Source organism: Leopardus geoffroyi, chromosome C1, assembly GCF_018350155.1.
Source record: "Leopardus geoffroyi isolate Oge1 chromosome C1, O.geoffroyi_Oge1_pat1.0, whole genome shotgun sequence".
Lineage (NCBI taxonomy): Eukaryota > Metazoa > Chordata > Mammalia > Carnivora > Felidae > Leopardus > Leopardus geoffroyi.
Genome location: NC_059328.1, coordinates 191966721 through 192255078, shown reverse-complemented (window position 1 = coordinate 192255078; position 288358 = coordinate 191966721). Strand labels below are relative to the sequence as shown.

Sequence of the window (288358 nt, the reverse complement as noted above, 5' to 3'; positions counted from 1 at the left end):
GTGTTGGCTCTGGAATCGTATTAAGTTCTTTTCTGGGCATAGTGGTATGAAGGCAAAATTCACTAGCGGGAGAATTTTGGAAAATTCCCAAACAGGTAGATTTACACCAGACCCCGGAACAAACACATTAACCAAAGAGGAAATCAAAACAAATCAAAAAGTACCCAGAAACAAACAAACAAACACAAAAACAACGAAGATTGTAAGATAAAGCAAAAGGAGTTCTCAGCATAATGTTTTATTAAAAATGGCATTAAGAATGAACAGGGGCGCCTGCATAGCTCAGTTGGTAAAGCCTCCAACGGTTGATATCAGCTCAGGTCATGACCCACAGTTCCTGGGTCCGAGCCCCACATCCACTTCTGCACTGACAGAGCTGAGCCTGCTTGGGATTCTCTCTCTCTGCCTCTCTCTCTCTGCCCCTGATCTCCATCTCTCTCAAAATAAATAAACTTAAAAAAAACAAAAAGAATGAAGAGAGATCACAAATAACACTCTAACATGAACAACAGGGAAAAACAGAAAAAACAACCCCCAACACCAAATATTAGCAGCAGGTACAAAAATACTATCTCAGCAGAAATCAGTGAAATAGACAATGAAAGGACAAAAGAAAAGATCAACGAAATAAGAGTTCCCTTCCTAACAAAATGAACAAAATTGACAAGTTTTAGTTAAACTAACCAAGACAAAGGAGGGAGGACCCCAATTAATAAAATCTAAACGAAAGAGGAGACATTTCGACGCCCACCATGGAAAGCCAAAGCACCAGAAGAGACTACTATGACAATTACCTGCCAGCGAAGGAAAGAGCCTGGCAGAAGCAGTTAAAGCCTAAGTGTGTGCCTCTCCTTTACGTCGCTTTGCCCGCTGCTTCTCCAGAAATCCCCCCTACTGGCTGCACCCGCAGTGCTCTCTGCCCTCTGCCCTCTGCCTGCTGACCCCAAGCTGCTTCCTTCCCGGCCCCGCCGGCCCTGCTGCGGCTCCTGTTTGGGGGAGAAGGAGCAAATACGAGCTTCTTCCTTCAGGGCCATCATTTCCCTGTCGGTATCCCACTGTTTCCGCTCAGAACAGTCCGCAGGCCACGTATGGAGGCCCACGGGCTGGCGGCATTGAAGATCACCCCGCAGAGTCCAGGATGCACAGCCTGGGACTGGCCCTGCTCACCAACGCGACCCCAGGGCGGCGGCCACAGCCTGGAGGGAAACGCTGCTGGTGGTGCACTTGCACTTGATGGCTGCCGCGCGGTGTCGCCTTTGATCGGGGTGGCTAAGATCCTCCAGACTAAACTGGGGGGAGCTCCAAGAGGGGAGTCCTCCCAAGCTGCCCCCAGAAGTGCTGTGAGGAGCGCAAACCCACACAGCCCCGCACAGGACCCAGACGAGGCCCAAATACGCCGTGTGCCGCCTAGGAGCGCCTCTGGGGCTGAGGAGCAGGGTCGTGGTGCCATCAGGCTGCATGGTGTCGCCTACCATGAGCCACCGCAGAGGCAGAATACTCCGTGACCCTTGCTAGGATCGTGAGATGGACATCGCTCTGATCATAGCAACAGATACAGGGACCCTCTGCCTGGGACCTCACTTCGGGGAGAGACCGCCCTTCCCTCCAAACACAGAGCAGAGCCCTGGCAGTGATGGAAAAGTGCTAAGAGGAAACCAAGGGGATTCTGGTTAAAGCAACAGAACAGGATTCTTGCTAAACACAGGACACGGTGATCAGATGTGGAAAGCAGGGCTTCAGCTCAAAGCTGAACTAGCAGGGTTCTTGTTAAAAGTGGATTTTACAAGGACTTGCACAAATGACACTAGGAAAAAATTCCAGAAACTGTCTAAGGTATGGCAAACAAAAAACTGTCACAGAGGAGGCAGAGGTACAGTGCGCAGTATAGAGCACTGAGGTGCTAAGGGTTGCTCCCCAGGGAGGACACCACCTAAAGTGGGGTGCATGGTCCCCCCTACTGCTGCGTACAATGCAGAGACTGGTACCATGTGTAGAGAGGTGGTTCAGTGTGACACACACAGATCCACCTTACGGAAAACAAATGTTCACCCACACTCATTCAGATGGTGAGATAGGCTTTATTAAGGACTTCAGCGATAGGTATAGGGACCTCTGCCATCAGGGTTCATGATGGGGGAGAAACTGGCTCAGCTCCAAATACACCCTCAGCAATCCTTACTACGGAACTTGGACTATTTAATGAGTTTTCTTTAGCCGCTGCGCTTGTGACAATCTCTTACACAGCAATAAAACAAATTACAGTAATCAATGTGACGTCTATTATTATCTTTATTACACAAGCAATACACAAATATTATCCTTATAAAGTTTAAAATTTTGACCTATGAGACTATATCAGGGTTTAAAACTTTTGCACTTCAATGCAAGAATCAACCAAATAAAAGACAAATGACAGAAAAGGAGGGAGGGTACCTGGCTGCCTCAGTCAGTGGAGGATGCAACTCTGGATCTTGTGGTCAAGAGTCCAAGCGCCACGTTGGGTGTAGAGAGTACTTTTTTAAAAATGTTGGAATGGTCAGAAAGGAGAACATAATTGGGAAACATATCTGATAAGAAGATTCCTGTTCAGCACATTTCAGGGACTTCTACAACTCAAAAAGGTCAAAACAAATAGCCCCATTAAAATATGGGCAGTAGATTCAATGGACATTTCTCAAAAGATGCTTTAAATTGCCAACAATTTATGAAAAAAACGTATGAAAAACGCATATGAAAAAACGCTCAACATCGCTCATCAGAGAAATGCATATCAAAACCACAATAAGAGGCTCCTGGGTGCCTCAGTCTGTTGAGCACCTGATTTTGGCTCAGGTCATGATCTTGAGGTTCCTGAGTTCAGACTCCACATCAGGTTCATTGAGATCAGTGCTGAGCCTACTTTGGATCCTCTGTCCCCCTCTCCGTATGCCCCTCCCCTGCCCATGCGCTCACTCGCTCACTCTCTCTGGCTCTCTCTCACTCTCCCTCTTTCAGAAATAAATAAACGTTAAAAAAAAAAAAAAAAAAAGACAACCAGGGGCACCTAGGTGGCTTAGTCAGTTAATCATCCGACTTCAGCTCAGGTCATGATCTCACTGTTTGTGAGTTCAAGCCCTGCATCAGGCTCTGAGCCTGGAGCCTACTTCAGATTCTGTGTCTCCGTCTCTATCCTCCCCTCCCCTGCTCACGCTGTCTCTCTCAAAAATAAACATTTAAGGGGCGCCTGGGTGGCGCAGTCGGTTAAGCGTCCGACTTCAGCCAGGTCACGATCTCGCGGTCCGTGAGTTCGAGCCCCGCGTCAGGCTCTGGGCTGATGGCTCAGAGCCTGGAGCCTGTTTCCGATTCTGTGTCTCCCTCTCTCTCTGCCCCTCCCCCGTTCATGCTCTGTCTCTCTCTGTCCCAAAAATAAATAAACGTTGAAAAAAAATTTTTTAAAAATAAATAAACATTTAAATTTTTTTTAAAGATAAGCACAATGACATATCTTCTCACATGTATCAGCATGACCACTATCAAAAGAACAAAAAAATGACAGTTGTCGCGGTGGGGAGGGAACTGAGAGGTAGGAACGTTAGAGCGCTGTTAACATAAATGATAATTATGTACCCCTGGTAGAAAACAGTATAGAGACTACTCAAAATTATGAAAAGAGGGAGTATCACGTGATCCAGGAATCCCACTTGTGGTATTATCCAGAACTACTAAAAGTAGAGTCTGAAAGATATGTGGTCCCCCCTGTTCATCGCAACATTGTTCACAATTGCCAAAGGATGAATCTATCCCAAATGTCAATTGCTAGATGAGTGGAAAGAGAAAATGGGGTGTAAGCATACACTGGAATACTAGGGCAGCCTTCGCTGGGGGGGGGGGTGCCTTTTCCCGTGCTACAGGGTGAGCGCACATAGAGGACATTATGCTCAGCACAGTACCCCAGGCAAAGAAAGACAAACACCGCATGTCCCACGTGGATACAGTAGAGGGCTATTGGTAAGATCGCCAGTACAAAGAATGGAGAATGGTGTCCCCGCACAGTGGTACCACAGTATGGCTTCCCACAGAGTGCCACTGTTACGGGGCAGTCCACCTAGTGACACTTGTTAGGGATGGTAATGCGACCTTCACTCAGAAGCACTGCAGTAGGTACAGGGACCTCTGCAACCGGGCTTTGCAGCGGGGTGGACAGGACTCAACTCCGAATATAGCAACACCACGTGTGCAATTGTCGCCAAGGGGCAGGATTGAGGACAGTGGATCAGTAAAAAAAATTTAAGAGAAGACATCGAGGATAAGAGGGTTCTGGATAAACCAGCTCTGAGGATTCTTGTGAAAGACGGGTTGAGGTGATCAGACATGAGTGGAAGATGGTAAGGATAAAGACCCGAATGAATATCCATCCATGTGATCAGAAGTGAATGGTGAAGATTCTGGGGAAACAGACTTAGCAAGGTGAGAGTTAATACTCCATTTGAATAGGAAGTGCACAGAGAGTCTATGAGAAAGTTCACGTGCCTGACCCAGATGGTGAAACAAAGAATCCTCATCATCAAACAGCTCCTGGAAAGGCGTGGAAATGCCAAAGGCAGTTGCAGTATGGAACCAAGGTACAATGCCGCCTAAGGAACCACCAAGGGGCGCAGGTACCCTGCGACTTCCTGACTCACGGAGTCAGCATAGTTGCTGAGGTGTAAGGTGCCCCATGGTGCCAGGATGCGGTGCATCACAATAGACCTGTTAAAGGAAAAGGTATTCAATGACCCTTGTTAAGATGGGAATCCAAACTTTATTCAGGACTTATCATTAGTTATATGGACCCCTCCAACTGGGAACTTACAGCGCAGGACAGACAAACAAATACAACATAAGAAGGTGGACATTTGGAGACAAGGAGCCCGTGGGACACCGCATGGAAATTACTACGAGGAACATCAGAGGAAAGGGGGGTTCTGGCTAATCCCATCTAACAGGAGGCTTGCTGAAGACAGAGGGGGTGACCAAATATCACCTGGGAGATGGGGAAGAGTGACGATCCTGATCGCAAACCCAGGGTGCTCAGATGCGGATATTTCAGTGAAAATATCTTAGCAGGATTTGCTCCTATTCGGATTTTACCAAGAAGTGCACAGCTGACCCAGGAGAAGCTTGAGGAACGTGAAGGTAGTTCGGAAAGAATCTTTGTTACCAAAGCCTACCCTGGTCCCGGGCCGCTCGACGCTAGGGAGAACCATCCCGCATATGGTACCACCTCCCGAACCGCGGGGTGGCGCTGAGTAGGACGCAGTGCAGTGCTGAGGGACGGAGCCAGGTAAGGCGCTGCACGTGACGCGGGGCAGGGGCAGAGGTACAGAGCAGCAGTGCGTTCCAGAGCCACCTGTTCTGCACAGAACTCAGTGATGAAAAAAATACGTAATGACACGTGTTAAGATGGTCAGAAAAGCCTTATTCCGTTCCTTCGCAATACACAGGGCGACCTCTGCCATTGTGACTTGCAACTGGGGAGGAGACGGGCTCATCTCCAAATCGACCCCGGGCACTTCTGACTACAGAACTTGTACAAATAAATGGGTTGCGTTTAAGCCACTGTGTGTGTGTGCCAGTTTGTAACTATTAGAAAACTATTACAGTAGGGTCGCCTGGATGGCTTAGTCCACTAAGTGTTCAACTCGATCTCAGCTCAGGTCATGATCTCAGGGTCCTGAGTTCAAGTTCACCATTGGGCTCCTTGCTGGGTGAGAAGCCTACTTAATAAAAGAAAAAGTGGGGCACGTGGGTAGCTCTGTGGGTTAAGCCTTGGTCGTCAGCTCCAATTCTGATCTCCCAGTTCCTGAGTTGGAGCCCCGTTTCAAGCTCACTGCTGTCAGCGCAGAGCCCACATTGGATCCTCTGTTCCCCCTTCTCTGCCCCTCCCCTGGTGTTCTCTTTCTCTTTCAAAAATAATTTTTTTTTTTTTTTAAAAAAAGAGGAGCACCTGGGTGGCTTGGTTGGTTAAGGTTTTGACTCGATTTGGCTCATGTTATGGTCTCACAGTTCGTCAGTAGAGCCTGCGCTGGCAGGGTGAAGCCTATTTGGGAATATCTCCTCCCTCTCCCTCTACCCTTCCCTGGCATGCGCTCGCTCTCGCTCTCGCTCTCTCAAAATAAATAAATTAACTTAAAAATTTTTTAAACAATAAAAAAGTAAAGAAAAAAAGAAAAACTATTATAGCAATCAATGTGAAATCAATTAGCCTATTTACTACACAAGCAATACACAAATATGCCCTTATAATTTTAGGCAAAAGTGACTACAACAAATTTTAAAACTTCTGCAAGTCAAGGGAAGCAATCAATAGATAAAGGCAACTGACAGAATGGGAGATAATAATTGCAAGTCATATGGCTCATGAAAGGTTTCCTGTTCAGCACATTTGAGGAACTTCTACTACTCAAAAAGAAGAAAACAAATAACCTGACTAAAATATAGGCAGATATTTGGATAAACATTTCCCCAAAAAGGTTATAAATATGGTTAACAAGTGTGTGAAAATTTGGCCAACACCATTAATCATCAGAGAAATGCACATCAAAACACCGCAAGACAAGCCTCACATCTATGAGGACGGCCATTATCAAAGGAATAGAAAATGACAATTGTGCTGGGGAAATGGGCAGGTTGGAACACATGAGCCCCTGGCGTGAATGTAAATAGTGCTCCAAGATAGAAAACAGTATGGAGGTTATGCAAAAACATAAAAGGGATAATATAATATGATCCAGGAATCCCACTTGCGGTATTCATCTAAAACTAATCAAAGTACGATCTTAAAGAGATATTTGAACCTCCATTTTCATCACAGGATTATTCACTGCTGCCAAGTGATAGAACTAATCCACGTGTCCATCCCTAGATGAATGGACACAAAAAATGGAATGTATACATATAAGGAATACCGTGCAGCCTAAGAAACAAAAATTCTGACACATACAACCACATGAATGGACGTCAAGGACATCATGCTAAGAGAAATAAGCCAGTGCCAAAAAAGGAAATATGGGGGCGCCTGGGTGGCTCAGTCGGTTGGGCGGCCGACTTCGGCTCAGGTCATGATCTCCGAGCCCCGCGTCGGGCTCTGTGCTGACAGCTCAGAGCCTAGAGCCTGTTTCGGATTCTGTGTGTGTGTGTGTGTGTGTGTCTCTCTCTGACCCTCCCCTGTTCATGCTCTGTCTTTCTCTGTGTCAAAAATAAATAAACGTTAAAAAATTAAAAAAAAAAAAAAGAAAATATGATCTGTACTGTATAATGCCACTAATTTAAGTATCTAACATAGACAGAAGTTTTGGAAACAATGGTAGAATGGCAGTTACCAAAGGCTAGGGAAGGAGAGAAGACATATCACTGTATTGATTATGGGGTTTCAAAAATGCAGGATACAACACTGAGGTAACTTTTCAACACGAAATAATTTTATTTAACACGAAATGTACTTAAAAATGTTCAGATGAGGCCACCTGGGTGGCTCAGTCAGCACAGGTCATGATCTTGCAGTTTGTGAGTTCAACCCCACATCGGACTCTGTGCTGACATCTCAGAGCCTGGTGCCTGCCTCAGATTCTGTCTATCACTCTCTCTCTCTCTGCCCCTCCCTGCTCGAGTTCTGCCTCTAAAAAAATAAAGCATTAAAAAAAATGGTTAAGATGATAGTTAACAAAAATTAAGTATTTTTTCACAAAAAAAAAAAATCCTCAAAAAAGGCATAAATGTCAAGGGGGGAAAGGAAATCATAGGGTCTGTCTCTTGGGCTCTCAGCTATGGCTCACAGTCTAGAGGAAACAGCAATTTCCATGTAGCACAATATCGCAAACATTTAAGACTCACTGAGAGATCCTCCCCCAAAGATGTCAGAATAGAGTGTCTCTTACCGTCCCACACTGGGTGCCTCCTCGGTGCGGTGCATGATGGGCTAGATGTCAATCTGGAATCGTATTGCGTTCTTCTTGGGGCACAGTCGTATGAAGACAGAAAATATTACCAGGAGAAAAAACAGAAAACTTGACAAACCTCTGGAAATCGTACCTCAACTCCAGAACAACCAACAGGTGCGGCAAGTAAACCAAAGGGAAGACAAATTATCTTGACACAATCAGAAATGAAAATACCTCATAACAAAGTTTATGAGATGCAGTAAAAGCAGTTCCCAGAAGACATTTGTTAAATTTTTAAGTCTATTTATTTATTTTGAGAGTCACAGAGAGAGCACAAGTGGGGGAGGAGCAGCGACAGAGGGAGAGACAGAAGCCTAAGCAGGCTCTGTGCTGCCAGCACAGAGCCCAACGTGGGGCTGGAACCCATGAACTGGGAACCCATGACCTGAGCCAAAACCAAGAGTCACACCTGAAACGACTGACCCACCAGGCGCCCCGATATTTGTACTGAAAAGTACTAAATAAACAACAAAGAAAGATCGCAACTAACAACCTACATGTAACCTCAGGAACAAATAACGTGACATTCTAGTGAAATTAGCAGTAGGAAGGAATGTGGGTGGAGCAGATATCTAGAAACTATAGATGAAGAACAATGGGAAGAACAACGACCTAAGAGTTCCCTTCCTACGAAAATGAACAAAATTGACAAGTTTTAGTTAAACTAACCAAGACAAAGGAGGGAGGACCCCAATTAATAAAATCTAAACGAAAGAGGAGACGTTTCGACGCCCACCATGGAAAGCCAAAGCACCAGAAGAGACGACTATGACAATTACCTGCCAGCGAAGGAAAGAGCCTGGCAGAAGCAGTTAAAGCCTAAGTGTGTGCCTCTCCTTTACGTCGCTTTGCCCGCTGCTTCTCCAGAAATCCCCCGTACTGGCTGCACCCGCAGTGCCCTCTGCCCTCTGCCCTCTGCTTGCTGACCCCAAGCTGCTACCCTCCCGGCCCCGCCGGCCCTGCCGCGGCTCCTGTTTGGGGGAGAAGGAGCAAATACGAGCTTCTTCCTTCAGGGCCATCATTTCCCTGTCGGTATCCCACTGTTTCCGCTCAGAACAGTCCGCAGGCCACGTATGGAGGCCCACGGGCTGGCGGCATTGAGGATCACCCCGCAGAGTCCAGGATGCACAGCCTGGGACTGGACCTGCTCACCAACCCCATAGCGGCGGCCAGGGCCTGGAGGGAAACGCTGCTGGTGGCGCACTTGCACTTGATGGCTGCCGCGCGGTGTCGCCTTTGATCGGGGTGGCTAAGATCCTCCAGACTGAACTAGGGGGAGCTCCAAAAGGGGAGTCCTCCCAAGCTGCCCCCAAGAGTGCTGTGAGGAGGGCAAACCCACACAGCCCCGCACAGGACCCAGACGAGGCCCAAATACGCCGTGTGCCGCCTAGGAGAGCCTCTGGGGCTGAGGAGCAGGGTCGTGGTGCCATCAGGCTGCACGGTGTGACCTACCAGGAGCCACCGCGGAGGCAGAATACTCCGTGACTCTTGCTAGGATCGTGAGATGGACATTGCTGGGATCATAGCAATAGATACAGGGACCCTCCGCCTGGGACCTCACTTGGTGGTGGGGGGAGACCGCCCTTCCCTCCAAAACAGTGCAACAAGGGGGAAATATGCCTACAGAGCAGAGCCCTGGCAATGATGGAAAAGTGCTTAAGAGGAAAACAAGGGGATTCTGGTTAGAACAGGTCAGAACAGGATTCTTGCTAAACACAGGACAGCTGCTACCCAGCATATTTCAGGAACTTTTACAACTCAGCAAGATCACGACGACATTCGGATCCATTAAAATATGGGCACTCGCTCTCTCTCTGCCTCTCCCCGGCTCGCTCTCTGTCTCTCTCTCTCTCTCTCTCTCTCAAAAATAAATAAACGTTAAAAAAATTAAAAGAAAAAAACGCCTGGGTGGCTCAATCGGTTAGGCGTCCGACTTCAGCTCAGGTCATGATCTCACAGTTCCTAGGTTCGAGCCCCGCATCGGGGCTGTCAGCACAGAGCCTGGACCGGATTTGGATCCTGTGGCTCCCTATTTCTCTGCCTCTCCCCAGATCACACTCTGTCTCTCTCTCTCTCTCTCAAAAATAATTAAACATTTTTAAAAATTTTAAAAAAATAAAATATGGGCAGTAGATTCAACAGATATTTTCCCAAGAAGGTATACAAATTACCAACAAGCATATGAAAAGATGCCCAGCATCGCTACTCTTAAGGGAAATGCATATCAAAACCAAAAACGATCTGTTAACTCACATGTCAGCATGACCACTAACAAAGGTACAAAAAAATGACAACGGGGGGGGGGGTGCAGAAATGAGAGCTAGGAACACAAGAGCACTATTGGTATGAGTGTTAATTATGTACCCATGACAGAAAATAGCAGAGAGTTTGCTCAAAATTATAAAAGGAGGGAAGATCACATGACCCAAGAATCCCACCTGTGGTATTAGCCACAACTACTAAAACTAGTAGTTAATAATGTCTGAAACATTATTAGACCCCTGTGTTCATCATAACATTGTCCACAATCGCCTAGAGATGGATCTATCCCAAATGTCAGTCGCTAGATGAATGGAGTGAGAAAATGGGGTGTAAGCATACACTGGAATACTAGGGCAGCCTTGGGGGGGGTGCCTTTTCCCGTGCCACAGTGTGAGCGCACAGAGAGGACATTTTGCTCAGCACAGTACCCCAGGCACAAGAAAGACAAATACTGCATGTCCCGCGGGGATACAGTATAGCGGTATTGGTAGAATCGCCAGTGGTGCCCCGGTAGGGTGATGCCGCGGTGTGGTTTCCCACAGAGTGCCACGGTTACAGGGCAAGTACGCTAATGACACTTCTCAGGGATTGTAATGTGGTCTTCAGGTACAGGGACTTCTGCAATTGGGCTTTACACGGGGGTGGGGGGTGGACAGGACTCAACTCTGAGTATGGCAACACCACGTGTGCAATTGTAGCCAAGGAGCAGGGTGGAGGACAGTGCATTCATCAAAAATTCCTAAGAGCTAATATCAAGGATAAAGAAGGTTCTGCATAAAGCAGCTCTGAGGATTCTTGCTGAAGACATGTCCGGGTGATCAGACCTGAATGGGAGATGGTAAGAATGATGAACCCGATGAGATATCCATGCAAGTGATCAGAAGAGGAGGGTGCAGGTCCTGGGGAAACAGATCTATCAAGGTGGGAGTTACAACTCCATTTGACAAGGAAGTGCACAGAAAGTCTAAGAGAAAGGTCATGTGCCTGACCTGGGTGGTGAAACAAAGAATCCACGTCACCACGCAGTGCCTGGAAAGGCCTGGAAGTGCCCAGGTACACCTGCAGTCCGGCACCAGGGACGGTACTAAGGTACGGTACCGAGGTACGATGCCGCCTACGGAACCACCGAGGGGCGCGGCTGCCACACGGCATCGCATCGGAAGCTGCTCGCTCACGGACTCAGCACAGTTGCTGAGGTGTGTTGTCGCCTAAGGCAGCGGGATGTAGTGCATCACAATAGCCCCGTTAAGGGAAAGGAGTATTTAAAGACCCTCGCTAGGACAGGAATGCAAACTAATCAGGATTTAGCATTAGTTATAAGGACCCCTCCAACTGGGAACTTACAGTGCAGGACAGATTGGGACCAACAACAAATACAGCATGAGCAGATGGACATTTGGAGACAAGGAGCCCGTGGGACACCGCATGGAAATTACTACGAGGAACATCAGAAGAAAGGGGGGTTCTGGCTAATCCCATCTAACAGGAGGCTTGCTGAAGACAGAAGGGGGTGACCAAATATCACCTGGGAGATGGGGAAGCGTGACGATCCTGATCGCAAACCCAGGGTGCTCAGATGCGGATATTTCAGTGAAAATATCTTAGCAGGATTTGCTCCTACTCGGATTTTACCAAGAAGTGCACAGCTGACCCAGGAGAAGCTTGAGGAACGTGAAGGTAGTTCGGAAAGAATCTTTGTTACCAAAGCCTACCCTGGTCCCGGGCCGCTCGACGCTAGGGAGAACCATCCCGCATATGGTACCACCTCCCGAACCGCGGGGTGAGGCTGAGTAGGACGCAGTGCAGTGCTGAGGGACGGAGCCAGGTAAGGCGCTGCACGTGACGCGGGGCAGGGGCAGAGGTACAGAGCAGCAGTGCGTTCCAGAGCCACCTGTTCTGCACAGAACTCAGTGATGAAAAAAATACGTAATGACACGTGTTAAGATGGTCAGAAAAGCCTTATTCCGTTCCTTCGCAATACACAGGGCGACCTCTGCCATTGTGACTTGCAACTGGGGAGGAGATGGGCTCATCTGCAAATCGACCCCGGGCACTTCTGACTACAGAACTTGTACAAATAAATGGGTTGCGTTTAAGCCACTGTGTGTGTGTGCCAGTTCGTAACTACTAGAAAACTATTACAGTAGGGTCGCCTGGGTGGCTTAGTCCGCTAAGTGTTCAACTCTTGACATCAGCTTAGGTCATGATCTCGGGGTCCTGAGTTCAAGTTCACCATTGGGTTCTGTGCTGGGCATGAAGCCTACTTAAAAAAAAAGAAATGAGAGGCATCTGGGTGGCTCGATGGGTTGAGTCTCCAACTTTGGCTCACCTCATGATCTTCTGATTCGTAAGTTCGAGCCCCACATCATGCTCTGTGCTGTCAGTGCAGCACCCACATCAGATCCTCTGTTCCCCTCTCTCTGCTCCTTTCTTGTGTGTGTTCTCTGTCTCTGTCTCTGTCTCTATGTCTGCCTCTCTGTCAAAAATTAACATTTTTAAAAAGCGGGGGGCAACGTGGAGGCTCAATTGGTCAAGCGTGTGATTTTGTCTCAGATCATGATCTCATGATCATGAGTTCATGAGTTCATGAGTTCAAGCCTTGCATTGGGCCCTGCACTGACAATGAAGAAGCTGCTTGGGATTCTCTCTCCCTCTCTCTCTATCTCAGCCCCTACTTGTATGCATGTGTGCTTTTTCTCTCTCTCTCAAAAATACATAAATAAATAACTTAAAAAAAAAAAGAAACAAAACCCTTGACCAGTACAACTGCATGAATGAACCTCAAGGACATCATGCTAAGAGATATAAGCCAGGGTCAAAAAAGAAAATGTGGTCTGTATTGTATGATGCCACTCTTTTGAAGAATGTAAAGCAGACAAAAGTCCTGGATATGACAGTGAATGGCAGTTCCCAGAGGCTGGGAAGGAGAGTGGGGATATCATTGTATTGAATATAGGGTTTCAGATGTGTAAGGTAAAAAATATTCACGCAAGTTTTCAACACAAAATGAACATCCTTAACACTAAATGTACACTTAAAATTGTTAACGTGATAGCAAAAATTAAGTATTTTTTCTCAAAAAAAAAAAAACCTTAAGAAAAAGTATAAACGACACAGTTGGGGAGAAGTATTTCATAGGGTGTTTATCTTGGGCTCTCAGCTATGGCTCATAGTCTGGGGGAACCAGCAATTTCCAACTAGCACAATATCCTAAGATTGAAGACTGACTGAGAGATCCTCCCCCAAAGATGCCAGAATAGAGTGTCTCTTACCTTCCCACACTGAGTGCCTCCTCGGTGCGTGATAGGCTAGATGTCAATCTGGAGTCATATCGCGTTCTTCTTGGGGTACAGTCGTATGAAGACAGAAAATATTACCAGGAGAAAAACAGAAAACTTGACAAACCTCTAGAAATCGTACCTCAACTCCAGAACAACCAACGGGTGTCGCAAGTAAACCAAATGGAAGACTAATTATCTTGACACAATCAGAAATGAAACTACATCATAATAAAGTTCATGAGATGCAGCAAAGCAGTTCTCAAGAGTCGTTTGTACCTAAAAGTACTATATTAACAACACAGAAATAACTCAACTAACAACCTACCTGTAACCTCAGGGACGAATAGCGCAAACAGCCTACTAAAATCAGCAGTAGGAAGGAAACATTGTGGATGGAACAGATCTAGGAGAACAATAGGAAGAGCAAGGAAATAAGCAAGGAAATAAGCAAGGAAATAAGTTCCCTTTTTTAAAATGTTTATTTATTTTTGACACGGTGCAAGCGGAGAAAGGGACAGAGGGAAGGAGACACAAAATCTAAAGCGGGCTCTGCACTGACAGGCTGAAAGCACCGAGGCCTATGTGGGGCTCGAACTCATGAACCTCAAGACCTGAGCCAATGTTGGACACTCAACTAACGGAGTCACCCAGGTGCCCCAAGGGTTCCCTATTTAAAAAGATAAACAAAATTGACGAGTTTTAGTTAAACTAACCAAGACAAAGGAGGGAGGACCCCAATTAATAAAATCTAAACGAAAGAGGAGACGTTTCGACGCCCACCATGGAACACCAAAGCACCAGAAGAGACTACTATGACAATTACCTGCCAGCGAAGGAAAGAGCCTGGCAGAAGCAGTTAAAGCCTAAGTGTGTGCCTCTCCTTTACGTCGCTTTGCCCGCTGCTTCTCCAGAAATCCCCCCTACTGGCTGCACCCGCAGTGCCCTCTGCCCTCTGCCCTCGCCTGCTGACCCCAGGCTGCTTCCCTCCCGGCCCCGCCGGCCCTGCCGCGGCTCCTGTTTGGGGGAGAAGGAGCAAATACGAGCTTCTTCCTTCAGGGCCATCATTTCCCTGTCGGTATCCCACTGTTTCCGCTCAGAACAGTCCGCAGGCCACATATGCAGGCCCACGGGCTGCCGGCATCAAGGATCTCCCCACACAGCCCAGGACACGCAGCCTGGGACTGGTCCTGCTCACCAACGCGACCCCAGGGCGGCGGCCACGGCCTGGAGGGAAACGCTGCTGGTGGCGCACTTGCACTTGATGGCTGCCGCGCGGTGTCGTCTTTGAGCGGGGTGGCCACGATCCCCCAGACTAAACTGGGGGGAGCTCCAAAAGGGGAGTCCTCGCAAGCTGCCCCCAGGAGGGCTGTGAAGAGCCTGGCCTTGCACAGCCCCGCTGGGGACCCATCAGGGCCCAAACATGCCATGTGTCGTGGCACACAGTGCCCAGGTAGTGATGGAAAATCACTAAGAGGTGTTTACTAAGAAGAAACTAAGGGCTAAAGAAACAAAGCAGGTTTCTTGCCAAACACAGGACATGGTGATCAGATTTGGAAAGCAGGGGTTCGGCTCAAAGCTTTCCTAGCAGGGTTCATGTTAAAAGTTAATTTTACTAGGACCTGCACAAATGAGCCTAGGAGAAAGTTCCAGAAACTGTCTAATATACAGCAAATGAGAAAACGTTGTCACAGAGGAGGCCAAGGTATGGCGCGCAGTACAAAGCATTGAGGTGCTAGGCATTGCTCCCCAAGGAGGACACCACCTAAAGTGGGGTGCATGGTCCCCCCTACTGCTGCATACAATGCAAAGGTTGGTACCACGTGTAGAGAGGTGGTTCAGTGTGACACACACAGATCCACCTTATGGAAAACAAATGTTCACCCACACTCATTCAGATGGTGAGACAGGCTTTATTAAGGACCTCAACGATAGGTATAGGGACCTCTGCCATCAGGGTTCATGATGGGGGAGAGACTGGCTCAGCTCCAAATACAGCCTCAGCAATCCTTACTACCGAACTTGGACTATTTAATGAGTTTAGTTTGGCCACTGTGCTTGTGACAATTTTTTACACAGCAATAAAAAAATTACAATAATTAATGCAAAATCTATTATTATCTTTATTACACAAGCAATACACAAATATTATCCTTATGAAGTTTGAAAAATTTGACCTATGTTACTGTATCAATCTTTAATACTTTTGCACTTCAATGCAAGAATCACCCACATAAAAGGCAAATGACAAAAAGCAGAGGGGGTATCTGGCTGCCTCAGTCAGTGAAGATGCGAATCTTGATCTTGTGGTCAAGTGTTCAAGCCCATGTTGGATGCAGAGATTACTTTTAAAATGTTGGAGTGGTCAGAAAGGAGAGGATAATTACAAATTATACATCTGGTAGGAAGATTGCTCTCCAGCATATTTCAGGGACTTCTACAACTCAAAGGTCAAAACAAATAGCCCCATTAAAATATGGGCATTTGGATTCAATAGACATTTCTCCGAGGATAGTTTACCAATTGCCAGAAGCATATGAGAAAATGCCCAACATCCCTAATCAGAGAAATGCATATCAAAACCACAATGAGGGCATCCTGGGTGGCTCAGTCTGTTGAGCAGCCAATTTTGGCTCAGGTCATGATCTCATGTTTCATGAGTTCAGGCCCCATGTCAGTCTCCTTGAGATCAACATGGAGCCTGCTTTGGATCCTCTGTCCCCCTCTCTGTCTGCCCCTACCCTACTCATGTGCTCTCTCTCTCAGAAATTAATAAACATTAAAAACAAAAAGGACAGCCACAATGATATATTATCTCATGTATCAGCATGGCCACTATCAAAAGAACAAAAAATGACAATTGTTGGGGTGGGAGGGAATTGAGAGCTAGGAACCTTAGAGAGCTGCTGGTGTGAATGATAATTATGCACCCCTCATAGAAAACAATATAGACACTACTCAAAATTATGAAAAGAGGGAGCATCACATGATCTAGGAATCCCACTTGTGGTATTATCCAGAACTACTAAGAGTAATGTGGACCCCCATGTTTATTGCAACATTGTCCACAATCGCCTAGAGATGGATCTATCCCAAATGTCAGTCGCTAGATGGATGGAGGGAGAAAATGGGGTGTATGCATACACTGGAATACTAGGCAGCCTTGCTGGGGGTGGGGAAGCCTTTTCCCATGCTACAGGGTGAGCGCACATAGAGAACATTTTGCTCAGCACAATACCCAAGGCACAAGACAGACAAATACCACATGTCCCACGTAGATATAGTATAGCGGTATTGGTAGAATCGCCAGTACAAAGAATGGAGAACGGTGCCCCGGTAGGGTGATGCCGCGGTGTGGTTTCCCACAGAGTGCCACTGTTACAGGGCAAGTACACTAATGACACTTCTTAGGGATCGTAATATGGTCTTCAGGTACAGGGACTTCTGCAATTGGTCTTTACACGGGGGTGGGGAGTGGACAGGACTCAACTCTGAGTATGGCAACACCACGTGTGCAATGGTAGCCAAGGAGCAGGATGGAGGACAGTGCATTGATCAAAAATTCCTAAGAGTAGAGGTCAAGAATACAGAAGGTTCTGGATAAACCAGCTCTGAGGATTCTTGCTAAAGCCAGGGCAAGGTGATCAGACCTGAATGGAAGATGGTAAGGATGGTGACCCCAATGGATATCCATCCATGTGATCAGAAGTGGACAGTGGAGATTCTGGGGAAACAGACTTAGCATGCTGAGAGATGTACTCTATTTGACACGGAAGTGCACAGAGAGTCCAAGAGAAAGTTCATGTGCCTGACCTAGGTGGCAAAACAAGGAATCCTCCTTACCTATCAGCGCCTAGAAAGGCCTGGAAATGCCGAATGCAGTTGCAGTACGGTACCGAGGCACAGTACCAAGATACAACGCCGTCTAAGGATCCACCAAGGGGCGCAGGTGCCGTGCGGTATTGTCTGCTGCTCACGGAGTCAGTACAGTTGCCGAGACGGGAGGTCACCCATGGTGCTGGGATTCAGCGCATCTCAAGAGTCCTGCTTAAGGCAAAGGTATTCAATGACCCTTGTTAAGATGGGAATGCAAACTTTATTCAGGACTTACCATTCGTTATAAGGACCCTTCCAACTAGGGCTTCACAGACAGACTGGGGCCAACTTCAAATACAACTTGAGCAGGTAGGTATTTGGAGACAAGGAGTCTGTGGGACAGCGCATGGAAATTACTATGAGCAACATCAGGGTAAAAGGGGGTTGGTTCTGGCTACACCCACCTACAGGAGTCTTGCTGAAGACAAAAGGGGGTGACCAAATATCACCTGGGACATGGGGAAGCGTGACGATCCTGATCGCAAAGCCAGGGTGCTTCCATATGGACGTTTCAGTGAAAATAACTTAACAGGATTTGCTCATACTCGGATTTTACAAAGAAGTGCACAGATGGCCCTAGCGGAAGTTTTAGGAACCTGAATATAGTACAGTGAGGCAAAAAACCTTTGTTACTGAATAGTATCTGGGGACAGGGCTGTGGGACGGGAGGGAGAACCATCCCGCATATGGTACCACCTACGGAACCAGGGTTTGTGCTGGGTAGGACGCAGCGCAGTGCTGAGGGACGGAGCCAGGAAGGTGCCGCACATGATGTGGGTCAGGGGCCAAGGGTCAGAGCAGCAGTGGGGTACAGTGTGTAATGTCAGGCACAGAACACAAAGAAAAAAAAAAGTATGACAGTTGTAAAGATGGTAGTTATTCAGGCATTATTCAGGTAAAGAAGGCATTATTCAGGACCTTAGACATAGATATAGGGACTCCTGCCCCTGTGATTCATGACTAGGGGAGAGACCTTCTCCAACTCCATGTACACCCTCCAGCAGCTGTGACTACAAGAATTGTGACTATGAACGAGTTCCTTTAACCACTCAGATTGTGGCAACTTGATACATAGCAACAGAAAACTAATACAGTAACCAGTGTGAAATCAATTCTTACATTTATTGCAGAAAAATACAGAAATACATGGCTCTCATAAAAATTTGAAAAATTGACCTATGGCTCTACATCAGACTTTAAAATGTCTACACCTCAATGCAGAAATCCGCAGAGTAAAAGGTAACTCACAGAAAGAGACAAAATAATTGCAAATCATACACTGATTAGGGAACTTCTTTCTTTTTAAAAAATTTTTGCGAAGTTTATTTATTTTTGAGAGAGAGAGAGAGAGAGAGCGAGCGCAAGCAGGGGGAGGGGCATTTAGAGAGGAAGACACAGAATCCAAAGCAGGCTCCAGGCTCTGAACTGTCAGCACAGAGCCTGACATGGTGCCAGAACTCAGGAAAAGGGAGCCGAAGTTGGACACTTAACCGACTGAGTCACCCAGGTGCCCCTGATTAGGGAATGTCTATCCAGCAGTTTTCCGGAACTTCTACAACTCAACAAGAATAAAACAAATATCACAATTAAATTATGGGCCCAGGATTCAATAGATAGTCCTCAAGAAAAAGGTATAAGCAGAACTAAGAAGTATATGAAAAAAATATTCCACATCACTACTCATCAGCGAAATGCATATCACAACCGCAATGATACATCTTGCGTGTATCAGATGGCCATTACAAAAGGAACAACAAATGACAATTGTTGTGTGGAGGTGGGGAGAGGAGATGAAGAAGTTGGAACATAAGAGGCCTTGATGTGAAAGTAAATCGTTCACCTAAATACTTTATCCATGTAAATAGAAAACAGTAGGGAATTACTCAAAAATATACAAAGAGAGAACACCACATGATCCAGGAATACCATCTGTGGTATTCATACAAAACTACTCAAAGCAGAATCTCAAAGAGATGTTTGCATGCCCTGTCTTTTCACAGCATTATTCACTGATGCCAAGTGGTAGAACCAATCCACATGCCCATCGCTAGTGAATAGACAGAAGAAGTGGGGTGTATACGTACAATTGAATATTATGCAGCTTTAAGAAAATAATAAATCCTGCACATGCGACTACATGAACGGACCTCAAGGATATCATGCTAAGAGAAATAAACCGACATAAAAAAAAAAAAAAAAAAAAAAAAAAAAAAGGACTGGGGGCACCTGGGTGGCTCAGTCGGTTAAGCATCCAACTTCTGCTCAGATCATGATCTCACAGGTCGTGGGTTCAAGACCCGAGTGGGGCTCTCGGCTGTCAGCGAAGAGCCCGCTTTAGATCCTAGGTCCTCCTCTCTCTGCCCCTCCCTTACTTGTGGGCTCTCTATCTCTCTCTCAAAACTAAATACACATTAAAAAAAAAAAAAAGTACTGTATGACCCCACCCATTTGAGGAATCTAAAGTATTTAAAAATCATAGTAACAAAAGTAGAATGGCAGTTATCAACATCAAAGGGAAGCAGAGAGGCGATATCAGCATATCAGTTATAGAGCTTCAAAACTCCAAGATAAAAAAGATTTAAGGAGGGGTGCCTGGGTGGTTCAGCTGGTGAAGCTTCCGACTTTGGTTCTGGTCACGATCTCATGGTCGGTGAGTTCCAGCCCCCTGTCAGGCTCTGTGCTGACAGTTCAGAGCCTGGAGCCTGCTATGGATTCTGTGTCTCCCACTGCTCCTCCCCTGCTCGTGCTCTGTCTCTCAAAAATAAATAAAAAATAAAAAATTAAAATAAATAAATAAATAAATAAATAAATAAATAAATGGGAAAGAGGGGATTTAAGGAAATGTTCAAAACAAAATGAACATAATAGCCTATGATAACCATTAGAGAAATATATTTTTACATACAAAAAATCCTCAGTGGCTCAAATGATCCAGGTCAGGGGGAAAGGTAACTTAAAGGGTCTGTATCTTGACCCCTGAACCATGGCTCACGGTGTGGGAGAAGCAACAATTATGCAAATAGGTCACTATCCTATGATTCATGAGACCAGATATGACAGAGTTGGGGACCACCGCTCTAGGCTGCCCAGGGTCCGTGCGGTTCAAGGTCTCCAATTATAACTTGTACCCCTTGCTTACCCCATTTTCTTCCTTTTTAAACTAGTATCTACCCTAACGTGGAGCATGAACTCAGGGTCCCCATATCACGAGTCGTGTGCTCTACCCGTGGAGCCATCCATGCATCTCCTTGCTTACCCCATTTCTGCCTGAGGAAATTTCCAATAAGACTCTCACCCGCAGTGTCTTCCCATCTTCCCTCCCCCCTGACAATGGCACCTGCTGATCACGCAGAATGCCGCCCCAGGGGCCCTTCTCCTCACCCCTGTCAAATGATTCTAAGAATCCTTGAGTGTCAAAAAAATTTTTTTTTCCTTTATAACAAATCATTTTTGTGTCTCAGTGTGTTCGTATCTGCAAAAACGAGTCCAGGATATATTATTAGAATGATCAGTGCAGCCAGCGGGGTTGATTCACCAGAAGACAACACACCTTTGGGCTGCTTGGGCTCATCAATGGGACCCATCACCCACAGCCGCCACCTAAGGGGCACTGCAGCTTGTTGGCATGCTTGTTGCTTGATGGCTACTTCATTCTGTTGTTTTCGTCCCATACTGCCAATTTTCCTAGTCTAAACTCCGTACTCCCTGAGGTGTCATAGTGAGTGCGGCTTTCAGAGCCACACCCCAAGGCTCTCCGAGAACCACTCCATGCAGAGTGCCCCAGGGGTGCCTGGTAGGTTATGTGTCAAGGTTGGAATCCTATCAAGTTCTTTTCTGGCCACAGGGCTGTAAACACAGAAACTGCAGGCAGGAGAAAAAGTGGAAAACTCACAAACCTATGGATATTGAACAACAACGCGAGACAATCAACTGGTCACAGAAGTCAATCAAAGGGAGAACAAAAATAAGGAAAACGATACATAACAATGTTTAAGAGATGAGGTAAAATCAGTTTTCAGAGGACATGTGTACTAAAAACACTACGTTAAGAATAGAGAAAGATCTCATTAACAATATAATGTTAACATCGGGGAAGAATGGCAAGAATGCCTACTAAATCAAAATATTTAAAATAATTTTTTTACATTTATTTATTTTTGAGGACAGAGTGAGACACTGCATCAGCAGGGGAGGGACAGAGAGAGAAGGAGACACAGAATCCAAAGCAGGCTCCAGGCTCTGAGCTGTCAGCGCAGAGCACAAGCGAGGTTGAGCCATGAACCCGCGAGATCATGACCTGAGCTGAAGTCAGACGCTCAACCTTCTGAGCCACCCAGGCGCCCCATCAAAATATTTTTTAAAAATTAGCAGTAGGAGGGACGCCTGGGTGGGTCATTCTGTTGGGTGCCCAACTTGACTCAGATCTTGATCCCGCGGTTGTGGGATCCAGCCCCATGTTGGGTTCCATGCCAAGTGAGGAGGCTGCCTGGGATTCTCTCCCCCCTCTGCCCACTCCCCTCCACGTGCTCTCTCTCTAAAATAAAAATATTTTAATTTTTTTTAAAACGTAGAAGTAAAAAGGAAATAATACGGATGCAGCAGAAATCAAGGACATTAGAGAGAAGGACATTAGAAAGATCAACGAAATAAGAGTCCCTTTTTTTTAATAAACAAAATTGACGAGTTTTAGTTCAAATACCAGGAAGGAAGAGGGAGGACACCAATTAATAAAATCAAAAATGAAAGAGGAGACAATAAAACTCCAATGATACACGTATCCTCGCGGCCTACCGGCGCTGCCGCGGCTCCCGTTTGGGGGACTAGGAGCAAATACGAGCTTCTTCCTTCAGGGCCATCATTTCCCTGTCTATATCTCACTGTTTCTGCTCAGAACAGTCCGCAGGCCACGTATGGAGGCCCACGGGCTGGCGGCATCGAGGATCACCCCACGCAGCCCAGGATGCACAGCCTGGGACTGGCCCCGCTCACCAACGCGACCCCACGGAGGCGGCCACGGCCGGAAGGGAAATGCTGCTGGTGGCGCACTTGCACTTGATGGCTGCTGCGCAGTGTTGTCTAAGGTCAGGATGGCCACGATCCCCCAGACTAAACTGGGAGGGAGCTCCAAAAGGGGAGTCCTCCCAAGCTGCCCCCAGGAGTGCCGCGAAGAGGGCCAGCCCCGCACAGCCCCTCATGGGACCCAGACGAGGCCCAAACACGTCGTGTGTGGTGGCGCCAGGTGCCGCCTAAGAGCGCCTCTGGGGCTCAGGAGCAGAGTCTTGGTGCCATCAGGCTGTACAGTGTCGCCAACCAGGAGCCACCACAGAGACAGAATATTCCGTGACGTTAGGATGGTGACACGGACATCGCTCGGATCATAGCAATAGATACAGGGACCCTCCACCTGGGACCTCACTTGGGGGTGGGGGGAGGAGACCGCCCTTCCCTGCAAACGTAGCGCGACAAGGGGGAAATATGGCTACAGAGCAGAGCCCGGGCAGTGATGGAAAAGTGCTAAGAGGAAACCAAGGGGATTCTGGATAAAGGAACCGAACAGCATTCTAGCTACAAACAGGACAGGGTGATCAAATGTGGAAGGTGGGCACTCTGGTCAAAGCTGAACATAGCAGCGTTCTTGCAAAAAGTGGATTTTACAAGGACATGCAGAAATGAGCCTAGAAAAAAAGTTCCAGAAACTTGTCCAAGGTAGGGCAAACGAAAAAAACGTCACAGAAGAGGCCGAGGTAGGCGCTAAGTGTCGCTGCCCAGGAAGGACACTACCTAAGAGGGGCGCATGGTCCCCCTCATTGCTGCATACAAGGCAGGGGTTGGTACCACGTGCAGAGCGGTGGTAGAAGGTCACACACGGATCCACTTTACGGAAAACAAATGTTCACCCACACTCAGGTGGTGAGACAGGCTTTACTAAGGACCTCAGCGATAGGTATAGGGACCTCTGCCATCGGCATTTATGATCGGGGGAGAGACTGGCTCCGCTCCAAATACAGCCTCAGCAATCCTTTCTACAGAACTTGGACTAATTAATGAGTTTTCCTTAGCCTCTGCACTTGTGACAGTTTCTTACAGAGCAATCAAAAAACTACAGTAATCAATGTGAATTCTGTTATTATGTTTATTACACAAGCAATACACAAATCATGGCCTATACATTTAAAAAATGACCTAGAAGTCGATATTAATCATTAAAACAGTTGCTCTTCAATGCAGGAATCAACAGAGTGAAAGGCAACTGACAGAAAAGAAGAGGGGATGCCTGGCTGGCTCAGTTGGCGGAGGATTGAACTCTTGGTCTAGGGGTTGTGAGTTCAAGCCCCACTTTCAGCATAGACATTATTTTTTTAAATGTTGGGGGCTGACAGGGTGGGTCAGTCGGTTATGCATCCGACTCTTGACATGGACTCAGGTGATGATCTCAGTTTAGAGATCAAGCCCAGAACCCTGCTCTACACTGAAGGCACGGAGCCTGCTTGGGAGTCTTTTCTCCCTCCTTCTATGCCGCTCCCCAGCTTGTGCACACTGCTCGCTCTCTCTCTCTCTCTCTCTCTCTCTCTCTCAAAAATAAGTATATATTTTTTTTTTAATTTTTTTTTCAACATTTATTTATTTTTGGGACAGAGAGAGACAGAACATGAACGGGGGAGGGGCAGAGAGAGAGGGAGACACAGAATCGGAAACAGGCTCCAGGCTCTGAGCCATCAGCCCAGAGCCCGACGCGGGGCTCGAACTCACGGACCGCGAGATCGTGACCTGGCTGAAGTCGGATGCTTAACCGACTGCGCCACCCAGGCGCCCCAAAAATAAGTATATTTTTCAAATAAAATTAAAATAAATGTTGGAATGCTCAGAAAAGGAGAACATAATTGTAAATCATGAATCTGATAAACTGCTACCCAGCATATTTCAGGAACTTTTACAACTCAGCAAGATCACGACGACATTCGGATCCATTAAAATATGGGCACTCTCTCTCTCTCTGCCTCTCCCCGGCTCTCTCTCTCTCTCTCTCTCTCTCTCTCTCAAAAATAAACGTTAAAAAAATTAAAAGAAAAAAACGCCTGGGTGGCTCAAACGGTTAGGCGTCCGACTTCAGCTCAGGTCATGATCTCACGGTTCCTGGGTTCGAGCACCGCATCTGGGCTGTCAGCACAGAGCCTGGATCAGATTTAGATCCTGTGGCTCCCTATTTCTCTGCCTCTCCCCAGATCACACTCTGTCTCTCTCTCTCTCTCTCAAAAATAATTAAACATTTTTAAAAAATTTTAAAAAATAAAATATGGGCAGTAGATTCAACAGATATTTTCCCAAGAAGGTATACAAATTACCAACAAGCATATGAAAAGATGCCCAGCATCATCGTTACTTTTAAGGGAAATGCATATCAAAACCAAAAATGATCTGTTAACTCACACGTCAGCATGACCACTAACAAAGGTACAAAAAAATGACAATTGAGGGGGGGGGTGCAGAAATGAGAGCTAGGAACACAAGAGCACTATTGGTATGAGTGTTAATTATGTACCCATGACAGAAAATAGCAGAGAGTTTGCTCAAAATTATAAAAGGAGGGAAGATCACATGACCCAAGAATCCCACCTGTGGTATTAGCCACAACTACTAAAACTAGTGTCTGAGGGGCGCCTGGGTGGCGCAGTCGGTTAAGCGTCCGACTTCAGCCAGGTCACGATCTCATGGTCCGTGAGTTCGAGCCCCGCGTCGGGCTCTGGGCTGATGGCTCAGAGCCTGGAGCCTGTTTCCGATTCTGTGTCTCCCTCTCTCTCTGCCCCTCCCCCGTTCATGCTCTGTCTCTCTCTGTCCCAAAAATAAAAATAAAAACGTTGAAAAAAAAAATTAAAAAAAAAAAAAAAAACTAGTGTCTGAAACATTATTAGACCCCTGTGTTCATCATAACATTGTTCACAACCGCCTAGAGATGGATCTATCCCAAATGTCAGTCACTAGATGAATGGAGTGAGAAAATGGGGTGTAAGCATACACTGGAATACTAGGGCAGCCTTGGGGGGGGGTGCCTTTTCCCGTGCCACAGTGTGAGCGCACAGAGAGGACATTTTGCTCAGCACAGTACCCCAGGCACAAGAAAGACAAATACTGCATGTCCCGCGGGGATACAGTATAGCGGTATTGGTAGAATCGCCAGTGGTGCCCCGGTAGGGTGATGCCGCGGTGTGGTTTCCCACAGAGTGCCACGGTTACAGGGCAAGTACGCTAATGACACTTCTCAGGGATTGTAATGTGGTCTTCAGGTACAGGGACTTCTGCAATTGGGCTTTACACGGGGGTGGGGGGTGGACAGGACTCAACTCTGAGTATGGCAACACCACGTGTGCAATTGTAGCCAAGGAGCAGGATGGAGGACAGTGCATTCATCAAAAATTCCTAAGAGCTAATATCAAGGATAAAGAGGGTTCTGCATAAAGCAGCTCTGAGGATTCTTGCTGAAGACATGTCCGGGTGATCAGACCTGAATGGGAGATGGTAAGAATGATGAACCCGATGAGATATCCATGCAAGTGATCAGAAGAGGAGGGTGCAGGTCCTGGGGAAACAGATCTATCAAGGTGGGAGTTACAACTCCATTTGACAAGGAAGTGCACAGAAAGTCTAAGAGAAAGGTCATGTGCCTGACCTGGGTGGTGAAACAAAGAATCCACATCACCACGCAGTGCCTGGAAAGGCCTGGAAGTGCCCAGGTACACCTGCAGTCCGGCACCAGGGACGGTACTAAGGTACGGTACCGAGGTACGATGCCGCCTACAGAACCACCGAGGGGCGCGGCTGCCACACGGCATCGGAAGCTGCTCGCTCACGGACTCAGCACAGTTGCTGAGGTGTGTTGTCGCCTAAGGCAGCGGGATGTAGTGCATCACAATAGCCCCGTTAAGGGAAAGGAGTATTTAAAGACCCTCGCTAGGACAGGAATGCAAACTAATCAGGACTTAGCATTAGTTATAAGGACCCCTCCAACTGGGAACTTACAGTGCAGGACAGACTGGGACCAACAACAAATACAGCATGAGCAGGTGGACATTTGGAGACAAGGAGCCCGTGGGACACCGCATGGAAATTACTATGAGGAACATCAGAAGAAAGGGGGGTTCTGGCTAATCCCATCTAACAGGAGGCTTGCTGAAGACAGAAGGGGGTGACCAAATATCACCTGGGAGATGGGGAAGCGTGACGATCCTGATCGCAAACCCAGGGTGCTCAGATGCGGATATTTCAGTGAAAATATCTTAGCAGGATTTGCTCCTACTCAGATTTTACCAAGAAGTGCACAGCTGACCCAGGAGAAGCTTGAGGAACGTGAAGGTAGTTCGGACAGAATCTTTGTTACCAAAGCCTACCCTGGTCCCGGGCCGCTCGACGCTAGGGAGAACCATCCTGCATATGGTACCACCTCCCGAACCGCGGGGTGGTGCTGAGTAGGACGCAGTGCAGTGCTGAGGGACGGAGCCAGGTAAGGCGCTGCACGTGACGCGGGGCAGGGGCAGAGGTACAGAGCAGCAGTGCGTTCCAGAGCCACCTGTTCTGCACAGAACTCAGTGATGAAAAAAATACGTAATGACACGTGTTAAGATGGTCAGAAAAGCCTTATTCCGTTCCTTCGCAATACACAGGGCGACCTCTGCCATTGTGACTTGCAACTGGGGAGGAGATGGGCTCATCTCCAAATCGACCCCAGGCACTTCTGACTACAGAACTTGTACAAATAAATGGGTTGCGTTTAAGCCACTGTGTGTATGTGCCAGTTCGTAACTACTAGAAAACTATTACAGTAGGGTCGCCTGGATGGCTTAGTCCGCTAAGTGTTCAACTCTTGACATCAGCTTAGGTCATGATCTCGGGGTCCTGAGTTCAAGTTCACCATTGGGTTCTGTGCTGGGCATGAAGCCTACTTAAAAAAAAAAAAGAAATGAGAGGCACCTGGGTGACTCGATGGGTTGAGTCTCCAACTTTGGCTCACCTCACGATTTTCTGATTCGTGAGTTCGAGCCCCACATCAGGCTCTGTGCTGTCAGTGCAGCACCCACATCAGATCCTCTGTTCCCCTCTCTCTGCTCCTTTCTTGTGTGTGTTCTCTGTCTCTGTCTCTGTCTCTATGTCTGTCTCTCTCTCAAAAATAAACATTTTTAAAAAGCGGGGGGCAACTTGGAGGCTCAATTGGTCAAGCGTGTGATTTTGTCTCAGATCATGATCTCATGATCATGAGTTCATGAGTTCATGAGTTCAAGCCTTGCATTGGGCCCTGCACTGACAATGAAAAACCTGCTTGGGATTCTCTCTCCCGCTCTCTCTATCTCAGCCCCTACCCCACTTGTATGCATGTGTGCTTTTTCTCTCTCTCAAAAATATTTAAATGAATAAATAAATAACTTAAAAAAAAAACAAAAACCCTTGACCAGTACAACTGCATGAATGAACCTCAAGGACATCATGCTAAGAGATATAAGCCAGGGTCAAAAAAGAAAATGTGGTCTGTATTGTATGATGCCATTCGTTTGAAGTATCTAAAGTAGACAAAACTCCTGGAAATGATGGTAATTTGCAGTGACCAAAGGCTTCGAAGAAGAGAGGAGATATTATTGTATTGAATATAGGGTTTCAGATGTGCAAGGTAAAAAATATTTACGGAAATTTTCAACACAAAATGCACATACTTAATACTATACGTACATTTCAAAATGGTTAAGATGATAGTTAACAAAAATTGAGTATTTTTCGCAAAAAATCCTTAAGGAAAAGTAAAATTGACCCAGGTGGGGTGAAGTGTTTCATAGAGTCTGTCTCGGGCTCTCAGCTATGGCTCACTGTCTAGGGGAAGCAGCAATTTCCAAGTAGCACAATATCCTAAGATTGAAGACTGACTGAGAGATCCTCATGGTCATACAGGGAGCCACACCCCAAGACGCCACAATAGAGTGTCTCCTACCTCCCCACACTGAGCGCCTGCACGGGTGCGCGATGGGCTAGATGTCAATCTGGAATCATATTGCGTTCTTTTCAGGCCACAGTGGTATGAAGAGAGAAATTATTACCAGGAGAAAAACAGAAAAGTTGACAAACCTCTAGAAATTGTACCTCAACTCCAGAACAACCAACGGGTGTAGCAAGTAAACCAAAGGGAAGACAAATTATCTTGACACAATCAGAAATGAAAATACATCATAACAAAGTTCATGAGATGCAGCAAAGCAGTTCTCAGAAGTCGTTTGTACCTAAAAGTACTATATTAACAACACAGAAATATCTCAACTAACAACCTACCTGTAACCTCAGGGACGAATAGTGCAAAAAAATCAGCAGTAGGAAGGAAACAATGTGGATGGAGCAGAAATCAAGGAACTATAGATAGAAGAACAATAGGAAGATCAACGAAATAAGAGTTCCCTTTTTTTTTCAAAAATTTTAAATGTTTATTTATTTTGAGAGAGAGAGTGTGTGACGGGGAGGGGGCAGAAGGGTGACACAGAATCTGAAGGGGGCTCCAGGCTCTGAGTTGCCAGCACAGAGCCCAACATGGGGCTCAAACACCCAGACCGCGAGATCATGACCTGAGCAGAAGTCAGATGCTTATCCAACTGAGCCACCCAGGTGCCCCCCCTTTTTTTAATGTTTATTTATTTTTGACAGTGCAAGTGAGGCAGAGAGAGGAAGGCAGAAAATCTGAAGCAGGTCCTGAGCTGACAGGCTGACAGGTGCGAGCCTGATGTGGGGATCGAACTCATTAAGGGCAAGCCCATGACCTGATCCAAAGTTGGATGTTCAAGTGACTGAGTCACCCAGGTGCCCCAAGGGTTCCCTATTTAAAAAGATAAACAGGGGCACCTGGGTGGCGCAGTCAGTTGAGCGTCCGACTTCAGCCAGGTCACGATCTCGCGGTCCGTGGGTTCGAGCCCCACGTCGGGCTCTGGGCTGATGGCTCAGAGCCTGGAGCCTGTTTCCGATTCTGTGTCTCCCTCTCTCTCTGCCCCTCCCCCATTCATGCTCTGTCTCTCTCTGTCCCCCAAAAAATGAATAAACGTTGAAAAAAAAAAGATAAACAAAATTGATAAGTTTTAGTTAAACTAACCAAGACAAAGGAGGGAGGACCCCAATTAATAAAATCTAAATGAAAGAGGAGACGTTTCGACACCTACCATGGAAGCGCAAAACACCAGAAGAGACGACTACGACAATTACCTGCCAGCGAAGGAAAGAGCCTGGCAGAAGCAGTTAAAGCCTAAGTGTGTGCCTCTCCTTTACGTCGCTTTGCCCACTGCTTCTCCAGAAATCCCCCCTACTGGCTGCACCCGCAGTGCCCTCTGCCCTCTGCCCTCGCCTGCTGACCCCAGGCTGCTTCCCTCCCGGCCCCACCGGCCCTGCCGCGGCTCCCGTTTGGGGGAGAAGGAGCAAATACGAGCTTCTTCCTTCAGGGCCATCAGTGTCCTGTCGGTTTCCCACTGTTTCCGCTCAGAACAGTCCGCAGGCCACATATGCAGGCCCACGGACTGCCAGCATCGAGGATCACCCCCGCAGCCCAGGACACACAGCCTGGGACTGGCCCTGCTCACCAACGCGACCCCATGGCGGCAGCCACGGCCGGAAGGGAAACGCTGCTGGTGGCGCACTTGCACTTGATGGCTGCCGCGCGGTGTCGTCTTTGATCGGGGTGGCTACGATCCTCCAGACTAAACTGGGGGAGCTCCAAGAGGGGAGTCCTCCCAAGCTGCCCCCAAGAGTGCTGTGAGGAGGGCAAACCCGCACAGCCCCCCACGGGACCCAGATGAGGCCCAAACACGCCGTGTGCTATGGCGCCAGGTGCCGCCTAGGAGCGCCTCTGGGGCTGAGGAGCAGGGTCGTGGTGCCATCAGGCTGCACGGTGTCGCCTACCTCGAGCCACCGCAGAGGCAGAATACTCCGTGACCCTTGCAAGGATCGTGAGATGGACATTGCTGGGATCATAGCAATAGATACAGGGACCCTCCGCCTGGGACCTCACTTCAGGGAGAGACCGCCCTTCCCTCCAAACACAGTGCAGCAAGGGGGAAATATGCCTACAGAGCAGAGCCCTGGCAGTGATGGAAAAGTGCTTAAGAGGAAAACAAGGGGATTCTGGTTAAAGCGACCAATAGTTGCTAGCTAGCCACCGTTCTTGCTAGAAACAGGACAGGGTGATCTGATGTAGAAATAGGGGTTTCAGCTCAAAGCTAACCTAGTATGGTTCTTGCTAAAACTATCTTTTACAAGGACATGCACAGGTGTATTTCGGAAAAGTCCAGGAGCTTAAGATATGACAAACCAAAAAAACTTTGTCATGGAGGAGGGCAAGGCTTGGTGCATGGTAGAGTTTGTGAAGGTGTTAAGGGTAGCTGCATAGGTAGAACACCACTCACAGTGCAGCACAGGGTCCCCCCTCCTGCTGAGTACAACGCAGATGTTGGTAACACATGCAAAGTGGCGGAACAGTGTCACATACAGTGCCACTTAACAAAAAACATGTACGGGTATTTGCTGACATTATAAATTTTTTTTTTTTCTTTAAGGACTCTGTATACCCCATCTGGGCTTGAACTTGGGACCAGGAGACCCAGTAGCTCCACCTACAGAGCCAGCCAGCCACCCTGCTGACACGTGTTAAGATAATAAGTAAGGTGGGGGTGCCAGGGTGGCTCAGTCGGTTAAGGGTGCAACATCAGCTCTGGTCACGTCTTGGGGTTCATAAGTTTGAGCCCCACATCAGGCTCTCTGCTGTCACCACGAAGCCTGCTTCAGATCCTCTGTTCCCATCTCTCTCTCTACCCTTCTCCAATACGTGCACTCTCTCTCTTTCTCTCTCTCAGTAAGAAATATTCAATAAAATTTTTTTAAAGATAATAAGTTGTTATTCAGGACTTCAGCAATAGGTATAGCGACCTCTTCATTTGGGATTTGAGATTAGGAGAGAGTCTGGCTCAGCTCCAAATACAGACTGCACAAGTGCTGAATACAGAACTTGAACAAATGGGTTTCATTTAAGCCACTGGGTTTGCGGCAATTTGTCACACAGCTATATAAAACTATTACAGTAATCTATGTGAAATCAAGTATATTTACTGCATAAGAAATACACAAATGTATTGTTCTTATACATTTTTGAAAAACCTTATTTATGAGCCTACATCAAATTCTAAAATATGTGCATATCAAAGGCAATCAACAGAGCAAAAAGCAACTTACTAGAATGGGAGATAATAATCGCAAATCATATAGCTGATAAGGGCTTTTTCTCTACCCGGCATATGTCAGGAGCTTTTACGAGTAAAAAAACCAAACAAATAATGTGACTAAATCTTAACATTTGCAACGATGTGGATGGAGCTAGAGAGCATTATGCTAAGCGAAATAAGTGAGTCAGAGAAAGACAAATACCATGAATTCACTTACACGTAATATTTAAGAAACAAAACAAAGGGGCAAAAGGAGAAAAAAGAGAGAGGGAGGCAAACCAAGAAACAGACTCTTAACCAGAGGGAACAAACTGAGGGTGACCAGAGGGGAGGTGGGTGAGGGGATGAGTTAAATAGGTGATGAGGATTAAGGAGGACACTTGTTGTGATGAGCATTGGGTGACATATGGAGGTGTTGAATCACTATATTGTACACCTGAAACTAATACTACACTGTATGTTAACTAACTGGGATTTAAATTAAAAAAAATTTTTAAACAAATAATGTCATTAAAATATGGGCAGAAGATTGGATAAACATTTCTCCAAAGAGGGTATAGATATGGCCAACAATTATATGAAAAGACGGTCAACTTGGGGAGCTTGGCTGGCTCAGTCGGCAGAGCTGTGACTCTTGATCTCAGGGTCATGATTTAAGCCCCAGGTTGGTCAAGGAGCCTTCTTAAAAGAAAGAAATAATGTTTTTTTAATTAAAAAAAAAAAGATGGTCAGCGTCACTAATCATCAGGGAAATGTATATCAAAAGCACAATGAGGGGCAGCTGGATGGCTCAGTTAAGCATCCAACCATACCAAGAGGTACACCAACCCAAATGTCCATCGCTAAATGAATGGGCAGAGAAAATGGGGTGTGTACATATAATGGAATATTATGTAGCCTTAAGGAAAAAAAATCTTGTCACACGTGACTGCATGAATGGACATCAAGAAGACTATACTAAGAGAAATAAGCCAGTCACAAAAATGACAAATGTATTCTCTCACTGCTATGAAGCATGTAAAGTAGTGAAAATCATAGAAACAAAAGTAGAAGGGACTTTGCCAAGGAAGGGGGAAGTAGTGTTTGTTGGTTATAAAGTTTCAGAACTACAGGATGAATAATTTTACGGAGCTGCTGAATAACAATGAGAATATACTTAACACTCATTCACCAAATGCTTAAAAATGTTTAAGATGGTATATTTAGTGTTACATACATATTTTTACACAATGAAGTTTTTTGTTTTTTTTTTTTTTTTTTTAAGAAAAGCATGGGGCAGCTGGGCGGCTCAGTCAGTTAAGCGTCAGACTTTGGCTCCATGGGTTCTTAAGTTCGGGACCAGCAATTGGGCTCTGTGCTGACAGCCTGGAGCCCACTTTGGAACTTCTGTCTCCCTCTCTTTGCTTCTTCCCCCACCCCTCAAAAATAAACACTGGGGCACCTGGGTGGTCATGATCTCATAGTTTGCGAGTTCTAGCCCCTTCCCCTTCCGGGCTCCTCTCTCTCTCTCTCTCTCTTTGCCCCTCGTGGGATTCTTTCTCCTTCTCTTTCTCTGCCCCTTGCTCACTTGCACACTCTCTCTCTCTCAAAAATAAAGAAAAACAAAGAAACAAACATTAAAAAAATTAAAAATAAATAAAAAAGCATAAAGGACAAGGAATGCTGGGATTCACTAATTCTGCAGCCTCTGCATCGTGGGCTCAGTGCGATGGAGAAGGAAGTAGCCACCATGGCAGGAGTCCTAAGGTTCAGGTTTTACTAAAAGACCCTCAGACTCTGTGGGACCAGATTTTACACAGCAGGGGAACCATGCTCAGACTACAGTACTCCAAAACTTTTCAAACTCTCCAATCGTAAGTTCATATTTCCTGCCTACCCTCCTTCACTCATTCCCTCCCAAAAAAAAACCTCCGTCAAGGTTCCCACCAACAATTAGTTCCCTTCTCTCTGTCTGCCTGCTGATCTTATGGACTACTTCCCTAGTCGCTCTGCATGGTCCGCAATGCTTCCGGTCCGGTCCATGATTATAATAAAAATATTCTTCCTTCATGACCATCATTTTCATGTCTGTGTCTCTTGCTGTTTCTGCTCCAAACAAGTCCAGGGTACATTATTAGAACAATTGGTACAGTCAGCAGGTGGTTTCCCCAGAAGGAGATGATAAGCCCTTGGACTGCTTGGACTTACCAACTGGACCCAACAGCTGCGGCCACGGCCTAAGGGGCACCACTGGCTGTTGGCACGCCTGCTGCTTGATGGCTATTCTGCATTTGTTGTTTTCGTTGGGTATTGCCAAAAAATTACAAGCAGGAGAAAAATTGGAAAATTCGCCAACACGTGGAAAATAAACCACGACTCCGGAACAACCAATGGGGCAAAGAGGAAATCAAAAGGGAAATCACAAAGTATCTTGAGACAAATGAAAATCGAAATGCAACATAACAAAGCTTAGGAGATACAGCAAAAGCCGTTCTAAGAGGGGCATTTCCAACACTAAATGCCTATGTTAGGAAAAAAGTAGATCTCAAATAAGCACCCTAACTTTAGCCCAGGGAACAACAGAGAGAGGAACACACTAAGCCCAAAGTTAGCAGAGGAAGGAAACAATACAGGTTTTAACAGTAGATACTAGAGACTAGAAAGTAGAGAATAGAAAGACAACAGAAAAGGAAATCAACAAAATTAGAGTTGATGTTTTGAAAAGAGAATTGGGAAAACTTTAGCTAAATTGACGAAGAAAAAAAGAGACAGGACTCAAAATCAGAAATGAAAAAGGAGACAGTGTAAGTGCAATGAGAGAAATACAGAGGATTATGAGACTATTAAAACAATTATATGCCAACAGATCGGATACCTGAGAGAAATGGATAAATTGTAAGTTTCTACCCTTGGCTTACCTCTTTCGCTCATTCTGTCCCAAGATAAACTTCGGGACCGGCTCCCAGCTACAGATCTCCTTTCTCTCTCTCTCTCTCTCTCTCTCTGCCTGCAGGACGTTTCTTTGGTCGCCCTACATGAACGGCCACTGCCTCCTGTTTCTAGGGGACCATGATTATAATAGAAAACTTCTTCCTTCAATCACGATCATTTTGGTGTCGTGTGTCTTACTATTTCTCCTCAAAACAAGTCCAGGGCACGTTTTTAGAACAACTGACCGAGCGAGCGGGGTACTTTACACTAGATGGACATGATACATCCACCCTGGGCTGCGTGGGCTCACCAGCTGGACCCTCGAGCAAGGGCCACCGCCCAAAGGGTCCCGCTCTGATCTTTGGCACCTTTGCTCCTTGATGGCTAGTGCGCTGTGTTGATTTTTGCTGAGAATTGTCATGATTTCCCAGCCTGAAGCTGGGCAGCTACTACGCAGCCCACAGCCTGGGGTGCCCCGCCCGGTCCTGCGCAGGGATCTGCGTGAGATGTCCGGGACGTTGTGACACGCGGCGCAGAGGCTACAGTGTCTAGAGTCTGAGCCTCAACCTTTTCTCCACATTCTGTGCTCACGGGCGCACTCGAAATACCACTTTCCCCCTTGCCTCCGAGTTGTTCCGAGTCAAATATCAGGCTCTACCCAGAGGTAGGAGAGTGCGCTCCCCCCCATTCATGCCTTCCAGCGGCCGGGACCTTTGCTGTGCGCGTGCGCAGGCCTCCTCTTCCGGGGCTCGAGCCTACTAAGGTCAGGATTTGCGCTCCAGCCCGGCGATATATGGGGTTTATTAACGGAGAAATAGAGATACTCTCAAACACAAATGGAGAGAATTTGTTGCTAGTAGACCTGCCTGGAAAAATTGGTAGAAGTTTTCTTTAGTGGGGCGCCTGTCTCAGTGCCTAGACAGCGGCACTCTTGATCTCAGCTCGGGAGTTCCAGCATCACCTTGGGTGTAGAGATTATTCAAAAATAAAATCATTTTTTAAAAAAAGTTTTCTTTAGGGAGAGAAAGAAGAACCGATGGAAGGTCAAGATTAGCGTTAAAAGAGGAAGAACATCAAAGTAGTGAAGGTAAAATAAAAACTTTTTATTTTTGTTTTTTTGTAACTTTTTCTTATTTTTAATTGAGGTTACAGATAACAATTTGTCCCAAATATTAATCAACAATGTATTCAGGTATGTATGCTTATATGTACACACACACATATATGTTTATTTATGCATATATAAGTGAAATGAATGACAGCAATGATCCAAGGGACAAGATGGAATTAAGACTATTTTGTTAAACTATTTCTGAAGTTGGAGTTTTTGGAAAGTGGTCTTAGATTTGTTGTAAATGTATAGTACAAAGTCTAGGGCTATCGTTAAAAACTTAAAAAAAAAATCCCAAATGAATGAAAAAAAAATCATACTGGATACTGAAATTTACTTGAGTTTGCAAGGAAAGCAATAGAGTGTCTGTCCTTGGATGTATCTATGGGACTAGAAATGTATGTCTGTACATAATAGATCTTAAATACTTATTGAATGAATAAATAAAAGCCCAGCCTGAGGTATTTAGATAATCACTTGCATGAATGAAGAGTTCATGTGATTGCTTGACATTCTTACTCTAAAATGTTTGATAATTTTAATTCCCCTCCATCCTCTTCCCACCTTGGTCAACCCGTTTCTATTGTGCATTCAGAAGTTCCTCTGCTTTCTTGCTTATATCTGAATAATTGTATGTAATACAGCATCCCAGAACCAAAACGTGGTGCTATGAAAGGACTAATCCAGTCAATAAACTTTTCACCAGAAAAAGCTATAATTCATTAATTAATCAAAATTAAAAAAAAAAAAACATTAGGGGCACCTAGGTGGCTCAGTTAGTTAAGCATCTGTCTTGGGCTCAGGTCATGATCTCATGCTATCAGCATAGAGCCTACTCTGGGTCCTCTGTCCCCTCTCTCTGGCCCCCCTCAACTCCCTGCACACATGTTCTCTCTCCTCTCTCTCTCTCTCAAAAATAAATAAACATCGGGGCGCCTGGGTGGCGCAGTCGGTTAAGCGTCCGACTTCAGCCAGGTCACGATCTCGCCGTCCGTGAGTTCGAGCCCCGCGTCGGGCTCTGGGCTGATGGCTCAGAGCCTGGAGCCTGTTTCCGATTCTGTGTCTCCCTCTCTCTCTGCCCCTCCCCCGTTCATGCTCTGTCTCTCTCTGTTCCAAAAATAAATAAACGTTGAAAAAAAAAATTAAAAAAATAAATAAATAAACATTTAAAAACATTAAAAACAAAGTATAGCTGATATGTTAAGTACGGAAGCAGAGAAAGCAAAAACATAAAATGCTCAATTAAAACCACAAAAGGTAAGCAGGTCTTTCTGCCCATGGGTCCTATCCCTTTCTTTAATAAAATGACCTTTTTGCACCAAAACAAACAAACAAACAAACAAAAAACACAAAAGCAGAAAGAGTGGAAGACAAAAATATGAACAAATAACAAGAATAACAAATAGAAACCAGTAAACCGTAGATATTAATTCACTTCATCAATCATTGATTTGAATATCATTGGTATAAATATACCAATTAAAAGACAGAAATTGTCAGAGGGGCACCTGGCTGGCTTAGTCGGTAAGCGTGCAACTCTTGATCTCAGGATCATGAAATCGCATGGGTTTGTAGCCCCACATTGGGCCTAGAGATCATTTAAGAAATAAGTAAAGATTTTGTTTTTAAAGTGAATGAATGGAGAAAAATATACCAGCTAACACCACTCCCCCACCCTGAAAAAAAGAAAAACAAGGACAGCTATATTTATTTCAGACAGGGTAGACTTCAAAGCAAGAAAATGTATTAGGGATAAAGAAGAACATTAGGGATTAATTCTTCAAGAAGACATAACAAGCATGGACCTAACAAGAGAACATCAAACTAGCCAAGGCAAAAACTAACAGGATTGCAAAGAAAAAAATCAATGAATCCACTATCGTAGTTGGAGACTTCAACACCCTCCCATCAGAAATGGATAGATCCAGCAGGCAGAACATCAGTAGGGACATAGTTGAACTCAACAACATCATCAATCGACTGAATATAATCAACATCTGTAGACTACTGTATCCATCAACAGCAATGTGCACATTGTCCTCAAGCTCACATGAAACACTGACCAAGATAGACCACATTCTGGGCTATACAACATACCTTAAACACTTAAAAAAAATAGAAACCAGGCCCTTTGCAACTACGTGGCTGGAACTGGGGGGGGGGGGGGGGGGGGTATTATGCTAAGCGAAATAAGTCAGAGAAAGACAAAAATCATATGACTTTGCTCATATGAGGACTTTAAGAGACAAAACAGATGAACAGAAGGGAAGGGAAACAAAAATAATAGAAAAACAGGGATGGGGACAAAACAGAAGACACTCATAAATATGGAGAACAAACTGAGGGTTGCTGGAGGGGTTGTGGGAGGGAGGATAGGCTAACTGGGTAAGGGGCATTAAGGAATCTATTCCTGAAACCATTGTTGCCCTATACCCTTACTTGTATGTAAATTTAAAAAATAAAATAAAATAAAATAAAAAAGAAATTATGTATTGTCTGCTCTCAGACCACAATGGGATTAAAATGAAAATCAATTACAAAGATACCTGGAAAATTACAATGTGTAGGGAGATTAAAAAATACACTTTTAGCCTCTCTGCACTACCCAGAGTAGGTTTCCATCATAACATAAAGGGAAGCGTTCACGATGTGTGGAGCCCCTGATACCCCGCAGATGGAAGAGACGGAAGTCCCTCAAATTCCTTGCAGCACAGACCCACTTAAGTGACACCAACCATGACTCCCAAATGGAACAGTACATCTGTAAAAGGAAAAGTGACAGCACCTTCGTCATAAGTCTGAGGAGAACCTGAGAGAAGCTTCTGCCGGCAGCTTGTGCCATTGAAAACCCGGCTGATGTCAGAGTCATCTCATCCAAGAATACTGGCCAGTGAGCTCTGCCCCAGTTGCTGCTGCCCTGGAGACACCCCTTTGCTGGTGCTTCACTCCTGGAACCTTCACTAACCAGATCCAGACAGCCTTCTAGGAGCCATGACTTCTGGAGGTTACTGATTCCAGAACTGACCACCAGCCTTTTGACCGAGGTGTCAAATGTCCACCTGCCTACCACCGCTCTGTGTAACACAGACTGTCCTCTAAGCTAAGTAGTGTTGTCACCCCCTGCAAACAAGAGCCCTCGCTCCATGGGTCTGATGTAGGGGATGCTGACCCAGGAAATTCTATGCATGAGTGGCACCACCTCCCATGAGCACCCACGGGAGGTCATACCTGATCTCTACTTCCACAGAGATCCTAAGGAGATTGGAAAGGAAGAGCAAGCCACTGCTGAAAAGGCTGTGGCCAAGGAGAAACGTCAGGGTGAATAGACTGCTCCAGGTCCCGAATTTACTGGTACCCTACTTAAGGTCATGGATGGATGTGAGGTGCCCTCTGTACTTATTCAGCAGTTCCCTGAATTCAGGAAGGCGGGAGCATACAGCCCACCGCTGAGGACTGGTCTGGCTCCCACCGCCCAGGCTCCTGGATGTGTAGGAACAGCCATTGAGTGTGCTTAGCCTGTCCTTCCACAGACGGTTAAACTGAAAATGGAAATAAGGTTGACAGAATATCAACAGTTTCTGAAAGTAAAAGCAAAAACAAAAACCCACACTTTTAAATAACACATGGGCCAAAGAAGAAGTCTCAGGGGGAATTTAAAAATATTTTGGACTAAATGAAAATGAAAACACAACATACCAAAGTTTGTGGGATGCAGTGAGAGCAGATGCATAGATTAGAAAAAGAGAAAGATCTAAAATCAGTGACCTAAGTTTCCACTTTAGGAAACTAGAAAAAGAAGAGCAACTCAAATCCAACGTAAGCAGAAGAAAAGAAATCATAAGAATTAGAACAGAAATCAATGAACATGGAATCGGGAAATCAGTAGAGTTGGAGTCAAATCCAGTCGCAAATGACCTTGAAACTGCCTCAGTTAAAGTTGTGCCTCAGTTAAAGATGATTTGAGCCAAACTCAGGGCTAGTGGTTTTTACCAATTTTGAAGGCTGGGTGCTTAACCTGTACAGCAGAACCCGCCGTTTGAGCCTCATCAGTGCATTTGTGCTCTGATTCATACATGCCTATTCACATCTAGAAAACCATGGGACACTTCTTGCCAGAAAATATATGCAGAAGGCAATGAAGAGACTGCTGGGAGAACATTGAGCCTAACAAGGAAGGGAGCAGAGATGACGGGGTTTGTCGAATTACCCGGACTTAGTCCTTCACTGAGGAAGGAGCCTGAGGAAGCTGACAGTACTAGGAGATAGAGCTTTTATATGTGCTAGAAGATTCGGGCACAGGAGTAACCCTGCTTTCCTACCATACCCCTAATAACAGACATAAGGAGACAGCATTCTGTCCACCTGCCACCTCACACGAGACCATACTCTGATCCTTGAAGAGTGCCTCTTTGTGGGTGACATGAAGGTTCACGTGCCGGTGCAGAACATCAGTAGTGCCTGGAGGAGAGCCTGTGCCTGGGGGATGGGTTCAGAGGAGAAAGTAGTTGCTGGAGGAAGGTCAGCAGTTCCGCCAAGGTGGTGGTTTTCAGAGTAGGAGAGGGAGAATATGTTTGAATTCATCGGTGTGGTTGTCAAACCAATGTTGACACCCTTGGCCACTCCATGAAGCAGAGCCGGGCTTCTGCTCCATTGGGAATGGAAGCCAGTAAAGCCCACAGGACCTACCTACATTACCTCACTTAGTACTCACAACAACCCCACCTCCACTTGTTAGATGCATAAAAAGAAATGAGGCTCAAAGAGGATCAAGAACTTGCCAGATTCACATCAAAATTAAAAAACTAAATGACTAAGTAACATCAGCAACATGGAAGAGTAAGAAGTCCTGGACCCTCCTCCCCTCCAAAACACACTGATTCGTCGTCAATAGTTCCCTTTGTGAGAAATCAGAAACTAGTTGAAAGTCTCCTATTGCTTGAGAGAATAAAGCCACACTCATCAAGCTGTTTAAGAGATTCAGGACATCCTCGTGCCAGAGACCCTGTCCCCTGTGCAGCACCATACATATATATAATCAGAAAGAAACTCCCAGCTCTCAAGTTTTCCAACGGTGTTCCCCAAAGACTAGCTTCTATCTGCCAATCTTGAAGCTCTGACCAGTCCAGCACAGTCTGGCATCCCAGGGGAGAATAGAGGTGGCTGCTTGGACTGGAAAACATCATAACTCCTATCTCAGTCCAATCAGCCTGCTATAACAGAATGCCATAGATTGGGTAGCTTATAAATGACAGGAATTTATTTCTCACAGTTGTGGCAGCTGGGAAGTCCAGATCAAGGTGCTGGCCAATTAGATGTCTGATGAGAGCTGATTTCCTGCTTCTTGGATGGTTATCTTTTCTCTGTGTTCTTTCATGTCAGAAGTGGGGCAGGGGGAGCTCTCTGGGGCGACTTTTTTTTTTTTTTAATGTTTATTTATTTTGAGAGAGCGTGCGTAAGCAGGGGAGGGTAGAGAGAGGGAGAACTCTGTCAGCACAGAGTCCTAGGGCAACTTTTAATACGGGCACTAACCACATTAATGATGGTTCAGCCCTCATGATCTAATCACCTCCAAAAGGTCCTACCTCCAAATACAATCTGATTGGAGATTAGCATATGAATTTCGGGAGGGCACAAGCATTCAGTCTCTGGACCCCAAAGATCTACATCCTTACCAAATGTCAGCTCAAAGTCTAAGCCCAAAGTTTCCTCTAAATACCATATAAATCAGCCTGAGGTGGGGCTCCTGGGTGGCTCAGGTGGTTAAGCTTTCTGACTCTTGATTCTGGCTCAGGTCATGATTTCACAGGTTCATGAGTTCAAGCCCCGCATGGGGCTCAACATGGAGCCTGCCTGGGATTTTTTCTCTCTCTTCCTCTCTCTCTGCTCCTCCCCCCACCAAATACAAAAATAAAACAAACTTTAAAAAACATTCAGCCTGAGGCAAATTCCTCTCCAAATGTGATCCTGTGAAATCAAACATGTTGAGTGTTTCCAAAATACAATGGTGAGACAGACATAAGGTAGACATTCCCATTCCAAAAGGAAAGAAGGAAGGAGTGACAGTTTCTAAGGAAGTTCAAAATCCAACAGGGCAAACAACATTAAAACTCAAGGTTCATGAATAATCTTTGGCTGCGTGTTCTGCCCTCCAGGCCAACTGGGAAGGTGGTCCCACCTTCTGGATCCACTGAAGTTATAGGCCTGCCTTACTGGGCAGGGGTTGGGTTCCCATGGCTCCAGACAGCCTTGCCCCAAAGCAGAAAGTTTATAGTGATAAGTGCTTATATTTATTTAAAAAGAAAGAAAAAGGAAGGAAGAAAGGAAAAGAAAGAAAGAAAGAAAGAAAGAAAGAAAGAAAGAAAGAAAGAAATCTCAAATAAAGCAATTTAACGTTACACCTTGAAGATTAGGAAAAGAACAGCAAACTAAGCCCAAAATTACCTAAAGGAAGGAAATAATAGAGATTAGACCAGAAGTGAATAAAATAGAGATTAGAAATACAATAAAAAAAGAGAATAAAACTAAGAGTTGGGGTTTTAAAAAGATAAACAAAATTGACAAACCTTTAACTATACTAACCAAGAAAAAGAGAGGACTCAAAGTTATAAATGAAAGAGGAGACATTGCAGCTGACACCACAGAAATACAAAGGATCATAAGAGGTGACTATGTACAATTGTGTGCCAACAAATTGGATAATCTAGAAGAAATGGATAAAAATACAATCCACTAAGACTGAATCATGATGAAATCAAAATCCTGAACAACTAGTAACAATTAAGGTGATTGAAACAATAATCCACACCCTTCTAACCAAGAAAAACTCAAACCAAATGGCTTAACTGGTGAATTCTACCAAACATCTAAAGAAGAATTGACACCAATCCTTCTTAAACTCCTCCAAAAATTTGAAGAAGAGGAAACACTCCCAAACTCATTTAATGAAGCCAGCATGACCATGAAACCAAAGTCAATTGTCACTACAAGAAAAGAAAAGTGTAGGACAATATCCCTGATGAGTATAGATGCAAACATTCTCAACGAAATTCTACCAAACCCAATTTAACTGCACACTAAAGGTATCATACACTATGATCAAGAGGGATTTATCTCTGGAATGAAAGGATGTTTCAACATAGGCAAATCAGTCAACATGAGGCACCACTTTAATAGAATGAAAGATAAAAAATCATATTATCTTCTCAACAGAGCAGAAGAAAACATTTCACAAAAATTCAACACCTTTTCATGATAAAAAGCTCTTAAAAATTGGGTATAGAATGATTATATCTCAACATAATAAAGTCCCTGTATGACAAACCCATAGCCAACATCATACTCAACAGTGAAAGATTTTCCTCAAAAATCAGGAACAAGACAAAGGTGTCCACACTCACCACAGCTATTGAACATAGTCCTAGAAGTCCTAGGCAAAGTAATGAGGCAAAGATAGATAGATAGATAGATAGATAGATAGATAGACAGAATCCAAAGCAGAAAGAAGTAAAATTGTCTGTTTGCAGATGACATGATCTTATATCTAGAAAAGCCTAAAGACTCCACCAAAAAAACTGTCAGAACTAATTGACAAATTTAGTAAAGTTGCATGATACAAAATCAATGTACAAAAATTTGTTGCAAAAATTTTGCATTTCTATATGCTAATAATGAAATATCTGAAGGAAAAATAAAGAAATAATCCCATTTACAATAGAATCAAAAAGAATAACATATTTATGAATAAATTTAACCAAGGAGGTGAAAGATCTGTATAATGAAAACAGTAAGATATTGATAACAGAAATTGAGAAAAAAATGGAAATAAATGGAATAAACATCCAGTGTTCATGGATAGGAGGAAATAATATTATTAAAGTGTCGATACGACTCCAAATCATCTATAGATTCAATGAAATCTCTATCAAAATTCCAATGTTGTTTTTCACAGAGTAAACAATCCTAAAATTCATATGGAACAAGAAAAGAGCCTGAATAGCCAAAGCAATATTTAGAATGAAGAACAAAGCTAGGCGCATCACACTTTCTGATTTCACACTGTACTACAAGGCTATGATAATCAAAACTATATGGTACCAGCATAAAAACATATACATAGACCAATGGAATAAATTCCAGAGCACTGGAATAAATCCAGGCACATATGACCAACTAATATTTGACAGTGGATCCAAGAACTGAATGGGAAAATATAATCTTTTCAATAAATGGTGTTGGGAAAACTGGATATTCATATGCAAAAGAATGAAATTGCACCCCTATCTTACAACATTCACAAAACTTAACTCCAAATGGATTAAAGACTTAAATGTAATACTTGAAGCCATAACACTTCCAGAAGAGAACACAGGAAAAAAGTTCTTTGATATTCATCTTGAATATGACACCAAAACCTTTTGGATGTGACACCAAAAACACAAGCAACAAAAGCAAAAATAAACAAATGGGACTAGCATCAAACTAAAAAGCTTCTGCAGAGCAAAAGAAACAATCAACAGAATGAAAGGCAACCTAAGAAATGGGAGAAAATACTTGCAAACCATCGGTCTGATAAAAGGTTAACATCCAAACTAGAAAAGGAACTCCCACAGCTCAATAGCAAAAGAAACAAATAACCTGATTTTAAAATGGGCAGGGGTGCCTGAGTGGCTCAGTAGGTTAAGCGTCTGACTTCAGTTCAGGTCATGATCTCACAGTTTGTGAGTTTGAGCCCCACGTCAGGCTCTGTGCTGAAGGTGGGGAACCTGCTTGGGATTCTGTCTCCCCTCTCTCCCCTTCCCCACTCGCTCTCTCTCTCTTAAAATAAATAAACTTATTAATTAATTAATTAAAAACAAAGTATTTGAATAGACATTTCTCCAAAGAAAACATACAAATGGCTGACAAGTATATGAAAAGATGTTCAAAATCACTAATCATCACAAATCAAAGCCACAATGAAATAACACCTCACATCTGTCATGATGGCTATTATTAACATAATAAAAATTAACAAGTGTTGGCAAGGATTTGAAGAAAGTAGAACCCTCGCATGCTGTCAAATGGTGTAGTCATTGTGAAAAACAGTATGGGTGTCCTTCCAAAAATTAAAAATAGAACTACCATGAGATCCAGTAATCTCACTTCTAGGTACATATCCAAGAGTTGAAATCAAGATCTTTTTTTTTAATAAAAAAATTTTTAGTGTTTATTTTTGAGAGAGAGAGGGAGAGACACAGCATAAGCAGGGGAGGGGCAGAGAGAGAGGGAGACACAGAATCCAAAGCAGGCTCCAGGCTCTGAGCTGTCAGCACAGAGCCCATTGCAGGGCTAGAACCCACAAACTGCGAGATCATGCCCTGAGCTGAAGTCAGATGCTTAACCAACTGAGCCACCCAGGCGCCCTGGAATTGAGATCTTAAAGAGACATGTGCACTCCCATGTTCATTGCAGCTTTATTGACAATAGTAAGACATAGAAACAACTTAAATGTTCATTGACAAATGAATAGATAAAGAAATGTGGTGTGCACATACAAAGAAATACGTTTTCAGCATTAAAAAAAGAAGGAGGGGCACCTGGGTGGCTCAGTCGGTTAAGTGCTCAACTCTGGACATCAGTTCAGGTCATGATCTTAGAGGTTCATGGGATCGAGCCCCACACTGACAGTGTAGAGCCTGCTTGGGATTCTCTCTCTCCCTCTCTTTCTGCCCCTCCCTCACTTGCACACTCTCTGTACCTCTCAAAATAATTAATTTAAAAAAAAGAAGGAAATCTCATGATATGTAACAACATGGATTAACCTGGAGAACATTATGCCAAGTGAAATAATTCACATATAGGAAGACAAATACTATATGATTCCACTTACGTTAGGTATCTAAAATCATCAAACTTATAGAAGCAGAAGACAGTATGGTGATTGCCAGGGGCTGAGGACAGGCAGGAATGAGAGTTGCTGTTGAATAGAGAAAATTTCGGTTATGCAAGATGAGTAAGTGTTATAGTGCCTATAGTTAACAATACTGTATTGTGCACTTAGAAATGGGGTAAATGTCATGTTAAATGTTTTGATCATACACACACACACACACACACACACACACAAAGGCAGCCAAGGAAACTTAGAGGTAATGGGTATGTTTGTTACCTTTACCATGGTGCATACATGTGTTCATATGTCCAAACTCATGAAATTATATATGTTAAATATGTACAGTTTTTTGTAAGTCAGTTACACCTCAATAGAGCTATCTTTAAGCAAATTCAATATACTACTGAGAAAAAGAATATTATACTTTCTGTGTGATTTGTTTCCCATCGAATTAATGAAAGTTTAACAGGAATAATATTATGGACTGGGAAGAGTGATAGAAAGCAAGTTTCTCATGTAATGCTGGTGTCAGTCTAAATTGGAAAAGCCTTCTTGAAGGGGAATTTGATGGTGTATATGAAACCTTAGGCTGAATATACATTTTGATCAAGAAATTCCACTTCTGAGACATAGGTACAAACATTTACACACATATTCATGAGAAATATATGCTGGTGTGGTTTCTTAAATGTTTTTTATTTATTTTTGAGGGAAAGAGCATGAGCGGGGGAGGTGTGGGGAGAGGGGGTGACAGAGGACCCAAAGCAGGCTCCACACTGACAGCAGCAAGCCTGATGCGGGGCTTGAACTCATGAACCTTGAGATCATGACCTGAGCTGATGTCGAATGCTCAATCGACTGAGCTACCCAGGCGCCCCTATGCTGGTGTTTTTTTCTAAAACATTGCAATTAAAGGGGCACCTGGGTGGCTTAGTTGGTTAAGCATCTGGCTTTGGCTCAGGTCATGATCTTGCAGTTTGTGGTTCAAGCCCCTTGTCAGACTCTGTGCTGACAACTCAGAGCCTGGAGCCTGCTTCAGATTCTGTCTCCCTGTCTCTCTACCCCTCCCCTGCTCACACTTTGTCTCTCTCTCTCAAAAATAAATAAACATTAAAAAAATATTAAGGGTACCCGAGTGGCTCAGTTGGCCAAGCGTCCGATTCTTGGTTTCAGCTCAGGTCATGATCTCACAGTTTCGTGAGTTCGAGTCCCACATTGGGCTCTGCGCTTACAGTGTAGAGTCTGCTTGGGATCCTCTCTCTCACCCTCTGTCTCTGCCCCTCCCCTGCTCACACTGTCTCTGTCTTTCTCAAAATAAATAAATAAAAACTTAAAAAAAAAAATTAAATAAATTAAAACATTGCAATTAAAAAAAATTGTAAAATCTCTAAATATTTCAGCAAGAAAATTGACCTCCCCCCCCCCACCACTGAAACTATGATATATTCATACCATAGGACACTATTCGGCCATTAAAAAGAGTAAGGTTAGCTCAGGGGTCAGCAAACTATGACCCACAGGCCAAATTTGGTCTGTGACCTGTTTTATGTGGCCTCCAAACTAAGAAGGTTTTTCATATTTTGTAATGATTGTAAAAAACAACAACAAAAAAGAAGTGACAGAGACTACATGTGGCCCACAAAGCCTGAAATTATTACTATCTGGCCCTTCACAGAAAGTTTCCCAACTCGTAGATCTTTATGTTCTGACATGAAAAGATTTCCAAGCAAAGTTCTGAACTGCTGTTAACCATAGTTATGTGTGTTTTGCTTGTTTGGTTTGGTGTTTTGGGTGTTGGGGTGTTTGTTTGTTTTTAGGGATCTCGACACCCAATGTGGGGCTTGAACTCGTGACCCTGAGATCAAGAGCGCATGCTTTACTGACTAAGCCAGCCAGGTGCCCCATTTATGTTTTTTTTGTTTGTTTGCTTTTCATCTCAGATATGTGTGTTGTACCCATAGAGAGAGATACGTGTACAGTCAAAATGTAACACAGAGGCAAGGTAAATTGGTGTCAGTAATTTCCTGACAGGAAATAAGGCAGGAACTGAGGTGAACATTCACTTTTTACTCCATAAGTTTGTTTTGTTCTCATCTTCTGCAAAGTGAATATATTCATGTGTATTACTTTTATAATTTAAAATAATAAAAAGATAACAATAAAAATGCCCTGGGAGCGCCTGGGTGGCTGTCGGGTTAAAGGCCGACTTCGGCTCAGGTCACGATCTCACGGTCTCTGCGTTTCAGCTCCGCATCGGGCTCTGTGCTGATGGCTCATGCTCTGTCTCTCCATAACAAACATTAGAAACTTTTAAAAAATAAACATAAAAATACCTTGACCAAACATTCCGGAGTGCATGTGGCAGATTAGCGCTAAGCATGCATTCTAATCTCTCTCTAGTGTGCCCCCCCATATGAGATGATGAAAAGATTAAAGAAAAAAAAAATCCTACATTTTCCAAACCCCCTTGAGCTAAAAAGCCCTGGCTATGATTTAGGCTCCTCAAATCAGATTATGAGGTAAGAGCCCTGCTTTTGTTGTTTCTATGCTCCTGTTTCATAAGTGGTCGCAGAGGTATGCGGTTTATCTGCAAAGGTATGTGGTTTCTCTCCGGGCACTGCCTTCAGATGGCAGGGTCTACTGTCATAGGTGTGCTGTGGTTCTGAAGCCCGTAGCTGTGGAGGCCGACCTCCAATTCACGACGCCTTCATGACGAAATAACGATGGCATGACCTCCCGGCCAGCAATCCTCTTTGCAGCTTCCCGATTGAGTAGATGGCCTCCTGCCCACAGGATATGCAGCAGCTTCCGGGGTGTCCTAGTTCTGTGGTTTGGCTTTGAGATTCCTTTCTAGACGCTCAGTATGCAATCTGTTTCTTCAGCCCTCCAAATTGTGATGACTCTTCTACCGAAACCAGCTCGAGTAGATTCTGATCTCTCTGACGAACCCCAACCTTTATGGCAACCCATCTACATCCTGTGACAGAGGGCTCTGACAGTAAAAGCAGTAATCCCGGGGGCGCCTGCGTGGCTCGGTCGGTTAAGCGGTTAAGTGTCTGACTCTCGATTTGGGCTCAGGTCATGCTCTCTCGGTTTGTGAGGTCAGGCTCTGTGCTGACAGTGCAGAGCCTGCTTGGGATTCTCTGTCTCCCTCTCTCTCTCTCTCTCTGCCCCTCCCCTGCTCTCTCGCTCTCTCTCAAAATAAATAAACATTAAAAAAAAAATTTCTAAGAAAGAATTCCAGGGAGGCCACACATATCCATACTAATCATCACAGCAACATTTGAGATAGGATTTCCATTTTAGAGATGAGAAAATAGGCAAAAAGGGATGAAGTTACCAGGAGAAGGTCATATAATTATTAAATAGCAATATAAATAGGAATTTGAGTCTATTACCATTGAGTACAAAACCCACGCTTTCCATATATACAATAGCACGTTAAGTCTGCTTGGCTGTCACGATCCTCATTGAGGTGGTGGTGACGCCTGTTGCTGTTACCATTATTGTTCTAAGTACAGTCCACACGAGATTAGAAACAGGACAGAGGTTGCATGTAGGTAGCTTTATATGATGCCTTGGTTTCTGTATTCTTAAAGTATACCAATAGTTTTTGATCTTTTGGGGGTCAGATTCCCCAATAAGAATCTGATGAAACTACAAATCCTTTCTCTTTTTTTTTTTCGTTTTATTTATTTTTTGAAAGTAATCTCTATGCCCCACGTGGGGCCTCGATGTTGTGGGGCCTTAAAGTTACTCTCTCTGAATTTGATTCCTTTAAAGAATTAAGTTACACTATCACCTGGCTGAGTTTTTCTTAACAGATTCACCTTTTCAAATCATTCCCAATGCTAGGCTTTCTTCAGGATGCCAAGGAGCCCTCACCTCTGTGGCATTTTCGCCTTAAGTTTCTACCCAAGTTCAACCATGATGGCTCCCCCAGTCTCCCATCATATCTGCCATCATGCTTCGCTTTATGGGGAAATATCCCTTTGTGTCTGCTTCACCAGGGAATGGATTAGTGTGTATCCACTCAGCCAAATTAAGCAATTTAGAGTACATGGGGAATAATCACAGCTGTCTTAGCATAATGCATAATTTTCTGGGCCACACCAGTCAAGACGGACAGTGTCTAAAAGGAGGGCTTCAATTCCATTCTCGCCCGTGCTGTGGGAATTCCAGGCCTCCCTCAAATTCCTCCCAAAGGTGCTGCTCATCTCTGGTGGGTGCCTTCAATGTATTCTTGAAGCAACCCTCCATTTGCCTCACTCCACATTTACATCGGGCACCAGGGCCTCCGAAGCTACCTCGATGTCGCCAAGATCTGATGTCCTTCCTGCTCTCACCCCGTGAGTCACTGCGTCCACTGCCTTCCCCAGCAGCATCCAGTGAGGAAAATACCCTTTTGGGTGGAAGTAAAAATAGTGAAAAGCAAGCTCACAGCAGTGACTTCTACCTTTCAAGGGGCTGTGTCCATGCACAGTTCATATCAAGAGACAAAGAATTGTCTCCTCTGCCTCTTTCTACATGCAGACGCCGGTGGGGGAGAGCGGAAAGGAAGACTGAAATTTCAAAAACACAGCATCTCTAGGTCGCTATGCGGCATGTTACAAAGAAGGTGGTGCATTGCTTTGGTGGAGGTATGAATTCGACATCAGCTACAAGAAGAAAGGCCTGAAGAATGAAGGGAGGTTAGAGAATTTAAATTGGTGGTGAGGCAGGTAATACAGAGAGTGGGTGTCTTGGTTTACATTTTCCCAAAAAGCAGCCCCCCCCAGGAGGGGCGTAGGTGCAGGCAGTTTGTTTGGGAGGGGTTGCTAGGAAGCAGAAGAGAAGGCGGGAGTGAAGGGAGCTCGGAGCCGGAGAGAGCAGCCAGTGAAAGATATGCTAATGAGAGGATTACCGGTGTGGGCAAGTTTGTCTGGGTCCCGCTGGGACCCCTGGGGAGCTGTGTGGAACTGCCCCAGAATTGTCCCAAGGCAGGGTTAGAAAGCTGGGGTGGGGGGAGTGTTATGTACCTGTCTATGTCCCTCATCAGTTGGAGGTTGGCACCAACGCATTCAGCCCCTGGGCCTGGGCCTGAGAAAGCCTTTTAGGCAATGAAGTATTTAGGCCCTTGAGGTGGAACCCAGGGCCCTCTTGGTAACTGGCCACCAAAGTGGAGGGTGAGTAGGGAGTGCAATGGGGGCAGGATCAGAGGTGGCCGTGGGAAGAGCCTGTGGGACATCAAAAGAGCAGGGTGCGCTCAGATGAGGCTTCGGAGTACTCTCTCCTGCCCCTTTGCACGTCTGAGGTTACAAGTGGATCAGCTCTGTCCATTTCCACTCGATGTTAAGTGCAGCTCCTCCTCCCAGGACTCAGGAGCGCAGCCCAGAGAGCAGTCACAGAGGACAATCTGAGTGACAGACACCCACCATGCTGCCCTCAGAAAGCCCCTGGCCCCCAGCACTTGCTCTCTCACTGTCTTTGAGCCAAATCAGTGAATTTCTTTTCCACGAGGCTCCTGATGCCCAAAGCCCAGCCCCCGGCACCTGCCAGCCTCCCAGATCATGCCACAGCAAGTCTGAATCCTGGATGAACCCAGCTGAGGCTGTTGAGGGATCCCTGCTACCTTGGCAAACCTGCCCGTAGGGTAAATGGGCTCAGCCTCCCAGCAGCTGGCTGAGGCTACCTCACTGGAATAAACTGCCATCTCAGCAGTTCCATTCGCCCTCAAAGACAGACCCTGCAGTGAGCCAGAAAGAGCTGTTTTTCTATCCACTGGAAAATATTTCTAAGACAAAGCCTGGTCCTCTGAAGCATTAGCTAGGATTTGGTGCCACGGGCGACTTAATCACATTCCTGCACAGTGGGCTCCACGGAGGGAGAGCTGGCAGAGTTGCTAAGTTACCACTGCAGTGCCTGCGTGACGTCAGCACGATCAGGGCAGGTCACAAATTCCAGATCCTGCCTCCAGATGGGGAAGGAGTCCCTAATATTCCATCGCGCTCGCTTCTCAGAATTTCCAGGCGTGGACTGAGTCAGATTTTCTAACCTTTCCTTTCCTCAATCATGTTCTTTGAACGCTTACCAAGGCCTCTTGTTGAGACTTCCTAATTCTGCAGTGCCTCATCCTGCGGCTGCAACCATTCTTGTGAAAAGATATGCAAAAATCTTCTTTGGAAACAGAACAGTCGTGCAGCTGTTCCTGGAGTCAACAGACAAACGCCAATGATTACCTGCCACTGTTCCTGCCACAGGAGACACAGAAAACTATGGGACACAGGGAGAATGCACGGTGGGTGACACGAACTCCTCCCTCAGCCACATAGGAGACATGTTGTCACCAATGTCTCGCTGAGAAAAGCTGCTATCAGAATTCATTAAGCATCTTTTAGATTTTGTTATACTAAAAAGTATCCCATGGGCCACCCGGCTGGCTTGGTCCTTAGAGCATGCATCTCTTGATCTCAGGGCTGTGAGTTCAAGCCCCACCTTGGACGTGGAATTTACTTAAAAAAGAAAAGAAAAGAAAAGTATTCCTAAGTCAGATGGGCTGAGTTCTGCTACAATAACAAACCTTAAAATGTCAGTGGCTTAAAACAGGAAAGATTCATTCCTACCTCACTACCCATCCATCCTGCCTTGGCTGGAAGATTTGCTCCAAGTTTACTTCCTTTGGGACCCGGGGGGCAAGACAATACACCCTCTGGAACACTGTCTCTCTGGCAGAGGAAAAGAGAGAGTATGGTGTTATGGACCAAATTATGAAAGAAAGAAATAAAAAAGAGAACTCCCTTTCCTCCCTATAGATTTGCTTCACGTTAAAAAAAGAAAAAGGCAGCAAACCAACCTATCTGAAACCTCACTAGTTACTAGTGCTATTACAATGGCTTTTATTTTTTTCTATTAGTGTCTTTCCAGCTCTTCAAAAATAAATTTCACCGTCTCGGATCTCGGCGCTCGAAACCCTCCCTCACTAATTAAACTCCAAATCATCTGGTCTGCATCTTCTTAAATTTTCCAGTGACTTCCTTGTTGCTTAAACCAAAGAATACCTTTCCCATTGTGACCTACTGATCATCTCTGAAGCATTTCAGTCTGACATCCCTACTTCTCTTTAAATCTTTTAGTTTAGTATTAGGACACTGGAGTATTTTAATTACCCAGGCATCATAAGATTGGAACTGTAAGTACGTCAGCATGCATTGATAACTAACACAACAGTTTTTCCATGATCATCACCTTACTCACTACTAACATAAGATTTTTGACCCACCCACTTTCCCATTGTCATACCTGGTAAAATTAACAAGGGTTCCTTTACTTATCTAATACCCAGTGCATATGAAAATTAATCTGATTGTCAAAAAAGCAGTCAGGATTCAAATAAGGTCAACACATTTTATTTGGTTATGATGTCCCTTAATTCTCTTTTATTTTATAATATTTTTTCTTACCCCTTTCTTCCTCACACTTATAGATTTGTTGGCAAATCATTTATCCTTTAGAATGTAACGTACTTTGAATGTGGCTGATTGCTTTCTCATAATGTCACTTAAAAATTTTTTTTAATGTTTACTTATTTTTAAGAGAGAGAGAGAGAGAGAGAGTGCGTGAGTAGGGGAGGGGCAGAGAGACAGGGAATCATAGAATCTGAAGCAGGCTCCTGGCTCTGAGCTGTCAGCACAGAGCCGAACGTGGACTCGAACTCCAATTCACAAACCATGAGATCACGATCCGAGCCAAAGTCAGATGCTTAACCAGCTGAGCCACCCAGCCACCCCTCCCATAATGTCATTTAACTTTTTATCCATCCTCTGCATTTTCTAGAAAGCAATAGTTACATCCGGAGACTTGATTAGATTTGGTTCAATATATTTTATTCTTTTTAATTTTTTTTTTCAACGTTTATTTATTTTTCGGACAGAGAGAGACAGAGCATGAACGGGGGAGGGGCAGAGAGAGAGGGAGACACAGAATCGGAAACAGGCTCCAGGCTCTGAGCCATCAGCCCAGAGCCTGACGCGGGGCTCGAACTCCCGGACCGCGAGATCGTGACCTGGCTGAAGTCGGACGCTTAACCGACTGCGCCACCCAGGCGCCCCTGGTTCAATATATTTTAGGCAGGATTATTCCACAGTGATGCTGGGCCATTATCTGTACTAACATTAATTGTAGACTGCAGTTTAAAACTTCTTTGCAAGCTCTTAAATTATATTCCATAAGGATGTGCAGGCAAAAGATTATATTTTAAAGTCTCTTAAAGTGCTTTTTTTTTTCTGTGTGTGTATATGCTACCAGCTTGACATACAGTTAGGTTCATTAATTTCAGTTTGTTTTCGATTTTTTTTTTTTTTAGGTAAGCTCTAAGCCCAGTGTTGGTCTTCAACTCATGACCCCGAGATCAAGAGTTGTGTGTTCTGCACACTGAGCCAAACAGGTACCCCAGTTCATTTTTTATTTTAAAGGATTGTTCTTGAAGGACACCAGAATATGTCACCCCAAAATATGCCACATGGACATATTGGATAATTTGTACTAAAGGCATTTGAGAAAGAGCCGGTCCAAGAAAAACAGTCTGACCCTCCTATGTCCTCCTGAAAGCAGGAGATACATTTCTCATGTGAAAAGATGCCCTCCCTGTGCCAGGAGGAGAGAAGACATTCTTACTGCAGACAGGGGATTTGGGGCCAAGAGATGGGTACACACAAACCTTGTTCACCTAACTCTCATCTTCCTAATTAATACTTCACCATTTCCCACCCTTAGCTGAAACCCAGTTTTTCACACATTTCTGCTTATGTTGTCTAAAAGGTATAAAAATGTCCTGCTCTGGTCACGTCGAGGCTTCATTCCCTTGTGGAGGTTCCACTGTAAGTGTAAAGACTTAATAAAATTTTATACTTTTCTCTTGTTAATCTTTCAGGGTTATGTCAGTTTAACTCTTGGACCCAGCCAGAGACCCAAAGAGGATATTTGGGTCTTTAATATTCTTTTCATTTGATTCAATGTTTTTAAATTATTTAAAACAATATGGTTTTTAACAAAGATTCTTTAATCAAACTTTAGTCAGTGGCTCCTGGGTGGTTCATTTGGTTAAGCAGTTAAGCAAGCCTCTGACTTTGGCTCAGGTCACGATCTCACGGTTCCTGAGTTCGAGCCCTGCGTCGGACTCTGTGCTGATAGTGCAGAGCCTGGAGCCTGCTTCACACTCTGTGGCTCTCTCTCTCTCTTCTCCTCCCCTACGTGCGCTCGCTCGCTCGCTCTCTCTTAAAAATAAACAAATAAACATTAAAAAATTTTTAAATAAAAAAAAATTTTAGTCAGGCTCCTGAAACTTCTCCTCAGCCCATGTGTGCACTTCCTTATAAAATCTGGTATCAGCAAGAACCTTGCTAATTCAGCTTAACGAGAATCCACTCTCCTCCGTGGGTAGGATCCAAACCACTGTTTGTCTAATATATCATGCAATTTGTCCTTTCTAGGGTGAGTCATGCTGGGTAAACCATACACAAGGACTTGAGAGGTAGACTTAGGAGCAACCAAGCAGCCATATTGCTGTTTCCAAAGTCCATCTAAGTGGATTAAACATCCAGCTTTTTCCTATCCAGTTCTTTCTGAGACTGAAATTGTTACTCAGGCCTTGCAGATCTCTTTTATGACTTCCCTAGAGGTCGTCCTGAAGAAGTTCTCTCCCTTGAGGAGGATGAATAAGCCTGCCAAGGTCTAGAGCCTTGAAATGGGACCTAGGGGCATAGTCTCAAGGCTTGGAAATCGCTTGGTTTCTTGAATGTTGGAGACGAGTCTGCTAATTTCACACATGTATTAGCTATTTATCATGGTGGGGAATTCTCCTAAGGTGACTTAGCAGGAGTTTTGCTAAAACTGACTTCTACAAGGAAGAATCATTATTGAGGAAAAGGTTCATGGGGAGCCCTAGTAAAGTTTAGTCAGGCAAAGAATCTTGGTCAATATATACACACATACATACATACATACATGCATACCCTGTCTTCCTCAAAAGATAGCATGCTATAATGGAGTTCTGGACCCACCTTTTAGTACTAAAATCTATCTTGCTGAACACTTTCTGTGAGGACAGAGAGATCCTCTTTCTTCCTTTTTCACCTGCGGAAGACTCCATTGTGCAGAAGCACCGTTATCCCATTGGCTTTGGTGTGTCTCCTATAGAGCAGAGCATTGAGTTAGCTTGTACGATGGCACCAAATGGTTTATAATTTTGGAGTGTGGTTACCAGTTCTACACCACATACGTATGACATTTCTGTGAACGGCTGCCATAGAAAACGTTTCCTTCCACTTAAATTACGTCATAGTTGGAATAAGCAAGACGGAATGCTGGGAAAGCAGTAACCTTATCCGTTGCATGGTTTGCACACCATCCTGAACGCTGTTGCTGTGCAAGAAGGTGTCTTAGCACACGGCCAGGAATTTTCAGAGAAACCTGTCTCCAAAGTCCAGTGAGACTCCACTGAAGATGAGGCAAATACGCATTGTCTGGGAGTTGTCTCTGACGTCTTATTACTTTTTTACAGCTTAACTAAAAACAAGTTGATGCTAACGCAGACTGGGCCGATGCAAAAATGCTCCTCAGCCCGTGAACGGTGACCTCACTCGGGGCTCTTGGCAGTGACATCCCCCTGAGGGTTTCAAAGTGACCGTTAGTCACGTGACCGCCACAGGTTCAGAGGAAGGGCCTTGTGTGTGTTTCCACCATTCAAAATCTTCACACAGAGCCACCGAGTTTGTTCCCATTCTGTGTTGGGATACTGCCATTGTAACCCCAGCACGAGTAGAGAAGCAGGAAACGAGGAGCCAGGCCATCAGGACCTGGCAAAGCTCCACTTTCCTTTCTTCTTTTTTTTTAATTTTTAATGTTTTTTATTTATTTTTTGAGAGAGGGAGTAAGCAGGGGAGGGGTAGAGAGAGAAGGGGCAGAGGATCTGAAGCGGGCTCTGTGCTGACAGGCTGACATCAGTGAGCCGGACACGGGGCTCGAACCCACGAACCATAAGATCACGGCCTGAGCTGAAGTCAACTGCTTAACTGACTGAGCCACCCAGGCGCCCCCCCTCCCCCCCCCCCCCCGCCCACACCACAGCTGCACTTTTCTGAATCTACATCCTACCTGACATAATCATTCGGAACGTGAGATGGGATACAATTACATGATTTCTCTCATATCCCAGAAGCAACCACAGGAGGTTACAAGCTGTTACCTGCCACTCTCTATACGTACAGGCCACTCTTGTGCTTCCAGCCTTCTGAAGAAAGCCACCGACTTTCCTTTATGCCTTGCCTTCTTAATCACGTCTGAGCTAGAATCCTCCTGAATAATGAATTTATCAGACAATGAGTTTAGGGAAATAATGATAATACAGAATGTCGACTAATGAGCTATAAAAATGATTGTCCTTGGTTTCTACTCCAAGGACAAAGCAAGATTTTCTTCTAGTTTGTTTTCTGTCGTGATAGCCCTCTAGTGTTAGCCCCTATAAGCCAAATAATCACCACATGCCAGGGACTGTATTAGACAAGTCAATTTATGTGTTTTTTCCTTTTTATGTTTTTATTTTATTATTATTATTTGTGTGTGTGTGTGTGTGTGTGTGAGAGAGAGAGAGAGAGAGAGAGAGAGAGAGAATGCACATGAGCAGGGCAGAGAGAGGGAGGGAGAGAGAGAATCTTAAGCAGACTCCATGCTCAGCAAGGAGCCCAACACGGGGCTCGATCCCACAACCCTGGGATGCCACAAACCATGAGCTTCGAACCCACGAACCGTGAGATCATGACCTGAGCCGAAATCAAGAGTTTGACTCTGGGGGTGCCTGGGTGGCTCAGCTGGTTAAGCGTCTGACTCTTGGTGTCAGCTCCATCATGATCTCACGGTTTCACGGGTTCTAGCCCCACATCGGGCCCTGTGCATCGGGCTCTGTGCTGACGATGCAGAGCCTACTTGGGTTTCTCTCTCTCCCCCTCTCTCTCTCTCTGCCCCTCCCCCACTCGCGCTGTCTCTGTCTCTCTCAAAAATAAATAAATGTTAAAAAAAAAAAAAGAGTTTGACACTCGACCAACAGAGCCACCCAGGCACCCCTTTCTTTTTCATTCCATTCTAACAAAAACACGGTGAGGTAGATTCTCAGGTTTTTTGTTTGTTTCACAAACAAACTTATTCAGGTTACTTCACAAAATGAGACTGTGTTATAATGATCCTTTGAATGATGAAGGTGTCATCATTTTTCAAGGATTCTAATACGGTGTGGGAAAAGTGAGCTACATTTGGGATAACATATAACAACAAACTCAAAGTAATAGTGACCTAAACTCATTCAAGGCTTATATCTCTCAAGAAACAGTAAGTTTGGGGAGGTAAAATGTTGCTGACTTCCCTTGAGTGTCTCAAGAAGTTCAAGGCTTAGGGGTGCGTGGGTGGCTCAGTCAGTTAAGCATCCGACTTTGGCTCAGGTCATGATCTCACAGTTTGTGGGTTCGAGGCCCACACCGGGCTCTGTGCGGACAGCTCAGAGCCTGGAGCCTGCTTCGGATTCTGTGTCTCCCTCTCTCTCTGACCCTGCCCCCCTCATGCTCTGTCTCTCTCTCAAAAATAAATAAACATTAAAAAAAAAAAAAAGCTCAAGGCTGAGACCTCCAGGATTCTAGACTTTTTGTAACTTCTTCCCTGCACTTCTTGTTCCATTATAGTTCCAAAAAGCGGCTGAAGCTTCATTCATCTTGTTGACCTTCCAAGGCATACCTCTGAAGCACAGCCAGCTTTCCTTGAAGCCCCAGCCAATGTTTTCCACATAAATCTTAGTGGCCTTTCTCAGCTTCAGGGCAAGCTGGGAAATGTAGTGTTTTATCTGGATACACTGCTGTCCTAAATGAAATTGTGGCTCTGGTGATGAGAAAGAAGGAAGGAATGGATTTTGAGGAGGCAATTGTGGTCACTGCTGCTAAGTGAATAGGTGCTAATAGCACCTCATCAACAGATAATTTAACTGGAAAGTACCTAGGGCAAGGCATAATAGATGACGAGTAACAAAGAACATAAGCATGTATTGAGACCTTCCTGTTTATGTGCTTTACAGATACTGTCTGGTTGGAACCTGACGACAACACTGTGATACAGGTGATATCATTATCATTCGCCAGATAAGAAAACCAGGGTTTGGGGAATTTCTGAAACTTGCTGAAAGCCATTCAGCCAATTTGTGGGAGAGCAGTCAGAACTAGAATCCAGGTTCTCCTAAAGCCCAGATTTTGCAGTCAATATGTGCTGGTTTCCCCTCTTGCCCTGCATCAAATGACTAATCACAAAATCTAGAGTCTAGAGAGCAAAGACCCCTCCTGGAAAATGTGTGGTCAACACCTTTCTCAGGACTCTTGATCTGAAAGTGCAGTGTTACTTAATCAATCCGACTCTGCTTTTTCTCCCAGCGAATGGTTTTTCAATACCATGTCCATATTCTGTTTTGGCCACGAGTGCCCCGGTCTTAGCATTAATCACCTTTATGTGTACTGGCACCATAATGGTTTGGGGGAAGTTTTCCCAGGTAAGTTCCCAAGTGTGACATTTACTGCAATACTTTGGTAGCTGAAATCACAGGAAAGAAAATAAAATATTAAGTATGCTCTTTAAAGTGCCATAAATTTGTATTCATTGGCGAGAGCTCCTGAACTCTAACTGAAGCTATAAACTTGCAACTCTGTTGCTAACTGACTCTGGAGGATGCAAGAGAAGCTTTCATTTTCCCACCTAATATGCTTATAATTCAACAAAATTTCTTCTCACTTTGCTTCCTGGACCTCATAAAATTTAAATGGAAATATTAAATGGTTTAATAACTGGGCAACACCAAATAGCATGCTTGGCGTGACTTAGCATTTTAAAAATATGGAGTCTCATTATATTAAATGTGTCTCATTATTGTAATTATGCTGCTACAAATGTAGTGGATAACACATCACATCATTATTTAATTTTATGGAAAAGCTTTCTGAGTTATTTGTTGACAGAAAAAGTACCAGATTCTGATTCTATTTGCTTAAATTACAGCCCGTGCTAGGGTTTTGTGGGGTTTTTTTTTATTTCCTGTGCTAGGATTTTATATTTCATTTCAGTAGTTCATAAAATACGCTTATCTCTGGGATCCAGCTTGATAGTGCTTTATTTTAGCATAGGATCCCAGGAATTGCTTTGAAGATAGGACACTCATTTTCTAGGATGGCAATAAAATTGCCACTTTTTAACTCTCATTTTCTAGGATGGCAGTAAAATTGCCACTTTTTAAAATGCCTTAAAGAACATCTGTAGAGTATGATATTATGCAGTCATTAAAAATATGTTTTTGAGTAATATATAATGACATGGAAAAATGCTCATAGTGTAAGTAAAATGGTCAGGTCACATAATTGCAAGTACAAACTAATCTCGCACAATATTTTTAAAACATAGAAATTTGGGGGACACCTGGGTGGCTCAGTCGGTTAAGCTTCTCACTTTGGCTCAGGTCACGGTGTCATAGTTCATGAGTTCGAGCCCCACGTTGGGCTTTCTGCTGTCAGCACAGAGTCCTCCTCAGATCCTCTATCCTCCTCTGTCTCTGCCCCTCCCTGGCTCATTTTCTCTCTTTCTCAAAAATAAACAAACATTAAAAATAAATAAATAAATAAATAAATAAATAAATAAATAAAATATAGAAATTAAAAAAAAAATTACAAATAGAGGCACCTGGCTGTTTCAGTTGGTGGAGCATGCAACTCTCAATCTCTGGGTTGTGGGATCGTGCCTTCGAGCTCCATGCTGGGGGAAGAGATTATGTACAAAAATTAATTAATTAACTAATTAATTAAAGTATACAACTATGCCAAAATGTCATGGGTTTACTCTCTAAATGTTGGAGATTGGAGTGATTTTAATCATCCTGTTATGTTCTTTTCTATTTTCTGAAAATTCTGTGATAATCATTCTGATTCTTTAATTGAGAAATGTTAATTATTCTGGCAGTTACTTTGAATGGGTGGGTGGTGTGGAAGGTATTGTGGTGTGGCATCGACCACAAAGCAACGAAGTCTAAACAAAGCAGCTGATATCTCATTCCATGGACAGTTTCAGTCCAAGGATACCCAGCATCTTCAAAGACCGTAGTAAAATTAATGGCCTGGACCCCTTTCTAGCCTCTCCGGTAACTCCACCTGGACCTCTGCCTCTCCTGGCAAATCAGGTTGTCCTGGGCAGGACCTTCGTGTTCTGTTCTTTCTATCCACATTGCTGCTATGAAGTTGGCCCCTTGCTCCCCGCACTGTCTTTCTTCATGCTGGCTAGTTAGCTTGAGGTCTTCTCTGCCTGACCTGTCCACTGAAACATATTTTTTAAAAATAATCTCTATGCCCTATGTGGGGCTCAAACCCATGACCTCAAGGTCAAGAGTCACATGTTCCACTGACTAAGCTAGACAGGAATCCCTTTTTGAATGTCTTTTCAAAATTCAGTGTGAGACCAGGAGTTCTACTGTAATAGGCATATAGTTGCACTTTGGAAGATTTAAAAGTTCTTTTCCCCTGCTGGGTATTTATCCAAAGAAAATGAGAACATGAATTTGAAAAGATATAGGCACCCCTATGCCTATTGCAACATTATTTACAATAGTCAAGATATGAGAACAACCTAAGTTTCCATCGATAGATAGATGAAGAAGATGTGGAATACACACACACACACACACACACACACACACACACACACACTCTTGAATATTACTCAGCCATAAAAAAGAATGAGATCTTGCCATTTGCGACAACATGGATGGGCCTAGAGGATATTACGCGAAGTGAAATGAATCAGAGAAAGACAAACACCATTTGATTTCACGTACATGTGGAATCTAAAGAACAAAACAAATGAAGAAACTGAAATAGAAAGGCAGAAACAGACCTACCAATGGGGAGAACAAACTGGTGGTTGCCAAAGGGGAGGGAGGTGAGAAGATGGGCAAAATGGGATGAAGGGCTGTGGGAGGCACGGGCTTCCAGTTATGAAATGAATAAGTCACAGGGATGAAAGGAATACATCATGCAGAATACAGTCAATGGTATTTAATAGCATAATATGGCAGCACGTGGCAGCTAGACTTGGGGTGAGCACAGCATAATGCGTAGACTTGTTGAATCACTGTGTCCTTTGCCTGAAATTAATGTAACAGTATGTGTCAACTACACCGAAAGTAAAAAAACAAAAAAACGAAGCAAACAGTGAAAAACGTTCTGGAGATCTAGTTCCTGACAGTGTGAATACTGAACTACTGAATTGTATATCTAAAAATGGTTAAGATGGCAAATTTTATGTTATATGTTTTTTAACCACAATTTTATAAAAGAAAAACAACTTTTTAATTTTTTTTAAAAACAAATGCTCCAACAACCACAGAAAAAACCGAGTGCTCCTGAGCGCATCTTGCTGAGTCTATGAGGTTATTGAAACATATGCCACCCCCAAATATGCCACTTTGGTGTAAGGATTATTTTGAGTTGAAAGCAATTAAGAAAACAGCAGACGTCGAAGGGATTCTCTGTTCTCCCTCCTTCTGCTTAAAGACAGGACATAAATTCGCCTTTGTAAAGGTAACAAATTTCCCCTTTATAAAAGAGTCTCGAAAAATAAAATAAAATAAAATAAAAAATAAATAAAATAAAATAAAATAAAATAAAAGAGTCTCGGGGCGCCTGGGTGGCTCAGTCAGTTAAGCGTCTGACTTTGGCTCAGGTCACGATCTCACAGTTTGTGAGTTCAAGCCCCGCGTCAGGCTCTGTGCTGACAGCTGAGTGTGGAGCCTGCTTCAGATGCTGTGTCTCCCTTTCTCTCTGCCCCTCCCCTCCCCCCTTCATGCTCTGTCTCTCTCTCTCTCTCTCTCAAAAATAAACTTAAAAAAAAAAAAAAGTGTCTCCCTTCATGTACCAGGAAGAGCACTAATCCCATTCACAAGGGCTCTGCCTCATGACCCAATCACCTCTCGTAGGCCCCCCCTCTCCTATCACTTTCAGGGTGGAGAGTTAGGACTTAACATATGAATCTTGCCGTGGGGGGTGGACACAAACATTCAGACTATAGCACTTACTAAAACAACCCTTATCTACCATACATTTTTAGTCAGCTTCCCCAAATTTATCACCCCTAGAAGTCCGCCTCCCCCTCTTCCTTTGTCTATCACTTCTCCACAATGAAACACCCTTTGTTAAAATGTATGTAAGTTCCCAGGCCTAACTGCTTCTTTTTATGTCTTACTAACAATTTGACTGCATATCCATTGGTTGCTGTCTGATATAATAATATTTCATGCAAATAACTACCCAGTGACAAGGCTCGGGACATGCTACCCCAAAATATGGCACCTTGACATATTGAATATATTAAGCATGAAGGAATTTGCGAAAGAGCGTGTGCAGCAGGAAGAACCTTCTGACCTTCTCCTGAAGCAGGTCCTGAAACCCTTGTGGGAGAGGCGCCCTCCCTATACTTGAGGAAAGTGTATCCATCTTGACATCCATGACACCAGGAGGAATTTGAACAAAGGGGCCTTGCTGTTCCCCCAGTTTATACACTTTGCTCATACCCTTCTTTGTCCTACCACATTTTTTCGTGACTTTTCATTCTTCATCAAACCTGGCATAAAACACTCTTCAGGTCTTTATATCCTTATGAAGGTCCCATGACCTTAAAACTTATATTAAATAAATGTGTATGCTTTTCTCTTGTTAATCTGTCTTTTCTCACAGGAACCCCACTTAAATGGATAGGAGAAAAAGATACTTCTCTACATCAGCAATTAGTAATTGAATTTTAGTGAAACTGATACAATTTAGGTACAATTTAGGCAACTACTAAATCACATAATTGCTGTAATGCTTTTACTTCTTGAATCAGTCTTTAATTTTATTATTATTATTTTTTAAAGATTTTACTTTTAAGTAACCTGTACGCCCAATGTGGGGCTTGAACTCACAACCCTGAGATCAAGAGTCACATGCTCGGGGCGCCTGGGTGGCGCAGTCGGTTAAGCGTCCGACTTCAGCCAGGTCACGATCTCGCGGTCTGGGAGTTCGAGCCCCGCGTCGGGCTCTGGGCTGATGGCTCGGAGCCTGGAGCCTGTTTCCGATTCTGTGTCTCCCTCTCTCTCTGCACCTCCCCCATTCATGCTCTGTCTCTCTCTGTCCCAAAAATAAATAATAAAAAACGTTGAAAAAAGAAATTAAAAAAAAAAAAAAAAAGAGTCACATGCTCTACAGACTGAGGCAGCCGGGTGCCTCATTTTTCATTTTTTTGATTAATTAATTAATTGAGTAATTTTTAAAAATGTTTTTATTTATTTTTGAGACAGAGAGGGACAGAGCATGAGCAGGGGAGGGGCAGAGAGAGAGGGAGACACAGAATCCAAAGCAGGCTCCAGGCTCTGAGCGGTCAGCACAGAGCCTGACGCAGGGCTCGAACTCACAAACTGCGAGATCATGACCTGAGCTGAAGTCAGACACTCAACCGAATGAGCCACCCAGGTGCCCCAAGTAAGTAATTTTTATAGAGAGAGAATTAGGGGGAGAGGGGCAGAGTGAGAATCCTAAGCAGGCTTCTCACTCAGTGCAGAGCCCCACCTTGGGCTCGATCCCACGACCCACTCTGAGATCACAACTTGAGCTGAAATCAAGAGTTGGATGCTCAACTGACTGAGCCACCCAGGCGCGCCATCCCAGTCTTTCATTTTAAAACAACTTTTAAAAACGATTTTCAATTTTATGGGGCGCCTGGGTGGTTCAGTTGGTTAAGTGTCTGACTTCGGCCCAGGTCATGATCTCATGCCTTCTGAGTTCAAGCCCCCGTCGGGCTCTGTCCTGACAGCTCAGAGCCTGGAGCCTGCTTTGGATTCTGTGTCTCCCTCTCTCTCTGCCCCTCCCCCATTCATGTGCACTCTCGCTCCCTCTCAAAAAATAAACATTAATATATATGTGTGTGTGTGTGTAATGATTTTCTATTTTAACAGTTTTATCCAGGGGCGCCTGGGTGGTGCAGTCGGTTAGGCGTCCGACTTCAGCCAGGTCACGATCTTGCGGTCCGTGGGTTCGAGCCCCGCATCGGGCTCTGGGCTGATGGCTCAGAGCCTGGAGCCTGTTTCCGATTCTGTGTCCCCCTCTCTCTCTGCCCCTCCCCCGTTCATGCTCTGTCTCTCTCTGTCCCAAAAATGAATAAACGTTGAAAAAAAAATTAAAAAAAAAAAAGTTTTATCCAAATTCAGTTAAAAAAGAAAAAGTTTTGAACTAAAAATTTACATTTGCCGAATAAAATATACCACACCTTGCAGCTCTCCCTTTCTTTCACTGTTTCCCATTTTAAATATAACTAAAAGCTCCAAGTGGTGGCATGGAATGTAGAAATGGAAACGACTTAAATTCTGTTTCTTGATTTTTACCATGTGCTTTCGCTGTGTGTTTCAAATCTATAGTTTAAATGTAAGCGTACGTAGTATCACAGTGAGGAAACAGGAACTGTACCGATTTGGAACCATTACCAATTTAATCTCAAAAGAAAGCAGAACTGAGGCCACGCATGGCACTGGGGATGTCTCTATAATTGGGAGCTTTTCTAGTTTACTTCCATGTAAACTACATCGTCTATTAAAAAATAAGTAATGGGAGACAAAACATAAATACAGAGGGTTAAATACAGAGGGTTGCTGGCAGGGTGTTGGGTGGGGGGATGGGCTGAAGGGGCTAAGGGCATTAAGGAGGACACTTGTTGGGATGAGCACTGGGTATTATATGTAAGTGATGAATCACTAAATTCTATTCCTGAAAAAAAAAAGTTTATTAATTTAAAAATTAAAAAATAACAAAAATTAAAATAAGAACAAGTAATAAACTTTCATGTAAAACACCTTGTAGGGGTGCCTGGGTGGCTCAGTCGGTTGGGCGTCCGACTTCGGCTCAGGTCATGATCTCGCAGTCCCTGAGTTCGAGCCCCTCGTCGGGCTCTGTGCTGACCGCTCAGAGCCTGGAGCCTGTTTCGGTTTCTGTGTCTCCCTCTCTCTCTGACCCTCCCCCGTTCATGCTCTGTCTCTCTCTGTCTCAAAAATAAATAAGCGTTAAAAAAATTTTTTTAAACACCTTGTAAAATAAACTGTGTGTGTGTATATATATATGTACATAATATATTGGATATACTATATATATATGTAAAATTAAACTCATAGTTCTCAAAGCAATTCTTTAAACCTTAAACCAACAAAAGGATTTTTGAGAGGAGTGTTTCATCACTGACCTTGTTCAGCATTGCTGGCACGCGGTGATCACACAAAAAGCAGAAGGGCTTTAATCGGTTTCATTATTGTTTTTAAATTCCCTACGGACAGTGCCCTCCCTATTGCCTGCACCTGGGCAGTCCGTGCCCCATGTCCCTCCTTTGGCATATCGCTGATCCTAGTTAAGCAGGTTAAAGTTGGTTGTGTTAATTTAATCATATTTTATAATGCGTTCAGGTTTTACTAGGGAAATGCAGAGGATTCATTTTTATTTACAAAAACAAACAAACCTAAAATTCCTCATGTGGTTAAAAATGATTGCCTGATGACCTCTCTGTGTACTCCATTTCCCTAAATTGAAGAAATTCAACAGGAAAAGAATTAGAAAGGAGCACGGGTTGAAAGGGCAAATTCCTGGAGGGTCAGATGGATATTGTCCAGGAGTCGGGAGGGCAGGAGAAAGGGACGTAGCCGGAAAGCAGTGCCTTGCTGACGGTACCGGGAACCACCGCTACCCGGCCTCCTCCGACGGTGTCCTTTTGGGACGCAGACCCATTGTTATCCGGCTCTGTCCAGTTTTTCAAGAGGAGATGATCATCAGGACGGCGATGTGACATCTCCTGATTTTTAAATGATGGAAATTAATTCAAACGCTGGAAAACACTGTGCAGCAGGAACAAAACGTGTGTGCAGCTGCAGCAGGCCCCCGGGCTACCAATTTCCTAATGAAAAATGCAAATAGTGATTGAACCAGTTACAGAAGTCGAGAAAATATGCTTTATTCTGTGATCTTTTCCTTCCCCAAAATGTGACATTTTAGAAAAATACAGATGTACTGACATCATACCCATAATCAGCAGTTTAACGAGAAAAGTAGCATAATTAGAGTAGATGGTTGGGAGGGGCCTGAATTCCCAGAGCAGTCCTTTCTCTTGAATCAGGACCAAGCATGGTGTCACCCAGATGCCTGTTGACTAAGTGACATACAGCAGATTGATTTAACCACTGGCAAACCACATTTCTTTTTCCAGGGCAGTAAGTGAACAAGGTTATTTACTTCCCTTGGTTACAAAAAGAGGAAATACTTCTTCCAAGAATTAGAGTGGCTGCGACCAGTTCTCCCAGAGAAATTATTAACCCAGAGCCCTGAAGCCTTTGCCCACATGCCTCACTGCAGAGGCCTCACTGCAGCAGCTCGACGCGGGGACCTTCTGAGAGGGGGTCGCTCCACTCTGCAAAAGCTTCAGGCCCTTAGCATCTGAGATGTCTTGGTGAAGAGAACCAGTCTAAATCCTTCTATGTAGATCTCATTTGATTTGTCATTTGGCATATTAAAAGAGAAGGTTTATTCAAATAAGAGATAACAATACAAGCCTGTTCCCCACATTTCCGCAGGTAATTAGAGCTTTGTGTATTTTAATTAAAAAGATGTATAGCTAAATCCTCCAACAGACTTCCTGAGCATCCTCCAGGCTCAGTTCCTGCAGGGGCCATACGGAATTAAAAGCAAGAATTTGGAGAAGGGCTTTGTCCTTAATGGCCTTTCAGAATTCTCCGCTTTAAGTGGCATAAAAGCTGCCGGGTATGGTCAGGTTAGCCTGGCTCATCAATGTGACCTCTCAGAGCCACTGAGTCTGCTCCTGTGAGTCCATTTCAGAGTCTAGGAAAAGCTTTGCATGGTTCCAGCCTCACTGCTCAACCAATAAAGGCCCCCAAATTTAATCTCTGACCCTGAAGAAACAGGCCGAAGGAGGGCATGTAAACAAAGAGACAGTCGTCTCTCTCTATGACCAGAGGAGAAAAAATGAAAAGAAGTGAAGTTTTCCCATTTTTCACAAACCATCTTTTTTTTTTTTAAAGTTTATTTATCTTGAGAGAGAGAGAGAGAGAGAGAGCGCGCGCGCGCGCGCGCGAGCAGGGAGGAGGGGCAGAGAGAAAGGGAGAGAGGCAGAATCCCAAGCAGGATACAAATCCGGGGCTCGAATTCATGAACCTGAACCAAAACCAAGAGCTTAACCAACTGAGCCACCCAGGTGCCCCACAAATCAGCTTCTTTAATAAGAAAATGTCTGCTTGTATATTATCTCTTTTCCAATGTTCTAGGCTGAATTCTTTTTCTTTTTTTCTTTTAAATAAACAGTGACAGGGGCGCCTGGGTGGCGCCGTGGGGTAAGCGTCCGACTTCAGCCAGGTCACGATCTCGCGGTCCGTGAGTTCGAGCCTCGCGTCGGGCTCTGGGCTGATGGCTCAGAGCCTGGAGCCTGTTTCCGATTCTGTGTCTCCCTCTCTCTCTGCCCCTCCGCCGTTCATGCTCTGTCTCTCTCTGTCTCAAAAATAAATAAACGTTGGGAAAAAAAAAATTAAAAAAAAAATAAAAATAAACAGTGACAACAAAAAGTTTAGAAATTATCATTAACAAAATCAATGTGGCCTCACTGTATTTTCCCAAATATCTACTTCTGAAATTTCTATCATCAGAGTACTCAGGTGTTTGGGGCAAGTAACCTATTTTAACATCAAACAAGAAAGGAAAAGAATAACGATCTTGATCTTATCAAAAGAAGGGAGACCAAGTGGCTGACCCTAACGTTTTTTCTGGTGGGGTTGGGGTGTGGAGAGGGGATGGCCATATTAAAATTGCCTGACCCATTCTAACTATTAGAGCTTCACTAAATTAATACAAAGCTTTTCTTTTAAAATGTCATCTTTTCCAAAGAACAATTCTCTAACAGTGAAATTTCAAGCATCAGTGAAGAAAAGTTCTTTAAGAGAGGCATACCGTTCACCAAAAAATATGATAGAGGCACTTCATATCTTTTCTTCTGGGCCAAGGTGGCCCTACAGACCTGCTTACACACACATGCCCCTCTCAAAGGACCCCTTGAAATCCTACCCCCAACAGGCTTCAGAGAATTTGCAATGATTTAGAATGTGGTGACACTGTCCTGAAATCCTTTTTTTTTTTTTTTTTTTTTTTAACGTTTATTTATTTTTGAGACAGAGAGAGACAGAGCATGAACAGGGGAGGGTCAGAGAGAGGGAGACACAGAATCTGAAACAGGCTCCAGGCTCTGAGCTGTCATCACAGAGCCCGACACGGGGCTCGAACTCATGGACCGCGAAATCATGACCTGAGCTGAAGTCGGCCGCTTAACCGACTGAGCCACCCAGGCACCCCTTTTTTAAAAAAATTTTTTTAACGTTTATTTATTTTTGAGACAGAGAGAGAGCATGAACAGGGGAGGGTCTGAAATGCTTTTTTGTGGCAGAAGTTATTCTTGCCCCTTCCCCCCACTCACTCAATTCCAGAAACATCTCTTCTCATAGACAGATAGGCTAATGGTTAAGTCTCTTTAATTAAAAAATTTTTTTCTTTAATGTTCATTTATTTCTGAGAGAGAAAGAGAGAGAGCATGCTTGGGAGGGGTAGAGAGAGAGACAGAGAACCCAAAGCAGGTTTGGTGCTGTCTGCACAAAGCTTGCTGTGGGGCTCGAACTTATGAACCAGGAGATCATAAGCTGAGCTAAGGTCAGAGGCTCAACCAACTGAGCCATCCAGGTGCCCCCAATTGGTTAAGTCTCTTAAAAGCATGGTGTTTGGAGACTGAATGCTCAGGACAACTATGCAACATCCAGTAGAGGCTCTGTTAAGCCATCTCCATTGAAGTGACTCACCAGCTCAGCCAATACACCTAGTAGCCTGGCTGATGTCCACTGCATCTATTGCATGCGTGGGGTGGCAAGTAAGTTATCTCTAGTACACGTGAGCCCTTCAGCTTCAACTGCTTTTGAATAATGGATCAACTATAAGGCATCATGTTACGATGTCCAAGGGGAGCTCTCTCAAATGCACGGCAAACTATCGGGTTCATTAGCCGAGAGATTTTATTTACTGCTCCTGATTGTTTGGTAGCAATTTCAAAGCTAAGTAAGCATATGTTTCACTTCTGTCGTTTCAAAGCTAAGCAAGCATATGTTTCACTTCTGTCGTTTTCAGAGGTAACTAAAACATTGAAACAAAAATGGTTACACTGGGGCACTTGGCTTGGCTGGCTCAGTCAGTGGAGCATGTGACGCTTGACCTCAGTTGTGAGTTCGAGCCCCATGTTGGGCGTAGAGATTGCTTACAAATAAAATCTTGGGGGAAGAAATGCTTACGCTTTCCTGGATTTCAGTGCTTAAACTGTGCTTGGTACCTAGTAAGCGTTTGCTAACTGTCCTTTCTCTTATCTTCTCTATCGTTTGCTACTCCATGCTCCCTGCTCTATTGCCAAAAAATACAGTCAAAACTCTGTAAAATAACTAACTCTTCCCCAAATTCTCAAAATGTCTTTTGTGGATGAAATTGTACTTTGGTATGATTACAGAAGTTTACATATAACTATTTTTTAATGTTTTATTTTTATTTTTGAGACACATAGAGAGAGAAAATAAGAACGGGGGTGGGGCAGAGAGAGAAGGGGACAGAGGATAGGAAGCAGGCTCTGCTCTGACAGCAGAGAGCCTGAGGCGGGGCTTGAACCCATGAACTGCAAGATCATGACCTAGGCTGAAATTGGACGCTCAATTGACTGAGCCACGCAGGTGCCCCATACCTACAACTACTAACAAATGCTAATGTTGCTGATACAAAAGAGTAGGAACTGGTGACTAGATACGAATCTCCAGCAGAGAGCTCTACGACTACCTCCTCCAAAGACCATATTTATGCTCAGATAATACCGAAAAGAAATATGCAAAGATTATTAACAGTGGTTATTTTCTGTGGAATCAAGGGATCGGGCAAATGTTGGAGAGGGTATATCCTTATGGGGTTGAGGGATATATATATTTTGAAAAAGCATGTGCACACATCCCCTAGGGTTATTCTGATATGTTCCCTCCTCCCCCCGCCCCCCACCCCCCCCAAGCATTGCTGCTTTAGATTTTCTAGACTTGGTCATGAAAGGGAGGAAAAATAATTTTCCCTCTACCTTTCACTGTTCTTGGCTAAGGCTCCCCCCTGTTTAAAAAAAAAAAAAAAAAAGATTAACAGGAGGAGAAAAAAAACCCCACTATTTTAATTACATATATACGGGAGCCCCACTAGAATATGAGACTCGAAAGACCAGAAGACAGGATTACATACCATCCAGAGGTAAGGAAAGGGATTGGGGTCTGGTGCTAAAAGCCGGGGAAGGAAATTCACGGGAAGGTGAGAAGAGGAAATGTTTGGTAAACAAAGGTTGCCTTGCCAAGCAGACAGTCTCTCAGGTGAAAAAGTCATCTCTGGTAATAGCTCGCTTCCTGATACAGCCCCCCTTTCTAATGTAAATTTCCTTTATAAATATAGATTTCCCTTACAAAAGGGTAACTTCCATTCTGTTTTCAGAGCTTCTTCTGTGTCTGCAGTTATAATCTTTATGCCAAAGAGGCATGTTTTGAGATGGCATATTCTGCTATCCTTCAGTCAAATACAAAATTGCCTTCGTCTTTGGCAGCTCACCTAAGGCTGTTCAATTAGCTGGCCTAACAATGTTTTGTGACCTAATGTTCAATTTCCAATATCACATGATCGAGCTGCTGTTAGAGCTTACAAAAAACACGTTAGCTCTGCAGAGGGAAGCTAACCACCTCAAGGCTTGCCTCCATGTTTCTTATCCTGTGAATTTCTGAATTCTGAGCCTTACCTCAGATACACAGATGTGCTCACATCTGCGGGACCACAGAAGGAGATGAGGGATAAAAAAACCAATCCGTCAATTTCCTCAGCTCCTAAGAGCTTTCTCTGGCAACCCATCTAGATAAAGAAATAAAAACTAAAACACCTAATTAATGTGTGATTACAATTCTCCACTGTCAGAAACACACTGGAACCTTGTAAGTAAAATCTCTCCTAATGAGCCCTACAGTTCGCTGTGCAATTGAAGAGCTCTCCTTTGACATTCTAAGGTTCTTTTCATTCCACCGTCAGAATGAAATTTAACTTGACTTCTCATAAGCAAAAGCCCATCAAACAAAGGAAGGATGGGTGCCCCCCCATCACTTTTCAGCCTGCGGCACTGCAGCCAATAGCAATGGTTTCCATTCAAAAAACAAACCTCAGTTATACACACATACACGCTGAGCAAAAGAATTAATCTGTGCTGTTTGTTCATCGTTTACTTTTCTCCTGGAATACATGATGCATTTTTGTGGAGGGTGGTGGAGGAAGGGAAGAACCACATTCAAATGAAACCCAACATCACTCTCCTCCAGTGTCATTTCAAAAGCCAGATAAAAGCCAAATGAGGAGGCTGGGAAAGAGTGTACAACGTAGCCGTTCTGAAAACCACCCTCCATTTCATTCTGGAGCGGGGAGGTCACACCCAGGCATCAAAATAGCTTCTCTCCTCAAAGTAAATTAGCTGGTAAGTGCTTTCTTGTTTGTTTTCCTCAGACTGACACATTTGCAGCCGACCTGATGAGGATTTTCTGCAGATGATTTATTTACAAAACAGTATTTTGACTAAGTACCAGCTGGCAGACCAGAAAAAGGACTCCTGATAGTTTAGGAAAAGTTCTATGTGAAGATTCATAGTTTTGGTCCTGTCACAGTTTTTAGGGAAGGTCATAACCAGGTTTGCTACTGCTGCTGATTAAAACCTCAAACCCTGAAAGAGAGAACATGAGGGTGTCGCTCGGGTGAGGGGGTGGGAGGGCACAAAGAACTTTGAGTAATTTCCTCGGCTTTTACCTAGAAAATTACAGCTCATAAATGTGGATTTTAAGTAGTTGTGACTCAGAAATAATCAAACATCATTTGTGGAAAGGCCACTTAGAGAAAACTAGTAGGAGAAAATGGTGCTCTGAGATGAAAATTGATTTCGCCCTCCTTAAATGACAAGGTAGGGGGGAAAGTTCTAAACTGAGCTGTAAATGTGGTTGGTTGGGTTTTTGTTGTTGTTGGTTTTGTTTTTTTTTTTTTCCTCCCTTTTAAAGACGAATAGCTTGTGGTTCTTCAGAACAAACATTTCTTTGTTGTTGCTGTATTTTTGAAATCTCATAATCAATTGCCTGTTAGGATAATTGGTACCTGGGCTCTCCTAATGAAGGACAAATGACTAAATGCAGGGAAATTGCTGGGAGAAAAGGTTTATCTAACGTGATTGTTCTTTTGGGAGGTGGGAGCCAGCTGCTTTTGGTCTAATAGTTTATCCTTTCCTCCCAGTAAAAGCTAATGAAAACCAAATGAAAATTTGATAACTTTCACCAGCAATTATTCTTTCAAATTGGCCCTTTTTCGCTTAAAACAAACTCATCCGCCCAAGCTTCCACAAACTTGTTGCTTAATGAATCCACCAGTGTTTTTTTTGTTTGTTGTGTGGGGGAAAGAAATAAAAGACCAATGGACCTTTCTGTGGGTCTTCAATTACTTAGTTCAAGTAATTCCTCTGACTGAATTAAATTCTCCTCACGTTTTCACATCTTCCTGACGCTAGATGCTTTTTCAGTTTTCTCATGGTCTTTATGATTTTACCTGGGACTTCAGTCATTTAGTTTATAACAGAATGTCACATATCTTGTTACTTTACCACCAATTGTCATCTGAGGTAGATATTTAACTGAATATTCCCTTTACAAAGGCCACAGCACTTGGAGACAACCTATGGGTGTAATTTTGAAAGGAGGAAAGCTGTATGCTCAAAGTTCTTTTTTCCAAATCATTTATAATTTTTAAAAAAATCAGAAGCAGTCAAATATCCAATGGTAGGAGGCTAGTTAAGGATTTCTTATATAGCATCTCAGTGAAATATCTTGCAGGCATTAGGAAATCATAATTTGGAGGATTATGTAGCATCATGAACGGGTGCTTATAATATTAACAGTATTAATAATATTAATTATGTAAAAAGTAAATGCAGTTGAAAAAAACTGAAGAAAGTATTCAAAATAGTAGTGGTAATGAGCCTGTAATGAGCTTATGATGTGCTGATGGTAAACTGATGGTATGTTAGGGAGGGAAAACTTTACTCTCTTAGGTTCAGTTCTGAAGGCCGGCAAATTAAACTGACTAGAGTGGGGCACCTGGGTGGCTCAGTCAATTAAGCGTCTGACTTCAGCTTGGGTCATGATCTCTTGGTTTGTGAGCTGAAGCCCTGCGTCGGGCTCTGTGCTGACAGCTCAGAGCCTAGAGCCTGCTTCAGATGCTGTGTCTCCCTCTCTCTCTGACCCTCCCCCGTTTATGCTCTGTCTCTCTCTCAAAAATAAATACACATTAAAAATTTTTTTTAAAAAAAGAGATGGTTAGAATTTGGGTTTATATGCCACCTTAATTAGGAAGTTGAGGGAAGGAAATCATAAGTTATGATTTACTAATTTATATACCATCCCTTAATAAAGGAATGGGAAAACAAATGATTTTTTAGAAAGATAACTGACTGGGCCCTTGTCTGTTTAGGGGTGGTGTGCAGACGTCACCTCTAATAAGGAGTCAGTCTTCCCAGGTTGCTCTCCAGGAGGTGCTTTATGACAATTGAGTTATTTGGGGACCTCAGGTGCCTTCTGCTCAAAATAATTTTTAGGGGTGGCTGGGTGGCTCAGTCAGTTAGGTGTCCGACTCTTGATTTCACCTCAGGTCTTGATCTCAGGGTCATGAGTTCAAGCCCTGCATTGGGCTCTGTGCTGGGCATGGAAGCCTACTCAAAATAATAATAATAATAATAATAATAATAATAATAATAATAATTTTTATGCCACACTGGTGGATGCTGGGCCTCTTCATGTGATATAGCTCTACTTTTTTTCCTGAACTTTCTCTAATAGTCTATTACTTTAATGATTTAAAAACTCTATCATATTGAAAATTCCTATTTTTTCTTCGGTCTTCAGCTTTCATAAAAACCACAAAAAAAGTTAAGTATTTGATCTCATGGGGGCTCTTCAGTTCTAATTCACCTGGTTTCTTTGATAACATTGACTAGTAAAGGTTTCTGCCTTATAAAACTTCTAATGAAAGTAGTGAAGTCTGAGTACAGTAACAGCTGATAGCATAAGAAGTTGATAGAAAAGACATAGCTGGTTAAATGAAGATTACTAACATCATTCTCTCTTTGTTTTTTTTAATTATGTTTATTAATTTGTTTGTTTGTTTATTTATTTATTTTGCGAGAGTGTATGTGTGTGCATGCGTGCACAGAGGCAGAGGGAGAGAGAGAATTCCAAGCAGGGATTCCCGCACTGTCAGCGCAGAGCCCGACGCAGGGCTCGATCTCGTGCCTGGGAGATCATGATCTGAGCCAAAACCAAGAGGGACGCTCAACCATCTGAGCTACCCAGGCACACCTAACAGCATTCTCTTGAATTGCACAGTTTCCAAATATGCTTCAAATGCGTGAGGGCACATCTTTACACTTGACATTTTGATTTTGCCTGTCACCCCAGAGCTCTAACACCAACGAAGCTTTTAGCTTGTTTCATGGCTTGAAGCAAACCTTTGGGACCTTAGTTCCCTTTTCTCTAAAATAAAACTGATGGGCCAGGTTTCTTCCAGCACCACAATCCACCTCCCCCTGCCTCCTTTTTAAATGTCTGGCTGAGTCACTGCTCAGTGAGATCTATATAATGGATGCTCATTACATACAGTGCCACATACAGTGGACACCCAATAAATACTGATTGAGGCAACTCTTTCACTCAGACGGTTTTTTCATATTCTTCAATCATCATAGTATGTTCTGATTATTCCGTTGATACTCAAATAAGATGAAAAATGTTCTTTTTTTTTATAAAATTTTTTTTAACATTTATTCATTCTTGAGAGACAGAGCATGAGCAGGGGTCGGGCAGCGAGACAGAGAGAGAGGGAGGCACAGAATCCAAAGCAGGCTCCAGACTCTGAGCTGTCAGCACAGAGCCCGACTTGGGGCTCAAACCACAAACCGTGAGATCATGACCTGAGCCGAAGTCGGAGGCTCAACCGACTGAGCCACCCAGGCGCCCTGAGAAATGCTCTTCATTGTTAAAGAAAATCGTGTCAGTTGGAGCCAAGTATACATGATTCAGGCACAAGTGTTTTGTAAGACATTGTGCCGTGGTACCGTCAGCCCAATTAATATATTGGTCAGATGATTAATTAGCAGGTGGAAGGGTAAAGGTTAAATAGGGCCTGGTTTTGCCTGTGGAAGAGTTTCTCTCTGTGAGGGGAACTGACCCGGGGGAAAGCCAGCCATCTGATGTGGACCTCATTGGCCACTCTTGTTCATTATTAAAACATCAATCAACGAACCCCTGTGAACTTTGGTGTCTGAAATATGGCACGCAGCAGCTCTCTGCAGGACATGTGCAAATAAACACATCATTTGTGATAAAGGAATTCAAAAATCAAATAAATAAAGTGTGTTAGGACTTTTGAACGGTTTAAATATTCTTTTGTTTTGTCTTACTCTGTTTCACCTCCATGTGAAAGATGGAAGTTGGGGGGCACCTGGCTGGTTCAGCTGGTAGGGCATGATCTCGGGGCCGTGAGTTCGAGCCTCACGTTGAGCGTAGAGATTGCTTAAGAAAAATAAAACCAGCACCAGGGGGTGCCTGGGTGGCTCAGTCAGTTAAGCATCCATCTTCGACTCAGGTCATGATCTCTCGGTTTGTGGGTTCAAGCTTGAGTTGGGGGCTCTATGCTGACAGCTCAGAGCCTGGAGTCTGCTTTGGATTCTGTGTCTCCTTCTCTCTCTGCCCCTCCCCTGCTCATACTCTGTCTCTGTCTCTGTCTCTGTCTCTATCTCTGTCTCTCAAAAATAAACATTAAAAAAAATGAATAAAAATAAAAATCTTTAAAAAAAGATGGAAGTTGGAAATTATTATTTGCCATTTTGCCAGGGATTGTTTGTTTATCATTAGCTAAAAGAAGGTGCCTGTTCATAATCCTATTCAATCAAACAGTTATTGATGGAATCCTTGGCTAGGTTGGTAGAAGACATAAGAATTTTAAAGGAAGAGTCTTGCCCTTGGTAAGCTTAAAGCTATGCTGCCTGGGAACAGAATGAAGTTATTAAACCAAAAAGGCTTGTTTGTCTGTTTATCTGTTTTTAATTTATTTTTTTAGTAATCTCTATGCTCAGTGGGGCTCGAACCCACAACCCTGATATCAAGAGTCACGTGCTCTACTGACTGAGCTAGACCGGAGCCCCTAACCTAAAAACATTTAGAAGTATGGAGTGATGGGGCGCCTGGGTAGCTCAGTTGGTTAAGCATCTGGCTCTTGATTTTGGCTCAGGTCACGATCTCACAGTTTGTAGGATCGAACCCCGCCATCGGCCTCTGCACTGATGGGGCGGAACCTGCTTGGGATTTTCACTCTACCTCTCTGCCCCTCTCTCTGTCATGTGCATGCTCATTCTCTCTCCCTTTCTCTCTCTCAAAATAACTAAACATTAAAAAAAAAAAAAGAAGTATGGGGTGCCTACCGAAGGTGGAGTTTAGAAAAGGCAGAGAGGGATGTGAACAGGCATATTCAGGTTAACAGTTCATGGAGGAGGTGAGAGTCAGTGTCCCATGACACAGTCAAAGTGAGATGACAAGATTTGGACTTGACTGAGTAACTGATGGGATGTGCCCACCAGAAGTCCTCCTGAGCCCTAGGAGCTGGTGGAAGCACTTGCTAGGAGGGAGGAGCAGAGACTTCTGACCCATGAGACAAGGGATGTGAGAGCAGCATGCAGGTGAAAAGCAGAGAGCTGTTTCCACTAAAGCATCAGGGCACAAGAAGCCCTGTTTATGGTCTCTGCTAACAAAAACAACAAAAAAATATCAATGAAAGAGAATTCTCCATTCCACGACCCTCACTTCATCCCGAAGCCCTACCCAGCTTTGACGCGACAAGCATTCCCATGCTCGGGCAGTGCACTGGTAAGAGAGTTGTGGCGCCCAGGGGGTGCGAACTTGTACTCAAACACGTGCAATAACCTCCTGGAGGCCCCGGGAGTACTTTTGGGTGAACCCTTCTCAAGTGTGATATATTTTTCGGGCAAGCACAGTGGAACTACATCAGAAAAATGGAGACACCCCAATGAATCCCGAATTAACACCCTAAATACGACCCCATTTGTGTCCACTGTCAACAACAGGGATTTTCAGGTTACAATAGGAATATATTTATATAACACTTGATGTGTTTCACTGCTGTTTTCGGTAATACTGCTGACTGCTCTCCTTAGGAATCCACATCTAACTCAATCCGGCAGTGAAGGCTCTCACTGAAGTCCTGAAAACCTGTATTGCCAGTGTGGCTGATCTGCATAAAGCATTTCAGAATTTAACCAATCCATTAATACAGCTGGGCTCAAAGTCAGGCTGACCCAACGAGGACCAGGAAATTCCCAAGTAGACTTTGTTTTGAGTGTTCTTTTTAAACTGAAGACGAAAGGAGAGTAGGGAAAGGGTTCAGGCTCACCAGTGGGTTAGGCCGACTTTTTAGGACACCAAAAACAAGAGGCCTTGTTGGTGTTACCGTCAAAAAGGCAATCTCATGAATACAAAGTTCCAGCTAAGGTGAAGCCAAGAAGGTAATTCATTTCATAAAGTCTAACGCATAAAGAATTCAATAAGGAGGGTCATAGTGTTCCCTCAGGAGTCATGCAGAAACGAAGCAGATTTCACTGGTGCTTAAAATGGCTTCCAGGGTTTCTCTCTGAAGTTCTAATTTTGTGTTTTCTTTTTATGCCCCCCCCCCCGCCAAATGTTATTAAAGGATTGTCTATGGGGGCACCTGGGTGGGTCAGTTGGCTGAGCGTCCGATTTCAGCGCAGGCCATGATCTTGCAGTTCACGACTTTGAGCCCCGCATCAGGCTCTGTGCTGCCAGCCCAGAGCCTGGAGCCTGCTTCAAATTCTGTGTCTCCTCCTCTCTCTGCCCCTCCCCTGCTCGTGCTGTCTGTCTGTCTCTCTCTCAAAAATTAAAATAATAATAATAATAATAATAATAATAATAAATGAGTCAGTTGGGTTTAGTTCTGCCATTTCGAATATTTGACATAATTGCATATAACAGACCTCACTATTCAACAGAACATGATCATTATAAACACATGTAATATAATCATTCCAGAAGTGTTTGAGGAACACTAGGGGGTGCATCAGGTCTTGGGATGAAGGCAGAGTTGCTATGAAAAAGGGAGGACTTTGTGGAGAAGGACTTTGAAAGGAGATCTGCAACCTGGTAGCTTGGAAAAGAGAATTCAAGCCGAGTCTAAAAAAATATGTGTGGTGTTGAATTTTCATTAGGACCACACTGTCCCTAATTTCATGAAAAATAATTTGTATGTACAGTTGGATCCCCAGACCTGGAACATACTGCTTATGAATATGACATCCTTAATTTTTCATAGAACTTTCTCATTGGTGGTTTATAATGATGCACTTCTGTTTGCATAGAAAAAAAAATATGGTAATGGAGTATTCTGCCTGATTATATAATTAAGAGTTGACATAGATTTTTCAATTAGGTTATACCCTTTAAAAGTGCTGTTATTTGACTTGACCATTTTTGACCTAACAAAATGGCAGTTTCTTATGCTTCAACAGAAAATATGGATTACTAGTTTAATAAAAAAAATAGTAGGATACTTACGTGTATAATTACTTGTTTTATTTCGTCTAAATATTTGTTAGATTTGTGTATTTTATTTATATACACGATATAGTTAACTATGTTTAACACTGAAACCTTAGTACACATACTGTAGTTTTGATGACTGAGAAAGCACTTTCTCCTCCAACACTAAACTTTTATTGAGCACCTATTAGGTTTTCCGCAGGCTGCTCTGTACTTGAGACATACGCGTGAGTAAAACAAGAGGTTCCTGGGTGGCTCAGTTAAGCGTTCAACTCTTGGTTTCAGCTCAGGTCATGATCTCACGGTTTGTGAGTTTGAGCTCCCACATCAGGCTCTCTGCTGTCAGCCCAGAGCCCACTTCAGATCCTCTGTCTCCCCCTCTCTCTACCTATCTAGAGCACTCTGTCTCTCTCAAAAACAAGCAAACAAACAAACAAACAAGAAAGGATGATTAAAACATAATCTTTGCTTATAAGGCTCTCACAGTTTAGTAAGGGAGAAAACACTTCTACAGATACTTACTACGGTGCACAAGGTTTAAGAAGGAAGTGCCTGAAATCAGACAGACCCAGAACTCTTGTCTGAGTTTCAACACTATTGCTAAGTGCCCAAGCTCTCTTTGCCTCATAGAAATAATAATAGTATCTCACAGGGTTGTTGAGAGAATTAAATGTGAAAATGCACGTAAAATGGCTTAACATCGTATTGTACTTCACAAATACGCAGGAAATGTTAGGTATTACCACAATGTGTTAAATGCTATTATATAAATAGGTGTGCCTGGTATTTGCTTCCTTTTGCATGTGGTTAGGTGAACTGGTTTTATTTCTTTTTTATTTATCTGGTTTTTTTTTTTAAAGATTTTATCTTTTTTTTTTTTTTTTTTTTAACATTTATTTATTTTTGGGACAGAGAGAGACAGAGCATGAATGGGGGAGGGGCAGAGAGAGAGGGAGACACAGAATCGGAAACAGGCTCCAGGCTCTGAGCCATCAGCCCAGAGCCCGACGCGGGGCTCGAACTCACGGACCGCGAGATCGTGACCTGGCCGAAGTCGGACGCCCAACCGACTGCGCCACCCAGGCGCCCCTAAAGATTTTATCTTTAAGTAATCCCTATACCCCATATGAGGCTCGAAGTCACAACCCTGAGACCAAGAGTTCCACTGATGGGACCAGCCAGGCGCCACTGGGTGAACTGGTTTTAATTATGAGTTACTCATGAAATAGTGAACTAGTTTGCTTTTGTAAGATTTTAGAGGAAAATTTCATCACCTTTTCCTGGAAGTAAGACCCATTGTCAACCAAAAGTCCGTGTCTAATTAAGTGGCTGAACAGATTTAACACATCCTTCAGGAGGGAAGCTAGCTTTCCTAAGCACTCAACAGTCTTTTAACACCTCTAATAAAAAAGAGGAACTGAACACAGGAACTAACGAATTTGATGATAATCAAGAATTTAAATTCTCACCTCAAACTCACCTTTGCCCTCTCAGATAAAAATTATCGTAAGTTATTGTCAAGATGCCATGGGCATAAATGTCTTCTATCAAAAGCCACTAACGTAGGCTTTCAGCCAAGCAATAAATATTTTTGAACTCTACTATTTGCCAGGCACTGAGCTAGGCTCTAGGGGTATAAAGGCAAGCAAAAACTACAGCCTGTCGGAGGAGAGACATTTATTATGTATTCAAATTTATAACTAACAATTATAAGTAAAGCATATAGAGCAGTGACCTTGATTGAGACCGAGGGACAGGCTGGTGGTGGTCAGAGAAGAGTTCATTTAGAATGAACTGTAATGAACTAACATCTGAAAATACCGCTTACCCTTCAGTAGAGCCGGTGATTTTCTCCCCAGTCAAAAACCACCAGCAAGTTCAGGAAATAAAAGCTTAGTCAAATCAATTGTTTAGCTACATAATGAAAAATACTAAGTTGATATAAATTATTTACTCTTGGGGCGCCTGGGTGGCTCAGTCAGTTAAGCATCTGACTCTTGATTTGGGCTCCGATCATGATCTCACGGTTTGTGAGTTTGAGCCCTGCATTGGGCTCCACTCAGATGGTGCAGAGCCTGCTTGGGATTCTCTTTCTCTCTCTCTTTCTCTCTCTCTCTCTCCCACCCCCTTCTCTGCCTTTCTCTCAAGCGCTCTCTCTCTCTCTCTCTCTCAAAATAAACTAAAAAAGCAAATAATAAATTATTTACTCTTACCCGATCAGATAGCTAATGTTAAACATGACTTTTTTGTTTGACTGCCTTTCTGCCCCACCTGGGCTTTTATTTCATTAGCCCTATTGAAATAGCCCTTCACCTCTGGGGTGATTTTCTCATTATCAACATGCTCACATACAAAATGTTACTTCAGTATAGTCCTTCACATGCACTAACCAAGAAGATGGGGGAAATTTTAGAAGATAGTAAAATGACCGAGTTCTTCTTGCCTTATCTGGGAGAGGGGCTTTGCTCTGGAATAATATTTCATGTATAAACATGGCGTTTCTCCATAGTTTGCCTTTCTTTTGTTTTTTTTTTTTTTCTTTGTTTTGTTTTGTTGAGAGAATGAATAGGGCAAGTATTCTGAACTTCAGTTCACACTTAAAATTGCTTATATCAGAGGAAGGATTATAATATATCAAACACTATAAAAAAGATTTATTCGGAAAGGTATTGCGTTTCCCAGAACACAAGGAGGGGAAAATGACTGTAGAGAGTGTCTGTCCATTTTAAACTTTTATTAAAATATTTATGAGAATCTTCACGTGCTGGGGCACCCGGCTGACTCAGTCAGAAGAGCATGCAACTCTTGATCTTGGGGTCATGAGTTCGAGCCCCATGTTAGTATAAAGATTACTGAAAATAAATAAATAAAATTTAAAAAAAGAATATTCACATTCATTTATTTCAGCCTCAAATAAACAAAAGCTTGATTTTTCAAACCTACATCTATTTTTTTTTTTTGCCATGTGAAATGGAATCTGCTCAAGTCCACTGAGTGTTCTTCAGTAATTTCCTAAAGAATGACCATTGCCTCCATTTTAGATTTTTTCTTAAGCAATCGGTAAATAACTTATTCATCAAACTTGAGAGAATGCCCCAAAAGAATTTCTTTTGAAAAGCTGGTCTTCTTCTTGCTGAGCCAGACAATTCCTGTGTTTTCTAGCCAGTTGGATGACAGCAGATCAGTGAGATCACAGCAAGAAGTCCCAGCTATGTTAGACCCGTCTTCAGCACAAGAAATGAACTCATCTACACGAATCATTTGGTGCAAAATAAATAAATTCCTTCAGTAGAACATGATCACAGGATCAGAATGTCCTACTTTGGAAAGGAAGGAATGAGCACAATGCAACTTTACAGTAACAGCAGGAAACCATTATTTTGTTGCTCACAGTGGTATGTTTCAGCCGATGTTTTCTTAGAATGAAGCATAAATCCAAAATGTTAGCTAAACCAAGCCTGAATAATATCAAATGAGCGCTCTGATTACAGCCGGTGATCATTACATTAGCTGGAAGCCTAAGAATTTGCAGCCTCTCAACAAAGTCATGCTAGTTATGTGAACTATTTCATAATACACCCTAATTCAAAGATGAATAAAGTAAGATAATAATAATGATATATCACAATTCTTGGCTATAAACCAGGCACTGTGCTAGACACATACATATCCTGTGTATTTTTTTTTTTTTTAAGTAAACTCTATACCCAATGTGGGGCTTGAACTTATGATCTGGAGATCAAAAGCCACATGCTCTCTACCCACTGAGCTAGCCAGGCACCCCTATCATTCTTCTTTTTTTTCTTTTTTTTAATGTTTGTTTATTTATTTTGAGACAGAGCATAAGCAGGGGAAGGGCAGAGAGAGAGGAAGAGAGAGAATCCCAAGCAGGCTCTGCACTTTCAGCTCGGAGCCTGACACGGGGCTTGACCCTATGACCCTGGGATTGTGACCTGAGCCAAAATCAAGAGTCAGACGCTCAACCCACTGAGCCACCCTGGGGCCCCTCTTTTTTTTTTTTTTTTTAAGTGAACATAACCTCAAGATTATATCATCTTCATAATAAAACAAATATGACATTTAGAGCTAGATCACTTTTTTTTTTCTTTTTTCAACGTTTTTATTTATTTTTGGGACAGAGAGAGACAGAGCATGAACGGGGGAGGGGCAGAGAGAGAGGGAGACACAGAATCGGAAACAGGCTCCAGGCTCTGAGCCATCAGCCCAGAGCCCGACGCGGGGCTCGAACTCACGGACCGCGAGATCGTGACCTGGCTGAAGTCGGACGCTTAACCGACTGCGCCACCCAGGCGCCCCAAGAGCTAGATCACTTTCAATGCTTGCTTCTCTTAATAGCCAGCATTCTCTTCGATCTACAGTTGAGATCAACACATTCAAGCCTCAGCACTTCTTTGTAATTTTAACCTTTTTCTGAAAAATCAGTCTGCCCACCTTAGCCTCTGCTTCCTGTCATAATGCTGCTTTCCCTGGGCATACAGAGAATCCTTGCCCTTCTTGTAATGTGTCACTTTGTGGGGCTGGTGCTTGCCACACTTCTTGTAGAAAGTCCGGTGGGTTTTTAGGAATGTTCACCGTGTTTGTGAGAGCTACATCTGTACAGAAAGTATCTTGTTAATATTGTTTAAACAACCCAGCAATGGTCTCTTGATGGGGTTTCTCCCCAGATCACAGATGAAGAAACTGAAGTTGGCTGTGATAATTAAAAAAAAAAAAAAAGATGTGGTATGTGTGACCACTGTCTTTGATTTGCCATTATCGGGGAGGAAAAAAATATCTTTTCCTCCTCCCCTTCTAAATTCTCAACTGGGGTCCCTGCGACAAAAGACAGAATATCGAGAGAAAAACATACAGATTGCTTAATACAAGTTTGGCATGACTCGGGAGCCTTCATAAGGAAATGAAGACCTGAGGAAACCGTTATACTGGAGTGTTTTTATCCTGACCAAAAATGAGAACTTCTGAAAATGTGTTAAGACGAAGGGTTGTGAGCGGAGAGAGTAAAGTGGGGGAAACATGGCAAGGTTTGTTGCTCAGATCCTTCTCAGAGTCCCTACTTCCTTGGAGGTAAGGATGCCCTTTCCTCAGGGTCTATGGAGGGCATCTGTCACATGAGACTCCTATGACCTGCTTCAAGGGAGACAAGGGAGGTCAGAGAGTCCTTTCTGCTGCTGCTGTTTCTCAAACTCCTTCAGCTTAAGCTATTTAATATACCAAGGTGCCATATGTTGGGTAGGATGTCCTAAACCTTACCAGTTTCTACTTTGGATTGGGAACAAATGTGAAGTAGTACTTACAAATAAGACAATAGGAAATAGACATACACTAGAAATAGAGGGAAAATGGGATTTAGAGGTCTGGAGACCTAGGGAAAACAATTATAATAGTGACAAATGACTATTATCAGACACCGAGCTCCACGTGATTGCCTCATTTCATCCCCACAGCTACCCAATCAAGTAGATATTATTATGATCCCTCTTTTACAGATGGAGAAATCGGGGCTTGGAACTTTCGACTAACTTCGCAAGGCCACACAGGTAGGTAATAGGTGGAACTGAAATTTGAAACCAGGGTCTGTCTGACTCCAGGGCCCTAGTCCTTAACGACCATAAAATACTGCCCAGAAATGCTTATGATGGTTTGTGGATTTCACCAAAGCACAAGATGAAGAGGGCCTGGTGGGAAAGAGGGAAGTTTAACAACTGAAGAGATGAGGGTGACAGAGAAAGAAGACAGACTGGAAAGGAAACATAGAACCAGAATTCATCTCTACATAAACACCCTTGATATATTTAGATGTCCCGAGGGAGAGTGGGGGGCAAGGGCAGTGACAGACGAGGCATAACTGGAGCGTCTTTGGGGGCTGCTATGACTTCTCTTCATCCCACGATTGTGAGCCAGGTAAGTGTCCTCGGGCCAACGAAGGCCTGCCGTGTTCTCAAACTGCAGCGTTGATCCGGCAAATCGCCACATCTCACCAGTTTATTTGGAGTTTGGGGATGGCGAGAGCATGAGCTTGGCTCTCTTTCTCTGTTTGAGTAGCTGCAGCAGCGATTAAAGTGGCCTCAGTCTGTGGAAAAAAAAGTGAGAGAGAGAGAGAGAGAGAGAGATAAAAGGAAGGCTGCACATACTTGAATACTCTGTTAATGTTCTGGCTGTGCAAAGCGATTCTATTAATCTTGCTTTCAGTCTCTCGATTCCAACAGTAATATTAGGGACTTGGCTTCTAATACACAGTCTTTAAAGAGGACAGATAGGGGTGCAGGGAAGAGAGTCTGGGATCCCGAAAGAAAGAATTTGCCTCCGCAGTGCCACACTTGGGGTGCTATCAGAATTCTCTCCTCTGAAGCCCTTCCCCACTTGCCCGGAATTCACTGAGCCCCCCACCCCTCTGAGGAAGTGCTTCCCCACCTTGATGTTTAGTCCCATCATTATCCTAGGACTGGAAGGTAAATGTAGGTCTTGGAAATTGAGTGGACCGGAAAGAAACTTCATACACACTTCTTAAAAACCTTACCATGCCTCCATCCTCCTCCTTCTTCGTTGTCCTCCCAAGGTCGGAGCAACACTTTTGGACTAAAGATCTATGAAAAGAGAATTTTTTTTTTTAATTTTTTTTTTCAACGTTTATTTATTTTTGGGACAGAAAGAGACAGAGTATGAACGGGGGAGGGGCAGAGAGAGAGGGAGACACAGAATCGGAAACAGGCTCCAGGCTCTGAGCCATCAGCCCAGAGCCTGACGCGGGGCTCGAACTCACGGACCGCGAGATCGTGACCTGGCTGAAGTCGGACACTTAACCGACTGCGCCACCCAGGCGCCCCGAAAAGAGAATTTTTTAAACAGGTAAATCGTGACTCACATAAAATTAACGTGTCACAAGGTTTTTTTCTTTTTTTTTTTTAACTCATTAATGAATGATGGACTCGGTGAGATGTTACCATGGGTTGAAACGAGAATTCAAAGTATCACGCATATATAGGCCATCAGGAATGTTGACATGAATTTAGAAACAGTCGCAAAACTGGCAAAACTGGTCAGTAATTCACAGGACAATAATCAACTGCATTCCAGTAGACACAATTCATTCATATTTCTACGGACAAGGGTCATTTGTGTTAAGCTGTTGACAATGGTGTGCAATTGTCAAACACTCAGACAGCGACAGGCAGAGAGAAGCTGAGAAGACACACCAGATAGGAAAGACACTGAGAATCTTTCTTCCCCTTTCAATGTCTCTCACAATTGCTCCTGACACGCCCTAAATCCTGAAGAAATTAGGACATTTCTTCATATGTAATTCAACATAAAAAATAAATAAATACTAAACTAAAACTCATAAATTTTGTAATAAAATTAAAAGTTTTTTTTTTTCCAGAATTTTCTTACTGCAAAATTGTACATTAATCCACGGAAGTGAAGCCTTTGCTTTGCTGGTACACTAACTTAGTCTGCTTTTGGAGTTATAACTCCTCCTCCAGTAACTTAGCTTTTGGACACACCGGTGACTTCTTTAGTAAAGTCCTCTTTCAGGCCAGTGGGCTGAGCATTTTCTTTTCTTTTGAGAGACAGTGTGTGAGGGAAAGAGAGTTGGCACAGGGGGAGAGAGAGAGAATCTCAAGCCAGTTCCATGCTCAGCACAGAGCCCAATGCCGGGCTCGATCTCACGACCCTAGGATCATCACCTGAGCCGAAATCAAGTCGGACGTTCAACCAACTGAGCCACACAGGTGTCACTAGGTTGAGTATTTTCTTTTTTTTTTTTAAAGTTTTTATTTATTTTTGAGACAGAGACAGAGCATGAGCAGGGGAGGGGCAGAGAGAGGGGGAGATACAGAATCTGAAGCAAGCTCCAGGCTCCGAGCTGTCAGCACAGAGGCTCAAACTCACAGAGTGTGAGATCACGACCTGAGCTGAAGTCAGACGCTCAACCGACTGAGCCACCCAGGCGCCCCGGGTTGAGTATTTTCTAATGAAATAGATCAAAGAAGAAAATGGAAGAAACATTATGTGGTACTAAATGGGTAAGGTATCTGAAATAAAACCCAGCCATAAATCATATTTTTCCGGACACCTACGTATCACAAATCATGTCTCACGGTATAGTTCTGTATTAAGACCACTGTACTGATTTTAATTCTCACTCCAATGTGTCATGAGGTTGAGGAGTGTGTGTATTTTTTTTAAGCAGTATGATAAGATGTCACCCTGGAAACACTTTAGATATCTGCTGGGTCTGTTAGTTAAAAGGATACGTTTTTATTATTCAATATAAAATAATAATTTTAAATTTAATTACAAAATTGAAACAAATAATTTTATATTTAATTATAAATTTAAACAAATTATTGTTATTAATTATTTTAATGTTTATTTACTTTTTTTTTAATGTTTATTTGGGGAGACAGAGAGACAGAGTGGGGGAGGGGCAGAGAGAGAGAGAGACACAGAATCTGAAGCAGGTCTCCAGGCTCTGAGCTGGTCAGCACAGAGCCCGACATGGGGATCGAACCCATGAGGTATGGGATCATGACCTGGGCCAAAGTCGGACGCTTGACCGACTGAGCCACCCAGGCGCCCCAATGTTTATTTACTTTTAACAGAGAGAGACAGAGAGAGCATGAGCGGAAAGGGGCAGAGAGAGAGAGGGAGACGCGGAATCCGAAGCAGGGTCCAGGCTCTGAGCTGTCAGCACAGAGCCCAACGTGGAGCTCGAACTCATGAACCATGAGATCATGACCTGAGCTGAAGTTGGACACTTAACCGACTGAGCCACCCAGGCGCCCCAGCAAATTATTTTAAATAAAAGTTGCCTAAGGAGCAATCAGCTTTCTAGATTTAAAAATGAGGTGGGAGGGTACTGGGCAGGGTGCTAAAGACGAAAAATTAAAAAGGCTCTTGGTTATACTCTGGTCAGTTTGCCTCAACTCTGAGCTGGGAGTAGAAATGTTAAGTACAGTACAGTCAAGTAAAATGTAAAGGGTGCCCTCAAACAACAGCAGCTTGTGTCTCAGGGTGACACTTGCCAGTTGGGACTGAGCCCCCGTTAGCCACCAGCACCATCAGCAAGCCCCAGTGGTTTGCTGGGTGGTCTTGATCATGGGAAGGCTGTTGTTTTGTGGTTAACACTTCCACCCAGCTCCACGTGGGCAAACATCCAAATAAGACGAAACTGATTGCCAGGCTACTGCACTCTATTTCCACATCTGTTTAGGCTCCTCTCGGGTCTTGCTCCAGTCCTGATTTCTGCATTCTGACTCCTGGCTGAGCCGTCTCCCGCAGCTTTATTTATTTCTGGCCTTACTGAGTGAGTGTCGATGCTTTGCTTAAGAACTAAGCTATCTTCTCCGACGCGTGGCTTCCTGTAGCTGGCTGACTTCGTTCCTCCACGCGTGGTGGAGCATCAGTTCTCCGGGATTCAAGTCGGCTCTGTCCTGTGTGGTGAGTCCTTCCCTCCGAGGCCCCCAGGAGCAGCTGCACCTCGTTCCTCAAGGTCACTGTATACACTTAATCTGCCAACGGGCTTGCTTCCTGAAGGATCTGCTGCTCCCTCCCGGAGCCCAGCAGCACTACCTCAAGCTTCCCTGGGTCAGCTTTATCCAGATAAACTACTGGGTTGCTGAAACAATTCCAGAATTCTGATTCTCCCAACCTGTAATAAGAAAGAGAAAGTAAGCCAAACAAGTAAAGCCAAATTTCATGTTGACCATAATGACAGGAGTTCATGGTTAGTAGATATAATTATCTAACTATACCAAAATCATCTTTATTTAAGCTCTTCCTCACTCGTTCTTTCCACAGATATTTATTGGGCCTATTCCATGTTCTGGGAATTGTTCTTGCAACTAAGGATATAGCGGAGAATTTAAAAAGACAGTTTTGGGGTGCCTGGGTGGCTCAGTCAGTTGAGTGTCTGACCCTTGGCTTCAGCTCAGGTCCTGATCTGATGGTTTTGTGGGCTTGAGCCCTGCATCAGGTTCTGAGCTGACCGTTTGGGGCCTGCTTGGGATTCTCTCTCTCTCTCCCTCTCTCTCTCTGACCTTCCCCCACTTGTGCTCTCTCTGTCTCTCTCAAAATACATAAACTGAAAAAAGAAAAAAAAGAGTTTTGGGACTCAGAGCTTACACTGTATATCTAATGGGATTTCCTTGAGTGAGGAGGTAAATAATGATTTAAAGAGTGCTACTTTAGGGGTGCTTGGGTGACTCAGTCGGTTGAGTGCCTGCTTCGACTCAGGTCATGATCTCAAGGCTCGTGAGTTCGAGCCCTGAGTCAGGCTCTGTGCTGACAGCTCAGAGCCGGGAGCCTGTTTCAGCTTCTGTGTGTGTGTCTCTCTCTGCCCCTCCCCTGCTCACACTCTGTCTCTCTCTGTCTCTCAAAAATAAATAAACACTGACAAAAAATTTTTAAAGAGCGCTACTTTAGACAAGGGCGTCTAATTGGCATGCTGATATGTATTCTCTCATTTAATCATAGATAAATTAACTATTCAATTTGTGGCTCCTATCTGAAATCAGTACATAATGCTCCAAGAAGTATAGTCTTGCAAGCCTTAAATACTTGAGCCATAACAAATATCCTAGCCTGTGTATTTTTCCAATTTTTTATGATGACAAATTTCAAACATTCAGAGAAGTTGAAGGAATATCGTGCAGAGAACAATTACATACTTATAATCTAGATCAATGACTAACATTTTGCTGTATCTGGTTGACCTATAATTATTTATGTATCTTAAATGTATTATTTGAAGATAGTTTCAAGCTTGCAAAAAACTTGCAAGAAGAAGGCAAAGAATTCTTTCAAATCCCTTTTACCTATTGTTAAAATTTTGTTCCATTTGTTTTTATATTCTGTGTATGCGTCCACGTAGTTTTCCTGAGAGGAAGTTGCACAACTCATGCCCCCTTCTCCTCATATATATATATATATATATATATATATATATATATATTAATTAATGTTTATTTGTTTTTGAGAGAGAGAGAGAGAGAGAGAGGGAGAGGGAATCAGAGGATCTGAAGCGGGCTGTCCTATGTGGGGCTAGAACTCACGAACTGCGAGATCATGACCTGAGCCGAAGTCGGACAGTTAACTGAGCCTCTACCTATATATTTTAGTGTCTATTTCCTAAGAACAAGGACATTCTTCCACATAACCATTGCATACTTAATAATTAGAGGAAATTTAAGTTGATGCAATACTGTCAGCCAACCTCTAATCCATGTTCCAGTTCTGTCAATTGATCCAATAATATTCTTTTGGGCCTTTTATTTTTCTCTCGTATAGGATGCAGTCAGCATCAGATGTTACATTTACTTGCCATGTCTCTTTAGTCTTTTAATCTGGAACATTTCCATAGCTTTTCTTTGTCTTTGATGACATTGACATTTTTGAAGAAAACAGAACATAAAAAAAAAAAAAGTTCCTTATTTGGAGGTTGTCTGATGTCTATCATGTGTCATAGTTTGGGTTCTTCTAAAAGAAGACTCAGGGACAGCTTAATGATCGGATATGAGACTGTGCCCTTAGGATCCATTCCTGTGTGTAGAAGGTGGGGAGACAACTGGGCATGGGGAGAAATTGAGCTGCAAAGGTAGGACCGTCTCCATAGGTGGACCTGGGAAGCTAAAATGGACCCGTAAGAATTATCCCCCACTGGGGCATGATGGCCAGGCCTTCCTACTTCCATTTCAGCCATCACTGGAGGTGAGCCACTCTAGAAGGGCATGGCCCTGGGAAGGGAACTCTGTGTAGTAACAGCAGTCCCTGAAGGGCTGCTAATTGGACGCTGTTTCTTTTTTTTTTTTTTTAATTTTTTTTTTTTTTTTTTTTTGGACGTTGTTTCTTGATGGCTCCCCAGGAGCTAGGGCAACATTTTACCTGGAAAGGGGATCTAGACTGTGCCGTAAGTATACCTCAATTGAAAAAAAAAAAAAAAAAAAAAAAAAGATAGGAACACCTGCGTCTGACTCTTGGTTTCGGCTCAGGTCATGATCTCACCATTGGTGGGTCTGAGCCCCACGTGAGGTCCCGCACCGACAGTTGGAGCCTGCTTGGGATCCTTCTTGGGATTCTCTCTCTCTCTGCCCCTCCACTGCTTGTGCTCTCTCTCTCTCTCTCTCTCTCTCAAAATAAATAAATAAACAAACAAACACAAAAAGATAAACATAAAAAAAAATGTTTCATCAAAGGTCACAGATTACTTTGTTTTGATCTTTTTTCCCCATTTTCTTTAAAGTTTATTTATTTATTTTGAGAGAGTAGGGGGGGCGCAGAGAGAGGGTGAGAGACAGAATCCCAAGCAGGCCCTGCACTGTCAGTGTAGAGCCCAACTCGAGGCTCAAACTCGCAAACCATGAGATCATGACATGAACCCAAATCAAGAGTCAGACACTTAACTGACTGAGCCAGCCAGACGCCCCTCTTTTCTCTTTTAACATGGAACTATCTTTCTATTTGTTTTTCCTTGACAAAGACTAAACAGACCAGGCCTGATGTCTTGAAGAACGTTCCTATTTTTCAGTGTTTTTCAAATTTGAGTCTTGTGACTTAATGTCACAAAAACTGAGGAAAATAACACAGTTTGCTTTTAATTCGATGATTTTAAGTATTAATACAGATAAAGTAACTTTTTAAGATATGCACTACCTTTGCTAGAAAGCCATTGAAGGCCTGCTTTTATATTCATTATTAATAAAGGAGAGTCTTAGAGAAGTAAAGAGATAAAATGATTTGTTACACCAAATTTATTACACATATTTAAAATTGAGTTAACACAGTATTTGTGTGTGTGAGTATACATAGCCAGATACTATTTAACCTTCACATTTTCTTCTCTAACAAAGAATGAAAGAAAAAGCTGCTTTGTTGTTTTTTTTTTTTTTTTGTAATTTGCAAGTGAAAACAGGAAATGAAAGAATCATATTATCTTGTCCCATCGTATTATGTTGTACCATAATCACATTATATTATATTGTTACTAAAGCTTCTTTAGTCCCTTAAATGTAGCACTCATTATAAGCAGCTCTAATCCTCTTAAAATATTATGACTCATTCGTTATAACAAATTAAGGAAGACATGAGACACAAGGATCTTTTCAGATTATTTCCAGACAAGCTTCTTTAACTAATATCCCTCAATTGAGCTAGTTATAAGTTTTCTGATGGAAAAGAATTACCTCTGCTAGGTATTAGTCAAATACTTTCAAAATTTGTCAATGGCCACCACCATGACAAAGGGACGGGGGTATCTTCCTTTCTCCTCCCTACTTTCTTCCATCCCTCCTTTGTCCTTTTTCCCCTGTCTTTAATGGAAAGAATTCACTGCTAAAACTATATGGTAGTGCTCATTTTCCACTCAAACTAAGATATATCCCATAAACATTAAAGGAATTGGGAAATCTTCAGTATAGGAGCCACAAGTGCGTATGAGATAAATATAAAGCTACAGACTTGCTACTGTTACGTGTAGGATAAAATAAAATACAGATTTGGTCAACTTTGCCTATTTTGAGCCTATATATTTTGATTCAGCATCATTCCTTGAATATTCATTGTGTTTAAGTCCCTGAACTGGACCCTCTGATGAGTCACACATTTGATTGATTGACTGGTTGATTGATTCACTTATTTATTCATTCATTCACTTTTATAGTCTCTACAACTAAAGCAAGTTTAGGAAGGAGAAGAAGGTGGTGGAAAAATATGTGTGTTTCCATAGGAGCTTAACTAGTAAGTGGGCTACATTATTATTCTTAGATTCCATAAGCCTAATTTTTAAAAGAACACCATGTGGGGCGCCTGGGTGGCGCAGTCGGTTGAGCGTCCGACTTCAGCCAGGTCACGATCTCACGGTCCATGAGTTCGAGCCCCGCGTCGGGCTCTGGGCTGATGGCTCAGAGCCTGGAGCCTGTTTCCGATTCTGTGTCTCCCTCTCTCTCTGCCCCTCCCCCATTCATGCTCTGTCTCTCTCTGTCCCAAAAATAAATAAACGTTGAAAAAATAAATAAATAAAAATTAAAAGAACACCATGCTATTTGAGGCACGTGGTTCCCATATGCACAAAATATGCCTATTCCAACTCCTTATTCAGGTGACATGAGCAAAAATAGCAGAGTAAGGACCTCTGAAAGTTCTCTCCTCCACAAAGCAACAAGAAACTGGCAAAATGGTCACATGCAACTTTTACATAACTCTGATATTTACCCAAAAGCTTGCAACAATCTGGGATGTTCATTAAAAACAAACAAGGGGTTGCCATTTGTAACTATGTGGATGGAACTGGAGGGTATTATGCTAAGTGAAATTAGGCAGAGAAAGACAAAAATCATATGACTTCACTCATATGAGGACTTTAAGAGACAAAACAGATGAACATAAGGGAAGGAAAACAAAAATAATATAAAAACAGGGAGGGGGACAAAAGAGACTCATAAATATGGAGAACAAACTGAGGGTTACTGGAGGTGTTGTGGGAGGGGGGATGGGCTAAATGGGTAAGGGGCATTAAGGAATCTACTCCTGAAATAATTATTGCACTATATGCTAACTAATTTGGATGCAAATTAAAAAAATAATAAAAACAACAAAAAAACCCCAAAAAACAAACAAGGGGTGGGGTGCCTGGGTGGCTCAGTTGGTTAGGCAACCCATTTTGGTCAGGTCATGATCTCACGGTTCGTGGGTTTGAGCCCTGCGTCAGGCTCTGTGCTGACAGCTCAGAGCCTGGAGCCTGCTTCGGATTCTGTGTCTCCCTCTCTCTGCCCCTCCCCAGCTTGCGCTCTGTCTCTTTCTCTTTTTCTCTCAAAAATGAATAAACATTAAAAAAATTGAAATAAACAAACAAACAAGGCCACCTAGGTGGCTCAGTGGGTTAAGCGTCTTGACTTTGGCTCAGGTCACGATCTCACAGTTCCGTGAGTTCGAGCCCCGCATAGGGGGCTCTGTGCTGACAGTTTGGAGCCTGGAGCCGGCTTCGGATTCTGTGTCTCCCTCTCTCTCTGCCCCTCCCCAACTCGCGCTCTGTCTCTCTCTGTCTCTCAAAAATGAATAAAAAAAATTTTTTTTTAAATAAAGATACATAAAAACAAACAAAAACAACAAAATTCAAACCAACTCAATCACAGTAAAAGAAGTGAGCTGTGTGGCATTTTTAACTTGCCCTGGTCTCATCCTGCTTTGCAATATTCTGGAAAACCAGCAGCCTGCATTCGTTCTCCATGAAGACTAGCAAGCAGCCAGGCAGCAACTGAAAGGAACAGAAAGCAGTTGTGGAAATCCTTCAAAGCTTCATCCCCAGAGAACTGTTCTATGACCTGTCTGGTGGCTTCTTGGAAAAACTCACTTGCAAGACTATCTATATTTGACCTAAGTCAGCTCACCTACTGTGAAAAGCTTTTTCCCCAGAAGCATTTGTCAAAAATAATAACAGGCAGTTACTTAGCTTTTCAGCTGCCTGAGGTGATGGACACCAGTGGAGGGAAAGCATTAGACTAACCAAAAGCTTTAAAAGAAAGACTGAGGAATGAGACATACAGAGAGGCCTTGAAAAGCTCTGATGTGTACCTGAGAATCCAGAAGGCCACATGCAAGTATAGGCTGTGCTCATCCCGGGGTTCTGTACATGGCCAAGAAAGCCAGGAAAAGGCCCTAAGCTTTCACCTCTGGATGACCTTGAAGGTTCTGCAAGCAGAAAATAGAGGCTAAAGCGGAGCTGAAAAGTGTGCCCCCAACATGCAGACAGAGCCCCTCACCAAAACCTGGGAGACTTATTGGTTCCAGGCATTTAAGGAAATTTCCAGGTCCTACATTATATATTCTGAGCTTTGCATGGTGGTGACAACAAAGGAAAGGTTGCATAAGCCCTGGGACAGTCTACAGCTTTGATGTCTCTCTGGATTCCTGATCCCTCCATTTCAGTTCAGGCCACTAAGAATTTTCCTTTCTTTCTTGCCAGTTCAGCCATACATTTAAAAAGATGATTTTTGGGGACACCTGGGTGGCGCAGTCGGTTAAGCGTCCAACTCTTGATTTCAGCTCAGGTCATGATCTCGCGGTTCTGGAGTTCGAGCCCCACATCGGGCTCTGCACTGATGGTGCAGAGTCTGCTTGGGATTCTCTCTCTGTCTTTCTGTCTCTGTCTCTCTATCTGCTCCTCCCTCTCTTGCATGTGCACGCTGTGCCTCAAAATAAATAAATAAGCTTTAAATAAATAAAACTTTGTCAGCACAGAGCCTGATGCTGGGCTCGAACCCACAAACTCACGAACCCACAAACCGTGAGATCATGACCTGAGCTGAAGTTGGATGCTTAACTGACCAAGCCACTAGGTGCCCCTGTTTAATCTAGTGTTTTTAGAGGTTTTGTAGTGAAAAGTGCTTTAAAAATATCCGGAGTAGCTAGAGTACCATACTGCCAGCAACATAATAACTCCACCAAGCTTTTGAGCTACTAATAGCCTTCTTAAGAAGGTTCTACCTACAGGGTCACTTCACAACTGAACGAATGTATTAAGGCACAAAAAGTTATGTAGACCGCAGTGACTACATTGTTGGAGAGTTCCATGGTCTTTTTCTGCCATTCAGCTTCAGAGCCAGGCTTGAACCAGCTCCTTTTCTCTCCTTATCTTTGAGGGGTCCCACCAACTCAGACACCGCCATAGCTGACTCTGCCCACTTCTCTTGTTGCGCATCTCTCCAACTGCCATACCCTTTGCTCCACAAACATTTAGTTTTATCTTCAATCTTTTACTGTTAATCACTAGAAGAGAATAGTAAATAACAGAAACACGGTCAATATGAGAAATTTACAAGCATTTCATAATTTTACGAAAGGTCTTAGAATCATGGTCCTGATTTCCTTCTAGAATGAGTTTTTGTCTTTCTGATTTTATTCTTTTAGAGAGTTGTTCTATATTTAGGTGAAGGCCCCAGGGATCCTGTTTTCAAAAATGACCCTTCTTCCTCAATTGAAGACACACAGGTCTGTGGATGCTATCAAGGCAGAACAATATGTATCCTCTCCTCTCCAGAAGACATTTGGTACCTCTGAGAATCACCAGATTGAATTATCCCCAAATCAGTCATCTTTTGTCCTGATCAGGAATATTATGGCCATTATTTATAATCCTATTATTAGATGATCAACATACCCACATATAACCTAGACTTTGATAGTGGTCCTACTTTTAACCACCTGGTTAACGCAAGGCTTCATTCCCTTCTGCAACATTGATTTCATTAAATGTTAGGGCTTTTTCCTCTTTGCCTTTTATTTTTTAGCCTTTTTCCCTCTTTTCCATCTTATTGTCTCTCTGTGCTACATTTTAGGTACCTGCTTCAGATATATCTTCTTTTTTTTTTCTTTTTAAGTTTATTTATTTATTTTGAGGGAGAGACAGCACAAGTATGGGAGGGGCAGAGACAGAGGGAGAGAGAGTCCCAAGCAGGCTCTGCACTGGCAGAGAGAGGGGCTCGAACCCGTGAAACCATGAGGTCATGACCTGAGCCAAAATCAAGAGTCAGATGCTTAACTGATTGAGCCACCCAGGCGCCCCCAGATATATCTTCAGGTTTACAGTCTCCCTTTGGCTGGGTCTACACTATTATTTTATGCATCCAATAACATAAATTTCAATATTAACTGTAATTTCTAGAAGTCCTGCATGGTTCTTTATAAAACTTTCTTGGCCCAAAGTAAATATTCTGCCTAAAACCCTAGTAATATTAGTGCTTCTGTCGTTAGTATTTAGGTATTTATTTCGACCCAGCCTCCTCAGCATTCAGATATTTATAAGTGCTCCACTTTACGTTTTTTTCATGTATAAAACGAAAGGAGTAGATTTAAATTGTCTCTGACATCTCATTTCACTTTAATAGACTACAATTCTGTGATCTTTAGCCATACTAACTTCACTGTCTTTCTTTCTTTTTCTTTTTAATGTTCATTCATTTATTTTGAGAGAGAGGGAGTGGGAGAGGGGCAGAGAGAGAGAGAGAGAGTCCCAAGCAGGCTCCACACTGTCAGCACAGTCCCTGACTCAGGGCTCAGTCTCGCAAACTGTGACATCATGACCTAAGCTGAAATCAAGAGTCCTATGCTTCACTGACTGAGCCCCCCGGGCACCCCTACTTCACCTTCTTCCAAAGAGATTAAAGAATAGAAATTGGTTTGTAAAGAGAGCACTCCCACTTCCCCAACTAAAAATGGCAAGTTGCAACAGATGAAAAGAAATAGACATGGCAGCCACATCTTTGGGAGTCAAAATGAGAAATAAGAAAAGTGTTTCCCTTCACAGTACATTACACGTGAAAGAAATTTTATACTGTCCTCTCCTTTTATCCTTCATGCCACCCCACCCCTCCAAGAACACTTAGTGAAGGCAGCACGGCATATATTCATTGATTGGGAAATTACCGCTAAGCCACAGAATCAGAACTGTACATTCTGACCAATGGCCAGGAGAGCCATCGAACTGTATCCGGTACAACGTCAGAGTAACCCAAACAGAGAGTTTCAGGGTTGGCGGTACTTTAGACATCATCAAGCCCAGTCACACTGAGTTCCTGGTGTCCTCCTACGAAACCCTCAATTTGTGGTTGCCTCATTAAACATCTCCAGGTATGAGAAATGTGCCATCATCTGACCCAGTTCTGTACTAGTATGAAAGCTCCATGGGTTCTGTTCACCACCAGTCACTACTCTTTCTTCAGGGCCCAGAACACATAGCAGATGCTCAATAAATATTTTAAAAAATGTTTTCTGATAAAGGGCGCCTGGGTGGCTCAGTCGGTTTAATTAAGCGTCTGACTCTTGACTTCGGCTCAGGTCAGGATCTCACAGTTGGCGAGATCGAGCCCTGCGTTGGGCTCTGCGCTGACAGCACGGAGCCTGTTTGGGCCCTCTCTCCCTCTCTCTCTGCCTCTCTCTCTTTCACTCAAAATAAATCAAAATAAACATTAAAAAATAATTTTTTTGAGAAATGTTTTTTAAATGAATAAATGCCAATTTTTAACCACTATAGTCTTCAGAAAGTTTGCCTTCTGTTGAGCTCAAATATCTTTTTCTCTCACGTCCTTAGTTTTGCTCTCCAGCCAGATAAATTTCCCTCATCTGCATACCAGACCTTGACCCGCTTGAAAAAGTGATCCTACCCAGGGGCGCTTGGCTGGCTCAGTCAGAAGAGCATGCCACTCTTGATCTTGAGGTCGTGAGTTCGAGCCCCATGTTGGGTGCAGAGATTACTAAAAAAATAAATTAAAAAAAGGTTATCCTGTTCTTTCTTTTCCAGAATAAATAGCTTCCACCAATTCATTCAGTGTTCCTCAACATGATACAGTTTTAAGCTTTCCCTCCACCCTGTTCTCTCTTTTCTGGACATGCTCCAGTTTACCATCGTTCCTCTTAAACTGTAATTCTCAGAAAAGAATACAACAACCCCGGGTGCAACCTGACCAGTTCAAGCAGAGTTGGACAAACACTCCCTCAATTCTATTAAAAGAGCTCCAGGGCAAATTCACAGGGTTTTTTGTTTGCTTGTTTGTTTGTTTTTCTTCTTTCTTTTTTCTTTCTTTTTTTTTAAGCAGTCACATCCCTTTCTTGATTCACATTGAGCTCACGGTCAAGGAGAAATCTTGTGTTGGTGCAGAAATTTAGCACGTCTAGATGTTGGAACCCGTTGCCCCAGGACACTAGTCTCCGTGCCTTTGGCGAGTGCCACACACTGTGGAAATGTGAGTGGAGGTGGTTGAGTGGGACCTTGCCCAGGTGGGCTACATCGACTCCCTTCTCTTGGGTGATAAGAAGGCACCCGGGTGGCTCAGGTGGTTAAGTGCCCGACCATTGACTTCGGCTCAGGCCATGATCTCACGGTTTATGAGTTTAAGTAAGCCCTGAATTGGGCTGTCAGCGCAGAGCCTGCTTGGGATTCTGTCTCCCTGTCTCTGCCTCTCCCCTACTTGCTCTCTCTCTCTCAAATTAAATAAAAATAAACTTTAAAAAAAGTATATTTTTTAAAAAAGCCCTGCAAAAGCCATTAGTCCATCTTCTGTATCTCTTTGATGTAGGCTTACCAGATCCATCTTAGGAAAAAACTTCAGGGCCCATAACTGCTACCTAAGCACATTACCAGCTAGGAAAACCTGTCAGAGAAGATGATTTGCTTTGTACAGTAACTGACATAAAGTTCAACGTGGGTGTTGCTTAACAAGTGAATTCTGAAGTGAGAGAAGAGAGATAATTTCTAACGAACATTCTGGACACTGCCTTACGGTCTTATTTTCCAGGTGTGTATGGTGGAATTTGATTTTTGAGAAGTAATAGAAAGGCCATTCTGGATATCTCTTTTCAGAACCTTCAAAATTTTATTATCTTAATGGAGACAAAACTAAAGTGTCTTCAACTCAAGCTATCTATGATTACTGTTAATATGATTCTGCATGGTGGTTTTGAAGATGAATGTAGCAGTCAGAGAAAGACAAATACCGTATGATTTCACTCATATGTGGAATTTAAGAAACACAACAGATGAACATAGGGGAAGGGAAGAAAAAATAAGATGAAAACAGAGGGGAAGGCAGACCATAAGAGACTCAGATACAGAGAACAAACTGAGGGTTGCTGGAGGGGTGTTGGGAAGGGGGAGGGGGTAAATGGGGGATGGGTAGGGGGAGGAGCTAAATGGGTGATGGGCATTAAGGAGGGCACCTGTTAAGATGAGCACTGAGTAGGGGCGCCTGGGTGGCGCAGTCGGTTAAGCGTCCGACTTCAGCCAGGTCACGATCTCGCGGTCCGGGAGTTCGAGCCCCGCGTCGGGCTCTGGGCTGATGGCTCGGAGCCTGGAGCCTGTTTCCGATTCTGTGTCTCCCTCTCTCTCTGCCCCTCCCCCGTTCATGCTCTGTCTCTCTCTGTCCCAAAAATAAATAAACGTTGAAAAAAAAAAATTAAAAAAAAAAAAAAAAAAAAAGATGAGCACTGAGTGTTATATGTAAGTGATGAATCACTAAATTCTACTCCTGAAACCATAATTACACTATATGTTAACTAGGATTAAATTAGGAAAAAAAAGGTGAATTTAAAATTGGCGTGTCTTTTCTGCTTTTAATAATGTTTGATAGTTGGACTTTAAGCTTAAAATGGTTTGTCTGACTTTGTCTTGTTAGAGAAAATCTGTGATGAACAGAAAAGATACAGGAACCTGTTCTAAAAGTAGAATTTAAAAATTTTTTTATTATTATTATATCAAGTGTTTTGTTACTGAGTTCCTTCCAAGTTCCTTGCCAGGAGATTAACTGCTTGTGTTATATTTCAATGAAGATATATTATGTTACTTGGATAGGTGCTGATTTGAGTACCTGTGAAACCCTTGGCTTTTGAGTTATCCAAAGTACTGAGCAGTAGGAACAGTGGATATATACATACGTCCATTCTTTCTTATGAGCCACCATGCTTAATGACCTTCACAAGACCCCATTTCTTTTCCTCAAGTACTACACCTCTGTTTCTGGGTCAGCATGAGTCCTATCAAATATGAAAGAAAGATACTAAATAAATGCAAATTCTTTTACTGTATAGTTACTGGGTCCGGGACCAATTTACAAAATAATGTAGTTAAGAGGCCTCAGAAGTGGTTCTTTCCTCTCTCTTTTCTACCGCTCTAGAGTGTTAAGTAAACGGAAAAGATGCCAACTATAAAATGAGCCAAGAACAAGGGAAAGCTCTTAAAATACAGTCATAAGTTTTACCACTGAACTGCAATCTATTGCTTCCTTCCTTCCTCCCTTATTCCTTCCTTCTACCCTCTCTTCCTTTTCTCCTTCCTTCCTTCTCTCCCTCCTTCCTCCTTCCTTCCTTCTTTCCTTCCTTCCTTTTGTCCTTCCTTCTTTTCTTTTTCTCTTTCTTTCTTAGTCAAGGAAAGAAAAGGAGAAAATATAAATGCTTTCTCTCCTTACCTTCTAGCTATGCAAACTTAGGCAGGAAGAACTAGTTAGGAAGTGGAGATTCTATTTCTCCTGCAGCTCTCCAGCTGTTTTGGGTACGTTTGCATGTTTATAATTTTTTTCTCACAGATGTTACATTTTATAAAATCTGACTCATTAGGGTGGTACTAGTATCTTTAGATGGAAAGAAATCCCTGAGGGCTGGATGATTACACAAGTCTGCTTCACTAAAGACCTGAAATATTTGAATAGAATATTTCCCAGAAAAAAAAAAAAAAGAAGCAATAAGAATTTGCCATAATTAAATAAATCAAAGAGCAATGATTTCAAATTCTTTTTCTTTTTTTTATGGGAAGAATGAAGGACGGATAATATTCTTGTTTGGGGAGGCTTGATTTTTATTTGCAGAATGTTTTTAATTTGTGTGGACTTTTCGTTTTGGAACTTGGTCTATAATTTTGTTTCAGTGTGCAACAAAAAACCCCCACATTTATTAGAAGACACTTTTCAAATGCCCACTCTGTGCAAAGCACCAGATTTGGTGCTACTTGAGTAGAAAAAGATCTAGAATACACTCTCCTGCCATCTTTTAGCTTCTCATAAAAGTCTACAATTAAATGTCACTGGGGCGCCTGGGTGGCTCAGTCAGTTGAGCGTCTGACTCTTGGTTTCAGCTCAGGTCATGATCCCGCCATTTATGGGTTTGAGCCCCACATCAGGCTCCGCGCTGCCAGTGCAGAGCCTGCTTGGGATTCTCTCTTCCTCTCTCTCTCTCTCTGCGCCCCTTGAGCACTCTCTCTCTCTCTTTTTCTCACAAATGATTAAATAAGCTTAAAAAAATTTTTTTAAATAAAATTAGATGAGATGCCTGGGATCCCAAATGGGAAGGGGACTCATCCAAAGTCCTGCATCTGGCGACACACAGAACTAAGACTTGGTGTCTCCTTAGTTCCAGTGCTCTTTCAACACACCAGGCTACTTAGTACCTGCGGACTTCAGTGGCAGGGCCAGCACCAGGGTGAGTCAACTGACGTAAAATTGTACAAAGTACCAAAAACTGCATTAATCAAAATGAATGCAAAAAAAAATCTGCTGAACAAAATACCAAAATTTTAAGTGAAGTCAGGATCTGGCCCTACACTTGTCTGACCCCGCCTCACTTGCCTCACCCTAATCTTGGCCCTGTGCTGTGCAATCTGAACTTTTGGGTGGACCAAGGGGGACAAACGATAAGGAAACATTCCCATAAGTGGGATAATTGTAAAGTATTATTGTAATTGTAAGTTGCAAAGGAGTCCCTGAATTTATAGAGTGAGATATCCAGATGTTCAGAGATAGATCACAAACTATCCACAGTAGTGTATTGAGGTAAATGGCTCTCATTTGTTTTAATAAGAAACAGACTGTAGGGCGCCTGGGTGGCTCAGTCGGTTGAGTGTCAGATTTCGGCTCGGGTCATGAGCTCACAGCTCGTGAGTTTGAGCCCCGTGTTGGGCTCTGTGCTAACAGCTCAGAGCCTGGAGCCTGCTTTGGATTCTGTGTCTCCGTCTCTCTCTGCCCCTCCCCTGCTTGTGCTCTCTCTGTCTCAATAAATAAACATTTGAAAAACTAAAAAAAAGGGGCGCCTGGGTGGCTCAGTCGGTTGAGTGTCTGACTTCGGCTCAGGTCATGATCTCGTGGTTTACGGGTTCGAGCCCCGCGTCGGGCTCTGTGCTGACAGCTCAGAGCCTGGAGCCTGCTTCAGATTCTATGTCTCCCTCTCTCTCCGCCCCTCTCCCCTCACACTCTGTCTCTCTCTCTTTCAAAAATAAATAAACGTCAAAAAAAATTTTTTTTTTAAATAAAGAAAGAATGGTGTTAAAGACCCCTTCTTTGTGCGTGCATCAGTGCCTTCTGGAACATCCCCAACCAGCAGCCTGGCTGTGCCGAGCCCCCTTAGTGCCCACCCAATGCGACGTATCTGTTTGCTCCATTTGCTGTTTGGTAGATTTTTTAACATTCTCTGTTTTGAACAGCTATAAATTCTTGCTTCTACGAAGCCAAATTTTCTTGGCTGTTATGCCAACATTTTTTTGTCCTAGCTCCAACATGAGAAACACAGTAATGTCTTACTTTTTCCTCATCTTAAAGTATGTGAAGACAGCTATCAGACTCCTTCAGTTTTCCCTTCTCACTGGTTTCCTTCAGCCATTCCAGCAAAGATGTAACTTTTCAAGTGCCCTCGGTCTCCTAGGTCCTTCCTTTTACACTGCTTTCTCCCTCCGGTGGTCTTTTCAAAATCTGTTTTGCCGACCTCAACAAACTACTCCTGATACAGATTGACCATGACAAAGTGGAGAGCTGAGGTTGCCAGCTTTGCAGTTATTAGCATGAAATAATTTTAAATGTTCATGACGAATGGCTCCAAACCATCAAAATAATGATTCTGGCACCCAACTGTTTGGTAATGACCGACTGGAAAGACTTTCAACTTAGGCTTTATTTTATCTTCCACGACTACACTTTATCCCACACTCCCTCCTACGTCCTCCCAGTTTGGGGGGGTGGGGGGAGGCAAAGCTATTGTCAGGCATTATATAAATATATATTGTAAGGCATAATCTTCCATGAATGGGAGGAAGTTCTAGCACCGTTGCCCTTCCCACCACCCCGCACATTTTTGCCGTTGTGTTGAAAAAAACATTACTGTTGCAACCAAAACCAGTTTCTCTTCCACCTCCGCGACCAAGTTCACTTACTACCTCTCTGAATGATAAACAGTATTGTTTTGTGAAATGGCTGCAACTTGGGTCTATTCTACAAGTCCCTTGACTTTTGTTCCTTCTCCTGCAGAATAGCCTTCTCTCTCTTTCACAAAGGAAATATCTTAATATAAATTAAAATAAGAATCCAATGGCTGCCCATTCAGTCTCCACCCTAAACCCCTGTATTGCCCCTATTCTGTAAATGTCATTGACAATATGTGATCGAGAAGCAAAACGTCTTTAGTGCCAAGTAATGATGAAATAGAAGAGCAAACAGGTATGGTAGCTGCAGACTTCCACTGTGTGGCCCAAACTTTTCTGAATTTAAGCCATGGGTGGTATCTATTTATGAAAAGTTATGTACTCTGTGAGGTGCTCTAAAATCCATTCTTCAGGAGACATAACACTGCCAGGAGACACTAAAAAAGGATTAAAGCTTTGGTGTTGATTGTTTATATGAATGAAAATATCCCCAAACTGGGAAAACTCGGATCTCCAGTAGTGGTCTAGTCATATGCTCTACAAAAATAAGGTTACACAAGTCCTGTGCCATCAAGGTTTTTTTTTTTTTTTTAAATTTTTTTTTTTTTAACGTTTATTTATTTTTGAGACAGAGAGAGACAGAGCATGAATGGGGGGAGGGTCAGAGAGAGGGAGACACAGAATCTGAAACAGGCTCCAGGCTCTGAGCTGTCAGCACAGAGCCTGACGTGGGGCTCGAACTCACGGACCGCGCGAGATCATGACCTGAGCCAAAGTCGGTCGCTTAACCGACTGAGCCACCCAGGCGCCCCAAGGTTTTCAAATTCAGTACCCATATTCCTACTGCTAAAAAATTACTTGAAAAATCCCTTTTCAAAGAAATACTGATTTGAGGAATTCTCTTTGCTGTGACTAAGGCTTTGAAACATTACATTATTGATGATGGTGATTCTCCCAGACTCTGAATAAAATTTGGAAAAAAGTGAGATAAAGACCTAGACTATGTTGGGGTACCTGGCTGGCTCAGTTGGTAGGGCATGTACGTCTTGATCACAACTCTTGATCTCAGGGTCATGAGTTTAGCCCCATGTTGGGCATAGAGCTCACATTAAAAAAAGAAAGAAAGAAAAATGTAAAAGACCTAGACTATATCTTTATTCAGAGATAAATAAGTAGCTTTATGAACGAGAGAAGTAAGAAGACTATAATGCTCTATGGTATTCTATTTTTTCACCACTCTTGGCCAGATTTGGGGATAATAATGGCAGCCCCCAACTCAAACACCTTCAGAAAAGAGGAATCTAACAATGTGTGAACTCCATACAGATTCAATATTTTGAAAAATAAGAAGCCCACAAAACAAAATGAGTGTCTATTTATTTATATTTTTTAAAGGTTTTATTTATTTAAGTAATCTCTGCACTCAACATGGGGCTCCAACTCAGGACCCCGAGATCAAGAGTCGAATGCTCTTCTTTTTTTAAATGTTTGTTTATTTTTGAGGGAGATAGAGTGTGCAAGCAGGGGAGGGGCAGAGAGAAAGGGGGACAGAGGGTCCGAAGCAGGCTCTGCGCTGACAGTAGAGAGCCCGATGTGGGGCTCAAACCCACGAACCTCGAGGTCATGACCTGAGCCAAAGTCGGACACTCAACCGACTGAGCCACCCAGGTGCCCCAGGAGTCGAATGCCCTTCTCACAGGAGCCAGCCAGTTTCCCGCTCTGGTTAGTCCTGAACTGGTGATAATCCATAGCTACAATTACTGAACACGCTTAATGTGCCAGGTACTGAGCCAAACCACCTTTTGAGGATTTCCTTTTGTGATTATCACAGCAACCCTATGAGTTAGTGCTATTACTATGCCCATTTGTCAAATGAGGAAACTGAGGTTTTGAGGGAATCGCTGATTTGTCTAAGATACCACAGTTAGGAAGAGATGGGACTGGGATCTGACAACAGGCATTCTGATTCCAGAGCCCATAGACCACTTTATTGCTGGATATTTATTTCTTTATTAACTTCTTTGCGAGAGAGACAGAGCACAAGAGTAAGTGGGGGCGGGGCAGAGAGAGAGAATCTCAAGCAGGCACTATGCACCGCGCCCAACGTGGGACTCAGTCCCGTGACTCTGGGATCCTGACCTGGGTCGAAATCAAGAGTCGGATGCTCAACCGACTGAGCCGCCCAGGTGCCCCTATTGCTGGATATTTAAATTATATCTGTGTGTTAATTAGCTGAAAGTCTTGCAAAGAAATTAAGCCTAAAAGTTTCTCCCTGACCCAAGGTTAACTATTCTCTGTTTTCTCCCAGCAGTCCACAGGGCCATACGGATTGCACAAATCTGGATATTAACTTCTGGGTGGAGCATTAAAACAACTGAAACGTAAGTAGGCATTGACTTTTCAAATATGTGCTTCGTCTTCTTCAACTGTCCAAGTGAAGCGTGGGGGTTACACTTCTAGTCAGCCGGCAAGTGCCTTTTATGAAAAGACCTTGATCCCAACAGAACGAAATAGGTATCATTTCATTTCCACTCAATTCACTTGTGTTTTTTTTCCCCATAAAGGAAGAACTCTCTCCCAACCCCACTGCCTTTAAAAGTGAATAAAACATCTGTATGCCTAAAATTAGTTGGCTCTTCTATCTGAGGTTGACCTTAATGCCAGCTGAATAAAAAAGTTATTGTGAAGGTTAAACGCAGTTTAGCTAGGCTTCCTGAAAGCTTCTATTAATTTCCGAAGTGAACGTCTCTCAAACGATGTCTCCCTCATCTTTATTCTCACTCTCATGCCTAAGGCCCTTCCCTCTTTGTCTTCAATCGTGGCAACATTCTCCCAAACTGCTGCCGGATGATCCTTACAAAAACAAAGCTTTGGCGATGTCACTCCCAGCTACACACATTTTTATTCTTTCCCAACTGGCCACGGAATGAAATCCAAATACTTAAGCACGACATTCAAAGGCCTTCGTTACCAGAACACTCCCCTTCTTTGAGCCAAACCAAAATACTCCCAGCCTCCTAGTATGCCAAGGACTATCGTTATTTATCTTCGTGTCTGACATTAAGTAGTAGTAAACGACATAGGAACGACAGATAGGCAAGATGCTTCTCTTTTAAGGTGTGTGTCATGCCAGGGCTTCGGATGGGAGAAGCTCTGTGGCAATCACTATTCTAGCACCTCCCAAACAGCAGGAGCCATCAGTCTCACGCCCAGCCTTTAATTTCCATTTAAACTTCCCTGGCTTCCCTTAAACAATCAACAGGTGCCTTTAAAAAACTTTGCCATACTTCAACATCTTCCAAGCAGAGACTGTTCAACCAAAGGGTAGCAAAATACTCTACTGGTGTCAGACATCTTGGGTATAATCTGGGGTGTGGTATAGAGTTTACATTTGATAGCTAGTGGAAAATACTGAGCAATGCTCCCAAATAACTCCCCCAGCTCCCCTCCCTCCCCCGCCCGCCGACACACACATACACATATGCTTTTCAAAAAAAATCTCTCTTCCCTAAGAAGACAGCCCTTGAAAAATAAAGTTTTGCTGGGTCACCGATCTGTGGTTTTCACCAGTTTCTGTCATGTCCATTGATCTGTTCCACTCATTTCTGTCATTCATTCAGAAGCAAAATACATGTTCCCTCAAGGTTTTCAAAGGAGACACATTCAGCTCTTCAATTCTTTTAAAAAAAAAATTTTTTTTTTTTAACATTTATTTATTTTTGAGACAGAGAGAGACAGAGCATGAACAGGGGAGGGGCAGAGAGAGAGGGAGACACAGAATCTGAAACAGGCTCCAGACTCTGAGCTGTCAGCACAGAGCCCGACGCGGGGCTCGAACTCATGGACCGTGAGATCATGACCAGAGCCGAAGTCTGACGCTTAACCGACCGAGCCACCCAGGCGCCCCTCTTCAATTCTTTTTTACCAGGTTTTTAGGGAACCCTACACGGGCAATCCACATAGACAAAGATCAACAACACCATATCCTTCTCTCTGTTCAAAGGAGTTTAGAGACTAAATTCTCTTAAGATTCTGTTAGGTGTACATTTTTGCAATGGTCCATAAAAATCCATCTAACTCATCATTGTGGAACTAAATTAAACCCCCTTGCATTCACCAAATGTTCTGCCAGAAGGAATCCTTGTGTTTTGTCAAGGTAGATACACAAAATGTTTCCCTCTATCGCCAAGCCACAGTTAAAAGTTTAAAAGTTTAAAGCCACATTTAAAAGTTTAATGATACACATTTCTACCAGATGTCCTTCCCCCAAATCATCTGGGTTTTACAGACTATTTATCACCACACTTTTCTGCCAGGATTCTTGCAGTGAAATCTCTTTTTCCAGAAAAGAGTTCAGACTTTACTATCTATTAAATCTGAATTGATCAGAGACCAATTTATTTAATTAAAAATACAGTTCTCTGCTCCAGGACCAGACATTGGCCACTTGAGTATCTGGGTAAATGTAACCCAGGAATGTGATAACTTGGGTCCTCTCAGAATCTGAATCCCTGCAGTAAACATCACTCTTCATACTGTTTGGAAGCCAAACCACAAACCTCAGGGGTAGTCCTCCGACCTTTGCTCCACACCGAGCATTTATCACCCATTTCTAACAGACTTGATGGATCTGCATATATGCACACCCACCGCGTAGCCTGGCACCTAGTTAAGTGGCTACTCAAAAGCTTTTATGGTCACGTATATCTGTTAGTCTTTATCTCAGGCACAGTTATTTATTTGCCTTTCAGCAGCACATATGGTTTAAGACAAATACAGTAGCTATTTCCTCTTTTCAGGCAAGTCTGAACGTCTCATCTTGACATTCTTATTGTGCTGTTCCAAGCATTTCCAAATTGAGAAAGCTATATGAGGTCTCAGTGGAAAGTCACTGCCAGCCAAGACTGTTTGCCTCTGCCTGTGTAATAAATGACAGGGTTTCCTTTAAGCCCGGGTTCAAAGACTTAATTCGCTTGCTATTCATCTCCATTTCTGGTTACTGCCCAGCAAGGCTCATTTCTATTGCCCAGATGTTTCTCCAGTTTCACCACTGAGTCTGATTGCCAGCCTTCCATCACTTCTCAAAAAACATGTGTGTTATGTGTGTGTGTGTGTGTGCATGTACCCACATAATTAGATTGAGGACACATTTTTTCATGCTTTCTTTTTGTCTCTCTTTTTGCTCTTTGTTTTTTTTAAAAAACTTTTTTTTTTAACATTTATTTATTGTTGAGAGACAGAGAGAGACAGAGCATGAGAAGGGGTGGGGCAGAGAGATAGGGGGACACAGAATCCGAAGCAGGCTCCAGGCTCTGAGCTGTCAGCACAGAGCCCCACGTGGGGCTCAAACTCCTAAACCGTGAGACCGTGAGATCACGACCCCAGCCGAAGTCAGGTGGCTGACTGAGCCACCCAGGTGCCCCGAGATTGCAGGTGTAATTTTGAGATTGCATTATCCATACTTTATTTGTACTCTGTCTCGTATGTGTACAGTTTTATTTTACAATCATTTTATTTCTTTCTAGATACAGGGCACAGTGTTAAGCAAAGATTACAAATTCAAGTGCTAACAGTATTCTTGAAAGTATCATAAATGAGTGATTTGGAAATGGTGGTGACTATGGCAAATCAGAAAGTACATTTCTCATCTAAAGAGGAATGGAGGGGCGCCTGGGTGGCTCAGTCGGTTAAGCGTCCGACCTCGGCTCAGGTCGTGATCTCGCGGTTCGCGAGTTCGAGCCCTGCTGCGGGCTCTGTGCTGACAGCTCAGAGCCTCGAGCCTGCTTCGGATTCTGTGTCTCCCTCTCTCTCTGCCCCTCCCCTGCTCATGGTCTGTCTCTCTCTGTCTCTCAATAATAAATAAATGTTAAAAAAAAAATTAAGAGGAATGGAAATGCTGCTTTGGGTAAGAGAGACTCCCCCCTTACAAAGGCAGCTTCTTCCTCTCTCTGCTGTCCCTAAGGGAAGATTCCCCGCTTTCTCTCTGCCAGTACATTTCCAGGAGCCATGACCATTGCTAAGAGTAGCTCCTTCCTTGAGCGTTTCTTACAGCCTCCCTTCACGGGAGGTGGGCACTGCTAGGTCTCCAGCCCAGTGCTTCAAGGCAAGGTCTAGAGGAGCTAAGTTAGTTAGGATACAGGCCCCGCTGCTTTACCAGGAGCCCAAAACAATAGCGGGGCAAATATTTTCTCACTTAGTCACGTAGAGAAAGGAAGCCCGAAGAGGTAGGGCCTCTCTGCTCCTTGAGGTCATCTGACTGCCCAAGCTTCTTCTAGCTTATGAAAAAAACATGTTTCCCTCATCCACATGGTACAAGATAGCTCCTCATTGGATCCATGTCCCAGCCAATGAGAAGAGGGAACAAAGGTTGGTAGAGGGCCTTAGACTCTGGGACAGAGGGCCCCTTAAAAGCTGGGGGTCCTTTTTGACGCTCCTCTTTCACACCTGAACCACCAAGGAACCTATGGATTCTGGCTTCCAAACAGAGATAGAATTCAGCCCCGGGACACCTGGGTGGCTCAGTCGGTTAAGATTCTGACTCTTGGTTTTGGCTCAGGTCATGATCCCGTGGTCGTGAGTTTCAGTCCTGCCGTGGGCTCTGGGCTGACAGTGTGGAGACTGGGATTCTGTCTCTCCTTCTCTCTCTGCCCCTCCCCCACCCCTCTCTTTGGATCTCAAAAGAAATAAACTTAAAAAAAAAAAAGAAAAAAGGAATCCAGTCCTTTCTCATCACTTCTGCTACCACCCTTATCCAAGCCACTCTCATCTCTGACCAGGCGTCTCGCAATAATCTTCTAACTGGTCTTGCTACTTCCATATTCGCTTGGCCGCACTGCCACCACCACACGCAAGAGTCTATTCCCAGCAGAGCAGAAGGAGGGATTGTTTGATAATAGAAACAGATTACATTTCACCTCTGCTCAAAATCCTTCAATGGCGTCCCATTTCCCTTAGAGTGTAAGGCAGAGTCCCTCAGCGGCCTTCAACCGTCTGCACAATCTGACCTCCCACGCATCCTTCTTGCTTCCTTTCTTCTCCTCTTCCCCTTGCTCACATCGCTCACCCTATTCTAGCTCTACTGGCATCTTTACTGTTTCTGGAATATGTCAGAGGCACTTCTGCCGTAGGCTTTTGCACTGGCTGTTCCCTCTGCCCGGAACACTCTTGCCTACAAGATCCACATAACAAACTCCCTTACCCCGTGCCCCCTGTCTTTTGTGGTTGCCATCTTCTCAAAGAGTCCTTCTCTGTCCACTCCACTGAAAGTTAAAAGCACCTTACCTTTTCCCTTTATTCTGTTCTTTTCCCCCCAGTTTTTTCTACAGCCCTTACCACCTTTTAACACATCATGTCATTTGCTTTTTTATTGTCTATCCCCTTCTGCTAGAATCTAAAAACTAAGAGGGAAGAAATAATTGTCTCATGTAGTGAAGAAGCACAATTAACTAGAATAGTGCCTGAGAAATGGAGGCGCTTACTAAATACGTACTGAAATGATCTTGTGGTTCATGAGTTCGAGTCCCACATGGGGCTCTGTGCTGACAGCTCAGAGCCTGGAGCCTGCTTCAGACTGTGTCTCCCTCTTTCTCTGCCCCTCCCCTGCTCATGGTCTGCATGTCTCTGTCTCTCTCAAAAATAAATAAACATTACAAAAAATTTTTTTAAATACGTACTGAATGAATGAGTGATTACAATTCAGAAATGGTGGCTGCCAGCACTAGGTTAATGTTATGGGTTGAATTGTGGCCGCCCCAAAAAGATATGTTGACGTCTTAACCCCCAGTATCTGACAATGTGATCTTATTTGGAATTAGGGTGTTTACAGAGGTCATCAAGTTAAAACGAGGTCATTAGGGTAGGTCGTAATCCGGTGTGACCAGTGGCCTTATAAAAGGGGGAAATTTGGACACAGAGACTCACACAGGGAGAACGCCATGTGGTGATGAAGGCAGATATTAGGGTGTCACATGTACAAGCCAAGAAATGCCAAAGTGTTCCAGCAAACCACCAGAAGCTAGGGAAGATTCTCCCTCACAGACCTCCCTCACTTCAGGAAGGAAACGACCCTGCCTGTACCTCACTTCAGACTTCCAGCTTCCAGATTGTGAGACAAAAATTTGTTTTAACATTTTCAGATTTTTTTTTTTATGTTTATTTAGTTATTTTAAGAGACAGAGAGAGCGAGAGCGTGGGAGGGGCAGAGAGAGAGAGAGGGGGAGAAAGAGAATCCCAAGCAGGCTCAGCACTGTCTGTGCAGAGCCCGCTGCGGGGCTCGATTTCACGAACTGTGAGATCATGACCTGAGCCAAAATCTAGAGTTGGCTGCTTAACCGACTGAGCCAGCCAGGCGCCCCTAAAATTTTAAGATTTTAAGTTTAGGGGCACCTGGATGGCTCAGTCGGTTAAGCGTCCGACTTCGGCTCAGGTCATGATCTCACAGTCCGTGAGTTCGAGCCCCGTGTCGGGTTCTGTGCTGACAGCTCGGAGCCTGGAGCCTGCTTCGGATTCTGTGTCTCCCTCTCTCTCTGACCCTCCCCCGTTCATGCTCTGTCTCTCTCTGTCTCAAAAATAAATAAAACATTAAAAAAATATAAAAAAAAAGATTTTAAGTTTAGAGCACTTTGTCATGTCAACCCTATGAAACTAATATAGTTGCTAGATAGGTGGGTAGGTGTGAGATTTGGAAACTTAATTAGGTCCGGAGGTGCCTATAAACTAAAGCAACATATCAGCAAGGTATAAGAATTATACAAGAATACGTCCTTAAGGGTTAACTCTCTGTCCAAGGACTCAGGGGGACAGTTGCTGAACTCTGCCTTACTTCTCTCTTTCTCCATCCTACCCACACCCCTCACCATCATCACCACACAAAAACATCTGCTCTAAATCGTAGGGGAATTCCTAGATTATATTTCCTGTGAAGGTGTCAGCTGGGCAACATTTAGCAACTCTTGAAGATCTTTCTCCAGCTTGCACTAACTGGACGTTGTGTCTAGTCAACTCATCTGCTTTCTGGAAGATTGGGAACCTCTGTGAACCTCAGGGTTTTCTGTTCGAAGGGATTCTGAAACGGACGAGCTAGGGCACTCATTTGCAAGGTGCTGCCCCCCTCCACCAAGAGAACTGGGAAGAGAGGTGGTTGGTGTCGTTCAGCAGGTCCTATGATCATTCTGGCCCAGTAGGGTCAGTAATGGCATTGGAAGGGAGAGGTTTCTGACTTTTGGTGAGCATAATCGTTGTAGTGCAGTTAGGGGTCTTCCACTGGCTTTCTGTGTTTGGAGAATGAGGTTCCTTCTGCCTCCCGCTTAGGATTTTGTAAGGTGATTTAGACTGCCACCTGGGTGGACCGTTGGGCTGCAGAATTCCTAACAGCCTAAAAGGTCATAACCACCAGGAAGGTGAGGGTGTCCCAGTATATAGGCAGAAAACCAAGACAGGGAGTTAGACATTAGGCTAGAAAAGATTTGACACAGAGGAGGGTCAGGGACCAGAAGCGGTGGGCAGAGTTAGATCCCAGACCTGCAAGCAAAGGGCGGCAAGAAAGAAGCCAATTCTTGCTCCCTGAAGTAGGGTACATGAAGGAAAAGACCGGGTGTCAAGAGAAAAGCCAAGATCCTGGGGGTGCTCAAGGTCAGAGAGACTCTGGCGATGACAGTGACTTGGGGGTGAACTCACAAACTCTCCTGTTGCCTTTGGTTCTGAACGGGGTTTGTAGCAGAGCCAATCATTTCTTCAGCCCTTGTTAAGCACCTGTGATATGTTAAGACTTGTGCTAGGGACCGTGGGGTTCAGAGGTGACAGGCATTGTTCTCAAGGAATTGAGAGTTTGGTAGGGCAGAAATCAATGATAAACCAATGACAATATAGTATATTAAGTACAATAAGAGCACAGTGTCATACACTGTTGTAGTAGCTAAGAGCTCAGGCTCTGTTTTCAACAGATCTGAATTTAGATCCTGACTCTCTGGTTATTGGTTGTGTGATCCTGAGAAACTCACTAAGCTTCTTCAAATGTCAGTATCCTTTCTTGTAAATGGGAATAGTAATAGGACCACTTACCCACTTTATAAGAGTCTTATGAGAATCAAGTTATATCATACAGGCCTGGCACCAACACAATTCCCAATAACATTGACTATTATTTATAATAATAGTTCTTCTTATTATAATTATCTGGGGGAAGGTGATGTCAAGAAATGTTTCTAGGAAAAAGTGGCATTTGAGCTGAATACTGAAAAATAAAGAAGGGTGGTTGGGTCTGGGAGGATGCTAATGAATTGCTTTTAGTTAAAAAAAATTTTTTTTTAATGTTTATTCACTTTTTTGAAAGAGAGAGACAGAGCACAAGCAGGGTTGGGGCGGAGAGAGAGGGGGACACAGAATCTGAAGCAGGCTTCAGGCTCTGAGCTGTCAGCACAGAGCCTGACGTGGGGCTCGAACCCATGGACTGTGAGATCGTGACCTGAGCCAAAGTCAGATGCTCAACTGACCGAGCCACCCAGGTGCCCCTGCTTTTATTTTTTAATTATGCCCTGCCAGATTCCTCAGACAATTTTAGGTGGGATGATAAATTCAGCGTTAGCAGGAGTGTGAGATGTCTCTGAGCAACATGGAACATTTTAACCTCTTCATTCTAACCCTACTGTAATCCCAGATCTTATATATTTGCCCCATTCATGATTGTAGCTCCATGAAATAAATGCAACTATTCATCTTTTTTTCTACTTGATTTTGAATATAACAGACAGAAATAACAAGAAATAAAATTGAGGTTGTTAAAATCGTACCCAGCAAAACTTTACTCTGATTGAAAAGATGCCTTTTCCATCTTCTTAACCCTTGATAGGAGGGGGGGAGAAAAGGTCATGAAAGAGAACTTAAGTTTGGGTGAAATTATAATAGACACATTTTTGTATGGACAAACATAAACAAAATAAAATGATTAACAAATCAGATTTTTTCAGGGCTCCTGGGTGGCTCAGTTGGTTGAGCCTCTGACTCTTGATCTCAGCTCAGGTCATGATCTCACGGTTTGTGAGTTTGAGACCCAAACTCCGTGCCGATAGCACAGAGCCTATTTGGGATTCTCTTTCTCGCTCTCTCTGCCCCTCTGACCTCTCAAAATACATAAATAAACTTTAAAGAAAAATCAGATTTTTGTTGTAAATGTAAAAGATCATTAATTCAAATTACTTCAAAGGAATTTCAATAAAATAAAGTTTTAAGTAAAGCTTAGCTACACTCTATGGGAAATTGATATAGAAATTAAATGGTCATAGTCAAGTTTACTCCCAAGGATACCTTTTGGTTGAAAAGCCTTCCATACTGATATAATTCTTATGGACATATTTGGATTCATAAACATAGAATCAAAACATCAATGGATACAAAATAGGGTATTAAAATCTCTGGCACTTGTCTGTGACATCCAGGTGGGTGGATTGATGAAGCAGTTGGAACTCTGTCCATAGCTTGGGAAGTCAGGGTACCACTAAGGGATTTGAAGTCATCACCGTGTAAGTATTCATCTGTTTTCTTTTGTACCTTCCATAAAATAATCGTGCAGAGTAAGAACCTAATATATGCCTACTGAATGTTAGATTCTCTCTAGTCAGGCCTATAGGTCTTACGGAGAGAGGAATTACACCTGCATCGTTTTAATTCGGCATTTACTGAATACTTTACAAAAACCAATTCTTACAGCTTTGAGAGTAATCGGAGCAAACTTGAGGTTCACCAAGATTGGACGTCTGGAATATAATCACAAATCTTATCCCAAAATATACTTTTTCCAGTTCATAAGATGCAATATTTTTAGCCTGGCGTTCCTTATTCACTGAACATTTCCTCTGCTTTTAAACATTGTTTTCTTTCTTTTAAAATTTGCTTCTAGAGATACCCTCATTCTCCACTTGACAAGGTCATGGAAGATCTAGACGAAACATTATTTGAAGAATTTGAGAACTACTCCTATACCCTGGAATATTACTCCTCAGAGTCTGATTTGGAGGAGAAAGCCCACCTGGGAGTTGTTCACTGGATCTCCCTGGTGTTATACTGTGTAGCATTCATTTTGGGTATTCCAGGAAATGCCACTGTTATTTGGTTCACGGGGTTCAAGTGGAAGAAGACAGTCACCGCTCTCTGGTTCCTCAATCTGGCTATTGCGGATTTCATTTTTCTTCTCTTCCTGCCTCTGTACATCTCCTACGTGGCCATGAATTTCCACTGGCCCTTTGGCATCTTGTTGTGCAAGGCCAATTCCTTCATTGCCCAGCTGAACATGTTTGCTAGTGTTTTTTTCCTGACGGTGATTAGTCTGGACCGCTATATCCACTTGATCCATCCTGTCGTATCTCATCGGCACCGAACCCTAAAGAACTCCCTGATAGTTATTACATCCGTTTGGTTTTTGGCTTCTCTAATGGGTGGCCCTGCCCTATACTTCCGGGACACTCTGGAGTTCAATAACCACACTCTCTGCTATAACAATTTCCACGAGTATGATCCTGACCTCACTTTCGTGAGGCACCATGTTCTGACCTGGGTGAAATTTATTGTTGGGTACCTCTTCCCCTTGCTAGCAATGAGCATTTGCTACTTGTGTCTCATATTCAAGGTGAAGAAGCGAAGCATCCTGGTCTCCAGTAAGCATTTCTGGACCATCCTAGCTGTGGTCATGGCCTTTTTGATTTGTTGGACTCCTTATCACCTGTTTAGCATTTGGGAGCTTACAATCCACCACAGTAGCTATTTTCACCATGTGCTTCAGGCCGGCATCCCCCTCTCCACTGGCTTGGCATTCCTCAATAGTTGTTTAAACCCCATCCTCTACGTCCTAATTAGTAAGAAGTTCCAAACACGCTTTCGGGCCTCGGTTGCTGAGATACTAAAGCACACGCTGTGGGAAGTCAGCTGTTCTGGCACGGTGAGCGAACAGCTCAGGAACTCTGAGACCAAGAACCTGTGTCTCCTGGAAACAGCTCAGTGAGTTATCACTCTTCCACAAATCAGTACAAAGCTTTTATGTGGGTCCCCTGACAAATGCGTTCAGGTTATTTGGTTCCAAGGTACAGAACTAACCCTATCTTTTTGTTGTTATTTTTAGTCAATTTATTGGCATTACGTTTTTGTGTGGGTATAAACCTTAGGAAAGGTCTTCATTTTTTTTTCCCCCCTGCAACTTAAATTATCTGTCATTTTTGTTAATTATACCATATTGCATTAGTCACCACTGGTGACACAGTATCAGCTATTTTTTTAAATCTTAGTAATTTGGAAGTCCTAAATCTTAATATTAAATATATGATTAACTCATTTCAAAAGTGTTAAAATATGTGCTTAAGCTCACTTCAGTTTTGCACCAGGAACCTATGAGACGTGTCTTAAAAATGCAGCATGTACTTAATTTCTTTATTTCATGAAATCTACGTATATACATTTATAAATTAAAGTAATGGTTATAGTAGCTTAACACATTGTGAACTATTAATGCTTCGTGAAGTGTCCCAAAATCTAGTTGCTTAAAATCACAATTTATTACTACTATATCTCATAAATCTGAGTCCGAAATTCAAATAAGGCACAGAGAAATGGTTCATCTCTCCACTTCACAAGGTCTGGAGCTTTAGCTGGACCGGGATGACCCCAGTGGCTGAGGTTGGGAATAGCTTGTCTCCTCGGCCCTACTGTCTGTTCTTCCCTTCTTCTCTTCTCTTTTTTCTTCACAGCTTTTCCAGCATGGTACCTCGGGGTAGTCAGACTTCTTATATGGCACAGTGTAAGGCCCTAAGAAGCCAAGGTGGACATCTATAGGCCTCTTCAAGTCTATGTCCGACCCCTGATGCAGTATCACATCCACTGTACTCTCTCGGTCCAAGTAGCCACCAGGTCAGTTCAGGTTCAAGGGGAGGTGACCCCACCTGTCAATGGGGATATGCTCCTATTCTTAATCCCTCATGGTATCAGTATAATTAACATTTTTGGAAAACTCTGGGTACGTGCAAGTATGCGTGACATTGCTGTAAACGTAAAACCCTGACATCTAGATAGTAGGTAGGCCAGCCCAATCTCAGAAAGATTTCAGAAAAAGAAAGCATGTGTGACATAGTGAGTTATTTCTACCTTCTATTCCTATAACTGTATTGATGTAGGCACCGGTACAAGACCAATGAAGTATACCTTTACGTCAGTGAGTGACCTCTGCATGGTGCAAATCTGTTGCATTTTAGACTGTAATGGTATTTTGCCTTCTATCCATTTATTCCTTTAGCAAACAGATGAGTGTCTAAGGGCTATACAGAGGCATGTGGCACTTAACAGTTTAGAAAGTCTAGAGATCAAACCTGCATGAAAATAATGCTAGAACAAGGTAGACAGTAATAAGTGCCAGAAGAAAGCCAAGAAAAGTGTAGATTGTTCAGAGAGGAAAGAGCACCCAGTATAGAAGTGAACAAACATTGGGGTTGCTTGATTTTGGGGTTTCCTAAGGATCCTGTTCCTGTCCCTTGTCTCTGCTGGTATCCTTGTCTTTTATGAATACAAACTCTGCTACTCACTGCAATTTTTAAAAGCATTTGACTTCCCATAATTTCCGGATTTTATTTTGAAAATTGGGAGGAGGAGATGTATTATTTCTTGAGTCAGTATCCTTTTTTATTTCATCTCTCAGCTTTTGGAAATGCTAGTCTCAGATCTTTATTGGCTCTGTTCTTTACTGTTGGCCCATACAACAATCAGATCTGGATTTGGAAATTATTCCCCAAAAATGTGCGGCATAGCTCAGCATATCCCAACCTGTCACTCCCAAATTTCATGGTTTCTGCCCTACCCAGTATGGAGGGAGGGTAGGAAGAAAGGTACTCATTGTCAGTGTCTGCCCCCTCTACCACGAGGGGTTAAGAGATTCCACTTGCCCTCAAGGGATAGGCCTTGATTTCCCCGGATCAGGAGAAAATCTGGAGGATCCAAGACAAAGAGAACTCTATAGGCTCATCCTTAGCTTGAGCAAATGGAGAGATTCTCAAGGCTGTTGGAGAAAGGAAGGGTGAGAAGCAGGGAGAGGATTAGGCAACCAAGGGCAGAAGGAAATTATGGAGCAGATGTTACTACCTGGTAAGCAGGAGCTTACCAAGGGCCTATAAAAATATTTGAGATCTTTGGGTGCCTGGGCGGCTCAGTTGGTTAAGCATCCAAGTCTTGGTTTAGGCTCAGGTCAAGATCTCCCAGTTTGTGGGTTTGAGCCCTGCATCAGGACAGCGCAAGGCCTGCTTGGGATTTCTCTCTCTCTCTCTCAATAAATAAACTTCAAAAAAATCTGAGATCTTAAAATATAGTATTGGTTCTAGAATACAAAAAGAGGAACTTGAAAAGTCAAAATTAATAAATAATTAAACGTCTATAAAATACACCTTTATGTCGGCCAAATGAAATATTTTGTAATTCTATAAAAACTTATATTTAATATGGGATTTCAATATGTTTCAGTGTTTGATATGAAAGGTAGGGCTTCCAAAAAAGAAAAATGCTTTAAAGAAGGTCTACAAAGGTCTCAGAGGGACGCTGAATTCATTGTAGAATCTAATGAAAGTTTCAGGTCCTTTCCCTAGAAACATGCTTTTTTTAAAAAAGGTAATCTGGGACACCTGGGTGGCTCAGTCGGTTAAGCGTCTGACTTTGGCTCAGGTCACGATCTCACAATTCGTGGGTTCAAGCCCCATGGGGGGCTCTGTGCTGACAGCTCAGAGCCTGGAGCCTGCTTCGGATTCTGTGTCGCCCTCTCTCTCTGCCCCTCCCCTGCTCACTCGTGCTCTCTTGTGCACTCTCTCTCAAAATAAACATTAAGAAAATTTAAAAAAACAAAAATTCTCTACACCTGACATGGGGCTCGAACTCACAACCCTGCAGTCGAGAGTCAAGTCGCATGTGAGACTGAGCTAGCCAGGAGCCCTTCCCTAGAAACAGGCTTTTAAAATAGCGTTCTTAGATCCCAGGCTAAAAACTCTAGTGTTAGTAGCTTTGATAATCGCTGATAGTAACAGGATTCTGCTAGGGGAGAGTAGCAAGCAGTACAAGTACTTCCCAGCAGAAACAGGAGTTAATTTTTTATTCTCAGTTTGAGGGTAGATCCAGGAAGTAGCACTGGGCCTGGGCCTGGGGACTCCAAGCCTCCTCCCCGGATAGTTGGAATCTGACTAGTGAGGCTTTCTCAGGGTCTAATGATTAGGAGCAGGATTGAGTGACTAAAAGGACAGAGGCTGGAGGAGAGGACAGGCACTGGAACAATTAGGGAAGGGAGCGAGGGAGTTCAGTGCCTAGCTGGCAGGACAGTAAAGAATCCAGGCTCTCGGGGAGTGAGGCAGAGACCCATTGAGTCAGACCTGCCTCTTCAATGGATAGAAGCTGTTTGAAGAAGGCAAGTCCCAGGGCTTCCAGAAGTAGGGTATCTGGATTTGAAGTAAGGCCCTCACACATCCTAGCTCTGTGACCTTGTGGCTACATTAATTCAAATCTCTGGACCTGTTTCTCCCATCTCAAAATGGAGGTAATAGTGGTACCTGCTACGTTGCTGTGGAAATTAAATGAGTTGATGCAGGTAAACCACTTAGAGGGGTACTTAGCTCTGTAAATAACTTGATCACTATTAGCTGGTATTAATCAATGAAATTCTTGGCACCTTCTGACATAGTAACTGCTTAGTAAATATTAGATCCTTTCCTCTTGGATGAACATAAAAATCTTCTAGGAATCATGGGGGAGCTACACAGAGAATTTAAAAACAAGACAGTATAGAAGTTCTATAAAAGACTGCGTCCGGAGGCTGCAAAGGGTCAGAAGCAGAATAAAAGATTTCTTGAAAGAGGTATTTGAAGTGCATCTTGAAGAATGACTGCAATTTTTTTAAGTGCCGATGAGGAAAGAGGCATTTTCAGATAGGTGACACATTAAGGGCAGATGTACAGAGGTTGGAAAACAGGCTGTGATCAGAAAAAAAGAGAATAGTCCCATTTTGTAGGGACGGAGGGAGGATAGAAGTTTTACAAGTTGGTGTAAGGTTTGAATAGTATCTTACACATGGGCAGTTCTTTTGGGGATGAATTTGAGAAGTCCCTGGACATTTTCCTTTGATTTTTACTTTACTGAAGTTATGCAGGCCAGCGGCCTTCCAAACAACAGATGGTCATTTGGGACATTTCTGGAATGCAACTATTATTATCCATACAGAGCACGTAATGAGAGAATGTTTAGCAGTCTCAATATCCATTTTAAATGTACCCTTATGTGACTTTATCTTCTCACTCTCCTTAACTGAGGATATGCAGCAAGGGTCACATCAATGAAATAGGATTAAATTGTCTAAAAGCAGGGATGAAGAATGTTCTTCGTTCTATTTCCAACACGTTACCTGGCCAAGACCTGCGTTTCAGTTTCTCTCTCACTTAGGTGAGTCGTCGGGCAAATCATTGCTCAGAGTTGTTTCCTCATCTAAAATGGTAGTAACAGCGTCTGCTTTATCTCATAGGCTTGCAAGGGGGTTCAAAATGGACAATGTATATGAGGCATGTATTTTTTTTTTTACTTTTTTATTGTAAGGACAAAAAATTTGCCATTGCTAAATTGTATTTGTTTGGGGGTGGGGTGGGGGGCGGGGAGTACACATATATCCCCAAACATGAACACCAAGGTTTTTGTATTTGTATTTGTCCACAAGCCTGTTTTTTCCCAATAGGGAAAAACTCCAGTATTTTTTAATGTTGCTAGAGTCTGTTACTTTTTAATTATATTGTCCATAAAGTATTTCATTGAGTATACATGCGGTAAGTTAGCCGTTTTCACTTATGTTAGGGTTTTAACAGCCCTTTGATTCAGAAGCTTCCATCTACACCATCTCCAGGTCAAAGCTGTCTGCCTTTGTCATTATCTGGCTTGGAAACCTTCAAGTCTCTGCCCCACGCTGCCCTCACAGGAGCCAGGCTGGATGTACAACCTGACCCCACCCTAATACCAAACAGATACTGCAAAAACCAGCCAGATTGATCTAATTGCCTCCCAAATGTGTCACTGTCCATTCATATTCCTGCCTTTATCATTCTGCTTTTTACCCCCCACCCCCCACCCCGGAATTTTCACGTGTTTTCTTTCTTTTGTGTGTGTTTCCTTTTTTTACAAATTACCAATCAAGGTCCATCCAGCCTAAGTCCCAACTTCTTTAAAAAAACTTTTCAATTCTAGCCTTCCCTGACCCTCTGAACTTTTTTTTGGATTACTTGCCTAATCACATAATGACTAATTTTTAACAATTTTATGTGTTTGAGACAACTCCCTATTGTAGTTTTCTTAACTCTTTTGTATTTTTATAGCATCTGACAGGATACTGAATGAATCATTTTGAATTCCCACACGGTTCCCAGCCTTGTGCTAGGGATGCTGAACATGAAAAATAAATATGGTCTGAGTTACTGTAATCACTTCTGGGGCGACAAAAAAAAAAAAAAGGTGGCCTCTTTTATCTTAACTCTCCAAAGTCAGAAACAAACAAAAATATCTCATTTTCTATGTATACATATGCTTTCTGCGCCCCAAGGCTCAAAAACAGGTCACTCAGTATACTGGCTCACATGAAATGTGAGCATTGCTTCTAACAGCAGAAAACTGAAGGCCATCGAAAGCTCCAGTAAACAGATCAGTTAAATAAGCTATGAGACAAAGGATTATGTAACTATTAGCAAGCCAGGAAGCTTTATAAATACAATATGGAATATCCAAGATATAATTTCCAAGACATCCAAGTCTATTTCGATGGACAAAGTAAAAGGTGCAGAACACCTTGTATTGTATGCTACAGTTACTCTATGTTTAGACTAGTTTTGGAAAGACCTAAGGACTTGTTGACATTGATTGGTTGCTTTTATGGAGGTAAACAGGAGGCCTGGGGTTGGGGGAGGGTAGGGAGACAGAATTCACTGTATAACCCCTTGATTTCTGAACTATGCTACTGTACTATTTTTTAAAATAAAAATTAAAAGATACCAATAAAAATATTTGAGGCTGTCAAGATTTTTAAAGTCACGTTTATCATTTATCATTTTGAGATTTGGAAGACAGCTGCAGTTTGAATTGATTGTTCTAAATCTAACTCCTTTTACTTTTAAACAAATTTTTAGTCATTAGTTTTTATCAATATGTTACATTTTGGCTGAGCTCAATCCCTTTAACATGTCAACGATTGTGAATGATTTGGGGCTACTATTCACCAGTTGCTCCATCTCGATCTTTCCATAGCAACAGTTCCATAATCTCCAGGCTCTGGTTCTCCAGAAAATAAAGCACTGCCCTCTGCTGGCTCTCATAACACTGACAATTGGAAAATTCCTCATGAGGGTGGAAATACTGCTTAGTGCAGATTGTAGTCATCAATACATAGAAGTACTGATTAAATACATTTTCTTTCGAATGTAAACAATTTCCCACATGTAAAGTGGTCTCCCATATAAAGAAAATCCAACTGAGAGGAAAAGAATAGCACTGTCTGATTTGACTAGGAAAATTCTGACCTCAAACATATCATTTCATCTCTTTGGTCTATAGGGACCACAAAAATAAGACTTCAAGATGTAATTCCTAAACTCTTTCATAAAAACTACGGTAAAAAAAAAAAAAAAAAAGGCCAAAGGTTGCATATATTCCAAACTATGATGCGGCTGCTTCCGGTATTCCAGTAAGTCAAGTATGCTTGACTTAGACATACTGCCTTCATCTCAGGATTTACCTGCAGCAAGACCGCAGTATGGAAGTCCCTTCCCAATAGGTTCTCATATTTCCAAATCCAAGTTAAATGTGCCACTCAGTCCCCACCTGCACACCCAAGCCAGGCTTATGAACCACAGCCTGGGAATCAATTACCTGTAAACACCCTTCCCAAGACACTGCTACTCAAAAACCACACTACCCAAAACCCTTAAAACAAGCTCTCCCTTAACAGTCAATGAGGCATTGTTTTCAACTTGCAGCATCTGCCTGACGAATGGTTGTTGTAATTTGTGACAAATTTGGGAATCTTTCCCTGGAGCTGATTTCCCTCCTCGGGGCCAGGTGTCCCTTTAGTAACACTGCACACCCCATCTCCTATCGTACTGCTTTCAAGTGGAATTTGTTAATTGTGTGAAGTTTCAGTCTCAAGTAACCCCCGACGTGAAGATCCTTAGGTGACAACAAATTACAGTAAAACCTTGTACTGCGAGTAACTTGTTCTGCAAGATGAGCAAACATTTCTCAATTTTAACTTGATAAACGAGCAAGGTCTTGCAATACAAGTGGTATATGGTGCCAAACGTCAAGTCACAACTAAACCAATGGTTCTCTTTCTCGCTGTGGACCGTGGGTGATTGTCTCCCACGCTCAGATGCTTGCTCTCAGGCTACGGTGTTTGGCAGAAATCAATGATTTTTCATTGGAAGTGTGTCTGGCACTAGTGTTATTTTTTTGTCACTTCAAAGCACCTCTACCTCTGGGCAGTCCTTTGCTTGTCCATACAAGAGTAAGCTTAGGAATGCCTTGCTTCATTCTAGGTCAGGCTGCCTGCAGATAGAGACCCTCTGCTGCCTTATTGTCAGTTACGTTAAATACATGTATGACAAGAGTCTCTCAACATTGTACTGTAGTTGTGGTGTCTGGGTGGCTTGGTGGGTTAATCGTCTTTTGACTCTTGGGTTTCAGCTCAGCTCATGATCTCAGTTTTTGAGTTCGAGCCCCACTGGGCTCCGTGCTTACAGGGGGGAGCCTGCTTGGGATTCTCGCTCTGATCCTTCTTTCAAAATAAACTGTACTGTAGTCAACATTCATTAGTGATGGTGAAAGTCATCCTACACAATAACCCTCCTCTCTCACCTCCCTCACACCAGCCATGAGGGTTTTCTTTCAAAGGTACACGCAAGTTAATTTTTCTTTATATTTTGTATTTTATTATTTTGTGTTAAATTACAGTACTGTAACCATTTTTACATGAATGTTTTTCAGTTGTGGAACAAATCATCTGAGTTTCCAATATTTATTAAAGGGAAATTTCCTTTGACATACAAGTGCTTTGGATTGTAAACACGTTTCCAGAATAAATTATGCTCGCAAACCAAGGTTTTACTATACTTCATCTGCAATTGAAGTCATTGGTCCATCTCAACACTTAATTTCCTTTTCTCCAGTGTTTCATTAAGTATTCCAGCAAACATTAAAATACCCCCAATATCCCCACTGAGGAAAACCAGCCTGGGTATTAACTTGGTTAACTCCCTGCAAAAGTACCCAAGGTCTGAACCATTATAAACCTGCAGGGCTAAAAATCTAGTAAAAAATTTATCTTTTTTTTTTTTTAATTTTAGGAAGTGCCTGCACACATGCACAAGCAGGGCAAAGGGACAGAAAATCTTTTTTAAACGTTTATTTTTGAGAGAGCATGGGGTGGGGGGTGCAGAGAGAGAGAGAGAGAGGTAGACAGAGGATTCAAAGCAGGCTCTATGCTGAGAGCAGAGAGCCCTATTGGGGCTCAGTAACCATGAGATCACGACCTGAGTCGAACTGAAGACACTTAACCAACTGAGCCACCCAGACAGAGAATCTCAAGCAGGCTTCATGCTCAGGGCAGAGTCCAACATAGAGCTCCAACCCACTACCCTGGGATCACAACCTGAGCTGAAATCAAGAGTTGGGCGCTCTACCAACTAAGCCACCCAGGCACCCCTCGTCAAATTTCTTACTCCAAAATTTCCACAAGTGAAGTTTATAGTTTCTTTTGAAAACAAGGCAAATAGGAAACTTGCAATATTGTGGTCAAAGTGGTACCCTTGTGCATTGGGTCCAGAAACTATACTACGATCGAGTCCATTTCTACTAATTTGGGCTAAATATCTAACAATGCTGACCCAAATTTATATTTTTGAATTACACATCCATTGAGTTTCTTCCCTCAAAATGGGAAAAATATAAAAACCACCCCATGGAAGAGTCAGAGTCAACAGTTGTCTTCAAGCTTTTATTTAAGGGCAATTATCTACAATGAACATTAGATCTTATTAAAAGCAGCCACGTCCATGGACTGCACATAGTCCTCAAAAGCAGTGATCCGCTCCTCCAGCATATCTGTTCCAACTTTATCATCTTCCACTACACACTGTATTTGAAGTTTTTTGATTCCATACCCCACTGGAACTAGTTTAGCTGAAAGAGCATCAAGAAAAAAACCTTAGAAAAGGCCTGTTCTTTGACAAAGGTGGTAATTATGCAAACTCCAGATGCTCTTTTCAGAAAGTAAAGACTGAACTCACAAGAGCCCCAAACCAAGCCGTCTGCTTGAATGCTTCGGACGCACTCCTCTAGTTTTGCCATATCTGTCTCATCGTCCCAAGGTTTCACATCTAGTAAGATGGAAGACTTGGCAACAAGCGCAGGTTCTAAAAAGAGCACCAACAGCATTACTCAGACACTCAATTACGTTTTCTTCATTTTAGTCGAAGACATTTTTAAAATCGTCATCTGTTTTCCGGTGGGTCATCTCCTCAGCCCAACAAAACCACAGAAGTCATCTGTTTGTCACTCACATGCCCACTTTCTGTCGTGCTAAGAAAGAGGTATTTAATTGTGTGACAGTTTCTTTCCCACAGAGGAATGCCACAACTGCTACCGTAAGAGCGGCTGCAGACCAGTAGCTGTGGAAGTTTTATGAAGAGCCACCTACACGGGTTTTAAAATACTGACCTCTTCAACAAAGGAGGAAATTACTTTGGCGAGCCAGCTTCAAATGAAATTACTCACATTATTATAAAATTAAAGCAGCACAGATAATAAAATGACCTACTTTTGGCTTTCTTTGACTCATATTGTGCAAGGCGTTCCTCTCTTAGCCGCTTTGCTTCTTCACTTTCCTATGAAGAAAAATTAAATTCATTTCACAAAGCTAGTTGTTCCTCAGCTCAAAAGCTAGTGGACCATCACCACAAAGACCAGTCTCATCAGAAAAAAGCAAATCCATCACGAGCTCAGCCGAAAGATGGTGATTTGGTTTTACTCATCATTTTTAAGTCAGGTAGGTCACAAAGTGGTGAAACCAGAATTCAAATCCAGGCAATTTCACCAGAGCCTACAACTAAGCTCAACATACTGTATTCATGTATGTCATACCTCCTCATCATCAGAACCGAAGAGATCAATATCATCGTCGTCTTTACTATCTGTTGCTCCACTTCCTGTGGTGTCTTCCACATTAGCAGGGCCATACTTGCCCAAAGCTTTCTTCACTCCTGGAAGGCTTGAAAAAAAATTTTAAGTTCAATCACGATGAGGTGGGTACGATGTTCTTTTTCAGACCATACACCAGAACTTGTTTCCATCCCTATTTATCAATAGAACCCTTTTGTACTACGAATTTACCCCTAACCACTCCCAGATAAATACTTTTGCATCTTTACCTCCTCACCCAACAAACATTAATAGCATGTGAGACATTATTACATTCAATACTCACTAGGATTTACTCTCAGTATGAATATTTCAGTTTGAGATTTCATTAAGTATGCTCAGTTCCATTCTTAGTGAACTGGAGTCCACTTCCCCAAACTTCCACCCTTGTTGGCAGTTTCAGAAGAATGGCCAAGTACCGAATGAATGAGCCACCCTCTCACCCCAGAGGTGGGCCCCCCAGGTCAGGGTCGAGGCACATTGTCTGGGCAGTGTGGGGAAAAGTTGAACTGCTGTTGTCCATGTTCTACCTGTTCTGTGAAAAAACGGAGGACTTCAGTCTCTTGGCCTTCTCAAGTCACAAAGATACTTAGCTCACAATATCCCAACAAAACTAAAGTAGCCTGGGTCCCATTTGGTCAGGTGTTAAATCTTGGGTTTAAGCTTAGAAAGCATCCTGCTCTTCAGACAAATACCAGGATAATCTTACCTGGCCTTTTCCTTTTCGTACGACTTGATGTGATTATACCAACGTAGGGCATGATACAAGTCGGCAGGTGGGGGGCCGGAGACTGCTTCAAATACCGCCACGTCTGCTTGTGATGGCACATACCTGCCGCGGACACAAAAATAATTACACTCGCCTTTAAAAGAAAAAAAAAAAAAAAAAAAAAAAAAAAACACCAACGCCAGCAAATAAATGACAAACGCCACCCCTGTCTAAGTTGTTCCTGGGAACTGGCCCATTTGCTACCTGGCAACCTAAGCTGCCCGGTTTTTCAGTAAACTCCCTGAGATCAGGGACCACGTGTTTGGCCCTCCGCGCTATCCCGAGAAATCCCTGCTACTTGGTGGACCTCAAAGATTGTAACCTCTAACCCAGACCTACAGGCTTACACTCGCTAACCGAGTAAATCCGCGGGAAAACCCGGCTGAATCCCGTCAACGGAAAGAAAGCACACGTTTAATCCCTCACCCCTCGCAGGCCCGCTGCCTTTCCCCCAGCGGCGGCAGAGGCCGCGCCACGTGGCCCGACCGCAGGAGCCCGGCCCCAGCCCGAAGCCCGTCCTCACCCCTCGATGTAGCTCTTGTCCGCCAGGTAGTCGTTGAGCACTTGGAGGCCGGCGGGGGTTTTCAGGTCTCCAAAACCCATGGCGCCAGCGGATCGCGGAACGGGGCAGCAGGGGGGGGGAGAACGCGAGCGCGGGGAGCGAACGCCTAGCGCTAAAAGGGGCCGCCGAAGGCCGGAAAAGGCCTTATATAGAGACGTAGGCGTTTCCCTCCTGCGCACGGGGCCGAAGGTTAAAGGTCAAAGTACGTTAATCTCCTCATCCTCCATGTAAAACTGGGTGGCTCTGAATTGAACGGCCCACGTGTTATTCGCAGGCCTTTGTGTTTAGAAATAAACTGATACAAAAGGGTGTTTCTTAAATAAGTACCGCGCGGCCCCGGAACACTACAGGAACCGCCCCTTGAAGTGCCGGAAATGACCGAAAACGCCCGGCCTCAGGAGCCGGACTACTTCCGGCGGAACTGCGGTTCCAAGCTCTACCACCCCCACCCCGCCCCCGCTCCCGCCCCTTCCAACCGACTGGTCCTTTGCCCCGCCCCCTGGCCAGCTGACGGAAATTGCCGAACTCAACCTGAGCGGGGAAATTGTCGAATCTGGGGCTTCTAGTCCCTCCTGGCTTCCCGTTCTCCGGGCCCGGCGGGCGAGGTTAGCCGAGGCCGCCATATTGAATAAGCAAGCCGGTCTCTCTGAGGGGGTTGGTGCGGTGCAGACAGTTCTGCAGAGCGGCTTTGGCGGCTCCAGGGGGAAGGTGAGGTCGTGCTTGGGTGAGAAGGCTGAGGTGCCTCTTGGCACAGGAGTTGATTTCTTGACGAGACTGTTTCCTTTGGCCCAGGTGACTCATTCTACTCTTGTCCTTGACTGGGTGCCGCGTCCCACCCCGCCTCCGGTACCCCCGAGAGCCGGCAGGTGAGGGCTGTTAGCCATGGTCTCTGGTCTTTCGGAGCAGAAAGCTGGTGGAGGAGTAGGAAGCCCTGGGAGCGCTGGCCCGGAGACAGGCTTGTGGGTGACCTTCACTGTGGAAGGGAAATGCAGGTCATTCCCCTTTGTGGAGACGAGGCCGTTTTGTCCCCCGGGAGAGGATCTATGTACTTGACTTAGGCCCGCGGATTGAGCATTGCCCCCACCGAGTTCACACGTACTTGGTACAGTACGTTGTTTGGCCGCTATTGCCTTAGCCACCATCCACTCCTCGGGGGTTTTTTGTTGTTTTTGCTTTTGTCCATTGAGTGCGTTGGGGAACATTTTTTTATCCCTTTCCCTGGTGGGGAAACTGTAGGAAATATTTAAAAGCTTTGCCCCAGGTCGCATTGCGGATAACACAGCTTCGTTGCTTAAAAGTTGCTGGGATCTAACGCGCGTACGGGGAGACCGTGGACGCGCCCCAGCTCCGCTCGCGAACGAATAGAGGGCGTTGAAAATGTAACGTGAACCGTGTCTGCTGAATAAACTTCAAGTTGTTTCTTTACGGAATGTTCTTCTTTCCACCGAGTCGCGTGTGCATCGTTAGGCAGGGTGTTTGCTCTAAGGCTGTCAGAGCACCTGCACTTTTTAATTCCAGGGAAGTGGAAGCTAAGTTTCGGCCAGAGATTAGACATACAATTCATTTAGCAAATAGTTCTCGAACGTCTGCTATGAACTAGAACCGAGTCCACGAAGAATAAAATGGGTGATAGGACTAGGGAGTAGTTGGGAAATTTAGGACAGGCTGATCAAGAAAAGTCTCCCTGAAGAATGGCTTTTAAGCCCGAATTTGAAGGACAAGGAGAGGCCAGAAAGCTCTGAAGGAATGCATTGAAGTCCGAGGCCACAGCCTGTGGGAAGACGGGAGAGGCTGTAGGAACAGTGTAGAAAGCAGGAGACCTGTTGGGGGGGCTTTTATAATAGTTCAGGCAAGACGATGGTGGCTTCCAATAGAGTGGTACCTTGGAGAGAGAGAAGTGCGTGGATGCAGGCTATATGGTAGGGAATATATTGTATTGTTCCTATGCTAAAATTGTCCAGTCTAGTTTTAGAAATGATTGGTCATTAACATTTTCCCATTTGGAGGCGATTATCTCCATTCCCACGCGGTAGATAAATACATGTAAAGTACAGATTAAAGTTTTGTGAAACTGTCTTTTCTTGGGGCTATGCACTATTCCCTGCTGGATTTTCAAAAGACCACCTATTTCTGCTTGATTTCCTAGCTAAAGTGGGCAATACTTTTATATTGTATGGAGACAAAATAATAGTAAGAAAGTGTTGACGTTGTGTGAAATATTGATTATTGATTTTCATTCTGTCACTACTCTTAATTCAGCAAATTCAGATTTACCTTTATATAGCAATAGATTTTAATAAGATAGAGTTTACTCATTTTGGAACTTGATAAGATTATTTGATGGTTATTTTTTTCTTTTTTTTTTTTTTAAAATTTTTTTTTTTCAACGTTTATTTATTTTTGGGACAGAGAGAGACAGAGCATGAACGGGGGAGGGTCAGAGGACACACAGAATCGGAAACAGGCTCCAGGCTCTGAGCCATCAGCCCAGAGCCCGACGCGGGGCTCGAACTCACGGACCGTGAGATCGTGACCTGGCTGAAGTCGGACGCTTACCGACTGCGCCACCCAGGCGCCCCGATGGTTATTTTTTTCAAGGGCTAGGTCTTCGGAAAAGGGAAATGACCAAATTGCACTATTCCTCTTCAAGGAGCTTACAGTTTAGTAGGTACTAAAATCAATTACTAGCCTACAGTTTAGTAGGTGGAATAATAAAGTTATGTACACAATGTGTGCCTATGGTACAGAGAGGGAGTACCAAGGAAGAGGACTTTGAAACTGATCTTCAGTGGCTATTTCTGTCTACGTTGAATTTAGTTCTAATTGACATTTACTGAACTCCTACTAATACCACATAATCTAAGAAGTATTGTTTGCTTCCTGATCTGTACATTAAGCAGAAACTCTGATTTATCAAAAATCACTCATTGGTATGTGGTAGCCTTCATGTCTGCAAATTCAGTATCACAAGTTCTGAATTAATGAATTTTATGAATTAACAAGTCTGAATTAGAAAGCTTATGGGGCGCCTGGGTGGCGCAGTCGGTTAAGCGTCCGACTTCAGCCAGGTCACGATCTCGCCGTCCGTGAGTTCGAGCCCCGCGTCGGGCTCTGGGCTGATGGCTCAGAGCCTGGAGCCTGTTTCCGATTCTGTGTCTCCCTCTCTCTCTGCCCCTCCCCCGTTCATGCTCTGTCTCTCTCTGTCTCAAAAATAAATAAACATTGAAAAAAAAAAAATTAAAAAAAAAAAAAGAAAGCTTGTTATACCTCTTCTATGATAGATATGTGAAACTTTATGCTTAAAACTTACGTATACATACTGTTTTCTACTCTCTTTACTTTTGAAAGTCATTATGTTGATACTTTTTTTTTTTTTTTAAGTTTATCTTGAGAGAGAGGGTGTGTGTGTGTGTGTGGGGAGAGGGAGAGTGAGAGAGAGTCCCAAGCAGGCTCCATGCTGTCAGTGTAGTGCCCCAGGCAGGGCTGGATCTCATGAGCCATGAGGTCATGACCTGAGCGGAAATCAAGAGTCTGTCAGTCAACTGTGCCACCCAGGTGCCCCTACATTGATACATTCTGATCACATAATTTCCATTTTTAGAAGTTCCAAGTGAAAAATTATAATTTAGATGCTTAGCCCATTTGATCAAGTGAGTAGACAAAAAGTTCAGTTCCAAGCCCTTACGATCAAGTGAATGGATGAAAACTCTAAAGTTCGGTTAACATTCTGTTTGCTTACGTATGTCTTTAATTGGTGTTATTTATATAATTCATTCCTATTTCTTTCAGTAATTCAACAAAGATTTATTACGGGATACCGTCCTGTGTACTGTAGGATGTTTAGTAGTACCCTGACCTCTACCCACTAGATGCTAGTAACTTCCCCCCCCCAGCTGTGACAAGTGTGTACAGATGATGCCAAATGTTCCCTGGGAAGCAAAACTGTACCTGGTTGAGAACCACTGTTTTATTTATTTGTTTTAAAATTTTTATTTATTTTGAAAGACAGAGAGAGAGAAAGAGTGTGAGTCGGGGAGGAGCAGAGAGAGAGGGAGAGGGAATCTCAAGCAGGCTCTGAGGTGTCAGCACAGAGCCCGATGCCCAGCTCGATCTGAAACGGTGAGATCATGACCTGAGTCAAAATCAAGCCTCAGATGCTCAACTGACTGAACCACCAAGGCGCTCCTATTTATTTATTTATTTTTAATTGTTTTTAACGTTTATTCATTTTTGAGAGACAGAGACAGCGTGAGTGGGGGAGGAGCAGAGAGAGAGGGAGACCCAGACTATGAAGCAGGCTCCAGGCTCTGAGCCAGCACAGAGCCTGACGCAGGGCTCGAACTCACAAGCCGTGAGATTGTGACCTGAGCCAAAGTCGGACTCTCAACTGACTGAGCCACCCAGGTGCCCCTTTATTTATTTATTTTTTAAAGTTTATTTATTTTGTGAGAGAGAAAGCACGAACAGAGGAGGGGCAGAGAGAGAGGGAGAGAGAATCCCAAGCAAGCGCCACCCTGTCAGCACAGAGCCCCACGCAGGTCTCAAACCCACAAACCATGAGGTCATGACCTGAGCCAAAACCAAGAGTCAGTTGCCCAACTGATTGAGCCACCCAGGCACCCTGAGAACCACTATTTTAGAGCTTACTGTGTATCAGCCTTGGAAATAGGCACCAAAGATACAAAGATTCAAGAAGTTCATTAATCCAATGAGGGTAGAACAGACCTATAATTGCAAATCTGTAAAATAATTGTACCAAGCCCAGAAAATAGCTCTCCAGATACTTAAAAGGCTTGGACTTCTGAGCCAGCTCAGAATCTCAGGAACATTTAGTAGATAACTGCTTAGAACATGGAAAGTTAGGGGCGCCTGGGTGGCCTAGTCGGTTGGGCGTCCGACTTTGGCTCAGGTCATGATCTCACGGTCTGTGAGTTCGAGCCCTGCGTCAGGCTCTGTGCTGACAACTCGGAGCCTGGAGCCTGCTTGGGATTCCGTGTCTCCCTCTCTCTCTGACCCTCCCCTGTTCATGCTCTGTCTCTCTTTGTCTCACAAATAAACATTAAAAAAAAAATTAAAAAAAAAAAGAACATGGAATGTTAGAATGAGTATTGGTACGAAATGAAGGCAGAAGGTCTTATTTACATAGTATTAATGATAAGCTCACTTATTCTTAAAATTTATATTACTACATAATAGTGTTTTACATTTGATTGTTTATACTTTAAAAACGACAAAACTGCCCTTTACGCAAATTTGATTACTAGCTGTTCCTTCTTAGCTCCTTGACATTGTACAAGTCAGTTAGTTACTCTCTCTCAGACTGAGTATTCTCATCTCTAGAATTTGAGGAAAAAATATCAGGACTTGTGAATGTTCAGTGAAATAATGTGTGTAAAGTGCTATTAAACTTAAGAACCATTACCCAAAAGTTTGTAATTAGAGTTTTATTATTTCCTATGATAATATAACTCTCCTTTGTTTTATTCTTAGCAATATGTTAAGGATACCTCTAAAAAGGGCCTTAGTAGGCCTTTCTAAGTCTCATAAAGGATGTGGTGAGTATTTTTTTTTTTTTTTTTTTGCATTTGTGGGTACTATTTTTGCATTTACTGTCTTTGTAAATTCATTGGTTTATGGAATGTTTCTTAAAAGACCCTAAACATAATTTGTTTTAAATAAAATAGAAACAAATGACCCTAGTCAAATTGAATAATTTTAAAAATATAACTTTAAACAGTTTATAGAAGTTGTCATGGAATAAAAAGTAGTAGGAACTATCAGTCCCAAAATGGAAAAAGCAGTCCTGCTTTTGAAAAGTAGTATTCCCATGAACATACTTTCCATGGTATTAAAAATTTTACATTAACTACCATTACAAGTGGGCAGCCATATTCTACCTTGGTATTCAGGTTTGGAAAAGTTTTTGTCTAATTCAGTATTCTAAAAGTTTGCATCTAGAGAAATAGAGGGGAATAGTGTAAAATGAGGAAAAATTTTAGACTTGTAGGTTAGAGTTAACCCATCATCCTCTGCTATAATAAATTCAACTCTTAATTTATTTCTCATCTCAATATTTTTGATGGTCAGTTCGAACAACTGCCACAGCAGCAAGCAACTTAATTGAAGTATTTGTCGACGGTCAGTCTGTCATGGTGGAACCAGGAACTACCGTACTCCAAGTAGGCATATGTTCCAATTCTTTGTTTTTGTATATGTTGTGGTTTTTTTGTATCAATTTCTTTCTGTTACACTGTTTATTTACTTTAAAAAATTTTAAGATTCCTTGATAAATGCTCATAAAAGAACTATAGACAGTAAAATTATATGAAAGTAAATTGGATTTAAAATGTTGGCATTTCAAAGTGAGCTATCATTTATCTGTTTCTGACTTTCTTCAGTGAATTATGGCAGTTATTTTGTTTCACTTCTGCCTTCCGAGTATATACCCATTTAAAATTTGAAGTTACCAAAAATAAATTACAAGTTAATTTAGGTAAGTTTGGGGAAAAGATAATTTTTGTTTGTTGTGAACCTGCTTGATGCTTTTCATTTCATGTGATTTCTCTATTTTTAGTAATATTTTTTAAGAATGTGTCCTACAAAGCAGGTAAATGAATTCATGCATTAAATATATAATTCCTCCAGATTCCTTCAGAACTAACAAAATTGGTCTTGAAGAAGTGATACTTCATTCTGTCTGCAAGTTACCAAGAACTAAATGCTCTTTATTCATTTAGCAGTCATTTTTAGACTATCTGCCAGGCATAGACCTGTAAACAATAAATACATAACAGTATATGTTCAAGGTACAGTGGAGAGTATTTTTGCCAGGTATATAGGAAGTGATAGAAAGAGATGTTAGGGATATCTCAGGTGGTCCCTGAGGAGATTTGTAAAGGATAAGTGTTGATATTTGGACAAAGAAGCTTTAAATAGTTTGCTATTGTTAGAACATAAGGTATACATAGAAGATAAGAAAACAAGAAATCAAATTACTCTAATAGATTCAGTAATGAAAGAAGATATATGTCATACTAAAGAGCTTATAGTTTGACCTATCAGTAGTTTTCATGGCAGTTAAGCTGTATCACAGTGACCATAGAGGATGTTAGTTTGGAGAATAACAAGACTGGTGTGAGACACAAGGGAAGAGTATCTTGCATTAGTAGAACTGAAAATTAAAGGCCTAAAATAGATAGTGGCAATGGGAATGAAAATAAAAGAATAGATTCAGTGAGAGTGAGTTGATAGGCCTTTAGGCACAATGAAAAGCAGGAAAAACTTTTGTGGTTTCTGGCTTTGTTAACTTATTTGGAGATGTATCATAGGGGACACAAATAGATTGAATTTTAGCTGTCCATAGAGCGTATCCATGCACAGAACTATTTAAGTCTAAAACTTGGAGAAGTGGTGAACTGTCAGGGCTCCAGATGAGGGTTTGGGTATAATCATTTGAAATGTGAACTAGTATGAAGGTTGGGACAAGATCTTCCTTATTACTCTACCCACTGCATCTAGTACATGGGAAGTCCATGTATGAAACCACGGGGACAGAGTTTGAAGGGGTGTCTTTATGGACAATGGTTCAGAGTGGAAATGAGGAGTCAGACCTTCAGCACAATCTGAGGTTCATTTATTCAGTTTCTTCCATTAGGTATAGGCATGCTGAGACCTTAGAGCAGGCTTGAGAGCAGACAGGAGCAGGAGTCAAGAGCAAAGAAGGAGGGAAATCTCTTTAGGGATGAAGAATGAATAAAAGTATAGATGTTTATAGATAGGAGTAATAAGGCAGGTGGTATAGCCTTTCTTTTTCTGTTTTAGGCAAAGCAAGGATGAGGTCAGATTGTTCTAATGCAGGAATTTTTTACTTTGTCTTCTAGGCTTGTGAGAAGGTTGGCATGCAGATCCCTCGATTCTGTTATCATGAAAGATTGTCTGTTGCTGGAAACTGTAGGATGTGCCTTGTTGAAATTGAGAAAGCTCCTAAGGTACTTGATACCTAAAATTCCACAGCATGCTGTAGAAGGTAGAAAACTTTAAATCTTGCAGCGAATTTTACTTAGAATCATTGTCGTAGTGGAGAAACCTAGCCCTGTTTAATTGTATCTGTAAATTTATTATTTTGTGCAGTTGAGTCTGTTCATTTCAAAACTGGAAATGCATTGATGAAAGTGCTTTATAAATGCAAGCACTATATAATTACAACAGTTTGAGAAATTAAAGGTGACTTCTTACAGCTGGCAGTAGTATTTCCAAATGGCTGTGTGACAACTAGGATGTGGAATTGCCAGGCAGTACATTGGAAGGGCTCATGCTGGGCCATTTTCACTAGAGAAAGGGATTACAATGAAGAGGTTCACTTTCTGTTTAATTTCATTTTGTCTTCTAAGTTTTTTTTTTTTTTTTTTTTCAACGTTTATTTATTTTTGGGACAGAGAGAGACAGAGCATGAACGGGGGAGGGGCAGAGAGAGAGGGAGACACAGAATCGGAAACAAGCTCCAGGCTCTGAGCCATCAGTCCAGAGCCTGACGCGGGGCTTGAACTCACAGACCGCGAGATCGTGACCTGGCCGAAGTCGGACGCCTAACCGACTGCGCCACCCAGGCGCCCCTGTCTTCTAAGTTTTAATTCAGTAGTACCTGCTAATCAAAACACAGTTATTTGATGTTCTGTTTCAGAGTCTCTATATAGAGTTGCATTGACTAGGAGGATAGAATTTAGAAGTACAATATCTTATTTTTTTTTCATAGAGAAATGTGAAGTGTCAGATTATCGTATTGTGACTATGAAAAGTAAAAAAATGAATCTTCAGAGATACTGGGCTTATTTTCAAATGTATAGCTGAATGTTTTATATGTTGGGTTGCTTATAATTACAACTAAATACAAATACTTAGACATTTTTCCATTGAAATTCCAGGTTGTGGCGGCTTGTGCCATGCCAGTAATGAAAGGTTGGAATATCCTGACAAACTCAGAGAAATCTAAGAAAGCAAGGTACTTTCATGTTATTTATAGCATAGTAACTTTTCTTAGAGAAGAAAATTGTTCATTTCAGTATTTAGACCTTCCCATAGATGGGAAATTCAGTAGCAAGTTTTGAAAAAGTTGGCATGTTTGACTTCTAGGAGCAGTGGAATTAAGTACATGTTGAGGAGGTGAAGTCAGGTGTTTATGGTTTTGAGCATTAAAAGCTCTTATTTAGGGGAAAGAAAAAAAAAGCTTTTATTTAGGAGCACCTGGGTGGCTCTGTCGGTTAAGTGTCTGACTTTTGGTTTCAGCTCAGGTCATTATCTCACAGTTCATGCGATTGAGCCCCGTGTTGGGCTCTGCACTGGCAGCACAAGAGCCTGCTTGGGATTCTCCCTGTCTCTCTCTGCCCCTCCCCTGCTCGTGCTGTCTCTCAAAATAAATAAACTTGAAAAAGAATCTCTTACATAGTAACCTGTTCAACTTAAGATGAATAGTGAGTCTGGGGCTTATTGAACTGAGATTATTGTAGTAAAGTATTACTGTTACTATCTAGGCATTGATTATATTTGTTTTTGCTGTGCATTTGTGTGGGTGTTTTGTTTTTTCTTAATTTTTTTTTAATGTTTATTTTTGAGAGAGACAGAGTGTGAGCAGGGGAGGGGCAGAGAGAGAAGGAGACACAGAATCCGAAGCAGGCTCCAGGCTCTGAGCTGTCAGCACAGCCCAACACAGGGCTTGAGCCCACAGACTGCGAGATCATGACCTAAACCGAAGTTGGACGCCTGATTGACTAAGCCATCTAGGCACCCTGTTTTGTTTTGAATTAATGTTTTCTGAAGACTATTTAGTGACTTTGGGTAATTTTGTGTTTTTAAAAGTCATAATTTTCTAGATTCTTTAATGATATTTTATTCCTGGACTTCTGTAAGCATTTTTTAGACTATGTGTCTAATACTAGAATGATGGTTGCATTGGCATTTTGATAATAAATGTAAAGTTAATACTATATGAAAAGGTACATCCCTGAAGGTTAGATAGCCATTTTGAGTGCCAAAAATTTATATCATTTTGTGTACTACAACTTTTCATACAGAGAAGGTGTGATGGAGTTCTTGTTAGCAAATCACCCACTGGACTGTCCTATTTGTGACCAGGGAGGTGAATGTGATCTGCAGGTATGTTGTCAAACTTCATAAATCTTTTTGATTATCTCAGGTTTTAATTTCATTAGCAGCATTATGTTAACTCTTTCCTAATCTACTAAAGGACCAGTCCATGATGTTTGGAAATGATAGGAGCAGATTTTTAGATGGGAAACGTGCTGTGGAGGACAAGAATATTGGGCCATTGGTAAAGACTATCATGACTAGATGTATACAGTGTACTCGCTGCATCAGGTAATGTTTTTCCTTCTCTCTTCTGCAATATCATTCAGATACTTAATAGTCACAAAATTTGGTGGAATAACAATACTAAAAAAAAAAGACAACTTTTTTTTTTTTTTGGTAGGAGAAGAGGGATGTTTTTAATGTTTTCTGCATAAGCCAATAAAATGAATTGTTCACTTTCAGTGAATATCAACTTCTGTGGAATTTACAAATAAAAATATACAAGCATTAACTCCTTGATAACTTGCTGAGCTATACCTATGATTCGTGCAGTTTGTGTTATGCTGTGATTAAATTACATGCAAGCATTGAACAATTTTTTATTGAAGGACTTTGCTCACCATTGAAAATAAACTCATGTCTTTTTGGTGTTTTGAAAATCATTATCTCACTGTGATCATAGGAAAGGAGATAATTTTGCTGGATTTTACCATTTGATGGTATATTTTTATCCTGCAGGTTTGCAAGTGAGATTGCAGGAGTAGATGATTTGGGAACAACAGGCAGAGGAAATGATATGCAAGTTGGCACGTACATTGAAAAGATGTTCATGTCTGAACTGTCTGGAAATATCATTGATATCTGCCCTGTAGGTGCCCTGACTTCGAAGCCCTATGCTTTTACTGCCCGCCCTTGGGAAACAAGGTATTCAGTGTTGTAATTTTTGACAATTTGTTTTTTATCCTTTAATTGGCTAGTATTCAAAAAAATTTAAGATTCATTTTCTTCCTGTATTCTAATTGTTTTGGTCTGCTAAGGTTTTATGTATTTGCTTTAAGTAAAACCCTCTTAATGGAAAGTAAGTAGATAGATTAAAGGATAGGATGATCTGGCAATTTAATTATAGTTTTCTTGGAGATTGATTCCAAAGTACTTAACCACATAATTATTTTATTCACTTTTTCTTCCAAAGAGTAAAATTGTCTTGATGTTTTAAAATTTATAGTCTCTTCTCACTGTATATTGTTTTCAGACATGTGGCTATATCATCCTTTATTTAATCAGTTCCTATTAGACATTTTAGTTTGTTTCTATATAGTTGTAAATCTATGATAAAAATTGTTATTCATAAATTTTCGCGTATATCTCTGATTCTTCTGACTAAACTGGGAAATGGAGTAGGTAGTTGCAACAAATTTGGGTATTTTTAAGGTTCTAAAGCCTATCATTAAATTGCCCCCCATATTTAGACTTCCACTAGAATATGTGGGAGTATCTCAAAATTCTGTGTTTTAAGCCATGTATTTTATGTATATGAAAAGATTGGGGGGATGGGGCACAGTACATAGGTGAAATGTTCAAGTAGAGGTTTTTCTCTTTTGCTTCCTGAAATTCCCATAATGCATGCAGAAAAGAAACTTCCATCTCCACAGCCTCTCTGAGCCTGGCAGAGCCTCCTGTTCAGGTGGTAGGAAGGGGATGAGAACAGGCCCCAAGACACACCACCGCTGATTTCTGTGCTTCTTGCTTGAAGTTCAGTAGTTTTGCCCCACATAAAAGCTTCTCATGATGGTGTTTGCCTTTGGAAGATTTCCAAAGTGCTGAATTGGTTGTTTTTTGTTAGTTTTGTCCAGCTTTATTTTTGCTTTTTGTGGGGAGGATTTATCAGACTTTTTAATTGGCCATACCCAAAAATCTTACTCTCTTGCTATTTATCTTGATAATCAGATTTGGCCATTTGGAGCCCTTACCATTGGCTTTTGTATTATTTAACAGTTCCTATTTTTATTTATTCATTTATTTGTTCTTTTAAAGTTTATTTTTGTGAGAGAGAGAGAGCGCGTGCATGCATGCAAGCGCAAGTGGGGGAGGGGCAGAGAGAGGGAGATGGAGAATCCCAAGCAGCCTTCACGCTGACAGCCCGGATTAAGAAATTTTGTCAGTGCGGAGCCCAACACGGAGCTCAAACTCACGAACCATGAGATCATGACCTGAGCCGAAATCAAGAGTCAGACTCTTAACTGACTGAGGCACCCAGGCGCCCCTAGATAACAATTATTAAAGCTTTATTTTTACAGTAGGAAATAATGTGACGTATTCAAATACGAGGGTATTTTTTTTTTTTTATTGCAGTTTCTCTGGGTCCCATTAACTTTAGAAATTCAGAAAGGAAAGTCATCGTAAAATTTTTTGTTTTTGAGAAACCAGGTAACAGAAACTTTGTCCTTATTGCCAAAATAAATGTGGTAAACGTAGGTGTTTATTTTCTCAGAAAGACGGAATCCATTGATGTAATGGATGCAGTTGGAAGTAATATTGTGGTAAGCACAAGAACTGGAGAGGTAATGCGTATTTTGCCAAGGATGCACGAGGACATCAATGAAGAGTGGATCTCTGATAAAACCAGGTATGTGCTACTACATTGTTTTCCTTCACTTTTGCAGTTGATTTAAACTAAATTTTATAGTCACTTTAATTTTAAGGGACTGTCTTTATTCTTGTAAATTAGTTAATCTAGATTATTTGTATAGAGAACTGGACAAAACTAATGTTAATAGTCCTAGGTATATCAATGGCTTTCTTACTAAGTTTGAAAAATACCATTTTCCTCCCAGTTGGAAAAATTGAAGGGGATTAATATATTTAATCTATTTCAGTTTGTTCATTGGAGAAAAGAAGCTAAATATAAGTTAGAGCTTGCACGTGATAATTTTGATAAACTATCTGGAGGTATTCAAGTTTCATAAGTAAAAGTGATTTGAGAAAAAAAAGAAAAAGTGATTAAATGATTGGCTTCTTTAGCTGTCAGATTTCTATGTGTTACAATTTCAAGAGTATTCAGGTAGCTGAAAACAAATCATAAGAACCCAAACTTTTAGATGTTTTAGTTTCAGATGGTGTTCATAAAATAATTTATTAGTTCATCCTTCAAAAGACCTGAAGTAATTATTTGTATTCAGGTATTTATTCTGTTTGACACTTTAACCAGTACTGTATTTAAATAACATTTCTTTTATATTTTAAACTTGAAAACTGTAGTTGCCTCTAGCAAGATTCCGTAAATGGTGTATTTTCTGTTACCTAGATTTGCCTATGATGGGCTAAAACGTCAAAGACTAACCGAGCCAATGGTCAGAAACGAAAAGGGGCTTTTAACCTATACTTCCTGGGAAGATGCACTCTCTCGTGTAGCTGGAATGGTAAAAAATTGAAATATAGAATAAATAGTATTTGTAATTTTTAAGGGAAATCTTTGTAACAAAGAGGGGTCATGTATGTCTCTTCACTTCTTTTGTTTTACCAAGATTGCCTTCCATTTAATGAGCATTTATTAAGAACCATATGCCAGAGGGGCGTCTGGGTGGCTCAGTCTTTATTGAGCATCCAACTCTTGATTGTGGCTCAGGTCATGATCCCAGGGTTGTGGGATTGAGCCCCACATCGGGCTCTGCTCTGTAGAGCCTGCTTAAGGTTCTCTCTCTCTTTCCCTCTGCCCCTTTCTCCCCTACTTGTGCTCACTTGCTCTCTCTTCTCTAAAATCAAAAAACAAAAAATGCAACAAAACAAATAAAAGAACCAAATGCCAGATATCCTGCTGGAAGTAGGGCTATAGAGACCACTAATATATGGTCCCTACTTCCCACAATTTTGTAGTCGGGAAAGATGCAGAGTCAGTCAGGTATCATGTGCTGCTGCAGTTAGTTGTGCAGGAAATCATGTCTGAGAGAGCCTGTGGGAGGGGTGCCTAACCACGACTAGCGTGTCGGGGATGCCTTCCTACGTGAGGTGACTTAGGCAAAATCTAAGAATGAATGCAAACTTGCCAGAGCAAAAGTGGAGAGAATGGCTTTCTAGCCAGAGACAAAGGCAACATACACAAAGGACTTGAGGGAACGGTGGATACTTCAGAAGAAATTGTATTTAGCTGTAATTCCTCACTCTTCATTCTCCAAACTTCATTATGAGACCTCTTTGTTTCTAATATAAAACAGCTTCCCTCCAAGCTGGTGGTATTATTAGCCTCATCTACACCTTTGCTTCTCACTTTTATATTAATAATTAGTGTAAAGCTTTTAAGTCAAAAGTTCATTGCTTTTTTTTATACTTACAAATAACTATTGCTTTGTGTTCTGAGCAGTGGTCTTTGCCGAACGGAGGTGTTTTGGTGATACCCTTTTCATCCATTTCTAGTTGCAGAGTGTTCAAGGCAAGGATGTGGCAGCAATTGCAGGTGGCTTGGTGGATGCTGAAGCCCTGGTAGCTCTCAAAGATTTGCTTAATAGAGTGGACTCTGACACCCTGTGCACTGAAGAGGTCTTCCCCACTGCAGGAGCTGGGTGAGCAGTATGAATCTAGCATCTAGGCTTGCTTTGTTGTTGTTGTTGTTGTTGTGACAAGCTGTGTATAAATCAGTACATCTGGGCGCCTGCCTGGCTGGCTCAGTTGGTAGAGCAAGTGATTCTTTTTTTTTTTTTTCCTGATTTTTTTTTTTAAGTTTATTTACTTAAAGAGAAAGCGCAAGTCAGGGAGGATCAGAGAGAGAGGAAGAGAGAATCCCAAGCAGGCTCTGCGCCATAAGTCTAGAGCCTGATACGGGCCTCGAACCCATGAATTCTGAGACCGTGACCAGAGCCGAAGTCAGATGCTCAACTGACTGAGCCACCCAGGTGCCCTACAGGTGACTCTTAATCTTGGGGTTCTGAGTTCAAGCCCACATTGGTGGTAGAGTTTACTTAAAAAGATAAATTTAAAAAAGAGAAAATACACCTATGGCTGATATGTGACCGCTTGGATTCTCCATCATACCCAACAATTTGTTTTCACATATATAGGCCAAAGTCAAGCCAGGAACTATTAGAGAATCCAGTTATCAATAATAAGTATCTGAAACTTTGATGTAATTTAGAAATACTTCCTAAGAATTTTTTGTCTGGGAATACCTTGGGTTTGTGGACATGAGAATGTTGCGTGGATTGTCATTGTGTATTAGTAAACCTGCATTTTTAATTTTGTATTTCTAGCACAGATTTGCGTTCTAATTATCTTCTTAATACTACAATTGCTGGTGTGGAAGAGGCAGATGTTCTCCTTCTGGTTGGTACAAATCCGCGTTTTGAGGCACCACTGTTTAATGCTAGAATTCGAAAGAGGTTAGTAATATTCAGGGTTTAAAAACTGGTTATATAATAATTTGTTTTACATCTGAAAAATGACTACTTAGCTGATTCCTAATAGTGTTAGTCGGAATGAGACTCCAGAAGATAATTGGAGGGCTGCTTCTAATCAGTCCATTCCTTCCCTCTTCTCCTGCTGATCGTTTTACTTTATCTTCTCATTTTGAAATAATTCAAGATGCACCAATTTTTCCATAATTTCTTTTATAATTTTTTCTAATGATTTTTTTTTTCCTGCCCAGGATCCAGTTTCAAGTCACACATTGCAATTAGTGTCATGACTCTCCAGGGTTTTTTGTTTTTTTTTTTTTTTTACATTTTTTTGAAGAGCAAAGCCAGGTATTTTGTAGAATACCTCCATCTTTTCATATTTTAGAGATTTATAAATAGGTTGGTATAATTTGTCTATAATGTGATACTGTTGAGAGTGAAAGGGGGAATTAATTACTCCAGGGCAACAGATGAAAACCAGCACTGTCTCAGACAAACAATATGTGGTCACTGCATTTGTAACTATTTTTAGAAGAGCTGGTTCTATACTTGCCTATCAAAGAGAATAAATATGAATGATGTAGTTTATTTTCATGAACTATATTAAAGTGGCCTTAATGGATAATTAGGAGATGACTGGCTCTGCTGTGATAAGGCAAAATAAAAATTATAAATCATTTATTCTAAAATTAAAAGTTTTATTTATAGGTTGCGTAGGGTTCCTAACAGCAAATTAATTCACTGACTTACCTTGGTGTGTATTCTTACAGCATTATTATTTTGAAAGGTACACAATAAGTTGTATCTGTTAAGGTTAAGTGTTCTGTGAGTGTTTTTGTGTTTTTAACATTTGTAACATAAATGTAGACCCTAGCATTGATGAGACTGATGACTATTCTGAATTAGTAATTTAGCTCTAAAAGTTTGTCATTTTTATTTCAGCTGGCTTCATAATGACTTAAAAGTGGCCCTTATTGGCAGCCCAGTGGATCTCACTTACAGATATGACCATCTGGGAGATTCCCCCAAAATTCTTCAGGAGATTGCTTTGGGTAACCATCCATTCAGCCAGGTGCTCTCAAGTTATATGTACCTACCTTTGTTAATTTTTAAGCATTTTTAGTTTAAAAAGTTACTGTTTTATAATAGTGATATGTGATTACTGCTAAAAATTACACCAGTACAGAAAAGAAAATGGAAGAAAGTAAAGTATTACCCCAAATTCCACCAACCCAAACAAGCATTGATGAACCATCATAGTCGTCTCTATTCATGTATAGAGCAAGATGGATGGATAGGCAAACAAAGATGAGATCGTGTTATACATGCTGTTTTTATGTACCATGGTTTAATTTTACTTGAAATTATCAGAAAAGAAATTGAAGTGAACTTGAAACAATTAAACTTTAGGAAATTTTCTTTATTGCAAGAGTTACTACTAAATTTCACCAGTCCTTCCCTGAGTGCTTTATTTACATTTATCTCATTGCTGTCTGATATTTATAGGTCTTAATTTACTTTTCCAAGAGGGGCTGATAAGTACCCTATACCTTGAGTTCTTGCTTGCTTGGGAGTGTCTGTTTTATTCCTGAAGAGAACGTTGGCAGGTTACAGAGTTCTTGAGCCACACTCTTTTTTTTCTCTTTGTGAACTTTATAAACAAGGCCTTTTGTTACTGTGGAGAAGTGTGATGTCAGTCATATTTCCCCCCACCCCTGTCCTAATTTTTTTTTTTTAACTGTCTAGGTACTTATTTAGAGAGCTTGAGCAGGGGAGGAGCAGAGAGAGGAGAGAGAATCCCAACCAGGGGTTTGCACAGAACTCCATGTGGGACTTGATCTCAAGAACTGTGAGATCATGACCTCAGCGAAAATCAAGCATCAGACGCTTAACCAACTGAGCCACCCATAGAAACTTTTTTTTTTTTTTTGATACTTAGATCTTTATCTTTGAAATTTAATAACTTCACCAGAATATCTTAACGGTGGTTCTCTGTCACATTTTTATGGGACATGGTATACCTTTCATTGTGAAGATTCAAGGTTCTTTTTACTTTAGTATTTGTGTGTGTATGGTGGAGTGCTGATTGTTAAAAAATGAAAGAAGTTTCTGGTTTTCATGTCATGGCTCTGGAGGGTAGGCAGTTTGACAGATGTTGTGGTTGTCCAAGGATGTCATCATGGAAGGACATTCCTTCCTGCTTTACTATCCTCTGTGCCTTTGCTTCCTTGTGTGTTTGCGTGTGCGCTTCTCCTTATTGTTCCAAGATGGTGTAGCTTTAGGCGTAGTCAAGTGGGACAAGGCAGCTAAGCCCAGTTCCTTTGTTTTGAATAGGAAAAACATGATTACAGCTGCAGTGATCAAAAATATAAAAAAAAATACTTAAGTGTCCCTCTTTTCTAGTTCCTATCTCCATGCCCCAGAAGATGATAAGTATGTTTTTTTTCTATACTAGATTTAAGTCTGTTTTCTATTAGTTAAGATGTGCTGCTAACAAAAAAAGAATGAACCAACAAAGCAGCTACTGGATCCCCTTTTGTGTCTTTTTCTGTCATTTTTCCTTTGTTCTTTTATTCTTTTTCAGTTTGCTTTATATGATTTTGTATTGCCTGTCTTTCTTGTCCCTATTTTTGAAGTCCTGTTTTATTTTGTTTTTTATTGTTTCTGGAATGACGTTCATCGCTAATTTGTTTCTCTTTCAGTTCTTTCCTGAGTTCTGTGACAAAATGTCCTTCTATTGTATAATACTCTCTGTTTTGTCACTCTTCTAAGCCTTTCTTTTCAAGCGAGAAAAAGAGTGTTTTTCATTTTCTCTGAGGCTATTGAAAACTATTTCTCTGCACACTTCACATTTTCTTGGGAAATTCCTCTTGTGATAAATGTCCTCCCCTGGTATGTAGGCATAATTTTCATGCTGATTCTTTGCTTTGGGCCGCTTATTTATTGAGGAATGATATAGAGGGTGGACAGGAGAGTGAGCTATATAGTCTTCAGCTTTTAATTTTTCTATCCTCCACCAAATCTGTTGTTTCCTTTGCTTTTCGCATGCACTTCCCTTCATGTTTTGACATTCAGGAAGCAGAGCCCTTAAAGTCTTAGCTATTCTGCGTGGAATCGTAGTGATTGTTGCTTTCCCTACCTCTTCCTCCTTGTCTGGAGCATGGTGGGTAGATAGACTGTAGCATGGTACTTGAGTGTGGTTTTTCCTCTTACACGGTACCAACTAAATGTCTGTAGGGACGCTACCCAGTTTTTCTTGGACATACCCGTAATCATTCTGACCAAAGGATATTTGGGAAAGTCTTTCATTCTCAGTACTTAGTTTTAGAAAGTCTGTTTTATCTGATTCTCAGCCATTTCACCGTAGCATTGGCAACATGTTTTTGGTTAAATCTGGTTGGATGTATGTCTATATGTTGATTAGTAAAAATCAAAGGCATTCTGCATTGAAACTAAAACTTGACACAACATATCGTAGATGCAAATTTGATTAGATTTAGTTGATTGTTTAGATTTTTTAATCAAAATTCTTTTTTTTTTTTAAATAGGTATTACATGAAGCTAAAAAGCCAATGGTGGTTTTAGGCAGTTCTGCACTCCAAAGAAATGATGGGGCAGCAATTCTTGCAGCTGTTTCCAACATTGCTCAAAAGATTCGGACGAGTAGTGATGTTACCAGTGATTGGAAAGTTATGAATATCCTTCATAGGTATGTTGAGTAATTGTTTTATATACTGTAAAATTCAGGTAATTTGTGTACATGTATTCTGTTACATTGTCACATTTAGACTTACAAACAGCTTAATATTTAGTAGCATCTGTAGCAGATGCAAAATAGATTAAAACCTTTATTTTCTGTGTGAGAAGAACCTGAGATACTAAATAATATTTAAAATATTTGAAAAAGAAGTGCTGACAAAATTTTGAAAATCTGTACCCTATTAGTATACCTTGGTCCAATAATTGCAACAAGTCCTGTGACTTCGATTAAATGATAAAAATGTAAGCATGAGAACTCAATGTAAGGAAAGTTTTTTTTCTGACTATATTAATAATGCAAATTTATTTTAGAAAGTTGGAAAGAGAACAAAGTATACAAAAATGGAAATTATCCTTATTCCACAATTTACAGATAATTACTGTTGCTACTTCTGGTCCTTTTTTTCCTGTGTAAATATTTTTCTAGTTATATAGTTGAAATCATATTGTGTAAACAGTTTTGTAACCTGGTTTTGATAAATTTTCATTACCTGATAAAATTTCCTCCTGTAATTGGAAATTTTTTATAAACTTTAATGGCTGTTTAATATCATGAATTTGTATAAATTTTTAGCTATTTCATTATTAACATGTAAATTGATGCTAGTCTTTTTTTTTTTCATTAAGAGAGAGCAAGAGTGAGCAGGGGAGAGGAGCAGAGAGAGAGAGAGAGATTGATTCCCCACACGATGTGGGGCTTGATCCCAGAACCTTGGGATCATGACTTAACGCCAGAATCATGAGTCGGATGCTCAACTGACTACCCACCCAGGCACCCCTAGTTTAATATTTCATTTCATTTCATTTTATATTTTATTATTTATATTTCAGTTAGTTAATAGTGCAATTTGGTTTCAGAAGTAGAATTCAGTGATTCATCATTTACGTACAACACCCAGCGCTCATCACAAGTACCCTCCTTAATCCCCATCACCCATCTAACCCCTCTGCCACCTACCTCCCTCCATCAACCCTTGGTTTGTTCTCTATTGTTAAAAGTCTCTTGTGGTTTATTTCCCTTTCTTCTCTTCTCCCTCCTTCCCATATGTTCATCTGTTTTGTTTCTTAAATTCCACATATGAATGAAATCATATGATAGTTGTTTTTCTCTGATTTATCTGGCTTAGTATAATACATTCTAGCTCTATCTATGTCATTGCAAGTGGCAAGATTTCATTCTTTTTGATGGCTGAGTAATATTCTGTCGTGTGTGTGTGTGTGTGTGTGTGTGTGTGTGTGTGTGTGTATACACACATACATACACACACCACATTTTCTTAAAAACATTTTTTTTTTTTAATGTTTATTTTTGAAGGAGAGAGAGACAGAGTGTGAGTGGGGAGGGGCAGAGAGAGAGACACACAGAATCTGAAGCAGGCTCCAGGCTCTGAGCTGTCAGCACACAGCCTGATGTGGGGCTCAAACTCACAAACTGCGAGATCATGACCTGAGCTGAAGTCGGATGCTCAACCGACTGAGCCACCCAGACGCCCTGACACCACATTTTCTTTATCCATTCATGAGCTGATGGACATTTGGGCTCTCTACATAGTTTTGCTATTGTTGTTAATACTGCTGTAAACATTGGGGTGCATGTACCTCTTCAGATCTGTATTTTTTTTTATCCTTTGGGTAAATGCTTAATAGTGCAATTGCTAGATTGTAGGGTAGTTTTACTTTTAGTTTTTTGAGGAATCTCCGTACTATTCTCCAGAGTGGCTGTACCATCAGCAGTGCAAGAGTGTTCGTTCCCCTTTCTTCATATCTTTTCCAACGCCCGTTGTTTTTTGTGTACTAAATTTTAGCCATTCTCACAAGTGTGAGGTGGTATCTTACTGTGGTTTTGATTTGTATTTCCCTGATGAAGAGTCATGTTGAGCTTTTTTTTTTTTTTTTTAAATATGGGGGGAGGCGCTAGTCTTTAAAAATAATGCAATATCAGAGAAAGTGGGAGAGAGAGAGAGAGTGAGAGAGAGAGAGAGAGAGAGAGAGAATCCCAAGCTGGCTCCACACTTAGTGCAGAGCCCAACCCAGGGCTTGATATCACGACCTTGAGATCCTGACCTAAGCCGAAATCAAGAGTCAGACACTTAACCTACAAGCTACCCAGGCACTCCACGTATTACTTTTCAAATTTGTTTAAGGATTAAAGCTAACCACTTTTAAATATGATAGGCAAATTGTTTTCATTTAGAAGTATTTTCATACATTCTAAAACATTAATTTCAGTGTTATATTTCTCCTTTATTGGTTTGATTTGGCATTGCAAATCTTGTAAACACTTTGAAAAACTTTATATTTTATATATATTTTTAAATGCTTATTTACTTTTGAGAGAGAAAGAGAGAGACAGAGTGTGAGTGGGCAAGGGGCTGAGAGAGGGAGACACATTTTGGAAGCAGGCTCCAGGCTCTGAACTGTCAGCACAGAGCCCGACATGGGGCTCGAACTCAAAAACCACGTGATCATGACCTGAGCCAAAGTTGGACGCTTAACCGACATCTCTGGATCCTTTCTGGTCACAATTTTTACTTCTTATTTTTAGTTCACCCTTGCATCCATGTCCTTATTCGTACAGTTTTGTGTTTCTGAATGGGTACCAAAATTAATAACTTCAAAAAAATTCCTGAATGTCTAACAATGTATTTCTGGTTCCTTCTCACAGATAAACACCTGGCTAAGTACAAAGGTGACAGTCTTTTTTCCTTTAATAGTCAGTAATTTTTCACCATTTCATTTAACATTTTAAAGAGAATCTCCTGTAATCTCAGTTTTGTCCCTGAGAATGACCTGACTTTGTGTAGGTGTACGTGTCTGCTTGCTTGCCCTTTGGTTCTTGATTTTTAAGAGTTCCTTATTTTTGATGTTAAAGAAAATTCTACCAGAATATAAGTGGTGACACTCAGCTGTCATTACCTTTGCCTGGGAATATCATAGTTACTGGTTTACTTAGTTACTTGCTCTCATGCAGAAGCTTCTTTTGTTATGCATTGGTGGCCCTCAGACTTTTGGTTCTTTTCCCTCATAATTTTTCTCATTTCCTTTTTCTCTGGGTTTAGAGAAAATGCCTTTTTAGAAAAAGTGTATTTATTGGGGCATCTCGGTGGCTCAGTTGGCTAAGTGGCTGGCTTCGGCTCAAGTCATGATCTTGGGGTTTGTGGGTTTGAGCCCTGTGTCAGGCTCTGTGCTGACAGTTTTGGATTCTGTGTCTCCTCTCTCTCTCTGTCCCTCTCCCATTTGCGCTCTTTCTCTCTCTCAAAAATAAATAAACATTTTTTAAAAAGTTTATTCACTTTTGAGAGAGAGAACACAAGTGGGGTAGGGGTAGAAAGAGGGATATTGAGAATCCCAAGCAGGCTCTGCACTGCCAGCACAGAGCCCGACACGAGGCTCAAAGTCACTAACAGTGAGATCATGACCTGAGCTGAAACCAAGAGTCAGATGCTTAACCGACTGACCTACCCAGGCACCCTTAGAGAAAATGTCTTGTTTTGTTCCATCATTTTGTCGGTTTTCATTCTAGAGAGCACTGACGTTGATGTAATTTTTAATTTATTAACCTTGTTTTTCATTTCATTATTAAAAGATTTCCTTTTTTTGAAAGTTCATTTTAGTTTATTAGGACGTATCTTTTATTGCAAAGGCAAAACTTAGGCTTACTGAGTTTGTTTTTCCGGGATGAGGCAGACTGTCATAAGTTAATGTGAGTGTCTGCTCAGATCTTTGAGAGAGAGATATCAAGACATTAAAAAAATACTATTGGGGCACACGGATTAGTTTTGAAATTGGGAAGTAGGAGTCTTCCAACTTTGTTTACTTTCATGATAGGTTTGGCTATTCTGGGTCCTTTGCAAACCGTATGAATTTTAGGATCAACTTGTCAGTTTCTGTAAAGTATTCAGCTGGGATTTTTGATAGGGATTGCACTGAATCTATAAGTTCAATTGGTGAGTATTGTCTTAACAGTAGTAAGTCTCCTAATCCATGGACATGGGATGTCTCTCCATTTAGTAAGGTCTTTAATTTCTTTCAAAGTTGTTCTGTAGTTTTCGTTATATATATCTTACACTTTTTTTAAAAACGTTTCATTCTCTTGACGTTATCCAGTCAGAGTTTGACAGAGTAGTAGCATCTGGTAGGAGTTGGTTTGACCTACTCTCCTCCCCCAACAAATAGGTAAAACACCAATCTGCTTTATATATAGTAGGTCCTCAGAATGGCTACTATTTCTAGAAAGAAAGTTAACATTAGCAAATTAGACCGAAGACTGAGTTGTTCAGAGTATAGTTATTTCAGACTTGTTCTTTAAAGGATTATTTTCTGCTTATAAGAGTAGTATATGTTCATAGAAATAACTTCATAAGGACATACACCCATGAACTAATTATAGTTTTCTCCAAGTTACAGTCTTCTGGGTAGTGTTTTAATTTCTCCCTTTCGGTTTTTAAAATCGTCTAATTTTTATCTAATGACAGTTTTTAGCTTACTGTGTTGACTAAGAACCAATTTTAGGGTAATTTCAATTGGCATAATGTTTCCACAATTATTCTAATAATTCTAAGCACCTTGTTTCTTTGTTTGCCATTCTTAAAACAGTAAAAAAACTGCTGTTTCTGGTTTTGACATCTATTTAAAGTGGGTAAAGAAGATAAGGGAAGGTCTTTGTCAGCATTGAATAGAAAGGAGATTAAGTATCATTTCAAGAATCACATTTAATTTTTTATAATGATAACACTGCAGGTGTGCTAAAAATCTGATTGTTTTACAGGATTGCAAGCCAAGTAGCTGCTTTGGACCTTGGCTATAAACCTGGGGTGGAAGCAATTCGTAAGAGCCCTCCCAAAGTGCTATTTCTCCTGGGAGCAGATGGAGGTTGTATCACTCGACAGGATTTGCCAAAGGATTGTTTCATTATTTATCAAGGTAAGTAGCATCTGTGATACCAGAAACAGAAGAGAATCGAATATTGTGTAGATTAGAAACTGTATGCCAATATATTTAGTGGATTGAATATTTTCCGTTCAAGAATTTCATACACACGCCCCAATATTTTTTTAATATATTTTTTTAATGTTTATTTATTCTTGAGAGAGAGAGAGAAACAGAGTGTGAGTAGGGGAAGAACAGAGAGAGAAGGAGACACAGAATCCGAAGCAGGCTCCAGGCTCCGAGCTGTCAGCACAGAACCCTATGCAGGACTCGAACCCATGAACTGTGAGATCTTGACCTGAGCCGAAGTCAGATGCTTAATTGACTGAGCCACCTAGACGCCCCTCAATATTTTTTAAAAACCAAATCATAGGTTTTATTAGTTACATAGTTGATACTGCAATTGAGAATTATTACATGGAGAAAAAAAGAATTATTACCCGGGACACCTGGCCAGCTCATTCGGTAGAGCTTCTGACTCTAGATCTCAGGGTCATGGGTTCAAGCCCTATGTTGGGTGTAGAGATCATTTTAAAAAAAATTACTTAAGGGTCCTGGGTGGCTCAGTTGGTTAAGCATCGGACTTCAGCTCAGGTCATGATCTTGAGCTCCATGAGTTAAAGCCCTGCATTGGGCTCTATGCGGATAGCTCAGAGCCTGGAGCCTGCTTTGGATTCTGTGGCTCCCTCTCTCTCTGCCCCTCCCCTGTTCGCACTCTGCCTCTCTCTCTCTCTCTCTCTCTCTCTCAAAAATAAACAAATATTTAAAAAAATTAAAAAAAAAATTACTATCTGATGATATCTAATAACAAAAAATTAAAAGAAGCCTAAATGCTTCAGTAACAGGAATGGTTAAATTATGGTTTATTTATACAGTGAAATATTATGTAGCACTAAAATTCTGCTTTTCAAAGAATATTTACCATTTTTATATAATTAGAGGAAAGCACTTTTATACAAACAGTATAAAAAGTTTAAAAAATCATAAGTGTTATGTTACAGAACATTTAATGAAATATATTTGACAGTACTCCTTTGGCTTCTTTGTATTTGACTCATTTTCTTGAACTCTTACTCATAAATGTAATCAAGTTTCCCTGGAATAGATGGAGTCCAGAGTGTTCCTGGATATTTTACAGGGAAAAGTATTACATAACTCTCTACTTCATTTTACACAAACACCATAAATTTATTAACAGGCTTTTTATTGCCATGGCACATAAAAAGCATTATATAATGTTTTGTATTTTTTGTTTGTTAAAATTAAAGCAAAATACATAAATTACATCCAGCTCCTTATCCTATCCAGAGATAATCATTGATGATGGTTTTGAAATGTGTGCTTCATGTATTTCTCTATGTATGTACAAAAACGAGACTAAATATTTTATATATCTCGTTTAACTCCAGTTCTTTTTTCCTTCTAACAGTTTTGTTAAACTATTAAAACTTTCATTATACTATTTCAGTTTTTCAGCAAGCTATTTTGTATAGTTTTCTGTTTATTGTGTTTTTAGTATTATCATTGTCATTCCTGTCCTACATTTTTGTTCCTCCACCATTTCCATCTACTTTACCAAATTTCACTTACATATACCTGAGCATTTCTAGTTTGTAATTATCAAGAGAAATAATATAGCTAGTTGCCCATATATGTGCGGTGTTATGTGTATTTCTGTATTTGCAAAAAATTATGTGGGAAGATACATAGCAAATGCTTATCAGTGATTTCTTTGGGAAGGGAGTTGAAATGTGGGCTTTTTATTCCAAAAAATTTTTATATTGTTTTGTATATTGTAATTTAGTAAACAATTTTGTAATTATTTTTTGTTTTTTAACACTTTTTAAATTCTTAATGGGATTTACAAAAGGTTATCTTCTGGGTTCATGTATGGTACCTAATCAATTTTTTGCTAAAATATGGTTTGCATTTTCCGTCTTTTCACAGGACATCATGGAGACGTTGGAGCTCCAATAGCTGATGTTATTCTCCCAGGCGCTGCTTACACAGAAAAGTCAGCCACTTATGTCAATACTGAAGGCCGAGCTCAGCAGACAAGAGTAGCAGTGACACCTCCTGGCTTGGCAAGAGAAGACTGGAAAATTATAAGAGCCCTCTCTGAGGTATTTGTTCTTAGTGATGTTGCTAATGGGAAGTTTGACTTGTTAGCTTGTCAAAGACAAAGCAGATGCAAGTCTGAAGTGCAGAGATGATATGAATAATCTCTGTTGGAAAAATATGTTCAGAAAATGGGAAATTGATATTGGTGTTTTTATTTTTGGCTTATATTTTGCCTAAAAATACTGCTTTTAACTCTTTTTATTGTAAAAAAGAAAAAAGGCATCATGAGATTTAAAATTATACACAGTTGTCTGTAGATTTTGTTTATGATCAGTATCAAGTTAGCAAAAGCATTCAGATTTAGCATACCATTATCTCTTTAATGATTTATTTCATAATCAGTCTAATTTCTAAAGAGAAATTACTAACATACTGATAGCTGTTTATGAATTAAAATTTTTGACCATTGTGTTCTCCACTTAACCACAATATACATGCTAATGAACGCCAATAGAATTTTCATTGGTACAACATTATTTCACTATAGTTGCAATTATGTATGATTTGAATTTTTAAATACTGAAGCTTTGTGTCAATTTTGGGGACCTGATATGTATAGATTGCAGGTATGACTCTTCCATATGATACTCTGGATCAAGTAAGGAACAGATTGGAGGAAGTCTCTCCTAATCTTGTCCGATATGATGATGTCGAAGGAGCCAATTATTTCCAGCAAGCAAATGAGCTCTCCAAGGTAAAAACTTGCCTGTATGCAGTTTTCATACTAGTGTATCCTCTGGTGTTAGTTTTCAATTCTATTATTGATCTCACGCTTTTTTGTTCTTGTTGTTGTAGCTAGTGAACCAGCAACTTCTTGCTGATCCGCTTGTTCCACCTCAGCTAACAATAAAAGACTTCTACATGACAGGTATGCATTTGTCAGCATGCCTGCCAAATATAAAAGGTGGGAAGGTAGAAGATCACCTAATTTAGCATCGTGATTCCAACGTCTTTGGGTGCCTGGGTGGCTTAGTTTGTTAAGCGGCTGACTTGATTTTGGCTTAGGTCGTGATCTTATGGTTCATGAGCTCGAATCCCATATTGGGCTCTGTGCTCACAGTGCGGAGCCTACTTCAGATCCTCTGTCTCCCTTTCTCTGCCCCTCTCCCGCTCAATCTCTCCCTCTGTTTCTCTCAAAAATAAATAAATGCCAAAAAAAAAAAAAAAGATTCCAACCTGTTATTAAGAATATTTGATATTTTTATTTAATCTTTGAAAATTTTCAAACATCAGAAGTAATGTAATTTGCTTCATCTGATTTTACTCTCTTTTTTTTTTTTGTTTCTGAAATGTAAGCATGTTTTCAATATAAAATTTTACTGTTGTGTATAAAATCATTGTATACTAATTTAGGAAGCATTTTTGTAAGTGACAGCCAGAATTGCTAAGGTTTTTCTGAGAAATACAGTAGAAATATCAAAACATTTGAATGTGACTCATGTTAAACAGTGCTTCTAGGGATGCCTGGGTGGCTTAGTTGGTTAAGCATCTGACTTGGGCTCAGGTCGTGATCTCATGGTTCGTGAGTTCGAGCCCCGCATCGGGCTCTGGGCTGACAGCTCAGAGCCTGGAACCTGCTTCAGATTCTGTGTCTCCCACTCTCTCTGCACTGCCCTGCTCACGCTGTCTCTCTCTCTCTCAAAAATAAAATAAAAAAATAAAAACAAAAAAACCCAGTGCTTCTGATGTATATTGTTAGGAATGTTTTTAAGGAATGCAGACTTACTGAAACTTCTTTACTGCAAATCTTCCATTTGGTATAAAATAACACCTGATATAATATCTGTGTTATGAGGTAATTTAAAAATGATTTTAAATAATTTTCTATCAAAGCAGATAGTGTATTTTTTAATTTTTTAAGTTTGTATCTAAGATTATTGTTAATTGTTTTTTAGTTATGTTTGTTGTAGAATACATACTTAAGGCCAAAGAGCAAACAATTACTATGATCCCACCATCCAGAAAAATAACTATATTTATTTTTTTTAACATTTTGTCAGGCATCCAGGGATATACACATACATTTATTTAAAAAAAAAATTTTTGGGGCGCCTGGGTGGCGCAGTCGGTTAAGCTTCCGACTTCAACCAGGTCACGATCTCGCGGTCCGTGAGTTTGAGCCCCGCGTCAGGCTCTGGGCTGATGGCTCAGAGCCTGGAGCCTGTTTCCAATTCTGTGTCTCCCTCTCTCTCTGCCCCTCCCCCGTTCATGCTCTGTCTCTCTCTGTCCCAAAAATAAATAATAAAAACGTTGAAAAAAAAAAATTAAAAAAAAAAAATTTTTTTTTAATGTTTATTTATTTTGGGGACAGAGAGAGACAGATCATGAATGGGGGAGGGGCAGAGAGAGATGGAGACACAGAATCGGAAGCAGGCTCCGGCTCTGAGCCATCAGCCCAGAGCCTGACGCGGGGCTCGAACTCACGGACCGCGAGATCGTGACCTGAGCTGAAGTCGGACGCTTAACCGACTGAGCCACCCAGGTGCCCCGTTTACACATACATTTATTTAAACGAAAGATATGATTATTCATTTATAGGAAGGAGGGGGGTTGACAGCTTTATTGAAATATCATCCACATACCATGAAATTCACTCATAAAGTGTACAATTCAGTGGATTTTAGTATACATACTATTTTATAAACTTTTTTCAAAAATAGTATTTTGTACATGTTTTACCTGTCTTTAATAATTTTCTACAATATTTTTGTTGCACACTAGCATGTTGTATGAATGTATATAATTATTATTATTTTAAATTTACTTATTTTGAGAGGGAGAGAGCATGCACAAGTAGAGAGAGAGAGGGAAAGAATGAATACCAATTTGTGCTGGCAGCACAGAGCCTGACATGGGGCTGGATCCCATGAACCTGTGAAATTATGACCTGAACCAAAATCAAGAGTCAGACACTTAACTGACTGAGCCACGCAGACACTCCATGGCTGTATATATATAATTATTTAATCATTCCTAGGAGTAATTGTTAAAAACATTTATTAGCTAATAAGGGACTTCTGAATTTGTTGCTCTCACATTACATATAGTTCAATAGGGTTTTATAGTCTTTTTTTGTTGTTCCTGAATATGTGCAACAAGAAAGTTTTACTGTGTGCTTTTTTAAAAATTGTATTATCAAAATGCACTTTTTAAAATATCTTTCAGACTCAATTAGCAGAGCCTCACAGACAATGGCCAAATGTGTCAAAGCTGTCACAGAAGGTGCCCAAGCAGTAGAGGAGCCATCCGTTTGCTGAAACATCTACTAAGAACCCTGTTTTGTTACAAATAATTAATGGACAATTATGTTGGAGTGATCTCCTACAGGTTTATCTGTTTAAAAAATAATCTGAATGATGTAATATTTAAGATTGTACCATGCTTATTTGAAAATGATACTGTGGTTATTAGTGAATTTTGAGGTTTCAAAAACATTTATGTGTTGTATGTAAACATTGTTAAATAGTTTAATGAACATATTTACAGATGCTCTTTCACATAAAAGCATTGGTAATCTTTGTGACACATATAAAGAAAATCCTTAAAATAGGAGTTTTTGTTTATTTTCATTGACCGTTTATGTTTGTAAAATGGTCCTTCCATTAGGAGCCACTGTTTTCTAGTGCTAATGATCTAAGCATTCTGTCAAGCTGGGTAAATGGAAAATATATATATATATATAATATAATCCTACATCAGATATTATTTGAACAATTATAATTAATCATAATAATGGTAGATCATGATTATTCAGCTTTTCCTGTATGCTAAGCACTCTGGTTTTATGTGTATTGTCTTGTTTTGTCCTTGCTACAACTCACTGAGATAGTGTTCTCTCATTTTACAGATGAGGAAACTGAAGCCTAGGGGTATTTGGTAGCTTGCCCAAGGTCACAGCAAAGTCGAGGACTCAAGCTTAGTTCTGACTCCAAAGCCCATTGTTCTTTCCTGCTACACATAATTGCCTCCCATTAATACAGATCCTATAGGTTATTACTTCTAAGAATTAGCATTGAGAAGCTTAATATATAGTCCATTTTTCTGTTTTCTCTTGAATCTGTTTCTATGTCACGGTGATTTATGTGACATTTTTCTTTGTGTAAGAGGTTATACACACACATACACCACTAGAGTGAAGGAGTAAAGAGATATAATTTAGGTCTTTATTGAAGTTCCATATTCATTATATTAACACCATCTGTAGTCTTAAATGAACTAAATTATTCCAATAATAGAAGAAAAACTGACAGCTTTCATAATTTTCATTGTTAAAAAGTAAGTAAAAATTTTACAATTAACCTAGGAGATAATCTAATTTATTAAATTTTTTTCACAATCTATGGTCAGAATCCTTTTGTTTTATAATCCTTATTCCTATTTTCACTAAAGACTTAGCCCAATTATAGGATGCAATATTCTTGATACAATAAGATTTTTAAAGTAATAATATGTCATCGATACTTTATCTTCAAAAATTGTACAAAATGTGTCACTTGTAACAGCTTTTTCAGAACTGTTTATCTTCTTTAGTAAAACATTAAGAAATGTATTTTGCTTAAAGTACTTAAAATTCTAAGTTGCCTGAAATTATACAAATTCTTGCTTAAAGCCTTTGAATTCAGCACAACCTTTCTGTCCCCTTAGCACTGTAGCTGACCTTGAGGGGGCATATGTGGCATATGCTGTTTTGTATTTTACACACTACTTTTCAGTGAATGTTAGTAGATTTCATAGGCTTGTTGGTGAGGGAACATTGTGTTCAAGTGTAGAAGAGGTGACATATAACCAAATTGGTCCAGAATCCTTGGGCTGCCATCTAGGCAGTGCGTGTTGAACTTGTAATTCTTTAAAGAATACTCTGTCTGGGGTAAGTAGTGCTCTGTAAAGTTGGCTTGTTTTTACATAAAGTAAACATGCAAGTCTGTCTGATGAGTGCCTATTGTGTAATGCTTAATAGTAAGGTTATTGCGGACATAAACATTAAGGGTCGTTGCTAGGGGAAAAAAAAGACTTTCTGAAGAAGAGCTCCCAGATAGAAAAGAAATATATATGTGAGACTAACCTGGCTGATGGAATTATGATTCTAAGTAATGAAAGGGTCAGCAGTGAGAAGGTCTACAGAGGCTCAGGGCCAAGTTCCTTTGGGTGAAGAAACCAGTCTGAAAATATCCAGGAAGAATGATACTCATTTACACTTGATCTTAGCCAAAAGGGAAACTAAGAAGCAATGGGAAAAGTAATATCATTTAAAGAGGACCTTCTAAATATGTATCTCTAAAGCTTGAAGTACATTATGTCTAATTTCACAAAAAAACCTGCAACTAATAGGTTTGAGACCCAGGAAATATGAAGTAACTTGCCTAAAGCTACAGAGTTACAGACTAAAGGTAAGGGAGTTTAAATTCGAGATATTCTTATTGTCCCATGTTGCCTCAAATGTAAACCTTTTGGACAGTATGAAAATTGAGTACATGTACAAGAAGAATCTTAATGCCTAAGCTCCATACAGAATGCTCCCCAAATTTATTGTGAATTGTATTATAACAAATACGTTAATAAAAAGTATTATGCCTTCTTAATAATACTCAGTATACAATCATTATTGTTTGTTGCTGAGTTGTTTACAAAACACCACTTCTTGCCAGGTCTGACATATCTAGTTCAACTTTGGAAAGGTATTTAGAAAAATTTTAATATTGTTCGTTTGTAAAACGGGGATAAAAATCGAATAATTGTATTTACTTCTGACCTCAAAGAGTTGTTTTGAGGAGTAGGTCAGAAAACCTATGAAACTCTTAGCTTTCTTCCTGACACATAGTAAATGTTCAATGTGCTCAATAACTGAAGACCATTATTAGAGGAAAACGTGTACTCAAAATTTTGCTCAGTTTCAGGAGGTTGCAGTGAACCATCCGTGGGAATTCTTTTTTTTTTTAAACTCTGTGCCCTGCCCAACATGGGGCTTGAACTCACAAGAGATCAGGAGTCACTCTACTGACTGAGCCAGCCAGGTACCCCCATGGAAGTTCTTTATCCTAAAATTAAAAGTTCCATTCTAAATGAATCAAGTGAAAAACTCAAACTATTGACTGTGAAAGTCATGCCTAATATAACCTCCAGCTTACATTTTTCTAAAGAAATGCATTCCTTTCCTAAGGCTCCAAGGAATTAAATTGACTTATCCAAGGTCAACCTAATCAACAAAACACTGCTACTACGGACCATCCACCAAGGTTGTGAAATTTATTATGTAGAACTCTGCTTATTTTGATAGAACTTCTACCAGTCAAGTAGAAAGATTTACTGAGTGTTGCGTTCTAACCCTTAAAAGAGTACTTCTAAGAGCAAAACCATAAAAACAATGCTGTCAGAAGAGGGGGAAAATACTTGCTGGTAAAGTAAGGGTAGTAAGATAGATAGTAAGGTAATAAAGGGTCAGAGCTATGATGTGCACAAAGGAGGCCAGTGGATTCTTTTGCCAACATAAATTTCTAGCTAATATAAACTCAACCTTATTGTTACTCTAACCAATTACACTGCCACTATTCAACACATGAGAAAAGAAAGCAGTGCTAAGAGGTGTTTTTTTTTTTTTTTAATGTTAACATGTCATGACTACTGTTAAGATGTCCCTGGTAATACTACAAATCTGTTGGTAGCAAAGGTCTTGTATGGCTGTGAAAATGAGGGTTCAAATAGAAATTATGATACACATTAATATTACAAGCTATTTTTTTAGGACATTTGGTGAGGCTAGTCATGTCTTAGCATGCCTAGACCTTGTTAGTGATTGACTCAACTTTTGAAAACGAGTGGGAAAAAATCTGATGAAGATCTATTGGAAAAAAATATATAGAGACAAAAATGGCCACCTTTTAATAATGATGAAGATAGCTAGTAACTCCCTAATAATTTTTAATAACCAATATTTTAAAATATCTTAATTGCATAGTACTTTAATTATTTTGTTTAATTTAGCCTAAGAGACCATGTTAATGAGAAAACTATGACTAGATCTCAGGTCTAGATTTTAAGAGAACAAGGATCTTGGAAACAAATACCTTTTGCTTAAAGTATTTGTGAATTTTACCATTGAAAAACTTTGAAGATTGATTTACCTATGACTGATATTCAAGATCTTTGACATCTTAATATTTCAAAAATAACTTACACTACAAAGCATATGTTGGTATTGAAAAACATGGCAAATGTGTGGTTTACGACTAGTCATTAGTTTATAATATTTAATTTGAATTGGTATGTAAAGAGTTCACAAGATGAATAATATTTATTTAGAAGCATATAATTTTGGATCTGGAAAGGACTATAGAAAGAAATCTAGTATTACATATGCATTTTGTAGTTGTGGAAATAGAGAATTAAGGACAAATTAGAGGCAGGTTTTTTAATTAGAAACAGCTCTTTTTTTTACTATTTTTTTTAACATTCATTTTTTGAGAGACAAGAGTGCGAGTGAGGGAGGGGCAGAGAGAAAGAGAAACACACAGAATCTGAAGCAGGCTCCAGGCTCTGAGCTGTCAGCACAGAACCTGACATGGGGCTCAAACCCACAAGCTGTGTGATCATGACCTGAGCCGAAGTCGGGTGCTTAACAAACTGAGCCACCCAGGTACCCCAACACTCTTATTTAAATGAAGAATATGTAGCAGCACCTGGGTAGCTCAGTCAGTTAAGTATCAGCTGCAGCTCAGATCATGATCTTGTGGTTCACGAGTTCAAGCCCCACGTTGGGCTCTGTGCTAACAGCTCAGAGCCTGGAGCCTGCTTTGAATTCTGTGTCTCCCCTCTCTCTGTCCCTACCCCGCTCACAGTGTATCTCTCAAAAATAAACATTAAAAAAAAGGTTTTTTTTAAATGAATATGTAGTGAAACAAAACATCAAAGTCGATGACAACTAAAAATAGGATACAAAATTATGCGCATGTTATGTGTGGTAGGCAGCCTTGAAAATGACCCCCACCATCCCTGCCTGTTGGGATTCATGCCCATATGTCCTTATGTAATCCCCTCTCCTTAAGTGTGGGCTGGATTTACTGATTCACTTGTAATCAGTAGGGATGTCCCTGCTGAGATTAGGTTTTTAAAAGACTGGCTTTCATCTTGGGTGTTCTCTTATTCTCTCCCTCTCAGATCACCACCTACCATGTTGAGAGGACACATAGGCAGCCTATGAAAAGGACCATGTGCTAAGGAACCAGCTATCATCAGCTAAGGATTCAGCAACCACTTGAGTAAGCTGAATCCTTTGGCCCCCAGTTGAGATGGCTATAACCCATAGACTTCCAGATTCCCGACACACAGAAACTGAGGTACTAAATGTTTGTTGTTTTTAGCTACTAAGTTTTGGGTTATTTTGTTATGTAATAATAGATCACTAATATGCTGTAATTATAACCTAGCAAAAGCATATGGTAGGATGACTCACATACAATGACTGACCCATGTGGGAGTATAAAGGCCTGACCTTCTAGATCCACTTGGAGGACAACTCTAAAGGGCTTTCTTATATCTTAGCTTCTGAGCTCTTTGTGGGTTTGGATGAGATTGTCATTGGGCCTGCACTACAGCTCAGCCTTTCCCTCTGCCCATTCCTGTTTTCTTTCCCTCCTTAACAGGTGTTGACCTTCAGGGAACTCCTTAATAAATATTCTGTACACTGGGGTGCCTGGGTGGCTCAGTTGGTTGGGCAACCGACTTTGGCTCAGGTCACGGTCTCACAGTTTGTGGGTTTGAGCCCCGTGTTGGGCTCTGTGCTGACAGCTGATAGCCTGGAACCTGCTTTGAATTCTGTGTCTCCCCCTCTCTCTACCCCTCCCCTGCTCATGCTCTGTATCTCTCTGTGTCTCAATAATAAATAAACGTTAAAAAAAATAAAATAAATATTCTGTACACTAAACTCAGAGTCTGCTACGTGGGGAATCCAGTCTGTGATAGCATCCGGAATATCTATGTATCCTAGATAGCTGCTCCAATTATCACTGTTTCAGCCAGCAAGACATGGATGGATGAGAGAGAGGAAGTGGAGTTTTATTTTATTTTATTTTATTTTATTTTATTTTATTTTATTACTTTATTTTTTAGAGAGAGAGTGCGTAAATTGGAAAGAAGGGAAGAAAGAGAGAAAATCTCAGGCAGGCCCCACGCTCAGCGTGGAGCCCGATGTGGGGCTGGATCCCACGACCCTGGGATCATGATCTGAGCTAAATCAAGAGTTGGCTACTCAACCGACTGAGCCACCCAGACACCCTGCCTTTTAACATTTTATTGACTTGACGTAGAAATTGCATCATTTCCACTCATATATCATAGGTAAGACTTAATAGCCACATTCACCTGCAAGAGAGGAGGCTGGGAAATATACCCAACTAAAGCCATCTACCTAACTAAAACAGATTCCTATTTAGTTAGTTTTGAGAGACAAGAGAGAGAGAGAGAGAGAGAGCAAGCAGGATCAGGAGAGGGGCAGAGAGAGCGAATCCTAAGCAGGCCCCATGCTGTCAGCATGGAGCCCAATGTGGGGCTCAATCCCACAAACCATGAGATCATGACCTGAGCCCAAATCAAGTGTCAGACACTTAACCAACTGAGCCATCCAGGTGCCCCTAAAACAAAGATTCTAAGAGATGGTGTTCTAGTTATTTTTTGCTGTGTAACAAACTACCCTAAAACTTAATTATATAAAACAACAACTATCTTACTATGCTTATGAGATGACTCCATGAGTGCAAAGTACAGAAAGGGCACAGTAGAGATGGGGTGATCGATCTGTGTTCCATAAGGCTGGATCCTCAGCTGGATGAATGGAATTCTACAAGATGACTGAAACAGCTCGGGGCTGGAGCACCTGTGGCGGGAAGACTCCATTCCCAGATAGCGTCTTCACTCACAAGTTTGGCTCCTGGGCTGGAATGCTAGAAGGACAGTTTCAGATGGGATTGTCTTGAAGCGCATCTACTTGTGGCCTATTTAGCATGACAGTCTCAGGATAATCGTAGAGTGTTCAGGGCTCCAAGAGCAAGAGCATTCCTGGAGACCAATGAGGAAGCCGCAAGGTTTTTTATGACTTACCCTTGGAAGTTCTATAGCATCACTTCCACTGTCCACAGTCTTAGAGTGCACCCAGATTCAGGAGGAGGAAACATACATCCCATGGGAGGAGTGTCAAAGAATTAAAACTGCCACAAGGGTGAATATTGAGAGACAATTAGTTCCTGCCATAGGTCCTGAGTCTGTACCACAGCAGTGAAGAGGGAAATAGAGAGAGAGAGAAGGAAAGCCAGAGACCATTAACAACTATAAAATGAAGTTTCTATAATATACCAATTAATCCGTAACTATTTTCTAATTACTTACTACATACACAACTCTAGTACTTTTGTATCCATTACAGAGTTGGTAAGTGTCCTGTTATATACTAGATAGCATTGAGGCCCTTCCCTTTGGCTCAAATTCTTTAAGCTTTTAAATATAGCTCAGGATCCTTGGCATATGTAACTGAAATGTTCTTTGTGGGCTTAAGGTTATTTATAGGAGGAAATGAGTCTTTGTTAGGTTGCTTGCAGATTGTCCAGGCTGGGGTGCTATAGATTGGTAAGTACTAGGTCCAAACGAAGTAGTGTTCCTCAGGTGACATATTTAGTATCACAGTTTGAGCACCACAATGGACCCTGAACTGTAGTTTTCTAGGGACTTCCATTCCATTTCCATTTAAAGGATTTACTACATTATTCAGCAGGATAAGTAACCTCCCTGCCAACAGTCTACTGTATATTAATTTTTTTCTGAATTAAAAAAAGAAAGTTGGGTTTTTAATTTTTTTTTTTAATGTTTATTTATAATTTTTGAGAGAGACAGAGCATGAGACAGGGAGGGCAGAAAAAGACGGAGACAGAGAATCTGAAGCAGCATCCAGGCTCTGAGCTGTCAGCACAGAGCCCGACACAGGGCTTGAACCCAGGAGCCATGAGATCATGATCTGAGCCAAAGTCAGATGCTTAACTGACTGAGCCACCCAGACACCCCCAAAAAAGAAAGTTTTGTAATCACAAAGGCAAACTAGGACAGGAACTGAGCATACTGAGATCTTTAAACTCTTCCAAGATTTTGGGATTTTCCTCATATTCCTAGGGATAGGGTGACCTCACCCCATTGTTCTAGAATAGAAGCATCTACTTTGCTGCTGGAAAGGCCTGGGATAATGTTGGAAATCTAAAAGGAGCAGTAAAGCATGACTAAATTTCATTAATCTCCTTTTCCCCTGTCAAGAAGAATAAGGGCCACACATTTTTTGCCTGTTTCGTTTCTTTTTTTAAGACTGGAAGCAACCTGGGGCGCCTGGGTGGCTCAGTTGGTTAAGTGTCTGACTTGGCTCAGGTCATGATCTCATGGTTCGTGGGTTCGAGCCCCCAGTTGGGTTCTGTGCTGACAGCTGAGCCTGGAGCCTGCTTTGGATTCTGTGTCTCCCTCTCTACCCCTCCTCCACTCGTACTCTCTCTCTCAAAAATAAACATTAAAAAAAAAAAAGACTGGAAGCAACCTGGTCTCGATCTGAAGGGCAACATTATGTGGATAAAGTTAAGTAATAAGATAACATATGCCTTCCTTTAGCTCCCCAAATCTCAAACTACAATTCCCATAAAGCATGAAGTGGAAATGTATTATTTACTTAGAAGCAGGAACTAAACAGCCACACCTCTTGATGGGTTGGGGCTTGTTTTGTACCTGCAAACCCAGAGGGAATGATAAGGAAGGGTAGTGTATCCCTGGGCAGCCGCATTCCCTTGGGAAATTGGGGTTATTCCTCAGTAACTCCTGTGTGTGTCCTCACTCTTGTGACCTATGCCCTCTCCTTTATCCACTTTACCAGCCAATGTGTGTGTCCATCTCCCTTTAAACCTTTTGTTCCATAGGAGATGAGATGTGTTCCATATTCCTTTCACTCTATCTCTAGTGGTTTGCCTAAAGTGTTCTTACCTATTATTTCCCTCTCATGTCATTCCCACTTATACTTGAGATGCATTTTCTACCAGTTCCAGTTTATCATTGTCCTCCCCTGTACTCTGCATCTTTCCTTCATGTGACTCGGTATAGAAAATGTATTGCCCTTTGGTAAAACCCTCATCTGAAACTGGAATATTAGGACAAATATCTTGTAAGGGAATGGTTTTAGGAACATGTGGTGCCCTGTATAAACCTATTGATGGCCAGAAAAGAGATACCTAATCATTTTCAATAATATATTTGAGTCTTAAGAATCCACATCTTATTCTACTGTGAACTTTTTGATGAGAATTAGTTCTTCCATTCATGTTTTATGGTTTAGTTCATTTAGTTCCTGTGCAAGAAAAGCAATTAAAAATTTTTTAATGTTTATTTATTTTTGAGAGAGAGACAGAGAGACAGAGTGCAAGCAGGGGAGGGGCAGAGAGAGGGAGACAGAGGATCCGAAGCAGGCTCCAGGCTTTAAGCTGTCAGCACAGAGCCGACATGGGGCTCAAATCCACGAACTGTGAAATCATGACCTGAGCCGAAGTTGGGCGCTTAACCGACTGAGCCACTTAGGTGCCCCAAGGAAAGCAATTTTAACAAGGAAAATGAAAAACACCCTAAGATGGGTAGGAAACCTTTCTGCCAGGTGAACTACTAAAGAGATTATTAGGAGCTTCTGTGCTTTTAACAGTCACCTGCTAATATCCTTAATAGCTTGACAATTAAGGTTACTAGGCAAGAACTGTGCCTATTCAATTTTATTCCCTGGGCAGTACCCAACGTGCTCTGTATATGTGAACATCTGATGTTAACTTGAGTTATTATGCCTGATCCTCAAGGTTGAGTAGAACAACTCAACTGCTCGTTCTTGGGAATAATAGGTAATTTTTCCCGGGCACCAAGATACAATGATTAGGGCATGGGCAAGGAATTTTCCTAAACTGGCTTATCTGCCCAGAAGAGGTCATTCCTTTTCCCATGTGAGTACCTCCCTCCCAGAGAGCTGCATTGACTCACTCTCTGACTCAGCCCGATTACACACAATAAACAGTTGAGAAATTATTGTCTCTGCTAAGAGTTTCTGATGTGGTAAAGCACATGGATGCAATTAGTGACCAAAAAGATACCAATCTCAATTTCTAATAAGGCCCCTAGTTCTTTCCCTGGTCCCTTTTCTCTCCTGAACCCACTCACAAAGCTAATGCATCAAAAGTGTTGGCTACCCTCTTCTCTCCTCACACTCCAGTTTCTCCAAAGATTCTCACCTTCCTTCTCCAAAACCCCCAAATGCTTTTTCCACCAGAGTTCAAAGAATTTACTCTTTGTTCTTCAATATATATGTGCTAAGTTTAGCCAACTTAAGTTTAGCTAAATTTTTTTCTTAGGCATTGGAGGGAGACTAAGTTGGCAGAGATTGCTTTCTGGTTAAGTAGAGTATATAGGGTTCTCTTTACTAGTTTACTAGTTACTTAGTCTTCCATTGTGTGCCTCTACCAAAATTTATCCCAATTCCTATCCATAATGATAGCTAAAATGTATTGAGCATATACTGTGGGTTAGGCACTGTTCTAAATATCACAGCCCAATGAAGTAAATTCTATTATTAGCTTTTGGTAAACCAAAAGCACAGTGGGGTAATTTGTCCATGATCACATAGCTAGTAAATTGTGCAGATGGGATTGGAATCTAGGCAATTCTTTTTTTTTTTTTTTTTTTTTTAATTTTTTTTTTTTCAATGTTTATTTTTTTTTGGGACAGAGAGAGACAGAGCATGAACGGGGGAGGGGCAGAGAGAGAGGGAGACACAGAATCGGAAACAGGCTCCAGGCTCTGAGCCATCAGCCCAGAGCCTGACGCGGGGCTCGAACTCCCGGACCGCGAGATCGTGACCTGGCTGAAGTCGGACGCTTAACCGACTGCGCCACCCAGGCGCCCCTCTAGGCAATTCTTAACCACTATGCTATACTTCTTCCCTGTTGATGGGATATTTAGGCCTTTCTCTAGATTCCTTTAGATTTTTTTTTTAATATAGATAATGCAGTAATGAATACCCTAGTACATAAATATTTACTTTTTTTTTTTTTTTTTTTGAAAGAGGGCACGACTACAGGAGAGGGGTAGAGGGAGAGAAAGAGAGAATCCCAAGCAGGCTCCATGCTCAGCATGGAACCTGATGTGAGGCTTGATCCCTCAACCTTGGGATCATGACCTGAGCTGAAATGAAGAGGTGGATGCTCAACTGACTGAGCCACCCAGGTGCCCCATTTTCTAAGTATATCAGTAAGGACAAATTCCTTGAGATGACATTATGAGGTCAAAGAGCAACCCATTTTTATTTGAACAGGAAAAGTTTCTCCTCCAAATGTATCATTTGTTTGGAGGAGGCAGCATTTTTATCAGAGGCAATAAGCTGTCCTCTTAGGGTATTTGAATTTTTACTAGCAGGGCATCTGGGTGGCTCAATTGGTTGAGCATCTGACTTTAGCTCAGGTTAGTGATCTTGTCATGAGTTGGAGCCCCACATCAGGCTCCTTGCTATCAGCATAGCACCCACTTTGGATCCTCTGTCTTCCTATCTCTGCTCCTCCCCTGCTTGCTCTCTCTCTCTCTCTCTCCCAAAAATAAACAATTTAAAAATAAGTAAATAAAATAAATCTTACTAAAAAATAAAATAGAAAATAAAATAAAAATTTACTAGCAGAAGTACTAGAAAGTCATCTTAGTCGTTTATCTGAGGGAGTAATTATCTAAGTGGTCCTTTCCTCCTATCATTGCTGTTATTTGATTAGGAGTGCACACAGGTAAATTGCAAGCCGAAGAGCCCTAGACTGTGGCCTGGGTCATGGTAGTTCAGTGATTGAATTAAATGACAAGGTCTTTGATTTTTTTTTTTTTTTAAATCTGTAAAATGGGGACATTAAGTACTACTTACTTTATCTCCCACGTATGGGTTTAGAGACACAAATATGAATGTATACATTGTTCATATGTGTCATTAAGAACACTTATAATGGAGGGATACCCATCTAGGAACCAGGGGAGAGAACTATGGGGCCCATTAGGAAATTGAGATCTGGTATCTTTTGGGTCACTAAATGCATACATGTGCTTCACTCATACATGTGCATTAGAAACTCAGGCAGAGACAATAATTTCTCAACCATTTATTGTGTGTGACCATCTGTATAAGTCTTAGTATACTTTTAGCAAGTAGGCTTACTATAAATATTTTATGAATAAATTAATGAACAAAGTTTTCTTTCTTTTTTTAAGTTTATTTATTTTGAGAAAGAGAGCAAGCTAGCAGGGTAGGAGCAGAGAGAGAGGAAGGGGGAGAATCTCAAGTGGGCTTCCTGTTGTCAGTGCAGAGCCTGACATGGAGCTCGTTGTGAGATCATGACCTGAACCAAAACTAAGAGTTGGATGCTTAACTGACTGAACCACCCAAGTGCCCTGAACAAAGTTTCCAATGCTGGTCATCAATTTTCCAAAGCTAATACAAACATCCTTTCAAAAAAAAAAAGAAAAGAATTTTTAGCACTTTGTTTTTCCCCTAAATAATGAATGTCTATGTCTTCTTTAGGAGAACTATGTTCATAATATGGCTTAAGGTTTTAAATTTTGGTCTTGGGTAAACTAATAAGCAAATCACCCAGAGCAGAGTCTGAAGTTATCTAGGTTGTCAAATGTTGAGTAATTGCCTCTCTATAAATTTGGAAAATACAAAAATGTAGAAAAATAATCCATTTATTAACTAGTAACCCTTATGCTGTATAATTTATTGGTCCTTCAGGATACTATCTTCCATTTCTTTAAATTTGTTGATAGACAACCCTATTTGTGAATCACTTCCAAGTGATTAGCAATCTAGTAGAAATTAGTCATATGTAGTCATATATATGCTGACAAAACTTTCAAATTATATCTTAGATTATGTGTATTTTACTGGACTATATAAGTCACTTTTTATAAATTTCATCTTCTATTTTATTCTAAAACTTTCAATTATCTTGAATAATGTTCTTTCTTGTTGAGTGTATCCATATTTCAAATATTTGTACAAATGTGGATATAAATTGAATCCATTTTCCCCCTTTTCCAACTTGTGTGTGTGTGTGTGTGTGTGTGTGTGTGTGTGTGTGTGTATTTATTTTATTTTTTTAAGTAAGCTCTATGCCCAACTGGGGCTCAAACTCACGACCCTGAGATCAAGAGTTGCTTGCTCTATTGACTGAGCCAGCTAGGCACCCCTATATTTATATATTTTTTAAACTAAGTTAGGAAATACCTACCAACTTCAACATGGAAATATTATTTATTTATTTTTAGCACATGTATGAACAGGGGAAGGGGAGAGGGAGAAAGAGAATCTTGGCCTCCATGCCCAGTGCAGAGCCCAATTTCGGGCTCATGATTGTAAGATCATGACCTGAGCTAAAATCCAGGGTCGGATGCTTAACTGACTAAGCCACCCAGACTCCTAATATGAAAATATTTTACACTTAGGTGTTTTGGAATAGAAAACTATACCTTTCTATGAATGATACATGTATGTACTCAAATGCAGAAATAAAGTAAACATGAAAAACATTCTTTCTAATTAGGGATAGATAGAATATGTGTATATATAGATATATAATTTTTTAACATTTACTTATTTTTGAGAGAGAGAGAAACAGAATGCAAGGGGTGGGGGGGGAGTGGCAGAGAGAGAGAGGGAGACACAGAATCTGAAGCAGGTTCCAGGCCCTGAGCTGTCAGCACAGAGCCCAACATGGGTTCCAACTCATGAACCGTGAGCTCATGACCTGAGACACTTAACCAACTAAGCCACCCAGGTGCCCCAGATTAGAATATTTTTAAAGAATTTATCACTAAGCAGCCAAAATTTTTATACTCGTTTCAGGATTTTTCCAAGAACTGGAAAAATAATATTGTTTTAGTCTGTTGGGGTTGCTATAAAAAAAATACCACGGACTGGGTAGCTCATGAACAAATTTATTTTTCACAGTTCCAGGGCCTGGAAGTCCACCATCAGGGTGCCAGCACGGTTAGGTTCTGGTGAAGGCCCTTTCCAGGTTGCAGACTGCCACCTCCTACGGTGCCTCACAAGGTAGAAGGGAGCACAGAGCTCCTGAGGTCTCTTTCATAAAAGCACTGATCCCATCCATGAAAGCCCCATCCTCATGACTGAAGCGCCTCCCAAAGGTCCCACCTCCTAAAATCATTACACTGGGCATTAGGATTTCAACATATAATTTTTGAAGGGACACAAGCATTCAAATAAATGTTTGAATAAATCATAACAAATAAATCAACAAATACCCAACTCGACAGCAGTCCTCCTCAGTTATGGGAAAGTAATTGCCAATGCAAAACAGATACTAGTATGAAGTTCTACTTTATTCTGAATAACTGTGCTGGGACCTATATTTTCTGAGTCATGCTATCGAATAGACAACGAACTCAATGATGAACTTAAGTTCTAGTTATTGCGTGTGTACTCAACAAGACTTTGATTTACTAAGCGTTTGCAGCATTGAAGCTGTTTCTAAAATTTCTGTTCACTCTTTTTGGGGCAGTCATTATATCCAACACTATTTACTGGGTGGCAGCACTATGTGATAATGTACACACTAATTTGTGGGGTACCTGGGTGGCTCGGTTGGTTAAGCGCTGACTTAGCTCAGCTAATGATCTCACAGCTCGTGAGTTTGAGCCCTGCGTCGGGCTCTGTGCTGACAGCTAAGCCTGGAGCCTGCTTCAGATTCTGTGTCTCCCTCTCTTGCTCCTCCCCTGCACGCACTCTGTCTCTCTGTCTCTCAAAAAATGAATAAATGTTAAAAAAAAATTTTTTTTAATGTACACACTGATTTGTGTGTTAAGAAAGAAAGTTCTGGAATCAGTTAATTGCCCAGATTTGAATCCTGGCTCGACCACTTATCAGCTATGTCATTTCTATTACTATTACCTATTGAAATGGAAATGACAAGGATAATTACATCTGCCTCGTAGAGTTAACTAAATAATATATATAAAGCACTAAGCAAGAGTAGTGCTTAATAAGTGTTAGTTGTTATTTCATCCTTTAAAAAGAAAGAATGAAAATGTATACTTAAGGATGCCTAGCTGGCTCAGTTTGGTAGAGCATCCAACTCTTGATATCGGGGTTGTGAGTTGAGCCCCACATTGGGTGTAGAGATTACTTTTTTTTTTTTTTAATTTTTTTTAACGTTTATTTATTTTTGAGACAGAGAGAGACAGAGCATGAACGGGGGAGGGTCAGAGAGAGGGAGACACAGAATCTGAAACAGGCTCCAGGCTCCGAGCTGTCAGCACAGAGCCCGATGCGGGGCTCGAACTCACGGACCGCGAGATCGTGACCTGAGCCAAAGTCGGCCGCTCAACCAACTGAGCCACCCAGGCGCCCCGAGATTACTTTTTTAAAAATGTGTGTTTAGAAGTCTGTGATTTAGTATGCAACCCATCTGTAGTTTAGGACTAGAGTAGAAAGCCTTACGGCTTTTTCCACATAATGCTTTACATCAAAAATTTTATTTCTAGTCAGTTGAAAGTAATAAGAATGGAGAAACCTTGTCTTTAGAAGTAACTTCCAGACAGAAAATAAGTATATAAATATTGGATACCTGGATTACTCCCTGAGGTTTAGCTACTAAAAGCAATATCCCCTATTTTGAATCATGATTTATTACATGCCCAGTAGTAGTCATCACCAGTACCTATTGCAGTGCCTTGCATAGTCAGGCATTCAAACATTAGCTCAATAAATAAATGAATAAAAAGTAAATTCACAGTTAAAGCCAAGAGTATGAAGAGAATGTTTAATTTTTTTTTTTTTTTTTTTCATTTAGTTCCAGCAATGTAATTCCCAACCAGCAAAGTGCATACAGGTTATATGATTCAAGCTCTTTGGTCCACAGAGTAATGCATCATAGGAAATTATAATCATTGCTTTTACAACTGTGTATGATCCTGTAAAATTCTGTGCTCTTGGTGGCAAATGGAGGAGGAAGACAGATAGATGGATCAGCAAGAGTTCTTCACTCCTGCTGGAGGACAAATCAAAACCAATGTCCTACCAATGGAAGATTACCGACATTTACTTTTATGAAGGATTTAGACAAATTTACAAACATATTGCAATTTTTACTTTTTATTGAAAAAAATTTTTAAATACATTTTATTTTGTGTTTTCGTACTTTTTCTTAATGTTTGTTTATTTTTTTTTAGAGAGAGAGAGAGAAAGAGAGAGACAGTGTGAGTGGGGGAGGGGCAGACAGAGAGGGAGACACAGAATCCAAAGCAGGCTCCAGGTTCTGCGCTGTTGGCATGGAGCCCAATGCGGAGCTTGAACTCACAAACCGTGAGATCTTGACCTGAGCTGAAATTGGATGCTTAACCGACTGAGCCACCCAGACTCCCCCGTACTGCAATTTTTAAAAAAGTGACTTACTGAGCTATGAAAAAATAAAAAGGGACCTGTTATTGAAGAGATATTTCCCTTTTGCTTGATTTATGTGGCCTGATTGTCCCATTAGTCCATATATATTAATTAGTCTAAATATATTCATGTGGTAGGCTGAATGATGGCTCCCAAAATGTCTGTGTCTTAATTTCCTGAACATATGAATATGTTACCTTGCATGGCAAAATCAATTTTGTAAGTATGATTAAGTTAAGGATCTTGAGATGGGGAGATTATTCTGAATTATCTGAGTGGGGGCCCAATGTAATCAGAAGGATCCTAATACAGCGAGACAGGAGGAAGGACAAGAGACAGAGGAGACTGGAAGACACTGTGCTGTTGGTTCTAAAGATATAGGAAGAGATCATGAGTCAAGGAATTCAGGTAGCTTCCAGAAGCTGGAAAAGGCAAGGAAACAGATTATATTCCCTGGAGCCTCCAGAGAAATGCAACCTTGCTGATAGCTTAATTTCAGTCCTGTAAAACCCATTTTGGACTTCTGACCCACAGAACTGTAAGATAAAAATCTATGTTGTTTTCATTTTATTGTGTTTTTTTAAGTTTATTTTTTGAGAGAGGGAGAGGGAAAGAGAGCAAGACAGAGAAGAAAAGAGAGAATCCCAAGCAGGCTCCATGCTCTCCGTGCTGAGCCCAATGTGGGGCTTGATCTCACAAACCGTGAGATTATGACCTGAGCTGAAATCAAGAGTCAGACACTTAACTGACTGAGCAACCCAGGTGACCCTAAACCATGTTTTTGTAAGCCACTAAATTTGTGGCACTTTGTTAGGACAGCAAGTTTCTATTATACATTCATTAATCTGCACCTAACTTATGGAGACACTAATTTGTAGTCAGTACAAACTGAAATTTACTTCTAGTTCTCTTGGATTAAAACTGGAGTTATCTTAGGGTGTCTGTCTGGCTGAGTCGGTAGAGCAGGCAACTCTTGATCTTAGGGCATAAGTTCGAGCCCCATGTTGGGTATAGAATCTACTTTAAAAATAAATAAAATGAAAAAATGAACAAAACACAACTGGAGTTATCCTTGGAAAAGTGATTTATTCCAGGGCTGGGGTAGGAAAAAGTATAATTGAATCTAGAGCATCTTTTGGTATCAGAAAGTGAAGAAGTGCTCAAAAAAGATGGAGCGTATGTCAAAAGGGTACAGACACTACCTGAAAAAGGTATCAATGGCTAAAGCTGGAAGTTGAACAACAAAATAATGATAATTTGGATTATAACTCCCCACATTAAATATAAATATATATGCATGAGTCCATAATAAAATAAATACATACACAAATACATAAATGGAGGAGAGTGGACAATTCCATTGAAGAATGTTAATGTGGGGGAAAAAAATTAAATTAATGTGAGAAAGTTTGAGGAAAAGCAGAATATTTACATAGTTCAAAGTATGTCTCCCATAACATTAAAAAATTTTTTTTTGTCTTATTTATTAATTTATTTTTTAAATTTTTTGTTTTTCATTTATTTTTGAGACAAAGAGAGACAGAGCATGAGCAGGGGAGGGGCAGAGAGAAAGGGAGACACAGAATCTGAAGCAGGCTCCAGGCTCTGAGCTGTCAGCACAGAGCCCCACAAACCATGAGATCATGACCTGAGTGAAAGTTGGATGCTTAAACGACCAAGCCACCCACGTGCCCCTCCCATGATATTTTTAAATTACAATTTTTTTATATAATTATAACTTTACAGTGGAGAAATCTAGAAGAAGCTTAACCAAGTAATCAAGATCAATAATCACTAGTGTGGCGGGCAGAATTTTAAGATGTCTGCTCACTTCCTCTGTCCTTGCTACCTGTGATATATATGCTAGGGGTGCCTAGCTGGCTCAGTCAATAGATTTATATATATATAAATCATTACAGGATTTAAATCATTAATGGATTTAAATCCTGTAATGAGGTTATATTATGTGACACTGTTGACTTTAAGAAAGGGAGATTCTCTTTCTCCCTCTGCCCTTCCCCTGTTCATACATGTGCTAAAAATAAATAAATAATATTTCCATGTTGAAGTTGATAGATATTTCAAAATAAGTTAGTTGGAAATGTTACACATCAAACATCTACTTGTTCCTTTGTTTCCAACTAACTTGTTTTAGCAGGCAGGTAAGGTAATCATATGTGCCTTTTATTTTACTTATTTTATTTATTTGTTGTAAGATTTTATTTTTAAGTAATCTCTAAATCCAACATGGAGCTCAAACCTATAATTCGGAGATCAAGAGTTCCATGCTCTCCTAACTGATCCAGCCAGGTGCCCCTTTCTGAGTCTTTTAAATCTTGGCCTAGAAGTCAGAGATTCGAGGTGTGAGAGGGATTGTCTGGGAGGTGCTCCTGCTGCCATTGTAGGTGGAGGCACCACACAACTAGAACTTGAGAGTGGCCTCTAGGAACTGAAAGTGATCCCTGGCTGCCAGATAGCCAGAAGACAGGTCAGTTCTATAACCAAGAAGCTGAATTCTGCCAACAATCTGCATGAACTGGGAAGAAGGATACAAGCTCCACATGCGAATGCAGCCATCCGACACCTCAGTTTTGGCCTTATGAGACCCCGAGCAGGAAGCCCAGCTTCAACTTGCCTGGACTTCTCACCTCCAGAATCCATGAGATAATAAGTGGGTGGTGTCTTACCGCGCTGGGTCTGTGGTGATTTACTCTGGCAGCGGAAGAAAACTATACAGGCAGCCATAACATATCTCAACATCATGCCCCAATAGGGTGCTCTGAAAAGACACATCGCGTACGAGATTTTCTTGCCTAAAATAAATTACCTCATCTAATCATGGGAAAACATAAGAGGAACCCAAATGGAGAGAGATTCTACAAAATGACTGACTAGTACTCTTCAAGACAGTTGAGATCATGAGAGACAAGGAAAGACTGTCTGGAGTGGAAAAAGGACTTTAGTGGTAAACTGGTGAAATCTGCAGTTCAGTTAACAACAAAAACTACAACAAAACACAGTCATTTCTCTCTAGAACTGGCTAGGCTATGTAACCGTAAACAAATCACTTGCTAGAACTTGGTTTTTCCAGTTGTTACAAACAGTGAGTTTGTAGTGGTACTTTAGGATTCTTAGCTGAGGGGCGCCTGGGTGGCTTAGTCAGTTAAGCGTCTGACTCTTGGTTTAGCTCAGGTCATGATGAAGTCCTCTTGGGATTCTCTGTCTCTCCCTGCCCCTCTCCCGCTCATGTTCTCTCTCTCTCTCAAAATAAACTTTAAAAAAAATAAATAACAGATTCTTAGCTGAAATAGTCGCTTACTGTTTGTTTTTTAGTAGTTCTATTTTCCTTTAAGAAAGCTTAATTTTGGAAGAGTTGGTATGTTTTGGAAGACTTAGTGTGCTTTAACATTGTAATGATTTTGATGTGCTGATACAGATTAATGAAAGCAAATACTATGAATGGATATAATCCAAAAATGAAAATCTGGACAGCTTAGTACATTGTGGAGGCTTTTTGCGGTTATTGCTTTGCTCTTTGAATTTTCTTTTTATTTCAAATTAAAGAGTTGGGATAAACAACAAATACACAAAATCCTTTTATGGTTTAAAAGAATGAATATTTCAGAAATTTTCTGAATTCAAGTCAGGATAAAGAGAGGCAACCAAAAAAGAATTCAGTAACACACCATTCAAACAGTTTGATTTAGACAAGATAGAAACCCCCTTCTAATAGGAAAAAAAAAAAAAAAAAAGGACAAATGGACTACATGGAGTATTTACAAGAGCTTTCCTTTTTTTCCCAAAGTTTATTTAATTCGAGAGAGCGAGCATGAGCAGGGGGAGGGTGGGGAGAGAGAGGAGAGAGAGAGAGAATCCCAAACAGACTTTGCACTGTCAGTGCAGAGGACCCGGGGCTCAAACTTATGAACCATGAGATCATGACCTGAGCCGAAACCAAGAGTTAGTCGCTTAACTGACTGCTTCACCAAGGTGCCCCTACATGAGCTTTCTAAGTATGGTATCATGAGTCTCTTCCCCTATAATTTTTTGTTAGCTTTATTTCAGAGAGATGGACACATACGGTGTGGATTGAATGATGCTTTATCACATCATCAGTGATAACTGTATAAAATACTCTAACTTTGCTGCTTGTACATTTTAGGTAACATAATTCTTCCCTCCTTCCTCCATAGAGAGAAACACAATGCTTACCATTTCCAGCTCAAGACTGGCTTAACAGCCTCCTCCGAGGTTAATGTTAACATCGTTCTGGACAGAGTAACAGGAAGCATCTGTGTATCTGACCACAAACTGAGATGATCCATTCTTCCCCCATCTAAAGTATAAATTCTGTTGGTATTAAATTGCTTAATTGCTTCTGCTTTATATATTAATACTTTAAACATCATAAAATCTCTGGGAAAACTAAAATGATTTATGACTATGTAAATATTTATTTAGTTCTTCCCAGTTGGTCAGTATTGATTCTTCCCCCCCCCCATACTTTATTATTTATTTATTTATTTTTAAAGTTTTTATTTAAACTCCAGTTAGTTAACATACAGTATCATATTAGTTTCAGGTGTATAATATCGTGATTCAACAATTCCATATATCACCCTGTGCTCCTCACATCAAGTGCACTCCTTAATCCCCATCACCTATTTAACCCATCCCTCCACCCCCTCCCTTTTTCCTCTATAATTTAAAGGAAACTTGTATTATGAAAGCTATTCTTAGATATCTTTTGTTTTTATGTTCTAGAACCATCTATGGCTACAGGAAACTCAGGGAAGAATGTTCGTCAATTAGCAGATGCTAAGTTACCCAGAAGAGCAGATGGAATAATTGATTATGTCCTACAAAATGGGGGAAGGGAATACTTAAAGATCTTTCCTCAAGTATGCTACAGAGTTTCCATACAAAAGGCTGTAACTAAAACTATATTTTTCTTTTTTTTTTAATGATTTATTTATGTATTCATTTTGAGAGAGAAAGAGAGCACAAGCAGAGGAGGGTCAGAGAGAAGGAGAGACAGAATCCCAAGCAGGCTCCACACCATCAGTGCAGAGCCCGATGTGCGGCCCGAACTCACAAACTGTGAGATCATGACTTGAGTTAAGATCAAGAGTCGGACACTTAACCAACTATGCCACTCAGGTGCCCCATAAAACCATATTTTTCTTCTCTGGTATGTTTGTTTTTATTTCAGGCGATCTTTTATGTTACTTGTTAACCTGTAGAATTTTCAATATGATGTGGCATTAATCATTTAAAAATAGAGTATGCATACATTTACAGTTTTTTTTGGCAATAAAAAATGTACAAGAGAAATAAGCCAATAGAACAAAGTAGCATACTTTGCACTGCTCCCAGATTTTTTAGCCTACACTATAATATGGACAATTGGAATATATTGGCATCATTAGAATTGTACAGATATTTTACCAATCACCTTGGGACTCTTAGTGAGATTGAAAGTCCACATTTGCTTCCTCAGAGCTCTTTTCATTCAACCTATAAAATAGCCATATCTTTAAAAAAACGTTTTTTTTATGTTCATTTTTGAGAGAGACAGAGACAGAGCACAAACAGGGGAGTGGCAGAGAAAGAAGGAGACACGGAATCCGAAGCAGGCTCTAGGCTCTGGGCTGTCAACTCAAACTTGTGAACCGCGAGATCATGACCTGAGCTGACGTTGGACGCTTAACCGACTGAGCCACCCAGGTGCCCTCAAATAGCCATATCTTAATTATGTAATAGTCTTGAAGACATTGTACTATTTAAGAATTCAAAATCTAAACTATTAAGTTAATAAATATTTATGGTGCAAATTTTGTGCCAGGCACTTTTCTAGATGCTTAGTGAACAAAATAGGTTAAAAAAAAAAAAAAAAAAGGAGGGGTGCCTGGTTGGCTCAGTCAGTAGATCTCAGGGTCATGACTTCAAGCCCTACATTGGGTATGAAGCCTACTTTAAAAATGAATAAAGAAAAATAAATTTAAGGGGTGCCTGGGTGGCTTAGTTGGTTAAGTGTCCAACTTTGGCTCAGGTCATGATTTCACAGTTCATGGGTTTGAGCCCTGCATTGGGTTCTGTGCTGCCAGCTTCAGATCCTCTGTCTGCCTCTCCCTCTCTCTCTGCCCTTCCCCCACTCTTGCTCTCTCTCAAAAATAAGACATTAAAAAAAAACTTTTAAAATAAAAAATAAGAATAATAAAGGAAAAAACCCTAGCCTTCATGGTACTTACATTTTTTAAAGTGGGTTCTGTATAAACTAAAACATCTCTAAAACAATAATTCTCTTCTCTCTTGCCAGAGTGAAGCCACTTGAGGGCAGGGGCTACTGTTTTCCCAGTATCCTAACTGCAGTGCCCGGCACACTATAAATGATTAATCGGTATTCCTTGAATAATTAAATAGCAGAAGATCCTTTTTGCTTAAGTACAAATAATGCTTCTTTATTGCCTATTGTATCTGTTTAGATTTTTCATCTTGGCTTTCGAAGTTCTCTCGGGCCCTACCCTTCATCTTTAATTTCTATTTTTCAGCACACTCTTGATACTATAAGACACAGTACTCTTGCTTTACCTCATACCACTTCCTCTGTCCCAGATAAATAAAAACCCTCTCCTAACTTTAGGTTCGACAAACACTCATCTAGGATCTTCCATGTGCCAGGATTGTGCTATAGATTTTCACATCTTTTCTTGAACGTACACAAGCACACTCGCAGGTTTTTAGAAGGAGCGAAAGAAGCTCCGAGTTCTGAGAGCAGCCCAGGGTCACTGAGCTACCCAGTAGGGCCTGGACCTGGCCTTCTCTCCTTACTCTGCCCCTTTGGTTCCCTACTGTGAGCCCGTGCTTGTCTCCAGGACTTCCAGGATGTTATTTATCTTTGCAGCTGGACTGTAAGCTCCCTGTGCCCAACTATGTACTGTCTTCTACTTCCCCACAGAGTCCGAGTGCCATGCCCAGCAAGCTCTCAATAAATATTTCCCTAATTGAAGGAAGGCTAACCAATTTGGGCTGAGTCTCCTATTTTCAACTGTCACAAAGTTAACCTTTGCAATAAATTCCATCTTTTTTTTTTTTTTAAGACCTTATTTTTAAGTAACCTGTGCATCCAATGCAGGGCTCGAACTTGCAACCCCAAGATCAAGAGTCACACAATCTTCTGAACTGAGCCAGCCAGGTGCCCCACAAATTCCGCCTTTTCAATTAAGTTTTACATGGTCAGAGCTTGCTGGGTGAAAAAATACTTCCTTTTAGTCTTAAATACTTCACCTGAGATTTTAGTTATCTTTGACTTTATGTAAACGATTTAATGTTCAGCTGATCTACTTCCTTCAGTGACTTTAATCACAACTCTGTTCATATTTTCCAAGCATGGAAGTCCTAGTGTTTCCAGGTTTTCTTTCATCCTTGACCACACAACGTCTTTGAGATACGGCAAGCTAAACTGCGTGGACAAACTGCATTTTCATGAGATAACCTATCCAGGGTCACGTGTTCTCTCATCAGCCAGCAGATTTGCCCCCAGAATGTTTGGCCAGCAGTTGAGAAAAAAGAAAAAGAAACTTAATATTTTTAAGCCCACTGGTCTCAAGCGCCTCTCCGGCTCCACCTCTCCCTATAGTCTTCAATCTAGGCCAGTTCAGACCTTTATCCTACGCTTCAGCTGTAAAGCCCACGAGGACAGGGCCTGTCTGGTTCACTACTTATCCCCTGCAGGACGCTACAAATTTCAGCCTCAGAATACACAGCAGTAGCTCTAAAACTTTTTGTTCCAGTTCACCATAAAAGCACATATGTGCGCATGTAACTGAAGGGAACGGTTTCGTGAAATAAACTTTGACCACAATGACTCTGGATATTTTCCGTTCTATCATTCTATTCTTTTTAGTAGGTCATTAGCTGCGAAGTTGATTTCTTAAGTTCCCTGTTTCAAACACAATATGCCACAGAGTTGAGGTGAGTTCTCTTGGCATTGTATCACCTAGTACCCTATAAAGGAAGACCCCTGTGATCATTTTCCATTGGAGCCAAGTTCTAGGGAAAGGCCTATCAGTCTGGCACATAGCTGCGTGAATAAAACACTTGTGGCTTTGTGTTGGCTGAATCTGTTCTCGCTGTGAAAATGTATAGTTCAATCATGGTTTTTAAAATTAAACTTTCATTTCATCAAGACCACTAATAACTTCAAAGCGAAATCTCACATAAATCTTCCAAGCAAATAATAAATATGTAAATAGGGTTCTAATTAATGTGGTATTTGTTCAATACTTCAAAAAAATTTTTTTTAATGTTTTATTTTTGAGAGAGAGAGAGAGAGAGAGACAGGGGAGGGGCAGAGAGAGAGGGAGACACAGAATCCAAAGCAGGCTCCAGGCTCTGAGCTGTCAGCACAGAGCCAGACGCAGGGCTGAAAGTTATGAACCACGAGATCATGGCCTGAGCCGAAGTCAGCCACTTAACCAACTGAGCCACCCAGGCGCCCTCTGGCCCCTTTCCATTTTCTAATGAAAGTCCTACTTTGATTCCAGTTGCTTTCTATGAATTCAGAGAAAAGAAATAGGAATGGACAGTTGTGGAGTCGCTGTTAGGTGTCAGATATTATACCACAGATGGTCCTATAAATCATCTTATTCAAGCAATGGTGTTAAGAATGAGAGCATTGAGGTCTGAGAGACTAGGGAACTTGCCCGTTTGCATAGCTAGTAAATAAATATTAGCTATTGGATTCACACATGGTTTTCTGATCTATACCCCACACTTTAACCCTGAACTGTATTTGCATTTTAAAACGAATACCTGCCCGCTAAAACAAGTTAGTTGGAAATGTTACACATCAAACATCTACTCGTTCCTTTGTGGGATGGCTCTTTTTGAAGATGTTTCATCATCTTTTTTATGATTCATTGTCAGCAAATTCTTCTTCAATACCTCATATTGAAGCTGAAATGCATTTCTCATTCTTTAGGATGGCTAACGGAGGGGTTAATGCTGGTGACCATATTCTCCTGTTGTGCATTCTGTGTGTACTCTTCCTGTACCCCATTTTCTATTTCTTAACACTTTGATGGAGTCTGAAGGACACCAAAAATCTCAGCTAAACTTAAAATTCTTTATTGCAGACTGTCACTTATCTGGGTATTCAACACTATCTGGAAAAAAAGTCAATGGACTGTTTGTATTTTAATGCAGATATTTGGTATACCATAATCATAGTCTTTGATCTTTTTCTGTGTTGAGGTCAACTTGTGTCTAGTGCTGCTAAGCCCACTGTCTTGGTAGTGTTTCAAAACAAAACAAAAACAAAACAGTTCTCCCTGACCTTGAGCCGTACTGCCTGTAAAGTGTTTATTGGCAAGCAATCAAAAAAAGCAGCTGACCTTTACATAGCACTTACTAGGTGCAGGAGACCCTGCCTCGGGCCTTACATGCACTATGCCACTGAATCCTCACAACTCTGTAATCCTCATTTTGACAAAGGAGGACACGGAGAGGTTAAGTAGCTTGCCCAGGATCACACTACCAAGGAAAGTGGTAAAGCCAAGTTCCTGAACCAGATAGCCTTGATTGATGACTGAACTCCCAACCACATCAGGCCCTTTTGCACAAGAGGAACACATGTGGAAACAAACAAACAAACAAACGAAACAAACAAAACCTAGAAAACTCAAGGATTTAACTGGCAGAGCTCAGAACAGAGGCATGAAGACAAGAATGGCCGTGGCTTGCGGCGTGGGGAAAAAAACAGCAATGACCTAATAGAAGAAGGAGGTTGGATAATTTTTAGTAGAATCGTATCTACTTCTGTCCATTTCTTTCTCTTTCTGGTTTTCCTTAATAAAACAAAATGCAGGGCCCCTGGATGGCTCAGTCGGTTGAGTGACCCACTCTTGATTTTGGTTCAGGTCATGATCTCATGGGTTTGTGTGATCTAGCCCTGTGTTGGGCTCTGCACTGTCAGCACAGACCATGCTTGGGATTCTCTCTCTCTCTCTCTGCCCCTCCCTGGCTCGTCCTCGCTCTCTCTCTCAAAATAAACTTAAAAAAAAAAAAAAAAAAAGCAAACACCTACTCGTAAGCTCATATAGCACCCAGATATGCGTAAAACAGAAACACCAATGTATGCAGCTAAGGTGAAAATACAACTTTTGGTTACTGAGGTCTTCCTCCTGGTGTACAGTTGGCCTTACCGTTTTATAATTTGATCATCCTCCTCACCTGAATTTGAATCAGCTGTTTGAATTGTGTTAACAGTTACCCCTTATTTATATTTTTAAACAAACTGAGAAGATAGGAAGTTTTTTGTTTTGTAACGCTTATTTATTTTGAGAGAGAAAGAGAGCACACAGGCGTGTGAGCAGGAGAGGGGCAGAGAGAGAACAAGAGAGAATCCCAAGCAGGCCCTGCACCGCCAACACAGACCCGGGGCTCAGTCCCACAAACCATGAGATCGTGACCTGAGCCAAACTCAAGAGTCGGTCGCTTAACTAACTGAGCCATCCAAGGGCCCCTAGTTACTCCTTACTTTAACTGAATGAGAGAATTTCCCCCCTTACTCCAACCTTACTATTGAATTCTGGCATTCTATAACAAATACATGACAAAGATGTCACAGTGTAGCAGGTCCAAACTAATTAATGGACACGTTCCAGAACATCATTGTAGATGAGCTATTTGGAACCCGGAATTTATTTTCCCATGGAAATAGTGGTTAAGTTCCCACTGGGTCTACAAAAGTTCCCTTACCCAGGAATGTAGCAGAAATGAACACTGTAATCTTCGTGTTGACCTTTGCTTGTTATTCTGAGGGCTCTATGGACTTCTCTTCTTACTACAATGTTTTAGCTAACCACCACTTTAGGGACAGTTTTTCATTTGAAATTATAGCAAAGGTTGACCATCACTTATAATTCTACTCAAATCCAATCATTAATACTGCTTTTGGGTATTTCTTTTTACTAATCATTACCTAGACTGTAACTTCAGTTAGAGAGTTGTTTTCCTTAGTGTAAGGTTAGTAGTCCATGGAACGGCCCTAGAAGGCAGACAGCCTAGGCTCTGTTACATTCTTCTGCCTACAGCACGATAAGGCAGTGAAACGGCACCAGGGACACGTCTTGCCCCTGCTGCTGCCAGTGACCATCAGGTTCCCTGAGGATATCTTTTGGCCCTTGTGGGGATTAAATAAAACAACTTTTCTTGGTTTCTGGTTTGGCATCAGGTAGTAATTTCCAGGGCTCCGTGCCCCTGGGTTAGGTGTTTAGAACTTGGAGATTACCTGATCATGTGTGTTTTGACTACAAGTGAATCTGTATTACAGAAATTTCATACTCAGATAATCTACAACTATGGTGTCGATGTCTGCCAAATATGCCGGTCTCAGAAACATTTTCTTGTAGGACACGGTAACCACAATAAAACCAAATCTTTGTTTTAGATAGAAACATTACCAACAAATGTTTCCAAAACAGCAATGCTTCAAGTGAAAAAAAACTGTGTTTATGGCCATCCTAATAGCGTGGCTCTGAAAACTCAGGCTCTGTACACACACCGCACACCCCACTCCTGTCTTTTCACCTCCTTGGGAGTTTTTACACTGGCTACGGGCTCTTGATATGAATTTAGAGTCTGCTTTTTATTATTATTATTATTTTTTTAACGTTTATTTATTTTTGAGACAGGGAGAGACAGAGCACGAATGGGGGAGGGGCAGAGAGAGAGGGAGACACAGAATCGGAAACAGGCTCCAGGCTCCGAGCCATCAGCCCAGAGCCCGACGCGGGGCTGGAACTCACAGACCGCGAGATCGTGACCAGAGCTGAAGTCGGACACTTAACCGACTGAGCCACCTACGCGCCCTTTTAGAGTCTGCTTTTAGAAATGTTAGGAAAAATATTTGTATGATTAGGGAAGGTTTATATCCATAGCCCTATCCCTCCAAAAAAATCCCATATAACCATGTCTGCTGTCACTTGTCTTTTTAAACACTTAATGATTCTGTCAGCAAACATTTGCCAATAAAGTCATGGCTTTATTGCTTAAAGATGTCTAATATATTAAGTATGCAAAACTCTTTCACTTGAAATCCACACAATCTATGAATGAGACCTTTAAAGGATATACAGGTGGTATTTTCTTCACTTCACTATAATGTTCAAAATAAGGTGGTTAATTTTTACAAAATTACAATCATTAATACCAAAATACAGATCAATTAAAGATTCCAATAGTAAAAATATTAAGGCAAACATTCCCTCCTTCACCTACAGCCAAACTGTGAAATTAAGGCTTCCGAAATTAACAGAATAAATAAAAGACACTATTGCTCCACGTATCACATAAGGTAAACCTGGCATTCATGGATGCACTGTCATCCGTTAACTAGATCTTTATGAAATAGCATAACTTTACAACCACAGGTGGCATTTCCAATTACGCTAGTACTTTACAACATATACTGTTAGTTTTCAGGATCAAGAGGAAGTCTCTCAATCACAGTGCTATTTCAAGTGGCAACTATATTTATCTTTTTGCATTTTTTAACGTAATGGAGAGACTTAGTTACCAGCTCACAAAGGTGAGCTAGGCCACTTGTCACTGATGAAGAGGGCTCCAATTGCTGGCTACTCAACATGTGGTTTTGGCACAGAGCACATGGCAGGAATTTAGCATTTCCAGATCCAGAACGTAGAGCTGTGGTAGGCACCTCGGAAATTCTAGAGGAGAATTTGAAATCTTTTTAGTAAGTTTTAGGGCCAAGAAGTGATCCCAACGGTATTTAAGTAAAGAAAGGAAAAAGAAGAGGAGGAGGCGGAGGAGAAGGAGGAGAGAAAAGAAGGAAAAATAACTCTGTTTGGAGCTCTTGGGGATATTAAATGAGAGCACATACATAAAGTGTCCAACAAGGTTACCAAAATGCACTAGGTGCTCAATAATGTTAGACAAATTTGAATATTGGGAATTTTATTGAGCAAAAATAGGGTTATTTAAGATTAATTATGTCAGTAGTTTTGTTAGCACCTTTAGCATCTAGGAACTGGGGAGACATAGCACCTAAAAGGAATTCAATTATCACCCAAAATACTGGCCACTGAAATTCACCAATATTGCAAAATGTAGTGAGATTTCTTTCTTGGTTAAGCTGTAATCCCCCAGGTCTGGGTTATTTAGCTCAGCTGGTGGATAAACATCATGGATTATAGCCATGTACAAGTCAAGCTTTATAAAGAGAAAGACACTGAGATGCTAAGATTATGCACCATATCCCATATCCCTATCACACAAAGAAGTCTGGGTGTCACAAGAGGGATTGCATAAAAGGGTGCAGTCAGCTTAAAGCGAACACATCTTAATTTCTTGAAAATGTAAAGCATACCTATAAGGTCACATCATATATAGGAACAAGTTCAAAAACCCGTTTTTTGAGTCCACTAGAGTTCCACGTTAAGAGAAGTAATTTCCTTGTTATGACCAATGTGTTTGCTCTCCAAATGTTTTTTAAAAAGTTGTACATAGAACACAACTTCACAATTGAGGTTTCCAAGATGATAAGAATCTGTTAACTTTACACCTTAATTATTTCAGATTTTTCTACTACAGAGAAAAATAAAAGGCCACAAAAAGAAAACCCAAAGTATTCAGGTACTGTATTCAAATTTAGAGGACAAAGATGGGGTCAACATGAAAATAATAATTATCTGATACATGCATTATCTGAACTCACTTTAACCTTATGGGAATTTCTTCTAAATTTGGAATCTCAAAAAATAAACATTTTTAAGTGGAGTCATCAGTCATTTCTAAATGCTTTGCAATACATTTTAAATGAGAGAAATTAAATATTCTGCTGATTCAAGGCACTAACATCACAAATCCATTCCCACTCGGTTGGCCAAAGTATGTCAGAAAAATAACTTTTAGTACAAGATTCAGTTCATCATTCCCTGTAGAACAAAGAAGAAGTTCCTCTGATAATTTTTCCGGTATTCTCTTTCTTCGCAAAAATAGGAAAATATCTCTGTAACTTATTCTCCTCCAGTAAGAGTCCATGGGAATTGTTGCAAGTGGGCGGTACCCTTCTCTGATCTCGGTGCTACCTCAGCTTTGGGTAACTTTGATCCCATTTATCCACTAAGCTGTGCTCATTTAAAAAAAGTAGATCTGTGACAACCACTGCAATATATTAAAAGTGATTTATACAGCTGGCAGCACACTGGAAGTTAAGAACTAACAACATATCAACTCTAACAAAAACACACATTTTTCCACTCTGTGACACAGAAAGTGGACAGCAACATGTGCGATGCACCAAAGATCTAACCCCTAAAGAATCTAATTAGAAAATCAAATATCTGGATAGAATAAGCACATTTCCTCAATAAGCAATTTTAAAGAAAATCTAAAGCTGTCTTTTCAAGTCTATTTCCAGTTTTACAGTAACCTTTCTTCATGGGTAGACCATAACAGAATGAGGATTATTCTCAGAAATGTGCTCAGTTATACTTAAATTGTATTTAACCTCTCAGTGATCTCTGCCTTTATTGGCACTGTGAAAAATAAACAGCTGTATCATGCCTTTCTGGACAGTCAGGCTTTATTTACATAGCTTTGAGACAAGGAGACAAAAGACATCCCTTAACAATTGTCTTTTGGCAATCTCAGTTTTGAGTGGAATATATAATACAAATTTTTATATAGAAAGCGACTTGCAAATATGCATGTAAAAACATATCCATAGACCAATATAAGATACAGTGGCTATGAAGTCTCTTGAAGTACAAATTTATAAACTGACCACCAGACACAGAACTTGGATCCGCAACGGAGAAGAATCATTATTAGCCTGAAAAAAAAAATTAAAATGCCACTGCCACCAACCTGGAAAAAAATCACATAGGAAACAGAAAACAATAATCACCGGAAAACCTGTGTCTTGTAAAGATTTCTTTCCATCAGAAGATGCAGAAACATTTTCCCCCGAGGTGCGAATGAAAACGTTTCTCAAGCACCCCCAGTTTCTTCCCTGCTTTCTCCCCCAGGCGCCAGTGTAGACGGCCGGTATGGACTTTTTTCCAGAGATGAGAAGTCGAAATTTGCACTTTATCGGGAGCGGGTGCACTTTTCCCCCCGGCCCCCCTTTCCTCTGCCTCCAAGATGGTAGGAAAGTTGTCGTTTCGGAGGGCAGAGGAGCGGCTCTCTGGTGTTATGTCCTCGCAGTGCCTGTAGTGGTGCTGTAGGAGGCTGCTGCCTCTTCTTGTGCAGCCCCGGCAGCCCTGCCTTCTTGGCTGGAGAGTATATTCAGGGATTTCCCCTTAATAATCACCGACCCTGGGAGCACTTTTTAGTTTCCAAAATAAAAATATGATCCTCACCCCTCTTGCTTGACAGGGAAAGGCTCTCGCCGGAGCCCAGGGGGGAGCAGTAGCAGCGGCAGCCGAGCTTCCTAGTCCATTGCCAGCGCCTCTCACTCTGATCTGTCAGCCCGGCCGAGGGAAAAGGGGGGAAGGAGAAAAAAAAAAAGCAGCTGAAAGGTAAGCAGAGGCGGCCCCAGGCCCGGCCCACATCCCCGGGCTCCCGTAGGGCGGCGGGCAGGGCCGCGCAGGCAGGGCGGGCGGCGAGCGCGCTTACGTGAGGCCGGGGATCCGCCGGCCCGCGTCAGGCCCCGGGCAGAGAATGAAAGGGTGAGAGGGGCCGGCGCCGGGGTGGCGGGGGCTGGGGGCCGCAGGGCCTGGGGGCGCCCACGGGCGGCGGCGGCGGCGGCAGACGGGCGGGGGGTCCAGCCGGGGCCCGAGCCGGCCGAGCGGCGCGGCCTGCGCGGGCCCGGGTGGGGGTGTGGGCCGGGGCGGGGGGTTGGGGGGGAGCCGGCTAGGCCTCGGGCCGGCGGGCCCCGCGGCGGCCGCGCCCTGCCCCGGCACCCCGGGCCTCCGCGCGCCCCTCCGACTCCCCCGGGGCCTCCGGGCGGGACGGCGGCGCTGCGGGGCCCGATCGTGCGCCGGCCGGGAGGCTCCCCCGCGGGGCGGCAGGCCCGGGTTGCCGGGACAGGGGCGTCAGGGCCTAGGAGTGGGGAATGGGCACCCGCCCGGCCCTTCCCCCTGGTCTCTCGCCGACGCCCCCCCACCCTCGATTCCGGTAATAGTTGAATTTATTTATTCCCCTCTGCGCTCTGGGCGGCCAGGCCGGGGCGGGGCGGGCGGCCTGGCGGGCGTGGGGTGGGGTGGAGGGGCGGCGAGGAGTCAGGTGCAGCCGCGGCCCGGAAAGTTTCCTTTTAGGCCCGAATTGGGGGTTGCCCTCCTTTCGGGGAGCCCTGGTCCTAGCGCCCGCGACCCCCGAGGGCGTGGAGGAGAGCACTCGGCTATTTTGCAACTCTTTGCCAGTTCCTGTCCATTGAAGGTACTCCGCCCCTGCACCCCTCGCCCGCGCCCCACCCCACTCCCCGGCGAGCCCTTCCCGGGCTGCAAACTCCTGCCGGTTCCCCAGGAGCCCCCAGGCTGGGGAGAGGGCCTTCTCTGCCCGTTTGGAAAAGTTTTCCAGGGAATTTTCTCAGCTTATTAGTTAGTGACTGGGCTTTTGGTGTGGGAAAGGAGGAGGTAAATTCAGGTGGTATTTCTCCTGGGCTGGCTCTCCTAATCGCCTTTTTAGCCTTTGCTCCAGAAACCGGGGGTGTTCATTTCAGATTAAGCACGCCCCCTCCTTTCCTCTCGGACTCCTCCGGGTCTCAAGCCCCCTTTTCCTGGACGGTCCCCGCACAGGGAAAGACGAAGGGAGCGGTGAGGAGATTGTCATTAGCGGGGTTGGATTTCTGGAGCAGCCCCCAGATGTGGGAGTTTCCTGTCCTATTTGGTCAGCGTCTGGTATATCAGACACACGAACGGAACCCGAGTGGGGAGACCCTGGTTGTCAGAACGCTTGGAAGCATTAAAAATTAGGAGGAGGGAGAGGAGGTGGGCAGGGCAGCTTCTGAAACCAGGTCTACAGTTTAAGGATGAGTGGCTTATTTATTGTGACAATAACTACTTGGATTGATGTGATATTATGTCCGACCCTAGACATCGAAAAATGGGGATTTTTAAGGAAACTTGTTATTGCCACAACTCAGAAGGGTCTGTGGAAGAGCCCTCAGGGAACTGAACGTAGCTGACACAGTGTGGTTTTGGTATTTTTTTTTTTCCCCTATGTTTAAACGGGTTCAATTTTAGTTTTATTTTGGTGCCACGAGCTTTGCAAGTTGCAAAAACAAACAAACAAACAAAAAGTAAAAAAAACTTAAATTTCCAGATCTCGATTTCCTGGTTTTCAGGGATGGGATGTTTCCTGTGGCTACACTTAACCACCTTCTGGTTGTCGTCTAGTATGGAAGTGGAAATGTTAAATGTCCCCTGCCCCCACTACCAACCCCTGGTGTGGGCAAAAGTTTGCAAGTTATTTTTCCTCTTTCGTTTTTTGTTTTTTTTTTCCCCCCCTTCTTTTTTTAGCGGACCCAGGCCATTATGTTGTCTGTCTGTGTGTGTGTCCTGCCCGGTATCAGGCTGTCGTTCATGGGCAGAGGTGTTCCACATTCTGACCACACAACCCCGCCTCCCCCCCCCCCCCCCCCCCCCCCACTGTTACCTAGTGAGAAGCTGGCACTTGAGCAGAGCTATGGATCACCCATGACTTGGTCTGACTCCTGTCGGGCGTGGAAGTGAGACTCCTCCTATGATTCTTCTGTGTCTCTCTTTTCCTTTTGTCTGCCTAAAATAAAACTCCTGTTTCTCCACAATGATAGATATCCAGCCATTTAGCATTTTACTTAAGGAAAGCTTGATATCTGAGGCATGGATTTCATACAAAAATGCAAATTATGTTTAATGGTTATTCAACTTTATCGATTAATTGAAATTGCTTATTGACTTGGACGTTTTCATGTACTTGTGTACTCAGAATTGTTACTTCTATTACAGCTTGCCCTTATTTTTAGAGCATGTTGGATGGAAGAAATCGTTCAGTGAGTCTCTTTTCCTAGAACATTTTAGGATTAAAAAAAAAATCTTTGCCCCATAATTTGCTAGCTTTAAGGTATATTATCGACTTCACTTTCCCAAGCTTTCAAAAACTGTATGTACAAATCCCAGAGTTTTCTGCTTTTTCCCACCCTGTCCCAAACCTACAGAAATTTCCTAATCTAATTGTGTCATGGGCTACTTTATTGTGGAAGGAATGGAAGATTTGACACTTTTAAAAGTTGTATTTTATTTGAAACTAATAAGAGTTTCAGGGCAAATATTGAGTTAATTTTAGATTGCTAAGGTAATTACTATATGTTTCACTATTAAGTATTTAGTTTCAAAAGCAGATGTTTATTGTAACTTGTAAGTGAAATAATCGCATCTTATTTCTTCTGAAAGATTGTATAAGGAAATGTGTGTATGCCCCCACCCCAGCTATTTTCCTCAGTAAATCATATTACTGCTATTTTAGAGAAATGAGATTGTAGTTTATATGGATTTTAAAATTTCAAAGTCAGAGCATTCAAACATGTCCTGTCAAAAAAAGTGCTGATCCATTCATTCTTACCAGAGATGTTCCCTAAGGGTTAGCCGCTCTCACCGTCCAGGTTTGGAACAGTAGTTCTGGGTAATGAGAGGTCATTTATATCTGAATACAGTTAGCAATAGTCTCAGACTTGTAACACCTCATTTCTCCCCCCACACACCTGGGAACTTGTAAACAATAGATGAATGGGTGAGTCTGGGCTGGAAGCAGCAAATTGTCCCCAAAGCAGATACTCTGCTGCTTTGACAATGGAGTCACATTTAAGTCCATTTAACTTATGCTAATACGACTCTGCTTTGCAAAACAAACAGCAATGGAATCTCCTTCCCACCCCATCAGGTACAGGTCTGTCCCAGAGTCCTCCCTGTAATGGCTAGTTTTAGACAATGCTTCTGGCTCTTTGAGACACTTTCAGAGATAACTAGTGACTAAAGCTTCAAGTTAAAACCTTAGGCCTCTGTTCTTTTTCACCTTGCACTTATTATGCCAGGCTACTTGGTTCTGATTCTTTCCCAGAATGTGATTTGTTTTTGAACAGCTTTTCGGTTAAATTTTAGTTGTAGTGTGGTATCCTGCAGTCAGGCACATTTCGACTGGGCTTTGGGTTCTGATCCCAGCTCTTCCCCTGGGAGCGTTACTTAATGTTTAGTTTCTTTATCTGTAAAACGGAAATAGAACAGTTTTTGGCGTAAGGATTAGATGAGATGGCCTATGTGCTTGGCTCTTGGTAGGTGCTCATTAACTATTCTCCTAACCCACCTTAACCTTTTTTTTTTTTTTTAAACCATCTAAATACCATTGCTTCTATTTGTTTGCTTTTTTCTGACTACAAGTTATACTAGCTCATATTCACCCCACTCGGCCCTATCTATCACACTCAGAGGTATAACCACTGTTAACATTTTTGGTTGTGTTTTCTCTCCTTGTGTGATTGGATGTGCACGCAGCTCAATCTTAGGATCTTGCATATAAGTGTTGTGTAGTTTCGTGTTGGTTAAGTGTTTGGGTTCTGACCTCAGACCGGCCTGGAATCTCACGTGACTTGGACCAATTGACTTAATTTCAGTAAGTCTCGGTTTCTTCATCTGTGAAAAGGGGTGATAATAATACCTTTATCATAGGGTTGCCGTGACAGTTAAATGAGAAGTTGCGCATAGTTTTTAAAATGGTGCCTGGTGCGTGACTTTTAAATAATGTTTTCCTCTAAAGATTCTTCGTATTATGGATGTGTTTTCAATGTCAAGAAGCTCTTGGCTCCGTATGTATTACTAATACTAAGAATTTAATACTGATGCTGTATTTGAGTACAGATAGAATATTATAATTGCCTTCATGGGGCAAATACCTTTTTGTGCCACTGAAAAGTTAGCAGGATTTTCACAGAAGTTTCAGCAGCTTGATGGTGGTCTAGCCGTTGGATTCTGTGAGTTGGCAGATGTAAAGGACTGGTAAGTACTCCAGTGGGCATCGAAAGCGGGTTTACTTTACTTCCAGCTGCTCCCTTGAAAGCCTTGTAGTTATCTGCCTGCTTGTGTGTGTGTGTGTGTGTGTGTGTGTGTGTGTGTGGGCTGCAGAGCTTTGAGGAAGTCTGTGACTTTGGTGGGCTCACCTTAGGAGGGTGGGATGTTTACCTGGGGTGATGGTGGAAGTTGCCAGAACCAGTGCTGTTTCATTCATTTACCAGATTAGTTTCCTCTTGGTCACTGTGGCCTTGTAATACTGCGACACATTCTCTGCCCTTGAGGAGTTTTTAGTCTGGGGGGGGGGGGGGGAAAGGCTGACATTTACAACATTAAATGATAAGGGATAGATTAGCCTGGAGGAAGAGAACCTATTTATTCTGGCCTAGGGGTAAGCCTCAAAGAAAAGAAGGACTTTCCAGGGTTTCTAGACTTTTAGGGTTTCTGCCCTAAGCGAATGGGAGGAGTTAGAAAGGCATTCGGAGAGGTGGGACCTGCTAGTAGGAATAAATGCCTGAGGACAAAAGAGTATTCTGTGTTGCAAATTGTAGGAGTTGTAGGAATAGGAATAAATAGTGGGAGGGGGAGAGGTCAGCCTGGTCAGGTCCTTGGGAGTTTAAGTGATGGGCTCCAGAGTTTGGATTCCTTTTACATTCGTGAGCAGACCCTGAAGGGCTTTGGCCAAAGAAATTATTTGCGTTTCAGAGGATCTGAGTTGTACAAAGATTGGAGTGAAGGAGAGCAAGACTGGAATAGACCAGAGAGGAAGCTGCTTAGAAGAGATGGAAGGTTTGAACTGAGGCGTTGGGCATGACAGTGGAGATGGAGACAAGTCAGTGGACAGGCTGGTCACAGAGGTAAAGTGGTCTGCATAGGTTGGCCAGATGTCGATTTGGGGATCGTGTCATGGAGATGACAGCTAAAGCTGTAGAAGCAGAAACATTTGGCTTAGTCTGGTTCTGAAGTCTTTTGGGGGAAATCTGATGGACTCTGGATTCTTCTCCAGAAGAATGCATTTAGGTGTGTTTACGATTCGTACGTGTGTTTTGAAACTAAACTTGGGATCCTAACCTGTAGTCTTGGGGTAGATGTAGAGTGGAAGATAAAACGAGGGGCTGTGGAAATGTTTTGTTTTATTCACTTTATATAAAATTTGTGACTTTATCACTGCCGTTTCATAGATGAGGAAACCGATTTATAAAGTGACTTGCTTGAGGTCACGCATCTCTATTTTAACAATTTAATGGGAAATCTGGATTGTTGCCTTTTGAAAATGCTAAGATTTAGAAACCGTGGGTCTGCATTTATCTCTTTTCTTCTTTTTTTTAATACCACAACAACTTGCTAGAACTGGTTTGAGTCAGCCACCTTTAGAGGAGCAAAGTCTGTCCCTGTCCCACCCTTGTGGCCCATTTAGGCGTTTCACCTTGCATCCATCCCTACAAAATAAGAATAAGAAAGTCTTGGGGAACATTGACATTTAAGTGTGGGAGCAAGAGAAAGGAATCCACGGAGCTGCCAGAAAGGAGAGCTTTTCAAGAAAGAGAAAGTGGTCAACAGTGTGAAACACTGCAGAGGTTAAGTAAGATAGGGATGGAAAAGTGTATGTGGAATTTAGCAACAAAGAGGCCATTGGTTTCAGGTTCTTAGAACAAAAGAACTTTGAGGACTATAGCTATAACTTAGTTTTTCTTCTGGTCCTGCAATATAGGGTTTCTGTCACAATGGAGTGTGACCGTGGCTTGCGTAGGGACTCAGAAGCCTTTGTTGTAAAGGTTTATTAAGTGGAACTCATCAATGCTGCAGCCAAATCAAGCACTGCTCATTGAGTTGATGTTTCGCATCACGAGAATATCAGGATATAGTGACTCTATAGAACATAGAAAATATTTTTAACACTGGATTTTTAATGTAGATTATATGGTTTATTCTTAGTGGATTCTGTTACTCTAGCTCCAAGAAGGTGGGAGGCCCTGACTTAATGGGGAATTACACTGTACCATTCAGAAAACCACTAGCAGCTGGAGAGTGCATTTTAGCCCTGCAGATTCTAGATTAAAATGATAATACCAATAAACTACTTCTTACTGCTTCTAATAGTAGTTAAGATTAAGTGATTACTATGTGCTGGGTACCATGCTAAGTACGGTTCATGAAATACCTAATTTAATTCTCCTGAAGGACTCAGTGAGGTGCATACTATTATAGTCCTCTCTTTTACATAGGAGAAAACTGGAACCTAATAACTTGCCCAAGGTCACACACCTAGTACTTAACAGAACCAGATTGGAGCACCATCTCTGACATGCGCTAGAGCCGAGGGTACTGACACCTGCCACAGAACTGTCCTTCCCTTTCTAATAAATCAGCCAAGGAATTCAACTAGTTTAAGGGCCATGTTAATTTAAATTCATAATGCAGACTCATGTGTACAGCAAAGTATTTGGCACATAGTAGATGTTCAATAAGCATTTATTTGGTTTATTTTCAAGTATTTTAGTTTGAACTTTATGCTGAATATCGTTTATGTTTTGGGGTGATAGGCAATTTTTCTCACTGATCTTTCTCTTCAGATCACATCAGCGGGGAGATTTTCATTTCCGAGTCTTAATTTTACCGCGTTTCACATTGCTGTGTGCGATGTTAGTTTTTTTTGTTTTTTTTTTTTTAATCAGTATACTTATCTGTTTAGTATCTCACTACCTTTTTGTGCTCCATGAAGTTGAATGAAAACTTACTTCAGGGGTGCCTGGGTGGCTCAGTCGGTTGGGCGTCCGATCTCATAGCTTGTGAGTTCTCATAGCTTGTGAGTCATGATCTCATAGCTTGTGAGTTCGAGCCCCACTTCAGGCTCTGTGCTGACAGCTCAGAGCCTGGAGCCTGCTTCGGATCCTGTGTTTCCCTCTCTCTCTGCCCCTCCCCCACTCACTCTCTCTCTCAAAAGTGAATAAACATTAAAAGAAATAAAAAAAAAAAAAAACAAACTTCAAAGAAAGCTTAAGGGGCATTTAGGTGACTCGGTTGGTTGAGTGTCTGACTCTTGATTTTGGCCCAGGTCCTGACCCCAGGGTCATGGGATCAGTTCAGGCCCCTCCTCAGGCTCCTTGCTGGGTGTGGAGCCTGCTTAAGATTTTCTCTCTCCCTCTGCCCCTCTCACCCACTCAAGCACACGTGCTCTCTCTCTCTCTCTCTCCAAAAAAAAAAAAAAAAAAAAAATCATAAAAAATAATTTTAAAAAGCATAGCATGGGGAGAAAAGTTTTTTGAGCCTTGAAAGTATAGGACTCAGGGATAGGTAAATTTTTTTTTTTCATTGTATTAAATACGTTAAGAAAGCTAACATTCTGGGAATTAAAGTGCTCGATTTAAAAAAATTGTAAGGTATGTCGTAAGTCTAGGCTCCTAAAAGGGGCTAAACTATACAATTACAGAGAGCAATTAGGGGAATCTGCTGTGGCAGTGAAATGAACATGCTTCTGAAACACGAGACTCAAAAGAACAGTAATGACATGCAGAGTTTCCGCATGGATGTGGTACAGTGGCAGTCCCAAAGAGAATAATGTTCATATTTTGGTCAGATTGGTTTATGTGTTGCTGTGGGAAGACTGAAAGGGCCATAGGTTGCTTTGTTAAAGGCTTGTCTTTTCTCCCTGCTTAATATCTTCTTCCGCTGTATTTGAAAGAAGACATTATGGGAAGGAAGTGTTTTCTTTTCCAGTTAAACTCAGCATTATAATATAATATCGAGGAAGGTTGTTTGTTTGTTTGTTTTTTAAGATTTTATACCTAACCATTATTTCCCACTCTTGAATTCCAGTATGTGGATATGTTTGCTGTTTGCTGTGGAAATACTAATTCTGTGAGACTATTCTCAGTAGTGATTACATTTGCCTTTTAGTAATAAATAACGGCATATATTCTGCTCTCTAGTGTTCAGTTACTTGCATTGTGTTCTTTAAGGGAGCACAGATCCACTTACAGTCCAAACAAGTTATTTCCACAGCAGAAGATAATATCTACTATCGCTGTCAATAAATTGAGTATGGTTGGGATTTTTTAATCTTTTTCAAGTGATACTGATCATGTGTTAAAAAATAGAGTTTAGGTATAGTTTTTCTTCTTCATGGATTAGACAGTAATAATTTGGTTAAGACCATGTGGACTTTATACGTTTCCTCTCTTTATGTCTTACAACAAATGTTAAGGAGTGAAGGCTATGTGAACTTCACCTTTGGAGTTAGGGGTAAATAACGTCAGTTGTAGGAGGCTACATGTAAAAAATGAAAAAAAAATAGGTTTCTTTTTTTTCTGAGATCTACTTTAGCGCTTTTGTTATGATTTCTTCTTTAATTAAAAACCCATTAATGTAGCGAAGACCAGATGAAGAGTTGTGTCCAGTTTATAGACAAAGTGATTTTGATATCAAATAGTAATTCATTTAGAAGGAGGCTAGATTTCAAAGCACAGGGCCATTCTCCTCCAACATTCTTTCCTTTTATGGTATATAAAGTGAGTCTGAATACATTAGGGAATTGGAAATATTAAGTATGAAGATTAAATTGAGCATTTAAAAGAGGGATTTGAAAATGGCGAAGTGTTGATTGTTCAAAACGTAGAATGATATAGAGTTGGTTTTTAGTGAACTTTAAAATATTAAAAATCAAAGAAATGGGAAGAAAAATTGATCACAGGTAGATAGAAAAAAATTAAGGTTAAATAGAAGTTGTTTCTAAGATGTTGAAATTAAACACCTTTCTGTAATGTCTTAGAGGTCCTTGGCAAGAGCTTTGGCACCTTGTGGCAAATACTGAAGAGGGCCGGTGGGTAGGCAGTGAATTCTTTGAGTTAGAAAGGATCTGAATATGGGGTGCATGGGTGGCTCCGTTGGTTAAGTGTTGGCCTCTTGATTTTGCCTCAAGTTCTCTCCTGGTAGTGAGATGGAGCCCTTGTGGGGCTCTGGGCCTAGTGGGGAGCCTGCTTAGGGTGCTCACCACCACGCTGCCCCTCCCCTGCTCGCAGGCAAGCTCTCTTTCTCTAAAAAAAAAAAGAAAAAAAAAGGTTGAATTGGCAGAATTGAAGGCATTCTTACTTTTATTATTTTAAAATGTTTTTTGGGGTTTTTTGGTTTTTGTTTCTTTTTATTTTAGAGACAGAGCATGCATGTGCATGGGGGAGGGACAGAAGGAGAGAGAGAATCTCAAGCAGGCCTCACGCTCAGCACAGAGCCCTTTGCAGGGGAGCCAGAAGTGGGGCTGGATCCCATGATCCTGGTATCACGACCTGAGCCTAAATCTAGTGTTGGACGCTCTCAAGTGTCTTACCCTCAACCAACTGAGCCACCCAGGTATCCCAGAATAGTGTTAGACTTACAGAAAAATTACAAGGTCACTTTTTTCTTACTTTATTTATTATTATTATTATTTTTTAAATTTTTTTTTTTTCAACGTTTATTTATTTTTGGGACAGAGAGAGACAGAGCATGAACGGGGGAGGGGCAGAGAGAGAGGGAGACACAGAATCGGAAACAGGCTCCAGGCTCTGAGCCATCAGCCCAGAGCCCGACGCGGGGCTCGAACTCACGGACCGTGAGATCGTGACCTGGCTGAAGTCGGACGCTTAACCGACTGCGCCACCCAGGCGCCCCTTATTATTATTTTTTAAATGTTTATCTGTTTTTGAGAGAGAGAGCGCAAGCAAGGGAAGGGCAGAGAAAGAGGGAGATACAGAATCGGAAGCAGGCTCCAGGCTCTGAGCTGTAGGCACAGAGCCCGATGCGGGGCTCAAACCCACGAGCTGTGACATCATGACCTGAGCTGAAGTTGGACACTTAACCGACTGAGCCACCCAGGTGCCCCCTTTCTTACTTATTTTTTAAACATTATTTGCTGAATAGACATTGGGTGCCACTTTATATGATATCTATTTGATGTTACTTCATAAAAACTTTAAAGTTTCTGAATTTTTTTTAAGGTTTATTTTTGAGAGAGAGAGAGAGAGAGAGAGAGAGAGCGAGAGAGAGAGACAGCCAGCACGAGTGGGGGAGGGGCAGAGAGAGAGGGAGACAGAATCTGAAGCAGGCTCCAGGCTCTAAGCTGTCAGCACAGAGCCCAACGTGGGGCTCGAACTCATAGACTGTGAGATCATGACCTGAGCAAAAGTTGGACTTTTAACCAACTGGGCCACCCAGGCACCCCTAAAGTTTCTAAATTATACTAACTTTCTCTTGGTATATGACTGTGGCTATTAGAAATTACTGTATAGACTGTCCGAAGTGCCAGTTTAGTGATTTTAAATTATTTAATGATCCCTGGGTGAATTGTAACCTCTGTTTTAGGTAGACCACCTGGAATTAAGAATTACTGTCACAGAAGCTATTTATGTAAGCGGCACCTATTTATTGAGCACCTGTTAACTTCTGGGCACTGTGCTAGGCCCTGGGATATAATGATGAACAGAAAATGGTTTGTCCATCTGGGAACTTATTTTTTAGGAGAGAAGACAGCAGAATAGGCAGTTACAGTGGAATGTGATGATCACTGAAACAGGGAAATGCATGGAATACCTCAGAGGAGCATGTACCTAACCCAGCCTTTGGGAATCTGTAGGTGGCCATGACTAAGCTGGCTTCTGAAGGATTGGACTAGGTCTGGCCCCAGGTGGGAGCACGAACAGGGAAGATGTCCACTGCTCTAGACAGAGGGAGCAGCTTCTTAGATTTGATGAGACTGGAGGAGCCTGGGCCGCTCAGCTGTCATGAGGGCCTCCAATTGTACACTTCCTTTTGAATGCATCTTGTCTCATAGGCGATATCATCTAAAGGCAAAAATTATGTCTTTTTTCTAAATTTAGGTTTTTATCTTAATTCCATTTAGTTAACACAGTGTTATATTAGTTAAAAATTGTGTCTTTTACTATTTTCCACAGCTTCTGAGAAAATGATGAACTTTTCACAAGTGATTAGTAAATACTTGCCATTAAAGCTAGAGTCATGTGGATTTCACATAGTGAAATGAATTGAATCAACTTTATTAACTACTTATTTTTAAATAAATACAGTTTATTTATTTTGAGAGAGAGAGACACAGAGAGAGAGAGAGGGAAAGAGAGAAAATCCCAAGCAGGCTCTGCACTGAGAGTGCAGAACCCAATCAATGCAGGGCTCGAACTCCCGAACCATGAGATCATGACCTGAGCCAAGGTTGGATACTTAACTGACTGAGCCACCCAGGCGCCCCAAGTTTATTAACTTTTTAAATAGCATATTGATTCTTTAAAATAAAAAATAATTGATTACAGAAGCAATGGATTTCTTACAAAAAATTGGGTAATACATTTGTTTTATGATTTTGGTTTTATTTTGATATATTTTACCATACAGAATTTTAAAATATAAAGAGTACTGACATCTTTGTTCTCTTCAAACCAACTAGAAGTAACAAGGAGCGTGAGAAACAAAAGCAACTCATTCTTTGGTAACTAACAAAACCTTATAACCAGAATAAGTGAATGAGTGCTGGTAAGTGCAGTGAAAATTGAGTCAAGGTAAGAGCATGCCGGGAGAGCGTGAACTCAGGCAAAGTGAGGATGCAGCTTTCTCCCAAATAGCTGACACACCTTGGGAGCAAAACCAATAACCTGCATATGTGGAATGGCAGAGTTGGTATGTACATTGGGCTTCCTGAATGGCCAGAGGGAGGGCTGAATTACGGACTGCAGTGATACTGTTTTTGCGAGAAGTTTAGAGTAGAGGAGAAACTGGAAGCACGTATCTTTACAGCTGCTGATCTTGGTCCACTGAAGAGAAATGAAGCCTGCATTATCATCCCCTGAAAATCTATGGCCTTTGGGCCTCTGTGAGTTGGGGAGACAAGTTCAGCATTGAGTCAAGCTTCAAGGGAAGAGTGTTGGTGATAATCATTTCCAGAAAGAGCCCAGCAAGTGAAAATTATGAACATAGTTCCCTATGGTGACAGGTGGTGTGTGGAGTTGGGGGTGAGTTGGGGGTGAGATGGCTTCTCTGAAGCAGGAGTTTAAAGAGGAGACAAAGCTCAAGAAATCAATGATAAGACCACGGGAAGAGGTAAGAATGAGCTGATAGAACAGGTTACAAAAGAAAAAATATATACGTAGTTATTATAGAAATGAAGGTCACTTTCAAAGCATCAGATACACTCTTGTTGGGAATAATGGAGGTAAGCTTGAGAGATTTGAGCAATCCAAAATGGAAAAAGTAAAGGGGAGTGATAGATACGGAGCACAGTAAATCTAACATACCAATAATTGATAACCCTTGAAGAATAGAATCATTGAAGCAGAAAGAACTTACCAAGACATTAAGGAAGAGTTTCTCCTAATAAAAGACTTGAAATTCTAGAATGGTTTCTAATCTTTAAATGTAAAGACTTATTATTAAGTCAAAATGGAAAAAAAAAATACACAAGGTCACTAGACAAAAAAAATATGACCCAGGAATTTTATGTCCAGGTAAGCTATCGTGTAAGTATAATACCAATTGACACATATTTCCGAACAGAAAAAGCACAGCGTAGTTCTCCTAAGTCAGCCCTGCAGGGTGCGGGGCAAGGCTGGAGAAGGGAGGTGACTGTATTATAAACTACTGAATTAATAGATGAATTGAACACTAAGTTAAAAGGATTAGTGATTAGCATTAAATAAATGTAAGTGTAAATATTATAATGTTATAAACTATGGCAGTACAGAAATATAAGGGAAAAATTGGAGATTGGGTAGTTACAAAATGAAAATAGAGAAGAATATGGTATATAATACATATAACATGCAAAATATGTGTTAATCAACTGTTTAATGTTATTAGTAAGACTTCCAGTCAACAGTAGGCTACTAGTAGGTAAGTTTTTGGGAAGTCAAAAGTTATATATAGATTTTTGACTATGTAGGGTGTTGGTGCACCTAACTCTCACATTATTCAGAGGGTCAATCATATACCAATTTCTTTTCTTAGTGTGGAGTGAAGAGATGTTATCTAAAGGGCACAGACTATAAATCTTCCAGGAAAACAGACTATATAGTGAAATTTTTAATAAAAAATTAAAAGCTAAAAGCAATACAAAAAAAAATAAAATTAGGACAAACTACTTGTCATGTAAATAAATATAAAATTATAAATTAGATACTACTCATTTATTAGAAGAAAATGACAGATTGGGACGAAAAAGTTATATCCATTAAGAGATGCATCTGAAAAGGGACCAGCAAGTAATATTTTAGAGATTGATTTAGTGAGTTTTTTAAGTGTCATGACCATACGATCTCTTTTGTAACTACTCAGCTCTATTACAATGTGAAGGCAGCCATAGACAGCATGTAAAATGAATGAACAGGACAGTGTTCCAGTAAAACTATTTACAAAAACAGGTAGTGGGCCAAATTTGTCCTTTAAGCCAGTTTGCTGACCCATGATCTAAAACTGTGCTTTAGAAAACTTAAAAGTAAAAGGTAATAGCATGATATACGGAATAGCAAACAGCACTCCATGGAAACAATGAATACTTTTTCAAGCATACCTATTACATCCCAGAGAAAATATCAGTCAAATCCAAAAAGCAGAGATATATCCATATTCTCCTTATTCTTATAGAACTAAAGCAAAGGAAAGCATAAAACTCTGCCAGCTGAGACAATTAAACAACTCTTGGGCTAAAGGAAAAATTGAAAAATCAAATCCGTATCAACTAGTAATACCAATCATCAGAATTCTGTGTGTTCTTACGGAATATGGCTAAAGTTGTACTCAGTGGAAAATTCATAGATATAAGTAAATTACTAAAGAAAAGAATGATAGGGGAGAAGAATTCATCCCAAGAAGTTACAAAATAATAATAATAAAATGGAAAGAAAGCAGAAAGGAGGTATTAGCAAATATAAAAGCAGAAATTGATGGATTTAGAAAACATACTTGGAGATATTAATAAATCTAAGAGATTTGAACCTTTCTTTTAAGATGTTGGTAACAGTTTTAAACAGATAAACCCCCATTGAGCCTAATCATGAGCAAAGGGAGAAAGCACGAGTCACCTGTGTATGAACAGACGCAGAGTCAGAGAATGCATCACGGATATTTAGGAAATTAAATGTAAGTGGTCCTATTGCTAAATTGCGTGCAGGTAAGTATGAAAACCTGATCTACACAAAAAAGCACGAGGCCCAGGCATCCTTCTAAGAAACGTAACTGTAGTGCTTTTTAACTTGTTCTAGTACATAGGAAAAGAGATTTTCTAAGTTATTTTTTGAAATATTATTTTGATACCAAATTCTGAAAAAGCACACAAAAACTAAACACTAGACCAGTCTCAAATTACAAAAATTCTAAAAATTAGCAAATGTGATTTAGCGACGCATTAAAAGAATAATACCTGATGACCAAGTTGCTTTCATCCCAGGATGAAGTATCAGGAAATCAGGAAATACTAAATACATCAGTAATGGGAAATACTAAGTGTCGTGTTTTTAAAAGTATAAAAGAGAAAAATGATTTTCTCTTGAGAAGCTGAAAAAGAATTTGGTAAAATTAACTATCAGTTCTGAGTTTATTTTAAAAAAGAAACAACTCTTTATTTGTTTTTTAATGTTTATTTTTGAGAGACAAACAGAGCATGAGCAGGGGAGGGGCAGAGGAAGGAGGAGACACAGAATCCGAAGCAGGCTCCAGGCTCTGAGCTGTCAGCGCAGAGCCCAACGCAGGGCTCATCATGACCTTAGCACAAGTCGGACACTCAACCGACTGAGCCACCCAGGTGCCCCTAAACAACTCTTAATAGGAATTACTTGATACTTCTTAACATGATAGGAAATATGTCTTATAAAAAGTTTGCATTATTCCTACCGTTGACGGTAAGCGATTCTCATTTAACGGGAATAACAGTTGTTGCCATTATTATTAGCATCATTCCAGCAGTTCTAGCCAATTCAAATAGAGAAAAAAAGATGTATAAAAATTGGAAAGAAAGGGGAAATCATCAATCTACACAGATGTGATTGTTAACCTAGAATATGTCTTAAAAGTGAAGGTAGTCCATCATATCCCTCCATCCCTGCCCTCAGTCTTGTTCTATTATTTATTAAAAAATTTTTTTTAATGTTTATTTATTTTTGAGAGAGACAGAGACAGAATGCGAGTGGGTTAGGGGCAGAGAGAGAGGGAGACACAGAATCTGAAGCAGGCTCCAGGCTCTGAGCTGTCAGCACAGAGCCCAACACAGGGCTCAAACTCACAAGCTGTGAGATCATGACCTGAGCTGAAGTTGGACGCGCAACCGACTCAGCCACCCAGGTGTCCTTTCTTTCTATTATTTATAAAATATTCTCATGCAGCTAGATACATTGGCTGCTTTTTCACAATGGCAATCAAATTAGTTCTATAAATTACTTTTTTCACTTATATCCAGTGTATTTTCCCCCCTGAAGTTCACAGAGGTTTACTTGAACTAATTTATGAAATATTTATGTTGACCAGGTGGATGAGCAAGCCAAAGAGAGAGTATAAAAATGAAACAGCATGAGTTTGCTTTGAAATATTTCCTGTCCTGAACATCTAGACCTTTAGGACAGTTAAATTAAAATTTTTAATACAACTTTTCCTTGTATCCTAACAAAGTGAAAAGGGAAAGTTCTTATTTAAAAAAATTTTTTTAAAGTTTTATTTTATTTATTTTTGAGAGAGAGCAGGGGAAGGACAGTGAATTTCAAGCAGGCTCTGCACTGTCAGTGCAGTGCTTCACGTGGGGCTTGAACTCCTGAAGAGTGAGATCAGGGCTTGAACCGAAACCAAGAGCCAGACATTTAACTGATTGAGCCACCCAGGCACCTCTTGACATTTTTTTAAGGTTTATTTATTTATTTTGAGAGAGAGCCAGCATGAGTGGGGGAGGGGTAGGGAGAGGGGGTGAGAGAGAATCCTAAGCAGGCTCCCCACTGTCGGTGCAGAGGCCTACGTGGGGGCTCCAGCACACAATCCAGGAGACACATGACCTGAGCTGAAAGCAAGGGTTGGTCCCTCAACTGACTGAGCCACCCAGGCTCCCCAAAGCATTGGCATTTTTAAATTTTATTTTATTTTTTATTTTTTAAAATTTACATCCAGATTAGCAGATAGTGCAACAATGATTTCAGGGGTAGATTCCTTAGTGCCCCTTCCCCATTTAGCCCATCCCCCTCCCATGACCCCTCCAGTAACCCTCAGTTTGTTCTCCGTATTTATGAGTCTCTTCTGTTTTGTCCCCTTCCCTGTTTTTATTTTTGTTTCCCTTCCCTTAGGTTCATCTGTTTTGTCTCTTAAAGTCCTCATATGAGTGAAGTCATATTTGTCTTTGACTAATTTCACTTAGCATAATACCCTCCAGTTCCATCCACGTAGTTGCAAATGGCAAGATTTCATTCTTTTTGATTGCCGAGTAATACTCCATTGTATGTGTATGCCACATCTTTGTCCATTCATCCATCGATGGCCATTTGGGCTCTTTCCATACTTTGGCTATTGTTAATAGTGCTGCTATAAACATGGGGGTGCATGTGTCCCTTCGAAACAGCACACCTGTATCCCGTGGATAAATGCCTAGTAGTGCAACTGCTGGGTCGTAGGGTAGTTCTATTTTTAGTTTTTTGAGGAATCTCCATACTGTTTTCCAGAGTGGCTGCACCAGCTGGCATTCCCACCAACAATGCAAAAGAGATCTTCTTTCTCCGCATCCTTGCCAACGTCTGTCATTGCCTGAGTTGTTAATGTTGCCATTCTGACAGGTGTAAGGTGGTATCTCATTGTGGTTTTGATTTGTAGTTCCCTGATGATGAGTGATGCTGAGCATTTTTTCATGTGTCGGTCGGCCATCTGGATGTCTTCTTGGGAGAGCTTTGACATTTTTTTTTTTTGTTTGTTTTAAGTTTGTTTATTTTGAGAGAAAGAGCCAGTGGGGGAGGGGCAGGGAGAGAGGGAGAGAATTCCAAGCAGGCTTGAACTCACAACCTATGAGATCATGACCTGAGCCGGAGTTGGAAGCTTAACCAACTGAGCCATGCAGGCGCCCCAGCATTGACATTTTTTAGTAACTCCTATTTGTTAAGTGCTTGATACTTGGTGGGTTGTGTGCTCTGTTATCTACTTGATCCTTAGAGCAACGTGATGGTAACATAGCTACTACTATTAACCCCTATTTTGCATATGAGAAAACTGAGCGTTTATTATTTGTTCAAGGTAACACTGAAAGTAGCAGATTTTGGCAAACCTGTAGTCCTTTAAGTATTTATGTATCTTGTCATTTATTGGTGTAAGTAATTTCTTATTCAGTTTTGTTTTTTTTTTTTTTTTAATTTTTTTTTTTTTCAACGTTTATTTATTTTTGAGACAGAGAGAGACAGAGCATGAACGGGGGAGGGGCAGAGAGAGAGGGAGACACAGAATCGGAAACAGGCTCCAGGCTCTGAGCCATCAGCCCAGAGCCCGACGTGGGGCTCGAACTCACGGACCGCGAGATCGTGACCTGGCTGAAGTCGGACGCTTAACCGACTGCGCCACCCAGGCGCCCCTCTTATTCAGTTTTGTAAAGAAGAGAGTATTTCTTGAGTTTTTCTGTAGCTAGGATCCAAGCTATTTCATCAGCCATCTGGGTGACTTTTGGATTCTGGAGAAAGTGTTAGACCACATCAGCCCACATACAGTCCTGACTTGACAAATCAGTTGATTCAGTTTCATTGTAGACTATATGGAGATACAATATGTAAATGTTCCTGTTGGACATTTTGTGTATAGAGAGGTAGTGGGCATTATGTGATTTCTAACTTGCATTTTGTTTACTAAAACTCCAGAATCTTAGAAGTCATGATTCTTAGACTATTTAGTGTAGTTGGGAGCAGCATTTATGGATAGCAGTGCACTGAATGGTAGCAGTGTATTGGGTGAAGAGCCTTTGGGCTCAAGAAGTTTATAGTTTGGATGGGATAAATATGGAAAATATTACAGGGAAAATGACTTTTAAAATAGGAATTGCCTCCTTTTTTTTTTGTATTTCATAGGAACATTTGTTGCAAATTGCCAAATATTTTGCCAACATATCAAAAAATGTTGAATTTCTGAGGGAAGTTTTAGGTCTGTAGGTTCATTCTACTGGTATTGTGAAAAGATCTGGGCTCTGAAAACAGATGTAGCAATCAGCCACCAGTAATGAAATAAAAAAGACCTGCCACCTTATGACATCTGTTTATGACATTTGTAACTTTGAGGTACTTACAACACTTAACCAGAGTAAAAGTTATTTAGTTCAATTTGGAGGGATAAGGTAACTTGATATTTTATCATGTCTCTTATTATTTGAATTTAATGTCGGGATGATGGATTACAATGAAGAATCCATCCCATTAGGAAGGGTGATATCCTAGAATTTCACTTCCCAGGTGAGCAAGCTTTTCATGTTCCTATTTGTTAACTAGGCCTTTTGATATTTTTGTAGACAATCTGCTTCATCTTGATTCTGCAGCATTCCAAACTGTGGTATCCTTGGGGTTCTCTTAACATTGCTATGGTGCAGAAGATTTAAAATCAGGTATGGCTGTGGGGCCAGAAGTCCCTCAGTGAAATTCTCAACTTAAATCTGCCTTATACTCTCTGATTTATCATTTGGGTTTCTTTTTTTGTGGTGGTCTTTTAGCTGATGTTCACAAGGAATAGAGTCACGTGATGTATGAAGGGAAACATATACACTTCTCTGAGGTTGACAATAAGCCCTTGTGCTCATATAGCCCCAAACTGTGCAAGCAGCGGCGACTCAACGGCTACGCTTTCTGTATCAGACACGTTCTGGAGGACAAGACTGCCCCCTTCAAGCAATGTGAATATGTGGCCAAATATAACAGCCAACGCTGCACCAACCCAATCCCCAAATCAGAGGATCGTAGGTAAGAGCTAATAGTGGGAATCCATCTTTGATTTAATTCGTAGGCTTGGAATTTTTCTTGTCTATTTTTTTCTTAATGTGGTGAATTTAAACATTGAGTTCCAGGGGTAATCTAAGTAAACCTTGGAATGCTTCTAAAGATGAGAGATGGCAGTTTTTAAAAAACGGGGTAGTAAACTTGGGGAATTATTTGAAAAGTATGTTTGAGTGTTTTTATTGATGCAATAGACTTTAAAAGAATTTTTCCCTCAGTTGTTGCTTGTGTTTGGTTTGCAGTCCTACAAAGTAAGTCCTGATTTTGATAGAAATCTGCTTAAACAACAGAAATTATAGGAACTACTTAGGTGTTGTAATTAACAATAATAATTTTGGAATTTTAAAATCTGTGCTTGAAAGGTAGCAAAGGGTATGTACTTCTTGAAAATTATTCAAAAGAGTGATTACTTGAATTAGATTTATTTTCTATCAGACTTCTAAGCAGTGTTTGGCATTGTTTTATAATGTTGCCTCTTTTGGTTAAAAGAGTTCCATATAAAGTATGTTTACTATACTTGAGAAATGATATTTTCATTAGTATGAGTAGGCTTTATCACTAGGATTGTGAGTTTTTACTTGGCTGAATTAAACATGGAGGTGTTTTTAGAGGAGTCTTATGATGGTTATTCATCATTCATATTCTTAGGAAAATTCACACTATTTCCCATATAATAAAAATTCGAACTATTTCCCATATAATCTCTTTTTTTTCCTCTTACAGCCTCTTTTTCATGTTTCTTTTTCTTCACTTCTCCAGAAACCATGTGGATCATTGCAGGATGTCACAGGGAGATAACACGATTATTTTCCCAAAAGTTTCAAATACTTGTTATCTTTAGGTAGAAAATGTGAACGTTTTACTTCTATCTTTAAAATATGTATGTATGTGTGTGTGTGTGTGTGTGTGTATATATATATACACACATGTATATACATATATATGTACACACACACATATATATACACATATATATATATATATATCCTTGTTCCTATACATAAGCAATTGTCACCTGCATACATTGGTTGAAAAGAAACCATGTATTTTATATGTCATGGTGAACAGTTTTTACACTTTCAGGATGAAATAGATAATTTGTGTTGATAGACCTCTCACCAAAATGAGTATAGCACCATGTGGTGATTTGGGAATACTCTCTGAGAATTTCTAATGAGCACTTAAAGCTTCACATTACAATACCTGAAAATTTGAAGCAGCTGCTCGGGGAGACAAGGAATAAAATTTTAATCTCAGATGAGAAAGGGACCACTGTTCCTGGCTAACCATATGGGTCCAGTTGGTTTTAGCAGACTTAACATGCCCATTTCTTCTTACCCCTGCCCTTTTTTAACTTGAAGAATTGATGAACTTGGATTAATTTACTTCAAGCTCCACTATAAACACATCTATAATTTTTGTCTTTTTTTTTTGTTTATTTATTTATTTAAGTAATCTCTATATCTAATGTGGGGCTTGAACTCACAACCCCGAGATCAAGAGTCACATGCTCTTCTGACTGAGCCAGATAGGCACCCCTGTAATTTTGTCAGCTTATCACAGTTGCAGTTGTCCACTGTGGCTTTTTTCCTCCCCTTCATTTCAGCAGAAGCAAGTAGGTAAAGAAATTTCTACTAGCTAGCAGTAAGAAGTAAAGCAAGAGTAGCTCTGAATTTCTCCAAGATATTAATTCTCTCAATCCTAGGTCTTCACCTTGATATTTGAAGTAACTTCCTCTTTTTAGAACAAGAAGGGGGAGGACTCTGTGTGTTGCTATGTCAAAAGAAGCAATACTTAAGTACTTACTAAATTGCATATATTTTTTCAAAATTGGTTCAAACCAATGCAAATGGGATCAATATTTTTATTATTTGTAGCATTTGGAATAGATTAAAGTAGACATGAGCTAGCAGGAGGTAATATTTTTCTTATTACCTCAAATCCAGGTTGAGGGGCGCCTGGGTGGCTCAGTCGGTTAAGTGTCAGACTTTGGCTGAGGTCATGATCTCATTTGGGAGTTTGAACCCTGCCTTGGGCTCTCTCCTGTCAGCCTAGAGCCCACTTCTGATCCTCTGTCTCCCTCTCTGCCTCTCTTCAGCTCATGCACACTCACTCTTTCAAAATAAATAAATAAACTTAAAAAAAAAAAATCCAGGTTGAATTCATATAAGGTCTAAACATGTATATAAATATTGATAGTTACAACTACACTCTATGATATGATATAGTGTAGAAAAGATTGAGATTCTTTTGAAAATAAGCTTTCATTAGTTTTTTATTTTTATTTTTATTTTTTTTAACGTTTTATTTATTTTTGAGAAAGGGAGAGACAGAGCATGAACAGGGGAGGGTCAGAGAGAGGGAGACACAGAATCCGAAACAGGCCCCAGGCTCCGAGCTGTCAGCACAGAGCCCGACGCGGGGCTCGAACTCACGGACCGCGAGATCATGACCTGAGCCGAAGTCGGCCGCTCAACCGACTGAGCCAGCCAGGCGCCCCAGTTTTTTATTTTTTTTAATTCAAGTTAACATACAGTGTGGTATTGGTTTCAGGAGTAGAACCCAGTGATTCATCACTTCCATAGGACACCCAGTGCTCATCCCAACAAAGCTTTCATTATTGTTAATGCGGTTCTTCTTTGGACACTTAGGAATTTGAGGTGGTTTTATGTATTATTTTAGAAAACAAATTCCTGAGGCCTTCCCCCCCCCCCCCCCCCCCCCCCCCCCCCCGAGGACTCTTAGTTGATAAAATTATCTGACTGGTAGTCAGCTAAAGGAAGGTTCTCAATATCTGGTGTCTAACTTATCTGGTATGTATTATAAATGCTAACTTAAGGGATTCTACCTTTTTGAAGTAGACTAATGTTATGTTCAGTAGAAGTACTGGTATAATTAAAAAGTAAAGTTAATTTCCTAATATACTTAAAGTTGGGAAGCTAAGGCTTATCACTGTTACCTTGGTGTCTCAGAGGTAAGTGGTTATATTAAGTTGTTTATTTTATATAATATTTTAAATTTGTTTGCTATAATTTTATACATTTTAGTAGTATATACTTGCCAAGAAATTTTTTGTTTCTTGTATGTTTACTCTTTTCTTTCTTTTATTTTTTTTATTTTTTTTTATTTTTTTTAACGTTTATTCATTTTTTGAGAGACAGCACAAGCAGCGGAGGGGCAGAGAGAGGGGGAGACATAGAATCCAAAGCAGGCTCCAGGCTCTGCGCTGTCAGCACAGAGCCCGACGCGGGGCTTGAACTCATGAAACGCGAGATCATGACCTGAGCCGAAGTCGGACGCTTAACCGACTTGAGCCACCCAGGCGCCCCGATGTTTACTCTTTTCTAAAACAGCTTAGTTAAGATATAATTCACATCCCATACAATTCATGCACTTGAAGTGTTCAACTCAGTATTTTTTAGGATATTTACAGGGTTGTACCACTATCATCATAGTCCAGTTTTACATTTTCCTCCCCTCAAAAGAACCCCTTAGCAGTGTCTTCCCTGTTCATATTTGTACACTTTTAAGCACCGATCATAACTAAGGAAGCTGTTGTAATTCTAGCTATGAAAACTTTTCCCTTTTAGAAGAGGAAATATTTTTACAAATTCAGACTCTGTGTTGTGGTGATGCTGACAGCGTGGCTGGAGCAGGAGTTGAGGGTGAGGTCGAGGAAGGACTGTACAGGCAGATCAGCCTCTGCCATGTTACGTGAGGTGGCGGCGCATAGCGGGCTCAGTTACCAGTTCAGGCTGCCTGTGTGTAATGAGCAGAAAAATTAGATTTCCAAATGAAAAAAATATTATTCTCCTCACTAACCCTTTTGTTAATTTGAAAATGACTTGACAACGACAACAGAAATCACTTATTCTTTATTGGGAAGCTTGGTTAATGTGGTTATCCCTGAAACTTTTTTTCCTTTTTGGCCACAGCTTTATGAATCTATTCTGGTTAAGGTATCTGTGAGACCTAGCCCAAACTTGTTAGGTGTGTAGATTCTCTTTACTGTCCAGAAAGCTTTCTTAATAGTCCTATTAAAATTGAGAAGTGCCTCTGATAGATTTATGTATAAAGCCAACGAAACCATGTCTCCTGATTATTTGGTGAATCTGTATTTTTAATAACTACTTAAAAATTTGTTTCAGGGGCACCTGGGTGGCTCAGTCAGTTAAGCATCTGACTTCGGCTCAGGTCATGATCTCACCGTTCATGGGTTCGAGCCCCAAATCACACCCTTCACTATAGCGTAGCCTGCTTTGGATCCTGTCTGCCTCTCTCTCTGCCCCTCCTTCGCTCGTGCACTCTTTCTCTCAAAAATAAATAAACGTTAAAAACAATTAAAATTTGTTCGATGCAGCCCAATGAGTTTGAGGACTGACGTTAATTATTTACTTTAGTGCCTTTTCCCCCAAAACTGTGTCCGATGGAGATAACACAGGTGGGCTACAGTCAAAATAGATGCCATTTTCGAATAAGTTAGGGAAACGCTGTCAGATGGGTATATCTCCACCTCGAAGCATAATGCACATTATCATACAAAATGCTGTGAGAAGTTGTTCATCAGAAACAAACAACAAAATCGTTATCTAATTCTGTTTAAGCCAGCATTTTCCAAATTTATTTAAGCATGGAATACTCTTTAAAGCATACTTGTTAACCTACTCTGAATTGCTTAAGGAATACAAATTTGGAAAACACTGCTTTTCTAGTGGTGAAAAGCCTCCATACGTTTTCAGTGTGGTTTACGGGAGCAACATGCATTCTACTTTCTTATTATGTAGAAGGATTCTGTCCTTTTTTAGTATTTTTAAAATACCATTTACATTACAAAAGTAGCCTCGTGTTGAAGACCTACTAAGAGTCTTTCTGAGCTTTGATAATCTGTTCAGGTCTCCACTCTGACACTTTCCAGATGTGAGGTTTGGGGCAAGTTATTTGATTTCTATCAGGTTTAGCTTCCTCATCTGTATACAGGGCATTATTTTAGTATTTACTGCAGGTAGAAACATGTACTTCTCTCTCTCGCTGTTGAGGAACTGCTTTCATCTGTAGTCCCACTAATTAGTTTTAATTTACTTTTTCCTTCTCTTTTGTATTCTCTTCTTTCTCTCTTTGTGTGTGTGTGTGTGTGTGTGTGTGTGTGTGTGTAGAATACACTGTAGAACTACATTATTAGGGGCTATGTCATAAGATCTTTGTGACTACAAATATTTGAAAATATACATACATAGGTATTTCTGCACAGGAGAGTTTTAAGTGATCCTTTAGACTCGTTACTTTGTATGCTATGAATACAAAATAAAATAACAAAGCAGAGCGAGAAGCAATAGCCAGATGGTTATCCAGGGCCACTCACTATTTGAATGACTTGCTTCTGTCCTGCAGCCTCTGCACATACACAGTTCACATATTTGCTTCAGGAAAATGGCAGACTTGGAGGATTGCTCGAGGGTAGCGGCAGTTGTTCACATTAAATCCACGAATGCCAAGAGTTAAGATAGTCATGAATTTATAACATATTAGGCAGGAGTCACAATTTATACCATGTCGTTCTATATTCTCCTTTTCTTACTCTGTATATCATAAACCTTTCCCCCTTCTGTGTGTGTGTCTTTAAAGGTACTGCAACAGCCACTTGCAGGTACTTGGCTTTATCCCGAAAAAAGAGAGGAAGAAAAAGAATGATCCTATAGATGAGGTAAAGGTCAGGCACCAGATGGATGCCATGGCTTTCAGCCTGACGGTGCCCACGCTGGCCTTGAAGATGCCCAATGGACTGGATGGAATGTCCCTCTCTCCGCCCGGGGCTAGGGTCCCTCTCCACTACCTGGAAACTGAGTTGGAAGACCCGTTTGCTTTCAACGAGGAAGATGATGACCTAAAGAAAGGGGCAACTGTGAGAAAGAAGTTGCAGAGCAAGTTGGCCCAGAATCGGCAGCGCCAGAGAGAGACCGAGATTTTAAAAGTTCGACAAGAGCACTTTAGTCCCCCTCCTGCACCTTCACAGCAGCAGCCCCCGCAGCAGCACCCCCACCCGTCACCCTCCCCCACTTCTTTAAAACCTCCGGCGCCGCCGCCACCGCAGGGTTTCGTCTGCAAGTCCCCTCCACCTCCGAACACCAGCCTACCACTGCAGGGAGTGGCCCCCACCACACACACTATAGCACAAGCAAGGCAGTCGTCTCACAAGAGGCCGCTGCCCCTCCTGCCCTCCGGCAGGGCGCCCGCCGCGGACCCGCCCAGCACTGATCGGGTCCTTATGAAAGCCACAGCCTTCTCTCCACACTTCTCCTGCATCAGCCGACTGCAGAGACTGGTGAGACTGTGCACCCAGAAACATCAGCTGGACACCGATCTGTTCCCCCATCTAGGTGAGTTCTCTCGTGCCAGATCGTGCCCGCGTGACGGGAACAAAATGTGCCCTTTCCCGCGAGGCCGCGTGCCCTCGGCCGCCCCCCGTGCGATGGGGCTGGAGGGCACCGGGGCGGGGGTCCGCTGCGGGGCGCCGTGTTTAGGCAGGCCTTGGTAAAGGAAACCTCCCTGGTGGACAGGATGCGGAAGCCGCAGTTGGGAAGTGTAGAATCCCATCACAGCTTCTGGTTAGTGGTCGTAGCGGCGGTGTTAAAAGGCGGTTGGTTGTGTTTGGCAGTTCTGTGCCTCTGCCAGCTCAGCACCTGTGTCTGATGAGGTTTTCGACATGTCTTATCATAGGACTTTGGAATAACGATAGCATTGTTAATATCTGCCGACAGTTAAAAAAAAGAAAAACTTGTTAAAAAAAAATTCCCAAAGCAATATCTGTTGATAATTTAAAAGTGGGAAAAAAAAATACAGCTAAAACTTTAATGTAGTCAAATGTCTGTCTTTATTGCTTCTGAATTTTCTTGCTCAAGAAAATCTCTCTGATCCCAAGTTCATACAGATACTTTATATTTTGTTATCAATAGCTTGTTTTTGATTATTTAAACTTTAAGTTTATTTATTTACTTTTGAGAGAGAAAGCCCATGTGCACGAGCAGGGGAGGGTTAGAGAGAGGGAGAGAGAGAATCCTAAGCAGGTGAACCTCGATCATGACCTGAGCTGAAATCAAGAGTCCAAAGCTTAACTGAGCCACCCAGGCACCCCTGATTATTTAAACTTTTAATTCATTTGGAATTTATTCTTAAATATGGTGTTAGCTGTGATCTTAACTTTAGGAAAAATTATTTGCATGGCATATGATAGCAATAGAATAGAAAAATAGGAAAAGGATGGGAATAGAGGAAGAAGAAAGGTAAATTAAATGGTCAGTAAACTAGTGAAAACCCCAATCCCCATAGCAGGTGAGGAAATGCAAATTAAAGTAACAGTAAGTTACTATCAGATTGGCAAAAACTATATCCAGTGTTGTTGATGAGGCTTATACATTGCTGATAAGTAATGTGGTAGTATTTACTAATTAAGAGTGTGTATATATAGCCAGCAAACTCACTTTTGGGACTCTATCTTTGGATTAAAAAATACATATATCAAAATGTAAGGATATGTGTTCAAGGATGTTTATTGCAACGTTTCTTGCAGTATTAAAAATCCAGAGACAACCTTTATAACCAATAGTAGGCCTTGAGTAATTATGGTATATATATGCTTTATGAAGTATTATATAGCTATTAAAAAGAATGAAATCTGTATCTTTTAACTTGATGTGCCTATGTTATATTAAGTAGAAAAGAACCAAGAAGTATGGGTATTATCCCATAAAAAAAAAATAAACAGGGGGCACCAGCACATCTATTGATCAAGTATGTGTATAGATAGATGTTTGCCTCTTAGGTGTGATTATAGGCAAAGTGTAACTGAATATACACTATCAGGCTGCTGACATTGGCTCTCAAGGGGGGATAAAACTGGTCAGGATGTGTTTTTACAGAGACGGGAAAGGTAACTCTTCTTACAGTATAGTTTTATATTGTTTCACCTGTTAGTAAACCATGTATGACTTTTGGTAATTAAAGCAACTAATAAAACTTAAAGAAAAGGTGGAGATAAAAATAATAAATTAAAACACCCAAACCTTATTCATACTGATTTGTTAATGCCTTGGTATAGTTAAGTTGTATAAAATTGGGTTCCTGCTCTACATACAGTTTTGTAAACTGTTTTAAAATTTTTTCATATTGGACTACCAAGGGAGTAATTTTTCATACAAAACGTCATTTGTCACAGCTGAATCCTTTTTCTAATTTAGGTTGTTTGCAGTTTGTATCATTATAAAGTGTTGTAGCTGTATAGTTTCACAGTAAAATTATTACTATCACATCTTTAATTTTTCCTTCAAATAGATTCCTAGAAGCAGAATTGGGGATTCTAAGCTTGTGCGGTTTTTAAAAAGTTTTGTGAGGGGCACCTGGGTAGCTCAGTCAGTTAAGCGTCTGACTCTTGATTTCAGCTCAGGTCACGATCTCATGGTCGTGAGGTCAAGCCCTGCATCACCCTCTGCACTGACCCCACAGAGCCTGCTTGGGATTCTTTCTCTCCTTCTGTCTCTGTCCCTCCCCTGTTCATGTTGTTTTCTCTCTCAAAGTAGATAAATAAAACTTAAAATAGAAAGCTTTTTGATACATGTTGTCAAATATTTTCTTCAGAATTATTTTGTCACATTACCTCTTTCAGCAGTATATGACAATGATAGTTTTTCTACATCTTTATAGTATGAGATATTAGTTGTTATTTTGCCTTTCCAAATTTGATACGAAATTGATTTTTTTATTAATTTTTTTTTAATATTTATTTTTGAGAGACAGAGCACAAGCAGGGGAGGGGCAGAGAGTGAGAGACACAGAATCCGAAGCAGGCTTCAGGCTCTGAGCTCTCAATTCAGAGCCCAATGCGGGGCTCAAACTCAGGGACAGTGAGATCATGGCCTGAGCCGAAGTTGGACACTTAACCGACCGAGCCACCCAGGCGCCCCCAAAATTTGCTTTAATTTGTGTACTTTAGATCAGTGTTTCTCAAGCTTTTTGGCTTTAGAATCAATCCCTTTTCACTCTTAAAAATTATTGAGGACACTCTAAAGCCTTTGTGTATATGAGTTAAATTTATTGATATTTACTGAATTAGAAATTGAAACTCAGAAATTTAAAAAATCCTAATGCATTTAAAGATGACAACAAAGTCACTACATGTTAACATGTTCTTTTTGTGAAAAATAGCTATATGTTTTCCCAAGAACAGAAATATAATAAGAGCAGCATTATTTTACATTGTTGGGCAAATCTTAATGTGTGGCTTGCTAGAAGACAGCTAGATTCTCCTGTCCACTTCTGCGTTCAATCTGTCGTAATACGTGGTTTTGATTAGTAGATAAAAATATGGCCTTACACATTCGTAGCTGGAAAAGGGAGGAATATTTTACTGGTTTTTAAAAAATAATTATGGATATTCTTGATTCTACACCAAAATTTCACAAGTGGTAGTTTCTTTTCTTCTTTTTCTTTTTTCTGTTGTTTTTTAAGTTTTGCAGTTTTTTTTCTTTTAATGTTTATTTTTGAGAGAGAGCGTAAGAAGAGGGGGATGGTGGATCTGAAGTGGGCTTTGCACTGACAACAGTGAACCTAATGTGGGGCTCAAAGTCACAGTCTGTGAGATCTTGACCTGAGCTGAAGTTGGACGCTCAACCAACTGAGCCACTGAGAAGAGGTGTCCTCTTTTTTTTTTTTTTTTTTTTTTTTTTAATGCCTATTTATTTTGAGTGAGAGAGAGCAAGTGGAGGGGAGGGGCAGAGAGGGAGAGGGAATCCCAAGCAGGCTCCATGCTATCAACTCAGAGCCCGACTCAGGGCTCTCATGACCTGAGTCAAAGTCAAGGGTTAGATGCTTAACCGACTGAGCCACCCAGGCACCCCCAACAAGTGGTGGGTTTTTAAAGATTAGTTGCAATGAGGAATCTGAAGCCATTATCAAGGAATTTTTGCAAACTGTTACATTAAAATCCATTGACCTACTTTGTACTTTGCATGGATCTTTTTACTCACACATGATTTTGTAACATCATGTGTTGGTCATTTGGAAAATAGCGGTTTACCAAGTTAAACATATGTTCCAAATGTTGATATATTTCGTTATACAAAATTAAAAAATCACATTCATTGATACTCTCACCCAACCTCATCAGAAAAATCTTTTAGAAAGTTGTCATAGACTTAGTGAAGACTTCAGGTTTTCCAAAAAAAAAAAAAACAAAAAAAACCCAAAAACAACAACAACAACAACAACAACAAAAACAAGCTTTCAAGTGAAAATGTGAATTTCATAGTTGGGAGCAAATACTGTTCATTGCTTTCTTTGAAGTGACAGTTTCACTGCATTCATTTTAGAAAAAAATGACTGCCAGATACCCAAGTCTTAATAACTGTAGTTTGTCAGTCACTCTTTCGAATAAAAATGGTGTTGGATGACAAAAAAGCAGCTAGTTGAGGTCACAGCTAAAACAGTAGAGCAAGTGTTTTCCTCAAGGCAACCACCATACTTTCTTGGGAGGTATGCAGAGGCGCTTTATGACTTTCCATTGAGTCACAAAGATGTTGGAAAGACGTGTGGTCAAGAATTGAGATTTAGGGGCGCCTAAGTGGCTCAGTTGGTTAAGCATCCGACTTTGGCTCAGGTCATGATCTCGCGGTTTGTGAGTTCAAGCCCTGCGTTGGGCTCTGTGCCGACAGCTTGCTCAGAGCCTGGAGCCTGTTCCAGATTGTCTCCCTTTCTCTCTGTCCCTCCCCCGCTCACACTCTGTCTCTGTCTCTCTCAAAAATAAATAAACATTAAAAAAAAAAAGAATTGAGATTTAATAAAATCAATAATCTTTAATATACAATTGCTTTGTCAAAGATACTCTTAAAACTTGTTTTTGGCTTTTATTTCACTGCAATTCATGGTGTGAAACCTATGATGACTGCTAGTACAGTTTGGTGCCATTGTTCTGATTCCTGCTGAGGTGCCAGCAGGTTTGTTCACCATGGTTCCCTCCTCCCCCCGCCCCAATCAGTGAAAATGTCAACATGGTGAAATGAGCAAATAATGTCTTAGTATTATTTTGAAGGTAGTGTTGACCTAAGGAACTCTCTAAGAGGGTCTCAGGGACCCCTGGGGATCTATGGACCATACTTGGAGTGAGAACTGCTATTTTGAATTAATAATGTAGCTTTGAATATTTGTTCATATGCTTTTTGAACATTGATATGTCTTGTTCTTTTTTCACCTTTTCAGGTTTTTTTCACTCATTTTTATGGAAGTGTTTCTCTTTTTTTATTGATTAGGTAACAGCTTTTTATACATCATATTTGTTGCAAAACCTCTCCTCCTGCCCATTTGTTATTTGCTTTTAAATATCTATGATAATGATTTTGGAATTTAGGAGTTGAAATCGTTTGTATGTTCTATTTTTTTAGAATTTCTTCCTTTTGAATCAGGTTTATTGTTTTGTTTTGCTTTATTTTGTTTTTTACTTGCTTGGGCTCTCTTCATTCCAAGACTGTGTAATATGTTCACCTATATTTTCTTTTAGTCCTTTTCTTGTCTTACTATTTACATTGCAGTCCTCTATTTGGAATTCGTTAGGTGTGAGTTTTGAGGCAAAGATCTAACTTTATTTTTTCCCAGATGTTTGCCTCTTATTCCACAATTTACCTACGTCCTCTTCTAAATATTTATACTTTGGACTATCTGTGGATGCTGATTTTTTTTCTTTTAGCTTTTGAAACAAACTATGTTGTGTTGAGGGCTGGTTTTCTATCATTTTGAATTAAAATTTTTTTTTAAGGTTTATTTATTTTTCAGAGAGAGACAGGGTGTGAGCAGGGGAGGGGCAAAGAGGGAGGGGAAGACATAGAATGTGAAGCAGGCTCCCAGCTCTAAGCTGTCAGCACAGAGCCCCACGTGGGGGTCGAACCCACGAACCCTGAGATCATGACCTGAACCAAAGTCGGACGCTTAAGCTTAACTGACTGAGCCACCCAGGCTCTATCATTTTGAACAGAATGAAAACTTACAGAAAATGTATTGTCTTTTTTATTCAAGCATATTACGGGCCTAGGTTTTCAAAACAACGGTTACTTTGGAGAAGAGAAATTGTAATGCACTGTTGTGACCAAGTACAGTCTGCATTCATGTCAGCAAAGAATACTTAAAGAAAAATACAGTTTTGTAATCAGCTTTTACAGTTTTGCCTGGGCTGGTTATCTCAGTTAGTTACATTAAAACTAGTGATAATGAAGCCAAGATCAAAGGTTTGCTTTATTGGACAGTTAATTTCACAAGAGAAACACTTCCATCTTAGTACTTATGACTGAGATCTTGACTTTTTCAGAGAAGGTACAGGTGACTTAGTAGAAATTGCTGTTAATTATATAAAAACAATAAAAGATAATTCATGTCCTAATTTTTGAAAGTGCTTAAATGTAACTTTGTGTTTGAAAGGCCTTGCCTTTTAATATTCTGTCCTGAAGCTAATTCTATTGTGATTACTTGTTTCTGACTTTGTTTTTTGTAATTACTGTTTTAGTAGAGAGAAAGTAATTTACTTTTTAAGGTGACTTGACAGTTTGGATGGTCATCTTGGAACTAGATTTGAGGTTTCTTTATGCCAGTGGCAGTGTGTTATTTAATTTTAACCATTTATAATTTGCATTTTGATTAGCCTTTTCTTAATTTCCCTATTTAGCACGTATAAACTCATTTAAATTATAGAAGCAACTTGTGAGGTCCTTTTTAACGTAAGTGTCTAATGAAGATGGTCTTTTGATTTTAGGAGGTTTAAGAGGGAAGACCAGGGGCGCCTGGGTGGCTCAGTCGGTTGAGCGTCCGACTTCAGCCAGGTCACGATCTCGCGGTCTGTGAGTTCGAGCCCCGCGTCGGGCTCTGGGCTGATGGCTCAGAGCCTGGAGCCTGCTTCTGATTCTGTGTCTCCCTCTCTCTGCCCCTCCCCCGTTCATGCTCTGTCTCTCTCTGTCTCAAGAATAAATAAACGTTAAAAAAAAAAAACAAAAAAAAAAACCTTAAAAAAAAAAAAAAAAAAGAGGGAAGACCATACTAGTTATGAAGGTATCTAAAGTCTCATAGAGGTATGAGTATATTAAAGTTATGTGTGTTAGGCTCTACAACATCAGTATTTATCAAGGTATCTAATTAAAGTCTCATTGCGTTATCAGTATATTGAAGTTATGGATGTTAGGCTATGTAACATCAGTATTAAGACCTTTTCGGGGCGCCTGGGTGGCGCAGTCGGTTAGGCGTCCGACTTCAGCCAGGTCACGATCTCGCGGTCTGTGGGTTCAAGCCCCGCGTCGGGCTCTGGGCTGATGGCTCAGAGCCTGGAGCCTGTTTCCGATTCTGTGTCTCCCTCTCTCTCTGCCCCTCCCCCATTCATGCTCTGTCTCTCTCTGTCCCAAAAATAAACGTTGAAAAAAAAAAAATTAAAAAAAAAAAAAAAAAAAAGACCTTTTCAAGGTACAAAACCTCTATTAAGGTAAAACATCTATGTTGGAAGCTAGTAATTATCCAATCATTAAAAACAGGAGCATTTAATAAAATAAGTGATTGTTCATACTGTATTTCTCTATTTTTCCCCTTTAAACTTGTTTTTCAAAATGTCATAAAATGTGCCAGCTCTTCTGTAAAAGAACTAAAAGGAACTCCAAGCCACATCAGGTTATTGCCATCTTACCCTTCCCTCTTCCTGCAGAGGGCACGAGCCAGTCAGTGGCCCTGCCTGGGGGAGTGGAGTCCTTTTTTTGGAGGTGTTGGGAAAGGGGATGAAGTGTCTGCCTTTGACAGTTTATTCTAAGGCCCTTCTTTGTTGAAGTATAGAGTGCTTTCACCAGTACCTTTTGATTTCTTTCTTACCTGAACATACATTAGCCTTCCTTACCTACCATTGTGAAGATGTTTTGGGTTTCCCTGACATTACGTATGTCAGAATGGATGATGTTTAATGTATAATGTTTTGATACTTCAGAAATTCTACCTTTTTGGCAGGGGGGTACTTGACTCCCTGCTTATGTTGTGTCTACTCTGTAAAATGTCTGACAGAAGAATTTCATCTTCGGAATATAGCTTTTTGTTATAACGTCACTATTTTAACCTTAGTGTATGTCATGTATTCATTATTTATTTTTGCCAGAACAGGGATGAAACTCATCAGGAGGCATTTTATGTACACTGTGATAGCAGGTGCTGCAGGTTTTTGTGTTTTGCATTTTGGGTAGCTTTTTTTTTTTTTCCTAAATTTTAAGTAAGAATACATTTATTCTCACCTGCCATATCCTCTCCTCTGTCCCAGGGTTGGACTGGTCGGAAGAGAGCGGAGAGGAACCGGAGGACTCCGAGCAGGCCTCGCCATATCAGGTGGCATGGTCCATCCGAGAAACCCTCAGATATGAAAGACACACGTAAGTCTTCCTTTTGTTTTCATTCTTTAATTACCCCTGCTGTGGCCTGATTTTTCGTTCTATATGCTAATGTTTGTTTATTTCGTTGGATCTAGTTTTGTTGTAATGGAGGTGAAATAGATTCTACTTGGGAAGAAATGTACTATATTGTTGGAGGAGAGCTACGCTTCAGTTGAATTGGGAAATTCGTTTCTGTACCTTTCCCATTTATCACTGAAGGAACCAATTATAATAGAATTTAAAGTGGGAAAGGGACTTTAGAGATTACCTAGTCTCATTTCCTCATTTTACAGAAGAGGAAACCAAGGCCCAGACAGGTTGAGGAACTTGGCTGTGGTCCCAGGGCTACTTGGAGTCCCACTGTCTGACGTATCTGGATCTTCTTTGGCTCTGCTCTGATAGTTAGCTGAAAAATCAGTGGTTTTTACTTCATCTGTCTTCCACAAGATTGATCCATTCTTTGATATTTCTTAAATGCTGAATATTTTTAAAACTTTTTTTGTTTTATTTTTGAGAGAGAGAGAGAGCGTGAGCACGCAAGTGGGGGGGAGGGGCAGAGAGAGAGGGAGACAGAGAATCCAAAGCAGGCTCTAGGCTCCAAGCTGTGTGCTTAGAGCTGATGTGGGGCTCGAACCCATGAACCATGAGATCATGACCTGAGCCGAAGTCAGACGCTTAACCGACTGAGTCACCCAGGCACCCCAATTGCTGAGTATTTCTAATGTGCTGAAATGTTTTTCAAGATAATCTCTTTAGAGGTTCTTGGTATCTGCCTTATGAGAAAGCTGTAGGTTGATTAACACACAGCCCCTTCCTTGATAGTGAGAAAGCTCGTTCTGTTTCAGGGGACTGCCTTAGGGATTCACTTGGTACGGTTAACCATACTGAAATAGATCCCTGTCGGTGGAGCCAAAGATGACTCTCAGACTCTGCTAATTGTTATTATTTTTTAAGTATTGTGCTTTGAATAGATGTTTGGCAAGATAGAGGGGAGGCCAGCTATCTGCCCGCGGCTGACTCCTAGAATTTCACAGTGTTGTTGTACGGACATATATTCTCTAGGGTCTGGTTTTTTTTAGTTTATAGGCTTAATATGTGATCTGTTAGTACAGCCAGAAATAATTAGGCTTAGGGAACTGATTCGTTAGAGACTAATGTACAAACCAAAATGCCAGTTCAAATTGAGAAATAATCATTAAGTAGTACAAATGTTGACGAAGCCAGCCTACATGAGGAGCTTATTTGGGCCTGGAACTAACTAGAGCAAGGAGAACTAACTAGTTGGATTTCTTGATGGCCAGTCATCCTTGCCTCTACAACTCCCAGACAGTATCAGAGAATGCTGTACTTTTTTTTCTGGCTCAAAGTTTCCATTTTATGTGTCATTCAAGACTGCTTGCTTACCATTAGTGAATTCTTTTTTTTTTTCAGAGAGAGTACAGTTGAACTCACACCTTTGTAATTACAGCTCCGATCCGTCATGCTTCCTAAGGTTGATGTTCCTATGAGCTTAACTTGATTTGGGATATTTTGAATTAATTTTCCAAATTGCTATAAATGAGGGAACATAAGTCAATGCTTAGCACAATGCCCTATACATGGGCAATGATTGATTAATGGTAGTTAAGATTCCTGTTGGAATTCTCAGGATGACCTGAACATCAATATTAGGCATATTTGCTCTTGATTAGGAGCAATGTATATTGTTGCTGCCTTCTATTCTTTCTTTCTTTTGTTTTTTTTTTGTTTTTTGTTTTTTTTTTTTTTTTTTTGAGAGACTGAGAGCATGTGCGAACAGGGCAGGGGCAAAGAGAGAGGGAGAGAGAGAATCCCAAGCAGGCTCTCACTGTCAGTGTGGAGCCTGACGCAGGGCTGGAACTCAAACCGTGAGATCGTAACCTGAGCTGAAACTAAGAGTCAGTCGCTTAACGAGCTGAAGCACCCAGGTGCCCCTGTTTCTGCCCTCAGTTCTTAACAGAGTTTTTGGAATATTTCTGTTGTTTTAGACTTGAGACCATCGAGTTTTTCTTCATCTCTGTAGCATTTTACTCTCTTGGTCACTTTTGCTAGCTGGCTTGCTCTCTGACTTACCACAATACTCTTTTCCTGGTTCTCCTTTTCCTTCAGGATATTTGCCTTCTTTTTATATAAGTAGCCATCCTCACTTCTTGTCTAGCAGGCACTTTAATCTTTTCCCTTCATCCATCCATTCATTCATTCACTCACTCACTCAGCGTATTCTCGTCAAAGTCTTGTGATCTGGGAATGGGCACACCATATGGTCTCCCTTGGGTGAAACTTGGATTGGCCTGGTTTGCCATGCTTTCGTTGTCTGCATCTCCAACGTCTGTATCTGCCACTGTGCCCTCTCGTGGGGACCTTTGTCCTGTATTTAAACTACCCATAGAACAACTTTATTTCAGTTTCGTCTTGCAGCTACTTGTCATTTATTGTACCTTGTGGTTAAGTCTAGTAGAAAATGGACAGCTGTAGAAAATTGGCCCTACCCTACCTAGCCTGTCCATTGTATCCTCAAGAAGTTTTGCCATTTAAAATTACTCAAAAGGTTTTACCATGTAAGATTGTTCAGTGAGTTCATTGAGTTTTTGGAATTTTGGAAGAAAAACCGATAGTGTTCTGATCACCATTCTCCACAAACCCCTCCCCTCCCCAGAACCTTTTCATGAGTTTTCTTGCTAAACTAGGATTATACTTGAAGAAATTTTAGGGAAAAGTTTGGCCTTGTTTTGTCTTGTTCTTTTTAAAGACTTTATTTTTGAAGTTTTATTTATTTTGAGAGAGAGAGAGAACAGAATCAGGGAGGAACAGAGACAGAGGGAGAAGGAGAGAATCTCAAACAGGCTCCACACTGTTCAGTGCAGAGCCTGATGCGAAGTTTGACCCCACGAACCATGAGATCGTGACCTGAGCAGAAATCAAGAGTTGGACACTTAACTGACTGAGCCACCCAGGCGCCCCTGTTTCATTTTCTTAAGTAAGCTCTACGTCCAATGTGGGCCTTGAATTTACAACCGGAGATCAAGAGTCACATGCTGTACCCGCTGTGTTGGTCAAGGTGCCCTGGTTTTGTTTTGTAAAAGATTTCTTGGTTACTTAGTCTGACTGTAGACTCATGTGCTAAAAAGAGTTCTCTCAGGCTCTTCCTGAGGTCTCAGTAGCAGAAATAAGTCGGTATGTTAAATATATTTTTAAGGAACAGTAATTACCTAGTAGCTGCTTACCTTTTCATATTTCTAATGGTATGTTTGATAGAAAACCGTTCTTAATTTTAATGAGGACAAGTTATTAGTCTTTTCTTTATGGTTAGTGTATTTGTGACTCTTTTAAACAATCATTGCTTACCCCCTGTCATAAAGCTACATATCTTCTGGAAGCTTTATTATTTTACTGGCAATCTATCTTTGTGAAATTTTTTTTTGTATGTTTTGTACATGATGTGAGGTAGTAATAAGGACCGTTTTTTTTTCCATGTGGATTTTCTATTTAATCAACACTATATTGAAAACGCTGTAATTGGGTTGGAGCCCTTGACATGTATATGTATGTCTATTTGTGCATTTTATTTCATTTTTTTATTTATTTAATTTTATTTAACTTTGTTTAAATTTTTTTTTTCAACTTTTATTTATTTTTGGGACAGAGAGAGACAGAGCATGAACGGGGGAGGGGCAGAGAGAGAGGGAGACACAGAATCGGAAACAGGCTCCAGGCTCTGAGCCATCAGCCCAGAGCCTGATGCGGGGCTCGAACTCACAGACCGCGAGATCGTGACCTGGCTGAAGTCGGACGCTTAACCGACTGTGCCACCCAGGCGCCCCTTAACTTTGTTTAAAAAAACTTTTTTTTAATGTTATTTTTGAGAGAGTGAGAGAGAGAGACAGAGCACGAATGGGGGAGGGGCAGAGAGAGAGGGAGACATAGAATCTGAAGCAGGCTCCAGGCTCCGAGCTTCCAGCACAGAGCCTGATGTGGGGCTTGAACCCACAGACCACGAGTACATGACCTGAGCCGAAGTCAGACACTTTACCCGATGACTGAGCCACCCAGGTGCCCCTGCATTTTCTTTTATTTTTAATGTTTATTTTGAGAGAGAGAGGCAGAGAGGGAGAGGGAGAGACAGAACCCCAAGTAGTCTCCACCCTGTCACTGCAGAGCCCGACGCAAAGCTCAAACTCATGAACCATGAGATCGTGACCTGAGCCGGAATCAAGAGTTGGTCACTTAACTGACTGTGCCACCCTGGCACCCCTATGTGTGCATTTTCTATTCTTTTTCATTTATCTGCTTAAAGAACCAGTTTTGGGTTTCATTGGTTCTCTGTTAGCTTTATGTCATTGCTTTCTGTTCTTTACTTTTTCCTTCTCTTCTATTCTTTTATTCCTTCCTTCTTTGTTTTAGTTTAATTTGTCTTTTTCAATTTTTTTAATGCTTATCTATTTTGAGAGAGAGAGCATGCCTGTGCGTGCACAAGTGAGGGAGGGGCAGATCTTTTTCAAGTTTTTAAGGTGATAAATTAGTTAAATCTGAGATCTTCCTTGTTTTCTTTTCCTTTTTTTCTTTTTTAAGTTTATTTATTTTGAGAGAGAGAGGGAGAGTGGAGAGGGTGCGCGCACACAAGTAGGGGAGGAACAGAGAAAGAGGGAGAGAGAAGGAATCCCAAGTAGGCTCTGGAGTCTTCTGTGCAGAGCCCGATGCGGGGCTTGAACTCATGAAACGTGAGATCATGACCTGAGCCGAAATCAAGAGTCTGCCACTTAACTGAGTCACCCAGGCACCCCAATCTTCCTTGCATCTAACATAGACGCTTGTTGCTATATGTTTCCCTCTACATATGTTATAACCCCCGTAATACATTGCTGTTGTATTAAGCTGTTAGTTCTCTTTTAAGGAGATTTCAAAGAAAAATAACTCTTTTGTGTTTATCCACATATTTATAATTTCTAGGGCTCTTTATTTTTTGAATAGTTCTATATTTCCATCTGATGTCATTTTCTTTCTGTATGAATGGTTTACTTCCCCTCTGGCAACCACTAGTTGGTCGTATTTATGGGTTCATTTCTGCTTTGTTTTGTTTTTTAGATTCCACATATAAATGAAATGATACGGTATTTGTCTTTCTCTGACTTACTTCACTTAGCATAATACCCTGTAGGTCCATCCATGGTTTTGCAAATGTGTGCCTTCATTTTTTGAAAGATATTAATCCTAAGTTAACCATTTTTCTTTCAGTACTTAAGGGTGTTGCTCACATGGATTGCATTATTTCTGATTAAGAAGTCAGCTGTCATTCACATCTTTGGTCCAAGGAGCATTATGTAGCTTTTTTTCTCTGAGTTTTGACGTTTTTTTCTTTATCAGTAGTTTTTTAAAAAAAATTTTTAATGTTTATTTTTGAGAGAGAGAGAGACGCAGAGAGAAAGGGAGACACAATCTGAAGCAGGCGCTAGGCTCTGCATTGTCAGCACAGAGACCAACGCGGGGCTCGAACTCACTGACAGCAAGATCATGACCTGGGCCAACATTGGACACTTAACCGACTGAGCCACCCAGGCGCCCCTCTTTATCAGTAGTTTTAAACCGTTTGTGTAGTTAATTTTTTTTATGTTTCTAGTGTTTGGGGTTCATTGACCTTTTGGATCTGTATGTTTATAATTATCATGAAATTTAGAAAAATTTTGGCCAAGATTTCTTCAATTATTTTTCTTCCCCCTTCTATGTAAGAGACTTGATACACATATTTTAGACTTCTTGAAATTATCCCACAGCTTATTGATGTTCTGTTCACTTGTTTTTTTCCTCTCTCTATTCCATTTTGGAAAGTTTCCATTGCAATCTTCAGGTTTGTTAATCTTTTCTCTGTGGCACCTAATCAACCATCAATCCCATTCAGTGTAGTTTTCATATTAGATACTGTATTTTTCATCTCTAGAAGTTTGTTTTGGGTCTTCTTAATATTGTCCCTGTCTCTTCTTGACACGGTCATGATGACTCTACCTTCTCAAACATGTGAAATACAGTTATAATTGTCCGTTGATTCCTGATTTACTAAAAGTTTTATTTATTTATTTATTTTGAGAGAGAGGGGAATGGAGGGAGAGAGAATCTCAAGCAGGCTCCGCACTGTCAGTACAGAGCCCCATGCTGAGCTTGAACTCACAAACTGTGATACCACGACCTGAGCCAAAACCAAGAGTCGAATGCCCAATCCACTGAGCCATTTAGGCGCCCCCTGGTAATTTTTAATTAGATGTCAGACATTGTTAATTTTACTTATTTGATTCTGGTATTTTGTCATCTTTAAGAGCTTTGTTTTGGGAGATGGTTGTTTCTTAGAAGCAGCTTTTGAGCCTTGCTTTTTAAACTTTGTGAAATGGGACCACGACAGCCTTTAGTTTAGGGCCGATTTCACCCCACTACTGAGGCATACGCTCCTCAGTAGTCTACCCCGTGCCCTGCATATTGCAGGTTTTTCCGCTTGGGATAGTGGGAACACAAACTAACCCTGGCCCTGCGTGTGCTGCTGGGACTTGTTGGGCCTCCTCTTTTCAGGTGGTTCTTTCCTGGCCTCCAGTATTTCCCACACTCCTGTACTGATCGCAGGACTCAAGTGAGGAACTGAGGGGAATCCTCTGTAGATCTGCAGAGTGCTTCTCTCTGTGCACCGGTCTCCTCCCAGTACTCTGTCCTGCTAATTCTCGCGTTTCTTGGGTAGTAGATGTGGGTGAGCACACCAAGTAGTATCCTGTGTCTGAAATATCATTGTGAGGTACGGGCTAGAGAACAAATTCATGTCCGCAGCATATAAGTTGATGTTGAAGTTATAAAAACAAATGAGAATTTCTAAAAATGGAGTGATGACTGGAAAGAGAATAGAAGAAAATGGGGAAAATAACAGGAGGAAGCAAGGAAGTAGGAACTTTTAACATGAAAGGAAAAGAGGAATAAATTGTGTTGTTTTGCAGAAGAGATGTATAGTAAGGTGGGATTGAGAAATTAAATAATTAACCCAGATTGGATATGTCCTTTATTATATACTGCTAGATTCAATTTGCTAATATTTTTTGCCTCTGGGATCATTAATAAGCTTTTCCTATAATTTTCCTTTTGTCATATTTCCCCTTATTTTTGGTATCAAGCTTAGGGTACTTGTATTAAAGGAGAATATTCCCCTCTTTTTTGACATCTGGAGTATTTTGTGTGTAATTAGAATTAGTTTTTCTTTGGATATTGATAGAACTCATGGTAAAACTGTTTAGGCTAGTTAATGGATATAGGTGTATCTCATATGCGTGTGTGTGTGTGTGTGTGTGTGTGTGTGTATGTTTACTACTTATTTTTAGTAAGAGAGAGCGCATGTGTGCAGGGGAGGGGCAGAGAGAGAGGGAAACAGAGAATCTCAAGGAGGCTCCACACTGTCAGCAGAGCCGGACATAGGTCTTGAATTTATAAACCATGAGTTCATGACCTGAGCTGAAATCAAGAGTCAGATGCTTAACTGACTGAGCCACCCAGTATTCCTAGGTTTCTATATTTAATAATAGTAGCTATACTTGTATTCTAATTTCAGATAAGTCTTTTCTTTTCATTCTCCTAACAACCTTGGGAGCTAGACAACGCAGCTCTCTCTCTTTTTTAAATGTTTATTTATTTATTTTTGAGACAACACAAGCAGGGATGGGGCAGAGAGAGAGGGGGAGACGGAGAATCCAAAGCAAGCTCCAGAGCCTGACGCAGGGCTCGAACCCCTGAACCGTGAGATTGTGACCTGAGCTGAAGTCGGACACTTAACCGACTGAGCCACCCAGGCGCCCCCAAGCCCCAGGTCTCTTTTATTTCACAGATAAGGAAGGAAGGTAACATACCAAGAATGCAGTAGGTGCCAGGCCTTGTCACTGCTGGTCAATGACGGACACTGGCCTTTCTCTGCCCAGTTTGCTACTCTTTCTCCGCAACCAGGTGTGAAATACTAATGTCACAACATCTTAGAAGTGGGAGGCATGTTGGGAGATTTTCTGGTTAAGGACCATGCCAGGGGTGGTCTGTGGACCTGTGCAGGTCTGCAAACTGCTGCTTTCTGGTCCGCAACAAGATAAGCCTGGAAATTCCTTATAAGCTTTGAATACGTTTGTAATGCTGGAACCCGCCTCAACATCCCGGTGCTTCTCTCCATTCACTGTACACTTGAGAACTGCTGGGCTAGTCTCTCCTCCCTGCTATAATATATAATGGAGTCTTTTCAAATAACAGCTTTGGCAAATGATTATCTACCTGAGCTTTACTTTCCCTTTAAGACTTGTTGTTTCTCCTCTCTTTTTTCTATTAATAGCCCTTCCATTCTCCTAGTTATGCAAGTTCAAAGTCATTGAGTCATTATTGGTTTTCTTATCCTTTATATCCAGTCACCAAATTGAGTTAATTCTTTTATGATAATGGCCCTTATATGCCTTGTTCTTTCTATTATCTCTGTGCCCTTTTACGTACAGTCACTCCCTTGTCCTTCAGTTGCTGGTTTTGGGCTATGAAATCTGTACTCCTTCCCTAACTGTGTTCCTGTTTATCATGTCCAACGGTTTTCCCACTGCTGCCTTTGATACCTCATCTGTACTTTAAATTCTTTACGTCTGAAATGGAATTTATGTCCTGCCCTGGATCTGCTCTTGTTCCTGTGCCCTGGTCTTCGGGGATGGAAACTGCCATGGGATTCTCGTTCCTTCCATCTACCTGTCCCAGTTGACAAGGTCTGCCTTTTATATATGCGGGTTACCTCTCCTCTTCTGCATTCCTGCTGTGTCACCCCGGCATGGGTTCTTGTTACCTGTTACCTGGAGTTTCAGAATCATTTGCTCCCTGCCCTTTTCCCCAGTCTCTTCCTCATTTCCGTCTGCTGATGGTGTCGTCTTTCTCGCACCCAGCTGTTACTGTTACCGATTTTCTTCAAACTCTATGAGGGTCTTCGCTGCCTGTAGAATAAAGGTGAAAGTCTTTCATCTGCTGTTTAGTTTAGGTTCAGAAAGTTTACCGTTCCCGCCATCACTCCCCTATGTACCCCACACCTTAGCAAAAGCTAGCTAGTTAGTACTTACTGTTCCCCATCCTGTCCATCTTCAAAGCCTAGCCTGTATTCCTTTATCTTTGTGAGGTGCCCTTTTTCTTCTCTTTAAATTCTGCCCTTTCTTTATGGTTCAGCTCTGTTGTCATCTCCTCTACGAAGCCTCTTATCCAGGGGTGCTTGGGTGGCTCAGTTAGTTAAGCGTCCGACTCTTGATTTTGGCTCAGGTCATGATCTCAGGGTTCATGAGATCGAGCCCCCACATTGAGCTCCTTGCTGACAGCACAGAGCCTGCTTGGGATTCTCGCTGTCTCCCCACCTCTCTCAAAAATAAACAAACAAACAAACAAACAAACATTTATAAACAAAAAAACGAAGCCTCTCATCCAGCATACTTGCTAGTGAACTTCAGTGGCACTTGAGCCATATCTGTAACTCTCTCTGTCACTTATTGTTCTCTGCCTCATGTTAAGGATATTAATAGCACCTACTGGCTCAGCTGGAGCTCCCGCATGAAATCCTGCTGTGGGACTTTGGGGAACAATTCAGAATAAAGATTCCTAGGCCCCATTCCATGGAAATTCTGGTTCAGTAGATCTAGTGTAGGTCTTGGGATCTCAAATTGTGAGAAGCTCCTAGATTTTTCTAACTTAAGGTCAGGTATTTGAATCATTGGTCAGCCTGCCCCACTGTTCTAGTTACTGATTCGATCGTCTTTTGAATTGTTTAACTTTGGGTATGTGCTCATCCTATCTAAACCGCATTGAGAATTGCTTACATTTTTTTTCTCCTCTATGGTACTCAACATAATAGACACACAGCAAAGTTGAGTGTTGAATAAATGAAAAGATTGAATAAGATCCTTCAATTGGTATATTTGTAGTAGAGACTATACCGAAGAGAACTTGTTTCTTAGGACTTACTTCTTAGACTGGAAATTTGCAAAGTAGCCACCTACGGACTATTTTTTTTTTTTTAATTTTTTTTTTTTTCCAACGTTTATTTATTTTTGGGACAGAGAGAGACAGAGCATGAACGGGGGAGGGGCAGAGAGAGAGGGAGACACAGAATCGGAAACAGGCTCCAGGCTCTGAGCCATCAGCCCAGAGCCTGACGCGGGGCTCGAACTCATGGACTGTGAGATCGTGACCTGGCTGAAGTCGGACGCTTAACCGACTGCGCCACCCAGGCGCCCCCCTACGGACTATTTTGAAATGAAAGGAAATGATATCACTTAGGAAGTTAAGAGAAGCCAAGCAATGATTTACAGAAGATCAGTAAAATAATAAATAGTCTGTAGTATCACATACGTGCTATTTGAAGAAGGTAACCTGGGTCAGCTTTCGACTCTGGTGTGCATTATTCCTAAGAGTAAAAGGTGAGATTACATTTGTTCCATAGAAAAGTGACCTTTTTAACCTCACCAGGGTAGACACTGCCCGCCTACCACAGCACTCTTGTTGAGTCTCGATGTGGCCTCAGCATCCTTTTCAAGGTAGCAGGCCAGCGGGGTCCACTGGCTGCTCGAAATTACCATCATGACAGAAAAACCTCTGTGTAATCCATGATACGTGAAATGTTGTTTAGGATATCTTCTGTGGTTAAAAAGGTAAAATGAAAAATACTGTGGAATGGTTGTGATCCCTGCAATCAAAATTCTTTAAGTGCTTAGCAAGAAAAGAGTCGTTAAAACCAGCACACATAAAAGGGCAGCTCTTCGAGAAAGTGCTGCAGGAATTCACTGCTCTATTTCTGGTATGACCTGTCTTTTATGAAATTTGCTGAGTGTTTCCTCATAACTGCCGTGTCATTTACTCAGACTTTTAGTAAGCAAAGGTAACATGATTTTCTTCCCAAGAATCCCAAGAACCCCAAGTCAACTGAAATTTAGAAGACACTGATGCATGAAGTGTCTAACGAGGAGATGCTAAGAAGGTTCTGAAAGCGTTGGGTTGTCTTTGCTGCCTTACTTGTTGTCGAAATACGGTACTTTTCAGCTCTCCTGGAATTCTCATCCTCTAATTTTGTTAAGCATATGCTCACCTGCCGCGGATTTTACCCCATGTCGGCCAGCTTCTTGACCTGCTTTTCCCCTCTCCAATGAGCCTCACATTTAATCAGGTTTTCACTTCTCTCCCTGCGCTTTCCAGGTCAGATGACGATGATACGGAGAGTAGGAGCTCCAGGGTGACCCAACTTTGCACTTACTTTCAGCAGAAATATAAGCACCTCTGCCGCCTGGAGCGGGCAGAATCTCGTCAAAAGAAATGCCGGCACACGTTTAGGAAAGCCTTGCTGCAGGCGGCCAGCAGAGAACCCGAGTGTACCGGTCAGTTAATCCAGGAACTGCAGAGAGCTGCGTGCAGCCGAACCAGGTTAGAGCCCTAGGCAGCCACCTGTTTGTAAGGAACTCGTCTCTGTCTGGCTTCTGTATTTTGTTGAGTGGATAGCGGAGACACAGTGGGCAGTGGGCATTTAAACCTGAAATGTCGAAGCATTGCACCTTGGTTTAGTTGCTCAGAGGGTTGTACAGGTGGCAAAATAACAGCACCACGAGCTGACAGTAGAAGCATTGCTGTGGCTCCGCCAGATGAATTTATTTAGTGAAGTGTTGGAGAGTGCCACCTGTCTTTACAAAAATAACGATGCTTTCAAATTTCATGTATCATTTAGAAGTAGTGTTTATAGGGTTTTTTTTTTTAACCACGAAAGTAGCATTTTACATATTTTACTTCTTATTTAAAAATTTTCTTTCTCACATATTATATCTTCAAAATACTTCATTCCATTGCATTTCTTTTAGGGAAAATCTCTTTTCTGTTTCTAGTCCAGGTAATTGCTTTGTAAATTTGAAAAATGTAGAAAAAAGAAGGGGAAATTTTCCATAATATCACCATGCAGAAAACAAAGAATGAGCACTGTAAATATTTTGGTTGTTTCCTTCTAGTCTTTTCTTCTGCTTATGTGTACACACATGTGTGTTTGCGTGTGTATGAAGTCTCCAGGGAGCCATGCATCTGTATTAAAAAGGAAAAATGAGATCATGCTATATGTATATTTTATTTCCTGCTTTTTTCCCCACTTAACATTGAATTATTGCCATTTTCTCCTGATGTTCTTTAAAACACGATTTTTAATGACTGCATAATTAGTCTTTGGACTCCTTAAATTTTAAGTATGTATTTAAGCAAAATTGGATCCATACTGTTTAAGAGTTATGTGTCCAGTTTTTTCCCTTAAGAATATATCCTAGCCATTCCCTTGTGTTCTTAAAAATTATTTTGAAAACATGATTTATAATGTGTGATACTATTTTTAAATGAAAATCCATATATTGGAAATGTAGAGCTATCTGATATTTCAGTGAAGAAATTGTAGTATTATTACCATTTTGGATATTAGTTTAGGTGGTGAAAACTTAATTGTAATTACTTATTTAGGTTATGTACCTTTGAAACTACTAGCTTAATTGAATTAAAAGTTTCCAAAATATCTTCATATTTAATTAAGGAAATAATTTTCAAATTTAGAAGGCACAGTTCTTGATTGAGTTTATTATTTCACACTTTTTACTTATTTTTTTCAGATAACAACCTTGAGACACACACACACACACACACACACACACACACACACACTTTTAGGAGTTTTATGCCAAAATATTAGCAGTGGCTATCTCAGAGGGTAGGATTATTGATAAAGTTTGAAAAAGATTATAGTCTGTATATTCCAGTTTTTCTCTAGTGCTCATAAGTCACTGAGGTGAGGAAATAGGGGTTTAAAACAGACAAAACTAAGAAAAATAACCTTTGATTTTCAGCTACTGATCATATTTCTTACATATCTATATATTTTTTAGTTTTGTGTATTTTGGTTTTCATTATATTTGGTATTAAAAAAACAACAACTACTTTTTAATGGCATCTATCCAAAAGATAACTATACCCTTCAGAGTTTTCTGCTTCTTGACATATTTAGAGTTGTTTGAAAGCTTGTATGTCTAGTTAATAAACCTACGTAATGATTGCTGCCTCCAGTATTCTCCCTCACTCACAGTTCCTGCTCCTCTGTAGGGGCGGGGGTAGGTAGTGTCCATTCTGTAACATTCGTCAGGTCCTCGCTTACTGACTTAGCCTTCTCGGAGAGAAATTCCCATGTTCCACTGACTGTGTTTGGTCCCCCTGTTACATGTGCTTATTGAGCTCTGCTTCATTGTAGAATCGTATACTAATATTTCTGTCAGACAGTAATTTTTGTGAGGGCAGGAACAATGTACGTTTTGTTCTTAAATCTCTAGTGTTGAACAGATGAATAGAATTAAACATGCCTGTTCCCTATTTGTTGAAAGAATTCACTTGGTTTGACATAGGTTTAAAATAACACTGTCTAACATTTACATGATGCTTGGCAAGCGTATCATTTCAGTAGAAACTTTAGTTTTGTCCAGCATGAAGCAGTTTGTATGTAGAGCACTGTATACTTTGAATCTAGTATGTTATTATGACCTTGTCAAAGATGTAAGGGACTGTACTCGGAGTTTGGGACAATTTAGTATTTGTGTAGAAAACTATTTATCTATGATTTTTAGCTGGTAGAATCAAGGTCCCCCCAACCGCTTTTTTTCAGAAAAGTTCCCAAACCACTGTTAGTGATGTTTTAAAAACGTCATGATAACTAAATATTACTAAACAAATACCAAGACGCCTTTTGGTTATGTCACTAAAGATTAGTAAAAAGTCTGTTGCCCAGTGCATCACTGGTACTCATTTAGCAATGAGCCATAATCATTTGTTGGTGATTGGTAACTTGCTAGTTTACATTATATTTTAGGTTCACAAAAATCAGTGTCAGTTGGATAATGCCCTCTATTTGATATTTTTGCTCTCAAAGACCAGTTCCACAAAAGAGATTTAAAAAGTTGCTTTTAAAATATTTTAGAAATTAAAACTTTAGTGGCTGCCTTTTATTAGGTAGCCTTTTAAAATATAGCTTGGATATAAGCTGAACAACGTTATTCTTTAAAAAAAAAAAATTTTTTTTAATGTTTATTTTTGAGAGAGAGAGAGGGAGGGAGGGAGGGAGGGAACATGAGTGAGGGTGAGGGCAGAAAGTGGGAGACATAGAAACTGAAGCAGGCTCCCGGCTCTGAGCTGTCAGCACAGAGCCCGACGCAGGGCTTGAACTCATGAACCGTGAGATCATGACCTGAGCTGAAGTCAGCCGCCCAACCAACTAAGCCACCCAGGTGCCCCTGAATAACATTATTCTTTCTCACCTAATAACTTTGTCATATATGTTGGTGAATATGTGGAATAAGCCACTGAAATAGCTTTTAAAGTATGTAAACTCTAATTGAACTACCTTGTAGCCACAATAGAGAGACTAGTGCTGTTTGTGTAGAAACTATTGTTAAAGGGGCATCTAATCACACAAAAGAGAAGCTTGTAGTGAGTGTTTTCATATTAAAAACATCAATGGGAATGCAAGCTGGTGCAACCACTCTGGAAAACAGTATGGGGGTTCCTCAAAAAACTAAAAATGGAACTACCCTATGACCCAGCAGTTGCACTACTAGGCATTTATTCACGGATACAGATGTGCTGTTTCGAAGGGACACATGCACCTCCATGTTTATAGCAGCATTATCAACAATAGCCAAAGTATGGAAAGAGCCCAAATGCCCATCGACAGATGAATGGATACAGAAGATGTGGCGCATATATATATATATACAATGGAGTATTACTCGGCAATCAAAAAGAATGAAATCTTGCCATTTGCAGCTACGTGGATGGAACTGGAGGGTATTAAGCTAAGTGAAATTAGTCAGAGAAAGGCAAAAATCATGACTTCCTCATATGAGGACTTTAAGAGACAAAACAGATGAACATAAGGGAAGGGACACAAAAATAATATAAAAACAGGCAGTAGGGGCGCCTGGGTGGCTCAGTCAGTTGGGCATCCAACTTCAGCTCAGGTCATGATCTCACAGTCTGTGAGTTTGAGCCCCACGTCGGGCTCTGCGCTGACAGCTCAGAGCCTGGAGCCTGCTTTGGATTCTGTGTCTTCCTCTCTTTGTGCTCCTCCCTTGCTCATGCTCTCTCTGTCTCAAAAATAAATAAAAACATTTAAAAAGATAAAAAAAAAAAAAACAAAACAGGGAGGGGGGACACAACAGAAGAGACTCATAAATATGGAGAACAAACTGAGGGTTACTGGAGGGGTTGTTGGGGGGGGGGATGGGCTAAATGGGTAAGGGGCACTAATCCTGAAATCATTGTTGCACTGTATGCTAACTAACGTGGATATAAATTTTAAAAAATAAGAAGTAAAATAAAAAATAAAAACATCAAAATGTTTTGGTAATCCTCCCTTTGTTTTGTTGGGATTATCTGGATAATAAAATAGATCTAATGTGAGGCATTTTTACCTTAATTATCCAGGGGCATATTGAAATTCTGACTTTGAGTTTATTTATACTGACTTTATTTTGCTGTTTGTTTTAAGACAGATCAGTAATTTTAAAAAATGAAACCAGTGGTTCCTTTTGAAGTGTAGGATAAAGAAAACGAGGGAATGTGCTCTACCCTAGGTTTTGTAGATGGCTGAGCGAATTATTAAAAAGTGTTCTACAAAAATTATCCATTCAGCATAGAGAACTACCTGCTATTTAAATCTAGACCAAGAGAATTTGGGCTAAGCTGCCAAAATAGTAAAGCTTCCTTTATTTGAAATTGTGTATCCTTTTTACAGAGCTGAAGTTAATGGCCCACTTACCCACTCTTGTGATTCTGACAAATCTTACAGAACTCTCAATTAAAGCAACTTCTCTGGCAGCCCACGGTTATCTGTTTGCAGTTACTATTTATATGAAAGTTATAATAGAAATGTTGTTTAGATTTGCTATAAATTCATATGTAATTTTGGTTCTGTATGACCTTCTAATTAGCGTAAGCCATTCCATCAAAATCCTTAGATATAGAAACAAACAATTCAAAAGATATTTTGTTTTTGACGCCTGACTTGTGATTCAGTGTATTACGTAGATTGTTTTTCTACGCTCAGACGTGCGTAAAAGCCTACTAGTTTGTGATGCTTTATAGAATCAAACAGGGTCGTTTTGTACTTCTGAGAATTTGGATATTTTTATTTTTTTTATGTTTGTGTAAAACTATGGAAAGATCCAGAAACTAATAAAATGAATACTCACTATAGAGGGAGTAGGAACTTGCAAATTGGGACAAGGGGAGAAAGGAGACTCTCCACTGCTTGGTTTTTATTCTTTGGTTTCTCTGGAACCATGTGAACACATCGCCTATTCGTAAATTTAAAAACAAGATTTAAACATTGAAACATTGAATGTGCCAAGTGGAGATAACATTTAATGAAAGATGGAGTTGCACATACTATAAAAAGTTAAAAGAATATATCCAAAGTGAGTTCATTTTGGAAGATGAGGGCAAATCAATCATTGCTGCGTATCATTATCCCTTTCCTCACATCATAGATGAAGTTTTTTGCACATTTACTGTTCAGCAGCTTGACATGACCGAAATCTGATGATGACAAAAATACCAGCAACTAACAGCCATGGACTGTTTACTAGGTATCCTACCATCTGCTACTTACGATAAGTATTTTGGATGTGTTGTATCTTGGTGCTTACCTGTCCACTAAAGGTACTCTGTCTCCACTTTATAGGTGAAGAAGTTGAGACTCAAGCGAGGCTAAGTAACTTGCCCAAGGTCACACAGCTAGTAAGAGTTAGGGCTGAGATTCAGAATTAGACCCGATTAATCTAGTCTTATGTTCTTGATCACTTTTATCTACTTGTTGCCTCTTTGTGAAGTAAAAGGAACCAAAATGTCACTTAAGAAAGAAAAAAAACCAGACATAGTGGAAATCATTTATAATTATTTCTTTTGTCGGTAAATTAGGGAAATATTGGAACTGGTCATTGTAACTCATATTTACCTTTCATTTAATGAATGTGGAAAAGTAAAATGTTGGTGTTGTGCTCTGCTAACATAGTGTTGAAAAGTTGCCCTGGATTCCTAACGCATTTTTAAAAAATTAATGTGTTTTTCCTTCCTTAGCATAAGCCGGACCAAGTTGAGGGAGGTGGAACCAGCAGCATGCAGTGGAACCGTGAAGGGTGAACAGTGCCCTAACAAAGCCCTTCCATTCACCAGACATTGTTTCCAACGTATCCTCTTAATTGAGTGGGCATTGAAAAGTATTAACTCATTCGGGTTCATATTTCATTCTTAAGCCACGTGAATGACTTTTGAAATCATAACTATTTGATGTTCAAAATAATTTTTATATAACTTCTAATTTTCATGATGTCTTCTGGATACTTTTTTTCTGCTTACATCATTGTGATTCTTTTTCAAGAATTACATCAAAATTGGCAAAATTGATGGCAAGTAGCAGATTCTTCCAGTGGCTGGCACTTGATTAAATTTTGTTAAGAGAATTCTGGTTCTTGTGGTGCCTCTTAAGTAGCTTGTAAGAAGCAACAATATATAACACTCAATTGATGGAAAAATCAAATCATATTATTCAAAAACTGTTTTTAATCTTCCAAGAAAGTTATACAGTTTTACAGTGTGCCTTTTGCTCTGGGAATAGTTTGCTATTTGTGTTGGGTACAGTGCTGATTTGAAATGAAGGAAGGATGAACTTCACTGACTGGGAAAAAAGATACATTAAGGCAGAATATACTAGAAGGAAACCTGTGGTAAAAGGGTTTCATTCAGGCTGGTTATGAAGTCTTACTATTTTTAGTTTTATTAAACATCTAAAATTTAGTAGCATTTAAAAAAATTATACAGTAGCAGTTACTTGTTCTTTATTGTCTTTGACTTTTTGCCTTCCTTTCTGTTCTTGGGATTAAATTTTCACTTTTTCAGCATCACTTTCTATGTAGTTTTATAAATCGCCTTAACTATAAAAGCAAAAAGGAAAAACAGTAGGGTACTTTCTTGATAGGTATAAAATAAGTCTTAGAATATGTAGCCAGGGGCTAAAAGTTTGGATGCTTAAAAATGTTTATGATATAAGACTGATGTTCTGGGGCGCCTGGGTGGCTCAGTCAGTTAAGCATCCAACTTCGGCTCATGTCATGATCCCACCATTCCCGAATTCAAGCCCCACATCGGGCTCTGTGCTGACAGCTCAGAGCCTGGAGCCTGTTTTGGATTCTCTGTCTCCCTCTCTCTCTGCCTCTCCCCAATTCACGCTCTGTCTCTCTCAAGAATAAAAGTAAAAGCATTATTAAAAAAAAAAAATAAAACTGATGTTCCAATTTTAATGGTATGGTTTTGATCTAAAAGTAAGTTTTCATAAGTTGTAAGTTTGAGTTTTGTGTTGGAAATGCTAAATGAAAAATCCAAATTTGGATCGATGAGTTTTTTAGAATTAAAATATAATTAAAATTTTTATTCTTTTTAAAGAGTATTTGTATTTGAGAGAGAGAGACAGAGGGTGAACGGGGGAGGGGCAGTGGTAGACTGAGACAGAATCTGAAGCACGTTCCACACTCTGAGCTGTCAACACTCTGAGCTGTCAACACAGAGCCAGCTGCAGGGCTGGAACTCATGAACCAGGAAATCATGACCTGAGCTGAAGTTGGGACACTTAACCGACTGAGTTACCCACGTGCCCCATTCTTACTGAGGATTGTATGCAAAAAGTTTTCCTTAAAGTTTTTTGTTTTTGTTTTTGTTTTTGTTTTTTTTTTACCATTATAGTGCAACTTTTAATAGTGTGTGAAGACTTAAACGACCCTCCTTTTTCCAAATAACAAAAATCAGAAAGGCTATTAAAGAGACACCTATTAGGAGCCCTTTAGCAAAACAGACTCTTTTATCTTCTGATAGATTCAACAATTACCATTTTCCCACATCAGTAGTTGGGTTCCTTCTTTAGCTTTTATAGATAAGAAAATGTATTACTTGCTAAACATAAGGGAAGAAGCAGATTTTATATACAAATTTTAAAAAGTAATTTGAGTTTCAGTGTATTACATTCTTAACTTTGAAAAACACAGATATCCTCTTGAACCGCTCTCAGCAGCTTTTCTCAAGTTGCACGGCCAAGTTTGCAGACGGACAGCAGTGCTCTGTGCCCGTGTTTGACATTACACACCAGACCCCTCTGTGTGAAGAACATGCCAAAAAAATGGTGAGTTCAGATTTTATTTTCGGCAGCAGAGACTTTCAAACTTTGGATAGCAGTCCACAGTAGAAAATATTTTGTGACTTGGTACAAACTGTATGTAAATATATAAAATATCATATATCATATCATATCATATCATATAATGTAATGTAATATAATGTAATATATAATATGTAAACATACTTGTCATGACCCATTGAGTAAATTCCATAGCTTCATTTTTAAATTTTTATTATTGTTTTTAAAGAGTGGGTGTTTTTTTTTTTTTAATAATGCTTATTTATTTATTTTGAGAGAGAGAGAAAATGAGCTTCAGCAGAGGAGGGGCAGAAAGACAATCTGAAGCAGGCTCCCTGTTGTCAGCACAGAGTCCACTGTGGGACTTAATCTCATGAACTGTGAGATCATGACCTGAGCCAAAATCAAAAGTCGGATCCTTAACTGATGGAGCCACCCAGGTGTCCCTTCATAGCCTCATTAAAAAAAAATTTAAAAAAAACCTGTCCTAGGGGTGCCTGGGTGGGCCAGTCACATGCACCCAGTCTCTCTCTCAAAAAATAAACTAAAAATAAGTTAAAAAAAAAACTATTCTAGAAGGTATTTAGTAGTTACTAACATATAGTTATTTTATTATCTATCCTTATTCTATACCTCTCTTTGCCTTAAGGTACATTTTCTTACACTTAACAGATTTTTCAAGCTTTCTTCACCCCATTTCTTTAGATTTTTGCTTTTTTATATTCAATTCTGTGCATGTCTTGGATATTTGATAAGATTTCGGCCAAAAGCCAACCCTTTCTATAATTCTATTGAACTTAACTATTGCTTCTGTTAATGCTAGTATCATAAGCCCTAATTAATTCAGAGTAATTTGGAAGGAGAGGTAAGTCTGAATTAGTGGACTATCTGAATTACATCATTATTTTTAAAAAGTGCATTTTTATTACTTTTACCTAGATACTTGCTGAGTTCTGCTATTTGCAAGGTAGTATGCAAGGTATATGTGTGAAAAAGCTGAGTAAGACCATTCTTTCCCTCTGCAAGCATTTTACAGTTTCAGGGGAGCAGCAGGGTAACTGAATGGCCATTGGACCAGGACCTCATAGTCTAAGGCTATGATCCTGGTGTTGCCACCAGCTAAATGTGTCACAAGGACTGTTGTAAGTTAAAGATTACGTCTGAGTATAGCAACGTTTGTACCCCATCAGTCCCCCAGTGAGAGACTTAATACTGGGTGATAAAACCTACGCAGATCTCTTGGCTCTACTTTCAAACTGTCTTGAATCCGGACACGTTTTGCCAACTCCACTGCTACCATTCTGCTCTCGAATTGGTCTGGATTATTGTAATAGTCTCCTAATTGGTCTCCTTCTTATTGCCCCCTTCTTATCTGCACCCAGATGTCCTGTTCACACAGCAGTCCGAGTAGGCTGTGTGTGTCCCACTTCCTTTGAGTTTATGTGCAGTAAAATCCACTCTTGGGTGCACAATGCTGTGAGATTGACAGTGCATACATCCCTATAACCGCCACCATAATCAAGATCTGCTGTCAATCCCCCCAAATTCTCTTGTGCTACCCCTCTGTAGTCTACCCCTAAGTATCTCCACTGATGTTTTCCTGTCCCTGTAATTTCACATTTTCCAGAATGTCTTATAAAAGCCTTTTATTATTTAAAAAAAATTTTTTTTATTTTTTGCATTTATTTATTTTTGAGAGACAGAGCACAAGCAGGGGAAGGGCAGAGAGAGAATGAGACATAGAATCCGAAGCAGGCTCAAGGCTCCGAGCTGCCAGCGCAGAGCCCGACACGGGGTTTGAACTCACGAGCCGTGAGATCATGACCTGAGCCAGTCACTTAAGTGACCCATTGAGCCACCCAGACGCCCCTAGAGGCCTTTTAGAGAATGCACTTGTGGTCACTTTAGTTCCCTGGTCAAAACCTTCCAATGGCTTTCCAGCACATCCACAATCAAATCTAACATTTTTTTTTTTTTTTTTTTTTTCCAAATCTAACATTCTTATCACGGCCTATGAGACTTCCTGATCTGGCCCTTGTAATTTTTCCAGCTTCATCTTGTACCCTCTCCTTACTTCCAGAGTTTCAGCAACATTGGCCTTCTTGCTGTTTCTTGAACCCTTGAAGTATGCTCTCACCTCGTGGGCCTTGCACTTGTTTTTTTTCTCTTTCTCTAGGATGTCCTTTTCCTTGGTTTCTACATGCCTCTCTCCTTCATTTCATTCGGGTTTCTGATCAAATGTCACGTCATCAAAGAAGCCTTCCACTTCCTCTCTGCCCAGTCACTTTTTATCCTCAGACTCTACCTTATTTTTCATCCTAACATTTATGTCTGTCTCATTGTATTACTTACTATTTTATTTATTGTCAGTATCCTTTTACTAGAACGTAACCTTTACAAAGGCAGGAACATTTTTTGTCCATTGCTGTATCCCCAGTGCTTAGAACAAAGATGCTCAATAAGTGATTGTTGAATAGTTAGACGCATGGCCGGGAGAGGTTGAGATTCAGAATTAGACTCAAGCGCTGGACAGGACAGTCATTGGTAGAAGCTGAAGCTACAGGACGTCCAGGCTGTCACACAGAACATGTTATTCAATGGCTATGAGACCAGACAGCAGATGGTAAGTTAGTAAATGCAGCATCCTGGCACGGAAGTAGAATGAGGCAGTGAGAAAGTTGAGAGTGAAGAGTGTTTGCAAATAGTGGAGGCAGTGAACAGTTGGCATTAGGAAAGCCGCTAAGGCATAGGGGCGCCACCTCTGTGGGGGAGCTTCGTGGGGAACTACCAAGAGCATGGCAGGGCCTCATTCTGGAGCAGTTCTGTGGGGACTGCCTGGCACATTACCAAGAATATTGCCGGGCTGCACAAGCTTAGGAGAATAAGACACACACCTAGAACTAGAATCAGGTGGTACTGCGGTGTCTTATGAGTAGGACTGGTGTATCTTGAGCTGGACAGACTCTCCTGCTTAACGTCTCTGCTGGTCCTAGAGGGAAAGCCTGGATGGATGCCTAGCATCCTGGTGGGTACTGGTGGCTGCTTAGTTACTATTTGTTGAGTTAAATGATGGATACGATAAAAGTAGACCTCAAGTATTGAGCTAAAAAGGACTATTAGAGGCTAGGAAACAGCCTTTCTTTGTTTTTGTTTTTTTTTGTTTGTTTGTTTTATAAATTTGTACACTTGTGACTTTAGTCTGTAATTGTTTTTAAAGATTTTTTTTAAATGTTTATTTTTGAGAGAGAGAGAGGCAGAGAAAAGAGGGAGACACAGAATCTGAAGCAGGCTCTAGGCTCTGAGCTGTCGGCACAGAGCCCGACACGGGGCTTAAACTCATGAACCGTGAGATCATGACCTGAGCTGAAGTTGGATGCTTAACCGACTGAGCCACCCAGGAGCCCTGTAATTATGTTTAGATTCAAGTATGTGGCTAGTGTTAAACTTCTTTTAGATTTCCTGGATTTATACTTTCAGTTGTAAAAATCACTATTTTGTATACCACCAAGAAATTTAAAAATGCTGCACAGTACACTTCTTACCACTGAAAATTTTTGTTTTTGTTTTTGTTTTTAAGTTGATTTATTTATTTTAGAGAGAGAGAGAGTGAGAGAGTACGTGAGCAGAGGAGGGACGGAGGGAGAATTCCAAGCAGGCTTCATGCTCAGCACAGAGTCCGATGTGGGGCTTGATCTCATGACTGAGATTGTGACCTGAGCAGAAGTCAAGAGTTGGATGCTTAACTGACTGAGCCACAGGCGCCCCTTTTATAATTTTTGTTTTGTATGTATCAAAATAGCTTCTTTAGACTTAGACATAGATTTTTATCTTCTCTAATACTCCTGGTTTCAACTGAATTACTTGAGATAGAAAAGGAGGTAGTTTCTACATCATCATCTTTGATACAGCTTTGTCTACTTTGTGGTTATTTTCCTTTCTCATTTGGTTGTTGCTTTGCGGGGGAAAAAAAAAAAAAAAAAAAGGAATTGCGGTCAGCTCTTCAATGAGTATCTGCTTCACTAATGAGTTTTATGCCCTCAGCTACTCTTCGTGCTTTTGTACACACAACAGTTTTCCCTCTTCATGTGAAACCAACAATGCACATGCCTTGAGTCAAACAGTGACGGTACAAAGAACTGTTGTCACCCTCGCACATACGTAGACCATGCCAACTGTAATGACCATCACCGGGCCAACAGCAGTTGCACCCCAGTTGCAGAGATACTAAAATGTACCTTGGAACTGATGAAATGCAGTATTCAGATTGAAGGGTGGCCGATGAAGAAAGCTGGTTATATTGTTAATCTCTTGTTCCTCCTTGCTGGTTCTTACCTTGTTCACTCAAGTGAGTAGCAGCAGTTATATAAAGCTGCGGTCCCTTTGTCTTCTCTCTTTACCTTGTCTCCCTGGTCCATGTAAATTACTTGAAGGGCTTTTACGGTGTCATGATTTCTGAGGCTACATCTCCATCCCTTTCTTTATCCCTCATACCATTTCCTCCTCTATCTCCTGGGACATCTTCGTACCTCAAATTATATGGGAGCCAAGCTGAATTCCTTAATTTCTCTTCTGAGTCCATATTCTGCTGTGTGCTCTGTTCCAACTAATGGTATCATCTAACAGTCCCCCAACCTAGAAACCCTAGAGAGACGTGTTAGAGTGTTCTTCCCTTCATCCAAGGAGCTGTCACATCTTGAGAATTCTGTCCCTACAGAGCCTTGCTTTTCCATTCCCACTCACATTGCCCGTAGCCATTTATCTTGTATTGACTGTTGAAATGGCCCTCTGATTGGAAATAATGCCTCCATTCTCTTGCCTTGTCTGTTTCATTGCTGCCAGTGTAGTGAATCCCTTTAAAGCATTTGTCAAGTTGTGTTACTCCTTTCATCAAAAATCATTTCCCATTGCCTATAAAATGAAGCTGAAAATCCTGAACATGGTAATCAAAGTCGTACGTGATCTGGTCCTCAACTTCTTTACAGCTTACTTTTTATATTCCATCCTCCATTACACCATACCCCAAGCACCAGTCATACCCAATTATTTGCTGTTCTTTTTGTCTTGTGAGTGTCATTGCTATAGAATGATCTTCCCCTTACCCCAGTGACTTAAAATCCTACTTATCTTTTAATCCCACAAAACTAAAAGTAATTGATTTTCCTTTTGTACATGCATGGAAGGTATTTATGCCATTATTGCCCTATTTTCTCTGTACTGTATTTATGTATACTTATATTCTTGTTCTTTCCATGAAAGAGTAAGTTCTTTTGAGAATGCAATTACATTTCATTCATTCTGGGTTTTTTTTAAACACTACAGCACCTATCACAGTGTCTTTTTTTTTTTTTCTCCTATCCCTTCTACCCACCCACACCTCCCTCTCGGCCTGCCAAAATCTCACAGTGTCCTTAAATGTGGAGTGAACTGTATGTATTGATTTGGATTAATTTGAATTAAGTTAAAAAAATGAATTTTTTACTCATTTACTTATGGTTATATTTGCTGTAGGTATACAGTATGTTTTAGGCATTCTATAGAATGTTAAGAGATGGGAGTAATTTTTTCAGATAGCTCTTAGGCTTTTCCCAAACATTCTCAGTTTAAAAATACCCATTTGTTCATTTCAAAGGATAATTTCTTGAGAGGAGATAGCTCCCGTAAAGTTCAGCACCAGCAGCAGAGGAAACCCAGGAAAAAAACCAAGCCTCCTGCACTTACCAAAAAACACAAGAAGAAGAGACGGCGTGGACCTCGTCGACCCCAAAAACCCATTCCCCCTGCAGTCCCCCAAGGGAACCTCAGCATGCCCACCAGCGTCTCACTGCCAGTGGAGACCGCTCAGATCCGGTCAGTGATGGTTCTCACAACACCTAGCATCATCTCTGTAGCGTTGCAGCTCGGCCACCGAAGCCATTCGATAGACGAGCCTAGACCTTGTAGTCTTCAATGTAATTTTTACCAAATATCTGACTGGGTGAGATCTGAAATAAAGTTTTTGACTGTAACACAGAAAGCAGATGCTGAAATTGAGAATTTGTCTGCCCTCAGATTTTTCTGCTTTAGCAGAAATTCCATATATGTTTCGACAGAAATGTTCCGTCAGAAATCTGATACCTTACTGATTTTGGCAGGAGTTAAGCATTTTGACCAGTCGAATGAGGCTTCTGTTTCAGCTAGACATTTCAGTTTTATCTGTCCATTTCACTTTTTAAAAATTACTATTTGACTAGACTTGAAATTCTAAAAAGTATTAAGACACCCTCAATGCACAAAATTGTGATTTGTTCTACGAATGTGAGGTAAAGCTATCTCGAAATGGTTGCCTTCTCTTCCTACATGGGTGAAGATTTTGGGGCTATGTGACTGAGTATGGTCAGGTCTTCCTTTTGCTTGTAAATTTCCTTTTCTGGAAGTAGGAAAAGGAGACATTTTAAGCTAGGATTTCCCATTTTCACATTTGACGAATGTGTCTTGGGGACACTGGTGTGAAGGGATAAGGGGCGTGATGGGGCCAACTGTGTCCTCTTCCCCAGGAGCCCATCCACGCCGGAGCTGAGTGCTGATGAGTTGCCGGACGACATTGCCAATGAGATCACTGACATTCCACATGACTTGGAATTGAACCAGGAGGACTTTTCAGACGTCCTGCCACGGCTGCCTGATGACTTACAAGATTTTGATTTTTTTGAAGGTATGGCTCAATTTTTTGATTCAAGAAGTCTGAATGAGTTTTTAAAAAGGGAAATAGCGTTTGTGAAGTATTCCTCCTCACACACAGTGTCTTCCACCGTAATTAGAAAATGCAACCCTGCTAAATCGATTTTACCCTGCTTTCAGAAGGTAAGGAGTGCGGTTTGTCCAACTAGCCAAATTAATAGGCTTAGTAGGTTGATCATTCAACTGTTAGGTTGTTAACTTTGTCCCTTTAAAATGAGTCATTTTACTCTATTTTTCAACAAAAACATCTTAAACTTGAGTTTACTGAAGCCTTTTAGAACTCGTCCTATTCCAATACCCCACCCTGTACTTGAGTTGAAGTGCACTTTTCTAAAACGAAGTTTGCTTTAATCCCACCAGTTCTGTGGTGCTTTCAGGGAAAACCTTTTATGCCCTTAGAAAGTTTCTTTCACCATTAAAAACTGGGTATTTTTCTGGTGACTAGTCAAGTTCCTAACTCTAGAGATGTTTAATGTTGGAGACGAAGTCAGTGGCAGCCCCCAGGCTTTCCTCTCATGAAAACTGGCATGAGGGGAGCAGGACTAGCGGGAAACACACAGAAGCGTTTTGGAGAGGACTGAGTGCGAGTGAGTGCTCGGCTCCCGGGTGCACCGCCTGTCTCTTTTCCCGTCTTCTACGGCCGCCCTCCTGCTGGAGGAGAGAGTTCAAGAGCAGAAGCACCGAGGGGACTCTTGCATGGCCTTTTGTCTCCAGTCCGAACCAATATGATATATTTTCTATTGTAATGATTTTGACATAACTTCAGGTAAAAACATGTGTAATCAGACGGCCACCATGCATTTTAAGTCAGTAATGCTTAGAAGAATCCTTACGAATTTAACGCTTTGGCCAGCTGGGTTTAGACACTGCTGTAAGTAAACTGAAGATACAGGCTGCAGGACAGCTTGACCTCTCAGGCCTCTCCTGCAGACTACTCTTTCACTCTTTCTTTCCAGTCTAGTCCCTGGAAGCTTCCCTTTTCTGTGGGGCCTCTCTTTAATAGAATACTGTTACAGATCATTCCAATGGAGGATTTTTGTGGTATGGCATACGTAACGACTCTGCTGATTCTCTTGACGGCTTTTGTTTTGCTCAGGAAAGAACGGAGACCTTCTTCCAACTACCGAAGAGGCCGAGGAACTTGAGCGGGCCTTGCAGGCTGTCACTTCTCTTGAGTGCCTGAGTACCATTGGGGTACTTACCCAGTCAGATGGTGTGCCAGTCCAGGAGCTGTCAGAGAGAGGAATAGGGGTGTTCTCCACAGGTACTGGAGCTTCAGGAATTCAGTCCTTGAGCCGAGAAGTAAACACAGACCTAGGGGAGCTACTGAATGGGCGCATAGTACATGATAATTTTTCTAGTCTAGAGCTGGATGAGAACCTGCTCCGTTCTGCTACCTTGTCTAACCCACCTACACCCCTGGCAGGGCAGATCCAAGGGCAGTTCTCTGCCCCAGCCAACGTCGGCCTTACTTCTGCCACTCTGATCAGCCAGAGTGCACTTGGGGAGAGAGCCTTCCCAGGACAGTTTCATGGACTACATGATGGCAGCCATGCCTCCCAGAGGCCACATCCTGCCCAGCTGCTGAGCAAGGCAGATGACCTAATCACCTCACGACAGCAATACAGCAGTGATCATTCACACTCCTCGCCCCATGGAAGCCATTATGATAGTGAGCACGTGCCGTCTCCCTACAGTGACCATATCACCTCTCCCCACACAACATCTTACTCTGGTGATAATATGGCAGCTACCTTTTCAGCAGAGATGCCCATCATGGCGCAGCACTTGCTCCCAACCCAACTCGAGGTGCCACTTGGAGGAGTCGTGAACCCCAGAACTCACTGGGGCAATCTCCCTGTCAACCTTGGAGATCCCTCTCCATTTAGCAACCTTCTTGGCGCAGATGGACATCTTCTTTCCACTTCCCTATCCACGCCACCCACCACTTCGAACTCAGAGACCACACAGCCTGCCTTCGCCACCGTGACCCCCAGCAGCTCCAGCGTGCTTCCGGGGTTACCGCAGACCAGCTTCAGTGGCATGGGGCCTTCTGCTGAACTCCTGGCCTCCACCTCTCCCAAGCAGCAACTCCCTCAGTTCAGCGCAGCCTTCGGCCACCAGCTGAGTTCTCACAGTGGCATTCCTAAGGACCTGCAGCCCAGCCACAGCTCTATAGCCCCTCCTACAGGCTTCACGGTAACAGGTGCCACAGCTACAAGTACCAATAATGCATCTTCTCCCTTTACCTCCCCTAACTGAGCGCGTGTCTGTGTGTTTGCAGGCAGGTGGGGAACCTGGTGTTTTCTATCTTTGTTTCCTGTTGATCATCCCTTTCCCCTTTTCCTAAAGAAGATTTTAAAAATAACAGATGGGGACTAGAGGGGAACTCCTTTTTCCAGTTAAACAAGTAACCCTGCAGTGGACCTCGCTTCAGTGTTCACATGTGCTCCTTTGCACTGGTGCTCATTCCCTCCCGGCGGGTTCACTCTTACCCCAGTGGTTTCCTTAGTGGCTCAGCACAGTGACTGGAAAGAATTGATTTTTAGCAGCAAGTCCTAGAAGTGGAAGATACCTCAGATTACCAGTGCCCTTTACTATTTCCTAGTATTCAGATCAATGCTTTCCATTCTATTACCAGGTCTTTACAGAGGTGGTTCTAGATAGAATGGTCCTGTTCATCGAGTTCCTGTGTAAGAGACAGCAAATGGTGTGTAGGGACAGATCAAGGCTCTGACTTAGCACCAACTGCTAAACACCGCACGAGGCCAGGATTCCATTCCTAATTGTGATCATGTTCAATTAAAAAGAAAAACATTATTAGTCTTCTGACCGCCTGTGTGTATGTGTGCGCCCATGTGTGTGTTTTTGTGCAGGGCAGGAAGCAGCTGTCCCATGGTTGTTCTTTTTCTTTCTTTCTGGTTTTTTTTCTTTCCTAACGAGTATAATAAGGCTCTTACTTCTCCTTTCCCACGTCTCACAACCCTAATAAGGTTGGTCATCCTTTCCCACCGAATTAACGAAGTTTCCCAAGTAGAGAGGGTGGTGGTCTGGTGACGTGAATTGTACAACCCTCTTCCGCTAAGTTATCTAAGAACACGAGAAGCTGAATTCATGTCAGGGCCGTGGGGATGTCACAAAAAGCATGGAGTGACTGCAGGGTTGCTGAGATTCTGAGGTCTGGTGGTTATTTTGCCTTTTTAGACAGGTGTTTGTTTCTCCATCCTCTCTCATGGAATACATTCACAAGATGTAATTAAAGACCATATTTTGATGTGAAAAGCAGGCTAGGTCAGATACGTTTGGAAAGATGGAGTCTCCGAACTCCTTGGTCCATCTTTTACTTTTGAATTTTTCATGTTTACAGTAGTGATTCTTTGGTAAGAGTTGTAAAATGTTGAAGACACTTGTAGAATCAATGTGCCAGTTGTGAAGTGACGTGTAATATCTGAAGGATACACATTTTAAAGTTTCTTTCAAAGCAGAATATGGAAATTAGACCTAAATTTTACCTACCCTGTTGGTACTTTTAAAACCATTTAAGTACTTAGATTTAAGTTGCAGAAATTTTTTTAAAGTACCCAGATTTTAGGGTTGAAAATTATATTGGGTAGTTTAGTAAGTTGGTGACTATGGAAATGAATATGTGAGGTTTCTTTTTACCTGCCTTCTCCCCTGCCCCCTTCCCAAGGGTGGAACTAGATTTTAAAGTCATCTGTACTCTTCTGCTTTTGCTGAGAAGTTTCACCATCCCCTGAGATACCATTGGCTATTTATACCTGAGTCTAGTCTAATTTACATATATATATTTTAAAAGATGAGTAGAGAGAACATATCTATTAATGATGTGATATAATAATTCATTGGTCAGGGAATATTTGATCTGAATTCCTTTTCAATAGGTAAAGATTTGGATGTATTTTCCTACTTCCTATATGTATTCTCTTTATGCCATGCTAATTCTAACCAGTTCCCTTCTTTTGAAAGCTTTTCTTTCTCTGCTTTTTAAAGGAATGATGGTGATCAGCAGGCATTATGCAGATGCCATGCGCCTGAGGTTATGGAGGGGAAATGTCCCATGACTGTATGAAATCATTATATGCCCTATTTTGTATTTATTGAAGTTTCTTTTTGTGGGCCAAAAATATGTTTGTAATATATTTAGTTTTTTTTTAATCATGACAATTGATTGGAAGATTTATTTTTTAATAGCTTTGCCTTTTTTGCAGATTGAGAAATTTCTAAATTATAAATTATGTCACAAAGCAAAATTATATTTGGTATCACCATAAATTTCTATTCTGAACGGTGAGAGCAGATAATTTGAATATTTCTCACCTGTGAACCTATGTTAGTAAGCTTTTTTATTTTAATGTACTGTAATGAAATGATGATGAGTAGTTACCTCTGCTCAGAAGTGTCATTTAGTTTGCTCCAGTCGTTTCGCCTCCCATTCTAATCCTCGCCGGATAACTGTCCATTCCCAGCAATTTGGTCTAGTCTCCATCGTGTACTAATCCAAGGTTGTACCAGAGCAGGACACTATCTTATCGGCCCCCTTCTTTGACAGCAAAGGGAAAGTCATGGGGAGTCGGTTTGAACTTTTCTGGCTATTTGTCCCTCGTGGTAGCTGCTTAAAATTCTTCAGTTATCAAAACTGAGTTTGCAGTAAGTTGCACATTTTATTGTTCGCAATTTTCTGTTTTGTGTGCATTTAAAAGCCCTTTCCTGCTTTCTAATAAGGAGGCACGAAATGATCAGGAATGTTGCCAGTTACAGCTTCACACCAAAAACTTTTGAGTAAATTCATTTTTGTTTAGACGCCCACAGTGATAGCTGAAGAAAGGGCACCCGTAGAAAGTACCAGTGTAGGTTTGAGGAATTAGCAAAAAACAAATTTGTCCTCTCATTTCATCTACTGCAAAACAAATATCCAAGCTTGCAATTTGCTTTGCCCTTGCGGTTTCTTGCGAGTCCCTTTTTGGAAGACAGAAGAACATCTGTGAACCCAGAGACACCTGTTACGTTTTTCTTTTAGCTGATATAGAGCAATTCTCGTCTATCAGTAGTAGGTTTGCTGTTAATGTGTAGAGGAAGGAATGAATTGTCTTTTCCTCCAGAAACAGGAAAATTAGTGTCTTTTAAATAGCACTTACACTATACTATAATAAGGCAATACTGGAATCAAAAACAGATTGTATGTAAGGTCCTAATTAGGTGGAAGCTAGCTTTTTATTCTAGGGTGAAACTCATCAGAAATAGTGGCAGAGAAGGGTCACTCTATTTCTGCAGTTCTTTGGGACCATTTATAAAGGCCAGTTAGATTGTGTTAATGTGATTTAATTTACAGAGTTGCTGCAGTTAATGGATACATTCTGTGCTCTGAGAATCTGAAGTCCATTCTAACGAATGATACTCACTGGCTGTGATCTATAGCATCCGACGAAAAGATGTGTTTTCTCTCCTTTACTCTCTCTACATAATTGTTAATATTATTTTAATTAAAGTACTTAAGACATTGTTTTTTTCTCTGTAAAAATGGCTTAGTAATTTGCACATCTGCGTAGGTTATGTAGCTAGTAACAATTCACAATAGTAAATAGCAATTACACTTAACCCACCAAATGACAGACTATGCAATGGAAAAATTTTGTAATTATCGTCACAAAGCTTATATGGTGAAGGATTTTTTTTTTTTTTTTTTCCCTCTAGTAACCTACCACGTGAGATAGAACTGCTTTATAAGTGACTTCCTGAGCAATTTCATGCTGGCAGGCAGTGCGGTGTGTCTAGTGTCCCTCCATGAAAAGATTATAATTTCCTAAGAAGCAAATAGTAGGTATGGAGATAAAGTTGGAAGATGTGTTTCTTTGTTTTCTTTTCCTTAAGATTGTAGTTACTGTCTTGAGTGGTGTCAGGCTAAAGAAAGCTAATACTTTATCTTTGCCAAATAATTATTTATAAGATTTATTTCTTCAATAAGCCCATTTATTTCTTTGATAAGCCCAATGTCTCAACTGCGAGCTAAGCCTCCTCACTTTCTGTGACTAACACTAAAAGCTATTCCTTATCAGAGCTCGTTCTCAGGCCACCATCGCAACCCAGAGGCAAAGACAGTGCTTTGATTTGGAAGGAAACGGTGTCTGTGATAACGCGCCCGATCTGTAAGCTTTCTTCTTAGGTGAAAGAATTTCTGTTTCTATTGACCAATATACCATTCAGTTTTTTGTGTTTTAAGTAGGCTCCACACCCAACATGGGGCTCGAACTCACAACCCTGAGAACACAAGTCGCATATTCTACCGACTGAGCCAACCAAGCACACCCCCTTCCATTCAGTTCGTTGTAACTTGCGCCCTTACGTTTGTCGTCCTTCCTGCCCCCTTGCGAGGGGTTCTGGGGCTGCATCAGCAGTGTTTGAGGCGGTCGCCCTTTCTCCGAGTTAGTTCAGTAGGTTGTTGTGGACTGGTATTGCAAAAAGATGAAGATATTGATAACACTAAACTAATTAATCAGTTTCGACTGCATTTGAGAAATTTTTTTTTTGGTTGCTAGTTTTCAGGTTCTTCAACCTCTTTCTTTTTAGCCTTTTAACATTCTACTAAGTTGTGTTTTTAATCTGTTTTATGTGGAATAATCTGATCCAGTGGTCTTCTAAATGGTCAACAGAACTCTGCAGTTGAATGAGGCAGTTTAAAGGATTCCTTAAAAGAAAATGTAGTCATACTGAACAGTCTTCATCTGTATCTTTTAAACCATCACTAACACCTACATCACTCCAAGGATTTTTTTTCCCGATGAGAAATACATTTCTTGGTGAGGTGGGAGGTAGAAGTATACATGTGATAGAACATCGATTTTTTTTTCCCCCCTCTCGCAATACAGTGAAAATACGGAATCTTCACTGGCATTCTATAGAAAGGTAAAACAGTTTAATGACTTCTTAATATCTTGAGCCTTATAAGCGTTCCAATATCATACCCTGGAGGGAACAAGAATCCATGTTTAGTAGATTCAAGTAACATTTTAAATGCTATCTTTCAAAAAATTTGACATAAAATACCAGTGAAGAACATATTTGGGTATCTGTTAAGCATTTCCCCCTGACTAGTGAGTTAGGAAAGAAAACCCAAAACACAAGTGAATAATTCTGTCTCCTAGTAGCCGGTGTCATTAATGCAAAAATTGCGGGGCCGACTTAGCCTCATTTCTCAATAGCAAAAATTCTCGTTCCCTTCACCTCTGATTTCTGTCAGCTTTCCCCTCTCTGCACTGTGATCAACAGAGCCAATAAAGGACACGTGGCATTTCGGAGAGAGAGCAAATTTGGTGTGACTTTCTTGACCATAAACTAGGTTCCCAAGTCTTGGGAATGTCTGACTACTTTGAGTGGCAGAGTTTTTTGGTGATCTAAAGTTGAGTCTGAAAAAGAATGTTGCAAGAGAAAAGCTTTCTAACTCTTGGTAAGCTCTGTAGGGCAGCCCAGCTTTCCTCCCCTCTTCCCTCCTGCCTGCCTGCCTCCGCCTGCCCCCAGTTCTCAAGTATGCACATGTACAGCCTGATCTGTCCTGATCGTGGCCTGAGAGTACTAGGAGTTGCCTCTTGCACTTGTTTGTTGTTACTTGTGTGTTTAAGCTGGGGACCACTGAAGTAAGCTCTAGGTGCACCCAAAGTTCCCCTTGGAAAAAATGGCAGTATGCAGTGCGGAAGGTTCCAGTGCAGCTAGACGCCACACCATTGCTTTTGCTCGGGGACTAGACTGATTTGCCCTGAAGGGACTCCCCCCTGCCTGGTTCGGGCCCAGTGGGCTCCAGCAGATTAGCGTGGAAGTGACAGGAAATCTGGTGCTTGGAACATTGTCTTCATCTGCTCAGAAGGGTTGGAATCAGTTCCTCGGCACAGTGATCGTTCTTTTCGCTGTACAGTGTTGAGTATGTCTCAGGGATTCCTTGTGGAAATTAGGGCAGTTTTTAAAATAAGAAAATAGTTTTAAAAGAAACTAAAGGTGACTCACCATTGAAGAGAGCGCAAGAAAGAGAAAACATTTGGTTTCATAGCCCGCCGTGTCTTGCGTAGGACTCTTCCTTTTCTCCTTCAGGCTCTCCTCCGCTTCAGCAAACAGTCCTTTCCCACCACGCACAGCTTTAAAAGTTTTATTTAAAAATTTCCTTCCCCGATGAGCTTTCAGAATACTTATTGTAGATTTTAAGAGAAAAGGTATATTAATTTATACTATTAACATCACCTCATAAATTATAAGTTTTATACTAAAGCTGTATTGAGTGTAATGAATTATGTTGCCTATGTGTTTTAATAGCTTAAAAAATTATATATGAGCTTTTTTTTTTTTTTTTTTTTTTTTTTTTTTGACAAAACAAACTAGTGAAGCACCTTTTTACACTGGATCTCTGCCGTGTCAAGGTGTATAGCTATCCTTTGCTACCTTGCAGATATATAAAATAAAAGGATATCCTGGGGCCTCAAAACGTAGAACACCTTTAGACCATTTATTACTGCTCATAGAACTGTTGGGCGTCGTGTTTCTTTAGTAACTGATCTGTGGTTTACACTTCAGATGGCTAGAAGCTTAGTTACAGGGTAAATAGAAATACATAGATCAAGCAAAGCTCCCAACTACTGTAGCTGGAATTTGTAAACTTAAGTTTTTAAGACCTCCTTTATTTCCTATGGATTTATTCTTTAATTTACAGTTTATTCTGTAAGTTGGGAAGTAAAATAGAGAAAATAATAAGTCTAGATGTTCTCAGTGTCTTATTCAGGAACTTTTTATCCCTCCTCACTAAGGAATTCCCACTGTGACTTAAAAATAGAATTAAATTACTCGTGTGCATGTCTCTGTCTGTGTTTTTACACACATGCAAAAATATACATTGGGGGGGCACGTGTGTGGGAGAGGTGAATGTGTGCTTAGGTGAAAATAGAGGAAGGTAACAGAATGTATTGTAGAAATATGACTATTTAGAGGGGGCTATCAGAGTTATTTTCTCATTGTCTCCGTAGTATAAATACACCAAATTCTTCATTATGCTATCTTATGTTAAAAGGCTATCTCTGATATCATGTGCATTTTCTTTTAACTTTTGATTAACTTATATATTACGCTATGTTTTTAAAATGACGTGAGAAACAGCAGGTTCTAAGACCAGCCTCTCACCTTTGAGCATAAAAATTAGAGAGAGAGAGAGAGAGAGAGAGAGAGAGATGCAAACCCAGACGTGAGCTGTGTTTATCTACTGGGGTGATGGGACCAGATCCGTTGAACCTTTCTTTATGTTAATAATAGATCTCTTCATATTCTGAGTTAGAAAATCTTGAACATCTTTTCTTGGTAAAGTTAAGGAAAGTATAGGCTCTTTTTAAAGAATGCCATTTTTTGAAGGGACTGCTTTGTTGAAAGAGTTGGTGGGATCATTTCACCATGCATATTTCAAAGCTGGGATGATTTTAGTTATCTCCAAAAATCAATTTTTTTTTTTTTTTTTTTTTTTTTTTTACTCATTTGTGCTCTTCCTTATGAAGTGAGTGTGCCCCCGGCCCCCGTATTTTGGTTACGGGAAAAATTATGCTACCCTTGACTTTTACCTGATTCATAGGGAATTTAAAAAAGATACATTCCTATAGTTTGAGTTTTGTCATTTTGCTATACATTAATTACTGGCGTATCTGATGGTCTCAGATAGCCCGAACTAGAGTTGTTATTAAGTGTTCCAATCACATTTATATTTCAGATTAAAAAAAAAAATCATGTACTTTGAAATATGTCAAAACAACTCCTGATGCTACACCTGAATTTGTAGTTCTCTTTGAAGCCTCATTCATCTTAGGTATAGTCAAGACCTAGGAGAGCTTTACATGTCGTTCCTTTTATAGTTGTATTTCTGCATCTCCCAGTTTCATTCACTCTTGCTTTATGGATTAAAAAAAAAAAAATCTGCATATTTCTTGTACATATGCATGCAAATGAAAGAAGGGGGTTGGTTTTGGTGCCACTCCTCCCTTCAGTTACTGGTTAATGGGATTTGCTAGAATAAATTCCCCCTGATTGAAGGGTGAAAATAGACCCTTTTGTGTATATCTGTACAGAGATGTGTATATGGGATGTGGTGGCACTTTGCTGAATGTGAACTTGCCTTGTTAATGGAAAGATTGAAAAGTATTATGTTTATTTATACATTTGTATAAATCTATATATACACGTATGTATATGTGTGTGTATAGATAAAGCTATATACATATATTTCCCTAAATGTGTGTGTGTAATAGATAAACAGCCTTTGTGAAGCAAGATTATCCGTCCCTGGAAAACTCTGGGTTATTCTGTAAGCAAGAGGAGGTGACAGTCTAGAGTACATTATCAGTGCATCCTAAGACGGAAGTCCTTTGGATGATAGTCTTGTTCATGGTTATTATAAGTGAATTCCTGCTAGAACTATTCGTACTTTCCAGTTCCACTATTCTTCACCTTCATGCCTTCTCCTATCCAAGTACTAACCAGGCCCGACCCTGCTTAGCTTCCGAGATCGGGCGCATTCAGGGTGGTATGGCCGTAGACTTTCACTGCCTTCTAAATCAGTCTCTCATCACACTTCATTCGGTACTCCCTGCCCCCCCCCCCCCCCCTTTATTATGGCCTTTCTAGCCAGAAGCATTTGGCTTAAGCATATTTCATTAACTCCTCAGTTGTTTCTTTTAAAGATCTTACGCTCTTAAATTTTCCAGAAGATGTAAGTTTTGGTAATAGTTTCTAGAGTAGTTTTGAGGATTGGGCATTCGTCTTTGTCTCAAAAACGAGCAAACCAACAGTCAAACAAAACGCATTTGAAAGTTTTACCTAGATAATTTTGGGACATTTTACTCACATTGGCAAAGAACATAATTACGATTTTATTAATTGATAACAGTGTTAGGTTTATTTTCTCATTTACCGTCATCAATTTGTCACTTAAAAATTTGGTTTACTTTGTGTTTTAGCCACAAATTTGCCATTTTCATTTTTCATGGAAAGCGTACAAAGTCACGCATATGCCTCTTGAATTCTCTAACTCCTTTTACTCATGATGAAACTGCTTTAATGAATTCTTACGTAATGAGTTTTGCTGTATTTCCTCTTGACTTTTTTTCACGTTGGTGACATTCTGTTTTAACTTTGCTGCAGCTCTCTACAACACTTGCATCCCTATATATTGTGCCTTTAAAGCTCTTATGCACACACAGACAAAAGTGTATATATACATGTTGGAGCATGTGTACATATACTTTCGTATATACTCACACAGTATGTCTCATATATTGTGGGAGTGGATATATAGATATTCAAAGGCAATGAAATGTTGCTTTCCAGATATATATGTATATAAATAGTGTTGATATACTGTATATACACATGTATATGTATGAGTTTTAAATGGCAATCTTTTACATTTAGCAAAATGCTGCCCCTACTGGAATATTGTCACTGCAGTGGCAGTTGTATGTAATGATTTAAAATACATTATCGAAAATTATTTAAAAGAACATTTAAAAGTCTCATCTAAAGACATCCACACATTATTTATTTATCTTCCTTTTCCTTTTTATTGTTACTTTTTTTTTTTTTTTAACTGAAAGGGAGACTGTCATTTTTTAAAATGCCATCTGTCCCATAGGAGAAAGAGAGAGAGCGCTGGAGATTCACTTGAGGAACCTTGTGCATTTTTCCTCTCTCTCAAATGGAGATGTACCACAAACCAGCCTGTTTATTTCAGTTATAAAGCAATCCTAACATTTCCATTAGTGTATGTCATCCACCATCTTCTGGACCAACTTAATTCGCCAGTCTGCCTCTTCCTTTCATTAGTAAGTAATGATCACTGAGATCATTTTGCCTGGGGGGGAACTTAACTACTCTCTAGCTGCAGGGAATTATATCACCTAATTGTTATTCTGCCTTGTTCAAAATTCAACTTTGAGGGAAGGCAGCGCTCCTGAAGCTGTCTTGAGCATGTTTTGCATTTATTTACTTAAAAGGTCTTCCCAGACATTTTTTTTTTTCTCTTTAAAAGAGCTCCAAGTCTGCATGCACTTGCCATAGATTTCTTATTCCCCACAACTTCAGGTGTTTTCATTAGTATATCAATTTGACACGCCGAATGACAGACTATTAAGGAAAAAAACGTTGACTATTTTATTTTGTGATGAGTTGGCAGCAGATTACATTTCAAGACCTCACAGAGAGAGGAACATAAACATAGATGGACAATCCTCCATTGTAAGACGTTACAAAAAACGCAAAAACAAAAAACAGTGGATTGAGAGTTCCCCTGAACACTAAAACAGAGAGGTTGGGGTTTGAGGGATTTCATGGAATAGTTTAGCTGGAACTTGATATCAGAAGCAGCCTTTAACAGAAAGCCTCTTGGCAATTGTATGGTACTAACTGCAGTCCTGAGGTGTGAATTGAAACCAAGTTGCAGTGGGAAATCAGAGGTGAGGTGGTAACATCTTTGAATCCAGTAAGTGACAGGTTGCACAGTTGTAAAATCTCTTCTTACCAAGTAACTGCACGGTAGCAAGGACTAGCGGTTCTCAAAGCCCTTCTTTTTCAGTGTTCTCATTCACCTTGGCACACAAGTATGTTTAACAGGCCATACATTAAAACTATTTACAAAAAAAAAAAAACAAAAAAAAAAAACCTGCTTAAAGGGAACTTACAAACTGAGAATCTTCTCTCTATTTGCATGAATAGTGGCTAGAAGCTTAGTTATATGCACAAAAGCTAAGGGGCCACTTGTTTCTGCACAGACTATAGGAGCAAGATGAGGAGGTTGGCAGGTTTGGGTAAGAGCCCCACCCCCCCACCCCCATCCCCCTGCTGCCCAGTTCTAACGGAAAAGCGTATCTATGGCATTGAGTATGGTATTGCTGGGGGGGTGGGGGTGGGAACCACATTTTGGGAGGCGATGGGCTTTTGGTTTGTAATTTCCCTTTAAACATGAAGAGATGGCTCACATTTTCCATATATATCTCAATGAATGTACTGTATTACTGTTTTAAAAATTTGATGAAATAATAATGGATTGGTCTCCTTTTGTTATCTGGTCCTTGTTTAATTTGTTTAAGGGTTTTTGTATACAAAAGTTTACATTTTTATGTATATTTTTCTTGTGTAAAAACTGATGTAATATGTGTATAAAACACTGTATGTATTATCTGTATATAGTGTGACAAAATGATTTTTCTTTCTTTCTTTTGGATGTATTAATAAATCTTGCTGTGAAGTAGCCTTGTTTTGGGTATAATTTCCTTTGCCTGGATATACATAGAAGCTGCAAATCCAGGGCACACATATTCCCCCCTTTGTTATTTAAGTGGAGTAATTATTTTAATGTATTTTATCAAGAACTCCAGGGAGATGTATTCATGGTTCTTTATGGTTAGACCAACAACGATTAATATTTGTAGTAGCTATAGATCAGTTAAAGCCTAAGTGAGTTTAACGTGGTATCTAACCTTGAAATGCAACCAGAAGTTGCATTTCTATTTCATTTAATCAGAAGCCCCTTCTCTCTTCATTTTCATAGCTTCACAGGTATAAGAAGAACTTCATGCTGTATAACCAAAAGTTTAAAAAAAAACAAAACTTGAAGAAACATTCTTTTATTTTTTTTAATAGGCGGATTGGAACTTTTCATTTCCTGTGCTGTCTTGTTGCCAAAGGATTTTGTGGTACACATAGAGGCTAGGATAAAAATCATAAAGAGAAATTAGTAAACTAATCACATATTCCTTTTCTTAGAGATTTACTATTTTTCACTTCTGTGGGACATTTAGACTGGTTTTCCTTCTTCCTTAACCCAGGCATGCTTAAGATACATCTAAAATTGTACTTTGCTTCTCCTAAAGAAGGTGACATTTTGAGACCAGAAGTGCAGATGCCCACAGTACGAGTAAATTGGCCCGCGGTAACAACGTCATCCATCCCGGGCTCCACTTTTGAAATTGACAAGGTATGAAGAATAATGCTTGAAATTGATCTGTCCATTTCTTCCATTATATGATAGTTGATTTTAAACTCCTGTTCATGGGGCGCCTGGGTGGTTCAGTCAGTTAAGCATCCGACTCTTGATTTCGGCCTAGGTCATGATCTCCTGGTTTGTGGTTTGACCCCCTTCATCAGCTCTGCACTGACAGAGCGGAGCCTGCTCAGGATTCTCTCTCCCTCTCTCTCTGCCCCTCTCCCGCTTATGCTTACTGTCTCTCTCTCAAAATAAATGTGTAAAGCAATTATTAAATTCTTTTGTTTATTTCTATTAAGGATGCTCCTTTTCTGAATATCTGCACAAATCACAAGCTTTTGAGATTGTCCTGGCTCAGTTCTTGATTTGATTTTTAAAAACTAGCTGCCTTAAGGAGACAAGATTATTAGTGAAATGTTTTCAGATGAGGCCACATCTTTAAAAGCGTGATGCTAGGAGCCTGTGGATCGCCAAGTAAAAGCAAAAATTAAAGTTTAGAAGAGAATCTATTTTTTTAACTCTTCATTGACGTATCTTCACTTCCTTGCTCTTTCCTCTGTTCTATTAATAATATTTTTTTTAAGTAAGCACCACACCCAACGTGGGAGTTGAACTTATGACCCCAAGATCAAGAGTTGCATGCTCTACTGACTGAGCCAACCAGGTAGGTGCCTCATTAACAATAATTTTTTTTAATGTGTATTTATTTATTTATTTTGAGAGAGAGGGAAGGAGAGAGAGCACGGGGGGAGGGTAGACAGAGGGGGAGAGAGAGAATCTCAAGCAGGCCCCACGCTGCCAGCTTGGGGCTCGATGTGGGGCTCAATCTCATGAACTATGAGATCATGACCTGAGCCTAAATCAAGAGTCAGAGGCTTAACCATGTGAGCCATCCAAGCACCCCTCCCCACTTTTTTAAATGTTTATTTATTTTTGAGAGAGGGAGGGGGAGGGAGAGTGCAAGCAGGGGAGGGGCAGAGAGATGGAGACAGTGAATCCCAAGCAGGCTCCAAGCTGTCAGCTCAGGGCCTGACCGGGAGGGGAGGGGGATGGGGAGCTCCAACTCAGGGACCATGAGATCCTGACCTGAGTGGACATTGAGAGTTGGACGCTTAGCTCATTGAGCCACCCAGGTGCCCCACCAATAATTCTTGGAGAAAAAAAAAAGCCTATATTATTTAAAAGCCTGCTTACTTGTATTTGTTTGTACCTTTCTGTAGTGTGTGGATCTGACCGTTAAGGTGGTATTATTTTGTTCCTTTCACGTAACTGGCTTTCTGGAAAAATGTGTAAGTGACATGTGAAATAGTGCATTATTTTTCCTACTTGAAGTCCCTGTGATGGAGGGATGTCTGCTGCTTAGTGTTCAGCTTTCAGTCAAGCCCGTGGTGGTATGTTATTGCTGTTTCTTTTCCCTCATCTTTCCAATCTTCTTTCAGGCCTTCCACTCATTTTCTTAGTCACTGATTTATATTTTTGAGCACTTTGTGTTAGAGACAGTTGCGACACCTACAAAATGAACCGCGCCTGGATTCTACACCCAAAGACTTTGCCACGTAGTGGAAGAGAGAAGATGCGTAAGAACTACACAAGCAAGGTAGAGATTGCCAAGTGCTGAGAAGAGCAGTAAAGCACTTTGTAAGTTCATGTCAGAAAGAGATGGTTTCCAACCAAAGGAGAGAAAAGTTGGTAGAGGACCGTGCGTGTGAACTGGCAGTGGGCAGTATTTGGACATTGAGAAATAGAGAAAGTGTCCCAGATGGAGGGAGCAGCATAAGCAGTTGAACTTGACAGGTGTGGAAGGCAGAAAGGAGAGGGGTGAGGAATAGAGTGGAGAAGCCAACGGTGATTGCATAGTGAGCATGGAAGGCGGAACAGGCAGGGGCATAGGAGGGGCGGTCAGATGTGATTCAGGAAGTCTCCTGGCAGAGAGGAGAGTGAAGCAGAGGCTCTGCAATGGTTAGGCTACTTAATGAAATGGAAACCGGTGGTGGCAGTAAAAATGTAAAAGAGGGAGGAGTTCAAAGACTTGACACCTGACTGATTAGATGGTGGGGCAAGGGAGGAGGTGGAATCAAAAGAGGCTCCACCCGGGCTTCTGGAAGAGTGCCGATGCCAGTGGCAGAAGTAGATGGCACTACTCAGGACCAAGGGTTTGGAGAGAGCCAACGAGTTTTAGATTTATGAAGTTAGAGTTGGAAGCAGGGACATCTGGTGGGCATGGCCCACCAGGAGTGTAGTTAGGGCTCCGAAGAGAGGCTCAAGCTGGAGATAGAGATACACAAGTCTTGGGCATGGAGTTCATTGTTGAAGCCAGCTGTAAATGATCAAGGAAGAAAGCCAAGGACAGATTCTGGAGAGCAGCTGTATGCAATCTACTACTATAGTTTATTTACGGGCCCAGGAAGAGCTCACTTTCCCAAGAGGCTCCCAGCTAGGGAACCCGGAGCTGGTATTCAAAGGCTAGGGGGCTGGCTTGCCTCCTTCACATTCCACTAGGAGTGATGGTAATTTTTTGAAATGTTTATTTATTTATTTTTGAGACAGAACAGGGGGGAGGGGCAGAGAGATAGGGAGAGAACCCCAAGCAGGCTCTGGCTGTCAACACAGAGCCCCATGCAGGGCTCAAACTCATGAACCATGAGGTCATGCCCTGAGCTGAAATCAACCCACTTAGCCACTCAGGTGCCCCTTGGAGTGACGGTATTGAGGAATGTCAGCTCTCCCCCCGACTCTAGCCTTCTCACTCCCTCACTCCACCTGAACGACTGACTTCTTGTTTCCCTCCCCTTCTGGACAGGAATCTCCAGCGTCTGCATTGTTAGCTCCTGAAACTCTGGCCCTGAGCACAGCGTGCCTACCTACAATCTCCCAATACGTATTACTGAATGAAGTTAGTAACCTCAACGTGTTTGTGGACAGAAGGAATGCAGATTTCAGGAAACTTAGAGCATCTGGTGAGAGACAGCACAGTGCTTGGTTAAGGCTGTGGACTCCGGAAAAGACTTCCTTAGTTCTAATATAGACTCCACTATTTAAGAACTACGTGATCTCAGGTAAGTCACTTAACCTCTCCCTGCTTCACTTGCCTTGTCCGTAAAATGCATTGCAAAGATTGCAGGACACCACCCATGGAAAGCACTTGGATTAGCCCGTGGCACTTTTCAAGCGCTTCGTAAATTTTAGTTACGCTCATTTTGTAACTAGAGGAAACGGTTTAAGATACAAACAACATAGACTAATTCCTAAAATAAGTGTCTAGGGGAAAATGAACAAATAAACAAAGATTAGGTGTGGAGAAGGAAGATGGGGATGGACAGGAGTTGAGGAAAGAAGTTTCTGATAAGGGAGTGCCGATTTCGATAATACAAGAGGACATAAATAACCCACAGATAGGGTTACTTTTACCCAGTCACATTCCCAAATATTCTAGGATGTAATCGGAAATCCAGTTAACTGAGTATAACTTTGCCTTTTGCTTTGAAACTTTAAAAAATTCTTCGATGTTTCATCTTGCATAGTAACGCATTTAATGAAACGAAATGTGTCATTGTATCCTGATTTAGAGAATAGGTGTTGGGTTAAAAAGTGTCTAAGAAAATAAAATATAAGTATAAAGAATAGAGTAGAAGGTCCTTTATAAAAACACTGTGCATGTTACCTACTAAACTAAAAGAGTCGAAAGCAAATTTTAAGAGCTAGAGCGGATATCACCTTCACATTCTTAGAGCCCAAATAGGGTGCCCACAGTAGTTACCCTCTTAACCATGGATATTTCTTTAAGGCTAAAATCTTCCCTCTACTTTCTTTTCCCTTCAACTGCTGTCATTTCTTTTTACTGCTAAACATTATACTTGCTCTTTCCACGATGACTCCTTGACCCACTGCAGTTCAGCTCTCCCCTTGTCATTTTCCTGGAGCCATTCTTTCCAAGGCCACCAGCGACCTTTGCTGTCACTCTCTTTAACTTCTCTGAACCAGTCGGCACTGATGACATTCCACTGTCCTGTTTCTCCATTCAATTCTCACATGCCTTTTCTGGGTTCTTTGTTAGCCCCAACTCCCTTCTCCTTCAGTGTGAACACGTCTCAGACTCATTCTTCAGCCTTCCCCGTTGTTCTTCCTCTGCACACGAAATCCCACTGCAGGATCCTTCTGCTCTCATGGCTTAAACGTTGACCTCCCTGGAGATTAGCGTCAAACCTGTGTCTTAGCTCTGACGGCTCTCAGACTTCAGCCTCACATCTGCTTCCTGAGGACCTTCACCTCTATATTGGGCCACCACTACGAATTTGGTTTATCTAAATCCCAGCTTATCTTTCCCTTTTTTGCTGTTTTTTTTACAAAAGTTTTAATTTAAATTCCAGTTAGTTAACATACAGTATTTGTTTCAGATGTACAATATAGCGATTCAGTACTTCCATACAATGCCTAGTGCTCATCATAAGTGCACTCTTTAATCTCGGTCACCTATTTCACCCATCCCCCACCACCTTCCCTCTGGTAACCATCCGTTAGTTCTGTCTAGTTAAGAGTCTGTTTCTTGGTTTTGTCTGTCTCTCTTTTTCCCCGATGCTCATTTGTTTTGTTTCTTAAATTCCACATATGCGTGAAATCATATGGTATTTGTCTTTGAGTGACTTATTTTGTTTCGCATAACATTCTCTAGCTCCGCCCGTGTCATGGCAAATGGCAAAATTTCATTCTATTTTATGGCTGAGTAATATTCCATTGTATATATATATACCACATCTTTTTTTTTTTTATGTTTATTTACTTTTTGAGAGAGAGAGAGAGAGAGAGAGAGAACATGAACGCAAGCAGGGGAGGGGCAGAGAGAGAGGGAGATAGAGAATTTGAAGCAGGTTCCATGCTATCAGTGCAAAACCTGACGTGGGGCCTGAACCCACAAACCATGAGATCATGACCTGAGCTGAAGTCAGACACTCAACTGCCTGAGCCACCCAGGTGCCCCTATACAACATCTTCTTTATCTGTTCATCAGTTGAGGGAGATTGAGTTGTTTCTAATAATTTGGCTATTGTAGATAATGCTGCTATAAATATCAGGATTCATGTAACCCTTTGAGTTAGTATTTTTGTATTCTCTCAGTAAATACCTAGTAGTGAGATTGCTGGATCATAGGATAGTTCTATTTTTAAACTTTTGAGGAACCTCCATACTGTTTTCCAGAGTGGCTCATCTTCCCATTTTAAGCCAGTTCTCGCCTGAGTCTTTGCCCTTATTCATTTGTTCACTCATTCATTCAGCAAACATAGAGACTCCAGGTCACCCACACTAGAATCTCCAGTCATCTTGATTTCTCCCAGTTTCTCCCAGCTTTTCATCCCTTGGTGACTAACCTAGCACGGCAGTTTCCTAACTGGTATCCTTGCTTCCAAACTCTCCTCCCTCAGATCAGCCTTTACATACACTCCTACCCGACTAATCTTCCCAGGTCACTCCAAAATTGGCCAAGAGTAATTTATGATTTCGGATCTGAATGTCCTTCATTCAATCTCCTTCCATCCCCCATCGGAGGGTCCCAACATAGATTGATTTTTCAAGGCTCCTTTATAACCTGTTTGAGCCAAATTTCATTGTGTGATCATCTACAGCAAATGTTCTTCCCTTCGAGCCCCTCTTCCGGCCAAACTTCTCTGCACACACGTCTGTGCACACCCACCACCCAGTGTAGACCTGCGATGATGCATTCTATTAAGACCCTCCCTTTGCTTTTTTAAGAACTACCTACTTTAGAGCCTACTTGCAAGGCATTCCACCCTCAAGAAGATTCCCTCTCCAGAGGAATCTTCAGTCACTTTTCCTTGGTAGCACTCACCGCCTGTAGCACTAATTTGCTGCAGAATATGCTTCTCTGACTTACATTTATCCTTCTGTGTCCTGTGCCTCCTTAAGCAGACCAAGCCACGTTCAGATAAGAGTTTCTCTTTTTAAAATCTTTATTGCTTTGGATGGGGTCCAATGCATACATAGTAGAACCTCAATAAATTGCTGCTCATGATGAGGCCAGGAGAAGCTAAATCATACAACTACCTTCTTGGGTATATCTTGATATTTAAGTAAATCTTCATATTTAAAATTGGTGATCATGGCAGGCACCTGGGTGGCTCAGTCGGTTAAGCGTCCGACTTCGGCTCAGGTCATGATCTCACAGTTCATGGGGTTGAGCCCTGCATTGGGCTCTGTGCTGACAGCTCAGAACCTGGAGTCTGTTTCAGATTCCATGTCTCCTTCTCCCTCTGCCCCTCCCCACCCCCCTCAAAAATAAATAAACGTTAAAAAAAAAATTGGTGATCTTGGGGTACCTGGATGACTCAGGCTGCTAAGCTTCCGACTCTTGATCTTGGCTCAGGTCATGATCTCACGGTTGTGGGACTGAGCCCCATGTCGGGCTCTGCTTAAGATTTTCTCTTTCCCTCTCTCTCCGCACCCCCGTGCCCCCGCCAAATAAATAAATAAACCTAAAAAAAAAAAAAAATAAAATTGGTGATCTTGTCTGTAACCGTCATTTGTCACAGCATATGCTAGATTATCAGCATTTCGTTTACCCATGTCCTATCTCCCTCAAAATATGTGCAGAATATTAATCATTAAAGAAGCATATCATGTCCTTTTTGTTTGGTTTTTATATACTGATGGACTAGCAGTGCCAAAACTGTATCTGGATTTTGATATTTAAAGTATAACATCTTTGGGGACCCTGGCTGGCTCAGTCAGTGGAGCATGAAACTCTTGATCTTGGGGTTGTGAGTTTGAGCCCCACGTTGGGTGTGGAGCCTACTTAGAAAAAATAAATAAAGTATAACATCTTTTTCTGTTCATGGCTATTACCTACAACATTTCTCTCTGAAAATAGTAAGAAACTTGGGGCTGTAGTTTATTTCTATTATTATCGTTTGTTTCTCTTATCATACTTCTGTTTAATTAATAGGCTACTTGACAGAATAAATTTATTCCTAAAAAGTTGGCAGTAAATCTGATCTGTTTTAATTAATCATATTTTCTTGTTGACATAAATTACCAAATTGGAGATGCTCTCCTTTGGGAAGTGTTTTAGGTCTAAGACTAAATAAAAACCTTGTAAGAAAATGCAGTGAAACATTAAAATCACATACAGGCATACCTTGGAGATATTACAGGTTTGGTTCCAGACCACTGCAATAAAGTGAATATTGCGGTAAAATGAGTCAAATGTATTTTTTGGTTTCCCAGTAAATATAAAAGTTATGCTTATACTCTAGTGTAACCTATTGAGTATACGATAGCATTATGCCTAAAAACACAATGTACATAGCTTAATTAAAATATACTTTATTGCTAAAAAATGCTAATTGTCTTCTGAGCTTTCAGTGAGTCTTAATCTTTTTGTTAGTGGAGGGTGTTGCTCAATGTTGTTGGCTGCTGACTATTCAGGGTGGTGGTTGCTGAAGGCTGGGATGGCTGTGGCAATTTCTTAAAATAAGGCAACAGTGAAGTTTGCCACATCGATTGACTCTTCCTTTCACAAACGATTTCTCTGTAGCCTGTGATGCTGTTTGATAGCATTTTACCCACAGCAGAACTTCCTTGAAAATTGAAGTCAATCCTCTCAAACCCTGCTGCTGCTTAATGAACTAAGTTTCTATAGTTTTCTAAATCCTGGGGCGTCTGAGTGGCTCAGTCGGTTAAGCGTCCGACTTCAGCTCAGGTCATGATCTCACAGTTTGTGGGTTCGAGCCCTGAGTCCCGCTCTGTGGTGACAGCTCAGAGCCTGGAGCCTGCTTCGGATTCTGGGTCTCCCTCTCTCTCTCTGCCCCTCCCCTCCTTGCACTCTCTCTCTCTCAAAAATGAATAAACATTTTTAAAAAAATTAAAAAAATATTCTAAATCCTTTGTTGTCATTTCAACAATCTTCACAGCATCTTCACCAGGAGTAGATTCCGTCTCAAGAAACCACTTTCTTTGCTCATCAGACAACAGCACTGTACTGTGAGAAAGTGCCTCTAAACTAGAAGTTTAAGGGGCACCTGGGTGGCTCAGTCAGTTAAGCATCCTACTCTTGGTTTCAGCACAGGTTGTGATCTCAAGGTCATGATCTCGAGGTCATGAGATTGAGCCCCACATCCTCTCTGTGCTGGGGGTGGAGCCTGCTTGAGATTTTTCTTTCTCCTTCTGCCCCTCCTCCCACCTCTCCAAAAATGAAATAAAATAAACTAGACAGTTAACCTTAGGAAATTAAACTCACCCTCCAGGATATTAGTTTTCCCATCCATAAACAGGGAATTAGGCTAGATTTGTGATTTCTAATCTTTGCTCTGTGAAGGCCTCAAGGTCCCTCAGAGTGATGGGTGGGACTAGAAAATGGAGTGGGGTGAACAGTCAGGCTCTGTGATTCCCCCCTCCTTTTTTCATGGGCTTTTCTTTGAACAGTGAGTTCTGGAACTAGAAATTTTAAATGTTTGACAATCTTTGGAGTATACAATTTCTAAGATTCCTTCCAAATCTGAAATTCTAACTTTTATTTTTTGTTTTGAAAATAATGTCTTCACTATGAAGTATAGCTATGCTAAGCTGTTTTGGATTCTTTTTTTAAAGTCATATTTTCCCCTCCTTATGCCACCAGAGATTCTAGCTTTGTAGGGTCTTGAAGACTGGGAAGATCCAAACTCTAACAAAGTCTGTTGAGTACAGTATTTAGGGAACATCATGCCATCACAGAAACTCTTCAGATATTCATGTAACGTAACATACTAGTATTCTCAAGGTATTTTGTTATTTTGTCTGTTAGCCTTTAAAAATTCCAGCAACACCCTTCTGCTGTTGGTTTTGTTGATCTAACGTAGTGTTTCCGGGTCCCTGGGCTGGGGATGCTCCAAACTCTCCTGTTATGGTGCATCCAGTGGGCTTTTCCTTAGTTCCTGGGCCCTGGTAGATCCTACCACAGTGAACCATTATGGCTCTTGTGAACTCTTTCCCTTGCTGAGTGATCAGTGCCTCATCTTCCTCATCAGATCCCTTTGGGCTATTTATTAAAATTTATTTAAAAAAAAATTTTTTTTAACGTTTTATTTATTTTTGAGACAGAGAGAGACAGAGCATGAACGGGGGAGGGGCAGAGAGAGAGGGAGACACAGAATCGGAAACAGGCTCCAGGCTCTGAGCCATCAGCCCAGAGCCTGACGCAGGGCTCGAACTCACGGACCGCGAGATCGTGACCTGGCTGAAGTCGGACGCTTAACCGACTGCGCCACCCAGGCGCCCCATAGTCTGATTATTTCTAAGAAAGAGCAGACACAGGAGAAGTTCTGAAAACCAGAGCACAAGTTACCCTTCTGTAAGAGTGGTTTCCATTTCATAAGAACTCACGGACCGCGAGATCGTGACCTGAGCTGAAGTCGGCCGCTTAACTGACTGAGCCACCCAGGCGCCCCTAAAATTTATTTTAAAAATATTTTATTTAGAGATTTTTGAGAGACAGAGAGAGAGAGAGCGTGCACACGTGCAAGCAGAGAGGAGGGGCAGAGGGAGAGAGAGAATCCCAAGCAGGCCCCACACTCAGCTTAGGGTCCAATGTGATGCTGGGCTCGATCCCATGACCATGGGATCATAACCTGAGCCAAAATCAAAAGTTGGACACTCAACTGACTGAGCCACCCAGGTGTTCCACCTTTTGGCTATTTTTACTGACTTTTGCATCCCTTTCATTCATAATCTTTCTCAAGAGACTCTTTAAATCCACCAAGGTGCAGGGGATTGGCTCCACCTGATACCCCAGTGATCTGTGCATGCTTCCACATAGGCCCCACGATTGTCCCAGAACACAAGAGCCAAGTGCGGAGATGCTCTAGGGTCATTTCCACTTGCCTCCCTGTCTCCCCAGGAAGTCGTCATGTGAGCTTCTCGTTGCTTCCTGGCTTCTGATGAAGTGTGAGACCTTGTTCCCACCTTTTGACCTGCAGGCTGTGGCACTGGCCCCTCAGCAACAGAACTCCTGCATCCACCTTGTAGGTTACCTGGCCCCTTTTGTTTTAGTATTGCCCCGTGGGACGCGGGACATGACGTGCTGGCACCTTTGCCCATTTTTCTTTTGCTGTCCGCCTAAAGTAACAAACTGTCTGAATCTAACAAGGCTGCTTGTTTCCCTACTGGCCGAATCCGTCAGCCTTGCTTGACACATGGCAGCCATCTGTGGACGTTATCCCCGTCCTTGCTTATTCGCTCAATTCTGTCCCAAATATGCTATAGAAAAATTTTAAATGTGCAAACATGCTACAGCACCAACTAGATTGGAGAAAGCTTTTCCAGATTGAATCTTTAAAAAATTTTTTAAATGTTTATTTTTGAGAGAGAGAGAGAGAGAGAGAGAGAGCAAGCAGGGGGAGGGGCAGAGAGAGATGGAGACAGAATCCCAAGCAGGATCCAGGCTCCAAGCTGTCAGCACAGAGCCCAAACTGGGCCTCGAACCCACCTGCCGTGACATCATGACCTGAGCTGACGTTGGACCCTCAACCGACTGAGCCACCCGGGTGCCCCTTCCAGATTGTATTTTAAAGGCACTTTCTCTGCTGCAGCAATTGCTATTTGTTGGAATAGCAATTTATTCATCATTTCTAAACAGTGTTTCCTTTGGAGCAAACTCGTAATCCATTCGCTGGTTGGCACTGGGAAAATGTTTGGATTAGTTTTAGTGCCATTAAGAATGTTTGTCGGAGTAATAGCCTTAAAGCCTAAGTTCATCCATTATTCAAGGACTAATTATCTGTTCTGTTTATTATCCAAGCTCCTGAGGTCTCCCTACTCTTCCTCTGACTACTTGTTTTATGGACATTTCGTGCTGTCTAAGCACATGGGCCACAGTGCGGGAAGGGGAAGTTGGGTGCTTCAGTTAGTTCTCATATTTCAGGAGTTATAATTGCAGAATTTAAGGGGAGGAGGTTTGTTTGTTTTTTAATGTTTATTTATTTTTGAGAGAGAGAGAGAGCACTCAAGCAGGGGAGGGGTAAAGAGGGGCAGAGGATCCGAAGCGGGCTCTGCGCTGAGAATAGAAAGCCCAGTGTGGGGCCTGAACTCATGAAGTGTGCGATTCTGAGCTGGGCCGAAGTTGGCTGCTTCACCGACTGAGCCACCCAGGTGCCCCTTGGGGAGGAGGCTTTTCTAAGTGGGCAGTGGGCCCTACTTCTTCTGGTAAGCCTAACGCTGCTCCTGGTATTCTTTTTTTTCAAGGCCCATGCACGATATTCTTGAACATTCCATTTGAAGTGTAGAATATCAGAAGTGGAAGGCTAATCTAGCCTCACTCCGTAAGGTAAGAACCATCCTTCACTACACTTACAAGATGTCTCCTACCTTCACTCCCTCTCCGGTAAGGCATCCTATTATTGTGTGCCTCTAGTGAGACCATTCCATACGTTACTGAAATCTATACATTCCAGCCATTGGTGCGTATTCTGCTCTTGGGGCGCACGCCTATCAAATATTCATTCTCTCCCCCACAGTAAAGATCTGGGTTCTGCCACTAATTTGTTTAGGGACCTAGTTTAGCCAACGTCCTAACTTCCTTGGTCTTCTATTTCCTTCTCTATGAAAGAAAGAAGTCAAATGAGAGTATTTAAAGTAACTTTCAATTCGGAAAGTCTAGGGTACTGTGATTTTAGTAGCGAAGTCAGTATTTCCATTTATTGATGCCTAGTTATTTTTAAAAATGGAATTACAAATAGTAGGTCTCAAACATGATTTATGGTCACTAAATTCAAGTGTACCCGTAATGCTGCCTAACAAACAAGTGGTCCCTTTACTCTTCTCTTTCCTAGAGGGCAAGTTCATACTTTCTCCTCTTTCCTTGAATCTCACCTCATACCTCAGCCTCAGTTTGAGCAGATATCCTTGCTTCCTGTTTCACTAAGAAAAGTGAGGCAACTAAAGACAAGTCCTACATGCTCCTATGACACTCGTACTCACTGGTAGATGTATCTGTTCCCACTTACCGCCGCCCCCCTCCCACCCCCTTCTTTCTTGGTACGATAGGTGAAGTATCCATGCCCCCAGCAAGGGCTTCCCCTTCCACTTGGGCTTGGATCCTATTCCCTTTCATTTACCCAAAGACACTACTCCAGTAACTTTCCCTTCTCTTCCCTACTGTTTCCTTATCTTCTGGATCCTTTCCACCTGTATACAGACATGCTGTATGTTTCACATCTTAAAAGGGAAAAACCAAAAGAGACTCTCTTGCTTCCTCATCTCTAGTTATTATTCCATTTTTCTTCTATCCCTTAGATCAAATCTTGAAAGAGTCGTGTGTACTGGCAGTCTCCAGTTTCTCTCCTTCCATTCTCTCTCAAACCTACTTCGATGAGACTTTCACCACTGCTTCCTGCCCCTGTGGTCCACAGAACTGCCCTTTCAAGGTCATGTGCACCTCTGAGTTGCTAACTCAGCCCTTGTTCCTTCATTCACTTAGCCTAGAAATAGCACTAGACACAGCTGACCACTCCCTCCATCTTAAAACTCTTTTTACATTTATCTTTATTAACATTTAGGACAGTAGATTCTCTTGGCCGTTTTTCGTTCTCACTTGGTGCTTCCCAGTCTCTCTCTGGATCGTCTTCTTCTCGCTGCTCCTGTAATTCTGGGTGCCCCAAGGCTCGGACCCTGCAACTCTTCTCCCCACACTCACAATCTGGCAACCTCCTCCAATCTCTTGGCGTTAATTTCCATCTATTTGATAGCTCCTGATTTATATCTGGTAAAACCACAACAACAACAACAACAGGCCCTAAATGGAGTCACTTATGCCAAGGCTGTATTGCCAGTGAGATTTAACTCAATTACAGTTTTGGTTCTCCCAGAAATGGGATCTTAAGCCAGTTAGGAGTTGCCTGATCAGCACTAGTTAAATCGTCTGCCAGCTAGGTCCCTTCCATCTCTCATAAGGAAAGTAACCTTCCAATAACCAATCCGCTCTTCTGCCTACTATAATTTCCTTGTTCCTGCCTCCCTCTACCTATAAAAGTTTTTCATTTTGTATAGCTCCTTAGAGCTCCTTTCTACCTGCCTGATTGGATGCTGCCCAATTCATGAATCATTGAATAAAGCCAGGATGATCTTTAAGATTTACTCAGTTGGATTTTGTGTTTTAACATCTCAATCCAGTATCTTTCTTCTTATCTCCAGACATGTGTATCTGTGTTTTGGACATCTCCATTTGATTGTCCAAGAGGTTTTCAAGTTCAGTGTTCAAAACTGAGTTCCTCATGTCTACTCCATTGAACCCTTTCACCTTCTTCCTCATCGTCCAATTGCTTCCTCCTAAAATCTTGGTGTCATCCTTACTCCTCTGTCTCTCTTACACCCTACATCTAGTTCACCGGCAAATCCTGAGGGCTCTGTTCTCACAATATACTCTGGCTACTGACAACAGTTCATCTGATTAGCCACCTCCACTGGTTACCACACTGGTCCAAGCTGCTGTCATCTCTTGCTTGGGTTATTTCAGTGACCGCCTGGTCATCCTGCTTTTGTCCTTGTCCCACTTCAGTCTAGTCTCAACATGGAAGCCGGAATGACTCTGTTCAAACATAATGGGATTCCTGAGTCCTCTGCTCAGAAACCTCCATGGCTGCCTGTCTTAGGCTGATGCAAGGCCCTACTGGTCTGGCTAATACCTTGATCTTGTCCCCCCAGCCCCCTCCACCCCAGCTCTGCTGGGTTCTTTGGTCCTTCTTGAATGTGGGGCATGCTTCTACTTTAGGGTCTTTGTAATTAACTTCTCTGGACTTGGAATGCTTTTTCCACAGACACACAGATAGAGCTTGTCTGTGTACCTACTTCAGGACTTTACTCAAAACAGTACATTTTTGTGAGGCTTTCCCTGGCAATCTTATCTAAAATTTCAATCTCCCCAACGCTGACTACTTTTTCCCTGCTTAATTTTTTTCTCTCCTTACCACTTGTCACTAATATACTATGTATTTTACTAATTTATATTTTAATGTCTGTCTCCTTGGAGTCTCCTGTCTCCTTGGAATATAAGTTCCAGAGAGCAGGGATTTTTGTCTGTATTGTTCACTACTGTACCTACAACTGCACCTCGAACAGTTGGCATGTAGTAAATATTCATTCATTGGATGAATGCATGGATGATTTGTCATTGTTCTTATCTGCTATGAAGAATCGTTATGATTTATATTTATTTATATAAAACATTCTTTAACAGTATTATACAAGTACCCCTTGTTCCTACAGAAGAATTAGAAAATGTGGTTAAGCAGAAAGACAAAAATATCTGTAATGCCTTCATTCATAAATAACCTTTGTGACAAATTAATGTGTCCTCTAGACTTTTTTCTCTGTAACAATATACTTATATATTAAAAGAAATAGGATTCTACGATACATGTGGTTTTCTAGCCTGCCTTTTAATTATTTAACATATGGTGAAGGTCTTCCACTATCAATAAATCTGCATCTCCATTATCATTTTTAAATGGCTGCATAATAATTCACTGAGTGGCTGAACCACAATTTATTTAACTAATTCTTTTTCTGGACAATTATACTATACATATTGGTCTCAAATTGATATAAAGGTGTTGGCAGATTTGAACAGCAAGAGACCGAGGGCAAGCATCCCAGAACAGCTGTCTCCAATTATTTCAAGAATAAGGATGGCGAGTATCTTGTGTAGTTCCGGAAACAGGACTTGGATTAGTGGGTGAATGTTAAATAAATTGATAGGAATGACTTTGTAATACTCCTTAAATATGGAAAAGGATGTCTTCTTGACATAAACCCTTTGTGGAAGTTTTCAAGGAAAGGCTGGCTGTCCTTATTTCTGAAATAATTCCTGCCTTGAAAAGGGGTTTGAAGTCAACGGTCCTACAGTTAGTTCTGTGACTTCCATAAGCAAATTCTGTAGAAGACTTGAGAGCGATCCTCTCGTGTGGGTGTTATGTGGTCAAAATGCTGTGGCTTCAGGCCTCCTCCTGCCTTTAGTCAAGGCAGGAAAACCAAGTTTCCAAAATGTATCTTCTATGTAGCCTGGGAACTAAGAGTGAGAAAGCAAATAGGGGTTAAGTGTTTAGAAGAGTTTTTCTTGTTCTGGAAATTCCTTTATCTCCTGCTTACCTCACCTTCCATTTTTATCTTTACTTTATCCTTTAAACATTTTTTTTTTCTTTCCCTCTTTGACTTCATTTTTGATACTAAATGGAAGCTCCAGGGTTGGTGAGTTCGGCTGTGGCTGAAGGGTGTGGGGCATGACCCGAGCAGCTCGAGGTCAGGGATGGAGGGTGAGGGGTCAGGGCTGAGCAAGCAGCTGAGGAACCTTGGGGCCTCCCCCTTGCCCTGTGTCTCACCCACCCGAACTGGCCATTCCCAACTTCCCATTGTGTGCTTGCTACTTTCCCTGTTAGAAGGCTCCCCTTTTGCAAATGCCCTCCTTCCCCTCTTGCAATCATGCCTCTCCCTGTTTTTGATAAGTAGACCTCAAAAGACTCAACATTCCTTGTCTTCGTTTCTGAGTCCACAAGACTTCTTCGCAGACCTCTCGCTAGCAAAGAAGAGAGTAGAATGAGAATAGTTCCCCTTAGCGTTGGCTGCTGGTTGCTTGCCGATTAAGGAGGGCCCCAGAGCTGTGTCACCTGCAAAACAGCCACTGGTCACCCAGGGCTACTCAGCCCTTGAAACATGGCTAGTGGGAATTGAGATGGGTTGTACGTATAAAATACATACCAGATTTTGAATGCTTAGTATGAACAAAAGAATGTAGAATGCCTCATAAAGAAATTCTTGTATGGGGCAACTGGGTGGCTCAGTCGGTTAAGCGTCCGACTTCAGCTCAGGTCATGATCTCTCGGCTCGTGGGTTCGAGCCCGGCGTCAGGCTCTGTGCTGACAGCTCAGAGTCTGGAGCCTGCTTTGGATTCTGTGTCTCCTTCTCTCTCTGCCCTTCCCCCGCTCATGCTCTGTCTCTGTCTCTCTCAAAAATAAATAAACATTAATAAAAAAAAAAAAAAAAAAAGAAATTCTTGTATTAGTTCCATATTGAAATGATATTTTGAGTTACTGGGTTAAATACAAATGTATTATTAAGATTAATTATATCCATTTCTTTTTCCTTTTTAAAATTTTTTTTTAATGTTTATTTATTTTTGAGAGAGTATGAGTGGGGGAGGGGCAGAGAGAGAAAGAGACAGAATCTGAAGCAGGCTCTAGGCTCTGAGTTAGCAGCAAAGATCCTGATGAGGGGCTTGAACTCACAAACCTGTGAGATCATGACCTGAGCCGAAGTTAGTCACTTAACCCACTAAGCCACCCAGGCGCCCCTCTTTCTCCTTTTTTAATGTGGGTACCAGAAAATTTAAATTTATGTATGTGGTTCTCCTGTCTTTTTGCATCAGCCTGCGTTTCTATGGAGCAGAGGTGCTCTCGAACTTTGCTGCTTGAAATGCAGTCCCTATAGCAGCATCAGCACATCCCAAGAGTTTGTCCCAGATGCAGAGTCTCGGGGGTGTCTGGCTGCCTCAGTTGGTTGAGCGGTTGAGCGTCTGATTCTTTCAGCTCAGGTCATGATCCCAGGGTCGTGGGATTGAGCCCCACATCAGGCTCTGCACTGAGTGTGGAGCCTGCTTAAGATTTCTCTCTCCCCCTCTGTCCCTCCCTGACTCGTGCTCTCTAAAAGAAAAAAGAGAAATGCAGAATCTCAGAGCTCACTCTGGATCTAAAGCAGAAGACTTTGCCTTTTCATCAGATCCAGGGGGGGTTCGTGTGTGCATTCAAGTTTGAGGCAGTCCTCTTCCAGGGCCTCCTGGAAGTTTAGTGCATCTCTCTGCTCCCAGGAGCACATTCGAGCAGGCCACCGCGGCTGCTAACCAACACGTAAAGAGGCTTTCTGAATGTTGCTACCCAAACCTTTTTTTCTTTTTCTTTCTTTTATTTTGTTTTCAGTCCCCCAGCGTGGACTGGGAGGCTGTCCTCTGCTAACACCACGAGGGGCCGGCTGAGAGGTGGGCTGGGGAGAAGCAGGTGTGTCAGAGTGAGGGAGCCATCAGCGAGGCTTGTTTGGCCTCAAGGTAATGGTTAACTTCCCAGGGAGAAGGAAGCAATTGAGACCGTGGACTTTAGTTTCTGGTTCTTTTTCTACAAACTTCCGTGGCCTTGGTTTAATTATCCTCCCATGTTGGAGTACTGCAAACACTGGAAATAGGCTGGGTCCTTTTATATCCAAGTCTCATGAATGAGGGGGTTGAGCCACGAAGAGCAAAGTCTGTGCTTTTCATCGTGGCCTGGGTTTCTCCCCGCCTCTGGATGAGTCAGGCAAGCTGTTTAGCTTCGTAGAACCTCAGTGAGCTCTCCCACCGATAAATTATAGATTAGGGTTTTGAAAATAGTAACGAATGAATGACTCCAGTAGATTTTTTTTAAACAGCTTCATTGAATGTCTCCGTTGGTTTGGGCTTCTATCACAAAGTGCCACAGATTGGGTGGCTCATAACACAACAGAATTAATTTATTGGGGACTGGAAACCTGAGACCAGGGTGCTAGCTCGGTCAGAGTCCTGGCGAAAGCTCTCTTGCGGATGCCCACCTTCTTGAACCCTCCTCTGGCCAAGAGCAGAGGGGAGCAAGTTCTCTCCTTAGGGCACTCGTCCCATTCGAGAGCATGCTGCCCCCATGGCCTCATCTAACCCTGATTACCACCCAAAGCCCACAGTGAGGGGTAGGGTTTCAACGTGTGAATTTTGGGTGAACACAAACATTCAGTCCATAACACGGAGACATAATTTACATGCCGTAAAATTCACCCATTGTAAGTGCACAATCCGAGTAGAATTTTTATTGTAACTATGAAGAAAAGTAATGACCCTCTCCTGAGTCCTCCTTCTTTAGATTCGATCACACAAAATTGTGGATGTTTAACTGTTTTTGACCTACAACGTGATTCAGCCTTACCTCTGAAATGCTGTTTGTCAAAATTCTTTCAGAATAAGAGAATATTTTGCCAGAGAAATTTTCAGTTAGGGTGATGTTATGCCATATTTTAAATCTCTCTTTACAGTAAATTGCAGTAGAAGCTATTTCACGCAAATCTAGATTTGATATTTCTATTTTTTTTTTTTACAAATAACTCTTTTCATACTATAATTCACTCTGCACTGGGAAAATGGATTTTTTCGTCCAATAAACAGATCTAATCAACTTTTTCTGATAAAAGCTTTTTTTTTTTTTTTTAATATTCAGAAAAAAGAATTAAGAGACCTGAGGGAGAACTAAAATGGATATTTTGCTGTATGTAGAAATTATGATTTTCATAAAGAAAATAAATATACATGCAATAAAAAGAGACATAATGGAGAAATGACTAACCAGCACAAAGTAAGTAGCAGACCCAGGCTGGCTTATGCCCAATGAACTCCTCAGGCTGAAAATGAAATGTGAATATTAACACTCTATTTTATCTTCTACCCTCACTTTCTTCATAACATAATTGAGAAATACATGTTTGAGGGATACAAATACCCATTTCATTAATATAAACCTGTGTATATTCTTTCCTTGGTTAGAAAAAAAAGCCTTATCCTAGCCTTCAGGGTTTGTTTTTTTTTTTTTCTCTTTTTATTTCTTAAAGCTACTTTTATTTATTTAGGTGTTCTTTTGTTTTTGTTTGGCTTTTGGTTTTTTTTTTTGAGAGAGAGTGAGTGAGCAGGGGGTGGGGCAGAGAGACGGGGGGGCGGGGGTGGAGAGAGAGAATCACAAGCACCCTCTGCGCCCTGTGTGGAGCCTGATGTGGGGCTCAATCCCACAACTGTGAGATCATGACCTGAGCCGAAATTGACTCAGATGCTTAATTGACTAAGCCACCCAGACGCTCCTATTTCCTGAAGTATTTTAATATTTTAGAATAATTTTTACCTTTTAAACAAAATTATAAATAGACATGGTTTAAAAATTTCAGGTATTTCAAGAAGGCTTGTTACGAAAAATAGCAGAACTCACTGCCTCCCTATTTTCTCTTTCTAGACACAAACTGTATTAGGTAGTCCCATTGTATAGGTGAGAAAACAGGCTTGGAGAGGTTCATTAACTCATCCAAGTTCATGTGGGTAGGAAGTGATGTAACTATGGTGAGAACTCAAATTTGAGCCCGGAGCTTGAGCTCTGAGCTATATTGCTTCTTGGTTACAAAATGTATGGGACTCATTGTTTCTTAACAGGGCTTTTCATGAGACGTCTCTCTCTCTCTGTCACACACACACAAGCCATCAGGCAGAAAGGAAAGAAAAATACAAGGTTAGTGAGATCGAGCCTCCTATGACACTAGGTGGATCAAGTCTGTTGATTCCAGAAGTGCTGGGAGGAACCAGGTCCCTGGCTGTGGATGTTCCCGTCCCTCTCTGTTGGGGAGTCTGTTCTTTGCCCCCGTTTGCCCCATCCAATGCTCACTCCTTTCTTACTCCTTAGTGTTGCAAAGTTTGGGCAGGTTCTCAGCTGGCACCCAGTGCCGGTGGCAGCCGCTCAAACAGATACACCATGAAGGTATTTTGCAAGTTGCCTGAATGAAGTGTTTTTCTTAAGTTTATTTATTTATTTTGAGAGAGAGAGAGAGGGAGAGAGAGAAAGCAGGGGAGGGGCAGAGAGAGAGAGAGGGAGAGAGAGAATCCCAAGCAGGCTCCGTGCTGCCAGCACACCGCCTGACGTGGGGCTTGAACTCACGAACGGCGATGTTGTGACCTGAGCCGAAATCCAGAGTTGGTCGCTTAAACGACTGAGCCACCCAGACGCCCCAAGTTGGCTGAATGAACTTTTTGGTCAGAGCAGGGAGTGTGTAGCGGGAAAGAGAGAAGCTTTAAAAATAGGTGTCTAGTAGAAAAAAAATCTTCAGGGAAATGGGAGGAAGGAGCGCCCCCGCCCCCCTTGAAACCACAGGGGACAGCTTGACACCATGTGCCCGGCCTCAGGGAGGAAGCTCAGGCACACTGAGCTGCCACCGTCCTTGCTTTTGTCATCTGGGTCAGGGGCTTCGTTCCTTCCACCCCTCTGACCTCTTCCTTCCAGAGCTGCTCCGAAGGGAGGGTCGCTTTCCTGCTTCATACAGCTCAGCCTTTGGGGCAGGATCGCTTGTAAAAGAGGAAGAAACCTGTAGAGGGAAATTTGACTGTGGCCCGTGGAGACTGTAGATTTTTTTCACAAATATCAAAGATGAATTTATTTGCCCTTTTATTTCCCACGAATCAAGCCCCTTGCTACCCGATGTTGACCGGCGTGAGTCCGAGAGATTTGCTTTGTGGCTGTTGTCAGTCTTCCCCAAGAACCCCTCCAAGCTTCATTTCCACTGAAGTCACTAAGGGTGTGTGTCGTTACAGTAAAGCCTTGACAGGAACAAAGCTCTCCTTGGCACGCTCATACCCAATAAGGTATGTCGTGCTATGCCATCAGCCTTAATGGCTTTACCATGCATCTAAGTAGGTGGTTTCCCTGATTTTTTAAAAGAATACGCGTTTTCCATCAAAAAAATTCTCTTAAGGTGTAACCCAGGAAGAGTTGCGACGCTCTGTGGCTGGATGGGAATGGCTTCAGCAAGAAGTGCAATATTGCATTTGGGTCTAAATATCTCTCCATCTTCCTTTTTCTCAACGTTTTTGTTTCTCTCCTCCTCCCCTTTCCCCACCATCGCTTCGCTGCTGGCATTACAAACCCAGCAGATCCCAGACATCTGTGTGCACCTATGCAACATGCACGTACGTGGTGGAAATGTGCACTTGTTTGCCGTCTTCCCTTCTGCCGAAATTCTGCCAGACTTGCAGGGCCCTGGGTTCTCCCAGGAGAGCAGGGATGGCTAGTAGAAGTGAGCTTTACTCTGACATATGCAAATGTTCACCTGTGGCGCCTGGCAGGGCAGAGCTCAATGCTAGGTTCTTTAATATCCCTGGAGAATGCTGCTCTGGTCTTGGCCTTCTCTTCCCTCCCCTCCCCTCCCCTCCCCTCCCCTCCCCTCCCCTCCGCTTCCCTTCCCTTCCCTCCCCTCCCTCTTTCTTTCTCCTTCCTTCCTTCCTTCCTTCCTTCCTTCCTTCCTTCCTTCCTTCCTTCCTTTTTTTTCTTTTCTCTTCTTTTTAATTTTAATTTTTATTTCTCTTTTATTTTTTAAAGTTTACATCCAAATTAGTTAGTATACAGTGCAACAATGATTTTACCCCCTTACCCATTTAGCCCATCCCCCCTCCCACACCCCCTCCAGCAACCCTCAGTTTGTTCTCCATATTTCTGAGTCTCTTCTGTTTTGTCCCTCTCCCTGTTTTTATATTATTTTTGTTTCCCTTCCCTTATGTTCATCTGTTTTGTCTCTTAAAGTCCTCATAGGAGTGAAGTCATATGATTTTTGTCTTTCTCTGACTGCTACAACACCTTGTCCCCGGGTTACCAGCTCTTTTTCTCCTCTGTGCCCTCATGGCTTCCATCCTCTCTGTCCACCACTTCTAGCGCTATCACTGGGTGATTTCCCCTTGCCAGCCCTGCCCTTCCACAAGCCCTGCGTTGGGCTCCAGTAGCCCGGGATTTGAACCCCTGCCTCTGCATCTACCACGTGGCCTCATGCGGGCCATTGTCTTGGAACTTCGGTGTCCTTTCCACTTGTAGCGATGTGGCCTGTGGGTCTGAATTTGGCCCACAGCTACCGATGCCCTTTATTTGTCCTGCACAACCTACTAAGGATATTTCAAATTAAAAAACATATTTTAAAAATACAGAGATATATGGGGCACCTGGGTGGCTCAGTTGGTTGGGTGTCTGACTTCGGCTCAGATCATGATCTCCTGTTTCGTGGGTTCGAGCCCCGCGTCGTGCTCTGTGCTGACAGCTCAGAGCCTGGAGCCTGCTTCGGATTCTGTGTCTGCCTCTCTCTCTATCCCTCCCCAGCTCACACTCTGTCTTTCTCTCTCTCTCTCTCTTTCTCTCAAAAATAAACATTAAAACAATTAAAAATATAGAAATAAATAAAATTATGTATGTGCATATGTGTATATATACATGTACCTATGTGTGAGAGTAATATACATACACTCTGTCTGTGTTTTGCTAGCTTCTCTGAAGAATCCCTGAATTGGGCTGCTCTAATCATATAGCATGCCAAGCTGAGCAGTGGCTCTCCCCTTTAGATGACATGCTTTGTCACTACCCCTGCCCCATGCCAATTTTGTAATCTGTGATAATTGACTCCCTTGAATTGCTCTGATGGCTCTTGGAGCCCAGCTGTTTCCTGACCCCCTTCTGCACTGCATGTTTGGGTCCCTAGTACAGGATGAAAGGGCTGGAGACAGGAGCCACATTATTGAGGGGGACTACATTTGCTACATGCCTTTATTGTCAGTGTGGTATTTTCCTGCCGAGGACCTTTGCTCACACTCTACATTGAACCTGGACTGTCCTTCATCAGTTCTTTTTTTTTTTTTTTTTTCCAATGTTTATTTATTTTTGGGACAGAGAGAGACAGAGCATGAACGGGGGAGGGTCAGAGAGAGAGAGGGAGACACAGAATCGGAAACAGGCTCCAGGCTCTGAGCCATCAGCCCAGAGCCCGACGCGGGGCTCGAACTCACGGACCGTGAGATCGTGACCTGGCTGAAGTCGGACGCTTAACCGACTGCGCCACCCAGGCGCCCCTGTCCTTCATCAGTTCTTAACCAAAGAAAGCATTTCTTTCTTCAGGGCCCAGCGTATAGGGTGCACCTCGCACCCTTAAGCCTTTTCCTGCTCTCAGCACTCGGAATAAGCCCCTTCTTTGCTTGTGCTCATGCCTCTGTTGAGCACCGATCTCGGTTATTGACATGTCTGCCTTCCCCACTCTGCTTCTGCATCTCCAAGGCAGGGGCCCCATGCAACTCACTGTCGATCCTATCCCCCTGCCTTGCTCTCTAGCCTTCTAGCTCTGAATGCACGGTCTAGACCCAAAGTAAGGGCCAGTGGATGTTTGTTGAACTGAAGTCCTCAGGCAAATTCAATTTTCTATTTTTATATTACTTGAAACTTACGCACGAAGACAAGTATTTGTTCAAGGCTGCAGAGCTCTATGAAAGAAGTTTCTGGTTAAATCTGACTTTCTCCCTCATTGCTTTCACAATGCCTGACACATCACAGGAGTCCAATAAACAGCAACTAAAGGAAAGAATGAGAGGTCTTTGTAGCAAAGACTGGAACCCAAGTCTCTTTATCTTCCCAGTGTAATATACATTAAACCAAATTGAATTCTGCATTGGACGTCAGTTGGCATTCTCAAGGAGGTCCGTGTCGTTCTCCCTCCACTTAATTAGGGCGCTGCCTAAGAAAAAGAAGAAATACCCAGAAAAAGGTTGTTCTCATCCCTCACCATAGGAACTTCTTGTAGGATTCGGATACTGTGGGTTTCTACATTTGGCCCATCCCACACTGAGTGGGGTAAGCATGTGGGAAATCTCTAAGAATGAAAGAGAGAGAGAATTATGTCTTTCCCAGGTAGTTTGATACATAACACCAGCTCTCCTTGCTTTACTTCTTAGACCTGTGTTCAGAGAAATCTTCACATCCATCTTCTCTAATTCAACCTTGCTCTCCAAAAATGAGCACAGCTTTTATTCAAATGCTATTCAAAGAGGAGAGGTTCACACACTGGTTAGTGGCAGGTACCAGAAGACCATCTTGCCCTGACTCGCTGCATTTCTACCTTATAATTGGATGGTACATACATCTGAAAGAGTAACATTAAAGTTGAAGTCAAGTGTTAGGGAAAAAAGAGAATTTTCATTGTGAAAATTCCCTTAACATACTCCTCCTTTTTCCTAGTTGATTCTACATCATAGGTGATGGCTTCTCAAGTCCTGGAAGAACGTGGGACTTTTTATTTAGTGTGTACAGTATGGCAAGGTGGCCCCGTCCGGGGAAGAATTTTTGATATCGTTAGGATGTAGGTATTTGGAGTTAGTTCCAAGAAGGTGTTTGCTTCCTGTTATGAGTTGAATTATACCGCCCACCCCTACCCCTGCAATTCATATAGCGATGTCCTGGTCCCCTTTACCTCAGAACATGACCTTATTTGGAATTAGGGTCGTTGCAGATGTAATTACTTAAGAGGAGGTCATGTTGGAGCAAGCTAGGCCTCCAATCCAGTAGGATCTGATCGTGTCCTTATAAAAAAGAGGAAGTTTGGAGAGACACACGCACACAGCGAGAACACCCTGTAAACACGAAGAACACCGAATATGGCAGGCAAACCTCCCGAAGCTAGGCCAGAGACGTGGGACAGATTCTCCCTCACAGCAACAGAAGGAATGAACCCTGCTGACACCTTGACCTTGGACCTCCAGCCTCCAGGGCTGTGAGACGATATGTTTCTGTTATTTAAACCACCCGGTGCGTGGTACTTTGCTTTGGCAGCCGGGGCAAACTCACCCTTCCCTTTTCACTTCGCTTGCAAAAAGAGCGGCTTGCAAAGCTGAGGTGCTTACCTGAAGGTCTGGTGGGAGGATTCTGAGGGAAAGAAAGTTCTAGCTTCTCGGTTTCTGGTGTCGGTTCTACTTCCTTTCCCAGCAGCAGGGCACAGTGGTTAAGGGTGAGGGCACTTGAGCTGGATTTGATTCTGGGACTTGAATCTAATACTTAACCTTCCTT

The 288358-nt window shown here is 41.5% G+C and overlaps 4 protein-coding genes, 1 long non-coding RNA gene and 2 other non-coding genes across 27 annotated transcripts; 4 read left to right on the top strand and 3 right to left on the bottom strand.

Annotated features, from left to right (window-relative positions):
- Positions 1 to 53894: 53894 nt before the first annotated feature.
- Positions 53895 to 122504, top strand: CMKLR2 (chemerin chemokine-like receptor 2). 13 transcript variants are annotated; one of them, XM_045480928.1, is made up of 7 exons: positions 53895 to 53913; positions 58582 to 58622; positions 84852 to 84902; positions 88580 to 88806; positions 106338 to 106410; positions 115923 to 117016; positions 117760 to 119740. In XM_045480928.1, the coding sequence occupies exons 6-7, from the start codon at positions 115953 to 115955 to the stop codon at positions 117842 to 117844; spliced, it is 1149 nt and encodes a 382-aa protein (XP_045336884.1). In that variant the 5' UTR covers positions 53895 to 53913; positions 58582 to 58622; positions 84852 to 84902; positions 88580 to 88806; positions 106338 to 106410; positions 115923 to 115952; the 3' UTR covers positions 117845 to 119740. The 13 variants fall into 13 exon arrangements, 12 of the variants coding, with proteins under 12 accessions (XP_045336884.1, XP_045336885.1, XP_045336880.1 ...); XM_045480929.1 differs by lacking the exon at positions 88580 to 88806; XR_006713112.1 differs by lacking the exons at positions 53895 to 53913; positions 58582 to 58622; positions 88580 to 88806 and adding exons at positions 71978 to 72164; positions 121351 to 122504 and having other exon boundaries at positions 117760 to 117919.
- A 3535-nt stretch (positions 122505 to 126039) lies between these two features.
- Positions 126040 to 128958, bottom strand: EEF1B2 (eukaryotic translation elongation factor 1 beta 2). The gene is made up of 6 exons (XM_045480935.1): positions 128548 to 128958; positions 127965 to 128087; positions 127199 to 127325; positions 126876 to 126942; positions 126346 to 126471; positions 126040 to 126238 (listed from the first exon to the last, which is right to left on the bottom strand). The coding sequence occupies exons 1-6, from the start codon at positions 128625 to 128627 to the stop codon at positions 126084 to 126086; spliced, it is 678 nt and encodes a 225-aa protein (XP_045336891.1). The 5' UTR covers positions 128628 to 128958; the 3' UTR covers positions 126040 to 126083.
- LOC123600245 lies at positions 126602 to 126734 on the bottom strand. The gene has a single exon (XR_006713604.1). It is a non-coding gene; the product is annotated as a small nucleolar RNA SNORA41 (small nucleolar RNA).
- Positions 127023 to 127100, bottom strand: LOC123600242. Its single transcript, XR_006713601.1, has one exon. It is a non-coding gene; the product is annotated as a small nucleolar RNA SNORD51 (small nucleolar RNA).
- A 145-nt stretch (positions 128959 to 129103) lies between the features above and the next one.
- On the top strand, positions 129104 to 159791 carry NDUFS1 (NADH:ubiquinone oxidoreductase core subunit S1). Of its 4 annotated transcripts, XM_045480920.1 has the most exons (20): positions 129215 to 129294; positions 129379 to 129452; positions 134077 to 134141; positions 134674 to 134765; positions 136467 to 136574; positions 137508 to 137584; positions 138654 to 138735; positions 138827 to 138957; positions 139408 to 139593; positions 141161 to 141295; positions 141974 to 142088; positions 143080 to 143225; positions 143910 to 144038; positions 144996 to 145125; positions 147602 to 147762; positions 152581 to 152735; positions 154689 to 154864; positions 155422 to 155556; positions 155658 to 155730; positions 158028 to 159791. In XM_045480920.1, the coding sequence occupies exons 3-20, from the start codon at positions 134081 to 134083 to the stop codon at positions 158117 to 158119; spliced, it is 2184 nt and encodes a 727-aa protein (XP_045336876.1). In that variant the 5' UTR covers positions 129215 to 129294; positions 129379 to 129452; positions 134077 to 134080; the 3' UTR covers positions 158120 to 159791. The 4 variants fall into 4 exon arrangements, with proteins under 4 accessions (XP_045336874.1, XP_045336873.1, XP_045336876.1 ...); XM_045480918.1 differs by lacking the exon at positions 129379 to 129452 and having other exon boundaries at positions 129104 to 129378; XM_045480917.1 differs by lacking the exon at positions 129379 to 129452 and having other exon boundaries at positions 129129 to 129294.
- A 2859-nt stretch (positions 159792 to 162650) lies between these two features.
- On the top strand, positions 162651 to 178700 carry LOC123599362. Its single transcript, XR_006713111.1, has 2 exons — positions 162651 to 163192; positions 178527 to 178700. It is a non-coding gene; the product is annotated as an uncharacterized LOC123599362 (long non-coding RNA).
- A 7285-nt stretch (positions 178701 to 185985) lies between these two features.
- Positions 185986 to 262988, top strand: INO80D (INO80 complex subunit D). 6 transcript variants are annotated; one of them, XM_045480912.1, is made up of 11 exons: positions 185986 to 189878; positions 208819 to 208911; positions 209017 to 209263; positions 214919 to 215670; positions 223611 to 223719; positions 234940 to 235164; positions 240886 to 240995; positions 242844 to 242977; positions 248622 to 248839; positions 249526 to 249683; positions 250806 to 262988. In XM_045480912.1, exons 3-11 carry the CDS (start codon positions 209046 to 209048, stop codon positions 251969 to 251971), a joined length of 3090 nt encoding a protein of 1029 aa, XP_045336868.1. In that variant the 5' UTR covers positions 185986 to 189878; positions 208819 to 208911; positions 209017 to 209045; the 3' UTR covers positions 251972 to 262988. The 6 variants fall into 6 exon arrangements, with proteins under 6 accessions (XP_045336868.1, XP_045336872.1, XP_045336867.1 ...); XM_045480916.1 differs by having other exon boundaries at positions 185986 to 190028; positions 209108 to 209263; XM_045480911.1 differs by having other exon boundaries at positions 185986 to 190028.
- The last annotated feature ends 25370 nt before the right edge of the window (positions 262989 to 288358 follow it).

What these genes read in the sequence shown, in the direction of transcription:
- CMKLR2 (XM_045480929.1), top strand. Translation starts at nt 115,953, where the DNA reads ATGGAAGATCTAGACGAAACATTATTTGAAGAATTTGAGAACTACTCC. An exon ending in TGTCTCCTGGAAACAGCTCA is followed by an intron (nt 117,017 to 117,759) that starts GTGAGTTATCAC and finishes TTTTCTTCACAG; the next exon opens with CTTTTCCAGCATGGTACCTC.
- EEF1B2 (XM_045480935.1), bottom strand. Translation starts at nt 128,627, where the DNA reads ATGGGTTTTGGAGACCTGAAAACCCCCGCCGGCCTCCAAGTGCTCAAC. An exon ending in TACGAAAAGGAAAAGGCCAG is followed by an intron (nt 127,326 to 127,964) that starts GTAAGATTATCC and finishes TTTTTTTTCAAG; the next exon opens with CCTTCCAGGAGTGAAGAAAG. An exon ending in TGAGTCAAAGAAAGCCAAAA is followed by an intron (nt 126,472 to 126,875) that starts GTAGGTCATTTT and finishes TGCTCTTTTTAG; the next exon opens with AACCTGCGCTTGTTGCCAAG.
- NDUFS1 (XM_045480918.1), top strand. Translation starts at nt 134,081, where the DNA reads ATGTTAAGGATACCTCTAAAAAGGGCCTTAGTAGGCCTTTCTAAGTCT. An exon ending in TTCCCCACTGCAGGAGCTGG is followed by an intron (nt 143,226 to 143,909) that starts GTGAGCAGTATG and finishes TTGTATTTCTAG; the next exon opens with CACAGATTTGCGTTCTAATT. An exon ending in GTAACCATCCATTCAGCCAG is followed by an intron (nt 145,126 to 147,601) that starts GTGCTCTCAAGT and finishes TTTTTTAAATAG; the next exon opens with GTATTACATGAAGCTAAAAA.
- INO80D (XM_045480915.1), top strand. Translation starts at nt 209,046, where the DNA reads ATGTATGAAGGGAAACATATACACTTCTCTGAGGTTGACAATAAGCCC. An exon ending in CCCAAATCAGAGGATCGTAG is followed by an intron (nt 209,264 to 214,918) that starts GTAAGAGCTAAT and finishes GTGTCTTTAAAG; the next exon opens with GTACTGCAACAGCCACTTGC. An exon ending in GCTGCGTGCAGCCGAACCAG is followed by an intron (nt 235,165 to 240,885) that starts GTTAGAGCCCTA and finishes TTCCTTCCTTAG; the next exon opens with CATAAGCCGGACCAAGTTGA.